The 277545-nt window shown below is 51.8% G+C and overlaps 14 protein-coding genes and 1 long non-coding RNA gene across 29 annotated transcripts in view; 7 read left to right on the top strand and 8 right to left on the bottom strand.

Annotated features, from left to right (window-relative positions):
- The window catches only part of WLS (Wnt ligand secretion mediator), a 26217-nt gene extending 24063 nt beyond the window's left edge, over window positions 1-2154 (top strand). The window contains exon 12 of the mRNA XM_063166308.1: window positions 15-2154. Coding sequence (XP_063022378.1) covers window positions 15-124 — 110 coding nt within the window. The 3' untranslated portion in view covers window positions 125-2154. The remainder of the gene's footprint in view (window positions 1-14) is intronic.
- A 3865-nt stretch (window positions 2155-6019) lies between these two features.
- On the top strand, window positions 6020-7244 carry DIRAS3 (DIRAS family GTPase 3). The gene is made up of 2 exons (XM_063165193.1): window positions 6020-6196; window positions 6350-7244. Exon 2 carries the CDS (start codon window positions 6435-6437, stop codon window positions 7029-7031), a length of 597 nt encoding a protein of 198 aa, XP_063021263.1. The 5' UTR covers window positions 6020-6196; window positions 6350-6434; the 3' UTR covers window positions 7032-7244.
- A 9100-nt stretch (window positions 7245-16344) lies between these two features.
- On the top strand, window positions 16345-35353 carry GNG12 (G protein subunit gamma 12). 2 transcript variants are annotated; one of them, XM_063166306.1, is made up of 4 exons: window positions 16345-16427; window positions 23360-23417; window positions 31178-31294; window positions 34353-35353. In XM_063166306.1, the coding sequence occupies exons 3-4, from the start codon at window positions 31199-31201 to the stop codon at window positions 34476-34478; spliced, it is 222 nt and encodes a 73-aa protein (XP_063022376.1). In that variant the 5' UTR covers window positions 16345-16427; window positions 23360-23417; window positions 31178-31198; the 3' UTR covers window positions 34479-35353. The 2 variants fall into 2 exon arrangements, with proteins under 2 accessions (XP_063022376.1, XP_063022377.1); XM_063166307.1 differs by having other exon boundaries at window positions 31094-31294.
- A 1772-nt stretch (window positions 35354-37125) lies between these two features.
- Window positions 37126-38957, bottom strand: GADD45A (growth arrest and DNA damage inducible alpha). The gene is made up of 4 exons (XM_063165192.1): window positions 38836-38957; window positions 38657-38758; window positions 38370-38583; window positions 37126-37834 (listed from the first exon to the last, which is right to left on the bottom strand). Exons 1-4 carry the CDS (start codon window positions 38877-38879, stop codon window positions 37721-37723), a joined length of 474 nt encoding a protein of 157 aa, XP_063021262.1. The 5' UTR covers window positions 38880-38957; the 3' UTR covers window positions 37126-37720.
- A 16324-nt stretch (window positions 38958-55281) lies between these two features.
- Window positions 55282-71087, top strand: SERBP1 (SERPINE1 mRNA binding protein 1). 4 transcript variants are annotated; one of them, XM_063166303.1, is made up of 10 exons: window positions 55282-55747; window positions 58794-58956; window positions 60002-60139; window positions 60282-60353; window positions 60918-60992; window positions 62712-62889; window positions 66093-66140; window positions 68475-68648; window positions 69823-69861; window positions 70659-71087. In XM_063166303.1, the coding sequence occupies exons 1-10, from the start codon at window positions 55387-55389 to the stop codon at window positions 70713-70715; spliced, it is 1305 nt and encodes a 434-aa protein (XP_063022373.1). In that variant the 5' UTR covers window positions 55282-55386; the 3' UTR covers window positions 70716-71087. The 4 variants fall into 4 exon arrangements, with proteins under 4 accessions (XP_063022373.1, XP_063022372.1, XP_063022375.1 ...); XM_063166302.1 differs by having other exon boundaries at window positions 60258-60353; XM_063166305.1 differs by lacking the exon at window positions 66093-66140 and having other exon boundaries at window positions 55287-55747.
- A 3242-nt stretch (window positions 71088-74329) lies between these two features.
- IL12RB2 (interleukin 12 receptor subunit beta 2) lies at window positions 74330-91951 on the bottom strand. The gene is made up of 16 exons (XM_063166301.1): window positions 91884-91951; window positions 89012-89077; window positions 87838-88164; window positions 87350-87464; window positions 86899-87077; window positions 86548-86687; window positions 85783-85927; window positions 83983-84062; window positions 81444-81660; window positions 80609-80809; window positions 78747-78848; window positions 78515-78670; window positions 77533-77667; window positions 76513-76600; window positions 75821-75920; window positions 74330-75594 (listed from the first exon to the last, which is right to left on the bottom strand). The coding sequence occupies exons 2-16, from the start codon at window positions 89067-89069 to the stop codon at window positions 75187-75189; spliced, it is 2451 nt and encodes an 816-aa protein (XP_063022371.1). The 5' UTR covers window positions 89070-89077; window positions 91884-91951; the 3' UTR covers window positions 74330-75186.
- A 2848-nt stretch (window positions 91952-94799) lies between these two features.
- Window positions 94800-112694, bottom strand: IL23R (interleukin 23 receptor). Its single transcript, XM_063166299.1, has 16 exons — window positions 112535-112694; window positions 111917-112142; window positions 110878-110955; window positions 109749-110033; window positions 109340-109463; window positions 108426-108598; window positions 107541-107686; window positions 106821-106980; window positions 106375-106457; window positions 105914-106130; window positions 103920-104117; window positions 102933-103007; window positions 101335-101385; window positions 99997-100102; window positions 99432-99522; window positions 94800-98063 (listed from the first exon to the last, which is right to left on the bottom strand). Exons 3-16 carry the CDS (start codon window positions 110933-110935, stop codon window positions 97488-97490), a joined length of 2343 nt encoding a protein of 780 aa, XP_063022369.1. The 5' UTR covers window positions 110936-110955; window positions 111917-112142; window positions 112535-112694; the 3' UTR covers window positions 94800-97487.
- Window positions 112695-117416: 4722 nt separating this feature from the next.
- Window positions 117417-129710, top strand: SLC35D1 (solute carrier family 35 member D1). The gene is made up of 12 exons (XM_063166298.1): window positions 117417-117535; window positions 118097-118135; window positions 118208-118295; window positions 118618-118685; window positions 120022-120093; window positions 120753-120821; window positions 121063-121165; window positions 121618-121710; window positions 124494-124561; window positions 124902-124980; window positions 125138-125220; window positions 127129-129710. Exons 1-12 carry the CDS (start codon window positions 117432-117434, stop codon window positions 127235-127237), a joined length of 975 nt encoding a protein of 324 aa, XP_063022368.1. The 5' UTR covers window positions 117417-117431; the 3' UTR covers window positions 127238-129710.
- Window positions 129711-130061: 351 nt separating this feature from the next.
- Window positions 130062-166325, bottom strand: MIER1 (MIER1 transcriptional regulator). 4 transcript variants are annotated; one of them, XM_063166296.1, is made up of 14 exons: window positions 166271-166325; window positions 166053-166145; window positions 153524-153548; window positions 152479-152624; window positions 147669-147836; window positions 144300-144432; window positions 142720-142784; window positions 142329-142401; window positions 140561-140712; window positions 139730-139811; window positions 138029-138123; window positions 136488-136615; window positions 134732-134868; window positions 130062-133007 (listed from the first exon to the last, which is right to left on the bottom strand). In XM_063166296.1, exons 4-14 carry the CDS (start codon window positions 152575-152577, stop codon window positions 132682-132684), a joined length of 1458 nt encoding a protein of 485 aa, XP_063022366.1. In that variant the 5' UTR covers window positions 152578-152624; window positions 153524-153548; window positions 166053-166145; window positions 166271-166325; the 3' UTR covers window positions 130062-132681. The 4 variants fall into 4 exon arrangements, with proteins under 4 accessions (XP_063022366.1, XP_063022364.1, XP_063022365.1 ...); XM_063166294.1 differs by lacking the exons at window positions 166053-166145; window positions 166271-166325 and adding an exon at window positions 165230-165335; XM_063166295.1 differs by lacking the exons at window positions 166053-166145; window positions 166271-166325 and adding an exon at window positions 165230-165335 and having other exon boundaries at window positions 138029-138120.
- A 3525-nt stretch (window positions 166326-169850) lies between these two features.
- DNAI4 (dynein axonemal intermediate chain 4) lies at window positions 169851-183492 on the top strand. The gene is made up of 16 exons (XM_063166293.1): window positions 169851-170324; window positions 171098-171165; window positions 172809-172912; window positions 173025-173196; window positions 175019-175158; window positions 175830-175985; window positions 176548-176712; window positions 177429-177628; window positions 178587-178673; window positions 179409-179560; window positions 180122-180279; window positions 180423-180544; window positions 181598-181696; window positions 182075-182301; window positions 182909-183062; window positions 183355-183492. The coding sequence occupies exons 1-16, from the start codon at window positions 169992-169994 to the stop codon at window positions 183403-183405; spliced, it is 2388 nt and encodes a 795-aa protein (XP_063022363.1). The 5' UTR covers window positions 169851-169991; the 3' UTR covers window positions 183406-183492.
- LOC134423340 (uncharacterized) lies at window positions 171623-172827 on the bottom strand. The gene is made up of 2 exons (XR_010029064.1): window positions 172737-172827; window positions 171623-171780 (listed from the first exon to the last, which is right to left on the bottom strand). It is a non-coding gene; the product is annotated as an uncharacterized LOC134423340 (long non-coding RNA).
- Window positions 183493-185030: 1538 nt separating the features above from the next.
- INSL5 (insulin like 5) lies at window positions 185031-187397 on the top strand. Its single transcript, XM_063165191.1, has 2 exons — window positions 185031-185193; window positions 187162-187397. The coding sequence occupies exons 1-2, from the start codon at window positions 185031-185033 to the stop codon at window positions 187395-187397; spliced, it is 399 nt and encodes a 132-aa protein (XP_063021261.1).
- Window positions 187398-187466: 69 nt separating this feature from the next.
- DYNLT5 (dynein light chain Tctex-type family member 5) lies at window positions 187467-189068 on the bottom strand. 2 transcript variants are annotated; one of them, XM_063165190.1, is made up of 3 exons: window positions 189007-189068; window positions 188802-188926; window positions 187467-188362 (listed from the first exon to the last, which is right to left on the bottom strand). In XM_063165190.1, exons 1-3 carry the CDS (start codon window positions 189041-189043, stop codon window positions 188159-188161), a joined length of 366 nt encoding a protein of 121 aa, XP_063021260.1. In that variant the 5' UTR covers window positions 189044-189068; the 3' UTR covers window positions 187467-188158. The 2 variants fall into 2 exon arrangements, with proteins under 2 accessions (XP_063021260.1, XP_063021259.1); XM_063165189.1 differs by having other exon boundaries at window positions 188802-189039.
- A 1200-nt stretch (window positions 189069-190268) lies between these two features.
- SGIP1 (SH3GL interacting endocytic adaptor 1) lies at window positions 190269-243028 on the bottom strand. The gene is made up of 23 exons (XM_063166291.1): window positions 242761-243028; window positions 230817-230880; window positions 227485-227509; window positions 226006-226083; window positions 225010-225066; window positions 224532-224586; window positions 223548-223723; window positions 219863-219887; window positions 219446-219497; window positions 218255-218340; window positions 216331-216423; window positions 215424-215498; window positions 213218-213658; window positions 210352-210473; window positions 209241-209367; window positions 206179-206238; window positions 200614-200725; window positions 199370-199525; window positions 198369-198501; window positions 197836-198038; window positions 197050-197114; window positions 196427-196591; window positions 190269-194866 (listed from the first exon to the last, which is right to left on the bottom strand). The coding sequence occupies exons 1-23, from the start codon at window positions 242768-242770 to the stop codon at window positions 194844-194846; spliced, it is 2403 nt and encodes an 800-aa protein (XP_063022361.1). The 5' UTR covers window positions 242771-243028; the 3' UTR covers window positions 190269-194843.
- An 8171-nt stretch (window positions 243029-251199) lies between these two features.
- The window catches only part of PDE4B (phosphodiesterase 4B), a 176094-nt gene continuing 149748 nt past the window's right edge, over window positions 251200-277545 (bottom strand). For 5 of the 7 annotated variants that reach the window (XM_063166284.1, XM_063166285.1, XM_063166287.1 and 2 more), the window contains 9 exons: window positions 263010-263103; window positions 259980-260158; window positions 259504-259602; window positions 259221-259385; window positions 258897-258996; window positions 258013-258167; window positions 257798-257920; window positions 256195-256377; window positions 251200-253219 (listed from right to left, as the gene is read on the bottom strand). In XM_063166284.1, coding sequence (XP_063022354.1) covers window positions 252854-253219; window positions 256195-256377; window positions 257798-257920; window positions 258013-258167; window positions 258897-258996; window positions 259221-259385; window positions 259504-259602; window positions 259980-260158; window positions 263010-263103 — 1464 coding nt within the window. In that variant the 3' untranslated portion in view covers window positions 251200-252853. Of the gene's footprint in view, window positions 253220-256194; window positions 256378-257797; window positions 257921-258012; window positions 258168-258896; window positions 258997-259220; window positions 259386-259503; window positions 259603-259979; window positions 260159-263009; window positions 263104-263802; window positions 264125-275783; window positions 275970-277545 lie in introns of those variants that run through there. The other 2 variants (XM_063166290.1, XM_063166289.1) reach the window with 2 other exon arrangements.

Raw genomic sequence — 277545 nt, 5'->3', positions numbered from 1 at the left:
CCTTTGTTTCTCAGGTGACCTGGGGGTGAACAGCGGGGAGGAGCTGCAGCTCACCACCACCATCACCCACGTGGACGGGCCCACGGAGGTGTACAAGCTGGCTCGGAAGGAGGCTCAGGAGTGACACGGAGGTGCCTCAGCAGGGACCGGCCTGGCGTGGGGAGCAGAGGACACACGAGTCCCTCTGGCTGGAGACCCCTCCGGCCGCATCCGCTCCTCAAGCGCCCCGTCCCTGGTGCATCCACAGGGCAGCGACAGCGAGCAGAACATTTGTAACTCTTTACTATGGTGTAGTTATTCCTGGGGGGAGGGCTGTGTATATTGTGTTACACTCGGGCACGTAAAACCCTGCTGGAAGGGCACTGAGGTTGCAAAGTCGCAGGTGTGGATGTGGGGCCGGGGCAGAGCTGCCGTGGGGCTGGTTTCATTTTGCTGGGTGTGCTGGTGCATAAAGCTGCTGCAGGGAGCTCAGCCAGGAGCATGTGCTCACTACGCTGGGTTTGCTCCTGTGTGCAGCTTACACAAGGTGTTGGTTGTGGGGGGGAGCCTTGCTGTAAAAGCCTTTAATTCCACTGCCGTGGCTGTACCGACCCTTGTCTGAGTCTTTGGGGCAGCCACCCTCTGTGGCTGGATGAAGCACAGCTGGGAGAGGAGTAGGCTGTTAGTAAGGCTTTAGTAGAAGCAGCGACTGCTTTCTCAGCAGGTTTTGCAGCTGTGTGCTGGATACAGGGAATGGCCAGCCTGGATGCTGAGTTGCAGGAGAACAGAGCACTCCTGACCCAAGTTCCCAGCTGGCTGATCCCACAGCCAGCTCCTCCCTGTTCTCAGTCCCTTTGGCTCCCCCGTGCTTTTGTAGCTTCCTCCACCTTCCCTTTTGTTACAGTGCATCCCTGGGAGCTGGGCAGTCTCGCTCTGTGCTCTGTGCGCTGGCAGGCTGGAGCAGAGCTGGATTCTTCCAGGGATTAAGGACTTGAAAGGATCCGCTGGTCATGCACTAATGTGGATCTTTGCTTTCCCAGAGCAGACACAGGCACCGGGCTCACTCAGCCCCGTGCTGGGAGGCCTTTGGCAAAGAGAGGGGAGTGGGAACTGATCCGGGCTGGAAGCTGGAGCTGAACCCTGCTGGGCCCAGTTCAGAGAAGTGAACGGTGGGGAAGGGTCTGTGCCGCTCAGGGCACACCTTCCATGGCCTGGAGCATCCAGAGAGCAGGCAGGAGCAAACGTCTGTGCTAACTGCTGGTAACATGTAACTCACCCTCCCAGTTCCGGCCCCACGAGATAACAATCTGCTGCTGCTGTGCCTTGCTGAAGCATTGTAGGGGAGGCAGAGAGGAGAAACTCATTCCTGTCAGCCCAGGTACCATCACGATTCCCGGTACCATAACAATTCCCACCCCAGAATTTATCCATTTACCCTCATCCATGTATTAAAGCTCAATACTATGAAAAAAGAGAGGGTGGCACCACCAGATCACCTTGCGTGGGTTTGATTGCTGGGCACCATCACATGGGGCTCCTCCAGTCAGGAGGTGTTACACCAGGCAGACCCCTCTGCCAAAGGCCTGCTCCCTGAGTATTCATTGCATCTCCTACTGCATTTTCTTACAGCAATTCTGTTTGTTGTGTTTGCCCTCCCCGGAATGCCCAGCTTCCCCTGCCCCTGGAGGCCAAGCAGTGTTCCTACTGTAGTAGCTACTCCGTTAGAAGTGAATTAAATCAACGCACATCCCTGCAACCCCGGAACGTTCCCAGCTGAACACTCGACTTTGCAACTTTGCCATCCCTTTTCCCTTGGGTTCTTACGTGATATTTATGTTGTTCCCATAGCTGTGTCCGTGGGTTCTTTTCCAGCTTAGACTATAGCATTGCGTTTTGTAAAGGCTGCCCACGAACGGGGAGCTGCAGCTTTCAAACCAAATTCTGTGTCAAACACTAACAGTTTGTTTACGGGGCGCGTGTGCGTGCGTGTGTGGGTTTTTTATTTCTTCATTCCTCAACCCAACTCCTATGTCTTAGAAATAGTCCCTGGGTCTTATTAAAATATATCCTTTTTTTTTTTGTTGTTTAGGTTGAGTTCAGTTTTTACAGAATGCTTTAAGCAACCTGGAAAACATGTAGTTTTGTTAATTTAAATAAAATATACGATATTGTGGATTTGTTGTTGGAATTTCTCCTCATCTCCAATCTCCTCTGGCAGTGGGAAGCCATTTCCCCTTGTCCTGTCCTTCCAGACCCGCATCCAAAGTCCCTCTCCAGCTCTCCTGGAGCCCCTTTAATCATAATTAAGGGGCTCTTAAGGTCTCCCCAGAGTTTTCTCTTCCCCAGGCTGAACAACCCTGCAGGGTTTTCTCTCCTGTCCCTGCCTGCCAGCCCTGGAGTTATCACAGCTGTGCTGTGACCTTTGTGTGTTGGCCATCACCCCACTGCAGCGTTGATTTGGGCAGCACCTTCCATCTGCTGCCATATTTCAAGGTGCTGCTGCCCACTGCTTGGAGCCTGCTCTCCCCATGTTGCCTTGCTCTCTGTAATCCAGGGAAAATAAATTTTTAAAAAGTGTTGGTGTCTTCTCCCAGGGAACAAGTGACAGGACAACAGGAAACAGCCTCAGGTCGTGCCAGGGGAAGTTTAGATTGGATATTTGGGAAAATTTTTTCATGGAAAGAGTTGTCCAGCCCTGACACAGCTGCCCAGAGCAGGGGTGGAGTCCCCATCCCTGGAGAGATTTGAAGGGCGTGTGGATGTGGCACTTGGAGACACAGGGCAGTGGTGGCCTTGGCAGTGCTGGGGGAATGACTGGACTCAGTGGTCACGAGGGCTTTTCCAACCTAAATAATGCCATAATTCTTTGACTTGCGCTCAGGGAGTAGTGGAAAATTTGATGAAAACAGACGAAGTTCAGCATGAAGAGCCTGAAGGCCCGGGTGTGAGCTTTAGGCAGAGCCCGTGGCTCCGTTCCCGCTGCAGCCTGTGCTGGCTCCAGCCAGCCACAGGCAGTGCAGCTCTTTGCGACCTAAGGAGTGTCAAAAGAGCGAATAAATGAGATTTCAGTGCCTATAGCACCGCCACCTCCGTGGCAGGGCTCTGCTGCCACCTGCTGCCACCAGCCCCCGGCTCCGGCTGGACTGAGCGATCCCTCGGCAGAGAAATGTGGGAATTTGGGGATGTCAGAGAGCCGCAATTGCCTGCACGGTGCTGCTCGGGGTCCGGGCTGTCCTGGAGCTTGGTGTGTCCGGTGGCTGTGCAGGGACACAGTGAGAACAGGCAGGGATGGGAAAAGCCACCTGAGCCTGCCAGCACTGAGCAGAGGCAGCTGCCGGGGTTTAAACCCACTGCCAGCAGCCCCAAACAATTCGTACATTGTGGGACACTGAAAGGCGTCCCCTGTCCCACCCCGAACCCTGCAGCCCAAAGCTGTTTCTGGGATTTTGTCAGGATGGCGGTGAAGGATGGGGTGCACTGCTGGGGACAGAACGGCAGGAGATGGAGCTGCAGGAGAGGAGCTCCAGTTCTGGTTATAATGACGGTCACCTGCTCTTGACAACAGAGCACTTTTTGGGGTAAAATAAGCAATGAGCAGCGACAGATTTATTTCTGGAAGGCTTTGATCTGTGGTGGGCACATGGACGTGTCACGGGTCTGCTTCCCACTTAGCACCTGACGCCACGCTGTGCAAGAGCTCTCAGAGTTCTTCCCTTGTCACAGCCTATTATAGGAAATCAATCCCAGCTTCAGGCTTTAGATCTGGAGGTTTAAATAAAACACCTCTTAGAAAGAACCATTGGAAAGCTTGGAAAATGGGATAACTGAGCAAAAGTGGCTAGCACAGAGAGCGAATTAGCTACTCATTTCTAGCCAGCATTTCATTGTGGCTAATAAATACCTCATAAACACCAGAAATGAAGGTTTAGAAACACCCCATAAACACCAGAAATGACGCTTTGTAAATCTGCTCTGAAAATCCCCAATAATGATGGGATTCAGGCAAAGTGAATGGCTTGCAGGTTGAGCCTTGCCACGGGCAAGTCATCCTGCCTGGAGAGACAGGAACCGTAAAAGCAGATGTAAGATGAACAGGAATTTTTACAGCAAAAGGAAGGTGAAGGATGATCCCTGACCCCCACTAATGTTGATTAGTGGACTTTCACAGTTCTGCTTTATTCTCCTATTTTCATTATTATCATAATTAATTCAGTCAGGACCTTTCAAAGCATCTCAAAGTACAATTGGGCACCTGGTTTTAGAGAGGCCATTTCTTTTTTAAGGTCTCAGGTTAGTTCCCTTTGCATGGGGATGGATTTGGTCCAAGTTCTATCCCAGGTATTTCGGCCTCATGTCAAGACTGAAACTCCTCTGAGGTTTTCTTTTGTGTCAGACAAAAAAACTCCACTGCATTATGAAATAGATCTACTTTTTGTTGTTCTGGGATAGAAGCATAACAAGGCTGATAGAATTGGATTTATAATAAGAGAATACCACAGCGTTAGGAATGCAACAAGGATCAGAGAAATAAGAAATGATAACCCGGAAAACCACAAATGGTTTGAGAAGAATGAGCTTGGGGAAGAACTGGGAAGTTTTCCTCCACAAGTGCTGATTTCAGCACAGTTACTGAGTTGTTTTTATGAATTTCTTCCTCATCTTGGGAGTTCTGCCAGATGTCCTTGTGGTCCATAAATGCTGCATTCCCTGTGCCCACTATCAAGGGTTCATCCTTCTTCCCAAGCTTTGTTCAACTCCCCCAGGTCTGAGAGCAGAGAAACGTGTCCGGCCCTAACCTTAACAACTCTACCAACAATTCAGTTATTTTTTTATATACATGGCCATCACTTAGAGCTTGTTGGCCGTTGTTTCACAGATTCAATCTCACTTTTTGTCGACTAGGCTTGCAAGTATGCAAAGATCAAACACCAAAAAGCCACAATTTCTTAGGAAAATTTTACATATCCCACATTTTGCAACGTAGGTGACCCACAAACAGAAACACTTCATAAAAATGCATTGATTTCAGACCGAACCCCTCAGAGGCCGACGGCCATTTTGGGGCGTGAGGGCGGGCGGTGCCTGGGCGGGAACGCGCGGGCGGGAAGGGGCGGGAAGGGGCCGTGAGGGCAGAGCCAGGACCGGGGCGGGAACCCATGGGCGGGAAGGGGCCGTGAGGGCAGAGCCGGGACCGGGGCGGGAAGGGGCCGTGAGGGCAGAGCTGAGCCCAGGGCGGGAAGGGACCGTGAGGGGAGAGCTGAGCCCGAGACGGGACCCCACAGGCGGGAAGGGGCCGTGAGGGCAGAGCCGAGCCCGGGGCGGCGGCCGAGGAGAGCCGGGGGTAGCTCTCCTCCCCGGCCGTGCCGGAGGTGGAACGGCGCGGACACACGGCCGTCTGGCCCTGTCAGGCACCGGGGTGGTGCGAGCTCCGGTGTCCCCGCATGAGGGCGTTTGGAGAGACTGCGTTGGAGGAAATTCCTAATAAACGAAGAGAAACACGTCTTGTGATTGTGATACACAACTACTCTTATTTCATCCGGCGCTGTGAGAGAGGCAAACCAAACAGTGGAATCACAGAATATCCTGAGTTGGAAGGGAATACACGGAGAAGGTCCTGAGTGGACCTTGCTGGCCATGGCCTCAGGGCTCGGTGGTTTACCCGGGGAGGGTTGAGAAACTGCTCAGGGCATCCCTGCCCCGCTTAATGCCAGTGGGGACGAAAATCTGACCCGGATTTGAAGTTTTTTTAAATTAAATCAGCCCTAAATTAAAGCTGGGAGATGCACAGGGTGGATGAAAGACGGCAGAGCCCGGCAGTTCCTGGGGGTCTGCGGTGCGGGGGGCTGAGGGAGGGCGAGACTCGCCTTTGTGCGCGGAGTGAGGGATGGAGCAGCGGAGTGAGGGATGGAGCAGCAGAGCTCGGCTGCCGAGGCTTTAATTCAGGCGGTCGTGTTGATTATTTATTTATTTTCACGGGGCGGTTGAGTGGAAGGCTGGGTTTACGAACGCTCGGAGCCTCCCCTCCCCTGCCGCGGCGGCGGCGGCGCTCCGGGCGAGGGTGGTGCCGCTTCCCGGGGGCTGGAACACGCCTTCCCGGGGGCTGAGCGCGGCTTTCCCGGGGCTGAGCACGGCTTCCCTGGGGCCGGAACCCTTCTTCCCCGCGGCTGCCAGGCGGTTTCAGCCCCTTTTCGCTGCTCGGTGGAGCTGATGGCTGCAGGTGAATTCTTATTCTCGTCTCGTAGCGTTAAACGTGCATGGGCTGCATGGCTGGGGTAGGGAGGAGCAGTGGTTTATTTCGCGGCAAAAGGATGGGAGTGATTTATTAATTGCTGATTTCAATAACGCACCCTTTCCCCCTCCCTCTCCGCAGCCCACCTCTGCATAGGGGTGTGTAAACTTGGTGGAACTCGGGCTTTTTGTGTGAAAACCTCCTCTCACGTCTCGGCGCAGCGAACATGCCTGAGCAGAGCAATGATTACAGGGTGGTGGTGTTCGGAGCAGCGGGGGTCGGCAAGAGCTCCCTGGTCCTGCGCTTTGTGAGGGGCACTTTCAGGGAAACCTACATCCCCACCATCGAGGACACGTACCGGCAGGTGATCAGCTGTGACAAGAGCATCTGCACCCTGCAGATCACGGACACCACGGGCAGCCATCAGTTCCCTGCCATGCAGCGGCTCTCCATATCCAAAGGGCATGCCTTCATCTTGGTGTACTCCGTCACCAGCAGGCAATCCATGGAAGATCTTCACCCCATCTTCGATGAGATCTGTCAGATCAAAGGCGACATCCAGAAAATCCCGATAATGTTGGTGGGGAACAAAAGTGACGACGCGCAGAGGGAGCTGGATGCCAGCGAGGGGCAGGCGCTGGCCAGCAAGTGGAAGTGTGCCTTCATGGAGACGTCAGCCAAAATGAACTACAACGTTCAGGAGCTCTTCCAGGAGCTCTTGAATCTGGAGCAGAGGAGAACTATCAGTCTCCAGGTGGATGGAAAGAAATCCAAACAGCAGAAAAAGAAAGATAAACTGCAAGGCAAATGCTCTGTAATGTGATTGCCTTTGGCTGGACTCGCTGCACGGCACAGCTGGAGCGTGGACTCCCACAGAAAATACATTTCTGCTGGAGATTTTGGAGGAATTCACGCCTTGCAGGGTTGTTGCTTTCCTCTAAAATCCCCGCTGGGTAATTGTATGTGTTGTTTTTAAGGAGGATGGCTTCTGCATGTTTATTTTTTTAAACCAATAAATGTTCCATGTTAGCAATTACCTATGGCTAGAAGTTTTTAATGTAAGAAGTTTTCCAGAGGAAAAAAACGTCTCTCAGACCAAACCTCTCTATTCATGCCAGTTTTTAAATATCTCCAGCCTGTTAACTCAGAGGAAATAATCTATAATGTGTAGAGTTAAATTGTTTTCAGGAATCTGTTGACCAGAGCAAATCTCTAACAAAGTGAGGCATTTGCTCTAAAAACGAACATGTGTGTGGCTCTGCGTGCCTAAATTTTTGATTGACAGACTGGCTTGCCCACCCAAGTGCAGTTTTGCATGGCAGAAGCGAAATTTTCCTGTGTGCCGTGCAATTCCCAAGACTTGTGCAGTTCTGGGAGTGATTACAGCTGTATAAAATCAGGCTTTCATTCCTGCTTTGCTTTTTCATTCCCAACTTCCTCTGTTCACTGAGGCAGGATTTTCCACGTGCTCTCCCTCCCGGTCCAGGAGTGATCCTTGGTGTCCTTGAGCAGGAGCTGCCTCCTGGTGAAGGTAACCAGGAGGTTCTGAGTGCCCATTGATGTGGAAGCTGGTTATCTTCTCCTTGTCCAGCCATCACCCTGGCTGTGCTGTCTGAAGCTCCTTTTCCCAGCCCTCCTGCAATTCTGTCAGATATTTTCCCCCCTCCATCCAAGTTTGCCAGGGTTTAGTTGAGACCTGGGATAAGTCAATCCAGACAACACTGCCTGGGGAAGGAGCAGCTACGCCTGGAAGCAAACCCCTCTCTGAGGAGAACTTCTGGCAGACACTTCATGTGAATGAAGGGACTGGAGGGATTTAAAACGGTGTGGATGTGGCACTTGGGGATGTGGGGCAGTACTGGGGAGCAGTCAGACTCCATGGTCTTAGAGGGCTTTTCAAAGCTAAATAATGCCATGATTCTGTCTCCTATTTTGGGTGTGTTTCAGCCCAAGCAGAAGACTGCAAGGCCTCAGTGTCACACCGTAGGTTTGATTTTTACACAGCAACGTGGTCCTGACACATGAGACACGGGAGGAGAGGAATTGCTACTTTTTATAGCACTTTTCTAGTCAAGTGATTTCATTGCTGAAGGTGAACACGATATGGAACAGGAGGTGCTGGAGGCTTTCAGGCTCTTTCTGTGAAAGTATTCAAGTATTTGTGTCGAGAATGACCTGAGGGGAGCCTGTGAGAAACATGGGGGCCTGGAGAGCCAGGAGAAGGGGGGATAGCTTCCCATGGCCAGAGGGCAGGGACGGATGGGATGTTGGGAATTGGGAATTGTTCCCTGGCAAGGTGGGGAGGTTCTGGTACAGGAATTCCCACTGAAGCTGTGGCTGCCCCTGGATCCCTGGCAGTGCCCAAGGCCAGGCTGGACAGGGCTTGGAGCAACCTGGGACAGTGGAAGGTATCCCCTGGCAGGGGTGGAATGGGATAGGCTTTGAGGTCCCTCCCAACCCAAACCACTCTGGGTTTCAATGGAAGGTGCTATAGAATGGCCTTTTCTCCCAGACATCTTTGTTCATGTTGCAGGCTAATACACAAACCCATGACATTTGTATCCATGTAAACATATGAGATTTTAACAACTCCTGGCAGCTGATGCTCCCTTGTCCCCTGTGCTGTCCCTGAGCAGCTTTTCCAGTCTCCTTAGGCTGTCCCTACACACTCATGGGGTCAGATGGCTCCATGTATGCCAGGGAAGAATGCCCCACTTTCATCTGGAGCCCTCACACCATTTGATTCAGCAGAAAAACATGACTTATGATTTCAGAAACCCATCTTCTGCAGGAGGGTTTGGAGCTGTCCAAAAGGTAATGCTCACTTGCCAAAGTCAGCCCAAAGGCTCTGCTCCTGATTTTCCTTATTGGAGAAGGGACCCCCAAGCTCCCAGTGATGGACCTGTGGTGCTGGCTGGTGTCACCCCTTGTGTGTGACCTCTCCTGGGGTGGCCAGGGGGTTGTAGGAGCAGCCCTGATGGCTTTGCTTGGACATAACTCTTCCTTTCTCCTCTCTGGCTTTGTGCATGGATTTTCTCTTTCTGTTGTCTCATGTCCAAGCAGTTACACAAAGCTCCTCGTGGGTTGTTTGGTTGTTATTACAAAAACTATTTCAGTTCCATCGCAGCCTTTGAAACCCCTCAAAGAAGTTTTCTGTCTAAGCCTTTTTAAAATGTCAGGAGACCTAATAATGTCTCTACAACTCCCACTGCCTTCATGGAGATGCCTGTGCAAAGGATCTGCAATTACTCACACAGCCAGGATGTTCTGGAATGTGTCATTAGCACTGCTGTGTGTTCCCTGTGCGGGGTGCGGAGGTCTCCGAGGGCTGGGATCTGTCAGAGCAATAATCCATTGGAACAAAGCGGGCTCAGGCATTCCTGCACCCGGGAGAATCCCTGAGGGAGCTGGGCAGGGGCTGCAGAATCCCTGAGGAGCTGGGCAGGGGCTCAGCCTGGAGCAAAGGAGGCTCAGGGGCCCTTGTGGCTCTGCACAGCTCCTGACAGGAGGGCACAGCCGGGGGCGTCGGGTTCTGCTCCAGAGAACAGGGAGAAGAGCAGAGGGAACGGCCCCAGGCTGGGCCAGGGGAGCTCAGGGTGGATATTGGGAATATTCTTTCCTGGAAGGGCTGCCCAGCCCTGGCACAGCTGCACAGGACTCTCCATCCCTGGAGGGGTTTAAAATCCCTGTGGATGTGGCACCTGGGGACACGGGGCAGGGTGGCCTTGGCAGTGCTGGGGGAATGATTCAACTGGATCGTCTAGGTGGACTTTTCCAACCTAAACAACTCCATGATTCCACAGCTTCCCTTGGTTGCCATGAGACCAAGACTGTGTGGCAATGGAGATGCTGGGGTGCTCCTGTGGGTGTCCCAGTTTAGAAACCCAAACCAGCTGAGGAACAAAGGACACCTGCTGTGTCTGCCTCTCATGCTCTGTAAATAAACTATGTCTTGGGTATGCAGCTCAATTGTACTGTAAATTAAAACTGTATTAATAAAAAAAATTACGTAATTGGCTGTTTCCATATGAACTGAACTAACCTGGCTTGCGTGTGTGCAATCTATCGTTCTTATAGGAAGGGAAATTCATTTCATTGGAGAGGATGCTGTGTTTTGGAGTGAGAGTATATATTGGATTGGAAGGATTGAATAAGTGCAGGTTAGAAAAGCAACAGACCTGTAGTTTTCCAGTTGATTTTTTGATGAAGGACATTCAGGTGAAGCCATCTGTCAGCAATGAAGGAGCAGCTCTGCTGTCTGATGGAGCTGCTCTGGCCTTACCTGCTGTTTCCAGCAGTGCTTTTCCAGGAGCTGGTGGCAACATTTGTTTTATGGAGCTGTTTATGTGTCCTGTAAACCTTTCAGCTTGGAGACATGCCCTGACACATTGTCTGTGCCTGGAGAGCTGGATGGGAACTCACTAATATTTCTCAAGTTGGTTGTTTTATTCCCTTCTTCATTTTGTTCTACCGTAGAACTCTCTGGTTTTCGGGAAGGCTCTTCATGAGGTCAGATGTGGTGAGACAAGGTCACAGAAGATGCTGACACAACTTGTTGAGTTGCTTTTAATGCCTCCATAGTGTCTTCTCAGGATCACGAGTTGAACACTCTGAAAGTTCCCTCTGGGATATCCTGAAGGAATCCCCAGACCTGCTGCTGCCTGGGTGGCTGGTGAAGGCTGGGACTGTGAGGGCAGTGAGTGACTTTGACCTGAACCACAGAATTGTGGAATCATTGAGGTTGGAAAAGCCCCCCAAGACCATAAAGTCCATCTGTGCCCAATCCCTCTCTTGTCACCCAGCCCAGGGCACTGAGTGTCCCCTTCCTTGGATGGGGACTCCACCACCTCCCTGGGCAGCCCCTTCCAATGTCCACCCTTTCCATGAAGAAATCCTTTTCCTCTCTGGGATGCTGAATTTCAAGCATCTCTCAGTCAGTACTCCTTATTTCCACACAACACTGGTTGACAGGCCTGAGGCAGTTCCCTTCCCGAGTTCGACGACCAAAATCAGTGTCAGGAGAAAACACTGGGGAGGAGAATCACGAACTGCTCTTCTTGCGAGAGAAAAATGTGAGCAGTAGCTGGAGTGTCCACCCACACATGTATTTTAAAAACAAGCAGACAGAATTCTGCTGTATTCCAATTCCTCTTCCCAGAGCAAAGCAGGCTCATGATTAATGGAACAAACAGCTCGGAATAATAAGCAATATTGCTTTATATGCAGGGTCCGTAGCCACGAGGTGCCCGGCACACTCCAGAAGAGTAAAAGCTTGTCTTAATCGTCGCCTGCCTCCTCTGCAGTGTCTGTGCCGTAAATAAGGGACATCAAAAGCTTTGGAGAGCTAATGAAAATGCTAAAGAGGCTCCAGACCAACGACAGCCTCCTGCTTAATGGTGCTGCTGCGTGTCAGGCTAGACCTGCCACCCCTAATTGTTTCCTTTTTCCCACTTTGGGGAAAAATGATGACATAAAATCCTGTTGGATGGGAGTAGATTTAACAATGCAAAAAGGATGGAGGAGCAGAGGAAGGAGGGGAGCCCAGCACTGCCGTGACTCAGCTGGGTTTGTTCGCAGTCCTGGGATGGTGGAGCTGAACCTCCCTGGCACAGCTGGGCACTGCAACAGGGTCTGGCTTGGGTGGCTGCCTCCATCCCATCTGCTGCTCTTTGTCCTCTTCACACTTCCAGCAGGTCTGAACGTGAGAGGGAAAGGAATGGTAGTGTTTTCCTGGATTAGCACAGATCCAAGTCTTCCAGCCCAACCATCCCAACTGCTCCTCCCATTGCCCTCAGCTCCTATCCAGGTGGGAAGGGGGGCGTGGGGTCCCAGCAGAGCCCATCTCCTCTTGGCAGCCTGTGTTGAGAACTTGCTCCAAGCCCTGAGCACAGGGCAAATGCAGCTGATCTGCTGTGAGAGGGGCTTTTCACAAGGGGGATTGGACTTGAAATGAAGAAAAGCAGGTTGAGTTTGGATATCGGGAAGGATATTCTTCTCTCTGAGGGTGGTGAGATGCTGCTACAGGTTGCCCAGAGAAGCTGTGGCTGTCCCTGGATCCTTGGCAGTGTCCAAGGCCAGGTTGGACGGGGCTTGGAGCAGCCTGGGATGGGGGAAGTTGTCCCTGCCAGTGATGGCTCCTCCAGCTAAAGGGACGTGGTTTTCCTCCACCTGGACAGAGGTGCCCACAGGTACCTCCTCCAATGCAGAGCACTGCTCTGAAGCCCCTGACATGGAGAGCAGCAGGGAGCTTTCCTTTCGTAGCTCAGTGATGCATTTGTGCCTTTCAGACTAAAAATACCTAAGGATGGAGATATGAAAACTCTCCTCTCCTACGTTATGGTTCTCCTTTGTTCCTACATGTTTTCCTCCAACCCCTGCATCCCATTATCTGCCTCAGGCTGCCCGTGGGTGAAGGATGAGCAGCTCACACCCAGGCAGTGAAAATCCCTCCTTGGAGGGAAAAACCCATCCATCACATGGAGTCCTTGGATCAAGACCAAGGCCTCATCTGGATTGGGAGTGAGGAAAAGGCTTCTTCTGCCAGAGCTGGCTGCCCACATCCTGCTGCCCACATCCTCCTGACTGCTTGGAGCAGGGATCCTCGAGCAGGGATGGAGCAGATCCCAGCCTGCACCCACGCCCAGCCCTGTACGGTCCATATGGACCTGCTGGGATTGATGTGGGGCTGAGGGAACAATGGGATGTTCTCCTTGTGCCCCCGAGGAAGAGCACACCTGAGCTGCAGCACACAGCTCTGTCCCTGGCCCGTCCTGATTTCGACAACATGAAGCCCAAAAATAGGGAAGAAAATTAATAAATAAGGGAATGTTCTTGCTCAGATTGTTGTAGCTATTTCTGCTGTCAGATGCTTTACCAGCTGGCCAAGCTGGAACTAGGGGAGAGTGGCTGGTTTTGTGATTATCTGGAAAGATGAGCCAGAATAGGGCTGAAAAATGGGAAATATTTGTATGAAATGTAAGAAATTACTCATTCCCACAGGCGTAATTCCAGACATTGATTCATTTCATTAATTTTTAGTGGAAAAATAAGTCTTTACGTCCAAGAAAGAGGATGCTGCAGGGTGGCTGGTGTTTGCTGCGCGGAACACGAGGACATTTGTTGTTTAATAATTTTTGTTTCATTAATGATTGCTCCAAACAGCCTTAGCAAGGCTCTTCCCAGGGGTGTCCAGCCTGGACACCCAAAACGGGACAGTTTATCACACGTGCTCCTTTTGGACAGCCTTTTCCAGGGAAGGCTGGGTCCAGCAGCCCCGGGATGGGGATTTAAGGGATTCCTTTGTGGAGGAATACATGATAAATAATAAAGGAAAATAAGCATTCGGGGGGTTCAGACCATATTCCTGGGGGCTGGTTCTTTGCGACAAGGGTGGGAAGAGCCAGGGGAGCCTGGGCTCCTGTTCCTTCTCATGGCACTGCAGGGAGGGAGGGAATGGCAGCTGTTGGTGCGGCAGGGATGGAGATGGGAGGGCAGGAGCTGCTGCTGGCCAGGCTCACGGGGACAGGCTGTGGCCCTGCAGAGAGCAGCTGTGAGGGATGGCTGCCCTGGCAATCACACCGCGCCGTCTGCTGCACCTCCGCTGCTCCCACGCCGAATTCGATTACTCTGCTGCTCCAGGAAAGCTTCCCTGGCTGCTGGCTCTGCACAGCTGCCTGCTCTGCTTGGGAGGTGCCTTCCTGCCGCTGCCACCCCAGATTCCATGCCCAGGGATAGTCCCAGGGTTGTGGGAGCACCCCCTTCCCGAAAGGCAGGACAGTGACCCCCACCCCACCCAGCCTCTAACCAGGAGCGAGCCCCTGCCTGCTCCCAGCTAGTTCCAGCATCATTTTTCTCTGCATTTCTGGTCAAATACAAGCCACCAAACCAAAATTCCCACTCTGCAAAGGTCCTGGGAAAACCGAGTCAAAACTCCTGTTCTGCACAGATCCTGGGGAAAAAAAATCACTGATTTTGAGGGGGAACATGGTATAATCTTGGTGAGTTTGTCCAAGAATTAAGATTTTTCTGCTCTGCCTGCTCCTGCCAGGATTGTTGGGACTGGGAGCAGTGTGGCTCATTTTCTCCAGCATCAGATTTCCATGATCCATCTGGGAAAGCTCCCCAGGTTCATTCAGTGAATCCCCCACCTCCATGGAAGGGGATACGAGGTGGGAAGGAGCAGCACCGTCAAACAGGCAGAAGAAATCTGGCTTTGCTTCCTCTGGCCAAAGTGCACCCTGAGAGCAGAGCTGCTGCAAACCCTCCCGGGCTGAGCACTGCAGGCAGCCCTTGGCTGAACTCTGAACCTCGTTGTGCAGGAAATAACGAGAGTTCACAGAGATAAATGCTGGTGGGGACAGGATTCCACCCTGGATACTGCTCCAGGGCCCTCCCAGTGTCTCACCTCAGACTGCCTTGGGTTGGGAGGGATCTCAAAGCCCACCCAGTGCCATGGCAGGGACACCTCCCACTGTCCCAGGCTGCTCCAGCCGTGTCCAGCCTGGACTCGGATATTCCAGGGATCCAGAGTAGCAACAGCTGCTCTGGGAATCCTGTGCCTCATAGGGAACAATTCCTTCCCAGTATCTAAGAGTGAGTGCTCTGATCTAGGCTACTAGCACACACTAATAACAATAATAAACATTTAATAAATATTTGTGCTTGTAGGAGAAAGGGAAACCCGTGCTTGTATCACCAGGATATGAGGAGCCCAGTCCTGCCTTCAGACAAAGGTGGGACATCCACCGGGTGTGTGTCTGGGAGGGAGCAAAAGGGAGGGAAAACAAGAGATCCCCTCTAGCTGAGCCTTTATCCCGCCCCTGGTGGAGAGGAAAATAAATGTTTAATAGAGGAAACACAAAGTTCAAACCAGTGCGCCCTCCCAGCGTGTCCACTGCATGTCCCAGTGCTCCCAGTATGCAGAGTACAAGCTCCAGTGCGAGCAGTGTGTGCCCAGTTCAATGCCAGGGTGCCCTCCCAGCGTGTGCCCAGCCCATGGGCAGGGTGGGACAGGAGCCCCAGCAAAGCTCCTGGGAATCCCTGCCGAGCTCCAGGGAAGCCCGAGGAGCTCCTGCTCAGGTCAGGGGCTGCTCGCTGGAAAATGCTGCGCTATGGGCACGCAGGTAGTTCATTAACGCTGGCTAATTAAGCTCTCGGTTAGGGCGGAATGGTGGGAAGCTGCTGCTGCTTTAGCCCACGAGAGGGCAACGCTTCCCTGGCTGGTGGCCACACTCGGGAAAACCGGATTCCTGTGTTTTTAACTGGGAATCGAACCAGGAATTCCTTCCCTTTTATCAGTGTTCCTGATGGTTTTGTTCGGGTTTTTTTCGTTGGGGCACAATGCAGGACAAGGTCCTCCTGTGCATCCCTGCTCTCCCAGCTGGAATGGCAATCGAGAGGAGCCGGCCAGGCTGGTGATCCCATCTCCTCTCCCATAAAAGCTGCTCTGGAGACAGGCTGGAGCCGGGGCAGCCTGGCAGCGCCAGGGACAGCAACGGCGGGCAAAACCATGGAAAAGAACGAGGAGAGAGAGGTTTTCCTGGTGCTCTCAGGGCAGGGATGCTCCATAGGGACGTACTCTGGGCAGAGGGATAGGGATGAGCGCAGCATCTTCCCCAGTTTTCCTGGAATTTTGTAGAATCCCAGACTGTGAGGGACCTTAAAGCCCACCCCATTCCATGGCAGGGACACCTTCCACTGTCCCAGGCTGCTCCAAGCCCTGTCCAACCTGTCCTTGGACACTTCCACGGATGGAGCAGCCCCATTTCCCCTGGACAACCTTGCCTCTCCACCCTCATTTCCCAGCCCGTCTCCCTCCTGCATCTCCCATGCAGGAGCCCGCATTTAAATTTCAACCCACACCCTCCCCTGCCTCTGCAGACAAATGAATTCCCAGGCGATCAAAGCCCCACAAGCACGGGCACGCCGGGCTCGTTGGGGCAGCAGACAAGTTTTCGCAAATACCACCTCTGCCCCTCCCTGACTCCCAAAATTCCCAAATCCTCCATCCCTCCAGCACCCCCGGGAGAACAGCGTGGCCACGCCCACCATTCTCCTGGCCCCGCCCATCCCCGCATGGCCCCGCCCCGCCCCGTTCGGGGCGGGGCGGGGCCACGCGGGGATGGGCGGGGCAGATTGGGATGGAGGCGGGGCTTGGCTCGGTGGGCGTGGCCCCCGCTCCCGCTCCGGTCGCCCGTGGAGACACCGGGAGCGGCGCTCGGTGAGTACCGGGATCGGCCGGGACAGGGGGGTTCCCACCGGGAACAGCGAGCTCCGCCACCCGGGACAGCCCGCCCGGCCCCGCGGGGGCAGCGGGGAGCGCCGGCCCGGCCCCTGCGGCCGCGGGGCCTGGCGGGGCGGGCCGGGCCCGAGCGGTGCCTGGCGGCTTTTGGGGTGGGTCTGGAGTTTTTTGTGGGGTTTTTAAAGCGGTTTTTGGTTGTGCTGAGAGGGGGTTCCCGGCGGGTGTGGTGTGGTTCAACAAGTGGCACGGGAGTGAGGGAAAAGCTGCTTAATTGTGTAAAAATTTGTGTGCTTAATTAGGCAGAAATAATCCTAAAATAGGCAAATTTTTTCTTCCTTTCCTTCTCCTTCCCGCCTCCTTCCCTGCTGACCTTCCCCGTGGCACCGATGGACACCCAGAGCTGGCGGCTCCGACTCCACGGGGGCCGCCCCAGCCTTCAGCTAAATCCTTTCAATTTCCCCGGTTTTAGCATTGCCAGCCCGTGGGTTTTCCTTGGGATCACGGAGCTGTGCCTGGCGGAGGAAGTTTCCCACGTGCGGGGAGTTGTGGGCTGAGTGTGGGAAGGAGGTTAATTAGTGGGAAGCGTCATTATTCCAGGAGGTTTCGTGTTGATACTGCGATTACACACCCTGTTGCAGTAACAGGATTGCTGGGAATCATGGAATTGCAGAACATCCTGAGCTGGAAGGGGCCCACACGGATCATCGAGCTCAACTCTTGGAAGTTTTTAGTTCCTTTAGTAACTTTAACATTGAGATTCTCTATTGCAAGCTGGAGTTCTTTACTTTTTTGGGAGTGGGGGCAAAGAGGGTTTTGAGTGCATATTGTGGTTTTAGCCTGGTGTTTTTAGGAAGGAGCTGTGTCAGGAGGGGTTTAGGTTGGATTTTGGGAAAGGTTCTTCCTGCAGGGGGTGGTGGGCACTGCCCAGATCCCCTGGGAATGCCAGGGCTCAGGGTGACATTTTGGGGTTGTCCTGTGCAGGGCCAGGAGCTGGACCTGATGATCCTCATGGGTCCCTTTCAGCTTAGGACATTCCATGATTCTATGACTTAATTAGTGTAGCGATTGGAAAGTGGCAAAATGGAATTCCCAGGTGATTATCTGGGGTTTTAATTGGCTCGGAACCCCCAGGATCAGGGACCCTTTTACTTGTGTGTGTTTGTCTGGGGTGTGAATTGGTTCAGAAGTTCTGGGAGTGGAGGGTGGGCAGTGGACAGTGGCAGGATTTTGTGCTGCTCGGTGCCACTAAATGAGCTTGAGGGATTAGTGTGGAGTTAATGACTCCTCAGTCCTGTATTCCATCCCGGCTGGGATGCACCACAGCATTTGGGGTCTCTCTAATCAAGGAGCAATCAATTCCAGAGAGGAACAGTGATGCTCTGGGGCTGAGGGCGAGCTCATTCCATAATCACCCAGCTGGTGGGGGATTTTCCCTTGAAAGATTAAATTCTCCTCTTGCCCTGGAGGAGTTTCTTGGGCTCCCAGGCAGCAGAACAGCTGATCTCTCCTGTCTTGCTGGTGTTAAATCAAATTATTGAGTTGTGCTGTAGGTTTCATGAACCAGGTTCATGACACAGTAGAATTACGGAATCCCAAATGGTTTGGGTTGGAAGGGACCTCAAATCCCACCCAGTGCCATGGCAGGGACACCTCCCACTGTCCCAGGATGTCCAGCCTGGCCTTGGGCACTGCCAGGGATCCAGGGGCAGCCACAGCTGCTCTGGGAATTCTATTCCCACCCTCACAGGAACAATTCCTAATTCCCAATATCCCATCCACCCCTGCCCTGTGGCAGTGGGAGCCGTTCCCTGTGTGCTGTCTCTCCCTGCCTATGTAAAAATCCCTCTCCCTCCTTCTTCTGTGGCTCCGCCGTCCCTGCAGGAGCTGCTGGGAGATGCTGAATGCGACATTCTGGGCTGGGAAGGTGCTCATTCCCTGGCCCCAGCTCCCCAGCCCCGGTGTGTCCCTCTGTGGCCGTGCTCTGTTGTGAAAGCAGACCCACGCTGCTGCAGAGCTCCGTGCTCAGCCCCACGAAGGCCCAGCCTTTGCCTCTGTGCCCTTTGCCGGAGCAGAGATCGCGGCAGGGCGGAGGGAAGCGCTTCCAAAGGTTCGCGGTTATCAGGGAGGCGCAGCACAGCCCTGGCCCAGGCACAGGGCCGGATTCCTGGGAGGATTGAGTTGCTGCAACTCCCTCTGTGCTTGCACAAACGCTGGGGAAGGGGGAAGGCTGCTGTGGCCTGGCACAGAAATACCCCTGAGCAGGGCAGGACAGGGAGTGAACTCCACTAACTGGGATGGAGCACCCCCAGTGCCTGGGAGTCATCACGGACTCCGTTTGTCTTGGGAAATGGGAGCTGCAGATGTGTGGCGGCTCCTGGGATTGCTGCTCTGCTGGAGCTGCGCAGCTGCTTGGTGAATTTTGCACTGTTGCACAGCTGGGGCTGGTTTTTGTAAACCTCAGAGCTCCCCCTGCACTCGGTGTTGGGAGCTCTTGGTCCCACACCATTTCTGAACTCAGGAATCACCTGGGGGGAGTTTGGAAGGGTGCGACTGCACCGCTGACGTGAAAAAAAAGACAGAAAGTTGGAAAAAAAGCGGAAAGTTTCCATTCTGTGTTTTGCAAGGATTGATGAGAAAGAGCAGAGGCTGTGACAGCGGTGCTCAGGGGTGTGCTGGGATTCCCCGTGGGATTTTAGGGAGACGGGTAGAAGCAGGAGGGTGGGGGAGCAGTGGGGGTACCCATGGGAGGTGGAATGTGGTGGGGTCCATCCAGCCCCTGGGGAGACACGTGGCTGTGGGGACCCAGCAATCCCAGGGGATCCAGCACTCCTGACTGGGGAGCTGCTGAGCCCCTTCCAGCCAGGTGGCCCTGGGGAGGAGAGGATCCACTCCTGCATCTTCTGCTGACACCCCTGCAGAGCTGCCCCCAGGAGAGGAAGGACCTGGAGCTGCTGGAGGGAATCCAAGGGAGGATGGTGCCAGGGATGGAGCAGCTCTGCTGGGACAGCTGGGAGTGTTCACCTGGGGAGCAGAGGCTTTGGGGTGAGCTCAGTGTGGCCTGGAGGAGCTGCAGGAGAGCTGGAGAGGGACTTTGGACAGGGATGGAGGGACAGGACACAGGGAATGGCTCCCACTGCCAGAGGGCAGGGATGGATGGGAGATTGGGGATTGGGAATTGTCCCTGGGAGGGTGACAGAGGCTGGGGTGGAATTCCCAGATTTGCTGTGGCTGCCCCTGGATCCCTGGCAGTGCCCAAGGCCAGGCTGGACACTGGGGCTGGAGCAGCCTGGGACAGTGGGAGGTGTCCCTGCCGTGGAAAGGGAACAGAACAAGATATTTAAGGTCCCCTTCCAACCCCAGCCATTTGGGATTCTGTGGCAGCTGGGGCCTGGGGTTCAGTGTGCCCCAAATCCCAGCTCCCCGGCTGGGGCTGGATCCCAGCTTTGGGATGTTCCTGGACACCAGCAGCTGAGTATTTTTAGTTGTGTTCCTTTGAATATTTGGTAAAACAGGCAATGTGTTTATATTCAGCTTCCTGTGTCCGTATCAGCGTCTTGGCATGTGCTGCAGTTCCAGGGGGAGGAGGGAAAGGGAAGAAAGTGTGTTGTGAGGGTTATTTGTGCTGCAGCAGCTGAGGCTGCTGGGATCAGCTCCTTGTTTAAACACTGGCCTCAGCTCAGGCTGAGCCAGCCCTGCTCCCCTTTGTTTACCCCCTTTCTCTTCCCGTCCCTCTCCCATGGATTTCCAGTCGTGCTGTGCAGGGACAGGTGAGTTTCTGGCACCCTTTGCTGTGGGTGTTTGATCTAAGCCCTCCTGCCCTGCTCTGAGGAGCCCTGCCTGTGCAGGGGCTGTTCTCCAGCCTGGCTCTCACAGGTTTGGAGGTGCAAAAGCCCCTCTCAGTCCTGCTGGGAAGGGAGCAGCCTGCATTCCCAGCCTGCACTCCCAGCCTGCTCCCTGATCCAGCTGCTCTGTGCCATCACCCCTTTGCTCTGCAGAGCCATTCCCCGTGCAGAGCCACTGGGAGCTCACGGGGAAGGTTTTGTCCAGTGTTCCCATCTAAAGGAGGGTTTTCTTTGTGCCCAGCCACCCCCAGAGCCCATAACCAGGAGGTTTCCTGGTGCTGTGAGCTGAGGAGGGAACATTCTCCCTCCCAGTTTCCAGCAGAATTCCAGGGGGATGTCCTGGGACCCTGCCCGTGCTGCCTGAGCCAGGGAAACATTGGGGTGGTTATCGTAGGAAGGGAAAGATAGGGCAGGTTTGGATGAGATATTAGGGATAAATTCCCCCCTGTGAGGGTGGGCAGCCCTGGCACAGGTGCCCAGGTTTGCTGTGGCTGCCCCTGGATCCCTGGCAGTGCCCAAGGCCAGGCTGGACACTTGGGGACAGTGGGAGGTGTCCCTGCCATGGCAGGGGGTTGGGATGAGGTGAGCTTTGAGCTCCCTCCCAGCCCAAACCTGTCTGTCATTCTGTGGTTGCTGTGAATAGTTCTGAGCAGATCCCAAATTGCATTTTCAGCTCTGTTTGTAGCTTCAAGCCCTCTCCCAAGGTCAGGGTTTTTGGTCTGAGCTTGGGGCTGGGATAAGCAGAAAGTGTCCCTGACTTCCCTGGGACAGGGACCATCCTTCTCCCAGCTCGGTCTGGTTGACATTGCGAGGGATTCCTCCTGCAGAGCAGGGATGCTGCAGCTGGAGCTGGGACTCCTGCAGAGCAGGAGGAGCTGGCTGGTGCTGCCAGCCTTGGCCACAGGGACTGGGACCCATCCAGCTGTGGAATTTCCTCAGCCCACGTGCCCTTCCCTGATTTATTCCTTCCCCGGCAGCGAGTGGAGGCTTTTGCAGGGGGTGCATTACTGCAGCCTCAAACTATGCCAGCAATGCTGCCTTTGTGGGGGTTTACGAGTGGCTTGATAGGAGCTGTGATCAGGCAGGAGCAGCAGTGTGGCTCTGGGCTGGAGGGCAGCCCCAGGAGCTGGAATCACTGCTCGGGTGAACCGGAGGTGGGCTTGGGCTGGCTCATCCCCGGAGCTCTCTCCCAACCCAAACCATTCCTGCTTGCTGTGGCTGTGTTTGCTTCCCCCTCAGGGTGCACAAGCCAGTTTAAAAACTCTTCTTGTGTTTCCCTGGCGGTGTCCAGGGGGTGTGAGCAGGTTGGGATGTCGCACAGATAAGCAGAGGAGCAGCTTTTCCACGCCAGCTTTGATTTTGTGCAGCAGCCACACGTCCCTGGAGGAGGTTACGTGTCACATTTATTTATTTTGGTTTCCTTGCTGGATGTGGACAGGACAAGCCTGGCACGGGGACAAGGACTGTGGCAAGGCAGACTGTCCTTAGCACAATTTATTTTCCTCCTCCACACAGTGATTAGAGCAGCGCTTGTTAAAAGTGTGATCCCGTTTCCAGCACGGGAAGTGGGGTGTGATTGTAATGGGAACCCTGCCCGTGCTGCCTGCTGCAATCTGAAATGCAGGGAACTCTCAGAACTTCGGGCTGTGAGCCAAAGCTTGGAATTAAACCCAGGATTTGATCTGAGACCCTGGGAAAGGCTCCCAGACTGAGGTGCCAGAAGTAATGTGGATTTATAGTTTAAACCAGAGACATGTTAGCTAAATAAAAGAAGTTCAGAGTTTTAGAGTTTAAGAGATAGCAAAAGTAATTACAGAAGTAAACAAAGAGTTTAGAATGCAGCACTGTAAGTTTGTGTGCCATAACATGATTGGCTAAAAGAGCTTACACTGTAGCATGAGTCCATAAAACAAAATATTTAAAGATTGAGTCAAAACATAAACATCCTTGTTGACAGTGTTTTATTAGTCAATAACTCCTTAAAAAGTCTTATAACTAAGGGTCTTGAGACCTTCTAAACCACGTTGTAATGATTTGAGCCAAATTCCCCCTTCCTGCCTATGCAGAAGACAAGAAAAACAAACCAGATCATCCAAAACAATTCAAAAGTCCTGTCTCTAATTCCTCCTAAAATTCCCAAAGTAAATTACCACAGCTGCCTCCTCGCTCAGGGCCGTCCCTGGGGAATTTCAGGTGGGTTTTTGCCTCCTCCTTCCCTGGGAATGAGGGCAGGGATGGCTGTGGTGGGCACGGAGCAGTCCCAGGGCTGAGTGCCAGGGCTGCAGCACCCCTGGCAGCGCAGGCTGGACCCATGCCAAAGGCTGAAATCCCAGATCTGGCCGTGCCCTGGCTGTGCCAGCTCAGGAAGTGCCTCTGGTCCCAGTTCCACGCTAAAAGATGGAGTCAAAACCCTCAATATGGGATGGCTGCACTGGGAGTGCCAGGGGCATCGCCAGCCCCTGGTGGATGGGAGCTGCTGGAACCTGGCACAGAGCTGGGTGTGACCGCAGGGATTGAGCAGCACAGCACAGCCAGCAGGGTGAAGGGAAGGGTGGTTTCATCTGTAAATCCCTCCCCGCTCCAGCTCTCACCCAGCTCCCATCACCTGAAGGCTCCAACGCCCTCAGGGGCTGGGGCTGGAGAGGAGAAGGATGCAGGAGAGCTCAGAGCCCTGCCAGGGCCTGGAGGGACGTGAGGGCTGGTAGAATCGCAGGTTTCTCTGTGGCTGTGCAAGGCCTGCACAGGGAATGTGAGCTCTCAGATTTGTCTGGGCACTGATTCACACCCAGCTGTGAGGACACATCACCGCAGGCTGACAGCTCCAGGGTCAAAGGAATCCTGGAATGGTTGGAAGGGACCTTAAATCCCATCCAGTCCCGCTCCCTGCCTTGGGCAGGGACACCTTCCACTGTCCCAGGCTGCTCCAAGTTTGAGGTGGATTTTCCAATCTCAAAATATTGTTTTTGTAATTAGCATTAAGCCACAAGTGCCAACCCCCCCCCCCCCCCCCCAGCTCTGGCTTCATTGAACAGTGAAATCCTTATAACTTTGATTTTATTCTTGTTTCAGGATCATTACACCGATAAAATCAAAGCAAGCTGGACAGGGAGCAGGTCTGCCTATGTAGGTGAGTTTCCAGTCCACTCTGGTTCTTTTATTTCATGCAAAACACGAAGCAGCATGACAGGTCCCAAACCCTGGTGATTTAATTTTATTCTGAAGCAGAACAAATATAAAGACCTTGGCAGGACTGCTGACACTTTTCACCTCATTATTTTAACTGCCTGACTGCTTTTGGGTTGGATTCAGGGGGCAGGAAAACCTGCTTTTCCCACAGAAATTAAGCTTTTCCTTGTTTATTCCCCTGATAAGAGGGAATTACTTACCAGCCTGCAAATCTTCATCACTCGTGTCTTTGCTGTGCCACACGTGTTTCGTTCGACCATCAAAAAATGCAAATTATTCTATATTCCCCCCCCCATCCTTAAAAACAGGCACCTGGATAAATTCCTGCAGCCAAGGAGGAGGTGAAATCCTTCCCACCTCCCCAGCTCCTGGAGCTGAGCCCCGTGGGGCTCTCCCCAGAGCATCCCAGGCTTTATCTGTGCCAGACAAAGAATCTGCTGAAGGTCACAGAGCCTGGGGCCAGGCTGGAGCTGCCAGCACAGCCCTCTCCTGCTCTGCAGCCTGATTTTCATGCAGCTCAAAGTCTCTTTGCAAATGTCTCTTTGGAGTTTTCCCTCCTCTCCCTGTGGGGAGGAACAGGGACCTTCTGTGCCCTGCAGTTCATTGCCTTTTCCAGTGTCTTTAAAATAACACTGCTCAGATGTTTTTCAAAGTAACCTTGATCTAAAAGTCACTTTTTTGTGTGTGCTGAAGGTACAAAAAGTGAAGTCAGGAGAAATGCAGAGGAAAGCAGAAGTAGGTTTTTCCACTGCTCCTCTCCCAGAATGTGCACTGGGTTTGACAGAGTCCCACAGTGGGGGCTGCCTTTGGAAATCAAAGGGAGCTGCAGCCCAGTTTGATCAGCAGGATGGTGCTGGAATAACTTAAAAACAGGAGGCCATGGAGGAGCACGGCCTTAATTAAACACCCAGAACACCAAGTCCAATTGAAGATCTTGGGAGTTGTCTGTTTCCTTTCATTTCACATCATTAAGGGTTTTAATCCCCAATTAAGACACTGGCAACGTTATTTATAATTTAAAAAAAAAAAAAAAAAGGATCTCTAGTGTAAAATCTCTCAGTACTCTCAAGTGTAAATTCTCTGAAGGAGGAAACACCACAAATGGATGTTCTGTGCTTTAGGGGGCTTTCATTCTGTGTTTGCACTGACAGCAAACCAGGTGGATCTGCCACAATTCCCAGTTCTCATCCAGCCTCTCTCCTCAGGAGGGGATGGCAGCAGAGCTGGGCCTTGCTGGGCCTTTTGTGCTGCAAAATTGGCTTTGAAATCTGAGCTGCCTGAGCTCCCCCAGCCCCTTTGGCTGTGCTGCACCCCAGAGCAGCCCCATCCTCCCCAAAACCTCTGCAGGTCCTGCAGCTGCCAGAGGCTCCAGCTTTCCTTTTCCTGGGGCAGGATCTTGTCTGGGGAGGATCTTCCTTTCTTTCACCAAACCTAAACCTTTTCTAATGCATGTAAGATATTTGTGCCTGTAAATCTCACCTGAATCCTGCTTAAAAATCCAGTCCTGCTGAAAAATCCAGCCCTTCTCACCTGCCTAACCAGGGAGCTGCTGCTCACAGCTTGGTTTGGGGTAGATGTGGAAAAATCCTTCTTCTTCTTGATGGGAGCAGGAAGGTCATGGGTGCCCCCTGTTGCCATTTTTCCTGTGGAGTTTGCACTGTGGGTGTTGTGTTCAGGCTGCAAAGGTTAGGAGTGGCCCGGGGTGCTCCCAGAATCCTGTGGAATTTGTGTCTCCATTTGTCTCTCTGCTCGCTGTGTGGGGAATAAGGATTGTAAAATTCCAGAATCTGGGTTGGGAGGTCCCTCAAAGCCCACCCAGTGCCACCCCTGCTGTGGGCAGGGCCACCTCCCACTGTCCCAGGCTGCTCCATCGTGGCCTTGGACCCTTCCAGGGATGGGACAAAAGCACCATCAAGAGAGAACTGACCCAAAAGCATCTGGAGTCCCTGCTTTGCTCCACCCTCAGTGTCCTGTTTTCCTGCTGCCCAGGCCCATTTCCATTCTCTCTGGCAGGAGGAGAGGGTTCCAGCCCCGGAGCTTCCACTGGGTGTCAGCACGGCCCCGCTCAGAGCCCTGGGCTTTCCCCTGGGCTGCTGGGAGGAAGAACCAGGCAGGCAGCGTGGCCGGGGCAGGGATGGGCTGCTGGGCTGCAATTCCTGCTCCCTCCCTTCCCTCCTTGCCCAGCAGGAGCAGTGGGACGTGCCTGCCTGCTCCCAGTGCTCCCAGTGCTCCCAGTGGAGGTGCCAGTGGGGATGGGATGGCACCCAGCCTTCCCAGAGCCTGTGCTGCAGGCACACAGCTCAAGGTGCTCCCGTCCACACAGCCCTTCCACTCTTTTTCCACCCTGAATAATCATCCGTTCTTCCCAGGTCCTTTCCAAGGTCCTTGGGCCTGCCAGGGCAAGGCAGCTCCTTGCTGGGGAGATGCAGCAGCTCCATTTGGGTTCCAGGTGGGCAGGGACACCCCTCGGGTGCTCCTTTGTCGCTCCCGCAGGGCTGTCAGGGGCTCTGTGCCTCTGCCACCCTTCCTGGCTCTCCTTGTTCCAGGTGCTGCTGTGCCCGGGGTGTGCAGGACCAGGGGGGACGCCTCAGCTCCCGCCGCGCCTCCCAATCCTCTGCAGCACTTGGGCTGGAAACAGAGCCAGGCACAATGAGGTTCCTCCAGCACATTCTTCCACTGGAGGCCTGATAAATCAGAGATCAAAACTGGGGAATGTCCCGATTGCAGAAGCTGGTGCTGCTGCTGTGGAATTGTTTCAGCTCTGTTGCTGTGGCCGGTTGTGCTCCCGTGCCTGCTCAGAGCTGAGCTGTTCATTCCTGCCCCCACCTTCAGTGCCAGCAGTGGCCTCCTGGCTTGGACTGGGAGCACTTTCAGGTTCTGCAAGTCCTGACAGAGCCTGAGCTCCCAAGGGTGCCCTGTAGGAAAACCAACCCCAGCGTTCAAGTCCTGACGGGCCCCCGCAGGGCTCCGGGGATGGGATCAGTGCAGAGCGCCCTGAGACCAGGGCAGCCTCACCCCCTCCTGCCTGCCCCTGGAGGGGCCACGGGGGCCAGCCCAGCCTCTGCCATCACCCCCTACTCCTGCCACCCCTCCAGGGGCCGCTGGGGCTCCTTCTCCCTGTTCTTCATAGGGATTTCCCTCAGCTTGGTGCCACTCCCTGCATCCCCTCTTCCTCCTCCCAACACCTTCCTGCCCGGCAGATCCCTGCATTTGCAGAAGCAAAATTTTATTCTTTTAATTCCTGTGAGCTCTGGGGGATGTGAACGGCTGCAAGGGGCAGCTGGATTTGGGGTTTTGCTGGTGTTGTTCCCGCATTGTTTGCAGGGTGGCAGCTGAAGGCAGTGGGATGAGAGCATGCCAGGGAGGAAGGAGGGAGCAGAATGGCAGCAGCCAGAGCCTGTGTCAGTGGTGGTGACAAACCAGACCCAGCTTCAAAGTCTTCCAACAAACAGCAGGAAGTTTGCAGGACTGGAAATGGTCACTTGGAAACCTGCAGCACTCGTGGTGGAATTACTGAAACCTCGAGCTCAGGGCTGGGGGCGAGCTGGGAGCAGCAGCTCTGAGCTTGTCCAGCTCCTTGTTTCCCTCTTTTCCCCCCATTCCTGTGTATCTTAGAGAAGTGGGATCATTCCCAGGGTGGAGATTTGTTTCTGGTTTATCGGGCAGCAGCATCCAGACATTTCCGGGCTGGAGCTGCTCCAGCCTGGATTCCATGGAGCAGCTCCATGGATTCCCAGGGACCTGCAGGGTGTGCAGGGCCAGTGGGACGTTGGGAACACCCCGTGTCCTTTTCCTGCCCTTTCCCTGGCGAGTTTGGCACGTCCATCCTCCTTCCCACCCTGCCCAGCCGGGCTCCAGTGGCTCTGCAAGGGGAGAGCCCTTTGGAGCCTGCATTTGCAGGTCAGCTGTAACTTTAGATCCCTGCTGGCAGCCCTGGAAAACAAACCAGGGGCTGGAAAACCAGGGCAGGAAAACAAACCAGGGGCTGGAAAACCAAGGCAGGAAAACCAGGGCTGGCAGGGTGTTACACTTGGAGGTGCTGTCCTTGTCACTGGTGTTGGTTTGTGTTTTGCCCAGCCTGCTCTGTTGATCCAAATTCTGAGTTATTCACCTCAAAATCTGCTTTATTTCAAAAGAAGCAGTTACAAGACACCTCTGAGGGTTTGCCCTGCTGCCAGCCAGGCTCTGCTGCTCCAGTAGGAGCTGGCTGGGTGTAACTGGAGCAAACTGGGAGCTGTGTTCCAGGCAGAGCTGCTGGGATTTCCAGCAGATCCCCAGCCCTGCCTGTGCAGGGCTGATTTAATTACCTTTCCCTCAGCAGGTGCCTGACAAGTCCTGGATCTGAGAGAGTAAATAAGACAGTCCAGAGTTTAATTATCCCACTGGAGCTGGGCTCTGGCAGGCAGCCCAGGCGGATCTGGGGATCTGCTGCATGGCAACCTCATTACCCAGAGCCTGGGGAAAGGAATGGGGCAAGGCCTGGAAGAGCAGGGCTGTTCTCTGCAAGAGGGGCAGCTCCACCTGTCTGCAGGTGTTTTGGGACAGGAAAAGGTGCAGGTGTGGCTGCAGGAAGTGCACTGCAAGTTTCCCGTGCTTTTCGCTTTCCCTGGCGGCGTGGCTGGTGGGAATCCTCCTGTGCAGTTTGCAGTGGGTGAATGAGAAATAAACCCTTCCCTGGCAGGGCGGGCAGGCCTGGCACAGGTGCCAGAGCAGCTGTGGCTGTCCCTGTGTCCCTGGCAGTGTCCCAGGCCAGGCTGGGTGGGTTTGGAGCCCCTGGGACAGCGGGAGGTGGCCCTGCCATGGCAGGGTGGTGCCAGGGAGGCTGCTCTGGGCCCGATCCTTTGTCTGCTTTTAGGCTCTGAGTCAGACCCAGGGGAGAGTTGCAGCCGTGCCTGCAGCTGCTCTGGGCTTTGGGAATCTCTGTCCCCACCAGCCCGGGCCCTGCTCAGCTGTGTCACAGCCAGGGCACCGAGCTTGTCACCAGTGTCCCCACAGGGAACCCCTCCTGCCTGAGTCACAGCAGGAAATCCTGCAATGCTTTGGGCTGGAAAGGAGCTGCAATCCCCCCAGTGCCACCCCTGCCAGGACAGGGACACCTCCCACTGTCCCAAGCCATGTCCAGCCTGGCCTGGATCACCAGCCACGTTTTGGTTTAGGTAGTGAACAGAAAAACTTGTTGAAAATTCGTTTATGGTGCATTTAGCACAGAAGGAGGAGCTGGGACACACCAGAGATCCCAAGGGAAGGTTTTGGGATGGGGGAGGCTCCCAGGGCTGCCCGCTGAGCACCAGGGATCATTTCCTAGAAATCAGAGCTGTGCCCTCTCCAAATGAGGGATTGTTTCTTCAGGGAGCAGCTTCTTCTCCTGGCACATCCTCCTGGCCCAGCAAACCCTGCCCAGGGCTCTGAACCCCACGTTCTGCAGAATTCTGGCACCTCCAGTTCAATCGGGGGAGTCCTGGGGTGCCCTGGGAGAAATCCCATGGCTGCAGCAGCCCAGATGCATTGCCAGAAGCTGGGAAGGAAAACAGATTTATGGGCAGCTGACCTAGTTGCTGTAAATCTCCCTGCAGAAGAGGTTTAGTAATCTTAGGAGGGCTATTAAAGCTCCTGTTTGTTTGGAGATGGGCAAACGCAGCAATTTAATTTTCAAATCTTACGGTTTGGCTTGTTTTGGTTTGGTTTGTTTTTTTCCAACCATCTAATTTATTAACAAAGCTAAGCAGCTGGGAAAATAAGCACTGGAACTTTCCTAAGGAGGTCAATCCATGTGGGGTGGGAAGGGATCCAGAGACTCCAACAGCTCCAGGGGCAAAAGGGGGTTTGGGGCTGGGGAGGGAAGGCTGAGTGTGGCCTTTCCCCAGTTAAATGAGAGGATAATCGTTTATCATTTAATTCTGCAACTTTTTTAACCTAAAAAAAAAAAAAAAAAGGTACGAAAGTTGGAGGAATCAGCAGCTCCTGAACTGCCCTCTCAGAGCTGCATTTGTTACTGGACAAAAATGAATTGCTGTGTGTTGGGTTTTTCACACTGCAGGTTTTGAATGTTGTGAGGGGGAACTGCAGGGGCTGGATGGGACTTTGGGCTCCATTTGTGGTGGATTTGTGCTTTGTGTCCTGGTGAAACAGCTCCTTGTTTTATCCCAGAGAGGGATTTGGGGCTGCATGGGCAGGGTCCCTGTGGAACCCAGCAGTGCCTGTTGGAGTTTCCTGCTGGGAAAATTCATTTTTTATCTCAAGGGGCTCCAGGAGAGCTGCAGAGGGACTGGGGACAGGGGATGCTGCCAGGCCAGGTGAGGGAAACCTGAGCCTGCAGGGGCTGCTGCAGAGGGCACGGGGCTGGCTGGGGGCACACACAGGAGGGGACACACGGGAGCTGTCACACACCTGAGGGGCTCACACACAGCTCCCCTCATCTCCTGGAGCTGGGCAAAGCCAGCAGGGCCCTGCTGGAGCCTGCTGGGACACAGGACAGGGACACGGGCAGGGCTGGGCTGGAGATTCCCGCAGACATGGATAATTTGGAATCCCACACTGGTTTGGTTGGGAGAGGACTCAGAGCCCACCCAGTGCCACCCCTGCCATAGCAGGGACACCTCACGCTGTCCCAGGGTGTCCCAGTGTCCAGCCTGGCCTGGGACACTCAGGACTAAGGTGGAGAACCAGCCAGGGGTGCTGGGTGCTGCCTGTGCCAGGGATGGCATTTCTATCAGCCAGGGGTGGCATTTCTGTCAGCCAGGGATGGCATTTCTATCACCAGGGATGATGTTTCTATCAGCCAGGGGTGGCATTTCCATCAGCCAGGGGTGGCATTTCTATCACCAGGGGTGGCATTTCTGTCAGCCAGGGCTGGCATTTCTATCACCAGGGGTGGCATTTCTATCACCAGGGGTGGCATTTCCATCAGCCAGGGGTGGCATTTCCATCAGCCAGGGGTGGCATTTCCGTCAGCCAGGGGTGGCATTTCTGTCAGCCAGGGTGGTGTTTATCCCCAGAAAGGTTTTCCAGCCCTGGCACAGCTGAGTCCCCATCCCTGGAGGGATTTCAACCCCTGTGGATGTGGCACTTGGGGACCCAGGGCAGGGTGGCCTTGGCAGTGCTGGCCACGGTTGGACTGGATGGTCTGATATGCCAACCCCAATACCCTGTGGTTCCACCCTGGCTCACTCCTCCGTTCACTCTGCAGGGCTCAGGAGCTCGTCCCCTCTCCTGGGGCAGCTTTCAGGGATGTTGTGGCTCTCCAGGACCCTCTGGGATCCCTGCAAGCCCAGGGGGAGCTGCACAGGGGGGATCCAGTGGCCCAAGCTGTGCCACAGCCTCAGAAACCTGCACAGAGTGGGAAATGAATTTGTGAGAATTCTCAAACATATAAAACAGCTTCTGGTTGTGTGAATTGTAACATCTGTGTTGTCTCAGCCTTCTCATGAGACTGGAAATGGCATGAAAGTTTTTACACCACCTCTCAGCTGCCCCATCTCTGGGTCAGAAAGGGCCTAACCTGAGAGCCCAGCAGCTCCGTGCCTTTCTCTGGAGCGTGTTTTGCCTCCAGAGTTGTTTTTTGGCCGATTGCTCCTGTTGGATGCCACAACAATAACCTTTCAAAACCCCTTTTTGCAGCGTGTGTGGTGGCTGCCTGTGTGCAGCAGCAGTTCAGGGCGCTGTGCTGCCTGCTGCAACAACAACCCCCGTGTTTCCCTGCAGAGCCTCCCTGCCCCTCTGAAAATGTCAGGCAAAACGGCCACCACGAGCAACAACATCGCCCAGGCCCGCAGGACCGTGCAGCAGCTGCGCATCGAGGCCTCCATCGAGAGGATAAAGGTGAGCTCAGGGGGTTCTTCCTCCTCCTCCTCCTCCTCCTCCTCCTGGCTGCAGGACAGGGACACTGCACAGTGTCTGTGTGGGTCTGGTGGCTTTGTGCACCCACACCTCAGTGTTTGCCTCCTCAAAGCTCAAGAATTCCAAATAAATAGCAATAAATAATAACAAATGGTAGTTAATAAAAATAAATAATAAAAATAAATAATTAAAATAAATTTATTAATAAATAATAATAAATAATAAATATTAACAAAAATAATAAATTATAAATATTAATAAGTAATAATAATAAATAATAAATAATAAATTATAGTAAATAATAGTAAATTATAATAAATGATAATAAATATTAATAAGTAATAATAAATAATAAATTATAGTAAATAATTTAATTTATTGATACTTAATAATAATATATAAAGATGATAATATATAAATAATATAAACAATAATAATATATAAATAATAATAAATTATAGTAAATATTAATAATAAATAATAAATTATAGTAAATAAAAATAAATAATAATAAATTATAATTAATATTAGTGAATGATAAATAATATGAAATAATAAATAATTTAATTTATTGATACTTAATAATAATATATAAAGATGATAATGTATAAATAATATAAACAGAAATAATATATAAATAATAATAAATGATAATAAATCTTAATAAGTAATAATTAATAATAAATTATAGTAAATAATAATAAATGATAATAAATGATAATATTAGTGAATGATAAATAATATGAAATAATAAATAATTTAATTTATTGATACTTAATAATATTATATAAAGATGATAATATATAAATAATATAAACATGATAATATATAAATAATAATAAATGACAGTAAATATCAATAAGTAATAATAAATAATAGTAAATAATAATAAATAATAATAAATGATAGTAAATATTAATAAGTAATAAATAATAAATTATAGTAAATAATAAATGATAATTAATGATAATTAATAATAGTGAATGATTAATATGAAATAATAAATGATTTAATTTATTGATACTTAATAATATATAAACATAATAATGTATAAGTCATATAAACAAAATAATATATACATAATATAAACAAAATAATATATAAATAATAATATATAAAATATATAAAATATATATATTAATATATATAGAAATATATATTTACATATATATTAAAATTATATATAGAATATTTTATATATTTATAAAGTATATAAAATTATTTATTAATAATAAATAATAAATAATAAGTTGTAGTAAAACAATACATAATAATAAATAATAGTGAATAATAATAAATAATAATAATAAATAAAAAAGTAATAACAATAATGAAATTTATTAATAATAAATAATAATTAATAAACACACTTCTTGTAGATAATATCCCACCCAATATCCCATCTGGCAGTGGGAAGCTGTTCCCCCTGGTCCTGTCCCTCCAGGAGAGATGAAAATCCCCCTGGAATTATTTTGAAGCCCTGTGGGAAATAGATTTGTAGAGAGTTCTTAAAGCCTGACAGAAGGTTCACATAGTGTGGATTTGTATGTAAATGTTGAGATAAGAAATGTTGATTTAGAAATGGAATAGGATAGATATTGTTGAGAGAGAAATGGAGCTAGAAACAAGTTCTAAAGGGTGGTTTCGTAAATAAGACTAGATACTTTGGAGAAATAGAATTATGAAAGATGGATCATGAGGATGATTTTAGATTATTTGCTTTAAGGTATTTATGGTATGGTAAAAGTGGATAGGTGAAGAAGCACTTAGGATGTATTGTAGTTGGGAAAGGGCTGGTTTGTGATGATGGTGGTGTGATGCCCCTCCTGTTTGCAGAGTCCTGTGGGAGCCAGCTGGAGCCTTTCCCTGCCTGGTGTCACAGCAGCCCCAGGGAGCCCAGGCTCCATCCTTCCCCTCATTCCCTGGGGATCACACCAGCAGACAGAGCCCTGCAGAACGAGTGCATGCCCAGCACCTCTCCCACCCCACGAGGCTCCCTCCCAGCCCTGAGCCCCATTTTGGTGCCATTCCCATGGCAAACCCCATTTTGTGCTGATTTCCAATGCCCTGTGCCCCATTTTGGTGCCATTCCCATGGCAAACCCCATTTTGTGCTGATTTCCAATGCCCTGAGCCCCATTTTGGTGCCATTTCCTTTGTGCTGATTCCCTGAGCCCCATTTTGGTGCCATTCCCATGTCAAACCCCAATTTTGCCGATCCCTGTGCCCCATTTTGGTGCCATTCCCATGTCAAACCCCATTTGTGCTGATTCCTCAGCTCCATTTTGGTGCCATTCCCATGTCAAACCCCATTTTTGCTGATCCCTGTGCCCCATTTTGGTGCCATTCACATGTCAAACCCCATTTTTGCTAATTCCTCAGCCCCATTTTGGTGCCATTCCCAAGTCAAACCCCCATTTTTGCTGATTCCCTTTGCCCTGAGCCCCATTTTGGTGCAATTCCCATGTGAAACCCCATTTTGTGCTGATTCCCTGAGCCCCATTTTGGTGCCATTTCCATGTGAAACCCCATTTTGTGCTGATTCCCTGTGCCCCATCTTGGTGCCATCTCCATGTCAAACCCCCATTTTTGCTGATTCCCTGTGACCTGAGCCCCATTTTGGTGCCATTCCCATGGCAAACCCCATTTGTGCTGATTCCCTGTGCCCCATTTTGGTGCCATTCCCTCGTCAAACCCCAATTTTGCTGATCCCTGTGCCCCATTTTGGTGCCATTCCCACGTCAAACCCCATTTTGCTGATTTCTTTGCCCCATTTTGGTGCCATCTCCATGTCAAACCCCATTTTTGCTGATTCCCTGTGCCCCATTTTGGTGCCATCTCCATGTCAAACCCCATTTTTGCTGATTCCCTGAGCCCCATTTTGGTGCCATCTCCATGTCAAACCCCAATTTTGCTGATTCCCTGAGCCCCATTTTGGTGCCATTCCCACGTCAAACCCCATTTTTGCTGATTCCCTGTGCCCCATTTTGGTGCCATCTCCACGTCAAACCCCATTTTGTGCCCATCCGTGTGCCCTGCAGGTGTCCAAGGCCTCGGCTGACCTGATGCTGTACTGTGAGGAGCACGCCAAGAAGGATCCCCTGCTGATGGGCATCCCAGCCTCCGAGAACCCCTTCAAGGACAAGAAAACCTGCATTTTGTTATAGGGCAGGCAGGGGCAGCCCCTCCTGCCCAGCCCCTGGGCCAAGCACCACCGCTCCCCCAGGTACCTGCACCCCGTGGGCACCCCCTGAGCTCCCCAAGGCATTCCTGCTGCCCCTGTCCCCCTTAGGAGCTTTCTGCCTCTCTGTCCTGGCCAAGGGAACGGGCTCCAGGGTCTCTGCACTGCACGGGGGGTCCTGGTGGCATTTGCCAACTCCAGCACGACCAAAGTTGCCTGAGCTTTGCAGACAAAGCAGAGCTGTGGAGACCTGATGGAATCACTGGGTTTACATTTTATAAAATTGTGGATTTTTTTTTTTTTTTGTTTTTGTTTTGGGGGGAGGGTGGGGGGGATTGTGCCTGGCACCTGTTTGTGCACAGGCACGCCTAAAGTGCATTTTCTAGCAAAATCTACCTTGCAAAATGATTGTAGCAGCTGCTGGGGAGCTCCAGGGAGCTCTGCCTCAGCCTTCCTCCTGCTGGCCTCTCATCCCAGGGCTTTCAAAGGATAGAGATGGGAATCAGGGATGCTTTCCCTGCTTTCTGTCAGTTGGAAAAGCAGAATTTCCAGCTTGGATTCTGCTGCGTTTTTTCTCAAAAAACCACCTGTGTTAGTATAAAACACATCCTCAGAGAGATGAGGAAAGAAAGAGAGGCTGGAAGTGCCCTGGCAGAGCTGGAGGAACGCTGCCCTCGCTCCCAATCCCAGCTGGGTTCTGAGCAGGGAGTCAGAACTTGACTCATTTTTATAAAAAAATCCATTTTTAAACAGGAAAAATGCCAAATTAGCTCCAGCTTGTGGTTATGCATCTATAATTGAGGGCCTTTCCATCTAGTATATATTTTATATATACACATAATAAAAAAGTCTTTCTCTGTGTGTGTATGTGTAGATATATAAACTTTATATATTAACAGCAAATTTTGAAGGGTTCAAAAATAATCCTGCCTTCAGCTGGCTGCAAATGTCCTCATGTGCAGGCAGCTGAAGGCATCTGCCAGAACCCTGCATTTCTGGGAGGATATCTGCAGGATTCATGAACCACTTGTCATTTATGTTGCACATTTGTCATTTCTATATGGAATTATAGACCCACTTTCGATAGAGAATAAAAAAATTCAACTTTGCTTGACAAATCTCTTTGGCAGAGCCCCAGAAATCAGCCTGACTGAGAAACCTGCTGATTACCCTCTGCTTGGCTGCCAATTATTTTTGTAATGGGGGTATTTTTCTGGTGGCAGGCGATAAAACCCAACGAGGTGGCTCTGCACTAATTCCTCCTCACCGTGTCTGTGTGTGTTTGTCACAGCCCTGGTCACAATTAATGACTCTGTTAATTGCTCAGCTGGGGCTGAGGGGATCCAGCTGTGCCCAGCTGCAGGGGGCTCTGGGCAGGGAAGGGGCCCCATGCTGTTGGTGGCTGTTTTCCCAGGAATCTGGGAGGAAATTGGGATTTTCCTGTTTGGTTTGAGATCCCTGGTGGGGCTGCAGGGATGTTTTGGTGTCTGCCCTTGAAGCTCGTGCTGAGCCAGATGTGAGATCCTACATGGAGATCCAGCACAGCTGCCCAAATCTGACAGTGTTTAATCCAGGGATTCTTGGTAAAGGTGCCATTTTTAAAATGCAGTGTACACTGAAATCTGGAGTGGTTGTGTTTGCACTTTGTTTTTTTGCCATCAATACCCCCTGAAAGAACAGGGGTTGTAAAATCTGGGGAATTGCAGACTCTGCCCTTGTATATTATTTTTTAAAAAGAAATTAAACCATTGCATCCGCAGGTGCTGGGAGAAGCCTGTGGTGAGACCCCACCACGGGGCATCACTGGGCTGCCGCTCTTGTCCTTGGCCAAGCTGGCTGATCTGGGGAGGAAAATGAGAATTTGTGTGCTGGGCAAGGTCCCCAGGACCCCCCATTTTGTGGTGTGGGGACACTGGGAGAACCAGAGGGGTTTGGATTCAGCCTGAGCTTGGAGAAATAAATCTGCTGCTGCTGCTGCAGTGTCCCCAGGCACAGGGTGGCACCTGGGCTGGACACAGGGACAGCAGGGACGGGGTGGCCTGGTGCTGGAGCATCCCAGGAGTGGGAGAACAGGTCCAGCCTCCCCTCCTGGCCGGGCTGGGCACACGGTGACCCGGGCTGGGGGACAGAGTGTGTCACTGCTGTCCCCAGGCAGTGCCAGCAGCACGCTGGCGTTGTCCTGCCACACGCAGGAATGCCACCTGTGCCAGCCTGGCCGTGGCATCGAGGAGCAGCTGGGGCTGCAAACAAATCCCAGGGCTTTGTAAGGAAAACCCACGCCACATTTTCCTCCCCAGGGAATGAGGATTCCCACCTGCCAAAGAGCTGCAGGAGCACAGAAACCTCAGCAGCAAAGCCCTTTTTTATTTTATTTATTTTATTTTTTAAGCTCCTGTTGTGGCAGGCGTTCAAGCAAAGTAAATAAATAAATAAATGAATAGCATTCCCAGCATTTCCTGCAGCACATGGGCTGCCTCAGCCTGTAATTGCTTGGGAGGGGCCGGGAATGAACCCACACTGGAGCTGCTCAACAGGACCTTGCCCGTGGCCAGGAGGAGGAAGCAGCAGCTGCTGCTCAGCCCCTGTGTCTGCTGCACTCGTGGAGCGATGAAAATCAAAGCCCGGGCCAAAGGTTTGATTTTACACTTTATTTCAAAAAAAAAGAAAACACAAAACAAGAACACCATAACCCCAAAAAACACTCGAATTTCAAACAATTATATTAATGGCGCTGCTTTTGCAGCCAGCTGGGAGAAGATTCGTGGTTGCAGACCAACTGCTCGAGGGCGTTTCGGTTCTCAAACCTCCAAGTATAAATAATTTCTCCATCGATATCAGAAAATAACTTATTATTATTATTATTATATATCTTAGCATAAAAACGTGAGAATTACATCCCAAAAATACAACAACATTGCTGGCAAAAGGCCTCGATTAACCTCGTTTGCTCGTTAAGGTGTTTAAAGCAGGAACTTTTAAGTGGCACTTAAGGAGAGAAGGAGTGAGGGGAGTTCTCGGAAGGGCATCGGGCTGGGCTCATCCCTGTTCTCCTCAGCTCCAGCCAAAACCCTCCAAATGACATCGGTTGTAGCTTTATTATTTTATATCTTTTTTTTTTTTTTTTTTTTTTTTTTTTTTGTCGCTGCTGTCGGGTTTTATTTTCCCTCGCGGAGCCGGGGCAGGGAGTTCCTTCCTGAGCGAGAGCGTGCGCTGGCGGCAGGGCCGGGGTCACCGCTCCGGGAGGTTGATCACCGGCTCCCACTGGTCCAGGTACCGGCTCTCCCGGCAGAAACACATCAGCTGACTCAGCGCCGGGTCCTTCCACTGCGACGCCTGCGGGTTCTGGAAAGGGGACGGCAAAAAGCTCCGGCACGGCAGCAAAAACAACCCGAGAGCGGCGCGGGGAGGGGGGGGGGAGCGCGGCACGGAGAGCAGGAGGGTGAATCATCTTAAATTGCTGGCGAGGCAAACAAACAAGTCAGGCCTGGGAGCATGTGAGGAGTTTAGCTTTGGACTCTGGGGCAGAGTAGGGACGGGGGAAAAAACAGGAGGGAGAGATAAAAGCGGGGGGAAGGGAGAGAAAAACAAGGGGAAAGAGGGAAAGAGAAGGGGGAAAATAAAGAGGGAAGGGGGGAAAGAGGAAAATAAGGGAAAGAAAAGACAGAACAGGAGAAAGAGGGGAGAAACAAAGGAGGAAGATAGGGAAACCACAGCAAACGAGGGGCGAAGGCAGCCGCTGTCCCCGGGAGGCACCGCGGGACCCCCGGCGCGGAGCCCCCGAGGCCGCGGGTTCGAGTCCCGGGCGCGGCGGTTTGGGGGCTCCGGAGCGGCCCCGGGGAGCCGGGGATGTCCCCCCGCGGTGGCAGCCGGGGCTCACCGTGACGAGCACGCAGTGCAGGTCTGCGGGCGGGTCGGGGCCCGCGGCGGGCAGCAGCAGCTCGGCCAGGCGCGCCGGGTTGCTGACGCGCAGGATGTTGATGTCGTTCTCGCAGCAGAAGGCCCGCAGCAGCGTGAAGTGGATCTGCAGCGCCGCGTCGCCCGCCTCCTCCTCCTCGGCCGCCAGCAGGCACAGCACCACGTTATCGGGGTCCCTGCGGGGCACCGCCGTCACCGGGCGCGCCGGGCAGCGGGCACCGGCGGGCACGGGCACGGGGGGGCACTCACACGTTCAGCAGCTTGGCCGCCTCGTAGACGCCCAGGGTGAGGCTCCGCTGGCTCAGCGCCTTGCTCAGCACCTCCTCGAGCGCGTCCCCCGCCTGCTCCATCCTGCGCCGGGACGCACCGGCCGTCACCGGCCGCCCCGCGCCGCTCCCCGCCCGGCCCCCGCCGCCCCCCGGCCTCACCTCCCGGCGGCGCGGCGCTCCCCGGGCAGCTCCTCCAGAGTCATCACGGGGCCAGGGCCGCTCGGGGCTCGGACAGCGCCAGGGGCAGACACCGCGCTCCGGCCGCTGCGGCCGCTCCGGCCCCGCCGCCCGAGCCGGACAAAGGCGCCCCGCGCGCGCCGCCCCGCCCGCCCCGCCAGGCCTCATTTGCATACACCGCTCCCATTGGTTCATGCAAATGAGACCACGCCCACAAAGTTGCCAAGTCCGGCCGGGCCTGGCCCTGTTCGGGACCGGGACCAAAACCGGGACAGAGACCCTGCTCTGGAGCCCACCCTGCCCGGCCTTGGGCACTGCCAGGGACCCAGGGGCAGCCACAGCAAATCTGGGAATTCCCGCCCAGCCAGGAATTCCTTCCCACTATCCCATCTCAATCTACCCACTTCCAGCTTCCAGCCATTCCCTGTGTGCTGTCCCTCCATCCCTGTCCCCAGCCCCTCTGCAGCTCTCCTGGAGCCCCTTCAGGCCCTGCCAGGGGCTCTGGGCTCTCCCTGGATCCTTCTCCTCTCCAGGTGAGCACCCCCAGGTGTCCCAGCCTGGCTCCAGAGGGGCTCCAGCCCTGCAGCAGCTCCATGGGTTCCTCTGGGCTCTCTCCAGCAGCTCCAGGTGCTGCTGATGTTGTCCCCAGGGCTGGGGCAGCTCTGCAGGTGGGGCCTCGCCTGAGCAGGGCAGAGGGGCAGAATTCCCCCTTGGATGGATGCTGTTCTCTGCTCCCACAGGGGTTGCACTCTTGCTGTGCTCAGACTCAGCCTCAGCAACTTCAAACATAGGGCCAGAGTTTGCCACAGGAAACACCGTGGCTGCCCCATCCCTGCAGTGTCCCAGGCCAGGCTGGACAGGGCTTGGAGCAGCCTGTGACAGTGGACAGTGCCCCTGCCATGGCAGGGGAGGCACTTGGGTGATCTTTATGGTCCCTTCCACCCCAAAGCAGTCCGTGGTTCTGTGATCTCTCCCTTTGCAGCTTTCCAGGAACTTGGTGCTCCTCTGGGAAGCTGCTCCCGCTCCAGATGTCCCGTGTCAGCCCTGAGACCTCCGGGCAGGGCTCCTGATGGCTGCTGTGTCAGAGCTTTCTCAGCTGCTGCACCCAGACCCTCCATCCTCCCACAGCCAGAGCTCTTTCCCAACCTGGCTGTGGGCTGGCACATTCCCACCCCCTCCACGGGCTGCATTGGGACACTTGGTGGTCCCTCACGGGGATTTTGGCAGCGTGTCCTTTAAAGTTTGGCTCGTGTCAGGGTTTTCCTGCAGCTCCTGAGCACCAGGAGCTGTTTTCCCCAGCACAGTGTGATGCTGGCTCCGTGCACCTCCTGCAGAACCCTGAGCTGGCCGTGTGGGAAATGGGGACATCACAGAATCCTGGGATGGTGTGGGCTGGAAGGGATCCCAGGGATGGTTTTGTGGCAGGGACAGCTCCCAGCACCCCGGGCTGCTCCGTGTCCTGTCCAACCTGGAACATTCGGGGTACATCAACGCGTTTGTGCAGCAGAATAAGGAGGGTTTGTTCTGTGCCCCCGCCCGGCCCTGCCCCGTCCTGCTGCTGGTGAGACCCGACGCGGCTCAAGGGAGCCCATGGCATGGGGGAAAGCGAGAAAAGCGCTTTTTGCATCAGGTGCGGGGCGGCAGATGGCCGGAGCGCCGCGGAACAGGTGGGGGCATTGTGCGGTGACCCTCCCAATTAAGTTCGCTTAATTTGCTCCATCTCTATTAGCAACTGCGGGCTCGAGGGCTCCGCCTGTGGCTCCGGCCCCGCAGCCCCATCTGTGCCGGCCCTGAGCTAAATCTGTCTCGGGTGGGGGCAGCTGGGGAGCAGCTGAAGGAGCTGCTGTCCCTCCGGGGCGGGCAGCAAAGCTCTGACACCGCGCTGGCCCTGCGCTCACACCGGAGCTCTTTCCGGGCCGTCCCGTTTCCCGGGGAGCAGCAAGGACGGGGACTTTTCCCGTCTCTCCCGTTTCCCAGTTTTCCCGTTTCCTGGCTCTCCCTTTTCCCAGTTCTCCCTTTTCCCGGCTCTCCCGTTCCCCGTCTCTCCCTTTTCCTGTCTCTCCCGTTTCCCCGTCTCTCCCGTTCCCCGGCTCTCCCGTTCCCCGTCTCTCCCGTTCCCCGTCTCTCCCGTTTCCCGTCTCTCCCGTTCCCCGTCTCTCCCGTTCCCCGTCTCTCCCGTTTCCCCGTCTCTCCCGTTTCCCCGTCTCTCCCGTTTCCCCGTCTCTCCCGTTTCCCGTCTCTCCCGTTTCCCGTCTCTCCCGTTCCCCGTCTCTCCCGTTTCCCCGTCTCTCCCGTTTCCCCGTCTCTCCCGTTTCCCCGTCTCTCCCGTTCCCCGTCTCTCCCGTTTCCCCGTCTCTCCCGTTTCCCCGTCTCTCCCGTTCCCCGTCTCTCCCGTTTCCCCGTCTCTCCCGTTTCCCCGTCTCTCCCGTTTCCCGGCTCTCCCGTTTCCCGGCTCTCCCGTTTCCCCGTCTCTCCCGTTTCCCCGTCTCTCCCTTTTCCCGTCTCTCCCGTCTCTCCCGTTTCCCGTCTCTCCCGTTCCCCGGTGCCCCGGTCCCGCTGCGGGGCCAGGCTGCCCGTGCGGGGATGTGCGGTGCCGGGGTCCGGGATGGGGCCGGACCCGCAGTTGTCTCTCTGTCAGCTCCCCGCTGGCAGCTGCTGCTGCTGAGCCTCCCTTTCATGGCCTGCCAAAAGCGGCCGGGGCGCTTCGCTGCCCCCCTGCCCTTTAATCCTGACTTCCATCATTCTCCAGGCCGGGCCTGCCCTCCCCTCCGTGTGTGGCATCACAAAGTCGGGGGGCAGGAGCTGTGTCGGGCTCTGCCCAGGGGCTCGGCTCTTCCTTCCCTCACCCCAAATGTTCGCTGGGCTGCCCGAGGCCGGAGGAGCTTGGGGAGCAAGGGGTTAACCCAGGGATGTGCGAGATGCCCGCTGGAGCCCTCGATGGGGGCGAATGTCTGGGCCAGCTGCGGAGGCGCTTCCTGCACGTAAGAACATCGAGTTGTTTAATCGCAGTTTTTGGGAACGAGACCAGCCACCGAACGGTGTCAGCGAGACGTGACAAAGCCCCATCGCCACCGGGGCTGCCCGGGGTGGTCCCGGCCCCTGAGCCCGGAGCAGTGCCAGGGCTGCTGCTCCCTGTCCCTTGGCTCCTGCTGTCCCTTTCGGGGTGTCCCTGATCCTCTCCCTTCTTTCCCTGCCTGGCCCGTCCCACCGCTGGCCCCTGGGCCATCCTGCTGCGGTAGAAAATGTCCTGGCCGTGTCCCTTTGCTGGGCCACCCCGGGCTTCCCGTGGAGCAGGGCAGGAGCCCGGGATTGCCCCAGGACCCGGCTGCCCTGGCACCACCAGTGCCCTCCAGCCCGGGCAGCACAAGAGCAAGAAGACAATTCCGCAGTTTTCCTTGGAGTCCCTCCATCCCTGGGGGAGCCAGAAGCGGGGTTCAGCCGCAGCCACCCCTGCGGCCGGCACGCTTTGGCCCTGGCCAGCCCCAGGGAAGTCTGGGCCCGCCTGGCTTTGGCTCCGGAGCTGGGCACGGTGCCAGCGGCTTTCCCAACGCCCAGGGCACGGGAATGCAGCCCAGAGCCCGGCACGGAGCAGGGCTGGCATTTCCCTGGCATGGAACAGGGCTGGCACTTCCCTGGCACGGAGCGGGGCGGGCACAGAGCAGGGCTGGCCCTTCCGTGCCACCGGCACTCCCTCCTGCCTGGCACGGGCTCCTTTGCGGGTTCCTGCCTGGGCTTGGCTCCCCAAGGGTGGCAGGGCAGGGGGCTGGGGGATGTGGGATGTGGATGTGGATGTGTTTATCCCGGCCGGTTTGCCCGCACTCAGCACATTCCTGCTGCCCTCCGTGGAGCTGGGGCACCGCTGGGAGGGAGCGGGGTCACCCTGGCTGCTGCAGGAGCTCTGCAAACAGCGAGCTGGGAGGGCTTTGATGGCTTTAAACTGCACGAGGGGAGGTGGAGATTGGAGATAGGAGGAAATTGTTGGCTGTGAGGGTGGTGAGAGCCCGGCAGCTGCGGCTGCTCCGTCCCTGGAGGAGCTCAAAGCTGGCTTGGAGCAGCCTGGGGTAGGGGAAGCTGTCCCTGCCTGCTTCCCGAGGCAGTGGGCCTGGGTGAGCTCCAAGGTCCCTTCCAGCCCAAACCACTCCAGGATTCTGTGATTTCATGGATCACCCATGTCCCACCACCCTGGCTAAACGCCTGAAATATCATCTCCTTCTGCTGAAGGGTATTTCCAGCTGGGATATCTTTTGTGAGGTGCTCCCCAGCAAGTCCCTGCTGGGCTCCTGTGACAAAGCTGTGGCAGGGACATTCCCTGTGCCATCCTGTGACAAAGTTGTGGCAGGGACATTCCCTGTGCCTGCCCTGCCATCCTGTGCTGCTGCTGCTGGCAGGGACATTCCCCTGCCCTGAATGCATTCCCCAGTGCCCTGTCCCTGCAGGCATGGGTGTTTTTTCCCCCCGGGCACGCCGGGCACACGTGGCAGCCCCGGTGGGAATCGCCCGGCCGGGCAAAGTCCGGGCTGGGGACGCGGAGAGCGGCGCTGGAATAAAAACAAACTTTTTGTCCATTCAGCGTGGGGCCATAAAGCAGCGCTGGAGTGGCGCTTCCATGGGGGAGCACTGTCCTGCAGCACAAGGAGTCACCTTCCAGCCCCTGCTGCCTGCCACAGGGAAGTTCCCCGTTTCTTCCCAGGTTTTCCTTGGCTTTCCCGGCGTGCAGGAGAGCTCCGGTGTGAGCAGAGCCGAACCAGCCCCAGCCATGCACACAGGACCAGGGAGCTGGGGTGGTTCTCAGTGACCCTCAGTGGGGCTCCTGTGGGCAGCAGGGAGCTCAGGGGGACGTTAAATCGTTAATCTGGATTGGTTTTGTCTCCTCGAAATGCAGGGAGTGGGAAGAGTGTCTGGAAAGCAAAGAGGAAGGAGCGTGAAGTCCAGGGTTTGATGATTGTTGCAGTAGAGATAATGGAACTGAGGCATGTATTTGAGAGCAGACTTAAAAACTTAAAATAAATAACATAAAAATGTATATAATGCTTATGAGACCCTATTTCAGAGCTGCCTCCAGCCCTGGGGTCCAACACGAGCAGCACCTGGAGCTGCTGGAGAATTCCAGAGGAACCCATGGAGCTGCTGCAGGGCTGGAGCCCCTCTGGAGCCGGGCTGGGACACCTGGGGGTGCTCACCTGGAGAGAGGGGCTGGAATAGAATTCCCAGATTGGCTGTGGCTGCCCCTGGATCCCTCCCAAGGCCAGGCTGGATGGGTTTGGAGAAGCCCTGCCTGGGCTTGTCCCTGCTGGGCCAGGGGCAGGGGCAGGGACCGGGCCAGGGACAGGGACAGGGACACGGATGGGACAGGGACAGGGACACGGATGGGACAGGGACCAGGCCAGGGATGGGACAGGAACACGGACAGGATAGGGACAGGACAGACATGAACATGGACAGACACAGGGACAGGGACATGAACACGAACACGGACAGGACAGGGACAGGACAGACACACTGACAGGGACAGGACAGACACACGGACACGGACAGGACAGGGACAGACACACGGACAGGGACAGGATAGACACACGGACAGGGACAGAGACAGGACAGACACACGGACAGGACAGGGACAGGACAGACACACTGACAGGGACAGAGACAGAACAGACACACGGACACGGACAGGACAGGGACAGGACAGGGACAGGACAGACACACGGACAGGGACAGACACACGGACAGGACCGGGACAGACACACGGACAGGGACAGACACACGGACACGGTCACGACGCGGGCACCGCCGCCGTCTCTCTGGCGCCCTCTGGCGGCCGCAGCGGGGGCAGCACCCGGCTGCTCCCGCGCGGGGGAAAAACGCGTTTGTTTTCTAATTTAAACATAATTTTGCAGTAAGGAAAAAGAGAACGGTGAGTCCAGCCTCAGTCACGGGATCCTGACGTGGAGAACCTGGTGGGAGCAGTGGGGCTGGGGTCTGTTTGTGCTGACCCCCCCGCTCCACTGTGGGGCTGCAGGCTGAGGGCCGCCAACATCCCAGGGAGTAACTTGGGCTGAAAACCAGAGGGAAAAGGGTGAGAAACCATCCCATGGAGAGGATGGAGGCAGGAGCAGGGTGGGATGGGGCTCAGGACATCCCATCCTGATGGCACCTCCACACCAGCAGTGCAGAGAGTGGGGAGCCCTGTGGGGGAACGTGGGGTTTGTGCCCCAAGCCCAGAAGCTGTTTGGCAGGAATTAGAGGTGATGAAACAGCAGAAAAATGCAGCAGCACGTGCCCCAGGGCAGCTGCAGGGAGCTGCTTCCTGCCTGGCCTCACGGAGCAGCAATGTCCCGTGGGGCAGCAGCAGCTCCGTGGATGTCACCGTGCCACCGGGATGTGGTGACGCTGCTTTCCACCTGCCACGGGGGGACGAGGACCTGCCACCACTTTCTGAAGCAGCACCTGTCAGGCCAATCCTTCAACATGAACCTGCAACAAGGGTGACTTATTTTTCTTGAGAAAATACACCATTCCGCCCCCCCCCCCAATATGCATAATTTTCTAATTAGGATTAGTTGGAACAAGATGGTCTTTCAGGTTCTTTCCAGCCCAACCCATTCTGTGATCCAATGACCTTGACCACGAACTTGTGCCATGGGCAGGATGGGATGCCTGCAGTGCCACCAGCCTGGGGACGATGCCATCATGCCACCAGCCTGTGGTGCTTTATCAGAGCTGTCAGCCCTGCAGCTCCCTCTCGTTCGTGTCCTTATCCAAGGCAGCAGCCGTGGGGACACAGCCCTGGGACGGTCCCTGAGCCACACGGGGCAGAGGCTGAAGCACCCAGGGCTGAATCCTCAGCACTGGGGTTGGGGAGTCCTGCTGCAAGTCCTGGGCTGCAGGCTGAGCATCTCCCGTGTGCCTGCTGTGCCTGGGCTGCAGGTTGAGCATCTCCATGTGTCTGCAGCCCAGGAGCCAGGCAGGATGGGTGGGATCCGGGTAAGGGTTCACTTCCTGGGCAGGAGCTCTCCCGAACACATCCCAAGCCTCTGCAGCTCCTCCTCAGGCGTTTTGTGTGCTGCAGAACCAGCTCCCGGATGCTCAGCCTGTGAGCAGCCTCCTGTGCACTGCCCCGAGGTCCAGCCCCTTCATTCCCCCGTAAATTCCATGGAACAGGGTGCTCAGGGTGCTCTGGGTGCTCAGGGTGCTCTGGGTGCTCCCTGCTCCTCGATATTCACCCCCTGTAAATTCCATGGAACAGGGTGCTCTGGGTGCTCTCTGCTCCTCAGTATTCACCCCCTGTAAATTCCCTGGAACAGGGTGCTCCCTGCTCCTCGATATTCATCCCCCTGTAAATTCCCTGGAACAGGGTGCTCTGGGTGCTCTGGGTGCTCTCTGCTCCTCAGTATTCACCCCCTGTAAATTCCCTGGAACAGGGTGCTCTGGGTGCTCTGGGTGCTCTCTGCTCCTCAGTATTCACCCCCTGTAAATTCCCTGGAACAGGGTGCTCTGGGTGCTCCCTGCTCCTCGATATTGCCAGCTCCGGGCTGAGGGAGCGCCCCAAGGATGCACACAGAGCCTGCCGGGGTGCACTGCACCTGCGGGATTTGGGGTGCCCTGTGCAGGGCAGGGCGCTGGCACCAGCTGGAGCTCTGGGGCACCTCCCCGGCTGCCGCCCGAGCCGAGCCGAGCCGAGCCGAGCGTGCCACAACAGCCCCGGGGCTCGTTGGGGCCCACGGCGCTCATTAGCAGAGCTGGTGCCTGTAATCAGCCTAATGAGGGGGTGTCCGGGCCCGCAGCAGCAGCAGCAGCAGCAGCAGGGGCAGCTCCGTGACCTCCTTTCGGCGCCTTTCATCCCCCGCTCCTGCGTTCCCTTACCCGGGCCGGCTCCGCCCGGGCACGCGTGGGCTCGGCCGGGGCCCTGCTCTGCTCCTGGGAATGCCGGAGTGGGAATGCCGGAGTGGGAATGGCAGATTGGGAACACAGGCCTGGGAATGCCGGAGTGGGAATGCCGGACTGGGAATGCTGGCCTGGGAACGCCGGAGTGGGAATATTGGCCTGGGAATGGCGGCCTGGGAATGGCAGACTGGGAATGGCAGATTGGGAAGACAGGCCTGGGAATGCCGGCCTGGGAATGCTGGAGTGGGAATATTGGCCTGGGAATGCCAGACTGGGAACGCCAGTCTGGGAATGGCAGACTGGGAATGCCAGAGTGGGAATATTGGCCTGGGAATGGCAGACTGGGAATGTCAGACTGGGAATGCCAGACTGGGAATGCCAGCCTGGGAATTCAGACTGGGAATGCTAGCCTGGGAATGCCGGACTGGGAATGCTGGAGTGGGAATATTGGCCTGGGAATGCCAGACTGGGAACGCCAGTCTGGGAACGCCAGTCTGGGAATGGCAGACTGGGAATGGCAGACTGGGAATGCCAGAGTGGGAATATTGGCCTGGGAATGCCGGCCTGGGAATGGCAGACTGGGAATGCCAGCCTGGGAATTCAGACTGGGAATGCCAGCCTGGGAATGCTGGACTGGGAATGCTGGACTGGGAATGCTGGACTGGGAATATTGGCCTGGGAATGCCAGCCTGGGAATGCCGGCCTGGAAATGCTGGCCTGGGAATGTCAGACTGGGAATGGCAGACTGGGAATGCCAGCCTGGGAATGTCAGACTGGGAATGCCAGCCTGGGAATGCTGGACTGGGAATGCTGGACTGGGAAGGCCAGCCTGGGAATGGCAGACTGGGAATGGCAGATTGGGAACACAGGCCTGGGAATGGCAGACTGGGAATGCCAGCCTGGGAATGCCGGCCTGGGAATGCCAGCCTGGGAATGCCCGCCGCAGGAACGGCTCCGGCTCACGGCCCAAACCTGGCACTGGTGGCAAATGTGGTGTCACCCCTGCCCTGGGGGTTTCTGCACCGGAGCTGCCGCTCCTGCTGTGCCCAGAATCCCACCGAGGTCCCAGATCCCACAGGGGCCCCAGATCCCACCAAGCCTGCCCAGGGAAGCCCAGCAGGGATAAAGGGATGCTGAGCCGAGCCCCAGGGAAGCCCAGCAGGGATGAGGGATGCTCAGCCGAGCCCCAGGGAAGCCCAGCAGGGATAAGGGATGCTCAGCCCAGCCCCAGGGAAGCCCAGCAGGGATAAGGGATGCTGAGCCGAGCCTCAGGGAAGCCCAGCAGGGATGAGGGATGCTCAGCCGAGCCCCAGGGAAGCCCAGCAGGGATAAGGGATGCTCAGCTGAGCCCCAGGGAAGCCCAGCAGGGATAAAGGGATGCTCAGCTGAGCTTGGGGTCAGTCCGTGTGCTGACACCCTCAAGGGGATCTCCCCTGTTCCCCAGGGGTCCTGCAGGCCTGTCTTCCCCCAGAAACCAAACAGGAGGATGGGGCTGGGTGAGGAGAGCTAGGGACGCTGCCCCGTGGGCAAAGAGCAGTGCCTGGGTGCTCCCAGCTGGCACCGAGGGCTTGGCTCAGTCCGTTCTGTGCCAAATGCAGCTGCAGGGACAAGAAAAGCCAAGCACTGGGGCTGGATGGTGTTTGGGACAGGTCCCTGGTGCGAGAAGGGCTGTGGGTGCCAGGGGCCTGGCATGGGGGGCACTGATCCCTGCTCCAGGAGGGCTATCCCAGCACCACCAGGCTCAGGGTGCAGCAAAGAGCCCGGCCCAGCTCCTGCTCCTCACTCTCCTGCAGCTGCCAGGTGGGAAACCGTGTCTTCCTTAACTCAGCCCTGCCTTGGCCACGCCCCAAAATAAACCTACACTCGTTCCTGCCCTGCCTCGTCCTCCATAAAACAAAAGGACCTTTTTTATTTGTGTGGCAGATGAACTCTGTGCTCCATGCCGCCACTGGAGCAGCAGGCAGAGCGTGGTGAGGGTGAGCAGGAAGGATGAGAATGGTTGTTGGAATCCTACATGCTGGAAATTTTAAACTTCCTGTGCTGAAGGGCACAGACCCACAAAAAAAAAAAAAAAAACCGTATTTGACCTGAGGCTGTGAAAAAAGCTTCCAAAATTAATTGATAACACTGGGATTATGACTCTGTAGTTTGATTAGAAGTGTGTGATATCACTGAGCAGAAGACTTAGAGTTTAGAGCTTTAAAACACAACAATATATATGGAGCAAGATAGAAGTTTTAGAACAGTAGCTAGCTGTTCTTCTTCAGGCTCCTCTTTGTCCAAGTTCTGTCCAATTCCAAAAAAGTGTTTTGGAACTGGACAGAAAAATCCACATGGTGGACTTTGAGTGATTAGCTATTGAGTTAAAAGGGAGAGCAGGCAGGATAGTAATGATGAGGGTGAACAGACAGGCTGAGGGTGATGAAGGTGAGAAGGCAGGCTGAGGGTGATGAAGAAGGAGGGCAGGCAGGCTGATGATGATGATGATGATGATGATGATGATGATGATGATGATGATGATGATGATGATGATGAAGGGGGCAGTCTCCCTCGCAGCCCCACGCCAGGCAGGGTGCTGGGGGGGGGGGCAGACAGGCTGAGGATGATGATGATGATGAAGAAGGGGGGCAGGCAGGCTGAGGATGATGATGATGATGATGATGAAGGGAGCAGTGTCCCTGGCAGGCCCATGCTGGGCAGGGTGATGTGAGTGATCAGGCAGGCTGAGGATGATGATGATGATGAAGATGAAGAAGGCGAGCAGGCAGGCTGAGTGACGATGATGATGACGATGCTGACGATGGTGAAAGGGGCAGCCGCGCATCTCTCACGGGCGCTGGGTGTGACTCAGGCCGCCCAGCTGGCAGCGATCGCGGCTCAGCATCCCGGCCCGGCCCGGCCCGGCTCCCTGGCCCCGCTCCAGGCCCCGCGGCCCCGCGGCTGCCCCGACAGGACGGGCGGGTTTGCAGCGGGCACGGAACCAGCCCGGCTCCCTGCTGGCACGGCTCAGCTCAGCTCCATCCCCACCATCCCTGCCCCGGCACCGCCACTGGGTGAGGGTCTCCTGCGCGGGCTCTGTGCCCGTGTCGCCCTGGGGCACAATGACACTTGTAGCTCAGAGGTTTCCAGTGCCCCGGGGACAGTGGCAGCCCAGATTTGGGCCGGATGGCTGCTCCGGACACGGGGCAGTGAGTCAGCCCGCTGCGAGATGGTTCTTGCGGGTCCTGGAGCTCCTGTGCCCATCCAACGAGCCAGAGCATCCCCATCACCGCTGCACCCCCTTACCCCTCTCGGAGACTCAATTCCCCCAGCACCACGGCCTGTGGGGCTGTGGGAGGGGGCCAGCAGGAGCCTGAGCTGCCCAGGAGGGGCAGTGGGGCAGCAGAGGGAGAAGCACAGCTCCCCCCACACACACAGAGAACACGGCCTGGGCTCCCCACACTCCGTGGTTTAACGTGTTCCCCTTCCCGCTGCCCACAGGCTGCCACACCAGCACAGCCAGCCTGAAATAGCGTGGCACAGGGGGAAAACCAGGCAGAGCAGGCCCTGCTCCAGCTATTCCTGTGGCCATGTGGCAGTGCCAGCGTGGGAGGTGGCAGTGGGCACCAAGCTGGGGCAGCGGCAGCACGGCTGGTACCACCCATATGTTTTTTCTTAAACACTTTTGCTGTTATTAGTGCTTTTTTTACACAATGATGTAATTAATATATTGTAGATGATTTGGAGCCTTACCTTTTTTAGTGCATTTTGGCTCAGTCTATGGCAGATAGTGGGATTGTGCTTTTACCTCTGGGGCAGTCAGTTTTAGGTGTACTGTGCACTTCTTTAGGTGAAGGCAAACTGAGGCTTGCATTTTGCTGCTAGAGGAACGGAGAAAAATGTATTGGCAATATTGATAGTGGCATACTATTTTGTTGCTTTGGACTCTAGCTTGTATTGGAGTTTTAGCGTGTTTGGCACAGCAGCGCTCAGCGGTGGAGTCACTTTATTTAATGCACGGTAGTTTACAGTCAATCTTTATTTTTTTTTTAGATTACACAGAAGCTAAATGGGGTTGTTGAAGGGTGATCTCCAGAGGCAGCTGGAGCTGGCAGGGAGGAGCAGATTCTGCCCAGACAGCCACCAGCCTGCCCAGCAGGTTCCACTGGGCACGTCCCAGTCCTCTCAGCACTGCTGCTCTCAGCTGTTTCATGGAGACATCTCATAATTCCCCCTGATTTCCCCCAGTAATGACCCTGGGAAGAGCTGCTGGGGGTGCAGAGAGGGGCTCGGGCAGGAGGGCTTGGTGCCCAGCAGGAGCTGAGCCCAGCAGTGATGAGTGCCGGGTGTGCAGGCTTCCCTCAGTCCCACAGCACTGTGATCCCTGGGCTCCTGAGCCCTCCTGAGCTTCCTAGGAGGGGAAACATAATTTTCTCCTCTTCTCTGTATTTTTAGATTGGGAAGGCAAAGCCTCTCTCCTCCAGGGCAGCTTCCAAAGGAGGTGTTTGGCCACTGCAGCCAAGGAGGCTCCCGGGTGCCCATCCCTGGGCGCGTTCAAGGCCAGGTTGGAGCACTGTGGTCTCATGGAAGGTGTCCTTGCCCATGGCAGGGGGTGGAATGGAATGAGCCTTCAGGCCTTTCCAACCCAGCCCTTGCTGTGATTCCACGATTCCATCCCCCCCAGCCCCTCCTGGCAGTGCCATTCCGCAGCTTTGGGAGCCAGGGAAGGGGTGGCTGGAGCACAGCTCGCAGGAACCAGCCCAGCTCACAGAAATAGCAGCGACAGGAGGAGCGTTTGCTGTACCCGACCTTCTGCTTTGTACGGCTCCAGTGCTGCTTCTCCAAACTAAAAATACCTCTTACCTTGGCTGCTCCAAGGAAGAACACTTGCTCGGCAGGTTGTTTAGGATTCAGGGGAAGAGAGTTCAGGCAGAGCTCAATTAGACTGCCTTAATTTACAAGCCAAGTTCTGTGTCTGCATGATTTGCTTCGCTTGTGTGTGCACATTTTAAAGCACGGTGCAATGCTGTGGGAGGGCGTTTTTTACTGCACGTACTTAGGGCAGAAATTCTGCTGTTATTCACATGTTTACAGCCCTCCTCGTAATGAAACTGCTGCCTTTTCTGCCATATTAAAAAAAAATAAAAGAGCTGGTGATGTGCTGAAATGAGCAGAATATGTGGGAGGATAAAGACGTGCGTTGCAGATCGTGGATCTCCTCGTGAGCTCTGCCTTCTCCTGCTCGTTCCTGCTGTCCAGCTGGGCAGTGCTGGTTAATTCTGGGAGCTCTTCTCGGAAGGGATCCGTGTGTGGAAGCAAGCTGAGAAGTTGCTACATTTCTCTGTGATGTATGTGAATTTTTTCTCACTCAGAAGTCGTAGCCATACTTGACTTTATTTGGAAGCAATCCCTGTATTTCCCGTGGCCCGGAATCACAGAACCATTAAAGTTAGAAAAGACATCCAAGATTATCCAGTCCAACCTAAGGGAAGACTCCTGCCAAAAAAACCTCCAAGCAACATCCTCCTTGTCCATAAGTTATTATGGCAGCCTATGGTGACAGCGAAATAACTGAAAACTCCACAAACCGGATTCATAAAGTCCAGAATTAGGAAAACCATGGTTTTGGAATGGATCAGGGACCCAGCCGGACACTTTTCCCCCTGCTGTGAACTTGCTGCATTTCCTATTCCTGCTTATTAAGCAGGCAGCTGACAGCTGCTGGCAAAGCCTGGGAATAGCAGAGGAGCGTGGCGTGTCCGGAGGCTCTCCGGGCCTCTTTTGGGCAGCAGCTCGGGAGCAGCTCCTTAGGTGGGATAGCCCTGCGTGTCCCAGCCAGAAATAGCCCTGGGAATCTGCTCCTCTGGCCGCTGGGAACGCCGGGCTGCTGGCTGGGAAAGGGGAACACACGTCTGTCCTGCAGGAGGAAACCAGCCCAGCCTTTGGTGGCGGGTCCTGGAGGATCTCTGGGTGGTTTTTGGTTTTTAATCACTCCCTCGCTGTCTGAGTGCAGACACTGCCACCCATCCTCCCCTTGGAGGCTGCAGTGGGTCTGTGTCCTGATCCAGTGTGGGCTGGGATTCCTGCAGGGCTCTGCCTATCCGCTGGGGAAAACTCATCAATTTCAACATGCCAATTAATGAGCAGATCTTCAAGTTAGGCCTACACACAGGTGACTGCTGTCCTGTCCTTGTCCCTCACGAGAGCATTGACTCTTACGTGGGTGCAGCACTAGGATCTGCCCTCGGTGTAAAGAATTCATTTTAGTTTAAGTACTTTAAAAACCCTTTTTAAATGTCAGGAACGGTAATGTTGTCTTGAGGCCGGAAGTGCCTGAAAACTGTGAATTATACTCGAGGAAAACGTTGTCTTTTGGACTTTTGACCCATGTGGCTGACTGTGGGGCCATTTTAATGCAAACAGCAGCGTGCAAGCACGGCGTGTGACACTCCAGAGTGGAGCTGGAGCTTCCTGCAGGTGCAATTCCTGCTTCCTGCTGCACGGAATGCACACCTCTGCTGCTTGTGTTCACGTGGTGAGCATCTCCCTCTGAGAATTAAACACTCCAGCCTGTTTTCATCAGAGAATCAAATGGTTTGGGTTGGAAAGGACCTTACAGACTGTCTGGCTCTACCATGGGCAAGGACACCTTCCACCGTCCCAAGCTGCTCCAACCTTGGACATTCCAGGGATCCAGGGGCAGCCACGGCTGCTCTGGGCACCCTGTGCCAGGGCCTGCCCACCCTCAAAAACCAGGAATTCCTCCCCAATATCCCACCTGGGAGCGGGAAACCATTCCCCTTGTCCCGTTTGGTGTGTGCTTAACCCAAAGTGTCACCCCAAACATTTTACATTGGAAAATTGTGGGGTACTGAGCAAATATCAGCAGCACAGGGGAGCCCCTTGGAAAGCAACAAAAGGCAGATGCTCTGCCTCCCCTTGGAGCTGCAAATCCCAGCCCTTGGAGCCCATTTCCTGAGCAAATCCCCTCCCATAAAGCTGCTGGTGCCATCTGGCAGGAGCACGTCAGGGATCCGAGCGGGAATTGTTGCTGTTTTGTCCCTAAAATGTGCGTGTGGTGCCATGTGCCTCATGGGGAGCCCAGGCTTTTCCTGGGAATGTCCTTTCCATTAGGTGCTGCGTGGTGCCCTCTGATTCATCCCTAAAAGGCTTTGGGAGAACGTGTTCAGTCCTTAGGGTGTAATTTATGGGGATTATTCATATCCCAGAAGGGGGGGAGCTGCTGCAATCCCCCTCAGAGTCACCGCAGGAGGGGATTCCTCAAAAACCTTCCCAAAAGTGAGCACGGGGAGCTGAGGAACTGTAGGGAAACATAATACATAATATATAATGAAGAACAATCCATGAAACAAAAAAATTTTTTCATTTATCTGAAGAAACTGAACTCAAACCCCCAAGCTTTGGCATTTTCCAAACGCCAATTTTAAGAAACTAAACTTTGGAGTTTTCCAAACCAGTTAGTGTTGAGTCTTGAATTTATGAGCAATACGCATCCAATAACTGAACAAATGCAATTAAATTAATTTTTAAAGCAATTATTTCAAGCTTCTTGGAGCAGGCAAAGCAAATATTGGAAATAGCATCCTTGCTGAGGCACAAAGTTTATTTTATGACAAAGCGCCAAAGTGTTCTGATGACTTAGAGATATAAACTGTGAGCAATCAAATTGTGTTTTGAAGGACAAGTCAAATATGTGCCTCTTTATTATGGTTTTTTATATATTATGTTTTATATTGATTTCTTGATATAATGCTTTTTTGTTATAATCAGATACTACTATATACATATTATAATATATCAATATTATAATAGTGGTATGCTGATCTATAATTACATCGATATGTTACTATTAATATACAAGTTATTATGTTAGTATTAACATCAAGTGTGCATTGCATGTTATGAATTATGCATGATGGATTGTTATTACATATGATACATTACCATAGATATTATAATGTACTATACATTACATATTGTTATATGTAGAAATATACGGTATTTATTTATACTGTATATTGCTATATTGATAACATGTATGTATTAATATATGTAATATATTAATATGTATTAATACAGCTAATATGTATTAATACCACAAACATCTACCACCTCCACTTCACACTACCTGCTACCCTCGTCCGCTAATTAGACGAGCAGAAATGCCCACGAAAGCGGCAAATCTTATCATAACTTTCAGATCAAGGCCTGGAAATCAACTTTTATTAGTTAATAACGCCAAATCTTTAAATTCCGCTTTATTTAGGTTTTATTTCTGAGGGACCCCTCACGAGGGAGGTACCACCGGCGGGCGAGGCGCGGGGGTCAACGGGGGAGGCGGGGGGGGACGCGGGGCGAGGCGGAGCCCCGCCCCGCGCCCCCGCCGCCTCCCCCGTCGACCCGTTCCCCCCCGTTCTCCCCGATGGTAGAGCCCACGGCGGGAAACCCCGCGCCCGCCTCACACAATGCGCGCGCAGTTCGCGGCGCGGCCGCTGGCGGCGCTGCAGCGCCCGCCCCGTGGGGGTGCCCGGATGTGGCCGCGCCGGAAGAGAAGCGCGTCTCCTCAGGGCCCGCCATCTTGTGCGGCAGCGAGCAGGGCGCGGGGGGCCCGGTAGCATCCGCGCAGGATCCCACCGACGGGGGCCCATCATGCCCGGACACCTGCAGGAGGGCTTCGGGTGCGTCGTCACCAACCGCTTCGATCAGCTCTTCGATGACGAGTCCGACCCCTTCGAGGTGTTGCGCGCGGCGGAGAGCCGGAGGAAGGAGAGCGGCGGCGGCGGCGGCGGGAGCCAAGCGGGCGGCGGGGCCCGCGGCCCGGCGGGCGCCCAGAGCGGCTCCTCTGGCGGGGCTGGCGGAGCAGGCCAGGCGGGCGGCGGCGCGGGCAGCGCGGCCAAGCAGCTGCGCAGGGAGTCGCAGAAGGAGCGCAAGAACCCGCTGCCGCCCTTCGCCGGCGGGGACCGCCGGGAGGATGGCGGGGGCCAGCCCGGAGCGCCGCTGCGGAAGGAGGGTGAGCGGGCCGGGGGGTCGGCGGGGAGGGTCGGCCGGGCCGCACGGAGGGGGCCGGGGCAGGGCCGAGCCGCACGTGGGGCCGCGCATGGCGGAGCCCGCCCGGGGCGCCCGCGGGGCCGGCGGCGGCGGCTCCGGGCTCGGCCGGCCCCACGTGTCCCGCGGCTCGGCCCGCGCAAAATGGAGTCGGGCGTGCGGGGCGGCCGGGGCTGCCTCGGTGCCCGCGGGAGGGAGAGGGGCAGCGCGGAATGGGGAAGGCCAGCCGTGAGGGGAGTCGCGGGGTGGCTCGCGTTGGAAGGGATGTGAGAGGCCATCCCGGTCCATCCCTGCCACAGGGCACCTTCCACTGGCCCAGGCTGCTCCGAGCCGCGTTCAGCCTGGCCTTGGGCGCTTCCACGGATCCCGGGGCAGCCACAGCTGCTCTGGGCACCCTGTACCAGGGCCTGCCCACCCTCCCAGGGAAGAATTCCTTTCCGATATCCCATTTAAACCGGCACATGGAATCGTGGAGTGGTTCGGGTTGGAAAGGCCCTTCTCGTTCACCCCATGCCATGGGCAGGGACACCTTCCACTAGGCCTGGTTGCTCCAAGCCCCGTCCACCCCTGTATCCTGAACTTGACTCGTGTTTCATGGGCTCCGATGGATTTTACAGGATATCTGGAAGTTCCTGGGCTTCCCGAGATCCGTTTGGGTCATTTTCTAGGGGAACAGCGTTGATAGCCATCTTCTTGTTTTCATCTATATTTAAATAATCACTTGCACGAGTTCTTAGTTTCTCTAAATTTTCACGACGTCTTACATGAAAAACTTTGGGAAAAGGAAATGAAAGCACAAAGAGACTGAAGAACGCGCTTTGGGAGCTGGGAGGCCGGGCCCCGCATGGACAGGGAGGGATGTGGGCACATGGCGTCCCGTGCGGGCAGCGGCTCCACCGCGCCCAGGCTCCAGCGCTCGGCAGGTGGGTCACAGCTCGGGCTCCAAGGAATCCTTGGAAAAAAACCCCCATCGGAGCGTGGTGGCAGCAGGTGACGTGGGAGCAAGGGAATAAATAACAGGTTAAGTGCAATTTCAGCAAGCTTTTCACAGAGCGCGATGCTACGTGAGAGCATCTTAAGTGCTTCCCCATTTATGTTACAAAGTGGTTCTGATTCTCCACTGGTTTGCGCTGTTAAAAAAAGAAATAATTTTAGTATGTTATTCGTTTTGGAAAGTGGGTGTTGTAAATATTCGAAAGCACCTTGTGAGAAGACGAATTTAGGAGCGATGTTAGAAATGCTCTTTGCTTGTGGATCTCGCGCTCAGTAAGGTTAGGAGTGTTTTCTGTGTGAGGGATGCAATGGTTTTTCTGGAGTCCCAGTTCGCCAAGCCAGTGTCCTCTGGAAGCCTTAGCGGGGTGCAGGATTGCCCCACGAGGTACACCTGGGACACCGCAGAGTCCTCGGCACCGCAGGAGGAGGGCTTTGGGCAGCCCCTCTTCCGATTTTCACAGCTTGTTTTCAAGAGCAATGTGAAAAATAACTATTTTCGTGGTTTGTTGTGGTAGTGAAACAGAGAAAGTCGGAGCTGCTGTTGTAGCAGTGTGGTAAAAAAAGTCAAGTTTGAAAATGTCTATTTTTGTGCGTGGCTGTTTTTGCAGTTCTGGCATCATAAAGGTGCTCGATGCCAGGGTTTGTTTCCTGTGCGAATGTATTTTAAGCTATTCCACTGCTCCATAAGGCTGCAAGTGATTTGCCTGCTGAATTAGCAGTTCAAAGCTTGGCGATGCTGAGAAATAACTCGTATTTTGGGTTAGGCTTCAGCAGGAGCCGGGTTTTTCTGAGTGCAGGGCGTTGAACTCGAAATTCAAAAGCCGTGGCTGTTCCATTCCAGTTCTGCAGCATGCCTGCTCCTCTCCCTGCTTCTCCTGCTCCCGGGGGATGCCCGTCCCCACTGGAGAGCCCTTCTCCCAGTGCAGCCCGCTGGCTTTAACCCCTTGCTTCCCCAGGGAGTCGGGAATGCTTGGGGAGCTCCGTGTGCCATGCAAACTTCATGTTAAACACGGCTTGGAAGGTGAGGGAGGCATTGTTCATCTGGGTGTGTTGGCTTGGATATCATTACAACTGCAACTTTTGTGGCCCCACCCAAATTTGACATTGCTTGCTAGGCAGGAACTCGATTCTTTAAAAAATAATTAAAAGTCAGCTTTGAATTTAAAAGCTGGTTTGTTAATTTTGGAGCCAGGGCTTTGGCAAGAAAACGGTGTTTGTCCTCATCTTTTAAAGAAGAGTAAACAAGGCCTTTCACATGAGTGCAAAAGAAAACTGTGTTAGATCTTTGAGAGGGCTTGGTAGAGAAGAGAATGCCCACGGGAGGTTTTTATTTGCAATAAAAACCCTTTTAGGAGGCCTAGGCAGGGAGGAAGAAGGCTGGGCTGCTCGGTGGCACTGTGGATTCTCAGCTGTTTTGAGGAGTGCACCAGAAGGAGAATCTTTGTCAGGGAATGTTGGGCTGGGAGGATCCATGTGGGTGAGGAGCTGGGTTAGTCACTGACCAGCACCTGCAGGTGACACCTCTCCAGGACAGGTGGTGGCACTGCTGCCCAGAAGAGTTTCCAAGAACAGAATCACAGGATCATTCAGGTTGGAAAGCACCTCCAAGACCATGGGGTCCAGCTGTTAGAGCAGCACAGGATGACTGTCCTAGGGAGCACAGGATTGACTGGTCCTAGGGCCAGTGAGGTGATGCTCGCTTTGTTTGGCTGTTCTTCAAATGAAACCCACTTGTTTTACATGAAAAGCACCTTTCAGTGGAAAAAACCAGTAATAAAATCCTGCTTACCTTCATCTTTGTTTGAAAGTTGACCCTGTTGTTTCATTAGAGATTACCTCAGTTCTCAGTCAAACCCAGTTTGACATCCTGGGTAAAACAGGGACTGAGAAGAGTCAGGTGGGAGTGGGGCTGCTCAGTTAGTGCAGCAGTAAAACTTCTCTTCCCGCTCGTTTGCCCGGGGCTGGTATCTGTCCCCAGCACTGCACATTCCGTTGATGTGTGTGGCCTGATGTTGCAGGGATAAGGAGGATTGGCAGGAGGCCTGACCAGCAGCAGCAGCAGCAGCAGCAGGGCGAGGGCAAACCCATCGACAGGAGACCCGAGCGACGGCCTCCCCGCGAGCGCCGCTTCGAGAAACCCGCCGAGGAGAAGGGCGACGGAGGAGAGTTCTCCGTGGATAAGTAAGAGTTTGTCTTGCTCATTAACAGCTTTCCTAGCTCTGACAGGCAGGCTGTCCTGCCTTCTGCTGCTCAGGTAAAGAAGCTGATTGAATTCTTGTCATGCAAGCGATAACACTTCCCTTTGCCATGGTTTTGTTTGCAAACTTAAGTTATAGGCTGGGAGTGATATGAACAGGGTCATAGGTGTAACTGAATTATGGTTTAAATCAGGATACTCACCATATTTCTCTACATCTACAGCAGATAGCTCAGGAAGGGAACCCAAACATAGCTGTTTCCTGCAGGATGAGATTTGTTTGCTGTTACAGCTGTGGCTTTAATTTGCACAGCTGACTTAAAGCCAGCAAAAGTTTGTCCATGTAGGTGTTTGCACCCTGGCTGCAGGGGCTTCAGACCTGGAAGTGGTGAAGCCATCTTAGATCTATGTGAAATTTAAACTGTCTTGAGTATTGTGAGGCAGCCAGAATTTGAGTAATGTTCAAATACTAATGTTTGAGTTGCCAAAGTTAAAATCCTTTTAAAACTAAGTTGGATAAAAGTGAATTTAGTTGAAATTTTAACATCAGTTAATTATGTAACAGAATACAGAGATTAAATTTTGGAATTTATGCCAGAAGACACAAACAAACAACAGTCCTGAGTATTTGTTTCCAGATTCTAAAATCATGGAACCGTAGAATGGTTTGGGTGGGAAGGGACCTTAAAGGGACACCATGGGCAGGGGCACCTTCCACTATCCCAGGTTACTCCAAGCCCTTCCAACCTGGCCTGGGACACTTCCAGGGATGGAGGAGTGACTTATCTGGAATTAGAGCCTGAACCCAGCTACAAACAAATTATCAAAGGAAAAACAAGTAGATAAAGTTCTCAGGGATGAAAAGGACCGTGAAGCACGCTGTACATTTTTGGAGGCCGATCACTTGACCCAGCTTCCAGACAGCAATAATCAAAGCAAAACCAAATAATTAAAATCCTCAGAGAGGACAAGAGCGTGAGATGCTGTGTGTTTTTGGGGTGCATCCTGACCTGTGTGTGTTCCCTGCAGACCCATCCTGGACCGGCCCATGCGTGGACGTGGCGGCCTGGGCCGGGGCCGTGGCCGCGGGCGCGGGATGGGCCGAGGCGACGGCTTTGACTCTCGTGGCAAACGGGAATTTGACAGACACAGTGGCAGCGATAGATCGTGAGTCTTTGCCTTTTCCTGTCCCCCGTGGCTCTCCTTTACCTCCCTGCCCCCCGTTTAAAATTGATCTTTTGAATTTCTGTGTCTGGACACTATAATGTTAACTCAGTTTTGTTAGTTCTGTTTCACATTCACATTTCAGCGGCCTAAAGCACGAGGACAAGCGCGGTGGCAGCGGATCGCACAACTGGGGAACCGTCAAAGACGAGCTAACGTTAGTATCCTGTCACTGCTCAGAAAACCATTAGCACTATGTTAATCAGCCCTAATTATGGCTTGCAGAACACCCAGATTTAGCTGCATTTTTGCCTTTGATCTCCATGGTTTTTGCCACGCTTCTGCAGAGTTTAAAACCCCAGCGATTTCTTGTAGCATAAGAATAGCTTCACTGTTCAGCCAGAGTTTTGGGGAAGTTTGGGAGGTCTTGTGCTGGTTTGGTAACAATTCTTGGTTAAAATGAAACTGTTCCACTTTTAGTAAATTTTGGTCAGAATAAGCACGCATTTTGTAATACAAAAATTCAGTTGTCCCATTGAGATCTTTTTTTAATGCCCAGATCCATTTTGTATTGGGACAGTGGGATCCTTTCAGGAGGGGTAGTAGGAAGCATTGGGGAAAACCATTAGTTAAGTGAAAAGCATAGAATTTAAAAGGCAGAGAGAGCACCAGTCCTTACTGAAACAGTAAATCCACAGTAGATTTGATTGTTAATCTTACGTAGCTTTAAAGAGGGATGAAGTTGTAAAAAGGCCCAACTCCCACCGTTATGTAATTGCAGTGAATTGGATCAGTCAGCTGTGACTGAGGAAACGCCGGAGGGAGAGGAGCATCCGCCTGCTGATTCTGAAAACAAGTGAGTACCACTCTCTCCAGGCTCCTGGCTTACCTCAGAGGTGCTGCTCCATTCCCTTTAACTTCTGCTATTTATTCCACATCTGTTTGGCCAAACTCAGATTAACAGTGGATCATCCACAGTGCTGCTGAATGAGTCTCCTTAAAAACCTTGTGTCTGAAAATTGTTGTCTTTTAACCATTCCTTGGAGTCCTGCAGGGTCTTTCACATTTATTTATTTATTAATAATAATTTCTGATAGACTCTGGATCTTGAGATTCCAGCTTCAGATTCCAAATCCAAAAGTGTTTGTGCTCAGACTAGGTAGCAGCACCAAGCAAATGGGACAGAAATGCCAGTGGAAGGCAACTTTCTAAACTCAATTTTCCTGAACAGCCTTGGAGACTGTGTGACTGAGCTGTAGGAGAAAAGTTGTATCTTTCATTGTCCAGGCAGTTTCCAAAGTTACCTGGGTCTCTTCCCATTTCACTTGGACACTGTTACAGGAGGAACCAGGGACTGCATGAATGAAAGAGTAACCAGAGAAGCAGAAGGAGCCTTACTGATACTGAGTTGATGTAAAAATACAATATGGTAGCCTGGTGTGACTAATGTTGTATTTTAATGAGGAGTGGGCTTTGTAGAGGACTCAAAAACTGGCAAACAGAATTTTGAAGTACTTGTTCCTGATGATTCCTAAGGTGTTTGCCGTGGCTTGGTTGCCTTGCTGAAAAGTTCCTCTGTATAAAAAAAGCATCTCCACATGGGTAACTTTTTAATTGTCTGGTTTTATGTGGCTCTTTGCTCTCAGTGTTTCAGCAGAACTGTAGCATGTTTTACTGCAGTAAAACAAACTTTGGCTCGAACAAAACAAATTCTGATTACATCCCACGTCAAAAATCATTCTCTCCTACACAGTTAGAAAAAGTTGAAATACAGTTATTTTGATATAAAACCTTTGCATTGTTGTTCAAAATTAATGGCTGCCAAATGAAGACCTTTGAAATTGAGGCTTGCATGATCTTTTTGCTGCACATACACAGCATTGGTTTCCTATAAATCAGAAATTCAGTTGCATAAACACACTGAACAATGACCAGAGGCTTCCAGTAGCTGGAATATGATCTGTTATTGAGCACAGTGGTTGTGTGTTTTACTTAAAAATAGCCTTTGGCGCTAGGGAGATGTGCTGTATCTCACAAATAATGTGTGTGCAGTTGCTTTTTCAAGTTAGCTGGAAGTAGAATTTGTTTGAATATTTGTTTTTGATTCAACAAAGGAAGCAAACTATCCAAAGCTGCTTAAATTCTGGTTTTTAAAATACTAAAAAGCTTGAAAGCTGTGGGAAGAATGAGTTCTTACTGCCTTGACTTGAATGTTTATGAATAAATATGGATTTCAAAAAGAGGGGAAGGAGCTCCAAACAAGTCATGCCAGAAGCTGGGCTTTCAGATTTGGAAATAAAATTGACAGTAATGTGGATATTCGATGGCATGGGTCAATTTTAATTTTAACAGTTTGCTGTGCTCAGAGGTGGCTGAGTGTAATTTTTTTGGCACTCCCTCTAAAGGAGATGAATTTTCCTGTGGTGGATGCAGGTGTTCATATTTTCACCCCTTAACTGCTAAATCCTTGGCAAAGTTCAATTTAGACCCTGGTACCAGCCAGCAAATGGGTTTGGAATTGTATCCAGAGTGTAAATCCTCAGTTGTGACCATGACCTGCCTGAATTGACCACAGGGAGAACGAGGTTGAAGAAGTGAAGGAGGAAGGCCCCAAGGAGATGACCCTGGATGAGTGGAAAGCCATTCAGAGCAAGGATCGTGCAAAAGTCGAGTTCAACATCCGCAAACCAAACGAGGGAGCTGATGGGCAATGGAAAAAAGGATTTGTGCTCCACAAGTCAAAGAGCGAGGAGGTAAAGTGCCTTTCCATACTCTGAGCCTCCACCTCGTGAAGCTTTTGCTGTTGATGAGCATTTTTTGGAGTGGAAGCTCCATTTTGGGAGATGCTGACATGTTGTTGAAGTTTAGAAAGTGGGAGCAGCATTTTAATTTGAACTTCATTCTTGTTCATGTGAGCAACATTCTTTAGCAGCATGGAACTGCTGCAGTAGCACAAGTGGCCATTCTGACTGTGGTTGGGTTCAGGAGCTGAGCTGTGCCCTTAGCTTTGTAAGAATTGCCTCTTGGTGGGAGTTCTAGGGGAATGTTGTCAAGTCTGCTTCCTAAAAAAGGCAGCTTGTGTTATTTAGCATCTGCTCTGCAGTACACAGGTTCATGGTGCCTGCTAAGTGATGTTAGCTTGAAGGAAGACTGGTCATGCCTCAGAGACCTTAAACCCAACTGTGCATCTGAAATTGGTGGTGTGGGTGTCTCCTCACTTAGTGCTGTGACACAGACAAGCTCCTGGGAAGGCAGTTGGAATGATTTATGTGCTCCAGTGACACTCAGCGTAGCTGCTGTAGAATTGTTTTAAATTTGTAGTTTCTCATTTCAGGCATTGCATAATGTTCATTATTCTGTTCCAAGAGTGGCAAGGGGAGATGCACCAGGGAGGGAAGTGCTCTTGTTTTGTAATGCAGGGCTGTGCTAATCTTTGGTTCTAATCTTTGTTTTTAGCACTCTGTAATATGTTAAGTAGCTCACTTAAGAGATTGGTGGCAGCAACTTTGTATACTGATGGTGCTGAGTCCTTTGAAGTGGCTGGATAGTGTGTAATACTCTGTTTGCTCTCTAAAATGTACTCCTGCTTTTTCACACCTTGCCAATTTTTCTGCTGGGAGCTGGGATGTAATACAGGGTGGGGGGCACTGCTCAGAGTTCAGTGAAAGTTCCATTTCTGCTCTGTTGAGCTCCCAGTGAGGCTGACTTGGTGACAGACCAGGCTGTTCCCTTGCTGTGTGGGACATTCTTGGAGTGATTGCATGGCTGTGTCTCCTCTGAAGTGTTCACTAAATGCTGCTTTCTCTGGCTGGGGTAGAAAAGGGAATGTGAGTTACATTTCATGTTGCTGTGTGCTGAAAGAATGTGTTAAACAGAAGTATTTATGTGCTTTACCAAGATTTACTAAACCTGGAGTTCTTCAAATTCCCTCAGTCTCTCTGAATCAGATTTATTTGACATTTACTCATTTGAGAGCACTTTTTTTAATATATGAGTCTATTTGATAGTAAAGGTGATGCTACTTGTGAGAAATTTAGAGGCTAGAAAAAGCCAGACTGTATTTTCCATTTGAAAACTGAATCAGTTAACTTAAAAAACCAAAAAACAACAACCAACCTAACAAAACAACCAAGCAAAAAAACAATTAAAAAATCTGAAGAAAAACTGTGAATAATCAAATTACTGCCATGAAGACCTGACATAATTAGTAGATTGTTCTATTTAAGAGGTGAACTTCTCAAATAAACAAGTTGGATATTTTTAGCACCATCACATAAGAAGGTAACAGCCTCTTGCTGCGTAAGCATGAAAGTGAGGTATTAACAAATGTGCCTTCAAATTGAGCTGCCTTTAGCCTGCTTTATTGTCCAGCCAGCAGATGTGTCTCCCCATCTCCCTTCTTCATTGTTCCCTGATCCCATGGGAAGCAGTGTGGGGATTTGCTCTCAGGATTATAGGAGAATAGCTCTATAATGCAGGCCTTAGGAAAGCTTCCACTGCAGCTCCTTTGTGAGCAGCTTTAGAAGGCAACATGTTTTTAAAAAAACCACCAATCACCTCGTGTTTCCTCTCTTTGTTCTCTTGGATGCACTTAGGAGTCAAGAAATTAAGGTTTCTCTGATTCTTATTGGTAAGAAGGAGATGATGTGTGGAAGCGATTTGGTTTATAGGTAAATTTTGGTTTTAGCCCCAAGTCTATACTCTTACGGCTGAAAAACCCTGTGTGCCCCAATAATCTCTCAGAAATCTGAGGTGTTGTGATGAGCACCTGCATTCCTGTAGCTTGGAAACTCCTTGGAGATGCCCCAGGAGTTGAGGAAAAGGGAGAATGAGGATCTGCTGCTGCTCATCCTTGGGAAGGAGCTGTCCTCCTTTTCCTCCTGGCTGAGGGCTGAAACGCTCAGCCCTGCCTGAGGCCTGTCCTGTGTTCCCCTTTACTCTGCAGGTACTGATAGAATTAACTCAGTTCTGTCTCGGGTTCTTGCTGCTTTATTCTGACATCCAGGGCCAGCAGCAGCCCTGCTCCAAGGAGCCTCTTCCCAGGACAAGGGTTATGCCATAGCACAGAGCTCCTCTTTTTCTCTCCAGCTGATTTAGTGCCTTGAGTCTTCAGTTCCTACCAAAAAAAACAGGAATGAGTTATATTGTTGACAGATCCTGAAATTAATCCCAAAAATGGAATCCAGGGCTCCTGGAAAAACTGATACCCAGTAGAACACTGTCCCTGCTGTGCCTCTTCAAACCTCCTCACTAATCCAATCCTTCCTTAGAGGAGCTTGCACTGGGAGATTAGGAAATGTATTTTGGAAAAGAATGATTCATCTCCTCAGAGTTGGGAGCAATGACTCTTGAATGAGGACTCTGCAGGAGGATTTCCATGAGCAGTGATTCAAACATCCCAGCTCTTCCATCTCTGAGCCTGACGTGTGGCCATGCTGGAGACCAGCCTGCATGTGTGGTCTCTGCCAGGGCTTCCTGCAGCTTCTGGGCAGCCTTCTGGTGTCCATCCATCTGAGCTTTTTGTTGGTTTCCATCCACCTGAGCTTTTTCTTTGGTGTCCTCCTGAGCTTTTTATTGATGTCCATCCGTCTGAGCTGGTTTTTGGTGTCCATCTGAGCTGGTTTTTGGTGTCCATCTGAGCTGGTTTTTGGTGTCCATCTGAGCTGGTTTTTGGTGTCCATCTGAGCTGGTTTTTGGTGTCCATCCATCTGAGCCTTGTTTTGGTGTCCATCTGAGCTTTCTCTTGTCTCCACCCTTGGCACCTCCATCCTGTGCTGTCTCTGGCTGCGTGCACAGCTGCTCCCTGTGCTGCTCCATGTGCTCAGTGCCATCTGTACCAGCAGCTCCTGTGACCTGATTACCTGTTGTTCCTGTATGCAGTTGAGTCTCATTTCTCCCTTTTGTTTTCTCCCTTTGTTCCCTTTGTCATTTGGCGTGGACACACAACTGCCACCAGACAAAGGCGATGACAGAAATGCAGGGGAGTCTGCTGGATTCACATGAGGTACTGATCCTTTCTGTGTCACTGCTGATGCCTGGTGAGAGCATCAGCCCCTTCAGCAGGGAGTGTTTGGATATTGAAAACTCCCCAAAAGAAAGAGTTTTACTGAACATGGAGCTTTTCTGTCCATGCCTGTTGTCTCACTGTGCACCACCCAGCACCCAGCATGGTTTTGGTCCCCTTGCTCCTCATCCTGCTGGTTTCAAACCTTACCATAAGAGCTTCTATCATGAGGTTGTTTGGTTTTTTTTTGTTGCTGTTTTTCCATCTCTCATTGTCTGCTTTGGCTCTCTTGGTAGTTTGTTCTTAATTTTTGACAGCCTTCCCCAAGACTCTTAAGGGCAGCACTGCCTTCAAGAAGTGATCAGAAATTTAATGTTTCCCCAGATTTTTCAGGATAAGCAACTTGTTCAGGATGTCTGACTTATCACCCCAGTGATGGAAGAGGCTGAGGACAATGTGCCAAGTCTTTTGTTGGAATTTTAAGTGACCTTTAATCACTTTATATAGAGGAATCATCAGGTTATGTAGGGAATTTGCAATTGGTTGGTTCAGTGGTTACACCAAAATCAAAATGATTTTTAGTAAACTAGTGATTTGTTTTTAAATAAAAACAGCATAGGGGATGGAAATGCACAAAAATACTGCACAAATCCACTGATCCCACCACTCCTTGTAATCCCAGGAAAAGGAATTACCACATGGCTAGCAGTAGTTGGAAATAGAATCTCAGTACCCTGCAGTGATAAAAAATGAAATAGTAAGAAAGGAATTTGAAGCATCTCTGAGGTGGTGTAGTGTTTTACAGTGGTGGTGTTAGGTTTGAGCAGTGCCATGCCAGGCTGAGGTGTGGAGTGCTTTTCTTTGTTGAGACAAACTTCCTAAGTTAGGCAAAGAAATTTCCAGGGGCAGGAAAAATGAAATGAGGAGTAGTGAAGTAGGGACCAGCTGTTCTGTGGGATACATCCCAGTGGAATGTGTTGGAAATAAAGCAGCATGGAAGGGATATTTTGGATCAAATTGGGATGGAGGGAGAGGACAAGGGGGAAGGGCAGGGATAGATGGGATATTGGGAAGCACCCATGGAATCCCTGGCAGCAGCTTTGGCTCCAGACCTCTCCATCCCCTGGCAGCCTTGTGAAGGCTCCACAAATGGTAATTAAAGATCACAGGGCTTAATTGCACAATGTGTTGGCTTTGAAAGTCCGAGTGTTGTGTAACTACAGCAGAGAAGTCAATTGGAGTTGGGAAGCTTGAGCCTGCACGTGGCATTTGTGTAGGAAAAGCAGGGAATTGATGAGTGCTGTGCCAGGAGCTGGGCCTGGGAGGGGAGGAACGTGTTGGATGTTGTCAAGTTTGCAAAACACCATGGCTGAGCTGTGATAGGCAGGGTTTTACATTCTTTGTATTATCCTGGATGCCAAAAACTGCCTTGCACGTGGAAATTTTATTTGTGTAAAACAGGAGAAATAACTGCTTTAAAAACACCTGGTGGGTTCAGTGAGTAACTGAAATTTTCCAAGTTTGCTGCTGTGGGTAACTCCTGGGAGCATCTCTTGCTCCTCCAGGCTCAGCTTTCCACCAAATGCACTGGGAACAAACCAGTAAGGGAATATCCTGGCAAAAGTGCTGAGATCCACATTTTCCAGTGTCACTGCTGAGACTGGTTGTGTTTTAGCTCCCTCAGCTCCTTGTACTTGAGCTTTCTGTGCCTCATTTGCTGTTACAGTGAGTGCAGAGCAGTGAGGGATTCTTAGCAGATCCCCAGCCTTAAATATTTATCAAGGGCTGAAATAAAAAAAGTGTAAATGCTGAGGGAGAAAAATCAGGGTGGGTGACCAAGAGTGGCAAAAGAATGGAAGGAAGTGGTGGAACCAGAACACAAAATGGGAGTTGCTACAACACGAGATTCTGTACTGGCTTGGTTATAGTCAGTCTGGTCTGGGATGAGAAGGACATGTTGCTGTGGTGGAATTTTGGAAGGATTTCTCCTTGGAAAAGGAAAGGTCAGGCATTGGAAGGAGCTGTCCAGGGAGGTTTGGAGTTCCCATCCCTGGGTGTGTCCAGGGAAGGACTGGATGTGGGCTGGTGACAAAATGGGGATTGGGCACAGGTTGGACTCAATCCTGGAGGACTTTTCCAACCTCAGTGATTGTGTGAGCTCATGAATTATCTTGCAAAGGCAAAATACTTTGGTTGCTAAGAAATTCCAAGGGGAAAACCAGGAGCGGGTGATGGGGCTGTGTGGGCAGGGGCTGTGCCTGGCAGAGCCTGGCTGCAGCGCCCAGGAGGGGATTTGCTGCTGTTCCCTGGCTGATGGAGATGTGCTGCTTGCAGGCTCATGCTGAGGACTCGGTCATGGATCACCACTTCCGCAAGCCGGCCAACGACATCACATCCCAGCTGGAGATCAACTTTGGAGACCTGGGCCGCCCCGGGCGCGGCGGCAGAGGGGGCAGGGGCGGCCGGGGCCGCGGGGGCAGGGCCAGCCGTGGGGGCAGGACCGACAAGGTGAGCACCGCCCACCCGGGACACGGCCCTCACTCCCCGTCCCGCTGGCACCTTCCCGTCCCGCTGGCGTCTTCCCCCTTCCGGTCCCGCTGGCACCTTCCCTGTCCCGCTGGCACCTTCCCCCTTCCCGTCCCGCTGGCACCTTCCCGTCCCGCTGGCACCTTCCCGTCCCGCTGGCACCTTCCCGTCCCGCTGGCACCTTCCCCCTTCCCGTCCCGCTGGCGCCTTCCCCCTTCCCGTCCCGCTGGCACCTTCCCCCTTCCCGTCCCGCTGGCACCTTCCCCCTTCCCGTCCCGCTGGCACCCTCCTTTTCCCATCCTGCTGCCATCTTCCTTTTCCCCGGGGAAAATGCTCTATCAGCCAGCAGCATGTTTTAAACCCGAGTGAAAATCCTTCTGTGCCAAGCTGATTTTAAACCAGGCTGTTAGCACAAAAGGTTTGAGCAGTGCTGTCACCAAACACAAGCAAGGGAGGGTGGGTTTGTGTCTGAACCTGAGGAATGACTTTCCAGCATGGACAGGTCTGAATGTGCCATGAGCTGCCTGAGGTGGTGCCCGAGCAGAGCCACAAGTGCTGGTTGTTTTCAGCCACAGCCAGGACACTCTGTGTGCATTGTGACCTGCTGGGGGTGAGGGACTGCTTGTACAGCTGCATGTCACATCTTGAACCTGAGGAATTCACATTTCCCAGCTGGAAACAGGGCTCTTCCTGGTTTTTCTCTAACCTCCAGTGATGTTTTTCCCTTCCTTGGTGCTAAGGCATGAGGGGAATAAATACCCTGAAAAAATACTCATTGGGGTTTGGGAGGCAATATGTGAAGCTGAGGCACTGCAGTGTAGCTACAGTGACGATTTGATTTATTATGAATCACTTACTTGCCTTAAAGGCATCACTCAAATTGTTACTGGTTGGGAAATGGGCTCAGTCTGTGTGCTGTGGTTTCCTTCACACAGATTTGCTTGGTTTTGTCCCTTCTGGCAGACAGACTTCACAAATTTTAGTTTATTAGTTGGGAAGCTCTCTCCTGACAACAGTATCAGAATATTTAGGGAATTGAAATTAAACAGTGGTGGCTTGGTTTGAGTTCTTTCACTAATACTCTTCAAGAACGCTGCCATAAAGTAATTCCAGGCTTTCCTGCACCTGACTTTGTGTTGCTTTTGTTTCCTTGCAGTTGGTCAAGGAGTTTGATGTGATCCACACGCCCAACCAGGTGGGTGAGCTCTGCATGAGCATTCCCTGGGATCAGGGACCAAAACTCCCCTCCTTTTTTTGGCTGTTCCTGTTCTTGTGTGCTGAACAACTGGAGATGCTGAGCCTGTGGCTTAAGTTACTTTTTAATTCTGGTTTGTGGCCTGTGGAGTCTTAGACAAGGCAGAGACTCTGCAGCTACAGGTGTTGATGCAACTCTCATTTTAAATATATTTCTTGATAAATTAATACCATGACAAAAAGTTCCACTATCTTCCTATTCTTCTCCAAATACCAAGAGTATGAAATTCCTTATTTCTGCTCTGGTTTTTAGATGTGGTGCAGAGTCTTCCAGAAAACTACTGAGGAGATCCTTGGCTAATGTGTGAAATTTCAGGGCTAAAAATTTGGCACAAAAAATTACTTTAATCGACACCTGGTTTCTGAGTGGGAAAAATTAAACATGAAAAATTTAATTTGTGCTCCAGAAAGGGCCTTTTCAGTTGTGTCCCTCAGTAAGGATTGTCCACAGGCAAAGATCAACCCATGGCAGGAGGTTGGAATTCCGTGGTCTTTAAGGTCCCTTCCAACCCAGACCATTCTAAGATCTCTTTAAAAAGAGAATTGTGTAATAATGTTGTGCAAACATCCATTTGCCTACAGTTCCTCTCCAGATAGCTTGGATTAAAAAAACAGTATAGAAGGCTTTGTAATACTTGGAATAAATAAAAAAAGGGTTGTTTTTGTAGTGATGGCTCCATCCCCAAGGTGCTGCCACCTCTGCCTGCAGGCAGTAACTGTGTGATGTTTCTCTTTCAGTCAAGTGCTTCTGCTCCTGACGTAGATGACCCAGAGGCTTTCCCAGCTCTGTCCTAAACTGGATGTCATAAAGCCAACCCTGCCCTCGTCGGGCCTTCCTCTCCGAGGCTTGCATGCTTAAGGATCCTAAAACAACTAAGAAATTGAAAAAAACAAAACAAAAAAAAAAAAAAAAAAGAGACTGTCATTCATACCATTCACACCTAAAGACTGAATTTTATCTGTTTTGAAAATGAACTTCTCTCGCTACACAGAAGCAACAAAATATGGTAGTCAAGTTTTGTATTTAGAAATGTAATGGTAGCAGGGATGTTTTCATAATTTTTTCAGAGATTATGCATTCTTCATGGATACTTTTTTGTATTGCTGCTTGAAAATATGCGTTTCCAAACTTGAAATATAGGTGTGAACAGTGTGTACCAGTTAAAAGCTTTCCCTTCATTTGTGTTCATTTTTTTTTTAATTTAAAGTCAGCATTTTAGACTTTCCCCTTTCCCCCCACCCCAAACTCCAAACTAGGTTTTAATTATTACACACTACTTCAGTTTCCTTAATTCCTCTTTGGCAGATTTTTCTCAGCCCGTGGAATCTGTGGAACATTAATTTGGCAGGCTGTTAGTGCTGAATGGAATGAACTCCTGCAGTACTTAACTTTTAATGCTTCACTTCCAACATGGAAAACCAGTCATATTTTCATCTCTGTTGGGTAGTTTGTTTACACAAAATCTTTCTAGAAAATTGAAAGTAGATACTTGAAATCAAGATTCAAAGCACATTGGTTTATGATTCAATACCTGTGTATGGACCCAGCAATGGGTAACTGGTCTGAAAACCAGGTTTTTAAAATTCCTGTATCCCACCTTGCACTCCCCCTCTGGACCTTTATTTCCTCTTCCTTCCCTTCAACAGAACAAGATACTTTTTTGGCAAAAAAGAAAAAAGAGTTTTTTAATGACCTTTGCTTTTTGTTTGAGAGGATACCCTGAGATTGGGGAAATTCCTGTTATTGGAGCTGGGATACCCTGAAATAGAGGGAATTTCCTGTCCTTGGAGCTGGGATTCCATGAGACTGGGGGAATTGTTGGAGCTGGGAGTGGGGGGAAAGTGGCAGCTGTGGCTCTGGCAGCCCAGGTGATCCCAGGTGGGCTGTGGGATTGGCACCCAGGTGCAGCAGTACCTGAGGCATTCCCAGCTCTGCTCCAGGTGTTCCCAGGAGGGAGTTGGGGCTCATGGTTTTGGGCTTGAACAATGGCAGTCTGTGCATGGGACGCCAAAAATCCACCCCAGAACCTCAGCGCTTCACCTCTCCATCCAAATGCAGCTCTGGCTCAGTGCAGTGCTCAGGATCTGCTTGGGACATCACCAAGGAAAGGTTTTCCAGAGAATGACTGTAAGAAATTCCTTCTCCTCCCTCGAAATCCACCATCAGTTCCATTTCTTCCCTGTGTATCCCTTTAATACACAAAAGGAGTTGAGTGAATGGCTAATAGGGGATTTTGTGGGGGTTTTATCAGCATTTGGTAGGAGAATAGGAACAAATCTCCCATTTTATTTCATGTTTTCCTCTTTGGCCATTAGAGCATGTTGGTAGTTTTGTAGGTAGGTAGAAAACGAAAGGTAACCCCCTATTTTTGTAAAAACTGTGCAGGACAGGCAGGAAGTGTTGGAGACCTTGGGATGTGGAATAGCAGCCTGCTCAGCTGGGGTGTTAGCAGCTGCCTTTGCCTTTCCTGAGCTGTTCTCCACAGAGCTCCAGTTGGGACCCACTGTGAGTACCATGGCTCAGTTCCCTCACCTGGATCTCCAGCCCCAGGCAGGAGCAGGAGGCAGGTTTTCCACCAGAGGGTGGGAGAATCGCTTGGTTCTCCTCTCCTGACTCTGCTCTGAGTGCTGTAGGAGCAGAGCTGTTCCTTCTCCCATTGTCTGGTGGGATGTGCTGCCCTTCCAGCCCTGGGGACAGCCTGGTAACACCCAAACAGGTGGAGCAGAGCTTTCCCTGGAACACAGCCCCTCCTGGATCCAAACTGCTGTTCCAGTTGCCACCCAGGTGATTTTGCTGGCTGGATTTTCCTTTTTCCTGCTCTAGAGCATTCCCAAATGGCATCTAGAGTGATTTTCAACACAGCTTGTAACTTAAGATTGGTCCTTCTGCTGTTCTGCCAGATGTCAATTCACCTCTTTCAGTCCATTTGTGTCAAGAACTAAAACTGTGAACATTTATCTTTAATATTGGTGGGTGTTAACTGAAATAAAGGTTTATTTTCATGCTCTTTTAAAAACAATGTGCTGAAAACCACATGGAAGTGAAACCACTGAGGTTCATAGTGGCTCACCTAGGGTCCGTCCCAGGAAATCCAGTTTGCATTCCCATTCCCAGGATGGATTTTGCCTTGGAAGAGCATCTCCCAAGTAGTTTATTTATGATTAATGGACTTGCTTTTAGCAACATTTTCTGTCCTCTTGCTTGTTCCTGCTGTTGCACCAAATCTAGGGGACTGCAGCTTTTAAATTCTGATTCTTTGGAAAAGAGAGCAGAGAAAGTTGGAGGTGTGGAGCAGATTGGCTGTGGAATGAGCAAGGGCAAGGTTTGAGCAGGGGAGTTATCTCAGAGCTGGAATGCTGGGAGGGAGCAGGGGGGGTTGATTGGTCAGCTCCAAGAGTTAGCTGTGTGGGAAAGGACATGGATTCTCCTGGAATGTCAGGAATCGGTGGAAATGTGTGGTGGCAGCACTTGGAGGAGCTGAGCCCACCTGTGTACTCACAGGGGTGGCTTTGCAAAGGCAGAGCTCTGGTTTAATAAAGGCAGCACTGACAGCCAGCTGTGCCTCTTCCAGCTGTGCCAGCTTCTGCTCCCCTAGGGTCATCGCAAGGACCAGGCTCCCTGCCTTGGGCACTCTGGGCTGCTCTGCCCCAGCCAGGTTCCACTGGGCTGTCCCCAGGACAGCCAGACCTGGCATTCCTGCTGGAAAGGGTGTCCTGAGGGGGAATCACCCCCTGGGATGCTCAGGGCCACACTGGGAGACTGCCAGGCTGGAGTCACAGCTCTGGTCCTTGTCTCTTGGGGTGAGGCTGGACAGGAATCCCCACATTGTGATTGATTTGGAGATTCGTGGGGTGAGAACAAAATTAATTCCAATGTTCTCTTATCCTTAGGGTGAGGTAGAAAATCAGCGTTCAGGCAAATATGAATGGTAAAATAGTGCTTTATTTTAAAAAACCCTTTTTTTGGCATCTGATTTGCCTTTCTAGCTCAGTTTGGTTTGCAGAGCTGACTGGAGGGGCTGAGTTGTGGTGCTCAGGCAGAACCCTCTCACCGGGGTGGTTCCGAGGCAGGGTGTGGGGACCAGGCAGCAGGTTCTGCTTTTTTGGATGTCTGACCCAGTTGTGAGGGAGATGTTTTCCTTTGATGTCACCCAGCCAGGTGACACAGGTGGGAGCAGAGCTCAGAAGCCCAAAGTGCCATGGCTGAGCTGGTATTTGGCAATAGCCAAATCTGCACTTGAATGGTGGCAGCAGCAGCTCTGTCCCTGCTCGGGGATGCAGAGGATGCTCCAGGTAAGTTCATACCTGGGCTGCTCCTTCTCTAACTGCAACCTTTCAGCTTTATTTTTAATTTTTAATTGTTCTGTGTAAAGCTGGAGCTTGACCAGAGAAAACAACAGGAAGCCAAGTTCAGATTTCCAACATTTTATTTCTATACACACACCTGGTAAACAAAGTCATTAAATGTGTAACACCCTTGCAGCCTGTAATTAGAACACCAATAAATCACTGAAATTCCTCTTGACAATCCATTTGGCTGAGTACAGATGCTGCCTGGTGCTTTTAGTTCTGCTGAGGAATTTTCCTGCCCTGAGCTGAGGCAAGGAAGGGGCCCTGGCTCTGGTGCTGTGTCCCCCGTGGGTCTGGTGACATTGGGGACTCTGTGACTTGGTGCCAGGGGAGGAACAAGAGGTGCTGAGCTGTTCCATCCTTCCCTTCTGCAGTTCCTTGCTCTTCCTGGTGGAAATGATGATTTTTTAACTCTGATTCTGGAACAGGGCTTGAGGCAGCCCAGGCTGCAGGAAGGGCTCCCCAAATACCCAAAATCCAGCTCTGGCATCCCCAGTGTGCCCCTGCAGAGGAGCAGCCACGTCCTAAGGTGAGGTGTGACTGGGGAAGGGTTTTGTCACTCGGAGGTGTCACATGTGAGGGACTGGATTGCGTGTGCTGAAACACTAAAATATTTGTAAATGCTAAAATCCAGGCCGGGCTCACATCAAAACACACTGAAATACTCAGTAAAGTGCCGAGATCCAGGCTGAGCTCACATTGAAAACACCAAATACTCTGTAAAGTTCCAAGATCCAGGCTGATCTCACGTTGAAAACACCGAAATGCTTTGTAAAATGCCAAAATCCAGGCTGAGCTCGCATCAAAACACACCGAAAAGCTTTGTAAAGTGCCAAAATTCCTGCCGGGCTCACATCGAAATACTCTATGGTGCCAGAATTCCTGCCGGGCTCACACCGCCCCCTGCCTCGCTCGGTCAGGAGCTGCCGCTGAGTTTCACTCGATCCAGAGTCAGGTCCCCTGGGCAGCAGAGGGCGGCCGGCAGGAAGGCCGAGGCTGGGAACACGGACAGGGGGCTGGGCTCGGGCTCGGGGGCCGGCTCCGGGGCCAGGCTGCCGGGGTTGCAGATGTACTCGGCCACGGGCTCGGGGGGCTCCATCGCCTCCAGCAGCAGCCGCTGGTACAGCTCCGGCAGCTGCTGCTCCTCCGCCGAGCTCTCCGCTGCCCACCCGCCGTGCCCCCTGCTGCCAGCGCTGCCCACCTCCTCCTTGTCCGGGGGCTTGGGGGGCTCGGGCTGGGCCGGGGCCTCCTGCACCGGGCTCGCTTCGGGCTCCTCGAAGGCGCCGCCGGGCAGGAAGGGGCTGGAGGGAGCGCTCAGCTCCGCCTGCGGGGGGACGCGGAGTGAATCCCGGCACGCATCTCCGGGACTCGCTCCCCGCGGCCGCTCGTCCCGCTGGGAACGGGGGATCTGCACTGTAATTCCCCCAGCAGAGATTATCTGCTGCCAGAGATTGCTGGATTTGCTGCTTCGGGAGATTACGGGCTCGCCTGGCTCCAATTGCTTTTTTAATGAAGGTTGTGGGATTAGAAGGAAAACCCCTCTAATTTACCTTGGCAGCCGCTAAGCTCTTGGCCCACGTGGCGTTGGCAGGGTCGGGAATGGCTTTGCTGTGCCACTGCGGCAGCAGGAGGGACAGGAGCCACTGCAACCTGCAGGGGGATGCATGCAATTAGAAACGTGAATGGCGAGACCTGCAGCGCCCTTGTGCTCCTCGGGTGGGGAATTAACCCAGCTGTGATCGTGGATCCGCCCTCAGAGCTCTTGGCTGGGTGGGGATAATTCCCAGGGATTGCTCCCCTTCAGTTTGGTTTCAAGATCTGGTTGAAAATTCACACTATGGGCTACAGGTGTATTTTAAGCTCAGAGCTTGTTTTCATTATCATTCATGTACCTGAAACCTTAAGTTTTAGCAATCTTCGCTGTTCCATGCTCATGAAAGGGCATGACCATCCTGTAGGACAAGGGAAAATGTTTTTAAACTAAAAGAGGATCTATTTAGATTAGGTGGGAGTGAAGATTTTTAAAATGCACTGGCACAGGGTGCCCAGAGCAGCTGTGACTGCCCCTTGCAGTGCCCAAGGCCAGGCTGGAGCACCCTGGGACAGTGGGAGGGGTCCCTGCCATGGCAGGGGTGGCACTGGGTGGGATTTAATATCTCTCTCAACCCAAATCTTTGCGGGATTTAATCCCTCCTGATAACCACCCCAGTTTTATTGGGACACAGCTGATGGATCCACTCACACTCTCCTTGCTGGAGGCACAGAACAAAGGCAGGCTGAGAGGATGAAGAAGCTGCAGATGAGCCCCAGAGTCAGCCAGTCCCCAGCACCTGGAATGCAGAGCAGCCACCATTCAGCTCCAGCAAAAAGAGGGGGAAAACCCCAGATCTTTCTGTGCTCTGTGGATAAACCACCCTTCACCACAGAGGAAACAGCACAGCACTTGGGAGCTTGAAGGCAAAGAGATTCCACATCCCAAACCCAGCTGAGACTGCAAATCTTCAGCACCAAGAGATCTTCAGAACGCTTGGAGAGCTCCAGTGACTGCAGAGGAGCAGGAAAAGCATTCCCAGAGAGTGGGAAAGGGGATTCCAGGGCCAGGAGTGCTCTGGCACTGCTTGGAGAGCTCCAGTGACTGCAAGATAACAGGGAAAGCATTCCCAGAGAGTGGGAGAGGGGATCCCAGGGGCAAGGACTGCTCTGGCACCGCTTGGAGAGCTCCAGTGACTGCAGAGGAGCAGGGAAAGCATTCCCAGAGAGCAGGAAAGAGGATCCCAGGGCCAGGAGCACCCTGGCAGTGCTTGGAGAGCTCCAGTGACTGCAGGGGAACAGGAAAAGCATTCCCAGAGAGCGGGAGAGGGGATCCCAGGGGCAAGGACTGCTCTGGCACCGCTTGGAGAGCTCCAGTGACCGCAAGGGAACAGGAAAAGCATTCCCGGAGAGCAGGAAAGGGGATCCAAGGGCCAGGAGTGCTCTGGCAGTGCTTGGAGAGCTCCAGTGACCGCAAGGGAACAGGAAAAGCATTCCCAGAGAGCGGGAAAGGGGATCCAAGGGCCAGGAGCGCCCTGGCAGTGCTTGGAGAGCTCCAGTGACTGCAAGGGAACAGGAAAATCATTCCCAGAGAGCAGGAAAGGGGATCCAAGGGCCAGGAGTGCTCTGGCAGTGCTTGGAGAGCTCCAGTGACCGCAAGGGAACAGGAAAAGCATTCCCAGAGAGCGGGAAGGGGATCCAGGCCCAGGAGCGCCCAGCACCGTGTCCTTACCGTCCAGGCAGACGCTGTCGCTGTTGCCCCGGGGCCCCTCCCCGGCCGCGGTCGCCGCCGTCATCCAGAGCTCGTGGTGCTCGCCCGGCTCCAGGTGAGGGAGGTGCAGGGAGCGAGGAGCCCCGGCGGGAACGGCTGCGGGAAAACGGGGATGGAAATGGAGAGCCTGGCGCCGGATTTACTGCCTGCAGCTGGAACCGGGCTCTGAGCGAAGGCAGGAAGGGGAGGAGGAGGAGGAGGAGGAATAAGAAAAAAGAAAAGGAAGAAGAATAAGAGGAAAAAGGAGGAGGAAGAAGAAGAGGAGGAGGAGGATTAAGGAAAAAGAAAAGGAAGACGAGTAGGAGAAAAAAAAGAGGAAGCCGAATTTGGGGGAGGAATAGGAAGAAGAAGAGGAGGAGGAATGAGGAAAAAGAAAAGGAAGAAGAATAAGAGGGAAAAAGAGAAGGAAGAAGAGGAGGAGGAAGAGGTTTAAGGAAAAAGAAAAGGAAGATGCATAAGAGCAAAAAAAGGAGGAGGTGGAAGATGAATAAGAGGAGGAATAGAAAGAAGAAAAGGAAGAAGAATAAAAGGGGAAAGGAGGAGGAAGAAGAAGAGGAGGCAGAAGAGGATTAAGGAAAAAGAAATGGAAGATGAGTAAGAGAAAAAAAGAAGAGGAATAAGAGGAAGAATAGGAAGAAGAAGAGGAGGAGGAATTAGGAAAAAGAAAAGGAAGAAGAAGAGGAAGAGAAGTAAGAGGGGGAATAGGAATAAGAAGAGGAAGAAAGAAGAATAAGAAGTGGAATAAGAGGAGGAGGAAGAAAAATAAAAGGAGAAGAGAAGATGAGGAAGGTAAGGAAGAAAAAGATAAAGAGGAATAAGAAGAGGGGGAAGAAGAATAGGAGGAGCAGGGAGAAGTGATAGTTTCGGGCTGGAAGTGATCCCACAGGAGACCCTCAGCAATGACAGGGGAGCAGGGGAAGCATTTCCAGCCCTGGGCACCCACCGTGGACCTCGGGCTGGCCCTGCCCATCCTTCCTGTGCAGGTAGATGTGGTACCCAGTGATGCAGCCCCTCTGCTGGGGCGCTGGGATCTCCTCCCAGGAAACCAGGGCTCCGCTGGCCCAGGGGGTGGTGAACATCTGGGGCCCAGCTGAGGGGGCTGCAAGGCACAGGAGTGGTGTTAGAGCTGAGCTCAAACGCCTTACAATCACCCGGACAGCATTCCTGGGGTTTACCTTGAGCTGTGGAGTTTCCCCTGACTGAGGCTGCCTGCCCAGCTCTGTCCTGATAAAGTGCAGACACGTGGATCTGATAGCAGACGTTATCTCTGATGTGCTCTGGGGGGAGAAACCACAGCTGCAGAGCTGCTTCTTCAGGGATTTGGGGGAGAAATCACAGCTGCAGATCTGCTTCTTCAAGGATTTGGGGAAGAAATCACATCTGCAGAGCTGCTTCTTCGAGGATTTGGGGGAGAAATCACAGCTGCAGATCTGTTTCTTCAAGGATTTGGGGGAGAAACCACAGCTGCAGAGCTGCTTCTTCAAGGATTTGGGGGAGAAACCACAGCTGCAGAGCTGCTTCTTCAGGGATTTGGGGGAGAAATCACAGCTGCAGAGCTGCTTCTTCAGGGATTTGGGGGAGAAATCACAGCTGCAGAGCTGCTTCTTCAGGGATTTGGGGGAGAAATCACAGCTGCAGATCTGCTTCTTCAAGGATTTGGGGAAGAAATCACAGCTGCAGAGCTGCTTCTTCAGGGATTTGGGGGAGAAATCACAGCTGCTTCTTCAAGGATTTGCAATCAGGGCAGAAATATTGCAGCGGCTGCTTAAATCTTAGATAAATCTTGTGATTATTGATGGATCATTCATAAAGAAGGGAAAGAAATTATCTCTGATCTCCTGAGTCTGGCAGAGCCTTACTGGGCTTTAAATTGGAAATTAATGGTTTCCCACTGCCAGAGGAAAGGGATGGGTGGGATATTGGGAAGGAATTGTTCCCTGGCAGGGTGGGCAGGCCTTGGCACAGGGTGCCCAGAGAAGCTGTGGCTGCCCCTGGATCCCTGGAAGTGATTTTAGTAAAAATGATAGAAATATATAGAAAATATATAGAATATATATAAGTATATAGAATATAGTTTATATAGATTATATAGAAATATATTTTTATATATAGAAATATATAGAAATGCATAGAAATATATAGAAATATGGACTTTCGAACAGATTTGGCTTGGGAAGGACTTCAATGCCTATCCAGAGCCACCCCTGCCATGGCAACACTTCCCACCATCCCAGGCTGCTCCAGGCCCCATCCAGCCTGGCTGAGGAGCCCAAATTCCCACCTGACTTGTTGCCAAGGATATTTTCCAACCAAGCTGGTGCCGTGCCAGCCCGGGGTGGCATTACCTGCTGTCACAGGTGACATTACCTGCTGTCACAGGTGACATTACTGCTCTCACAGGTGACATTACTGCTCTCACAGTGGACATTACTGCTGTCACAGGTGACATTACCTGCTGTCACAGGTGACATTACCTGCTGTCACAGGTGACATTACCTGCTCTCACAGGTGACATTACTGCTGTCACAGGTGACATTACCTGCTGCCACAGGTGACATTACTGCTCTCACAGGTGACATTACCTGCTGTCACAGGTGACATTACCTGCTATCACAGTGGACATTACTGCTATCACAGGTGACATTACCTGCTCTCACAGTGGACATTACTGCTATCACAGTGGACATTACTGCTATCACAGGTGACATTACCTGCTCTCACAGTGGACATTACTGCTGCCACAGGTGACATTACTGCTCTCACAGGTGACATTACCTGCTGTCACAGGTGACATTACCTGCTCTCACAGTGGACATTACTGCTGTCACAGGTGACATTACCTGCTCTCACAGGTGACATTACCTGCTATCACAGGTGACATTACCTGCTGTCACAGGTGACATTACCTGCTGTCACAGGTGACATTACTGCTATCACAGGTGACATTACCTGCTGTCACAGGTGACATTACCTGCTCTCACAGGTGACATTACCTGCTATCACAGGTGACATTACCTGCTGTCACAGGTGACATTACCTGCTATCACAGTGGAGAGGTGGGACGGGGGCAGCTTCACCCAGCTGTGGTGGGGCTGCAGCTGTGGCTCCCTCCAGGGCTCTGCCCACTCCACCAGGTACCCCCCGAGGGGCAGGGCGGCTGCGGCGGGGGGGCTCCAGCTCACCAGGATGCTGCTGTTCCCCAGGCCCTCGGCGCTGACCCGCTGGGGAGGGGGCAGATCTGGCAGGGGAGAACAAACCCAGCAGCTGGGGCTGCTCGCCCGCAGGAACCGCAGGGACAGGCGGATCTGCACATCCCTGAGGGTCGCTGAGGTGAGCACAAGGTGGAGGCACCGCAACCCCGGCAGGGGTGTGGCATGGCAGGGGTGTGGCATGGCAGGGGTGTGGCATGGCAGGGGTGTGGCACAGTGGGGGTGTGGCAGAGTGGGGGTGTGGCATGGGGGCGTGGCCCGGCGGGGGTATGGCACAGGGGGGTGTGGCATGGGGGGTGTGGCCCGGCAGGGGTGTGGCACAGGGGGGTGTGTGGCCTGGCAGGGGTGTGGCACAGTGGGGGTGTGGCACAGTGGGGGTGTGGCACAGCGGGGTGTGGCCCGGCAGGGTGTGGCACAGCAGGGTGTGGCCCGGCAGGGGTGTGGCCCAGCAGGGGTGTGGCACGGCAGGGGTGTGGCACAGCGGGGTGTGGCGTGGGGGGTGTGGCCTGGCAGGGGTGTGGCACGGCAGGGGTGTGGCACAGTGGGGGTGTGGCACAGCGGGGTGTGGCCCGGCAGGGGTGTGGCCCAGCAAGGGTGTGGCACAGAGGAGGTGCGGCCCAGCAGAGCAGCTCTCCCAGCCATCCCCAGGCACAGGAGCCTTACCTGGGCTGCCCAGGTGCGTCAGGACGGTGGCAGGGGCGGAGCTGCCCCGCGGGCTCTGCGCTGTCACCGTCACCCTGTGCCCCGCCCTGGGGGTCACCCTGGAGAAGCTGGTCTGCGTGGTGCGGTGGGACTGCGCCCGGAGCTCCCCCTGCCCCAGCGCTTCCAAGGTCACGTTGTAGCACAGGATCCTCCCTCCTGCCTCCCACCTGCTCAGAGCCTGCGGGGACAGAGCCTCTGTCACCGGCTGTGAACGAGGGGCTGCCCCCTGGGCGTGCTGGGCATGGGGCACGGAGGGACAGGACGCAGGGAACGGCTTTACAGGGACACAGGGCAGGGAGGGGTGGGGTGTTGGGAACTGGGAATTGTTCCTGGCAGGGTCCTCACAGAAATTTTGGCTGCCCCTGGATCCCTGGCAGTGCCCAAGGCCAGGTTGGAGCAGCCTGGGACAGTGGAAGGTGTCCCTGCCATGGCAGGGGTGGCACTGGGTGGGATTTAAGGTCCATCCCAACCCAAACCATTCCAGGATTTATTTTTCCCACCCAATTCCAGTTTTGCTGTGATAGCACTGGGGACACTGAAACCCTTCCTGCCCTGAGGACACTGAAACATTTCCTGCCATGAGGCTGAATTCACACTTTTTCTTTTTTTTTCACTGAAAGCCACGCTTTTTCACAAGGAAGGCAAAAAAAGATGATCGGCTGCTCAGCTGGATTTGTCAAAATGAGCAGGTTTTGCTTGGGAGGAAAACCCTGGATTTTACTTAAACCACCATAAATCACCATAAAGAATTATTTAAATTGAGCCACTCAGAACACACACCTCTGACAGTCTGTGGAACACCACACCCTGGTTTTACTCCCCTCTGGGCGCCTTCAGTTGTACTCTCAGTTTTAGTTTCCTGATGTTTCTGCGACATTAATTCATTTATTTACCTGATGTTTGTCATAACGAAACAAAGCACAAGCCAAAATGTTTGCAAAGCTTTGGGAGCAGCTCAGGACTGAGGCAGCACTGCAAACCTGCTGAAGTTGAATTTTCAACCCTTCTCCTGGGTGTTTGTGTGAGAGCAAGGGCACACCCTGGGTAGGAAGTGGTGCTGAGTGTCAGCCTGGCCTGGGAGCTGCAGTGAAACCTCTAAAGGCAGTTTATTACCCTGTTTTATGAATGATGCTGCAGGAAGTTACCCCTGATAAAGAAAGTGCTGCAAGATAAAGGTCTGCAAGCTGAAGCCACAAAGTCTGGGGTCACAGAATTACATGAGAATTTCTGCTTTCACTTGCAGCGTGGTGTTGGGGGGGAACACAGTGAATTTTTTTACCCAGCTCTGGCGGGTTTTAAACCAAATTCTGTGTGGAATGCTCCTTGTGGGGTTCCAGCCCCCAGCTCTGCCCAGCAGACCCCAAAAATGCTGTCAGGTGGGGAATCTGGAGAGGGGCTTGGGATAAAGGGAGGGAGGGACAGGACATGGGGAATGGCTCCCACTGCCAGAGGGATGGATGGGAGATTGAGAATTGGGAATTGTTCCTGGGAGGGTGGGGAGGGGTTGGATGGAATTCCCAGATTTGCTGTGGCTGCCCCTGGATCCCTGGAATGCCCAAGGCCAGGCTGGATGGGTTTGGAGCAGCCTGGGACAGTGGGAGGTGTCCCTGCCATGGGACAGGATGACATTCAGGATCCCTCCCAGTCCAAATAATTCTGGCATTCCATGATATTGCGGGCAGGAAAATGCTGATGAGTAAGAGGAGGAATGGGGAGGGCACCCTTGGTCTGTGTCCCTGTCCCTGGGAACTGGTGAGACCTTTGTGCTCCTTCCCTGCCATCCTAGAAATCACCATCTCTCCTCTCACCTGGCTCTGGTTTCGTTTCCCCTCTCACCTGTCTGGGTTCTGCTGCCCCTGCTGGGCTATCCTGGGTTACAAGGTGTGCTTGGGGCTGTGTGTTCTGTCCCCATCTGTCAGAGCTGGGGCAGTTATCTCTGTTCATTGGGGCAGCTTTCTTTCTCTCTTCCACAGCCAATCCCCCCTCCAGGAGATCTCTGCTGTCCATGGGCCATTAATTATTAATTATCTTCTGTCCACGGCCAGTGAGTGTCCCTGCATGGCTGATCCAATCCCATCATCCCATGGGGAGATGCTCCGCCCAGGGGAGGGGCCAAGCATTCCTACCTGGGTACAATCTGGGGTTTGAAACATTCCTACCTGGATACAATCTGAGATTTCAAGCATTCCTACCTGGGTACAATCTGAGGTTTGGGGCACCCCAGCAGCCTTTGCCCCCTGCATTCCCAGAGGAGCAGCTTTCTCCTGCTCTCACCCTGGCAGGTTTGTTTTGTATTGCTGCATTTTCATTTTATTTTTATTATTTCTCTAATAAGGACCTGTTATTCCTGCTCCCGCATCTTTGCCTGAGAGCCCCATTAATTTCAAAATTATACCAGTTAGGAGGGAGGGGGTTTACATTCTCCATTTAAGGAGGCTCCTGCCCTCCTGAGCAGGCACCTGTCTGTTCCAGCCAGGCCGTGGGGTCTCACTGCACTCACCTTCCAGAAAAAGGAGAGGTTCTGGAGCCCTGAGCCCAGCTCCTGCTGCCGGTACCACACATCCAGGGTCCCTGTTGGCACTGGAGACAGGGAAGAGCAGAGCAGAGGCAGTGGTTGGGGCTTGGAGCCGACAAACAAGGAGGTAAAACCCCTGAGAAAATTCAAATTTAATCCTTTAAATGGCCCTGAAGTGCTGCAGGGTGTGATAACCCAGGTTTGGTGCTGTTTGGCTGCTTTGAGGGTGGGCTCAGGAGGAGAACAGGAACCCAGGGAGAGGAGTTTGGATGTCCTGACCTCAGTAATCTGGATGGCTCCCAGGGGAAGCCACACACCAAAGCACAGCATTTGCTCCTGTCTTTGCATAAATTTGAGGCTCCTGAAGATCCTTGGGCTTGGCTCCATCCATCCCAGAGCAACAGGCAGCCTCGGATGAGGGCGTGTGGGGCATGTGTGGGATTTTCCTGTCCAGTAAATGCCTTTAACAGCTTCTCTGAGGCAGCTTAAACCCCTGTTCCTCCCACAGTTCTGACTGGAAACTCTTGATATTTTGAAGAAACCTCCCAAAATGGCATCAAAGGCAAGAGCTGGCTCCCAAAATCCAGCATCAGAGATGAATGGGGAAGGAAAGCTGAGGGGACAGGGGATGGCAGAGCTTTGCTCCTCGAGCAGCACCAGCTCATCAATTCAAGCATGATCATTGATAGCTGGAGCAGGGGCAGCTGAGGAGCACCCAGGGCTGTGGCACAAACCCCTCCAGGTCAGGTCAGCACGGGGGGAGCAGCTTGTCCTGGGGTGACTGCAGAGAGAGACTGGAACAGAAACAAGAAGCAGCAGCAGAAATAAAACCAGAGCACTGGCTGCGAGCTCGGAGCAGAAAAATCCCAATATGGGATTGCATCTGCTGCCCTCCAGCCTGCCTTTGAAAGCCTGCGAGCCACACGAACGAGGGATTTGGCAGCTCACACAAAAAGGAGCAGGAGCAGGAATTTCTCCTTGGAAAGGGTTGATTTTGGGTGATAACTTGTGGAGAAGCTCAGGGCAGTGAGGAGGCGCCCAGAGCTGCTCATGTGCAGCCTCCCCTCGCTCTGAGGGCACAAGGATCAGCTGAAAAGCCCCGGGGCAGGGTGGGGGTGCCAGCCATAAACTCGGGGTGCAACCCAAACGGGGAGAAGGCTGTTGAGAGGAAGGTGGGGGAGGCAGGGAAAAGTTCACACCTCCCGAATCAATCAATGTCTCTTACAGAAATCGCTGCTGTCACGGGGGAAAGGGGAACTGGGTGACTCAGAACAGCACCAGCCCCACGGGCTGGCAGTAATTCACAAAAAGGAGCAGCCAAAGCCAAACGGGAGAGCAGAGAATCACAGAATTACTGGGGTAATCATCTCATTGCCACCCCCAAATCCTTCAGCTGTTCTCAGGGAGCTCCGGTTTGGAGCAGCTTCACTCTTTGCTCATTAAAAACGCAGTTTTCTTACAGAAACTTCTCCCTGTTGGGTTGGGGTCTGGATCTGGAGCTTGCCCAGAGCAGCCCAGCAGCAATTTGGGCTCCTGAGCTGGAGTTTGCTGTGGGTGCAGAGCCCAGAGCTGGCTCAGGGCAGGGCAGTTCTTTACCAATTTCCCAGTTTAATACCAGTTAACCATGACCTGCTGCTGGGGTGCTGCCCAGGGCAGGGCAGATCTTTACCAATTTCCCAGTTTAACACAAATTCACCTTTACCTGCTGCTGGGGTGCTGCCCAGGGCAGGGCAGGGCAGGGCAGTTCTGTACCAATTTCCCAGTTTAATACCCATTATTCTTTACCTGCTGCCGGGGTGCTGCCCTGGCTGCTGCTCCAGTCGCTCCACAGCCCCTGGCCCGGCAGCATCCTGCAGCTCACCTGGAACTCGTGGGCTGTGTCGGGCTCCAGCCCCTGCAGGTGGAATCCCTCCCTGCTGAGGCTCTCCACCTTCAGGGGGCATGGAGAAACTGGTATTAGACTCCCGAGGAAATGAGGGCTGCAGGCAGTGAGAGGCTGAGTTGCAAATTCAGACAAGGATTTAAAAACAGCAGCCTCAGAAACTCAAAGAATGATGCAAGGGATCATCAGACCTGCAGGGCTTCATCTGAAAAATCCCTCCTAGCAAAATCTCTGTCTGGGTGATGTGCTCAGCGCCCAGCAAAGTGTTCTTTTAGCCACTTACAGTAAAATCTTCATGGAATCATGGAATCGTTTGGGTTGGGAGGGAGCTTAAATCCCACCCAGTGCCACCCCTGCCGTGGCAGGGACACCTCCCACTGTCCCAGCCTGGCCTTGGGCACTGCCAGGGATCCAGGGGCAGCCACAGCAAATCTGGGAATTCTATTCCAATCAGGAATTCCTTCCCAATATCCCATCTCAATCTCCCTTCTTTCCTTCCCAATATCCCATCTCAATCTCCCTTCTTTCACTTCCAGCCATTCCCTGTGTGCTGTCCCTCCATCCCTGTCCCCAGCCCCTCTGCAGCTCTCCTGGAGCCCCTTCAGGCCCTGCCAGGAGCTCTCTCCTGCCCAGCAGCTGCAGAATTCCCCGAATGCCATCGGGATTACCGTGCTCCAGCCGTGCCTGCCGAGGGGACGGTGCCTCAGCCGGCAGTGCTGGGCCTGTGCCTCGTGGTGCCACACGATGGTGCAGCTGGTGCCCGAGGAATCATCAAATTCCACCGAAAACTCGGGAGGGAGCGGCTTCACTGGCACCCAAACAGAGAAACAAACAGAGAAACAAACAGGGCTCAGAGAGGCAGCACAGCCCAGAACTGGGGGTTAGGTGGAAAATAGGATTGTTGCTTTAGGCTGGATGGGTGTTTTTTCCAAGAGGTTTAATGTTTAATGTTTTTGCCAAGAGGTCCTGACTATTTCCAGGTCTCCCCAGGGTCTGGAGCTGTCTGAGGGGTGCCTTACCTATGTCTATCAGCGTGAAGTTGAGCGGCTGGGAAGAGGCATTTCCTAATGGATTGGAGGCAGAAACCACCACGGTGTAATTGGAGCCAAAATCCAGCTCGCTCAGAGCCCCAGAGCCAAACAACACCTGGCTGGGAGCTTCTTCTGGAAAGGAAAAGGTGCTGGTGCCGTTGGAGAGCCTGCAGCAGGAGCAGAGGATTGGTTGGATTTCTGTGGAGCAGGAAAGGTGAGCCCTGGGATTCACCCCAGGACATGGGGACAGGGTCAGCCCTGGGGTGTGGGGTGTCCTGGGATCAGGGATTCACCCCAGGACATGGGGACAGGGCTCCCTTTCCAAAGGGATGGGTTGGCACAGCCCCTTCACTGAACCCCGAGGGGGCTGCAGGGCGTGCTGAGGAAGCTGCTGCAGGGGATAATTAGGCATTAATTGTATTGGCACCCCAGCACTCACTCTATGCCATAGGCAGTGGGGAGGTAGGTGAGCCTGCCCTTGTGCCAGGTGCAGGTGGGACGTCCCTGTGTCCCCTTCTGGATACAGGACACGTTCCTGGGCTCGTCTGGAGGGTCTGAAACAGAAATTCCTGTCAGTCCTGACATCCATGACCTTTCAGGGTCCTTCAGGCCAACACCTCCAGCCAGAGCAGGCGGCCCAGAGCTCCCGTGGCTCTTCCCCAAAGATGTGGGTAGGGGACATTGAGGGGATGCAGGGCAGGGAGGGTGTTCTTTGCTCTGGGCAGGGGCATTTGTTGAACCTCTCTCCCCTCAGGAACACCAGAGCTGCCCAATTCCAGCCAGGAATATTCCCATGGGACTGACTCCCAGCAGCAGCCCTGGACAAAGCCACCCCCTGGCAGTGCCTCTCAGGCTTCCTCTGCCACAGGGGAGCTGTGAGAAGCAATGGAGAGCTTTGGGCAGCGACTCAGAAGGGATTTTCCTTACTGCCACAGTGGATGTCGATGCCACAGACGAGTGCTGTCCTGCCCCCACCGATGCACTTGCAGGTGAAGTGGTGCCTGCCCTGGGCAGTGACCAGGAGGGTTTTGCTCACCGAGCCCCCCTGGGCCCGGGTTTGCTCGGAGCTGTTGAGGAAAATCGCTGCCCAGCACCAGCCCCGTGCCCGCGGGGCTGCCAGCTGGCACGACAGGGTGACGTTGGTGCCCGCGGGGATGGCGCAGCAGGGGCTGGCAGTCATGGTGCCCTTGGCACACACCTCCGCGGCACCACGGGCGGCTCTGCCGGCACTCACTGCCCCCCTCCTGCAGGGCCCTGCAAGGGAAAGGCAGAAACAGAATCCTCAGCAGAGCCCTCGCTGCCTCAGGACGGGCTGCGCTCCCTCCCCGGGTGTTCGCTGGGGAAATTGCACAGGAACTGCTGGCACCTGCGTGGGACCAGCAGCCACGGACGCTCCCAGTCCCCAAAAACCCAGATAAACCCAGGTAAGAACTGCCAGAACCCTCCTTTTGTTGGGATTGGAAAAGTGCCTGGGTCAGCAGAGGTGCAGGAAGGACCTGGAGCCAGGCTGGGACACCTGGGGGTGCTCACCTGGAGAGGAGAAGGATCCAGGGAGAGCCCAGAGCCCCTGGCAGGGCCTGAAGGGGCTCCAGGAGAGCTGCAGAGGGGCTGGGGACAGGGATGGAGGGACAGCACACAGGGAATGGCTGGAAGCTGGAAGTGGGTACATTGAGATGGGATAGTGGGAAGGAATTCCTGGCTGGGCTGGAATTCCCAGATTTGCTGTGGCTGCCCCTGGGTCCCTGGCAGTGCCCAAGGCCAGGCTGGACACTGGGACACCCTGGGACAGTGGGAGATGTCCCTGCCATGGCAGGGGTGGTACTGAGTGGGATTTAAGGTCTTTCCAACCCAAACCCAAATTCTGGGATTCTGTGAACCCATTTTTTCCTGTTTATGAGCTCTGCCTGTCCCGGTGCCTTTTCTCACAAACCCAACAGCTCTACCTGGAACTGAAAACCAAACAAACTCCCTGCATCACTGATGAACCCAGAAAGGAAAATGTTCACTGGCATTTGGGGTAGAAGCTGGAAAAACCCCACCCTAATTAGGCTGAGTGCTTAATCTCAGAGTTAATTGCTGTGTAGGAAGAAGCCTCTCTTACCTGCTGTGAGGTGCAGCACCAGCCACAGTGCTGAGGGCACGATCCGTGGAAATGGCATTTTGGTGCCTGGAGAGAGAGGAATTCCTGTTGCCAGCTCCAAAAAAAGTGGAGATATCATGTACACATCTCGGTGGTTTTCTAATTTTCCTGCTTTACCCCTTTCTACTTTATTGTAAAGTAGAAAGTCATAAAGTAGAAAAAAGATTTGTTCAGAAAATCCCAAACGCTCATTTTGTGAGACCTTTCTAATGAACATTCTCTCTGGTTTTGCTTGAACCCAGGGGCTGTGTTGTTGTTCAGCAGTGCCTCAGCCCAGCCAGGAGCTCCTCGTGTGGTGCCTTCTGTAGGTGATTCGCAAGTGCCAGGATGAGCAATCTCAGCAGCTTCTTCAGGGAAATGCTCTGCCTTCCACTAAGCCTGGGGGCTGTGTCAACAGCCTGCAGACAGCTGCTGCTCGCAGCAAAGGGCCCAAAATATCTGAGAAAACGGGCAAAATCCAGCCTGAAATCCAGCCTGAAATCCTCAAAATCCAGCCTGAAATCCAGCCTAAAAATCCAGCCTCAAGATACAGCTTAAAATCCAGCCTTAAAATCCAGCCTCAATATCCAGCCTCAATATCCAGCCTCAAAATCCAGCCTCAAAAACCAGCCTAAAATCCAGCCTCAAAATCCAGCCTCAAAAACAGCCTCAAAATCCAGCCTAAAATCCAGCCTCAAAAACCAGCCCTGCTTCAAAGCCTTTGGTCAGAGGATGTGAGCTGTGATGGGAGTAAAGGATGAGAAACTGCTGAGGAGCAACTCCAGCTCAGAGCTGAGAAAAAGGGAAATTAAAGGGAAATTCGGGGGGAATAAATAGGGGGAAATTAATGGGGAATTAAAGGGAATTAATAGGGGGAAATTAATGGGGGATTAATAGGGGGAAATAATAGGGGGAAATTCAGGGGAAGCAATAGGGGGAAATTAATGGGAAATTAAAGGGAATCAATAGGGGGAAATTGATGGGAAATTCAGGGGAATTAATAGGGGAAAATTAATAGGGGGAAATCAATGGGAAATTAATAGGGGGAAATTAATGGAAAAGTCAGGGGAATCAATAGGGGGGAATTAATGGGAAGTTCAAGGGAATCAATAGGGGGAAATTAATGGGAACCCCTCCCAGGTGACAGAACAGGGAGGGAAATCAGCCTTGCTGGTTGGAGGGGACTGAAACACCCTCGGGGGGTGTCTGTGGGTACCAGCCTGGTCTGTTCATGCTCTTACCCCAAAATCTCCTCTGAGAGCCCCAGGCCACCCTCTCTGGCCCCCGTGGATGCGCCCCAGGGACTCTGGCTGTCCCTGCAGCTCCGAAGTGAAAGCAGCTGAGAAGCAGCACAGCTCCGAGCCCAGAGCTGGCCTTCAACCCCGCTTGTCGCTAAAAAAACCTCTGCTGTGCTTTCCAAGAACCGGCAGGAACAGCAGGCTGGGCGGCAGAGGAAAGAGGAACATCTCAGTCATTTCAGGCACAATAACCCCAAATTTGTGCCCCGAATCTCACCCATCCCCAGTTCCTGGCGCTGGATGAGTTTCTGGGGAAGCTCTGTGAGCACAGTGGCACCCCGGGTCACCCCAGACCTCGGGACTGTCCCACCCGGGGCTGTTCCCCAAAGCTGGAGGAGTGAGGGATGTGATCAGAGCCCAGGGTCACCCCAAACCTGGGGACTGTCCCACCCGGGGCTGTTCCCCAAAGCTGGAGGAGTGAGGGATGGAATCAGAGCCCAGAGCTGCTCAGGATGGGCCTTGCTCTCCTGGGGCTGCTCCATCCCAGCCTGCAGGGAATATCTGGGATAGTGAGAATTCCTGGGCAGCAGCATCGCCGGAAAACACGGATCCCGAGGCAGGAAAATCCCGGGACAGAAGCACCCCAGGGCAAAGAAAATCCTGGGCAAAGAAAATCCCAGGTAAGGAGCATCCCAGGACAAGGAAAATCCCAGGTAAGAAAAATCCCAGGTAAGGAACATCCCAGGGCAAAGAAAACCCTGAGGCAGCAGCATCCCAGGACAAGAGCACCTCACAGCAGAGAAAATCCCGAGTTAGAAGCACCCCAGGGCAAGAGAATCACAAAACATTGAACATCCCAGGACAGCAGCATCCCAGGGCAGGAGCATCCCAAAGCAATGAAAATCCCGGGGCAGGAGAATCCCAAAGCAGCGAAAGTCCCAGAGCAGCAGCATTCCGCGTGGTGCCGCCTTTCCCCGGTTCCCCCACCGGGGTTCCTCACCCCGAGCCCCGCGGCCGCTCCGAGCTCCGCCTGTGCCCCGGGGGATGCTCGGGACGGGAAAGGAAAGGAAAAGAAAACAAAGGGGGAAAGGGAAGGGGAGGGAGAAGTGAGGAAGAGGAAGAGGAGATAAAAAAATAGAAATTTTGCTCAGAGCGAGGGGCTCGTCCAGAGGCACATCCACTCTCATTTTAGCTTCTCTGTCAGATGATTTTTGCTTTCTCTCATTTTTTCAGCATTCCCACAACCCACCGCCACATTTAACAGAGCTTTAAATTAATGAATATCTTGCTATTGTTGTTCTTTTTTTTTTTTTTTTCAGGCCATCAATGACATAAACTCAGCTTTTCTGCCTGACTGTGATCAGCTTTCCTTACCATGGACACCCCAGCACGGGTATGTCAGGGCAGCCCCAGAAACGAGGGCACACAGCATGTGCAGTCCCCAGGAACCCCAAATTCTCCCTTTGAGCCTCCAGCTGCTTTTCCTCCCTCCCCCAAACCCCAGGAGCACCATTTGGGCTCCTTTCCCGATCTGCCAACATTAATTTGCTGTGGTGGGGGGACCAGAAGGGGGTTAATACCCCACAAAATCCCCAATATCCAAAGCTCCATTTTACCTCTGGTTTCCCCTCTGTCCTCATCGGTTCCCGTGGCGGTTCCCGTGGCGGTTCCCGTGTTCCAGAGCGGTTCCAGAGCGGTTCCCGTGTGTGTTCCAGAGCGGTTCCCGCGGCTCGGGGGGCTCGCTGGGGCTCGGCCCGGGCCCCGCCGCCGGTCCATGCGCTCCGGGGCTGTCCGTGCCCCGAGCTCCGCCCGGAGCGGGGCCGGGCCGGTTCCCCCTCCCCGGGGCTGATAACAGCGTTCGCGGGGGAAGGTGTGATGGACGGCTCAGGTGATCGGCTTTGCCTTCTAGTGACAGGCGGGAGGAAATCACCAGTCCACCACTTGTTTCCTTTTTGCTTCTATTTTTTTTTCTTGTTTCCTTTTTCTTCTCTTTAAAAAAAAAAGTTTTGGTTTTTCTTTGTAAATTTTCTTGCCTTTATATAGATGTTTTCCAGTTTTCTCTTTTTCTTTTCCCCCTTTCTCTTCTTTCGTATTTTTTCTTTGCCTTTGTCTTGTTTCATTTTTCTTCTTTCTTTTTCTATTACGTTTTCTTTCTTCTTCTTTTTCTCCTTTTTCTTTGTCCTTTTTTTTTTCCTTTTTTACCCGTTTTCCTTTCCCCCCCTTTCCTTTTTCCTTTTTCCTTTCCCCGTTTTAATATTTTTAAATATTTAAAATATATTTAATATTTTTATAATTTTTAATATTTTTATCTTCTTTATCTTTTTTCTTTTTATCTTATCTTTTTATCATCTTTTTTCTTACTCTCTTTTTCATCTTTTTCCCTTTCTTTTGCATATCTTTTTATCTTTTTTATAATCTTTTTTATCTTTTTTATCTTTTTATCTTTTTTCTTTCTTTTTATGTTTTTTATCCTTTTAATATTTTTTATCTTTTTATCTTTTTTATCTATCCTTTTTTCTTTCTTTTCATCTTTTATTATCCTTTTTATATTTTTCATCTTTTTTATCTTTTTCTTTTCTTTATCATTTTTTCCCTTTCTTTTTATATTTTTTATCTTTTTATCTTTTTATCTTTTACCTTTTTATCTTTTATCTTTTTATCTTTTTTCTTTTTATGTTTTTTATCTTTTTTATCTATCTTTTTTATCTTTTCATCTTTTTATCTATCTTTTTTATATTTTTATATTTTTTATTTATCTATATATTTTTAATCTTTTTTTTCTATTTTTTTTTTTATCTTTTCCCCTTTCTTTTTCCTCCATTTTCCTTTCCTGCTTTCCCCCTCCCACACTTTTAAGCCCCAAACTCTGCTGCTCCCTACGATTCCTCCTCCATTGCCTCCTGCCCACCACAGAACCCAGAAAAACCAGGGAGGCGCCGGTGCCAGGGACAGAGCCTGGGGAGGAGAGGCAGAGCCGGCGGTGCCAGCCCCGGTGCCAGGGCAGGTGCCAGGGCAGGTCCGGAGTCCCCGCTGTGACTCTGCTGTCCCCAGCAGGATGGAATGAGTCACCCAGCCTGGAAAATCCCATTGTTCACGTTCCAGCCCGGCCAGGGGGGCCCAGGGAGGGTTTGGGTCCAGCAGTGCCCAGGGGGATTGGATGGTGAACAAAACACATCCACAGCTGCATCCCAGCCCTGCTCCCTCATCCCAGCCCTGCTCTTTCATCCATCTATCCCTGCTCCTCCATCTATCCATCCCTGCTCCTCCATCCCATCCCATCCCAGCTCCTCCATCCATCCCATCCCAGCTCCTCCATCCCATCCCATCCCAGCTCCTCCATCCATCCCATCCCTGCTCCTCCATCCCATCCCTGCTCCTCCATCCCATCCCATCCCAGCTCCTCCATCCCATCCCTGCTCCTCCACCCATCCCATCCCTGCTCCTCCACCCATCCCATCCCTGCTCCTCCATCCATCCCATCCCTGCTCCTCCACCCATCCCATCCCTGCTCCTCCACCCATCCCATCCCTGCTCCTCCATCCCATCCCTGCTCCTCCATCCCATCCCAGCTCCTCCATCCCATTCCTGCTCCTCCATCCCATCCCTGCTCCTCCATCCCAGCCCTGCTCCCAGGGCTCTCCCAGTGCCATCCCCATGGGATTTGCCCTCATGGGAAGGTGGCATTGAGGGCTGGCACCGATGTGGAGCCTGGTGAGACCCGGCCACAGCCTGCCCTCTCACATCCCCTGCTCTGAGTCACCAGCCTGGTTTCAGTCTGAGCTCAGCCCTGGGCAGGGCTGCTCACCCTCCTCCCCAAACCCCCCAGAGGCTCAGGGACGGCAGAGGCTCCCCCAAATCCCATCATTTTTAAGGATAATCCCCAGTTTTGCTGCGAGGCCGCCCCAGCTGCCGCTGGCTTTGCCCTGACAGGTTTTCAGCAGGGTTCTGCTGAGCCAGGCACTTCTCTCTGCGGCTTTGCAGAGCCTGGGTCACAATCTGGGCTTTGATCTGCACCCTGTGTGCTCAGAAATCCCCCGAGGCCTGGGTGTTACTGAGCTCTGTGAAACCTCCCTGCCTGGAATCCAATTTTAGCCCTGCAGTGCCGTTATCAGCCACAATCTCCCCACAGTTCACTGGCAGCCAGGGCTGGCAGGGTGGGCAGGTGCAGGCACAGAGGGAACCCAGCGGCACCAGGTTACTCAGAGCAGGTTTCTGTCACCTCCCGCTGCTCTTCCCAAGGGGTTTAAGGGGTTTTTGGCCTTTGGTGCTGAGGCTTTGCCAGCTGCAGGAGCCCAGACTCTGTAGATAAGGAACGAATGAAGCGGCGCCATCGGTTGGTGACTAAGCTGAGCCTAAACCCAGCTCTCTGTGCTGCCAACCTCAAACAGAATGAATTCCACTCCTCCTGCATGGCAATGGTTGGTGACTAAGCTGAGCCTAAACCCAGCTCTCTGTGCTGCCAACCTCAAACAGAATGAATTCCACTCCTCCTGCATGGCAATGACACAAAGGGCTTAAAACCGCAGCTCAGATGCACATTAATACACCGTTTATTGTGTGTTAAATTTATTTGTTGCTTCTTCAGTCTCGTTTCAGGTTCAATAATTTGCAGGCTGACTTTTTGGGGAGGTGAACAAATCCCACAGGGGAGCCTCGGGCTGATCCCTGGCGGGGCTGGGACCTCCTTGCACCTTGAACTCCCCCTGGTAGACACAGACATCACAGATAAAAAGTTGAATTTTTGCTCAGAGCAAGGGGCTCGTCCAGAGGCACATCCACTCTCATTTTAGCTTCTCTGTAAGATATTTTCTTATTTTTTATCTTTTTAATATTTTAATTGAAAAAACTCATCTGGAGTTCAGAGCAGGAGTGAGTGCCTCTCTCTGCTCTCCAACCCCCCTGAGCTGCCCGCACCCAATTCCTTGTTCCTTTTAACTGTTCCCTCCTTCCCTTTATATTAAAAAAAATGTTTTTAAAAGAAATATTCTTTATAAAAAAATATTTTTTTTTAGAACTTTGGTGATGATGAGACAGCACCGTGGTGCATCTCTGTGGGTCCTGAAAATCATGGAATTCATTCCTGAGCTGATAAACAAGAGGGAATCTCTGCCACTGGATCTGACTGCCAATGGTAAAACCGAGCTTAAAACCGGGGATAGAAAATCCTGATACCAAAAATGAGGGGGTTTGGAATATTTGAGGGAAGGAGGGAACCCTGAGAAGTCAAAATAAATCAGTTGGGAGTGACTGTGATGGGATTCATGGGATGCCCCATCCCTGGAAATGCTCCAGGCCAGGCTGGTTGGGGCTTGGAGCATCCTGGGATGGGGTTTGGGATCACAGAATCCAAGAATGGTTTGGGAATCCTTAAATCCATCCAGTGCCACCCTGCCATGGCAGGGACACCTCCCACTGTCCCAGGCTGCTCCAGCCCCAGTGTCCTTGGGCACTGCTGCTCTGGGCACCTGTGAAATACTCCCTGTAGCAGAAATATTCCCTTTATAAGCAGAAACATTCCCTGTATCTCCCAGGGGTCAGGGCAGGGTGGCACTGGTGGTTCTCTGGTGTCCATCCATGCTGGGAGCTGGGAATTCTCCATCCCTGCCCTGCCCCTGGGAATGCAGGAGCTGTGCTGCTCTGCCCAGGGGGATTTTCAGGATTCCTGGGGCTGGGAATGCACCCGGCAGCTCCTGGAGGGCAGCACCAGCCCTGTTTGGCTGGGGAACAATTCCCCCCCCAGGTTTTGCAGCTCAGGTGAAGGAGCAGCACAAGCCCCAGGATGTGGACTCTGCAAAAAACCCTTCCCCTCCTCACGCTTGGGCTGCTCAGGGTCCTGTGGTGTTCTTGTACAACTTCCTTCCTGCTCGAGCAGCACTCTCTAATTCAATTTATTCAATTCTGGGCTCCCTGCCCTGCCACACTCCCATTTCTGTGCTGGTTTGCTGCTTCTGAGGGGGAATCCTCCCCTCCTTGCTGGTCACTGCTCCTCTGGACACTGTGACAGATTGCTGGGCAGTGAGGGACCAGCACAGCACACCAGGGGGATTGGGAGTGCTGAGGACAAGCAACAAAATAAATCCATTTGTGTAGCAGCTGATGGAGAAATGCTCACAGTGCATAGGAAAAACAATAGGAAAAAAAAAGGGAATATTTTGTAAGTCCCAGAATACCTGGAGATGGTTTTAGGGCTGCTGAAGGAAGGCAGCTGCTGTGTTTTACCAAAGATCCAAATCCATGCTCATGAGCCAGATAAATCCCATTTTCCTGTGCCACACTGCCCTTCCCACAGCCAGGCTGAGGGGTGACAGGGTGCTGTGAGATGGTAAATCCCTCACCCAAAGGGAAGGGCTTGGCCAGTGACCACTTCAGAGGCGTTTGAAATCAGCCTGGCAGGAGGTGGAGGTGTGTTCTCACCCGAGTGGGGTTTTATTTGGAATGGGAGGAAAATGAAATACAGAAAATATTCCATGTTCTTGGTTCCATGTTGTTGGTACCAGTGTGACACATAAATCCTTCTTGGTGCAGTGTCTGTTCATCAGGAGCAATCCCAAAATATTTTCCACATCTCTGCCAGGATGTCTGGGGGACTTTTATATCCATTTTAGCTGCAATTAACTCCAGGAATGAAGTGCCCCAAACCTTTGGCAATGAAGTGCTCCAAACAATTGGGAATGGAGTGCTCCAAACAATTGGGAAGGCCATGCTCCGAACATTTGAGAATGAAATGCTCCAAACTTTTGAAAATTAACTGCTCCAATCTCTTGGGAATGAAATGCCCCAAACATTTGAGAATTAAATGCTCCAAACATTTGGGAATTAAATGCTCCAAACATTTGGGAATGAGATGCTCCAAACCTTTGGGAATGAAGTGCTCCAAACCCTTGGGAATGAAGTGCTCCAAACCCTTGGGAATGAAATGTCCCAAACCCTTGGGAATGAAGTGCTCCAAACCCTTAACAAGAGGACGATGCTGAGCAGTAATTGAAGATATTTCACCCTGCAGGAATCTCCTGATTGCATCCCAGGAATCCAAGCTTTATGGGATTTTTTGCTTCTGCCAGTGTGAGGTAAGGTTAAAACTGGGGTTTGCTGGCCCAGGATTCCCAGCAGCCCCAAGAAGCTGCAGTGGAGTAAGAAGGCAGAATTCCAGCGGGGAGCGTTGCTCTGGCTCTGCAATTGCCCATCCCGGTGCTGACACCGCCCGTGTCCCTGCTCCAGGTTTATCCCCAGTCCCAGCTGCCCTCAGGGCAGCCCTGCCATGCCGTGTGGGATGCAGGGTCCCTGTTGGTGGCCCTCAGGCAGGACAGCAGCTCCTCGGGCACCAGCATCTGCTCGGGGCCGGGCTCCCAGCGCTGCTCCGGGACGGGTCCGTGTCCGCGTACAGGGAACTCCAGGCTGCTGTTGAGCACCAGGTTGATCTTGTCCAGCAGGTACAGCTGGGGGGTCCCTCCCTGCGTGTCCCACAGCTGGGCGACAGGGCTGGTGTAATCCTGGGAGAAGATTCCCAGCTCTGGCTGCGGGATGGGCGTGGGCGGCTGCGCCGGGCAGATTCCGGCAGCCACGTACCCCAAAGCGTTCCCGTCGGAGAGCTGGGGTTTGTAGGCACCCAGCTGCCCTGGGGCTGCGCTCCTGGGGGCCACCACGCTCCTGGGCACCCCCCTGGGCTCGGCCACCCCTGCCCTGGCCTCGGGCTCCCGGCGCTGGGGCCGCTCCTGCGCTGGCACCTCCTGGACATCGGAGACTGCGGGGTCCAGGAAGGGCTCCTGGAGGCTGGCACTGGGGAAATCAGCCTTGTCCTGGGGAAAGGAGGATAGCTGTGCCACCTTCATCCAGCCCTGCTCCTCCATCCATCCCAGCCCTGCTCCTCCATCCATCCCAGCTCCTCCATCCCAGACCTGCTCCTCCATCCCATCCCAGCTCCTCCATCCATCCCATCCCAGCTCCTCCATCCCATCCCTGCTCCTCCATCCATCCATCCATCATCCATCCATCATCCATCCATCATCCATCCATCCATCCATCCATCATCCATCCATCCATCATCCATCCATCCATCATCCATCCATCCATCCATCCATCATCCATCCATCCATCATCCATCCATCCATCATCCATCCATCCATCCATCATCCATCCATCATCCATCCATCCATCCCATCCCAGCTCCTCCATCCATCCATCCATCCATCCATCCATCCATCCATCCATCCATCCATCATCCATCCATCATCCATCCATCCATCCATCCATCCATCCATCCATCCATCCATCATCCATCCATCATCCATCCATCCATCCATCCATCCCTCCATCCATCCATCCATCCATCCATCCATCCATCCATCCATCCCAGCTCCTCCATCCCATCCCCGCTCCTCCATCCATCCCATCCCAGCTCCTCCATCCATCCATCCATCCCTCCATCCATCCATCCATCATCCATCCATCCATCCATCCATCCATCATCCATCCATCCATCCATCCATCATCCATCCATCATCCATCATCCATCATCCATCCATCCTTCCATCCATCCATCATCCATCATCCATCCATCCATCATCCATCCATCCATCCATCCATCCATCATCCATCCATCCATCCATCCATCCATCCATCCATCCATCCATCCATCATCCATCCATCCATCATCCATCCATCATCCATCCATCCATCCATCATCCATCCATCCATCCATCCATCCATCCATCCATCCATCCATCCATCCATCCATCCATCATCCATCCATCCATCATCCATCCATCCATCCATCCATCCATCCATCCATCCATCCATCCATCCATCCATCCATCCATCCATCCATCCATCCCATCCCTGCTCCTCCATTCCATCCCTGTTCTCACACAAGCTGCCCTCTCCCAGCTAACAGGGGATGTTACCAGAGGAAATGGCCTCAAGTCGTGCCAGGGGAGTTTTGGGCTGGATTTTTGGGAAAATGTCTGTGTGGAACGGGCTGTCCAGCCCTGCAGGGATTTAAAATCCCCATGGATGTTGCACTTGGGGACACGGGGCAGTGTTGGCCTTGGCAGTGCTGGTGGTGGTTGGACTCGATGGTCTCAGAGGGATTTTCCAACCTGGATAATTCTGTAAAGCCCAGCTTTAATCTGAGGGGAAGCAAAGCCAGGAGATAACCCTGCCCTCACCTGGAGTGACTTCACCACGGTGCTGTTCTCCATGTGGGGAAAGTCCTCAAACATCCACCTTGGCAAGAGGGACACGAGGGCGGCCTTGACCCTTCACAAAAGGGAAAAAAAAACCCCAAATGTTACTGCAGTGTGTTATTCAGATATTCCTCATGCAGGATGAAACTCTCTGGGTGGGAAGGACGCATGAAGAACACCCAGCCTTGGAAACTCTGGGTTCCCCATTCTTAAATTTCACCAATTTCATGTTTATTTCACTGTTTTTTTGCTGGTCTCTGCCTTACTGTAGAGCACCAGAAAGTCCTTTCATACGATAAATGTGTGATATTGCCCTCAGGCTGAGTTGAAAGGGACTCTGTAGTTGATTTTAAAACATCCCAGAAGAAATTTTATATTTCTTCTATGTAAAAAAAAAAAAAAAAAAAAAAAAAAAAAAAAAAAGAAAAGAAAAAAAAGAAACCACAAAAACTCCCCAAAAATCCCCCCAAACACCCTCCCCCAAAAAAGGGGTAAAAAAATTCTGAATTGGGAATAAGGGAAGAAGACATGGAGGAGAAAGGAATACCTTTTCCTGACTGACTTTTTAAACATCACAACTGCAAAAAGAACGGATAATCCGACCACGCTGAGGCTCAGTCCCAGGAAAACTCGGATGTCATCATCTGCAGGGGCTGGAAGGGAGGAGGTCACAGCCTGGGTGCTGCACTCACTCACCATTCACCATTCACCATTTCCTGCCCCAGAAGTGCTGACGTGAATTCCTCAGCCTGGGCTGGTTTTGCTTTTGGTTTAGGAGCTGAAACAGACCGTGACCTTTACCAGAGGATGTGCAAGCTGAGCATCCCCAGAAGGGTGGGAAACGCTGAAACACGTCCCTGGTCCCAGCTGCAGGGTGGAATCAGCCTCCTGCATGGGTTAATTCGATATTTGCTGGGTTTGACACTTCCCCCTTGGACTGAGCATCGTGTTTTAGCCTCGGTAGAGAGCAGAACTCAAAGCTTGCAGTCTGTGGGTGCTGCTTATCTTCCCTGCACTTGGGGAAAAACTCCTTAATTGGCTCTTGTTGGAACCCAGGAAATCCCTCTGGCTGCCCTGGAGGGCTCCAGCCCCTGCCCAGGGGGCTCAGAGGCCTCAGCACAGAGCCCAAGGACCCTGTGCCTTTGGTCTTGATCCATGGAAAAAAAATTGCCAACCTTGTGTGAAGAATTACAAGTCAAAAGAGTTTAAGTAGAAAAATAGTTTGTCACAGAGTGAAAAAGAGATTTTTTTAGGGTTTTTAGAATGGGTGTCCAAGGGGTAAGATGGAGGAATCTATGTCCAGCCTCTTCTTCTTGGCCTCCATCTCCTGCTGTGATGGTGGCACTTTGGGATTGGTTTAGAGTAGAACTCACTGTCTGACATAGGTGATGGGTATTGGGAAGTTATGGTAAATATTGTACAGGTAGTTTTTAGTATAAAAAGATAACACTGCCCTGGGGCAGGCAGAGTGCCTCTGTTTGTCCTGCTGAACAGACCTCAGCTGGACAGGAGAGAGAATTTTATAGATAAGGAACAATGAACAACCTTGAGGATGAGAACCCAGAGCATCTGGGAGCTCTCAATTCCCACAGCCAGGAGCTGCCTGGGTTAAACCCCCCATGGGACAAAGCCTGGCCCAGCAAGGCAGAGCTCCCACACAGGACAAAGCCTGGCCTAGCAAGGCAGAGCTCCCACGGGACAAAGCCTGGCCCAGCAAGGCAGAGCTGCCCAGAGCACAAAGCCTGGCCCAGCAAGGCAGAGCTGCCCAGAGCACAAAGCCTGGCCCAGCAAGGCAGAGCTGCCCAGAGCACAAAGCCTGGCCAAGCAAGGCAGAGCTGCCCAGAGCACAAAGCCTGGCCTAGCAAGGCAGAGCTGCCCTCCTTACCCTGGGACATCTCGCTGTAGGTGCTGCCCAGGAGCGGCTCCTCTGCAGGGGCTGGAACAGAGAGAGGGAAAAAACGTCTGTGGTTCCTTCAGAGGGCTCTGGGTGACACCAAACCTGCCTTGGTTCTATCTTTTGAGAAAAATAAATAATGGTGTAACAAGGACAATTGAGCTCCCTGAAGCAATGAGTAACTCCAGCTCTGCTGGGCTCTCCACATCATCCCCACAATTAAATGAGGTGTTGATCAATCCTGTCCCCACCTACAGAACCTCTTCCCCGCACATCCCTCCCTGCCCTCAGCACCCTAAACAAGGATTTAGTCCCCCTGGGGAGCTCCATCATTTTCCACAAGCACTCCCGGGTTGTTAACATCTTTTCCAGAGAAGTTGTGGATCCCTGGAGTGTCCCAGGCCAGGCTGGAGCAGCCTGGCACAGTGGGACATGTCCGTGCCATGGCAGGGGTGGCACTGGGTGGGATTTGAGGTCAATTCCAACCCAGCCCATTGTGGGATTCTGTGATTCCCAAAGTGCCTGCGCCCCTTGGGAATGAATTTCCTGATTATTTCCATGCAGTGAGGGAAGATCTGCAGCTGGAGGCCCTGCCATGGCAAGAAGCCTCTTTCTGCTGAGATAAGCAGCCAGCTTTGATCCTGGCCAGTTCAGCAATTCCCTCTGATCCTGGCCAGTTCAGCAATTCCCTCGGGATCCCTTGTCCCTGATTTGGAGCCACGGGGAAGGGTCCTGCCCCGCGGACAGCGCCCAGGGCCAGCCCGGGACACCCATCCAGGAATGTCTGCTTGCATTTCCTGGGAACAGCTGCCCTGCTCCAGGGGCTCCTGCAGGGCCACGGGGCTGCTCTGGCCCAGGAGAAACCCCTGGGCAGCTGCAGGGGGCCCATCTCAGGTGGCATCGGAGCCAGGAGCCAGGGACACCCTCAGGTGTCCCCTCAGGTGTCACCTGCAGGTACTTTGGGCTCTGACAGCCCTTGATGGTCCTGCCCAGCCCCACCTGGCCCCAGGGTGGGCTCTATTTAAGCCCAGCCCTGGCCCTCAGCCCCAGCTGGGCTGGGCTGGGGCAGCTCTGGGGCTCAGACCCTGCTCTGGTGTCACAGCTTGGCCTCACCCTCCTGCGCAGCTCTGAGGGTGCACAAAGCCACCCCAGTGCTGGAAATGAGGTTTCCCTTCCTTCCCCAAACCCTGCCCAGCACTGACCCAGCTGCAGATGTCCCCCCCAAGGCTCTGTTGACTCCAGGTAGGAAGGGCAGGCTGGCTCTGCCCAGCTGCTCCCTGGAAAAGCTCTGTGCTGGATTTTGGTTCATCTGCAACATCTTACTGCGAGTTCTGCATGTGCAAACTCACTTTTCTGCCCTAGAAAGGGGCAGCGACCCCGCAGGTGCCTCTGCTGATGGGAAATGAGGTTCTGGGCTGTTCTGGGTCTGTGCGGGGAGCAAACACCAGCTGGAGATGGGTCTGACACCAGTACATTGATTAAATGCATTTTATGCTTTCCTTGCCGTGCTGGGCGGGAGGGTTTGCGCTGTTCCCGGCCCCAGGGATGATCCCCAAGGGGAGCAGCAGCATTTTCCCCGTCAGGCTCACCTGGGCTGGAGCGGGGAGCGCTGATCCCGCCGGGATACACCGCGTACAGCCGCGCCTGCCGCGGAGCCGCTGGCCCTGCCGGCAAAGCACAGATTCACCTTCAAAATGGGGATTTTGTCTGCTGGGCTGGGCCAGGGGCTGGGCACTGAGCGGTGACAGCAGCTGGGTTACCCCTTGAGGGTCTGGGGTCGTTCCTGGCCCACCAGCTCATTTTTAATTCATTAAATAATGAATGCATTTAATTAATTTTCTTTCCCTCCCCATCCCCTCCTTCCCCTGTGATCTTCACCCAGGGACCCAAATCCCACTGTCTGCCCTCAAATCTCCAGCTGCTTCCCTCCCCTCCTTCTCTAAGGACTCTTCATGGCCCCACTCCCTCCCCCAAAAAAGTGGGCAGGGGCTCAAACTCAAATGAAGCTGCCTTGATAGTCTGGTTTGGATTTATAATTTAATCCTGATTGATAGTCTGATTCAGATTTATAATCTAATTCGAATTTATAACGTAATTCAGATTGATAGTTTGATTTGGATTTATAATCTAATTTGGATTTATGGTCTGATTTGGATTTCTAATCTAATCTAATCCTGATTGATAGTCTGATTTGGATTTATAATGTAATCTGGATTTATAGTCTAATTTGGATTTATAATCTAATTGAGATTTATAGTCTGATTTGGATTTATAATCTAATTCAGATTAACAGCCTGATTTGGAGTTATAATCTAATCCAGATTGACAGCCTGATTTGGAGTTATAATCTAATCCAGATTGACAGCCTGATTTGGATTTATAATATAATCCAGATTTACAGCCTGATTTGGAGTTATAATCTAATCCCGATTTACAGCCTGATTTGGAGTTATAATCTAATCCAGATTTACAGCCTGATTTGGAGTTATAATCTAATCCCGATTTACAGCCTGATTTGGGTTTCTAAGGTCCCGAGGAGCAGTGCCCAGCAGAAGGGGGTTCCTGGGCTGTCCCACCTGGGATGTAGGTGTGAGTTTGGTGTTTTGGGATTCTCTCCCAGCTGTGCTGCTCCTGCAGGCCGTGCTGGGGGCCGTGCACCCACTCCAGGATGAACCAGAGCAGGGGGCTCTGGCTGGGCTGGGGGCGCTGCCACCGCACCAGGGCCCTGCTCTGCTGCTCCTGCTGCACCTCCAGCGCCTCCGGGGCCGGGAACTCTGTGGGGAGACGGGGCAGGGGCAACTCAAACAGCCCGAACCCATCCCTGGGCACTGGGGAGGGTCAGCCCCGCCCAGGGGAAATGCGGCTTTCCTGGAGGGGCTTGAAAGCTGAAGGGTGAGCAGGGAATTACAGAATATGGTGGGTTTGTATATAAACACACACACACACATATATATAATAGAATTATTATATATATATAATAGAATTATTCAGGTTGGAAAAGACCTTAAAGATCAAGGCCACCACTGTCCCATGTCCCCAAGTGCCACATCCATGTGGCTTTTGAACCCCTCCAGGGATGGGGATTCACCCCTGCCCTGGGGCACCTGTGCCAGGGCTGGGAAACCTTTCCAGGAAGGAATATTCCCAAATGTCCACCCTGAGGCCGTTCCCTCCGCTCCTGTCCCTGTTCCCAGCCTGCTCCCTGGGCTGTCCCCTCCTGTGCAGAGCCACAAGGGCCCCTGAGCCTCCTTTGCTCCAGGCTGAGCCCCTGCCCAGCTCCCTCAGGGATTCTGCAGCCCCTGCCCGGCTCCTCAGGGATTCTGCAGCCCCTGCCCAGCTCCTCAGGGATTCTGCAGCCCCTGCCCAGCTCCTCAGGGATTCTGCAGCCCCTGCCCAGCTCCTCAGGGATTCTGCAGCCCCTGCCCAGCTCCTCAGGGATTCTGCAGCCCCTGCCCAGCTCCTCAGGGATTCTGCAGCCCCTGCCCAGCTCCTCAGGGATTCTGCAGCCCCTGCCCAGCTCCTCAGGGATTCTGCAGCCCCTGCCCAGCTCCTCAGGGATTCTGCAGCCCCTGCCCGGCTCCCTCAGGGATTCTGCAGCCCCTGCCCAGCTCCTCAGGGATTCTGCAGCCCCTGCCCAGCTCCTCAGGGATTCTGCAGCCCCTGCCCAGCTCCATTCCCTGCCCTGGGCACTCTCCAGCCCCTCACTCTCCTTCATGGGGACAGTCCCTGCCCTGTGCCTGGCACAGCCCAGGTGCCCGTGGCCCTCCAGCTGTGCTCCTCCCCAGCCAGATGTGGAGCTCTGTGCTTGCAAGCCCCGCACCCTCAGCTCTGAAATGCTTCAGCTGTCCCTGCTTACCAGAAACGTGCAGGGTTCTGATAAGCATCAGAGTCGAGAGAGGTTTTTCCACCTTATTTCTCTTCAGTTTCCTTTTAGTCATGTGTTTGTCCTCAGCCTGAATGGGACTTTCCCCTCCCATTGCTCATTCAGACACGTTTTTCAGAACGAGCAAAACGTGGTTGTGGGGGGAAACCACACCTCGGGGCATAGGGACCGTAAGGTGGCCCTAAAAGGATTTAAAAGGATTTTTGCCCCCTTCTTTTTCAGTTTGCAAGGACCCAGCTCCCAGGAGCAGCCTGGCACCCTTTGCTTTGCCAGCCAACACGGACAGGGCTAACTTAAAAATGAGTTTGTTGCTGCGGCCTTGGGAGGTGAAGGGCTGAGATTCCAGAGCCTGAAGGGGCTCCAGGAGAGCTGCAGAGGGGCTGGGGACAGGGATGGAGGGACAGCACACAGGGAATGGCTCCCACTGCCAGAGGGCAGGGATGGATGGGAGATTGGGAATTGTTCCCTGGCAGGGTGGGCAGGGGCTGGGCTGGAATTCCCAGATTTGCTGTGGCTGCCCCTGGATCCCTGGCAGTGCCCGAGGCCAGGCTGGACATTGGAGCAGCCTGGGACAGTGGGAGGTGTCCCTGCCATGGGACAATGAAATCAGCTGGGCTTTAAGGTCTCTCCCGGTGCCAAATCCAGCATTTCCCTGGGGCAGGGTCGGTGTCGGCGGTGCCCCCGTACCTTGCGGAGCTGCCGCCCAGTTCAGAGGGATGCTGGCGGGGCTGGAGGCGCCCTTGGCGTTGCGGGCGGTGACGAGGAGGCTGCGGGCTCCGGGCGGCACCAGCAGCGAGCACTCGGTGCCCGCGGTGAGGCACAGCGGCCACAGCGCTCCCGAGGGGCTCTCCGCGCTCACGGCGTAGCCCAGGACCCTCCCGCGGGCATCCCGGGCCGACAGCGGCTGCGGGGGCGAGAGAGGCCGGGATCGGGGGGTCTGACACCCCCACACCCGGCCGGGATCGGGGGGTCTGACACCCCCACAGCCGGGATCGGGGGCTCTGAGCCCACAGCCGGCTGTGACACCTTTACGGGGATGGGGATGTGGCTCCGAGCCGGGCTGGCCCTGTCCCGCGGGCTCCGCACGGAGGCGGCACCGGCGCTGCCCGGGGAGGAGCGGCGGAGCTGAGGCCGCCCCGAGCCCGTACCTTGATCAACACCGTCACCTCGTGGCTGCCGTTCGGCAGGGCCCGGCCCAGGCGCCGCCACACGGCGGGAGCGGCGGCGGGGGCTGCGGAGGAGCGGGGACACCGCGAGTGACACACCGGGGGTGACACCGAGGGGACAGCGTGACACACCGGGGACCCGGGGCTCCCACCCACCCGCAGCCCCTCCCGACCGGCTGGCAGAGCTGCGGCGGCGCTTCTGTTCGGGATGGGCCCCCCCCCCGTTCCCCGCTGGCACCGGCACGGGAGGGCAGCGCTGCCTCGCTCATCCGTGCCAGGCTCATGCCAAAGCCAGCAGCTGGCACGGATGGGCGGAGCTGGCTCAGGGTGACCGCGATTTGTCGCGACACCTCGGCTGATGTGGTTTTCCCCCCCAGGGCAGCAAGCAGGGCACTGAGGACCGTGGGTGTCGCCGGCGCTGAGCCCACCTGCCTCGGGGGTGCGGTACGGGAACGGGGGGCTCCAGGCGCTCCAGGGGCTGCGGGCGCTGCCGAGCCGGCACCTGGCCTGGAACACGAACTCGGTGTCGCTCTGCAGCTCGTGCTGCCAGCGGGGACCCTCCGGGGGCACCTTGGCACACGGCTCCACCTGCCAGGGAAGCACAGGGACACTGCGGGTGACGCGTTTGACAGGGGAGTGGGACACAGCGGGTCCCTGCTGCCACCCCTGCGGGATGGGCAGCGATGGGCAAGACCCGCCCTGTCCCCTCCGGTGCCACCTTGCGTGGCCCAGCCAGAGCCCCCAGCACGGAGATTTTGGGGCTCCTGTGGCAGCGGGGATCCAGGCTCAGCCCTGGCAGCGCTCAGGGAGTTTCCATCCCTGCCCCAGTTGTGGGTTTGGGGTTTTTTGTCTGGGGTGTGCTCTGAGCATCCCCAGGATTTTGTGCCTTGTCCTCGCAGAGCGGAATGTTTGGGAATATTTGGAATTCCGTCTTTTCCCTCAGAAAGCTGAGCTAACCCTGCCCACGAGGCCATCTGCTGTCCCCCCCGGGTGGCATCAGCTCTGCTGTCCCCCGCCTGTGGCCGGGGGTGCCCGTTTGAGCACACCAGAGCACAGGGGTGAGTCTGGAATACCCCCAAATATTCCCATTGCCCGCGGGGTCTGCAGCAGGAGCGGGGCTGGGGCAGTGAGGGGGTTTGGGGTCTCACGTGCCACGCCGGGGTGCCCCTGGCCCGGTGCCTCTCCTGGCAGTGCACGTCCCTCAGGCGCGTCAGGCTCCTCCAGCGCGTGGTGGTGACGGCTGGGGACGTGTCCGTGGTCTCGGCGCCCATGGGCACGGGCAGGGCGGGCACCACTGCGGGCACAGCAGGGAACAGCAGGGTGGGGACGGTCCCTGGGCTCAGGGGTGTCCCCAGAGTGCCACAGCAGGGCAGGGAGGCCAGGCATGGCCGCAGCACACCATGCTGCTCACGGGGGGACAGAGGGAGGGATGGAGGGATGGATGGAGGGATGGATGGAGTGGAGGGATAACGGAGGGATAGAAGGATCAATGGAGGGAGGGATGGATGATAGATGGAGACATTGATGGATGGATGATGGATGATGGGTGGATGGATGGATGGATGGATGGATGGATGGATGGAGTAGAGGGATAACGGAGGGATAGAAGGATCAATGGAGGGAGGGGTGGATGATAGATGGAGACATTGATGGACAGATGGATGGATGGATGGATGGATGAATGTAGAAGGATAGTGGAGGGATGGAAGGGATCAATGGATAGATGATGGACGGACAGATGGACAGACAGATGGATGGATAATAGATGGAGACATAGACGGACGGATGGATGGACGGACGGATGTGGAGGGATAATGGAGAGATGGATCAATAGAGGGATGGATGGATGGACAGAAGGATGGATGGCTGATGGACGGACAGATGGAGACATGGATGGACAGATGGATGGACGGATGATAGATGGAGACACAGATGGACAGATAGATGGATGGATGGATGATAGATGGAGACATGGACAGACCGATGGACAGATAGAGGGACAGATGGACGGACAGATGGACGGATGTCCGTACCGAGCTCCTGCAGGCTGAGGCGCTGGGGGGCCGAGCGGGCAGTGCCCAGCGCGTTGCTGGCCTGCACCCACACCCAGTACTGGCTGTCGTTGTGCAGCTCCCTCAGCAGCACAGGTGAGTCTGCAGGGAAGGTCTTTTCTTCCTCCTCATCCTCCTCATCCCGTGCCACCACCCTGGAAGCAGAAGGCAGCCCTGTCAGTGCGTATCCCAGCACCACAGCCCCGCTGGCGTGGCCACTCCCAAACCTCACACTTGTCACCCCTAAAGCAAGCTGGGGATTCATTCCCTTCCCTGACACTGCTGATGGGCTTTTGTATTTTCACAGTGGTAAAAGAACTCCTTCCTTTCTGGCTGCACGGATCAGCTTGATTCCAAATTTCAGCAGGAGCTTTGTCCCTTCTCCTCACAAAGCTTGGGATGACACATATGATGGGATTTAATGTCCTTAAAATTGAGAAGGGAGAACTGATAGCCTGAGAGGGGACCAGCCACGGCATCCTGGCACGGGTGTGACATGCCAGGTGCTACCATGGGGACCGGCCATGACATTTTGGGGTGGGGTGTGACATGCCAGGTGGTGCCGTGGGGACCTTGGTGGCAGGGAGCATCCCAGGGTGGGACTGTGGCACACTGTGTGGCAGCCAGCACCTCTGCTTCGGCTGGCCTTTGGGGTTTGGGCAGTGTTGGGGTCACCCTCTCCTTACCCCAGAGGGAGCCCCAGCCGCTGGAAGCTGCAGCTTCCCCTCGGTGGGGCTCGATGGGATGCGAGCCCGGGCGCTGCGGTGAGCGTGCGGCTCTGGGGCAGGAGGTGACAAAACGTGAGCTGAAGGAAGTGGAACTGGGGCACGGCAAGGCTGCTGTCAGTGGGGCTGGCACCGGGGGCTGTCACCGGGGCTGTCACCCCCGAGGCTCACCTGCGCAGGTGGAGGCTGTGCCGGGTGGGCAGGTGCGTGCTCCGGCCCCGCTCCCATCGGCACCGCAGGTGCTCCGAGCCCTCGGCGATGGCGCAGCTCAGGTTCCCGGGGGGGTCCGGGGGGTCTGCGGGGCGAGCCCGGGTGAGGCGCGGCCCCAAGGCAGAGCAGCGTGGCCCCGGGGCTCGGGGAACACGGGGGGGACACGGGGCACTCACAGCCCGGACCCGGGGAACACGGGGGGACACGGGGCACTCACAGCCCGGCTCTGGGGACACGGGGCACTCACAGCCCGGACCCGGGGGCTCGGGGGGGACACGGGGCACTCACAGCCCGGGACTCGGGGAACACGGGGGGACACGGGGCACCCACAGCCCGGTTCTGGGACACGGGGGTCCCACGGGGCACTCACAGCCGGCCCGGATCTCGGTGCCGCACACCACGCGGTGTCTCTGGGCGCAGCGGGAGAAGCAGGTGACGCTGACTAGGGGCAGCTGGAAGCGGGGCAGGTGGAGGCGCTCGGCGCCGTCGCGCAGGGCCAGCAGGGAGCTGTAGTTGAGGGAGATAAAGAGCTGCTGCGGCGAGGGGCAATCCAACCGGGACTCGCAGCCGATGGAGATGTCGGAGCCCAGCAGCACCACGGGCCTGGGCTCGGGCTCGATCCACACGCGCCCGTTGCACGTCAAGTTCGCAGCACCTGCGCCAAAGCGGGTGGGATATGCCGAATCTATCCCGGGGCTGTCCCGGGGCTGCAGGGCTCGGCAGGGAGCGGATCCCCTCCCTGGGATGCCCTGCAGCCAGGGGATTACAGCCCGCCCTGCTCACCTTCAACCCCGTGGGATGCAGGTAAACTGAGGCACGAGTGATGCCGGGGAGAAATTGTCCCCCCTGAGGGTGCCCAGAGGAGCTGCGGCTGCCCCCGTACCCCTGGCGATGCCCAAAGCCAGGCTGGACAGGGCTGAGAGCGCTCTGTCCCTGCTCCGGGTCCCTCCCACCCAAACCGGGCCTGGATGCGCCCCCCGCCCCCGCTGCAGCGCCCCGGCCCCGCTGACTCATCCCGGCCGAGCAGGAACGGCCCCGTCCCGCCGGTTTCACCCATCGCGGGGCCGCTCGAACGTTAAATGAGTGCAGGGAAATAACGCGCGCCCCGAGAGCTCTGATCCCCAGATTAGCGCGGCGGGGGCGCGTCCCTTCCCTATCAGATGGAGCTCGGCAGCAGCGCCGGCTCTCGGCGCTATCGGCTCCATCTGCCCTTCCTGGAAAGGGCAGGGCCGAGCCCGGGGGCCGCAGGGACGGGGGCAGAGCTGGCACGGGGGCCGCAGGGCCCTGGGAATGGCCCTGGGAATGTCCCCGGGAGCCTGGGAATGTCCCCGCTCCAAGGAGGGAAGGGGAAGGAGAAGGAGCTCAGGGCACGGGACCCCTCCCGCAGTGCTCCCCTCAAACCCCACAGCTCTGGGATCGTCCCGTCCCCACCCCAAACCCCCCGCGGGCCCGGGGCGCTGCTCGGGTGCCATCCCGGTGTCCCTGTCACCGTCACTCACCCGGGCACAGGCAGCAGAGCAGGACGGGCAGCGCCAAAGCCTGGCCCGGCCCCGCCATGGGCTGGGCTGCGGCATCGCCTGGGGAGCGAAAAACCGTGGAGAAATTCCTGCAGGGAGGATGTGGGATCGGGGGAAGGGAGAGCTGAGCAGCCCTGCCCCGGAGAAGGTGGGACGGGGGTCTCAGGGGGTGCTGCCCCTCTGCCCAGAGCCCCCCAGGTGTTGCCTGCGGGGCTGGGGTCCCAGGGACACAGCGGAGATGGGGATGCGCTGGAATGAGCCCCCCGAGGGTGTGGAAGGGCTGGGGGAGCTGCTCAGCCTGGAGAGGAGAGGCTCCAAGGGGATCCTTGGGGATGGATGTTTGATGAGGAGTAAAGAAGAGCGAGGCAAACTCCCCCCAGGGACAGGACAGGAGGCAACGGGGTCAGGAAATCAGGAAATTCCAATTGAACATAAAAAAAAGCTCTGTAAATGTCAGAGTGGGGCTGCTGCCCTGAGGGCTTTGGTCCTGCAGTCTCCATCCCTGGGGCTGCTCAGACACGTTTTTATGGGATGGAAACTCCCCGTTTCCATCACATCTTTTCCACAGATCCTGCCCAGGCTGAGCCTGGCTCTTCCCAGCACTGAACGCCCAGAGACAGCCCCAAAATCCGGGGCCATGCTTCCCACCCTTGTGCCCGCACCCCACTGCTGCTCAGATTTTCCCTTGCTCCCTTTGCCTCTCTCCACAGCCTCTTTGGGAGAATTCCCACAGGCCAGGAAAGCAATCCCAGCCTCACCAGCCTCGTGGGGCCGGGTTTGGGGCTGGAAGGGCTCTGCAGCACCCAGGGCACACACTGGTGAGGAGCAGGGAGATGCAGCTCCCGGGGGGGAATTGCTCCTTTCCATCCCCCCGCAGGCATCCCCCGGAGCTGGGGTGGCTGCAGCACCCCCAGGCCCCTCTGGGGTCACAGAGCAGACCCCAAACCAGCCCTGCCACCCCCATTCTCCTGCCTGGGCTGAGCAGAGCCCACGCTCCCTCATTCCCCTTCCCATGCAATACCTGCTGTCAGCAATGGCGAGTTTCCCTGGAGGGAGGCCAGAGTCCTCAGTAAAAGCCTCAAAACGCTGCTTTTCAGCCCAAAGCAGGCCAGCAGCAGCAGCAGCAGCAGCAGCAGTGAGTGCTCTGGTGCTCCTCGTGCGGGGTGAGGTGACCTGGTTTGGTTTTGGGGCTGATCAAGCGTTCGCCGTGGGTGAGTCAAACCTCAAGTGCCTCCCTATTACCTGACCTACAAAGAGAGGCTGTCACTTCCCAAGTGCCCACGAGCCTGCTGCAAACCAGGGCAAGTGAAAAAATGCACTGGGGTCCTGTGAGAAGGGCTGGGAGCTGTGAATGAGCCCAGCTCTGCCCCTCTGGAATCACCTTTGTGTTTTTATTGCAGTTTAGAGGCGTTGGCGGACTCCAGAGCCAAAGGAACGAGGCCGTTTGGAGATGCTGGGCTTTGAGCTGCTCTCCTGGTGCACTAGGGCTGAGGAAACGGGAATTCAGCAGGAAGGGAGAGGCTGCTCCGCGGTGCCAACCCAAACCCCACGGAACCTTCCCCGGGGCTGTGCCAGGAGGGACAAACCAACGCAGGAGCAGCAGGGTGAAATCAGGGGCTGGCAGCTGGGCAATGCTTACCTTGGCAGCGCTCAGGACGGGTGGCACCACCGGGAGAGGGCACAGAGCAGCCGAGTTCCCTCCCGGTGTGAGCCAGTGCTTGGGGAAACCCAGCGTCCCCTCCAGGGAAAGGGGAAGGGAAGGGAAGGGAAGGGAAGGGAAGGGAAGGGAAGGGAAGGGAAGGGAAGGGAAGGGAAGGGAAGGGAAGGGAAGGGGCTCCTCGGCGTCCCGGCAGCGTTTGGGCTCAGCCTGGTGGAGCCGAGCCCATCCCCAGGGTTGCTTTGTGTCCTCGGAGCACGGCAGAGTCCCGGGTGCTCTTAGGGAAAGAGCTTCTCCTGCCGATGGAAACTCCTTAAGGAACGGAGGTGTTGTCACCAGCACTGAGTGTCACCCCTCGGTGCCACCCTCTGCCACCCCTCGGTGGTCGTGCTGTCCCCAGCTGTGGCAGGCAGCATTCCCAGCGCTGGGCGGTCCCGGGGATGCTCCGGGGATGCTCCGGGGATGCTCCAGGGATGCCCCGGGAATGCTCCGGGGATGCTCCGGGGCTCTGCACCCCCGGCTCCCTCCGCCGCTCCCACAGCCCGGCCCGGCGCTTCCTTCCCTCGCCTCCTCAAGAGTTAAACCTCAAAAACAGTGTTAACCTCATTAGACACGGCAACCACAGGAAACCCCGCACTGCTCCCGCCTCTGCCTCGGGGAGGAAACGTCGGGGAGCAGAATTCAGCCCCGGGGAAGGCAGAGCCTCCCCTGCCAGCAAACCCCGGTGCTCCGGGCTCTGCCCGATCCACGGGGATTTTTGTGGTAGGGAGAGCAGGAGCGTGCTGGGTGGTGCGGTTATGTAATGTATATAATGTGTGTAATGTATATAATGTGTGTAATGTGTATAATGTATATAATGTGTTTAATGTGTATAATGTGTGCCATGTGCCTGTGTGGCAGCAGGAACGGCTGGGTTTGGGTGGTTACACACACCCCGAGCAGCACTGGGGGGTTCAGGTTCAGTGGGAATTTCAGCTTTGGGATGTCCTGGGAGTGCTCAATGCCCGGGGCACACAGCTGGGGCTGCACGGCCAGCGTGCACATCTGGAGCCAGCTCGTCTCGTCTGGGCCCAGGTGGAACATCTGGAACTGCACAGCGCGGGGGGATGTGGAGCTCTCCCGGCACAGGTGAGAGCTGCGGTTCCCGCATTTCCCAGCCCCATCTCCCTCTGCCTGACGTGTCCTTATCCCCTCCCGAGCACCGGGGCTGCAGCTCAGCGCTCCCCGGGCAGCGGGGCCGGGCTCACACACCCGGCTCTTCCCGCAGAATCCTCCTTCCCCTGCTCGGCAATCTCAGCTGCTGCCGCCTCCCCCTGAGGCAGCCCCGAGTTTCCATCCCCTCGTGGCCGGGGCTCTCTGTGCTCTGCTCGGGTGTCCCTCAGAGCCCGATGGAAACTGAGGCAGGGTCAGGGTCAGGAAATCCTCCCTGTGAGGCCGGGGAGGCCCAGAGCAGCCGCGGCTGCCCCTGGATCCTGCAGCGCCCAGGGCCAGGCAGGGAGATGGAAACATCATTAATGGATCGATGGAACACTTGATTTGTTATTCTTGGTGGGAGCGCTGGGGCAGGGCAGGGAAAGGTCGGGAGGGAGCCGGCTCTGCTGCCGGGGGACACGGGGGACACCGATGGGGCATAGGAACAGACTCGAATCCTTGTGTCACCTCCAGAGCCGGGGGACACAGATGGGGCACAGACTCGAATCCTTGTGTCACCCCCCAGGGCCAGGGGACACAGATGGGACATAGGAAAAGACTCGAACCCTTGTGTCACCCCCAGGGCCAGGGGACACAGATGGGGCACAGACTCGAACCCTTGTGTCACCCCCAGAGCAGGGGGACACAGGTGGGGCACAGGTACAGGCTCGAACCCTTCTGTCCCTGCTGGCAGCTGCCAGAGGACACTCGGATATTTGATCCTAAATCTGCGGCGGTGGCACCTGAGCCAGGGCTGAGCACACTGTCCCTCCGGGGCTCCCCTGTCCCCTCGGGGCTTTCCTGTCCCCGCGGTGGGACAGGGACACGCCAGGGACACAGGAGCGAGCGCTGCTGGCCTCAGCCCCGCTGGCACGGCGCTCCGGGCACGGTTCGGTTCCTCTCCCCGCTGGAGCAGCCGCCGTTCCCTCCCCAAGCCCCGGGCTCGCTGCAGGAACAAGGAAGGTGATGCCAATGTCAGAGCTGTGATTTTTGGCTGGGGTAAAAGGGCACCCGAGATACGGCGAGGTTGCTCCCGGACTTTAAATCCCGTTTGTCCTTCCTGTAACCCTGCCAGGGAACAGCCCCTGCTCCTTGCAGCAGCACAGAGGGGAGCGAGCCGGGAAAAGCAAAGTTCGGGCAGGGCTGGATTGTCCCTGCCAGGCCCAGCCCAGCGTGCCGGGGCAAGCGGAGCTCCTGACCCGGGGCCACCCAGCCCCACAGCCTGCGGAGCCTGCAGGCCCTGGCTGTGCCCAGGCAGGCCCCGGCAGCGGGAAAATGGGGAATAACCCTTGCCAAAAGGGGCTGTAAACACCGCCCTGGCCACCGGCAGGGAACGTCCCGCTGCTGCCTTCCCTCCTCGCTCGGGGAGCGATTCCCGAACCAGCCCTGCAGGGGTTTAAAACCGTGGGGATGCACATGGGGTAGGGGTGGCCTTGGCTAGACGGGCTTCGAGGGCTTTTCCAACCTAAACGATCCAAGGTTTGATGGAATTGCTGCTGTTTCCAGGCTGACCTGATCCCTCATTCCCATGCCCACCTCCATTCCTCCCACAGCCCCGGAGCAGCTCCCCCGAGGCTGCAGCTCTGTCCCCCCACCCGTGTCCTGTCCCCCCGGGGACACCGTGGGGACGGAGCTGTGCCAGGAGGGACCGGGCTGACAGGAAGGGCTCCCGTGGTGACACCGAGGTGTGCGTGTCACCCCTGTCCCCCCCACAGCGAGGTGTGCATGTCACCCCTGTGCCCCAACACAAACCAAAGTGTGTGTGTCACCCCTGTGCCCCGACAGACACTGAGGTGTGCGTGTCACCCCTGTGCCCCAACAGACACCGAGGTGTGCGTGTCACCCCTGTGTCCCCACAGACACCGAGGTGTGCGTGTCACCCCTGTCCCCTGACACCGAGGTGTGCGTGTCACCCCTGTCCCCTGACACCGAGGTGTGCGTGTCACCCCTGTGCCCCCACAGACACCGAGGTGTGCGTGTCACCCCTGTCCCCCTGACACCGAGGTGTGCGTGTCACCCCCTGTCCCCTGACAGACACCGAGGTGTGCGTGTCACCCCTGTGCCCCAACAGACACCGAGGTGTGCGTGTCACCCCTGTGCCCCAACAGACACCGAGGTGTGCGTGTCACCCCTGTCCCCTGACAGACACCGAGGTGTGCGTGTCACCCCCTGTGCCCCAACAGACACCGAGGTGTGCGTGTCACCCCTGTCCCCTGACAGACACCGAGGTGTGCGTGTCACCCCTGTCCCCCCACAGACACCGCGGTGTGCGTGTCACCCCTGTCCCCAGCCCTCAATCCGCTCGCTGTGTCCCGCAGGGCCGGGGCGGTTTTGTGCTCCGAGCCGCCTTGTTTTGGGATTTTTCCACTTGGCAGAGCATGGCCCGGAGGGGGAGATTTAATCTCCGCGAGGGAAGGGCCGGTGCCAAAACGCTGCGTGCGGGGTGAGCCGAGGGCAGGGCCCGGCAGGGCGCAGGGCCCGGGGCCGCCGTGCCAGGGACAGCGGTGCCAGCTCGGCTCTGCCCCCCGGCTGTGCCCCGGGGAGGCCGGAGGGGGCCTGCGCTCTGCCCGCACGGGGGACACGCGTCTGGTGTCCCCCTGTCCCTGCAGTGTCCCCAGGCAGTGCCACCCCATGTGTGAGCTCGCCCAGCCCCCCTCCCTGCTCGTGCCCCCGTGCCAGACCCGGCGGTTCCCCTCACCGATGCTGCCCACCCCACACCCCTGCGATGCCCCCCTTGCTGCGCCCCCGCACCAGCCCCGTCCCACCCCATCAGCGCCCCCAAACCCGTCCCTGTGCCATGCCCACCCCTCCCCGCAGTGTCCCCAAACCCGTCCCTGTGCCATGCCCACCCCTGGCAGGATCCCCCCGTCCCAACCCCCCGTTCTATCCCAGCCCCCATCACATCCTCCCCCTATCAATGCCCCCGTGCCAGCCCCTGTGCCACCATCCCACCCCATCACTGTCCCCATCCCAAGCCTCTGTGTGGTGTCCCTTCATCCCAGCCCCCTGTGTGATGTCCCCCATCACTCTCCTCCAAACCCTGTGTGATGTCCCCCTGTCCCATGCACCCCTGGCCATGTCCCCACCACTGTACCATATCCCCTTCCCTGTTCCTCCTCTGTGCGCTTCCCCACCGCTGTCCCACTCCCGTGCCATGTCCCCCATCCCTGTCCCCATCCGTCTCCCTCCCTGTGCCATGTCCCCATCCCTGTCCCATTCCCTGTACCGTGTCTCCATCCCTATCCCCACCCTTGTCCCCTGTGCCATGTCCCCATCCCTGTCCCCATCCCTGTGCCATGTCCCTATCCTTGTCCCCATCTCCCCATCCCTCTCTCCATCCCTGTCCCCTGTACCATGTCCCCATCCCTGTCCCCACCTCCGTCTCCATCTCCCCATCCCTGTCCCCACCCCCGTCTCCCCCTTGTACCATGTCCCCCTCCGTGCCCGGTGTCCCAGGCCCCTCCCCGGTCCCTCCCCGTTCCCTCCCGTTCCCTCCCGTTCCCTCCCGGTCCCTCCCGGTCCCTCCCGGTCCCTCCCCGCGCCTGCGCGCTGCCGCCGCCCAGGCCCCGCCCCAGCCATGTCGGAGCCGCGCAGACGCCCCGGGGCCGCGGCCGGGGGGGGGCCCGAGGGGGCGGCCGAGGGGGGAGCCCCCGCCGGAGCCCCCGCGCCCGGCGATGCGGAGCGGGGCATGGCGGCCCCGCCGCTCTGCCTGCGCCTGCTGGCCGCCGCCTTCTACGGCCTCAGCTCCTTCCTCATCGTCGTCGTCAACAAGAGCGTCCTCACCTCCTACGGGTACGGCCGCGCCGCCGGGACCCCCCCTCCCCGGGAGCGGGAATTCCCTCCTCGATCGGGACCCCCCACCCTGGGATCGGGGATAGCCCCGGGATCGGGACCCCCCACCCTGGGATCGGGGATAGCCCCGGGATCGGGACCCCCCACCCTGGGATCGGGGATACCCCCGGCATCGGGACCCCCCACCCTGGGATCGGGGATAGCCCCGGGATCGGGACCCCCCACCCTGGGATCGGGGATAGCCCCGGGATCCGGACCCCCCACCCTGGGATCGGGGATACCCCCCGCCCGGGATCGGGAATCCCCCCGGGGTCGGCGTGGGGACCCCCGCGGGTTGGGGACCGGGACCCCGCCATTCACTCCGCTCCCTGCGCTCGGGTCCCCCCTTGTGTCCCCCCCCTGCCCCGGGTCCTTCCCAGCCCTTGCCCCCCCACCCCGCTTTGGGGCTGCCGCTCCCCGACCCCGTCCTGTCCCCTCGCCGACGCCGGTGTCCCCTTGCGGTGTCCCCATGGCCGTGGGGCCGTGCGAGGGACCCCCCTGATCCGCGCTCTCCTCCCGCAGGTTCCCGTCCTCGCTGTGCGTGGGGCTGGGGCCAGGTGAGTGGGACCCCGCGGTGTCCCCGCACGCGTGTTCGGGCTTTGGGGGCCGCGGGTGACCCCTGCTCTCTTGCAGATGGTGGCCACGGTGGCCCGTGCTCTGGGCCGGGAAGGCGCTGCGGGTGGTCAAGTTCCCTGACCTGGACAGACACATCCCCCGGCGGGTGAGACCCCTTCCCAAGCACCCAATCCCCCTCCTCGGGCACCCAAATCCCCTCCCCGGCACCCCAATCCCCTCCCGGGCTCCTTTCCCCATCGCCGGGGTCCCTGTCCCACAGGGGCTCTTTGGGATGCCCGTGCCCGTTCCGGGGATCCTGGAGCTCCGGACACGTGTGAGCGTGAGTGTGTGTGTGTGTGTGTGTATGTGTGTGTGTGTGAAGGTTTCCATGGCGGGTGGGAACAATTCCGTTCTATTTTTATCCCCCGAGGCGGCTCGGGGAGCTCCCGGCTCGCTCCCACAGCCTCCTTTCCCTCCTCTCCTTGCAGACATTTCCTCTACCTCTCCTGTACTTCGGGAACCAGATCACAGGACTGTTCAGCACGCAGAAGCTGAAGTAGGGATGGGTTTCCCGCCCGGGGGTTCCGCGGTTCCTCGGGGCTTTCCGGGGTTGCCGGGGAGCCCAGCGGGCCCTGCGGGTGACGGGGCCGGAGCCGCTCGGGGCCCTGCGCTTCCCTCCCTCCCTTCCCTCCCTTCCCTCCCTGCCCACGCCGGGATGTGCCACGTGCGTGTTCCCAAACGCTCCCCGCGGGCAGGGAGGGACACGGGGCTGGCCCTAACCGCGGGCTGAGGGCTGGGGGTGTCCCTGGGGGCCCCATCCCTGCAGGCTCGGATCTGTGGGGTGTGGGAGCTGTGCCATTCCCATAAGGGAATTCCCCACTAAGGACAGGGGCCAAGCCCGTAGCCCTGCTCAGATCCTGTATCCCTGCTCCAGTCCCCTATCCCTGTCCTGATCCCATGTCCCTGCTCTGATCCCATATCCCTGCTCCGATCCCATATCCCTGTTCTGGTCCCGTGTCCCTATTCTGATTTCATACCCCTATTCTGATCCCATAGCCCTGCTCCCATCCCATATCCTGATTCTAATCCTATAGCCCTGCTCCCATATCCTGATTCTGATCCCATTTCCCTGCTCCCATCCCATATCCTGATTCTGATCCCATTTCCCTGCTCCCATCCCATATCCCTGTTACCATCCCGTATCCCTGTTACCATCCCATATCCCTGCTCCTATCCCATATCCTTGCCCCCATCCCATATCCCTGCTCCCATCCTGTATCCCTGCTCTCATCCCATATCCCTGCTCCCATCCTGTATCCCTGCTCCCATCCCGTATCCCTGCTCCCATCCCGTATCCCTGTTCCCATCCCATATCCCTGCTCCCATCCCGTATCCCTGCTCCCATCCCATATCCCTGCTCCCATCCCGTATCCCTGCTCCCATCCCATATCCCTGCTCCCATCCCTTATCCCCGCTCCCATCCCATATCCCCGCTCCCATCCCGTATCCCTGCTCCCATCCCGTATCCCCGCTCCCATCCCTTATCCCCGCTCCCATCCCTTATCCCCGCTCCCATCCCTTATCCCCGCTCCCATCCCATATCCCCGCTCCCATCCCGTATCCCTGCTCCCATCCCGTATCCCTGTTCCCATCCCATATCCCCGCTCCCATCCCTTATCCCTGTTCCCATCCCATATCCCTGCTCCCATCCCATATCCCTGTTCCCATCCCATATCCCTGCTCCCATCCCGTATCCCTGTTCCCATCCCGTATCCCTGCTCCCATCCCATATCCCCGCTCCCATCCCTTATCCCCGTTCCCATCCCATACCCCCGCTCAGTTTGGGATGCAGGGAAGGGGGCACAGCCCCTCAGCGCTGCCCTTCCCCGCAGCCTGCCCATGTTCACGGTGCTGCGGAGGTTCTCCATCCTGTTCACCATGTTTGCCGAGGGATTCCTGCTCAAGTGAGTGCTGGGGCCGGGCTGGCTTTGGCTCTGGGAGGAAGGGGCGGGTTTGGAGCTGCCGGATCCATCCCACCCCATCCCATCCCATCCCATCCCATCCCATCCCATCCCATCCCATCCCATCCCATCCCATCCCATCCCACCCCATCCCACCCCACCCCATCCCATCCCACCCCATCCCATCCCATCCCATGGATCCCATCCCATGGATCCCATCCCATCCCATCCCATCCCATCCCATCCCATCCCATCCCATCCCATCCCATCCCATCCCATCCCATCCCATCCCATCCCATCCCATCCCACCCCATCCCATCCCGGGGGAGCTGGCAGAGGGGTTTGTGCTGGGGTGCTGTGCCAGCCCCAGCTCCTGCAGGGAGCCCAGAGCCCCTGGGCAGGGCTGGAGCTGCTCCGTGCCCGGCTGAGCCCGCCCTGCCCTGCCCTGCCCCAGGCAGAGCTGCAGCTCCTCCAGGCTCAGTTCTTTACCCTCTAAAGAATCACAGAGATAATTGTCTAAAATGTCTTCACTCACAGCTCCTGCAGGGGTTGGGTTGGGGGTGGTTTGGGGTTTTCCCCCCCTTTCCTCAGGAAGAGAAGCTGCTCCCTGCTCCGGGTGTTGCCAAGGCCTGATGCCAGGTCCTGCTGCCTGTGTTTTGCAGGAAGAAGTTTTCCTGGAGCATTCAGATGACAGTGTTTGCCATGATCTTTGGTGCATTTGTGGCTGCCAGGTGAGCTGTCCCCGTTCCCGTACCCAGTGCAGTTCCCTGGGGTGTCCCAGGAGCAGAGGGATTCCACACTGACCTTCCCCTCTGCCAGACGTGCTCTCCAGTAGGAAAGAATGTTTTCCTGACCCAAATCCCACCCCCTCCTGCCATCATGAACTTTTCCTGGCTCCACAGAGGGTGGAGGGACCCTTCCAGCGCTGTCCCTGCCCAGCCAGAGCTTTAACTCCTGATTTTCCCTTCCCAGTGCTGACTTGGCATTCGACCTGGAGGGATACATTTTTATCCTCATCAACGACGCCTTAACAGCTGCAAACGGTGCCTACGTGAAACAGAAGCTGGATTCCAAGGTGGGATGAGCTCTGGCTCCCTCTGGGATGTTGGGATTTTGGTTTCTGTGAGGGCAGAGGGGGAGGCTCAGCCATCCCATTCCCAAAATCTGTCCAGAGCTGCAGAGGGGCTGGGGACAAGGCCTGGAGGGACAGAACACGGGGAATGGCTGGAAGTGAAAGAAGGTAGATTGAGATATTGGGATGTTGGGAAGGAATTCCTGGCTGGGATGGGATTCCCAGAGCAGCTGTGGCTGCCCCTGCATCCCTGCAGTGCCCAAGGCCAGGCTGGACACTGGGATGGTGGAAGGTCCCTGCCCTTGGGACTGGATGAGCTTTAAGGTCCCTCCCAGCCCACACCAGCCTGGAATTCCATATGTGAGAATCCCCAGCTGGGTTCAGCTCCAGGCCCAGTGGCAGTGTGAGCAGGAATTTCTGTTCCCACTCCAACCCTTGGGTGTTCCCATTTCCAGGAGCTGGGCAAGTACGGCCTGCTCTACTACAATGCACTCTTCATGATCCTGCCCACCCTGGCCATTGCCTACATCACTGGAGATGCACAGAAGGTAGGACAGCCATCCCAAAATCCATCCCAAATCCATCCCAAATCCATCCCAGACCCCATGGGTTCCGTGGCACACTGTCACATGGAGGAGCTGGGGAAGGGGGTGCCCCAAAACCACCCCAGCAGAAAGGAGCCACAGCTTCAACGTTGGACCCAAACCCACAGAGTTGCTCCATTCAGGCGTTTTTGTAATGCCTGAGGAATGGGGAAGTGGAGAGCAAGGAGAAAACCCAAATATTATTTAAAGAAGCTGAGTAATTTTAGAATCAATGGGTTTATTCAAACTTTCTTTTTTCCCCGTCCTTCCCCTCTCGCCGGGGCAGTTTTGTGGAGTTGCTGTGTGGGTAGGCTTTGCTTGTGGTGATCCTGGAGATGATAATAATATTAATAATACTAATAAATAAATAAAATAATAATAGTATTAATAATAGTAACAACAATAATAGCATAATAATAACAACAATAATAATAGCGGCTATGGTTCTGAATACATGAAAATGTTCTTTATTTTTACTATTATTATAATTATCTACCTGTGGTCCTGTATACTTGAAATTATTAATTATTATATTACTAATAGTATTATTATAGTTATTATAATTATTACAATAATAATAATAATAATAATAATAATAATAATAATAATAATAATAATAATAATAATAATAATAATTATTATTATTATTATTATTATTATTATTATTATTATTATTATTATTATTATTATTATTAATTGTTTTTGTTGTTGTTGCACTCACTGATGTGCAGCTGGCTCTCCTGAGCAGCAAATTCCTTTTTCCTGTCTGTTTTTTGGGGGATCTCCTCCACGTGCAGGGAATTCAGCTAAATCCTCTCCCCCAAAGGCTGGAGGTGTTGCCCACCCTGGGGGTGGCCCTGCCACCCTCCCTGTCCCCCAGCCGGGTGGCTTTGTCCTCCTTAGGAGCTTAAAGCCCGGGGATAATGAGCTGGGCTTAGCAGGGACGGCAGGAGGGTGAAGGTGGCCCAGCCCCGCCCTCTCCCAGGGCTGGATTTGGGATCAAAGTGCTCATTTAGGAGCAGGAGCTGGGCCTGGGCAGGAAAACGTGGCTGTGAGCGGCCTCTGTTCAGCCCGGGGAGAGAAATGGCTTTTTTAAATTTGCTTTTCCCCTGAATAAGCTCCTTTCTGGGCTGCACAAAGATGTGCTGTGTGCCGGGGCTGCTGCCAGGAAGCTGCAGCCCCAGGAACCCCTGGGGAGGGGGCCTGGGGAGGGGGGCTGGGCCCCTCCCGTGCCTCTGGCTCTGGGAATTCCTGTGCTGGCTCTGGAGGCAGCCCAGGTAGCACACCCTGCCCTGGATGTGCAGGATTCCTGGGCAGAGAGAGGGCATGCAGGAGCTGCAGAGGGGCCCCGGGGCTGGGATTTGGTGTCCCTGGGGAAAGGGCATCCCCGGGTGCCAGGCAGGAGCCCTGGGTGCCCTGGCATCCCCTGCCCAGCTGGGAGGGGGTGGGGGAGGCAGCTCCTGCCCTGTGGCTGAGCTGGAGCAGGTGAGATCCCACCTGGATTTTGGGGCGTCTCCAAGGCTGGAGGCTCCCCCATTTCCCTGGGCAAGCTTTGCCCCTCTCCAAGTGCTGCAGCCACCCAGAGGGACCTCCCTGGGTGTCCCTGTGTGCCCCTAGGTGCCCCTGGCTCTGGGATCCTGCCCCTGGGTGCCCCTGGGTATCCCTGGGTGTCCTTGGGTGTCCTTGGGTGTCCCTGAGTGCCCCTGGCTCTGGGATCCTGTCCCTGTGTGTCCCTGGGTGCCCCTGGGTGCCCCTGTGTGTCCTTGGGTGTCCCTGAGTGCCCCTGGCTCTGGGATCCTGTCCCTGTGTGTCCCTGGGTGCCCCTGGCTCTGGGATGGTGTCCCTGGGTGTCCCTGTGTGTCCCTGTGTGTCACTGGCTCTGGGATGGTGTCCCTGGGTGTCCCTGTGTGTCCCTGTGTGCCCCTGGCTCTGGGATCCTGTCCGTGGGTGCCCCTGTGTGTCCTTGGGTGTCCCTGGGTGTCCTTGGGTGTCCCTGTGTGCCCCTGGCCCTGGGATCCTGTCCCTGTGTGTCCCTGTGTGTCCCCTGGGTGTCCCTGTGTGCCCCTGGCTCTGGGATCCTGTCCCTGTGTGTCCCCTGTGTGTCCCCTGTGTGTCCCCTGTGTGTCCCTGGGTGCCCCTGGGTGTCCCTGTGTGCCCCTAGGTGCCCCTGGCTCTGGGATCCTGTCCCTGGGTGTCCCTGTGTGTCCCCTGGGTGCCCCTGTGTGTCCTTGGGTGTCCCTGAGTGCCCCTGGCTCTGGGATCCTGTCCCTGGGCACCTTGGGCAGGGCCTGGCTCCTGGGTGACACCCTGAGTGTCCTCAGGGATGCTGCAGTCCTTGGTGGCCCCTCTGGGCTCTGTGTGGCACAGGATCCCGCCCTGCAGACGCTCCCCAAAGCCCCGAGGCCCCGGGGAAAGCCCTGCCCTGAAATCCAGGCTGCCGCAGCAGCACCCCCGGGTCACAGCTCCCTTGGGGTGGGAGTTGTGCTTGGCAGGGAGTGGGAGCCAAAAGGATCCAGCTCTGGGGAGCAGCCAGCTGGGAGAGGCCTCTGTGAGCCCTCACCCTCCTTCCCTGCCCTTTCCAGAGGGAATGAGCTGGGAGCTGAGCCTGGAGGTGCTGCCAGAGCTCTGGGGTGTCACTGCAGGGTTGGTTTTCCCTGCTGTGGGGTGACAGCAGTGCTGGGGGTGCTCCTTGTCCTGCTGGGAGCGGTGTGGGTGCCAGGGCTCTGAAGGCAGGTGCTGTTCTGCAGGCAGTGGAGTACCAGGGCTGGGCTGACACCTTCTTCCTCGTGCAGTTCACGCTCTCCTGTGTGATGGGGTAAGCATGGGCTGCTGGGCCGGGGCAGGGAGGGCACCTCCGTCCCAGAAATGGGAATTCTGGTGCCCTGGTGTTGCTAAAAACCATCAGTCCTGCTGGGAGACCGTTCCTGGGAGATCTGGGGTGGGTGGGGATTGTCTCCCACCCTCCTGCAGTGCAGGTGTGGCTGAAAAAGTGGGAACAGAGGGTGGGAATGGATCCTGGAATCCTGGGGTGCTGTGGGCTGGGAGGCGCCTCAGGCTCCCCCCGTTCCCTGAGGGGCAGGGACCCCTCCCCAGGCTGGGGTGGGGGGACGAGGGGGTTCCAAGGGGCTGGCCCTGATGGTGGCTCCTTTCCATAGGTTTATTCTGATGTATTCCACGGTTCTTTGCACTCAGTACAACTCTGCTCTTACAACTACAATAGTTGGCTGCATTAAGGTGGGTGGCATTCCCCAAAAAAGCCCCTCAGCCATCCCTTGGGAATTGTGTTAACCCCTCATGTTCCACCCCCTGTGTTCCCTTTCCCATAAATTCCATTTTCCATACAATTCCCTTGTCTCAGGCTGTTTGTTCCTCCCATCTTGTTCCTTTGCAGAATATTTTAATAACCTATATTGGGATGTTTTTTGGAGGAGATTATATTTTTACATGGATGAACTTCATTGGTCTAAATATCAGGTAAGAGCAGAGGTTTATTTATGACTTGTAACTGAAAACTGGGGTGAAACTGAAACTATTTGACACATTTAATGGATTTCCCCCCCAAAAAAACCCCCATGGTTTTGGGCTTTTGTACTTGTTTTTTTTTTTTGTGCTTGTGCTTGGGTTTTGTGCTTTGTGCTTCGGTTTTGTGGGATGTTCCCAAACTTGGTTTGTTTTAAAGCCAGGAGAATCCACAGGGGTATTGTAGCAGGAAAATTGAGTTTTTCCCTGAGTTACCAAGCAGAGTCATGGAATTAAGGCAGCAAAAGAAGAATTTTGGGGATTATTTCATTTGCATTATTATTTTGTGGGGCGATTATTTCAAGTTAAAGAATTTGGGGATTATTTCTTATTATTCCTATTATTTCTTACTATTCTTATTATTATTTGGGGATCCATCTTATTATTCTTCTTATTATTTGGGGATTCATCTTATTATTCTTATTATTATTTGGGGATTCATCTTATTATTCTTATTATTATTTGAGGATCCATCTTATTATTATTATTTGGGGATTCATTTTATTATTCTTATCATTATTTGGGGATCCATCTTATTATTCTTATTATTATTTGAGGATCCATCTTATTATTCTTATCTTTATTTGAGGATCCATCTTATTATTCTTATTATTTGGGGATCCATCTTATTAGTATTATTTGGGGATTCATCTTATTATTCTTATTAGTATTTGGGGGTTCATCTTATTATTCTTATCATTATTTGGGGATTCATCTTATTATTCTTATCATTATTTGGGGGTTCATCTTATTATTCTTATTTTTTGGGGATTCATCTTATTATTCTTATTAATATTTGAGGATCCATCTTATTATTTGGGGATTCATCTTATTATTCTTATTATTATTTGAGGATCCATCTTATTATTTGGGGATTAATCTTATTATTCTTTTTATTATTTGGAGATCCATCTTATTATTCTTATCATTATTTGGGGGTTCATCTTATTATTCTTATTTTTTGGGGATCCATCTTATTATTCTTATTATTTGGGCATCCATCTTATTAGTATTATTTGGGGATTCATCTTATTATTCTTATTAGTATTTGGGGGTTCATCTTATTATTCTTATCATTATTTGGGGGTTCATCTTATTATTCTTATTATTATTTGAGGATCCATCTTATTATTATTATTTGGGGATTCATTTTATTATTCTTATCATTATTTGGGGATCCATCTTATTAGTATTATTTGGGGATTCATCTTATTATTCTTATTATTATTTGGAGATCCATCTTATTATTCTTATCATTATTTGGGGGTTCATCTTATTCTTATTATTATTTGAGGATCCATCTTATTATTTGGGGATTCATCTTATTATTCCTATTAGTATTTGGGGGTTCATCTTCTTGTTATTATTTGAGGATCCATCTTATTATTCTTATCATTATTTGGGGATCCATCTTATTATTCTTATCATTATTTGGAGGTTCATCTTATTATTCTTATTATTATTTGAAGATCCATCTTATTATTCTTATCATTATTTGGAGATCCATCTTATTATTCTTATCTTTATTTGGGGGTTCATCTTATTATTCTTATTATTATTTGAGGATCCATCTTATTCTTATCATTATTTGGGGATCCATCTTATTATTCTTATTATCATGTGGGGGTTCATCTCATTATTCTTATTATTGGAAAATATACTATTGGGCAGCATCTCCTTTCTGGGCTGCGTGGTGGGAGTCTGTCCTGGCCTTTGGGGTGGCGCAGATGTGGGATGACACGGAGCTGTGGGTTTGGGAGGGAGGCTGGGGGTTCTGCTGGCGCTCTGCCTTTCCCCGGGGTGTGTTTGGTTGCCGTGAGTTTCCCGGAGCCCTTCCCCACGTTCTCCCCGCATCTGCTGCAGTATTGCCGGGAGCCTGGTGTACTCGTACATCACCTTCACGGAGGAGCAGCTGAGCAAGGAGCCGGAGGCCGGCGCCAAGCTGGACCTGCGGGGCAAGAGCTCGGTGTGAGCGGGGCCGAGCCCAGCGCTGCTCCTGCCGGCCTGATGCGGGCAGGGGGCCCGGGGTGCTCGTGATTAGCACGGCTGAGATTGCTGCCTTCCTTCGCAAATCCTCGGCGACGCCCGCCCGGCCTGCGCGGGCAACGAGGAGCCTAATTGAGCCTGATTAACGGGAGGAATTAACGGGTTTCTAATCAAGGCGGGGCTGGCAGTGGAGATGGGCACGGGCAGGGCTGGCAGCTCTGCCCCGGGGTGTGCCAGGGTGTCCCTGGCTGGATCTGCTCCCTGGGGTCCTGGATCTGCTCGCTGGGATCTGGATCTGCTCCCTGGGGTCCTGGGTCTGCTCCCTGGGGTCCTGGATCTGCTCCTTGGGGTCCTGGATCTGCTCCCTGGGGTCCTGGGTCTGCTCTCTGGGGTCCTGGATCTGCTCCCTGGGATCTGGATCTGCTTCCTGGGGTCCTGGGTCTGCTCCCTGGGGTCCTGGGTCTGCTCGCTGGGATCTGGATCTGCTCGCTGGGATCTGGATCTGCTCCTTGGGATCGTGGATCTGCTCCCTGGGATGCTGGATCTGCTCCTTGGGGTCCTGGATCTGCTCCCTGGGATGCTGGATCTGCTCCTTGGGGTCCTGGATCTGCTCCCTGGGATGCTGGATCTGCTCCCTGGGGTCCTGGATCTGCTCCCTGGGATGCTGGATCTGCTCCCTGGGATGCTGGATCTGCTCCCTGGGATGCTGGATCTGCTCCCTGGGGTCCTGGATCTGCTCCCTGGGATCTGGATCTGCTCCCTGGGCTCTGGATCTGCTCCCTGGGATCTGGATCTGCTGATCCCAGCGGGCTGGGAGCTGGGGCTGGCTCTGTGCCCAGCCTGCTCCCTCTGGAACAGGGCAATGCCCTGGGAGCTGCTCCTGGGCTGTGCCAAGACCTCCGGGGTGAATGTTCACTGCTCTCTGGACTGAATTTAAGCTGTTTTCAGTTGGTTTTCTGTTTGCTTGGCCCATTAACCCACTTTCCAAGCTGGGTTTGCCCTCCTGGCTCTGTCAGAGCCCTGCATCCACCTCAGTCCCTCAGAGGTTGGTGACATTCCCAGCAGGAAGGGTTTTCCTGCCCTGCTGAGCTCTGCAGCCTCCCTTGGATCCAGCCTGGCTTTGGGAAAGCTGCTGCCTTGCTGGGAGGAGCTGCTGGGGCCACAGGAGAGCCAAGGTGGCACAACTGGCACAGCACATCAGGGAATCGCAGGGGCTGCAGCTCCCACCCCTGGAAGAGGCACAAGGACTTAAATCTTCTTTTTTTGGCAAGTACAGGGGGCCCCATAATTCCTGTTTTCTATGGAATGAATCACTCTGAGTTTGTGACCCACTAAAAGAGTGGAACTGTAGAACATTGGGCAGTGTTCAGTGAGTTTTAAAGGTTGTCTTACCCAGCACCTCTTTCCAGGTTGTCTTTTGGTTTTAAAAGAATTGTTTTTAAGCTTGGTTAAAAAAAATTTAGTAAAATAACGTATTTAGAGATTTTTGTACCCTAACAGCTTCTCTAGAAACTGACAGTGGGATTTTTTAGGAGATACTTGCTTAAGCTGAACTGCTGTTGGGCAAAGCTGAATTTGTTGGAATTTTCTGGAAGTGTTTGGATGGGAAGGAGATTTTCTGTGAGGGTGCAGCTCCAGCCTGCTGTGCTGGGGAAGGTGTGGAGCGAATCAGCTCCAACATCCCACTCCTGGAGCAATTCCAGAGCCACAATTCCCCTTTTTTGTGGCATTTTGTGGTCACTGCAGGCAGTTGGGGTGTCGTGGAGCAGCCCCTCAGCACATTCCCCCTGTGAACACAGTCAAAAGGAAATCCCTGATTATTTTGTCTCCCAAAATTCCAGTAAAACCTTGGCTTTGTACCGGGCAGGGAGGGTCACAAACCTTTCCTGGTGTGGAGAAGCCCCCCAGTCCCAGCCCAGATGGGGTTGCTGGTCCCAGTACTGGTTCTGGTTTTGTACTGGTTGTTCTGGTTCTGTCCTGGTTCCCAGTGCCCAGGTGCTCCTGCCCTTGCTGCAGCATTCCCAATTCCCAAATCCCAATTCTCAAATCCCATTTTTCTCCCCCTTGTGCTCCAGCTGCACCATGCTGAGGTCACAGCCAGCAGGGTGATTCTGCCAGAGGGGTTTTTATGATTTTCTGTTTGTTTTTGAATCTACTGGTTAGATTTGCAGTCCTAAGAGAGAAGGATTTTTAAAGCTTTTTTTTTTTTTTTTTTGTCCACGCTGGGATCCTGCTGGATCCTAAACACTGGGAAAGCCAAGAATTCCTCTAACAGTATTTTCTATGCTATTAATTGACTAAAAAACAAATGTTTTCTATAGAGAATCTATTTACAAAATGAGCATTTTAGTGATGAAAACCTGAATGTATGGCAGGCTGTGGATGTGAGGAATGAGAGCAGAAAGGATTTATGTGCCTCTGTATTTTTGTATTTGCTTCCAATAAACCAATGAACCAAAGCTGCTGCTGCCTCAGCCTCTCTTCCCTGGTGGAGAGGGTGGGAATGCTGGGCTGGATAAATTAAAATAAAAAATAAAAATAAAAACAGGGATTTAGGGGGCTCCTCACAGCCCCCCAGTCCCGGCAGGGTGAGGGGGGGAATTCTGGGTTTCCAGCTTTGAATATTCCTTGGGAAGGGATTTGGAGACATGATGGGGAACGAAGGGAACAGCTGGAAGGTGATGCAGAAAAATGGGTTTTGTTTCCATGGGTTTCAGTGCAGAGTACCAGAGTCACTGCTCTCCCAGCCTCTGAGAGGGAATATTCCACCCCTCTGGAGCAAGGAAATCAGGAATTTTGGATGCAGACAGTAAGTTTAAAAATATTTTAATAAGCTTTTCCAGAATTGCAGACGGGGAAGGGGAGGAAGAGGAGGGAATTACCGACAGTGCAAATACCGTGTGGAAAAAATGTATCCAACAAATCTGTGGGGTTTGTGTGTGTGTGGGGAATTTATAGCACGTTGAACCCTCTTGGAAGCCCAAGGATTTCCTGTTGGACTGGATTCCCAACTGCACAGAAGGCTTGGAAAATGAAAGCAAAGTTAGCAGATTTCCAGGATTTTCAATAGCTTTAGTAGTGCAATGACTTATCGAGTTACAGTGGCTGCAGTTTGAAACATGAACAAATATTGTATAAAACACCAGCATAAACAAAAGGCAAATTAGAATTAAATATTCTTAAAGTCTAGCTGAGCATTACATAGTGGATTATGGAATGTCAGGTCTCTTCTAAGTATCACCAAAAAAAAAAAAAAAAAAGGAAAGATAAAAAACAAAGCAACATTCCTGAAAATATACACAGTGCTGGATTTCACACACGAGCCTGAGACAATTCACTTGGAAACTTTCCTATGGATTTTTGGGAAGTATTTCCAACTTGCAACCGAGAACAAAGAGCATCAAAATGAAACTGAAAATAGGATTCTGCTTGTGTGGAACCGTCCTTGAGGTTCTGCTCACGACCAGAGGGGAGAGTTGACAGCAACCTCTGCCTCAGGCATTAATCACTGCATTCCTTAATTAACACAGGCCTCAATTAACGAGCCTCACCCAGAGGCTCTCCAGGAGCAGGGCTGGCAGGCAGAGCTGATCATTCCCCAGGGTTCTGCATCCACAGCCCATCCTCATCCCGAGGCTTGGCTCATTCCTGATCACAAAGTCCAAGGGAAGGTCAGTGGAGAAGAAACCAAATCAGCCCAAGCCCTCAGCACTGGGGTTTGGGTTGAAACATCCATTTCAAACCATTCAGTTCAACTGGAACCATAAAGAGCATAACCCTGCAGAGGAAATAACCAGTGAAGGATGAACAGCACACCTGTGAGGAGGAGGAGGAGGACACGGGGTCAGCAATGGTACAATTGAACAATTATCCCAGATTTGAACAGAGCAGAAGTGGAGCTGGGCTGAAGAAAACAACCAAACAAAACCAAAGTGAATTGGGATTTCAAACGTTCCTGATTGCTGGATGTAAGTCCTACACCCACAACTTCTCACTGGTGCTGCTGGCAGGGTGACATCACCCTCTTGCCATTTATTGATGAGGAATTTTTGGTTCTCACACTGCAATTAGCTCTCCCCAGCTCAATGTGAAATTCCTGCTCTCCCTTCTCCAGGTGAGCGTGTGCACCAGCAGAGAATGCCAGGATTTCCTAGGTTGGAAAAGACCTTTGAGCTCATCAGGGGCTCCCAGCGCAGCCTCCTGTGCTGCTCAGCAATTCCATCCAGCCCCAGCTGCATTTCCAGCCCTGCTGTGCTCCCTGGAACCCGGCAGGGCACAAACCAGGGCATGATGGAGCAGCTGAACCTGCAGAAGATTCAGCAAACTCCAGCATTTGGCTGCTGGGAGACTTCTCTGCGTTCCAAACAAAGGGAGAAAGAAAGCAAGGAAATGTGTGCAATGCAAGCAGCATGCTTAACAAAAATTGAAACATCATTATTTGCCATAAAACAAGAAAAAAAATAACACATTTCCAAAATCAAATGCCTCCTAACCATTCTTATGTTAATTATTTACCAGTTTCTGGGAAGAAAATTAACACGTTGGTGATTAATTTTTAACTCCATTGGTTTGGTTTGGTTTGGTTTGGGTTTTTTTTTGTTGGTTTTTTTTTTTAGAAAAGACTTCAGCAAAATAAAAGGAAGCTGACATTAGACTCAGGGTATCAACTCTCTCATAAAAGTTTACCAACTGTACAAGGTAAGAAAATTATACAAGCTTTTGTTTTAAGAAAGGACAGTTCAATCAAGACATAAGTACTGTAAAAATCTTTCAAAGGCTACAAAGAAATCTGGAAAAATACAGAATGTATTTCTTTAGCCCAGATAAAGAATATGGAAAGACATCATTGATGTCAACAATTTTACATAGACAAACCTGACCTGGTTTATTTATTTACCTTTTAAAACTTCTATATATAAAAATAGTTGTGCTCATAACTTTCAGGATTCATGAGGGTTCCTTAGTGATGGAGTGACATTTTCCTCTCTCCAGCAGGAGTGGAAGTCTCTGTGCCTGCTCTGTCTTGGCTTTTCCTGTTTTATTTTAACTTCCTGCAAAGCCCCAAATGCTTTGTTCACTTGTACACTGATTAAATGCTGTTTTATACATTAAATGCTGTATTAACACATTCTTTAATGTATTAGGCTGGGAATATTTTTGCAGCAACTCACTGCTTTGTTCCTTAAATATTTAAGAGCCTTTTTATCCCAGAACTGCAGCTGCCAGCTCTGAGAAATCCAATATTCTCCTGCTGCTTTTCAGCACTGAAGAAAACCAAATCATCGGATCTTTAGAGCCGACTAGAAGGTCTCAGGAAACAAAAAAAATCTCAGATTGTTTATGGAACTGGACTTTGGAAGGTAACCCATCAACCCTGAAAATTTTAGACACCCAGAATTTACTCCAAGGAACAAAATCAGCTCCCAGCACTCAGTCTTCCAGAGTTTCCAGCTCCTCCAGCTTCCCGTGGGAGTTGGTTTCCTGGAAGAACTCTGAAGCACCCGGGCTCTCCTTCCCATTGCTGTTCATTCTCCTTCTTTTCAGAGGCCTCTCGCTCTTCTCTTCCAGCTCAGGCTCGTTCCTGGGGGCTGAGTGAGCCCCTTTGGGGTCACTGGGGAGGGTTTCGGGCTCGTAGCCGTTGGTGTCCAGCTCTGGGTGAGGAGTTTTCTTCCCACTGCAAGGTCCATTGGCGTGCAGCCCCTCCAGCTTGGCCTCCTCCTTCCCTGGCACCTCCCCTGGGCCGTTGGCAGAGACACCTGGCAGGGAGAGAAACCCTTCAGCAAGGCCCAGCAGCACACACTGCCTGGGCTGCCTCAGGAAAGCACAGTCTGAGCTCAAATTCATTTAAAATCCAGGGGTTTTCTCCTCCTCACTGTGTGACTGATGTGCACACAACTGACAGAACCTATGGAAGTGCTTAAAAGGAACAGAGAATGTCCTGGAATCCCAGGACCCCAGGTGGGCTCTCCTCAGGAAAGCAGAATTTGAGCTCAAATTCCTTAAAAATCCAGTGTTTTCCTCCTTCTCCTCATTGTGTGACTGATGTGCACACAACTGACACAGGGAGTTCATGGAGTGCTTAAAAGGAAGAGAATGTCCTGGAATCCCAGGACCCCAGGTGGGTTCTTCTCACCTAGGTTAGTTCAGGAAAGCAGAATTTGAACTCAGAATTCATTAAAAATCCAGTATTTTTCTCCTTCTCCTCACTGAGTGACTGATGTGCACACAATTGACACAGGGAGTTCATGGAAGTGTTTAAGAGGAGCAGAGGATGTCCTGGAATCCCAGGACCCCAGGTGGGCTCTCTTCACCTGGGCTGGCTCAGGAAAGGAGAATTTCAACTCTGCTTTCAAATGGATTTATCTTCCTGACAAGGCCCCTGCCTAAATGCAAACATGGAGGGGGTTTTAAAAACCAGTCTGAACTTGAAATAGGCTGCTTGTCTGTGGGGGTGCCCACCTGGAGAAGAGGAGGCTTTGGGAGAGCTCAGAGCCATTTCCAGGGCCTAAAGGGGCTCCAGGAGAGTGACTTGGGACAAGGCACGGAGGGACAGGACACAGGGAATGGCCAGGGACGGATGGGACAGGGGGAGGGAGGAACAGGAGCAGCCTGGGAGGGCGGGGAGGGGCTGGGATGGAACTCCCAGAGGAGCAGTGGCTGCTCCATCCCTGCAGTGCCTGAGGCTGGCTGGGAGCAGCCCGGGGTGGGGATGGTGTCCCTGGCAGGGCAGGGATGGCTCTCCAGGGCCATGGGATGGGGATGGTGTCCCTGGCAGGGCAGGGATGGCTCCCCAGGGCCATGGGGTGGGGATGGTGTCCCTGGCAGGGCAGGGATGGCTCCCCAGGGCCATGGGATGGGGATGGTGTCCCTGGCAGGGCAGGGATGGCTCTCCAGGGCCATGGGGTGGGGATGGTGTCCCTGGCAGGGCAGGGATGGCTCTCCAGGGCCATGGGGTGGGGATGGTGTCCCTGGCAGGGCAGGGATGGGGGCTCTCCAGGGCCATGGGATGGGGATGGTGTCCCTGGCAGGGCAGGGATGGCTCCCCAGGGCCATGGGGTGGGGATGGTGTCCCTGGCAGGGCAGGGATGGGGGCTCTCCAGGGCCATGGGATGGGGATGGTGTCCCTGGCAGGGCAGGGATGGCTCTCCAGGGCCATGGGATGGGGATGGTGTCCCTGGCAGGGCAGGGATGGCTCCCCAGGGCCATGGGGTGGGGATGGTGTCCCTGGCAGGGCAGGGATGGCTCCCCAGGGCCATGGGATGGGGATGGTGTCCCTGGCAGGGCAGGGATGGGGGCTCTCCAGGGCCATGGGATGGGGATGGTGTCCCTGGCAGGGCAGGGATGGGGGCTCTCCAGGGCCATGGGATGGGGATGGTGTCCCTGGCAGGGCAGGGATGGCTCCCCAGGGCCATGGGGTGGGGATGGTGTCCCTGGCAGGGCAGGGATGGCTCCCCAGGCCCAGAGCAGCCCCGCCCCTCACCGTTGGGGGTGCTGCTGGAGGCGCTCTCGTCCCGCTCCGACTGGCTGGTGCTGCTGTTGGAGGCCGTGGGCGGCGGCGACGGGGCCCGGCTGGAGGCGGCGCTCTCGCTCTCGTCCAGCAGGCGGTCCATGTAATCCCTGCGGGACAGACAGACAGACACACAGCTGGGACAGGATCCATGGGATCCCTGCAGGACACACAGACACACAGAGGTGGGACAGATCCATGTAATCCCTGCGGGACAGACAGACAGACACCCACCCAGCTGGGACAGGCTGGAGATGCTCCTGCACACACTGCAGCTGTGGGAAGGTTTCCCATTGGCAGAGGGCAGGGAGGGCTGGGATTCTGGGAATTAGCAATTGCTCCCAGGATGGGATTCCCAAGCAGCTGTGGCTGCCCCTGGGTCCCTGGCAGTGCCCAAGGCCAGGATGGACACTGGGACTGGAGCACCTGGCAGTGTCCTCTGCCCCCATCCCTGCCCTGGATGGGCTCTGAGCTCCCTCCCAACCCAAACCATTCCATGATTCCAAAACCTTTATGTGCTCCCAAGGGGATCCCTCCAGGCACTAAACCTGAATTTGCTGAGCCACCAATACCAAACCATTCCAGTAAAAATAAATCCCATTTGTGCACAAAGCCCCCAAAGGAGTCAAGCTAACAGCAAGTGAAAAACTCCAGAGTCCCATCTGTGCCATTTATTCCAGAGCTCCAGTTCAGGGCAGGATGGAGATGGAAATAAAGGGAGATGGTGGATGAAACCCTTGGATGTGGTGGGAGGGATGGATTAACTCCAGAAACTTCTCCTGACACATAATTATCCTGGAATTCCACCCTGAATTCCCTGAATTTATCTGCAAAATCATTCAAGAGCAGACAAGTCCAGTCCTTAATGACACTGCTGCTGCACCCAACTGCAGGAAGAGACCCAAAAATGTCTCTTTTGGGGAAAAATGAAAAATAGGGGGAAATGGGGGGAAAAATGGAAAATAGGGGGAAATGGAAAATAGGGGGAAATGAAAAATAGGGGGGAAAAAACCCACCAAGAGATGGAAGGGAAGGGGGAGCCAGGCAGTCCCTGCCAGGTAAGAAACTCTCTGTAACACCCACAAAGTCCCTGATGGCACTCTGGGTGTCCCAGAGCCCTGAAATGTTTGGAGGGACAATAATATTCCAAAGAAGGATCAAGAGAGGAGCCAGGAAGAAATGAGGAATGAAAATAATAGTAAAAGAGCTTGGCAGGAGGCAGTGGAAAGAGTGGGAGAGGCAGATCAGAGCTTTGGAATGAAGGGCAGCAGAACAAGCTGGGAGCTCTGCTCACACATTCCCTCTTTCCTCAGCAAGGATGGGAATGGGAAAGCAGCTTTGGAGAGCCCAAAATCCCCTGGGATTTGTGTTGTGCTGGCCAGAACGATGGACAAACAATGCACCACAAATTCCACCTGGAAATGGGAATTCATGCTTTTGTAGAAAATATATTTAATTAAAACAAACATTTAAAAAAAACCCATTAACTTTTAAAAAGTAAACCAATCAAATCCTAACAGAACTCAAACTCAGATTGCTCCTCAGTGCAAAGTGTTTGCCTTGCCCCAAATCAATGTACTTTACACATTATTTATACACACTTAGGGCATTTTTTTACACTTTGGCTGTTTTCCTGCTGCAAATTAGGCTCTGAATCCCTGAATTTTCAGCTGAGAAGAAGACAAAACAAAGATTGAACCCCAAAGTGATGAAATCAGGCACATCTTACGTGACCCCAGGGTGCAGGTTGTATTTTTTCTTCCCAAAGCGGGTCTGCTGAGCGAAGAAATCGTAACGCTCCGACTTTTTCCACATGTAATAAAAGGCCACACACTCCCCCACCGAGCGGGTCCGCACCTGCAGCACGCACAAACAAGCCTGGCTCAACTTCTGCTCCAAAAAAATCAGCATTTCTAGCAAAAAAATGTGAAACTCCAACTCTAAGCTGCTTGGAAGAGGGGAAATTCTTGGGGTAAAATTTCAAAATTGAGAGGGAACTTCAGGGTGTTGTAAAAATATTGGAGAGAAGGAAAGGAAAGGGAAAGGGAAAAGGAGAGGGAGAAGGGAAAAGGAAAGGGAAGAGAAAGGAAAAGGGAAAAGGGAAAAGGGAAAAGGGAAGGGAAAGGAAAAGGAAAAGGAAAAGGGAAGGGAAGGGAAGGGAAGGGAAGGGAAGGGAAGGGAAGGGAAGGGAAGGGAAGGGAAGGGAAGGGAAGGGAAGGGAAGGGAAGGGAAGGGAAGGGAAGGGAAGGGAAGGGAAGGGAAGGGAAGGGAAGGGAAGGGAAGGGAAGGAAAGGAAAGGAAAGGAAAGGAAAGGAAAGGAAAGGAAAGGAAAGGAAAGGAAAGGAAAGGAAAGGAAAGGAAAGGAAAGGAAAGGAAAGGAAAGGAAAGGAAAGGAAAGGAAAGGAAAGGAAAGGAAAGGAAAGGAAAGGAAAGGAAAGGAAAGGAAAGGAAAGGAAAGGAAAGGAAAGGAAAGGAAAGGAAAGGAAAGGAAAGGAAAGGAAAGGAAAGGAAAGGAAAGGAAAGGGGAAAGGAGGAAGAGTGGAGGACAGGAAGAAAGAAAGAGAGGAATAAAGAGAGAAAGAGAGAGTGAGAGAGAGAGAAAGAAAGAGAGAAAGAGAGAAAGAGAAAGAAAGAAAGAAAGAAAGAAAGAAAGAAAGAAAGAAAGAAAGAAAGAAAGAAAGAAAGAAAGAAAGAAAGAAAGAAAGAAAGAAAGAAAGAAAGAAAGAAAGAAAGAAAGAAAGAAAGAAAGAAAGAAAGAAAGAAAGAAAGAGAAAAAGAAAGAAAGAAAGAGAGAAAGAGAGAAAGAGAGAAAGAGAGAAAGAGAGAAAGAGAGAAAGAGAGAAAGAGAGAAAGAAAGAAAGAAAGAAAGAAAGAAAGAAAGAAAGAAAGAAAGAAAGAAAGAAAGAAAGAAAGAAAGAAAGAAAGAAAGAAAGCAAGCAGCTCCTCCCACAGGAATTTTGCACTTCCAGTTACAAATTCTGGGCTTTGAGAAACCAATTTGGATGTCAATATTGGGAAAAAATTGAGGAGGAAAAAATTCCTGCCTGGATCCATCCCTGGAAGGGTCCAAGGCCAGGCTGGAGCAAGCTGGGATACTGGAAGTGTCCCTGCCCATAAGATTTTTTAAGCCATTTCCAACCCAAACCATTCCAGGGTTCTGATTCAACAGCAAAAATGAAATAATTTAGTCCATTTCTTTATGAAGGACAAAATTTATTCATAATTACTTTGTTTTAAATGTAAAAAGTGAGAATTGCACCTCAAGTTTACCTTATTTGCCTGAATCACGTGGAAATCCTTGCCATAGACTTTCAGCCCTTGCTCAAAGTTCCTGCACTCCTCTTCTGTCCAAACAGACAATTCTTCTACAGCAAAATCAAAAATAAAAGCAATAAAGAAAATAGTTAATTAAATAAGCCACTAAAAGGCAACTGAAGTGACAGAAAAGATCTGGGTCCTTTCTCCAGCTGCTGATTCCATAGGAACCAGCCCAGGAATTTCACTTTTTGTTAAAAAATGGGAATTCTGCCTTGGAAGGACCAGACTGGGAAGTGGGAGGAGCTGGTTTGTAGGGACTCTATAAATAAAATCTGATCTGGCCTCATTGATCCTTTGGGTCACCAGTAAATCAAATGGTGGGAGAGCAAAATAATCTCATTTATTGGATCCTTCCTGCCCTGTGATGTGCCCATGGAAAGCTTTGGAAGCTGAGCTCCCCCAGTTTGCTGTGCCTGACTGCAGCGTTTGTAATGTTATTTTTGTAAAATAAAAGGTTTATTTGCTCCTTTGTTTAGGATTATTTCATTTTATGTGTCAGGGTTTTTAATGCTACATTCTGTAAAATAAAAAATTAATTTGCTCCTTTAGTTAGAATTAACTCATGTATCGGGATTTGTAATGTTATACTTTGCAAAATAAAGGGTTTATTTGCTCCTTTATTTAGGATTATTTCATTTCACATATTAGGGTTTTTAACCTTATACTTTGTAAAATAAAAAGTAAATTTGCTCCTTTATTTAGGATTATTTAATTTTATGTATTAGGGTTTTAAATGCTACACTTTGTAAAATAAAAAATTAGTTTTCTCCTTTATTTAAAATTAGTTTAGTTTATATATCAGGGTTTTAATGCTACACTCTGTAAAATAAAAAATTAAATTTCTCCTTTATTTAGAATTAACTCATTTATAACATTTAATGTTATACTTCATAAAATAAAAGGTTCATTTGCTTCTTTATGGAGAATTATTTAATTTTATGTATCAGGGTTTTTAGCTCTACTCTGTAAAATAAAAAATTAATTTTCTCCTTTATTTAGAATTAACTCATTTTATGTATGGTTTGTAATGTTATACTTTGTAAAAGAAGAGGTTTATTTGCTCCTTTATTTAGGATTATTTCATTTTACATATCAGGGGTTTTAATGCTACACTCTGTAAAATAAAAACTTCATTTGCTCCTTTATTTAAAATTAATTCATTTTATGTATCAGGGTTTCCAATGCGACACTCTGTAAAATAAAAAATCAATTTGCTCCTTTATTTAAAATTAATTCATTTTATGTATCAGGGTTTCCAATGCGACACTCTGTAAAATAAAAATATAATTTACTCCTTTATTTAGAATTAATTCATTTTACATAGCAGGATTTGTAATGTTATTATTGTAAGATAAAAGGTTTATTTGCTCCTTTATTTAGAATTATTTCATGTCTCATGTTTGTTGCATCCACTTTGATGACTGAAAGGTCTAGAAGGGCACAATAAAATACCTAAAAAATACCCAGGTGAGTTGTCAAGAAGTAATTTTCAATCTGAAGTTGGGGCTGAAATCCCAGACATTTGTATCAAATATGGCCAGGAAGGGAATTTCCACATCTGCTAATTCCATTCTCCCAGAGAACAAGGAGAGATGCACTTAAATGAAGATTAAACCAATGGAAATCAATGGGAATTGAGGAACAGAAACTCACCTCTGGCTGCTTTGACATTGAACCTCAGCCTCCTTAAGGACTCCTCCGTGTCAAAATTGCACTTCACCAGCTCATAGAGGGCCTGCAGGGAGGAAAATGCACAGTGACCCTGCAGAGCCACCCAGACCCTGCTGGGCCAGCAGCACGCCCAGAAACCCCTGACACCTCTGAAGATTAAAAATAAACCCTTGGAATCAACACAGCGTAATCTAAGATGTATTTACTGAGGTTACACTTCCAAATCTCTATTTACAGAAGCAAGAAAATGCCCAAGCAGAGCACTGCAACTTTTTCATCCACTACACACATTTGTAAAACTGATGGAAGGGTTTTTCTGAAGCTTTTTCATCTACTACACACATTAGCAAAATTGATGGAGGGTTTTTTTTGAAGCTTTTTCACCAACTACATACATTTGTAAAATTGATGGAGGGTTTTTTTTGAAGCTTTTTCATCCACTACACACATTTGTAAAATTGATGTGTAGGGGTTTTTTGGGTATGAAGAAAAAAAATTAAGTGAACATTCATAGAGAATTTAATGATTGAAACATTCATAGAGAATTTAAGGATTGATAAAACCTGAGAGAATTAACTCATACAGATTCATATATATATACATTTTATTTATTTTCTATTATATATTTATTTTACATAAATCAACATTAAGCTCAAGTTAACAGTTTAACATTCTCTGAGAGGTAAAATCCTCATAAATTTCGATGTCCGCAAGGAACAATAAAACTTCAAACCCAATTTTACCTCTTGGGAGTAAAGTGAAATAAAAAGATGATTAATTCTAGAAAATAAACTGCATATTTATTTTTTATACCTGCTCATTGTCTTTAATGTGGGAGCCCTCAGGAATTGCATCCAGGCCCTTCTCCTCTCCCGTGCGCCTCGAGGCCTCGTTGAGGAATTCTATGACTTTGTCCTCTGGTAAAAAGTCAGGGTTCCAGAGCAGCTGGTCATCATTTTCATACACTGGAAAAACCCCAGGAAGAGCACAAGAAAATGAAATCATTATAATAAAATTAAATAATTATAAAGGCAATTATTGATCAGCCTTGGGGGATCATGGGGGCACCATTAATCTGGAAATCAATAAAACCTCATGGATGCAGAGATCCAAATGACCTGGGGTTTGGTCTTGGGGTTTGACTTTGCTTTCAAATCCTGGCATGATCTGGGTTCTGGATTTTAGAACTCATCCTGCAGCTCCAGAATTTTAATCTCCACCTTTTCCAGAGCTTTCACAGGAGTTTGAGGGCAGGGAAGCCACAGTAAACCGAATTTAATGGAGAAATGTGGGCCAAGTGAGATATACCCTGATTATTTTGGAAGAGTTTTATTTTGGAAGAGCCAAGCTTGGACTGCAGCAGAATAAAGTGAAATTCTGGCTATTAAAGTAGGAAAATATCCAGAGCTTGGCTGTGGACTCCAACAACCTGAGGAAGAGCAGCAAGGAAGGAATTTGAGCACTGATTCCAAAAGGAAAGCTTGGGAGAGCACAGCCAGCTCAGGGAGGGAGGTGTGGGGCAGCTCAGGGGGTTCAGAGATCAATCTCTACTTGGAAAAAGTATTTTATAATGGAAATAAATACAAATAAACTCCCAAAAGTGGTAAAGAAATTATTAAATGGCTTGTAAAGAAAGCAGCTTCACTTCCCCCAGGACACACTTTGGGAACAGTTCCCAGGAGTTTTTGGGGTTTTTGTTCCAGAGGTTCCCACTCAGCTGATGTTTGGCTGCTCGCTCAAGAAAAATAAAGAGTTCTAGGAACCCTCAGAGAATCCTGGAATGGTTTGGGTTGGAAGGGACCTTAAAAAGCATCCAATTCCATGGATTCCCCTGGGAGGAGGGAGCTCCACTGTGCCAGGTGCTCCAAGCCCTGTCCAGCCTGGCCTGGGATCCCCAGGGATCCAGGGAATGCAAACCTCCCTGGCATTGAGATAACTGAGCACCAACTTGGGTTCTGGGAGGGCTCCAGGCTTTGTGCTGGTTCCTTAAAAACTAAATTCTACAAAGCTACAAAGAAATCCATTCTCATTGACCTGCAGTGGGAGCAAACCCTTAGCAATGGGCTGAATGAGCAGGAAAATTTCCTTTTTCTGCTCCCAGCTGGGTTCAAACTGGATCTGCCTTTCCCGACAGCATCCAGCCAAAGCCTCTGCTTGGGATGAGGGGAAAAATTGCTGGGGAAAAAAATCCACAAGAGCAGAACTTCTTCTTCCTGATTGAAGAGGTACAAAATGTGAAAAGCAAAGCTGCTGGTACCATTTTGCCCTTTTTACTGTGATAATCCAGTTCCAGCAGTGCAATTTCTCCATTAGCTGTTTCATTTCACACAAAAGAAATCCAGAAGTGAAGAGGCTGCAGCTTGTGTGGATCACTAAATCAGAATCCAAGGGTTCAAGAGGCAGCAGGCCAAGAATAAATCCTTCTTTTCCTCTTCCTCCAGCTCTGCTGAGCACAGGATGAGCTCTAACGTGATGACGGTGGCTCTAATTGTCACTCATTTATTAAGACACATGACATCAATCCAGTCTTTTCCTTCTGCTAATCACTGATCCCAAGCAGCAATAAATGGTCAAATCTCACCTTTTTCAGTCTCTTTGTATTTGCAGGTGCCAGCTGGAATTTCAGCTTGGAACATAGAGCCCACCATGATTTCCTGAGTGGAATAAAAAGAAAAGGTGAAGCCCCCCTGAGATTTTTTGTTAGCAAACAGGAGCATGTCCACATCTTTTTTCCTCCCTTCTTGAAACTTTCATTGTTTAAAATCTAAAAATGCAATTAACAGGTTTCAAAATTGAAGGCAGCTATATGGAAATGGATTTTTGACTGCTTGGGGAGGATTTAAAGACTTCTCATTACCAAAACTCTGCTATTTATGGGGAAAATCTGCAGAGGATTTAGGTGCTCCACAGAGCTCAGAGTTCCCCAGTAACAGGTTAATTAATTATTCATGAAATGTGGGCTGAATATTTACCTTTTTCCAGTCTTCTGAGGGAATATAATCTTCATCTTCTTCAGATTCCTCCTCTATTTCACTATCTGCAAGGAATTTCACAGACATCTGAGCCCAGAGCAGCAGGGCTGGCAGAGCCAGCAGCCCCAGCCCTGCTCCCTGCCTCCCTCCTTATCTCAGGGACACTTTTGGGGACAGCACTCCTGGCTCTGCAGTGACAAGATTAAAAAATGACCCACCCAGATTTGGATTAAGATACAAGCCAGGCTCTGAGAAATTGAGAAGATATAAATAAAAACATCCCTAAATTTTGTTACTAAATTCACGTTTCTTTTCCCTTGGCTTTGAAGGATCCCCATCCAAGTTTATTTTGAATTTGTGGGAATATTTTTGTGGGTTTCAAGCCCTTTTCCATCAGCTCCTGGCTTAGTTGCTGCTGGTTTTTTTTCAGATAGATCTCAGCAGAAGGTGGGAGAAATCTGGGAGTGTTTCCTCCTGGGATGCCCAGCAGCACTTCCAGGAGATTATTTGGGATAAGGACTGGCAGGGATGTTAAGCTCTTTGTGGTATAGGCCAGCTGCCTTTCCCAAGGTGCTGGTTTCTGTACAGGATGGGATACAGCAGCATTAAAATTATCTAGACATTAAAAGACATTTTATAGACAGCTAAAAGCTGTGGAAACCCCCAAACCTAATGCAATACACTGGAATTAAGTTAATTCTGTGCTTAAAAACAGGAATTTATTGAAGATATTTGCAATCCTCTGCACAGCTACATACTTGGCAATTCTTCATTTAAATTTAAAGGTTCCTTGGCAATTTTGGATTTAAACAAACCACAAAATAATAATTGCATTTCTAACTAATAATTATCAAGTGTAAGGTATGGTGAGGAATCTTTTATTTGTTCAAACACAGAACAGAAGGAATTCAAATAGCAACAGCCACTTTTATGGAAAAAAAGATGAAATATCTGCTGTCCCAAGCAGCCCAAGAGGGTCAGATCCCATCAGGGGAGATTCCAGGGAAATCAGAGTTCAGGGGATGCAAAATCCATTTGTAAACAAAATAAGTATGAAAATGATCAGCTCAGTGCTGGCAAAACTGGAATTCTTGAAGTAAATTTTCTTCTTAGTGACCTCCCCCTTCCACTATTTCAGGGTTAGCAATTCTTGGCCTTTCCCAGATTTTATTGCTTTTCTGTTTCTTTGTTTTATTTGTAGGAAATCTTTGTTTTATTTGTAGGAAATTTCAGTTGATTCTTCCCTTCAGGTGGACTCTGAGCTCCTCTGGATGAGAACAGAGCCCAGGCTTTGGCAAATAACCAGAGCACACCAATTAATTTTAACCTGTAAAATGTCAAATTTCAATGATTCAATTTCCCAAATCTTTCTTGTAAAATCAGAGATTATTTCCTGTCCTTCCACAGAGCCAGCAGTGCACCTTCAGCCCTCAGCTAAAACCACGACTTCCCTTCTTTGTTTTGAGCATGATTCTCATGCACAGCAGTGCCACGAAGAGGAAAACCCAATATTTTTAGGGCTCAAAATGCCTTTCTGGCACAGGATACTGGGATTTGGGGGCTGATGAAACTGGACTTACTGGTATCAAAATATTTACAGCGCCGAGGGCGAATGATCTCCTGGGGGTCCTGAGAGGCCACAGATGGGGCTGGGTCATCGTTGGAGGACTGGGTCTCATCCTCCTGCCCTGACGAGTCCTTGATGGTCTCCTCCTGCCACAACAGCAAACCAGAATCAATGAGGGACAAAATCAGCAGCACCTCACTCATCCCTGGCAGAAAAATCTGGTTTTGGCAATGTTTTATTACTAGATTAACCCCAAATCACTTTTATTTGTGGCATGTCCAGGCTGAGGCACCACAAATGTAACTTCTTATCGTGTGAAACACATTTTGAAGTTGTTTTTTAAGTAGATAAAACTTAAATCTTTGCTTTTTTTAAATTCACATGGTTTATATTGAATTTCATTTCAATGACATTTTACTTTGGTCTCCAAAATAATTTCTCATGAATTTTCAATAAAAAAGGGAGAGGTTTAGATGGAAATAGTACCTGCCATAAAAGTCCAAGTTAATTGGGTGGTTCAACCCCACAGGAAGAACAGGCTTGGCTCAGTACATTGACACAAGATCAAAAATAAGAATAAATTCCTTAATTAGAATAAATTCCTTTATTAGTAACATTTTAATGCGTGAACATACTCTGAGGTTGTTTTTAAGCAGATCAATAGAACAGCCAGACTGTCACAAATCTGAAATATGGACCCAAATGAAATGTGAATCTTTGCTTTTTTTAAATCCTCGTGGTTTTTATTGAATTTAATTTCAATGAAATTTTACTTTGCTCTTTAAAATCCTTTCTCATGAATTTTCAATAAAAAAAGTGAGGGATTTAGATGGAAATGGTACCTGCCATAAAAATCCATGTGAATTGAGTGGTTCAACCCCACAGGAAGCACAGGGTTGGCTCAGTACATTAAGCCAAAATCCAAATAAATTCCTTTATTTGCAGACAAACCACCACAACTACAGGAATTATTACAAGCAGAGAAAATGAAAACTATAAATATTGTTTTAAAATTATATTTTGGTGCTCCCAAGCCTGCTGCTGTACATGTGGTGCTCTGTGCTGGCCACCCAGGGGCCGTGAGGAGCACCATGGCCAGCACACAGAGCCGTGCACTCCAGCAGAGCCCTGTCACATGTGCAGCTCAGAGCAGATTAAAAATAGCAGCCAGGGAGGGAAATGGGCTGGGAGAGCTGAGAGGAGAGAGCTCAGTGATCCCACAGTGCTCCACCCCCACAGCCTGCAGCGCCCCGAGCTCAGAGCCTGCACAGCCAGGGAGCAAACACAGCTGGCACGGGCTGGGGGGGCTGGGGGGGCTGGGATGGGATGGACTGGGATGGGATGGACTGGGATGGACTGTGGGGGCTAGGATGGGATGGACTGGGGGGGCTGGGATGGGATGGACTGGGATGGGATGGGATGGACTGGGATGGACTGGGGGGGCTAGGATGGGATGGACTGGGGGGGCTGGGATGGGCTGGGGGGCCTGGGATGGGATGGACTGGGATGGCTGGGATGGGATGGGATGGGATGGGATGGGATGGGATGGGATGGGATGGGATGGGATGGGATGGGATGGGATGGGATGGGATGGGATGGGATGGACTGGGGGGGCTGGGATGGGATGGACTGGGGGGGCTGGGATGGGATGGGATGGACTGGGATGGGATGGACTGGGGGGCCTGGGATGGACCTGATCCTAGGGCTGGGATGGACTGGGAGGGCTGCTCCCAGGGCTAGGATGGACTGGAATGGGCTGGGATGGACTGGGATGGACTGGTGTAAACTGGGCTGGGACTGGGGGTGTCTGCTCCCAGTGCAGGGCTGGGATGTGCTGGGCTGAAGTGACGTGAACTGGGATGGACTGGGAGGGCCTGATCCCAGTGCTGGGCTGAACTGGGATGGGATGGGATGGGCTGAACTGGTGTGAACTGGCTGGAAGTGGGGGATCCTTGCTCCCAGTGCAGGGCTGAACTGGTGTGAGCTGGGCAGTGCTGCTGAGGGCAGAGTGCCAGCCCTGCGCTGTCCCTGTGGAGAGGGGCCCTGCAGAGGACAGGACAGGGGTGGCTCCTGTGTGGGACACAGGGACAGCACAGGCAGGGCCCTCCTTCCATCAGCTGCTGGGAGCCCTGAGGACGGCCAGGATGGCATTTGTGCCAGCAGGGACTGAGCACTGAGGGCACAGCAGCGAGTGACCCTGCAGGAGCAGCACCAAGCTCAGCCAAATGAACATCTGAGCCTTAGTTTGACTCTGCACAGGGCGACTGAGGTTGGAGAAGCCCTCCAGGATCACCCAGCCCAAGCTGGGACCCATCCCCACCCTGCCACCAGCCCAGAGTGTCACATCCAGGGGTTCCCTGGACACTCCAGCCCCTTGCAAAGCCTGACCATCCTTTCCATGAGGAAATTCTCCTGAGAGAATTTTCCCTGACAGAATTCTCCCTGCAGCCTTCATGTTACATAAGTTTCTCCCCCTTCCCTGAACCTTTCCTAATCCAATCCCACTCTGGATCTTCCTTTTGAACTGTTCAGCCCCCACAAAGAACAATCCTCTCCAGCACCTGTCAAGGCAGCTTGTAAATCCCAGCAACTTCAGCTCCTGACTCAGATGTACCATTCCTCATCCCTGGGTGCCATTCCAGGGTTCTCAAATAGGTGAAGGTACCAAAACCCCAGAATGGCTCTCTTTTAAGGCCACACTAGGAAACGAAACCTCCTCTAAGGCCTCAGCTTTTGTGTCACTGAAAATTCCAAGGGGTATCTTAATGAAATACAGGATGCAGCAGCTGTACCCGTGACAGGACTCTACATTCCAAGTAGAAAAATCTCTTTTTTAAAATCAGAAAAATATTTGAAGAGAACACAGAAAAAGAGTTTGAAAATGCTAAGCTCAAAACGAAACATTTGGCAAAGATACTTGAAGCATTAGGGTGAGTTAATTCAAGTACAACCAGGCTGGAAAAACACAATTTAAAAGGCTCAGGCTGGAAAACCTGCAGGATTTCCAAGAGCCAGAGCCACATTTAATCCAGCAGTTTGTGCAGTTTCAATAATCAGCTTTTCTACTCCAAGCGAGTGTTCAGCTGTATCCCTAAAGGTGTCTGCAGGCATTTAAAATGTCAGTGCTGAGGCTGAAGGACAATTCCCATCCCTCACATGATGCTGCATCCAGGGACTTTCAATTGCCTCTGCTAGGGATGAGAGAGATGGAATTAAGAGCAATTAAGAGAAATACAGATGGGTAATTAAGAGTAAACCTTATTAGTAAAGCAAGGTTTATGAAATCAACTCTATTACAAATTAGCTCTGCCATGACCTGGGACACTGAGTAGTGCGGGTATGCAAATTACAAATTTACATATGCAAACGAGCACCCATTTACCTTGTTTTCCCCACTGCAGCCGCTGTTGTCATCGTTATCGACATCATCATCGTCTTCTCCCTCCTCCTCCTCCTCTTCTTCCTCCTCCTCCTCCTCCTCCTCCTGCAGGGGCACGGTGCCATCGTAGCCGTAGCGGCTCAGCAGCTCCTGGATGGGCATGTCACTCTCCTGGGAACCCCAAGAGACACTGGGATTAACTGGGATACCCCACAGGAACTGCTCCATGGCACCAGAATGGCACTCACACCCACAATGGCCACTATGGACTGGCAAAATCAACAGGAAGTTTGGGCTCCTAAGGAAAATGGGGGGTTTCTGTGTGGGATCACTTATTTCCCAATCCTTAATTTATTTCCAGCAGACCTCCCACCTCAACACAATGGGCATGTCACTCTCCTGAGCAAAATTCAACCAAAGCCTGGGAATTAACAGGGATATTTTTCACAGGAATTGCTCTGCAGCATCAAGGTTCTCACCAAAGCACAGGGATCAGAATGGTCACTAGAACTACACCCAGATTGGTCACTATGGACTGGCAAAACTGGAATTTTGGGCTCTTAAGGAAAATGTGGGAGGCTTTTTCTGCAGGATAATTTATTTCCTAAGCCCTGACTTATTTGCAGCAGACCTCCCACCCCAACAGGATCTCCTGGATGGACATGTCACTTTCCTGGGAAAATCCCAACAAAAACTGGGAATTAACAGGGATATCCCACAGGAATTGCTCTGCAGCATCAAGATTCTCACCAATCACTAACACCCACACCAAGAATGGCCATCCCAAAAGGAATTCCTTTTGGAATGGACTGGCAAAATTGGAAGTTTGGGCTCCTGATAAAAATGTGGGGGTTTTGTGGATATTTCTGGGATATTTCCACAGGGATTAACTGGGATATTTCCTTGATGGATTGATAAAATAGGAAGATTGGGCTCTTAAGGAAAATGAGGGGTTTCTGTGTGGGATTATTTATTTCCCAATCCTTGGTTTATTTCTAGCAGACCTCCCACCCCAACAGGATTTCCTGGATGGGCATGTCACTTTCCTGGGAAAATCCCAACAAAAACTGGGAATTAACAGGGATATCCCACAGGAATTGCTCTGCAGCATCAAGATTCTCACCAAACTACAGGAATCACTAACACCCACACCAAGGATGGCCATCCCAAAAGGAATTCCTTCCCCAGCTGGAAACAAACCTGCTAAACCTTAAAAAAATTTATTTAAACATCATGAAAAAGCTGGTCTTCTCTGAGGAGACATTTCAATTTGTACTGTCAGGTCTCAAACTAATTCAAGTACAACAAAGGCTCCCAAACTCTCACCTTTATTAATAAAAAATACTAATACATACTACTAATAAATACTTTTAATTAAATTTTGTTAATAAATAGTATTAGTAAAAATTGCTGGCTCTGCTAATTAATTTCTTTATTACTTTTAATCCTTAGTGTCCAGCCTCTCTCCCTAAGTGAGATTTTTCAGAGCAGAAATTTTGAGGAATCATTTAAAAATTCTCTCTCAAAGCATCAAATCCTTTGTTTATTATTTGGAATTGTGTGCTTGCTCTAAATAGTTTTTTCCTAGTATCTAATGCACATGTTGGCTGATAATCAGATATTTTTAGTTATTGGCTGACCTTAGACTTCCTATCCTAAGGGCCTGCACTGATCTAATTTCTGGAAACATCCCAATAATCCTAATGACAAAGTGGAGCTGGTTGTGCTCTGTAAAAACAAGAGTGACAGGGCTTATCAGCACTTCTTATCTGCATTATTTTATTTTATTTTATTTTATTTTATTTTATTTTATTTTATTTTATTTTATTTTATTTTATTTTATTTTATTTTATTTTATTTTATTGAACTGAGCCATTCTAGATCTTATTCCCCTACTCTCTGGTTGAGCTTTACACCCAGCCATACAATTAAATGGTTTTTGGTCCCCACAGTGTCACTTGATGGGGAATAAATATTTTACTGACACAGATAACATGAAAGGCCTGTGCTCTTAATTAAATCTGGCAGCAGAGCCAGCAGAAAAATCATACTGGAATCATCCAAATGTTCTCCAGGACATTTTGGAAAGGAATATCCTGGCTTTAAGCACTCCCATCCCCACAGAGCTGAGAATTAGAAATGAAAAAATGGAATTTGCATTTTTTTTTGGGAATTATGGAACAGGGATATCACTGACCCTGTGTTACCCAGCAAAGGGGGTTTGTATTTATAATGTTTTTCTGTATTTATAATGTTTTCTCAGGTTAAGCCTCTTAACTTCAAATGTCCATTGCAATTCCAAGAGCTCCAGGGACCAGCAATTCCCCAAGAGAAAACAAAAACTGGGATTTCTTCATCGCTTCAGGGTATTGCAAAATGGAAAAGGTGAAAAAAATGAATGTATTTATTTATTATTTACCCACAGCTAGAGGCAACCACTGGCTATGAGGGGATAAACTGAAGGGCTGTAATGTGGTGAGAGAGTTACATGAAATATGAAGGGAAAAAAGCCAATTTTCAGTTTAAACCCCACATGAGAGACATGTGGAGCTCCACTTCTCATTTAATCTACATGAAGCACATTTGGATTCGCCAACTATTTATTTATCTTTATGTTTTCCATTTAGTATCAACCTGGAAATTAGCAGATTAAAAAAAAAGATAATTTCCACTGGAAATATAGATTAAATGGAGTAAATTAATTTCAAGTCCTATTGGCAGAATCACTTAAGCTAAATAGGATTTGTACATCAAATATTCATTAGTGAATCATTAATGATCTGTTCTGGGGGCCAACAAGGCCACAGACAGGATCTAAATTACTCTGCTTTTATAATGAACCCACTTGGTAATTTAAGAATATTATTCCTGCCTGAGAAATAATTGAAGACAATACAGAAGTGACAGCAGAACCAGGAAGAAATTAGCATTTACACTGGAAATATTGATTAAATGCACCAAATTAATTTAAAGTGCTATTGGCATAATCATTCATGCTTAAATAGGGTTTGGACATCATTTCCTCTGCATCTTCCTTTAAATGAGGCTATTCCTAAGTGCTCCACTAGTTGACAGATATCTGTATCAAAATGCACAAGAAATGTGAATTATGAGAGGTTTTGTTTTAAAATAAGAACCTACAAGCACTACTCTGGTGCAGCTGGAATACACAAGTTTAGTCAGATGATATTTTAATTTATATTAGTTCCAAAATTCATATCCTATAGATGCAAAAAACAACTAACCAAGCACATTATAAATATTTATGTACCATTTATTTCCCCCAATTCTTGGTAAATTTATTCAGCCTTTCCCTCTCTTTATTATTTATTTATTAATTTTTAAAAATTCCTGCATGTTTTGTGGGTGTGGTTTGGGATCTGTTCCAGATTGCAAGGCAAGATGTATTGTGTATGTCAGTTGTCTTTTGTCAAGTGGCAAGTTTGCCTTATCTCTCTGAGTGACCACAATCACTCCTCCCTAAGGGGAGATATCTGCTGATAACAGCTACTGAATGTCACTGCATGGCTGATAAGAGCTACAGCATCTCACTGGGAGATGTGAGCCCAGAGGGAGGAGCCAAGCATTCCTGCCTGGATATAATCTGGAGATCCTGGAACACCAGCCAAGCATTCCTGCCTGGATATAATCTGGAGATCCTGGAACACCAGCCAAGCATTCCTACCTGGATATAATCTGGAGATTCTGGAACACCACCCAAACATTCCTGCCTGGATATAATCTGGAGATCCTGGAACACCAGCCAAGCATTCCTGCCTGGATATAATCTGGAGATTCTGGAAACACCAGCCAAGCATTCCTGCCTGGATATAATCTGGAGATCCTGGAACACCAGCCAAGCATTCCTGCCTGGATATAATCTGGAGATTCTGGAAACACCAGCCAAGCATTCCTGCCTGGATACAATCTGGAGATTCTGGAAACACCAGCCAAGCATTCCTGCCTGGATACAATCTGGAGATTCTGGAACACCAGCCAAGCATTCCTGCCTGGATACAATCTGGAGATTCTGGAACACCAGCCAAACATTCCTGCCTGGATATAATCTGGAGATCCTGGAACACCAGCCAAGCATTCCTGCCTGGATAGAATCTGGAGATCCTGGAAACACCAGCCAAGAATTCCTATCTGGATATAATCTGGAGATTCTGGAACACCACCCAAACATTCCTGCCTGGATAGAATCTGGAGATTCTGGAACACCAGCCAAGCATTCCTGCCTGGATATAATCTGGAGATTCTGGAAACACCAGCCAAGCATTCCTACCTGGATATAATCTGGAGATCCTGGAAACACCAGCCAAGCATTCCTACCTGGATAGAATCTGGAGATTCTGGAAACACCAGCCAAGCATTCCTACCTGGATAGAATCTGGAGATTCTGGAACACCAGCACGGCTTCTGCACTGGATTTCCCAGAGGAACAGCAGCTGCCTCTTCCCCTGGCTCTTCCACCCTTCTACAGGGAACCACCCCTGACACTGCAGGAGGGCTGAGCCACAATTCCAATGGGACTGCTGCCAACACTCTGACCCACAGGGTGTCAGGCTGGGTTCTGACTCTGGCAGTGTTGTTTTAGTTTACTGCATTGTTTATGTTATGCTTTTATTTCCTTCCCTGTTACAGAACTGTTATTTCCTGCTCCCATACTTTTTGCCTGAGAGCCCCTTCATGTAAAATTCATAGCAATTTGGAGTGGGGGGTTTATATTCTCCATTTCAGGGGAGGCTCCTGCCCTCCCTAGCAGACTCCTGTCTTTCCAGACCCAGAGAGGCTCCTGGAGGCCACCTACCCTGTTGAGATCCTCGATTTCAGACCTGAAGTTTGTCTCCCCTTCCATCATCTCCTCCTCCTCTAGTGTGCGCTCGTCGTCGAAGTCGTGCACCAGCATGTCAGCCGAGGGGTCGAACTCATGGTCATCAGAGGCTGCTGATCCTCCTGGGAACATTCCAGAAACAGCTCAACTCCAGCAGCCTGCAGCTCTGCTGGCCTTCAGCTGCGTCTGCAAGGGAGGCTCGCAGCAGAGTTGTGAGCAGGAATTCCAGCTATGGCTCCTCTGACTCTGCCCAGGGAAATTCCCCTTGTGGGGAGATCCTGGCAGGAAGGAGCAGGAACCTCCTGCACAGCCCATCTGGGAAATTCTATCTGGGAGCATTTCAGCCTAAATAATCACAAACCTGCCTCCACTGAGCTCTACAGAGTCAAAAACTCACCATTAAAAACTCACAAATAAAACCAAATAAAAAGTCAACAAATAAAAACTCAAAAACCAACTCACAAATAAAAACAAATAAAACCTTGCAAATAAAAGCTAACTCACAAATAAAAACTCAGCAAATAGAAACTTATCAAATAAAAACAAATAAAAAACTCACAACTAAAAACTCAGCAAGTAAAACAGAAAAAAACTCACAAAATTCTCCCTTAATCCCAGCCCTGCTCATATTTACCCCCTTTTCTCCTGATTTTAATCCCAACCCTGCTCATCTTCTCTCCTGAATTTTAATCCCAGTTCTGCTCATATTTTCCCCCTTTTCTCCTGATCTTTAATCCCAATTCCACTCATATTTTCCCCCTTTTCTGATTTTTAATCCCAACCCTGACCATATTTTCCCCCCTTTTTTCCCTGGACAATTTAAATTCCATTTTCCAAGCCTTGCCCCACACTGAGGGTGTGACAGGGAGGAGTGACTCTAAGATTTAATTATGAAGCACTTAATTATTTCTCTGAAAGAAATAAAATCTCAGGAGAAAACAACAATCCAGCTGAAGGAACTCCTGGAAAGTTTTCCACCCATAGGCTGCCCAAACCCTTGGAAATTATTAAAAATATTTACCTGGGCTTGAAGACTCAACAGAAGGCTAAAAAAAAAAGAAAAGAAAGGAAATTATTTTTGGTATGTTGAACCTGTGTAAATAAAATTATTTAGCTGATAGAGAACAACTCACTGCAGAAAAATAGATTTATAAATAATAAATTTTAAAATAAATTTATAAATATTATAAATAAATGTCTATAAATAATAATTAAATTGATAAATAAATTTATACATTTATAAATAAAATTATTTACCAAGGTAAATAATACTTTCACTTTAGCTGTGATTGAACTCCAGGTATAAATCCCCTTTTCCACAACCCAGGGATATCCCAGATTCCACTGCCAGTGAGTCTCAGTTTAAGAGGAATTACTAAGGAATTATTTAATTATAATTCAATAAATTAAGAGGAAGCTGAGCACAAATTCCCTGTTCTCCTTCAATTCAGGGACACACTTTTTAAAGGAATCCCAAACCATAATAAGAATGCCTTACAGAATAAAGGAAAAAAAAAACAATTTAATCTGAATCTCTAACTCAGATGTGAGGAAAAAACAAAAAATATTATTTTTGAGATAAAGAAAATGATTCCCTAATAATCCAGGTAGCAGAGCCCCTCTCTGGCCCAAAATTTGGTACCCTGGTCTTTACAACCTCCACAAACAAATTCTCCCACAAAATCCTGCTTTCCTTGTGCCAGTCTTGAACCCCTGGGGGGAAATTTGCATGTCAGCCATTCAAAGCTCATTTGTTTGGATAATTCAAGCAAATGCTCCCACTCTTTTCAGGCACACAGTAATGAAATGTTTATTTCCAAGGCAGGAAAACTGAATTTTCCCCGTGGTGCTCCTGCCACCTCCTGCAAACTCAGATATTGCTTGGCACCGTGGATTTTGTTACATTAATTAATGTATAATGCTGTCCTCAAGGAAAAACTTGGATTTTCTGAAGGGTTTTCCTTCAACTTGCCTCCTCAACTCAGCCTAGTGACGCAGCAAAGCAAAAGCTAAAACTGAAAAAATTGTGTCTGATTTGAAGTTTTTTATATCAAAAGTTCCTCAAAGAGAGAAGAGACCTTCTTATGGAATAATTTCCCTTACACGTCTGCCTCCCTTTTGTGGGAGTCCCCAGTGTATAAATGAACTCCAAAATTGTCCAGAATCAGGAAAATGCAGAATATAAACACTGAATTCCCTGCCAGCATCCCATCCATCCATCCCTGTGTCCCCTTGTCCCCCTCTCCAGCTCTCCTGAGGCCCCCCAGGATTCCCAGAGAAATTCACATTAATGGGGAAACCCCACAAATGTTTTGCAGATCGTTGCACAACATCAGGGGAAGTTTTGCTAATCACTACACCCGAAAAAGTCTTTATTTGCAAAGATTATCTTAACAAATTCCAGAGTCCAGCACTGCTGATCTGGAGCTGAATATCAGGATCAGCAGCCGGACTGGTCTTTATTTGGTGTTTTGTTTGTCTGATGAACCTGCATAATTAATAGAATGCAATACATGATCATTAATACAAATTAACAAAGTCTTACTGAGTTTATTGCAGCAATCTTTGGCTGGAAACTGTGAGAAATGAATTTGCAGAGAAATCTTATTAAAGTGTGACCCAACTATTTCTTAGTTGCAATACACTCTAAACATTTCTTAACCTATCAACTTTCATAACAGTATGTTAAAAATACCTTAAAACCAATAATCTGAAATGACCCCTCATAAATCCTACTATAATCCACCTTTCATAATTCTATTTCTCCAAAACATCTCATCTTTTTTACAAAACCACTCTTTAAAACTTGTTTCTAGCTCCATTTCTCTCTCAGCAATTTCTATCCTATTCCATTTCTAAATCAACATTTCTTATCTCAACATTTACATAGAAACCCACACTATGTGAACCTTCTGTCAGACTTTAACATTTCTCTACAAATCCATTTCCCAGAGGAAACCAAATGAATTCAATCTTCCCAGACCAGCAGGGAAGCCACAGAGAGCCTCCCCTTTTCCTCCTGGAATGGGCTGGAATCAGCACCTGCAGGTGTCCCAAACCTGGTGGCACTTGGGGACATGGACTCATGGCATGGATTCCATGATCTTTTCCAACCTTAATTGCAGGATGAAAAATTATTCCAGCAATGACTCTGCCCTCCAAGGAACAGAGCTGGATTCAAAGGCCCGAGGAGAATTTATTCTGAGGGATAAAATATTTTCCTTAGGAAACAATCAATTCTGCAAATACCATCTTAGAACTCCTCTTGAATTAAATTATTAAAGCTTTAGCTGTGATCTAACTCCACGTAAAAATCTCCCTTTCCACAGCCCAGGGATATCCCAGACTCCACTGCCAGTGAGTCCCAGTCCAAGAGAAATTATTCCAGTTTGAAGCTGAGCACAAATTCCTGTTCTCCTTCAATTCAGGGACATACTTTTTAAAGGAATCCCAAACCACAATGAGAATTCCTTGTGGAATGAAGGAAAAGCCATTAAAATGTGTTGTTATTGGGAGCCTCTTACACAAATTGACACTCACTTTGCCAAAAAACCTCTTTCCAAAAGGTTCCCTGCCTCCCTGGATAATTTTGGCTGCAACAAAGGAGTGTTGAGGAGGTCTCAGCTGCAAAGCAGGTTATGGGTTTATCACTGATTTGGTGACAATCCATGGGGAATTCTGGCTGCTCCATGCCCAAGGGGCTGACCCAGCTCAGCTCCAGCCTGGGCAGGGAAGTTCTGGGACAGGACTCAATGCAGAAGGAAGAACAGGACACAAAGCAGGGATCAGGGAGTTCAGGGAGCTGTGGCTCCCCAAAGCAGCCTCTGGCTCCCTGCCCCTTCTCCCAGGCTTTGCCAGTGACACCTGCCCTGCCCATGCACTCTCCTGTCTGCATTCCTGCCTTTCCAGCCTGGGACGAGCTGCCAATCATTTCCTGCTTCTATTTCCAGCCCTGAGCAGTGTCACACTCCTGCTCATCTTTATTAATGCCCAGCTGCAGCCAGGAGCAGCCCTGACCTCTGGCACCCCTCCAGTGCCAGCTGTGCCAGCCCATCCCCAAGGTGACTGGCACCACTTCTCCAGCCTCTCCCTGACCCTGGCCTCTGTGAGTGCCAGCTGTGCTGCAAACACCAGTCTGGGGCTGGACACTTGGAAAGGAGAGCTGGAAAACCCTGCAGTGCCAGGCTGGCAGCACAGAGGGTGAGGGAGCAGCCTCTGGTTGCAGCCTGGTCAGTCCCATTCCCTGCCTCCAAGGGATGGTGGCTCTGGCCAGGGCACAACAGATGCCTTTGGGGGCATTTAGTGATGACAATTTCCTGGCACTGCTGAGGGCCACATCCCAGATCCACATTCCTAAGGATGGCACGGCCATGGGACAGGAATTCTGGGAAAAGGCAACAGGAATTCTATCACAGAAGAACTGATAGGATTCTTGTTCTTCAGTGATCTTCATTTCCTGTCCAGCCATTCCCAGGGAAGCACAGAGCACTTTTTGCCTCAAGGGCACTCATGGGAACAAGGAGCTGCCACCTATCAAAGGATATTGGGATGCAAGGCCCAGGAGAGAAAAATACAAGAAAAATCAGGGATAGTGACCATCCACAGGCAATGCACACTGCAATTGTTCTGGAAGTGCACCATCAGCAAAGGTAACAGTGAGCAGCCTGCTGTGAGCCCAAAGGAATGAAAATCACCCAGGAACCCCTAACTCATGGACACTGAGCAGATCTCCAGTGGGCAAGGACTCCTGCTGCAGGGATGCACTGAGGAGCTCCCCTGCTAATGCTCCAGAGCAGCCTGGAGGGAGCCCAGCTCTGGGGGCTGCAGGAACAAACCCCAGGCAAAGAGGGAAAGGACAGACACTGAGCCCCAAAGCACTGCTGAGTGCCACCGCTTGACTCCAGGGTATTTTCAGGGATCCCAGGAAAGACAGGACTTCCCCAGGTCAGGGACACTGGCAGCAACAACCTGCCAGATCACATCCAGTGCATTCCCAGGATGTATCCAACAGGATATGGGATGGATGGGATAGATCCCATTCCTCAGGGTGTGGATATGGGATAGATGGGACAGATCCCATCCAATCCATTCCCTGGATATGGAACAGATGGACAGATCCCATCCAGTCCATTCCCCAGGCATGGATATGGAATAGATGGACAGATCCCATCCAATCCATTCCCTGGATATGGGATAGATGGGACAGATCCCATCCAGTCCATTCCCTGGATATGGGATAGATGGGACAGATCCCATCCAGTCCATTCCCTGGATATGGGATAGATGGGACAGATCCCATCCAATCCATTCCCTGGATATGGGATAGATGGGACAGATCCCATCCAATCCATTCCCTGGATATGGGATAGATGGGACAGATCCCATCCAATCCATTCCCTGGATATGGGATAGATGGGACAGATCCCATCCAATCCATTCCCTGGATATGGGATAGATGGGACAGATCCCATCCAGTCCATTCCCCAGGCATGGATATGGGATAGATGGGACAGATCCCATCCAGTCCATTCCCTGGATATGGGATAGATGGGACAGATCCCATCCAGTCCATTCCCCAGGCATGGATATGGGATAGATGGGACAGATGCCCAGTTTATTCCAGGCAATTCCCAGGGCTGCAGGGGATGGCCAGGTCTGATTCCAGCACATGGGATGCACTGGGATGCTCCAAGGGGGATGCACTGGGATGCTCCAGGGGGATGCACTGGGACACTCCAGGTGGATTTATTGGGATGCTCCAAGGGGGATGCACTGGGATGCTCCAAGGGGGATTTATTGGGATGCTCCAAGGGGGATGCACTGGGATGCTCCAGGGGGATGCACTGGGACACTCCAGGTGGATTTATTGGGATGCTCCAAGGGGGATGCACTGGGATGCTCCAAGGGGGATTTATTGGGATGCTCCAAGGGGGATGCACTGGGATGCTCCAGGGGGGATGCACTGGGATGCTCCAAGGGGGATGCACTGGGATGCTCCAAGGGGGATTTATTGGGATGCTCCAAGGGGATTTATTGGGATGCTCCAGGGAGGATGCACTGGGATGCTCCAGGGAGGATGCACTGGGATACTCCAGGGAGGATGCACTGGGATACTCCAAGGGGGATTTATTGGGATACTCCAGGGAGGATGCACTGGGATACTCCAAGGGGGATTTATTGGGATACTCCAGGGAGGATGCACTGGGATACTCCAGGGAGGATGCACTGGGATACTCCAAGGGGATTTATTGGGATACTCCAGGGAGGATGCACTGGGATGCTCCAGGGGGATTTATTGGGATGCTCCAGGGGGATGCACTGGGATGCCCCAGGGGGATTTACTGGGATGCTCCAAGGGGGATGCACTGGGATACTCCAGGGTGGATGCACTGGGACACTCCAGGTGGATTTATTGGGATGCTCCAAGGGGGATGCACTGGGATGCTCCAGGGGGATTTATTGGGATGCTCCAAGGGAGATGCACTGGGATACTCCAGGGGGATGCACTGGGATGCTCCAGGGGGATTTATTGGGATGCTCCAAGGGGGATGCACTGAGCTTTCTCTCCTCTACAGCAAAACCACCTGAACACAAGGGACAGACACTGCACAGTTTCACTCCTACCCACAAAACTCTTGTCTCTGCTAACACCTTTCACACTGTTTAACAGAACTGATTAATAATGAAACATCTTAAAATTTGCAGAATAATCTGCAGTGTCTACAAGACAAATACACATCCTGTCCAAATTGACTCAGTTATCTTTAATAGCTCCTGGAGTGTTACATAAAACAGTTAAAAACTAGAATTAAATTATCCTTATATTGATAGCAATATGCCTGACAAGTCCATCAATTTGTTCAGGTCTTGAACTCTGCAACAGCAAAATATCCCAAAGTTAATAAACTCTCCTGTGAGCTGGGCCTGGAGAAAAGAACTGGGTAAAACAGGGAAAAACACCTTTTATTCCAGAGGCAATGTGTCCCTTTCCATAAGAGGAAGGCAACAGCCCCAGCCTGCCCCTCTCTGTGTGTTGTGTTGCAAATTAACTTGTGTTAATTTTTTTTTTTAAAAGGTCACATTTTTATTTTGGGGAGAAAATAGCAACATTGAAGCAAGGAAAAAAGGAAAACCACTTCTGGTCCTCTTTTCCAGTCCTACATGTGAACTTTTGCACAGCCCAAACTGCAGTGACATCCCTCAAATGGAAGCCTTTACATCCATGGATTTTCACTTTCTAAAATTCCTGTCCTTCCAGAAGACAAGGACCAAGTGCAATGTTTGAACTCCCAGATCCCAAATGTGAAGCTCACAGCCTTGCAGCTTCCACCTCAGCAAAGCTGTCCTGGCCATTTCCCTCTGAGACTTGACCCCTGTATCCAGAGGACTTTTCCCAATGTTTGTCTTTGGAAGTTTTCAAGACCAGGCTGGAGGCAGCCCTGAGGGCAGAGAAGGTCCCAGCAGAGACCTCCTGAGCTGTGTCCCACCCCAAATCATCCCACAATGCTGAGCTCTGAGATTCCTGAGAGAGCTGCGCCTGTTCAGCCTGGAGAGGAGAGCTCAAACCCACCCTGCCATGGCAGGGACCCCTCCCACTGTCCCAGGGTGTCCAACCCGGCCCTGGGCCCTGCAGGGATCCAGGGGCAGCCACAGCAAATCTGGGAATTCTATTCCAGGGTCTGCCCACCCTGCCAGCCAGAATTCCCTCCCAACATCCACCCAAACCCATCCTCTTTCAGCTTCCAGCCATTCCCTGTGTGCTGTCCCTCCATCCCTGTCCCCAGTCCCTCTGCAGCTCTCCTGGAGCCCCTTCAGGCCCTGGCAGGGACAGGGCAGGGCAGAGAGGTGACAGGGACACCAGGGTGCCAGGCCAGCAGCTGATCCCCCTGCGCTGAAGGGCTGGGCTCCATCCCAGCAGGAACCCTCCCAGGGCAGCCCAGAGCTGCAGCTCCTGGTGCTGAGGCACACAAGGGACAGGGCACTGCAGGGTGCTGCCAATGGCTTCTGCCCAGGGTGCCATCCCGAATCCAGGCAGGCATTTCCCAAGGGACTGGCCTCGGGGAAGTGCTGCTGCTCCAGGCTGGGGAAGCTGTGGAGGGACAGGAGATGAATCCCCTGCAGCTTCCCCCGGAGAGCTTCCCATTCCAAGAGAATCCTGGAATCACAATCACAACTCCACCTGCCCTGCCTGAAGGACACAGTTCCACACTTCCCCATCTCCTATTCATTTTCACCTTAATAATCTAAATCCTGTCATAATCTAAAATATTGTGCTAAGAAACCTGGGATTTTATGGAGTGATTGGATCCTGCTATAGAATCCCAGAAGCAACCAGCCCCAGTCATATGCCAGGCAGCACAAGGAAACATTCCTATGGACAATTTGTGACGTGAATGGATTAGGAGGGAAATATTAATGCAGCCTGGGGCTTCTGGCCAGGAAAAGGCTCAAAAAGAAACAACTTTACAACAATTCCAGCCTCTGCCTAAATCCCTCTGCAGCATCAGGAAGGACTTGAAGTCCTGACTGGAAGCCCAAAAACATCAGTGTTTGATCACATGTGGAAAATATCCTCAAAACTCTTCTACTACGACAAAAGAACTCAAGGGCCACCCTCTTTTCAAGATTAGAAATGCAGAGTGCCACTCTATCCCTGCAATTCCCTTGAGGGGATCCAAGCAGTGCCTACAGCAACCACTTTGGGGTTTATTCCCTCACCAAGGAAGGGAAAATCCAGAATTCCCAGCTCTCCTTTAGGTTCACTGCTACCTCAGTGCAGCATTCCACAAACACTGCTCAAAATGACACAAAACCCCCCCATTAGTTACAGCTAAGATCAAACCAGGAAAAATATGATTGACTGCTGTCAATGCCTGATTTTAATGGTGATTTAGATCAGTAGGAGAACTGGATTTAATCTATTTTAACCTTGTTCTGTATCCAGGAGCTCCTCAAAAACCCTGACTGTTCAAACAGCTCAATTAGCAAACACATCAGTGACTGTGTGAACTTCCTACTACACCTTAGTTCAACAAAAACACCAAGAAAGTGAAACAGAACAGTTAGCAGGTCACGTATTCCTTCAGCACTGAAGCTGTTCCAAAACAGAAATCAGAAATATGTATAATGCTCAAAGTATGAAAACAGAATTCAGTGACATTCCCAAAGTTTAAAATTCTTCAGCTGAAAGAAGCAGAACGTTGAGGAAAAGGGGAATTTTTCCAGACAATAGGGATTTATAGATGACTTCTTAAAGCACACCATGTGAATAAACTGATGTTTTGGTTGAAAACAACAAAACTTTCAGAAATTTGAAAACCTTGAAGTGCACTCAAAGAAATTAGGTTGAGACATTGAACTGTCCACTGACACCAGAGGAGAGCTCCTGCTCCTTCCCATCCTTTCCCAACACCATAAAATGCCAGTCCAGGTTTTTATCCCCTCAGAAATTCCCTCTGCAGAAGCAAAACTTTAGTTTTTATTTCAGCAAGTCAGAAAATTGAGGAACCTCAGACATTCTGTGTGAGAACCACACGGAGCTGCTCAGCTGCCTGCCGGAGCTTTGGGAGAAACAGGAATTATGTTCCAGCATCAGTCACAGGAAGGGAACCATGGAATCCTCTGGGTTGGAAAACACCTCCAAGCCCATCCATTCCACCACTGCCATGTCCCCAGGTGCCACATCCACAGGGGGTGGAATCCCTGCAGGCATGGGCACTCAGCCCTGCCCTGGGCAGCCGTGCCAGGGCTGGGGAACCTTTCCATGAAGGAATTTTCCCAATACCCACCCTGAGCTGCCCATGCCCAGCCCGGGGCCGTTCCCTCTGCTCCCGTCCCTGTTCCCAGCCCGATTTCCCTGGCTGTCCCCTGACCCTCCTGGGGACCTGCTGCTCCCAGGGCTGCTCCTGCTGCCCCATTCCAGCTCCTGTGGCATCTCTCCCTGCCTGCCCCGAGGTTCTCAGCAAGATGGATCAGCCCATGGAAGCTCAGGGCCAGGACACAAAGGCAGCAGGAGGAGCAGGATCTCCCCTTTCAGGGCCTGTCAGACCCCTCAACCCAGAGCTAAACCAGCCTGCAGGTAATTCCAAGCTATGCCAGCCAAAAATCAGGGGTATTTAGTCCCCAGTGCTCCCACCTCACCACTGGCCACACGTGGCCACCCTCTCTCCCACTCCTAATTCACTGAAGGACAACAAAAACCCCAAACCCTGCTCTGGTTCCCTTTATTTTTGCATGCTCAGTATCCTGGCAAGGATATCCTGCAGGAACCTGGCTGGTGCATCCCTTCGTGGAACACAAGGAACAGCAGGAACTGGCACTTCTGGAAATGACAGCAGGTACTGAGCTGCCTCTGCTCCACACAAAAGCCTGAGCCCAGCTCTTCCAGTGGGGATCAGAAGATCTCATTCTCTCACTTACATTTCACTCCACCACTATAAAGGCTGAATTTACAAAAACCATTCTCTTTCAGCTGCTAATCAAGCTTTTCAGCACCAACCTTTTCTTCTCAGGAGGCATTAAAATAGTTATTTTGGAGAAAATCTGTGTGTATCAGCATTCCCTCCACCAAAACCACCCCGTAAGCAGCTTAATGCAGGATACTGGAACAGCCACAAAGCTTCAGCTGATCTTAAGTTAGAGATATTTTCTTTCCAGTTTATGTCTGGAACAAACTTCTGACACGTTGGAGTATGAGGAATCATGTAAAAGGATCCCTAACACAGGTTATTAATCCCAAATTTAATATATATTCAAAATCTTTTTTTTTTTTTTTTTCTCTTTGTCTGTCCTGTATTCAAATCGCTTCTGCAAAAGTGAAGCAGCACTTTTGGTGAATTTAGTTTCACTTTCTGGCCTCCAGCCCTGCTTTCTGAAGGGCCTTCCTGTGCAACCCAACAAGTCCCAGAGCCACACTGGGCTTGGAGGAGCTGTCCTGATCCTCTGCAACACAGGTTGTAGGATGGCAAAGAGGGCAGGATGAGTTCCTGAGGGCAGGATGAGCTCTGTGCACCCCAAAACAGCAGCACAAGGTTCTAGGATGGCAAAGAGGGCAGGATGAGCTCCTGAGGGCAGGATGAGCTCTGTGCACCCCCAAACAGCAGCACAATGTCTGCCACTGGCACAAAGGATGGCAAAGAGGGCAGGAACCATCAGCCTGCCACCTTCCCATCCACCCTTTGGTGATCTGCAGCTCCTCCAGGCCGGTGGCTGCCACCAAAGCCACGTGGAAATGCCATGCTAAGGACAATTCCCACTCTGCTCCCTGTGGATTTCCTAAATTCATGAAATCCTGGCACGCTTGGGGCTGGAAGGAGCCCTAAATACCATCCAGTTCCAGCTCTGCCAGGGGCAGGGACACAAACCGAGCTGGAAACTGTATCCAGGACCTTAAATCACTCCAGGTATCAATTTTTTAAATTATTACTGTTTCCCCATGAAGATGCAACAGTTGCCTGGGGATGAACTCACCCACAGGCTGACCAAACGCTGCCCCTGCCCCAAAAGAATGAGGAATTCACCTCCAAAAAGGCCAAGATGAAATCCCCCAGTGCAGAATTGGGACCTCAGCCACAGGAACCACATCCACAAGGGAAAAGCCACAGGTGGGCAGCCCCACATCCCGGGGGGACCTCCCTGCCCTGGGGCTGGGACAGCGAGCAGGGAGCGACCCCAGCTCAGCCCCACACGACACAGAGGGACTGCCACAGGAAATTGGGGTTAATTCACTAAAAAATGGACAAAAACTCCAGCCAAACATCCCCAATACTCTGATGGCCACAGCAAAGGCACCACTGTCTCTCCAGCTCTGTAGGAGTGGGTTTCAAACCCACATTTTTGGGATCAGACCCGTGATTCCCTCTGGAGATACAAAACCACCCAGGCAGGTTCTCAGAACTTCTAAGATTAGCTCAGGACGTGTTGTCCCAACAACAGGAAGAGTGCTCCATTAAAGGTTTGGTTTGGAAGGGAAAGAGAAAGCAATTTAAGGGGAAAACCCCATACATGCAGGAATTTCAAGGGGAGAAGCTCCATCTATAAAATCCAAAATCTGGACACTCTCAGCTCACCCTGGGAGCAACACCTGTCCCACAGATTTTACTTCACCAAAGTATACTTTTCAAATTTCCATTTCCAACACATTTGTCGACCCTGTTAGAGCAGCAAACAGCCCCGAGATTGGGATCTGGGGATAATTTAGGGAAAACTTCATGGAATATCCATTCACCAGTCCCCTCCTAAAAGGGAAAGAGCTGATCCTATTGGGACGGGCCAATCCAACCCCAGCAACCCAGCCCTGCGATAAAGAGCCTTTTTTCCCATTTCCCCATTATTTCCCTATCATCATCATCATCTTCCATCCCGCAACACAACTCCCATTATCCCCAGCTAACCCCCCCCATCCCCGCAAATCCTGGCAATTCCACCAGAAAGCTCTCCCGGGCTGCCTTTTAAGCAATTCCCCTTTGTTTTAGGGATTACAAAAAAGATATTTACAGGAAATAAAGCGCTGGTTTAGCAGACGCGGTCCTATAAGAACCGGGAGGCGCCGCGCTCGGTCCCGCCCGCTCCCCTCAGGCGCCTTCAGCCCCCGGGACGGCCCCGAACGGGAGCGGGCGGCTCCCTGAGGGGAGCGGGCGGGACCGCCGGTGCCCGCGGGCCTCCGCTCCCCGCAACAAACTTGCGGCGCCGCGCAACAAGTTCCCGGGCGGGCCGCCGCCGCTCTCACCTCAGCCATGGTCGCTGGTATTCCCGGGCAGGGGTCACATCGCCGGCAAGCGCCGCCGGGTCCCGGGGGGAGCGGCGGGAGCAGCGGGGACGGGACCGGGAGCGGCGGCGGGGCGGGAGGGGCGTGGCCACGTTACGCACGACGTCACCGCGCACCGCGGGAAGCGGGCAGGGCGCGTGCGGCGGCTGTCAGTCAGGGGAGGCCACGCCTATCCGCGCCTGTCAGTCAACGGGAGGACACGCCCACTAGTGTGTAATATAGCGCTGTTCAGCCTGTCAGTCAGCGCGGAGGACGCGCCCCCTTCCTGTCACTTGGGGGATTGGCCACGCCCTCGCCTGTCACGCAACGCACAGGCAAGGCTGCATCTGTCACTCAAAGTCTAAGGCCACCTCCTTACACGTCAATCAAAGCGCACACCGCTCCCCACCGCCTGCCACTCAGCGCACACGCCACGCCCCTCGTTTGTCACGACGCCACAGGCCCCGCCTGTCACTCAAACCGCAAGGCCACGCCCCCAGCCGGCCGAGGCGCGGCCGCCACCGCCCCCTCATGCCCATATATGTCATTCGGCACAAGCCACGCCCCCTCACGTGTCACCAAAGAACAAGCCCCGCCCCTCACCTGGCAATCATGCTGAGGCCACGCCCCCTCTGAGCTCATTCAATGCCCGGGCCCCGCCCCGGCCGGTGCTCGGTGCCGCAGCTCCCGCTCACTGCGGCCCCTCACGGCCCCCGAGTGCCCCCGGCCCCGCCCGCCGCCGCCACCGCCTCGGCATCATCGCCCCGCTCCCCCTCCCCAGCCCGGACGCGGCCGCCGTACTCACGCGGGGAGCCGCAGAGGCGCGGGGGGAGTCTCATCCGCCGTGAGGCGAACGGGGGGTCCTCGGGGAACGGGGGCTCTTGCTGGGCGTGAGGCTCTTGGGAGACACAATAACAGCTCCAGGTTACACACAACACCCGTAACACCACCCCGAATAAACACAACAAAGATGCGGACCCGGCGGTCGTTCACCGTGTCCTCCGTGCAGCCCCGGTGCCTCACCTGCCCGGCTCAGCGCTGTCCCCGGGCCGGCGCGGGGCAGCGCCCGGCGCGCCCGTCGGGCATCGCGGCCGTGTCACAGCGAGGACACCGCGGCCTCGGCCGTGCCCCTGCAGAGCCGCGGCTCACGCGCGCCCGGCGCCTCCGCCCAGGAGCCGCATCCCCGACCCTCACACGGTCCCCGCGGGCGGTGCCGAAAGAGCCGGCGGGCGCGACTTTGCTGACTCAGGGGTGAATCCCCCGCGAGCGAGGCGCCGCAGCCCCGCGGGAAGGCCGGGCGGCGGGCGGGGCGGTGTCGCGGCGGGCGCGGGCAGCGCCGGTTCGGTGACACGGGGCGGGGGCGGGACCCGAACCGGGGCCGGGGACGGCCCGGGGCTGCGGCCGCGAGCACAGCGCGGCCCGCGCGCCGCACGCCGACCAACCGGCGCCGCCCTTGCTGGCGGCCAATCGGCGCGCCGAGTCTTGGGCGGCGTTGTCACGGTAACGGCGCGACGCCATGCAGGGGCCGCGGCCTCCGCGGTGAGTGGGAGCGGTCCGGCCTAAAACTGCAACGTTATGGGAATTAAAAAGCTTTAAAACCCTGAAAATGCCTCTGAATAGATGATAAATTATAGTACAGAACCAATTGTAACAGATCATTAATTATAATTAATGATGGGAAAAGTTCCTTTGGTATAAATGGATTACATCCCTTAAAATACTTAGTAATGCATAAGTTATAATAAATAATTAATTATATTCTGTAATATTAAATTATATTTAATAAATTACATAAGTGTCCAGAATTCTTAATTATAAATTGTTTACATCCCTTAGAACAAAGGGTAGCATTTAATGAATTGTAATATGTAATAAATTCTATTCTATAATAAGTCATAATTAATCAGTGGTAAAAAGCCTTTATTATAAATGGTTTACATATTTGAATTAATGGGTAATAGATAATGAATTGTAGTATATAATAAATTGTATGCTACAATAAATTATATTCTACAATAAATTGCACTCTATAATAAATTACATTCTCAATAAATTATGAGGCATAAGAAGTTATAACAAATAAATAGTCAAAAGCCCTATTTATAAATGGTCAAAATCCTTTACAATAATTGGTAATATGTAATTAATTATTGTACACAATAAATTATAACAAATGGCTGAACTCCTTATAAGTGCTTAAGATCCCTTGAAATAATTATTAATATATCATAAATTATAATCCATAAGTAGCTGCAGTCCCACAATCTTGTATTATAAATTATTTACATCCCTTAAAATAATTGGTAATACATAAAAAATTGTAATACATAACAAATTACCTTCAATAATATGTCATAATACATAATAGTTTATGATAAATAAATTGCTACAAATATTTTACTTATTACATTATTGTATTGATTATGAAGTGATTTACATCCCTTAAAATAATTGGCAATATGTAACTAATTATAAGAATCCTTTATTCTAAATTGTTAAAATCCTTTAAAATAATTTATATTTTATAATAAATTATAGTACATTAGAAATTGGAAGAATCCTTTCTTATAAAGAGCAATAGATGGTTAAAATTCTTTAAAATAATTGGTAATATATAAGTTATACTCTGTAAGAAATGGTAACAATCTTTTCCTATAAGTGGTTGCAATCCATTAACATAATTGATAATATATAATCAATATAAGAATCCTTTATTATAAATTGTTAAAATCCTTTAAAATAATTGGTAATAAATAATAAGTTATATAAGAAATGATGAAAATCCTTTCTTATAAATTGTTTACATCCTTTAAAATATTAGGTAAGATATAATCAATTATAATAGATAAGAAATGGTAAAAATACTTTCTTATAAATGGCTTACATCCTTTAAAATATTAGGTAATATATATTCTTTTATAATAGATAAGAAATTGTGAAAATCCTTTCTTATAAATTATTTACATGGTTAAAATATTAGGTAATATATAATCAATTATAATATTTAAGAAATGGTGAAAATCCTTACCTATAAAAAGTTTACATCCTTTATAATATTAGGTAATATATAATCTATTATAATATTTAGGAAATGGTAAAAATCCTTTCTTATAAATGGTTTACATGCTTTATAATATTAGACAATATATAATCTATTGTAAGAATCCTTTCTTATAAATAGTTAAAAATTGTTAAAATCCTTTTAAATGATTGGGAATCATAAGCAATTATTAAAAATAAGTTGTAATATTAGAAATTTTAAAAATCCTTTCTTATAAATGGCTTACATCCTTTAAAATATTAGGTAATATATAATGTATTATAATGTTAAAGAAATGGTAAAAATCCTTTCTTATAAATTATTTACGTCCTTTAAAATCTTAGATAATATATAATCTAATGTTAAAGAAATGGTAAAAATCCTTTCTTATAAATGGTTCGCATCCTTAAAAATATAGGTGATATAAATATAGAATAAAGATATAAATATAAAATATTAGGTAATATATAATATATATAATATATATTATATTTTTTATTATATATATTTTATATATTATATAAATACATTTTATATATTATATAAATAATATATATTATTTATATAATATATAAAATATTAGGTAATCTATAATCTATAATATATAATTAGGTAATATATATATAACCATATATATAATATATGATAATATTTAAGAAATCGTAAAAATCTTTCATTATATATGGTTTAAGTCCTTTATAATTTTAGGTAATACATAATAAATTTCTAATAAAAATCCTTTATTATAGACGGTTTAAGTCCTTTCTAACAGCAGGTAACAATTTGATGTTTACAATGAATGTTCCCGTGTGTTGTTTGCAGGGCACGGCCGGGCGCCAGCCGAGCCCCGAGCCCCCGCAGAGCCTCCACGGCCTCCTCGGCTTCCCTGGGCAAAGCCCCCCTTTTCGGGGGCAGCCAGGGAGCCCCGCAGGTGAGGGGGGAGAGCCAAAATCCCAAAATCCACCCGGGCCATGGCCTGCAATGGTTGGGTTGGGAAAGGTGGGAAGAGCCCCAAATCCACGTGCAGGAACGATCTCAGAAACCCTGGAATGGTTGGGTTGGGAAAGGTGGGAAAAACCCCAAATCCACGTGCAGGAAAGATCTCAGAAACCCTGGAATGGTTGGGTTGGGAAAGGTGGGAAGAGCCCCAAATCCACATGCAGGAACGATCTCAGAAACCCTGGAATGGTTGGGTTGGGAAAGGTGGGAAAAACCCCAAATCCACGTGCAGGAAAGATCTCAGAAGCCCTGGAATGGTTGGGTTGGGAAAGGTGGGGAGAACCAAAAAGCCCTGGAATGGTTGGGTTGGACACCCTTGGGAAGAGCCCCAAATCCACCTGTGGGAAGAACCCAAGAGCCTTGGAATGGTTGGACTGAGAAAGGTGGGAAGGGCCCCAAATCCACGTGCAGGAATGATCTCAGAAACCCTGGAATGGTTGGGTTGGGAAAGGTGGGGAAAACCCCAAATCCACGTGCAGGAAAGATCTCAGAAACCCTGGAATGGTTGGGTTGGGAAAGGTGGGAAAAACCCCAAATCCACGTGCATGAACGATCTCAGAAACCCTGGAATGGTTGGGTTGGGAAAGGTGGGAAGAGCCCCAAATCCATGTGCAGGAAAGATCTCAGAAACCCTGGAATGGTTGGGTTGGGAAAGGTGGGAAAAACCCCAAATCCACGTGCAGGAAAGATCTCAGAAGCCCTGGAATGGTTGGGTTGGGAAAGGTGGGAAAAACCCCAAATCCACATGCAGGAACGATCTCAGAAACCCTGGAATGGTTGGGTTGGGAAAGGTGGGAAAAACCCCAAATCCACGTGCAGGAAAGATCTCAGAAACCCTGGAATGGTTGGGTTGGGAAAGGTGGGAAAAACCCCAAATCCACGTGCAGGAACGATCTCAGAAACCCTGGAATGGTTGCGTTGGGAAAGGTGGGGAGAACCAAAAAGCCCTGGAATGGTTGGGTTGGACAACCTTTGGAAGAGCCCCAAATCCACCTGTGGGAAGAACCCAAGAGCCCTGGAATGGTTGGACTGAGAAAGGTGGGAAGGGCCCCAAATCCACGTGCAGGAAAGATCTCAGAAACCCTGGAATGGTTGGGTTGGGAAAGGTGGGAAGAGCCCCAAATCCACGTGCAGGAAAGATCTCAGAAGCCCTGGAATGGTTGGGTTGGGAAAGGTGGGGAGAGCCCCAAATCCACATGCAGGAACGATCTCAGAAACCCTGGAATGGTTGCGTTGGGAAAGGTGGGGAGAACCAAAAAGCCCTGGAATTGTTGGGTTGGACACCCTTGGGAAAAGCCCAAAATGCACCTGAGGGAAGAATCATGGAGCCCTGGAACGGTTGGGTTGGGAAAGGTGGGAAGAGCCCCAAATCCACGTGCAGGAAGGATCTCAGAAACCCTGGAATAGTTAGGTTGGGCACCTTGGGAAAAGTGGGAAAAGTCCAAAAAGCACCTGCAGGAAGAACCAAAAATCCCTGGAATGCTTGGGTTGGGAAAGGTGGGAAGAACCCCAAATCCACCTGTGGGAAAAACCAAAGAGCCCTGAAATTCTTGGGATGGAAAAAGTGGGAAGAGCCCCAAATCCTCGTGCAGGAAGGATCTCAGAAACCCTGGAATTATTGGGTTGGGAAAGGTGGGAAGGCCTGGAAGGGTTGGGTTGCCCCTCCAAGCCCAGTGACAGGAGTGGCTTTTCCCAAAGAATCCCCAAAACTGGGGCTGGTCCTGCAGGAAAGCAGGAATTCAAACCCCTTCCAGGTGCCCTCCCTATAACGCAGGGAAACGATCCTGAAAATTATTCCAATTTTTCTCCAGGTTTTTGATGAGGAAGGGAAGAATGTGACACCCCAACCCCTCTTCCAGCCAGACCCAAATGCTGCCAGGCAAGAAAAGTTTTATTAAAAAAAAAAAAAATAAAGCATTTAAAGTATTTTTTTAAAAAAATAAAGTATGTATTTTAAAGTATTTTATCTGTAAGTGCAGACAAGCTTTTATGCAAAATTATAAAATATAGAAATTAAAATATTGAATTAGGATATTAAAAATACCAGTTCAACTATCAAAATATGTTTAGCATAATAAAAATTCTCTGTTTTAATAATGTTTAAGCAAGTTAGCTCTGTGTGGTTATGTGCATCCATCTCTCAAAAATGCTCAAAAATGAACAAAAAATTTGGAGTTAAAACTCCTAAATTATGTTTCCCTACACTTTCATTTACAAACCTGCAGCACAGAGGGGAAAACAAAGTCAGTGGAATTTGGGCTGACAAACTCAATTAAGTCATGCAAAGAAGGGAAATAATTATTGGTGTTTTAAATGAAAAATCCTGAGCCACAGCATTATCAAAATGAAGGAATAATTGTAATTGCTTACAATTTATAATTACAATAGTAAACACTGATTTCTGAGATGAAGATTGCTTTTTCTGCCATGTTTCCCAGGCTGGCTGTTCCAAAGGACAATCCCAGGGCTTGGGATAGCAACCAGGATCAACTATCTATAAAAAATAACTTTAAAATTATAGTTAAAACACTAATAATTAAATATAGATACTGATAATATTTAAATATAAATACTAACAATTAAAACACTAATAATTAAATATAGATACTAATAATATTTAAACATAAACACTAATAATTAAAATACTGATAATTAAATATAGATATTAATAATATTTAAATATAAATACTAATAATTAAAATACTAATAATTAAATATAAATACAAATAATATTTATATATAAATACTAATAACTACATATAGATACTAATAATATTTATATATAAATACTAATAATTAAAATACTAATAATTAAATATAGATACCGATAATATTTAAATATAAATACTACCAATTAAAACACTAATAATTAAATATAGATATTAATAATATTTAAACATAAACACAAATAATTAAAATACTAATAATTAAATATAGATATTAATAATATTTAAATATAAATACTAATAATTAAAATACTAATAATTAAATATAAATACTAATAATATATATAAATAATAACAATTAAACCACTAATAATTAAATATAGATACTAATAATATTTAAACATAAACACTAATAATTAAAATACTAATAATTAAATATAGATATTAATAATATTTAAATATAAATACAAATAATTAAAATACTAATAATTAAATATAGATATTAATAATATTTAAATATAAATACAAACAATTAAAACACTAATAATTAAATATAGATACTAATAATATTTAAACATAAACACTAATAATTAAAATACTAATAATTAAATATAAATACTAATAATATTTATATATAAACACTAATAATTAAAATACTAATAATTAAATATAAATACTAATAATATTTATATATAAATTCTAATAACTAAATATAGATACTAATAATATTTATATATAAATACCAATAATTAAAATACTAATAATTAAAAATACTTATACTTACTTAAAAGTACCTCCAGAAAATAAACACTTTTTAGTTTTTGAGACAATTCCTGCTTGTTTTTCATCCCTGAAGGACACATGGCAGCAGCCTGTGGGCATCACCACGGGACACATCACCAGCCAAGCCCGGCTTGGATGAGGCAGAACCTGAGGAAGACGCAGATTCCAGCTTGTCTGGTAAGGAGCACCCCCAACAATTGGACATTTCCCACGTGAAATTCTGTATCCTGGGATGTGTTGGATTCCCAGCATTATTTTCCGAGGCGCTGTTTGTGCTCTGGTCCCCCAGCAGAGCAGGAGCAGCAGGAGGAGGAGGAGGAGGAGGAGGAGGAGGCAGCCCTGACGGAGGCAGAGCTGGAGCAGGTGGTGGAGGTGCTGCTGACGGAGACAGACACGCGCTGGATGCTGGACCTGCCCACGGCCCTCGTGTCCACCGAGGCAGAGGAGGCTGCCAGGGTGCTGTAAGTCACCCATGGCATTGCAAATACTAAAACAGATTTCATATGTGTAGGGCTAAAAGAAGTTTGCTATAAATATATTGTTTATATATTTATATATATATATATATATACATTGCTATTTATATTATATATACACAATATTTATATATAAATATAAATACTAAAATGTATTTTATACATGTACTGTTAAAAGAACTTTGCTATAAATATATAATTTTTATTTAAATATATAAAATATGTATATATATTACATTTGTATATATATTGCTAATATTAAAAGATATTTCGTACATGTAGTGTTAAAAGAACTTTGCTATAAATGTATCATTTTAATTTATATATATGTTGTTATATATATACATATTATATAATATACATATATAATATACATATTATATATGTATTATTTTTATATATTGCTAATATTAAAATAGATTTCATACATGTAGAGTTAAAATAACTTTGCTTAAATATATAATTTTATTTATATTTTACTGCTATATATTATATATTTTATGTGTTGCTATATATAATAATGTGTATTTTTAGATATTATATCTATATATTTTATGGAATATATATTTTAATATATATTGTGTTTTTATATATTGCTATATATATTATATGTATTGTTATAAAGATACAGTAATTTTAGATTTTATTTTATTTTTATCTTTTTTTTTATTCTATGTTAATTAAGCTTAGACATAGTAGTGAAATAGCTGATATAAGCACACTTGTGTTAAAGTACCAACTTAGATGAAATAACATCCAATAAACATATTAAAGAAGAGACCTACTACAAATATACCAACTATCAGCACTCATTGTCTAAAGACAGTGTGGGCCAGCGCCTAAACAAAATAAAAGAATACATAAATAAATAACATATTTTAAATAAATAAATAAAAAAATAAAAATTGTAATTAAAAAACCTAAACCCACAACCAAAAAATACAGATGCTATATAAAAGACCTGAAGAGGAGCCATGCTAAACAATTCTTAGAATATGTAAACTAGTTTAAGAAAAAGTTTACTTAACTTGATTATTTATGAATATACAACCAGCTAACGTAATAGAAAAATATTTAAAAGGCATCTCCAAAAATTAGTGTGCTCTTGGCTGAGTGCCAAGATGCACCCAGCCCTCATCTTCACTCTGTGTTCTTTATCTCCTGTTATCCTTTATGAAACTTTTAAAATTTTCGCAAGAAAATAAACGTGTTTTTCACAGCTGGCCCCCATTTCTTACAGCTCCCTGTTGTGGGTGAAACTCTTCCTCCCTTCCACTGAGAATCCATGGCAGCTTAGGAGAATCCAGGGCGGAGGAGGGTGATAATTTGGTTTTCATGAAAGCAGTAAGACATTCCAAACTGCTGCATCGATTCTTGTGGGTACTTCTAATTATTGATTAATTAAGACGAGTTGAGGGTAGCAGGCAGCTCCCCTTGGTGCTCCCTGAGCTACCAGGGCAGTGTGGGAGTGCTGGAACAGAAAAGGAGAAGTTTCCTTTTTGTCTCCTGCCTTTCACTCCCAGGTATGCGAGCTCTGAATTCCCCAAAGCTCAGGGGCAGCTGGGAAAGGGAATTTTGCTTTCTCTGGGCTCTGTTCTGCCCAGGCCATTCCTGTTTTAGAGCAGCATCACAAAGATCAGAACGAGCTGCTGAATAATACAAGGCTGAAATTTCACCCAGCAATGCAAAGAGCAGTGCATGGGGGACACGGCAAAGCCTCTCCTGATCAGCTCCTTGTTCCAGACCCTGAGAATTCCAGGCAGGATTTCCCAGGGACTCACCAGGCACTGTTTCCTTTATTTCCCAGGGAGAGGAATAAGATTTACACAGAGCTTTGTGAGGCTAAAATTGACAGTGAGTACTTTGAAGAAAAAATCGCGCAAACCTTCTCTGGAGCTGCCAAAACCAAGGAGGTGCAATGTGAGGCCATCACCGTGGCAGAGAAAGGTAAACCTGGGACTGACAAAAGGGAATTTTTACTTCCATCTCTGAGCAGATGTTCCCTCAATTTCCACTTCCAGAGCTTTGAGTGCAGGCAGGACGCTGTGGGTTGTGGTGGCCTTTTCTGCCCCTCCTAAATCTTGAATTTAGTGCTGGAACACTGAATCCATTGCAATAAAATTGTTGTTAACGCTCCCAGAGAACGTTATTGTTGTGTGTGAGAGGCTAAAGAAATTACAGGGAATGCTGTTCTAAACACTTTTCCTTTGTCTTAGTGTATGTAAAACCCCAAAAGTAGATAATAATCTGTTTTGAAAAGCTGTTTGCCACTTGTTTTGTGGCATCAGCAGGGCTCATTCCAGCCCTTGAGCACATCAAGGCAAAAACCCTGATGGAGCTGCAGCACAACAACAGGAGGAGCTTTAAAATAATCTGCTTTAATGATTCTTATTAAGCACAGGCAACCTTTTCTGTAAATTTGTAAAGGATGGCAATTAAATGATGAAATTAAAATATTAAATGAAAAGTATCAGTTCAAATACCAACAGCTTTGGAAGCAGAGGTGGTTCCAAAGCCCAGTCCAGCAGTTGGGGTGTAGGAAGCTCCCTGCAATAATGTAAAAAAAGAATATAATAATGCAAAAGAAGAGCCCTGTGTGACAGGGAATTCATTCCCAGGGGTGGTGGTGACTCCCTGGGATCTGGACCATCCCCTGGATGCCTCAGGAGCAGAACCTGCAGAGACAGAAGGACCCAAAAGCCCAGCAGGGACAAGCAGCACATCTCTCACAGCTGGAGAGCAGGGTCGGCCTGGGGCTGTCCCTTCTGCCACAGGTAACATTTCCCATTTCTGCCCTTCCTCATCCTCCTAAACCAGGCACATCCCTGGGATCTGTGGGGAAAACTTCGTGGAAAACATCCCTGGGACCTGCAAGAGAGTCTGCTGAAGAATCTTGGGCAGGGCTGCACTTCTCTGCACACTGCCATCAGAAATCATCTAAAATAAAGAGAAATACCCAGGGACAGAGTTGGCTGGTACTCACTTTAAAAAGTAAAAGCAAAACACCATTTGTGAAAAATTCCAGGAGTGGCTGAAAAAGATAAGGAAATTATAATGAGAAAAAATGATAAGATGATAAAATTATAAGAAAATTATAGGGAAAAAAATCACAGTGAAAGTATTTTTGGAATTCTCTGCTTTTTTTCAGGTGGAGGAAAATTCTTATCCCTTGATCTTTCTGTGTGAAGTTTTATCATGTTCAAAGCATTTCTATGCCATTTATCTGTTATCAGGCAGCATGGGCCTGTTGGGCTCCATCCACGGATCCTTGTGGGTCCATCCCAGCCTGGAAGATGCCAGGATTCTGTAATTCAGCTTCTTCCATCCCCCTTGCAGACAGTGCTGCTCCTGCCAGGAGCCCCGAGGAGCAGGAATGCCACTCAGGAGCAATCCTGACCTCAGCAAAGCTGCAGCAGGATTTAGTTGTCATGGAGAGGATTCTCATGGAGAACATTTTCCAACCCAAGCTCGCAGTCTATCGGCAGATTCCCGTCCTCATAGGTTTGTTCCTTGCTCAGTACCCTCTTTCCAGCCAGAAACTCCTCATTTTCCACAGAATTTCCTCACTTTTGCCTGGCTAGCTAAATGCACCTGCAGCAGACCTGGCTCACTCCAGCCCAATCCAGCTGTCTGCTCTGTGCCCAAGCAATTTTAGGCACAGTTTTAGAAGTTAGGATGTCTTAATTCCTTTCCTTTCCTTTCCTTTCCTTTCCTTTCCTTTCCTTTCCTTTCCTTTCCTTTCCTTTCCTTTCCTTTCCTTTCCTTTCCTTTCCTTTCCTTTCCTTTCCTTTCCTTTCCTTTCCTTTCCTTTCCTTTCCTTTCCTTTCCTTTCCTTTCCTTTCCTTTCCTTTCCTTTCCTTTCCTTTCCTTTCCTTTCCTTTCCCCGAAAGGGCAAATTTTTCTTCTGGTGTGAATAATTGGAGTGAGATAACAGCCTATAATAATATAGGTTATATATAATAATATAGGTTAAATAATATGGGTTATATTTAATAACATAGGTTATTTAATATTTAATAATATAATATTTAATAATTTAGGTTATATTACATAGGTTATCTATAAATATAAAATAATATATAAATATAAAATAATATATATACAATAGTATGTAAAAATAAATATTAATAAAAATAAATATAGGTTATGTATACAATTATACCTGTAATGAGGTAAGTGAAATATTTCCACTCAGACTCTGTATCTGTGCATTTTAGAACCTGTTGTCACCTCAGACAGTGAGGTGGAAGAAGATGAAGAGGAGGAGGAGGAGGATGAGGATGAGGAGGAAGCAGCAGAGGCAGCTGAAGGCCCAGCAGAGGAGGCAGGCCCCAGGCTGGAGCTGCTGTGGTCCTACAGGTGTGATTTAACCAGGGCCCACAGCGTGAGCAGCATGTCTTGGAACAAAGCAAACCCTGTGAGTGCACAAACCCTCCTGAGCTGAGCTGGCCACAAACGGGGACAGGCAGCTGGGGCTGGCAATAAATCCTGATCCAGTCTCTCACTCTCACTTTAACCTATGGGCTTCCCTACGCATCACAGCTTTAATTGGCCCAGAATTTCATTAATTGCTCCCTGAGCGGCAATGTTCATAGACTTGGGCTGTTCTAAAATTGAAATTTAACCCCTGCTGCTAAACTTTGTTTTCATTGATGGAGTTTGTTTGTGGTAGTTTAGACACCACATCTTTGTCTCTAACAGGAGCCTCCCAAAAAAGCAGAAGTCCTCAAAATTTAAGGATAAGATGCACAATAACAGCACAGAAGATGAAGCTTCCTAAATCTGGTCATGTAAATCTCTGTTTGCCCACCAGAACTCATTTATTAAACAAAAATAATGAATGGAAGAGAGGCAAAAAACAGCTGAGGATGAGAAACAGAAACCCAGTGAGGGGGGGAAAAAGAGAGAAAACAAAGACCATTTCATGCTTTTAGTGCACCAAATCTCCAGATATTAAAAAGTTAGACACATTTAGAGACTTCAGTCTTAGAATACAGGGCAAACAATCAGCTCCTTTTAAAATGTGAGTTTCACAAACTACTTGTTGAGTGCAAGAAAAGAAAAATTACTGGAGATGAAGGCTAAAGGCTGCTGGTTTTTACTTCTGCCTATGGAAATGAATGAAGGGAATTCACTGGATTGTGGAAAGCTAAAACCTGGAATTTGAGGTGCTCTCTGAAGCTCCTTTTACAGCTGACCCTGAAAGGGAAAATTAGAAGCACTCCATTAAATAATGCACAGTAAAATATGATTATAGAGCAATGTATCTCCTCCATGGGAGAGAAGCTTTGCTATTCCAGACACAAAGGAGCTTTGGAAATGTCCTGCTGAGCTCCAGGTGGATCTGAGGCCCTGCTGTTGCTCTGTGCTTGCAGGATCTCCTGGCTGTTGGTTACAGGGAATTTGTTTCTCGGGGTAAGAAGAAAGGCCTGGCTTGCTGCTGGTCACTGAAGAACCCCATGGTAACGAGCCCTTTTGTTTGCTTTCCCTGCAATCTGCTTTTCTCTGGACAATTTCTGCTGTATTTCCCTTTTAGCCACAGTTATTTACTCTAACTTCTCACAACACTGTCAGTGGAAGAGGAAATTTCATAGATGTAACATTTACACCTCTGCAGATCCATCTGAGAAGGGATCATTTAAAACCAACCATTCAAAGAATGATTCATTTAAAACCAATCATTAAAACCAGCCATTTAAAAAAATAATTTTGAAATCTCACAAGGTGTCCCAAAGTAAAAAAATTCTGATTGCCATAAATTACAACATTCCAGTTTGATTTCTACTACGAACTTCTCTTGGCCAAAATTCTATTAGACTAATTTAGACCAGGCAGAGTCAGATCTTTGATATATCATTACCACACCAAATACTGTCATGATTCCCTGCTGCCACCATAGGTATTGTTATGTATTTGGTTTGGAGTAGCCTTGCCGTACCAAATACCGTCATGATTCTCTGCTGTCACCACAGATATTTTTATGCATTTGGTCACGAGTAGCCTCATCTAACTTATTTTCCAGTGTCGTATCTCTGCCCAATCTTTATCCTTTTCCTGATTTTATCAGTTGTAGCAATAAACACATGGTGCCAGTCAGAATTTCTGGTCCCGTGGGCACCATCCCTGGCGTTTCTGAGTCTCAGAGGGGCGAGGGGGCTGCCAGCCCGGCTCAGGGTTGCTGTGCTCTCCCCCGGCAGTGGCCAGAGCGCATTTTCCGCTGCGAGCACGGCGTCACCGCTGTGGATTTCTCCCGGGCCCGGCCGCACCTGCTGGCAGTGGGGACAGCCAGTGGCCGCGTGGCCGTCTACGACGTGCGCGGCCGCCAGGACACCGCGCTGCTGGACAGCAGGTCAGGGATATCCTCCTCATCCTCCCCATCCTCTCCTGAGCCAGCAGGGCTGGGACAGGCCAACGGGGACCCTAAGGGACTGCAGCCACGCACCCCATCAATTAGAGATTCATTAATAAATAATTCATATTCTGCGACAGTCCAGCCCTGGGTAATAAAGCCTTGTGGCACACTAGGGGTGGCTTTTGGTGCTTTCTCTCTGATCCCTCTTGCCAAAACAAAAGTGAGGGGTGAGCAGGAATTAAGAATAAAATGAGAGAGGGGATGGGTGGGTGATAAAGGAAGCACCTGCCCTAAGGGCAGCTCCCCAAGGTGCAGACTGATTTCATGGCACAAGCACATAAACAGTGCCCTGAAACTAATTATCAAACATGTTTAATAAGGAAACATTCTTCTAGAGAAAACAACCCCAATGTTCAGACCATTTTTTTAAAAAGAAAAGCTAAACATTTCTGTTATAAGACTTAACAGTCATTAGAAAGTGGAAGTTTAATTATTTTTCAAACATGCTGTCTTGTCTTTGCTCACCTGTGATTTACCACATGTATTTTTTTGTCCCAGTGCATGCCTAAATAAGCACAAAGGTCCCGTGTGGCAGCTGAAGTGGGTGGAGCAGGAAGGAGGTGCAACAGCAGGTGACAAAGAAGAGAGACTGATGTGCATCTCAGGAGATGGGAGGATGACCCAGTGGTTCATTCAGCAAAGGCTGGATTGCTCTGGTGAGCCCTGAAACTGCTCTCTCTGACCCCAGCTGGCGTTCTTTACACCAGTAATCCCACAAAACATCTCAGAGCTGCTGGGCATCCCAGAGCAGCACAGGTTCCTCACTCCTGTCTGACAAAGCCTCCTGCTCTCTGCACAGATGTGATGCAAATCAAACGAACAGAAAGCGAGAAGAAAAAATTACCAGGTGAGAGAGAAAGGAAATGTGAAGGTCCCATATCACAGCAGGCAGCTGGAATGTGCTTTGACTTCCATCCAAAGGTAGGCTCAGGAAGCCCATCCTGGCTGGAGTGTTAGCCAGGAAAACTCTGCAGCAGAGGTGGGAGCTAGCCAGGGACTTGGCATTGCTATTTAAAGCATGTTAATTTTGAAATAAATTGCTTTCTAGCTACCAAGGTTTACCCCAAATGGGTGAAGTGGTAAAACAAGCCCTGTCTTCCTGATGCCCAGAGAGGCTGCCTGGAACACAGGGAGGAATACAGGCTGGGCAGTGTTAAAGGAACAAAGTGGGGATTTATTAAAAGGCCTTTGAATGATACACCTTGGGCAGTGCAAGAGCCTGGCCAGGGCTACACCCAGGATGGACCCCAGGTCAGGAGTTTTCACCCTTTTATAAGTTTTGGTCCATTTCCATGTTGGGGTTCAGTGTCCAATTCCAGCTCCAGGTTCTGCAGTCCCATCCTCTGAGATTGCTCTCCCCCATTCCCTGTTGTTTGCAATTTTTGGGGCTGGAGCTGCAGTGGTGTCCTTCGTTTTGGGCTGGAAAAGGATTGTTCTGTGGGACTGAGCTGTGAGGAGAACTTGCTGACATTTATATGAAGTTCAGAGTTATACACCAATGCAGTACAGAATTGTGGGAAATGGATTTATAGGGTAAATTGTGGGAAATGGATTTATAGGTAAATAAGCTCAAACTTCAGGCATCACTCCCAGGCACGTTACTCACATTTCCTTGGGCAGGCCTCAGGGCAGTTCCCCTCTGAGTGATGGCCAGGGCTGGGAGAATTTGTCCAACACCTCCCACATCCAGGACTCAGCTGAGCTTCTCTTCATCCAGCTGAGTCCTTCCTCCACAGAGCACTCAAAGAATTCATGCATTTTCCACATGGATTGCTGAAAATCCAAGATTTTCAGGAGTCAAACCCCAGCACGTTGTGCATTGGTGGAGAACACCCAGGAAATGTGCAACGCTGTGGTTCCACTTTCCCCCCACTCACAGGAGCTCCTCCTTGGCTCTGAACTCCTCCAGCCCTGGATGATCTCTGCAGGAGTGATAAATCCATCCAACCTAGGCCACTTTGCCCTTTCTTTCAGGATACTGATATTTTTCTTGCTGGAACAGAAGAGGGACACATCTACTGCTGCTCTTGCTCAGGCAAGGAGCAGATTCTGGGCACATACAGAGGCCATGAGGTGAGTGACACTGTAAACAAGGACTGCAGGAACTGCTCGACTCAAAAATGGAATCTTTGCTTATATTTAGTGAGCATCTGCAACAAAAGAAACCTAAACTTCTTGTCTTATGTTAGGAATGAATTCCCATAGCATAAAGCATCAGTATTACAGCATTACTTTCTGTGCTGTCAGGGTTTATTCAAGTAATTTATTAAAACTGATACTATAAACTGTTTTAAAGCTTTAGCTCTGGCTTTATTCTAAGACAGCAATCAGAAACCTGATTGTCCTGTAGAGTTAAATAGTCTTACCTGTGGGAGGAAGGCTGGGTAGCTCTAGAAGAGATTCTGTAACTCTGCAGCAGCACCCAGTTCTGTTTTGTTTCTCTCCAAACAGGGCCCTGTGTACAAAGTTGCCTGGAATCCCACCAGCACCGACATGTTCCTCAGCTGCTCTGCAGACTGGAGCATCCTCTTGTGGCACCGGGATTCCCACACCCCCCTTTTAACCTTCACCTCTGTCACAGCTTTTGTTCACGACATCAGCTGGGCTCCACACTCAGCCCTCATCTTCGCAGCAGTGAACGAGGAGAGGGTGGAGATCTGGGATCTGAGTGTCAGCATGTGAGTAAGGACTCTTCTCAAGGAAAAGTCTGAAATTTAATTGTCACACACTGTTACCTCATCAGTGTTTTTATCAGATCATTACAGCTCCATGTTTGTAAATACTCGTTGTGTAAAAGCAGATGGTGGTTACCAGAGATTTGGGGTGAGAAGAGAAGGAGCTGGATGCCTCCTGGAGCTGATGAAGTGTAAAACTGCCCTTTCTCTGCAGAAATTGTGGCAGAGTTAGGAGGAAAAATAACAAACCTGAGCTTCTTTGGTAAAGACTGGATGGTCTGAAGTTGAGGTGACTCAGTTACCTGTGACCTTGTCCAGCTGCTCTGGGTTTTGTGTTACTGTCAGTGTGAAGCCCTGGTGGATCCAGAACCCTGCCACATCCTGCAAATTATTAATCTAACAAAAATATTAACCACCACTGTCCAGATTAGGACAGATTTTAGGCAAGTAGGATATCTCAGTTAACAGCAGCTGGGATTTCTCTGCAGGCAGAGCCCAAACCAAGCCCTGCCTCACTTCCCAGTTTCTGAGATAGCCTAGACCACAGACGGTGAGATGTGCAGCCCTTCAGCCGATGCCTGCATGGTGCCCATTGACTCTTGGCTTGCAGCTTCGACCCGGTGCTGTGCTGTGCTGCCAGCCCCGAGGGGAACCTGAGCTCGCTGCTGTTTGCCACGAACGCCGAGTGCCTGCTCCTGGGGGACAGCCGTGGCCAGGTGGGGGTGTGGCTGCTGCCCAGCCTGGCTGTCCCCAGCTCCGAACAGGTATGGCCGTGCCCTCGGGGCCTGGGCTCCGTGCCCAGCCAGGCAGTCCCGGGAAACACCCAGCCAGGCAATGCTGCAATAGCTGGGATCACCATTCCGGGTTAAAGGTGGTGGTTCCTGCTCTTCTGCTGCCACACCACTGGGAATTAGTTTCCTTTATAAACGAGATAATGTTTGCATGCTGCCAAATAGGACAGGGCAAATGTAACCCGGCCTGGCCTGCCAAAAGTGCTGTTTTCCAGATTAACAGAATTCCACAGAAGAATCAGCTCTTTTTCCTCTTGTTTTCCAGGTTGGCTCCTTGTATGACATTGTTGCTCCTGCTGGAGCTGTTAAACAGTAGCTGATAGCCCTTCCCCTTCAGGAAATGCTGTAGTGTGAACATAAACTGGTTATGTTTTTTGATCAATAAAGTTTCTCTTTGAAGCCACACTGCTTAGAAACTTCTTTCAAATGGCCTCGATTTCCTCCTGGAAGTCCCCTCAGTGCACCACCAGTGCTCATGCATGGGTGGCCTTCTCTGGAATCCTGATCATGGAAAGGTCTCTGCAGTCTTTTCTCCTTGGGTTTTTATCCTTTCCTGCTTTTCCCCCAAAGTCTTTCCTCCTTGGGTTGAAAGCAGGCAGTGTTTGGCTGCCTGGGCTGGCTTTTTTGAGAAGAAACAGGAAAAAATACCCAGCTGGATTTCCAGGCACTTGCTGGCCACAGGAAACAGGGAGCATCTCCAGAGGAGTGATTAAGCACAAGCTGTAGCCCTGCTCCGAGCACATGATGTATGGAAACCTGTATTTTATGGATGCAGAACATGCAGCCTCTCTCATTATCCTGACAATAAACACCCAGCACTCAAACACAGCGCTGAATTAAGGATCATTTGTGCTGCATTAACATCCACTTCCTCCTGTGTGCTGCACACCTGACAGGAGACATGCAAACTTCCCCCAACATAAAATTCATCTTGGTGTGTTTCAAGGAAAGACACTCGTTAAGGTGAATCATTTGTTAATCATTATTATAAATCCGACCAAAATACACCCTGTGTTTTCCATTCATGCCCGTGACTGTTTGCTTACTGCTAAAAAACAAGCTTTCTGTAACACATCATAACCCACCCTGCACACAGTGAAAATCAATTACCTGTAACTTTATGGTGCTGGAAAATTCTTGTGGTGCTAGGAAGGGCTCAAGATCTCCAAAGTTCCTCATGTATTTTGTTCTTAAATATGGAATTTCTGACCATGTAAGTCAGAAATTTTCTCCTAGAAGCATTTTGTTGCAATGATTTCTTATAGAAACATAAATACACCAAAGCCAACATTAGGAACCAGTAACCTAGAACCAAGCCCTGCTCCCAGAGCAGAGACTCAGCTCCATGTGGTGCAGGATCATTGGCACACTGGGAATCCTGGCTGGGATATCAATACATGGCACAAACTCCTCTGGAGTGAATTTTGTTAGCAGTGCTTGGCACTGGCAGGGTTTCCCCACAAGCACCCACAGCTAGCAGTAACCAAGGTGAGGAATGAAGAGGTGCATGATGCAGACATCATGGGGAGGAGTTCATTCCATTCTTCTTTGGGACCACCAACACAAACAGACCCCAGTCAGGACTGGGCATCAGGCTGTGTGGGGAACACAGACACCAAACCCACTGAGGACAAACCCCATCACAAACACCCTTTTGTTCTGGCAGAACACACATTAACTGCACCCACCCAAGCCATACCCCATAAACTGTCACACCTCAGGTGTTCCCAGTAAAGCAGCTACGTACAGAAATCTTTCATCCCTGACTGAGATCCCAAAGCACTTCAACCATGACCAGAAACAAGCAGTTTATTTGTTTTCAGCAAACATTGCCACCCTCAGAGTGAGCTGCTACCCAGTGGAGTGGACGGACCGTCGGTATAAATGGGAAGGCTCCAGCAGAATTCCCCACACCCAGCTGGGAAGCACCACGTTGCCAGCATGAGGGGCACGCTGCTGGCTCTGGGCTGCCTCGCTCTCCTGCTCCTGGCACGGGAAGGGGCAGGGGAAGGGAGCAAGGTGAGGCTCTGTGGGAGAGACTTCATCAGAGCCGTGGTGTTCACCTGCGGCGGCTCGCGCTGGAGAAGGGACCGCGATCTGCGGGGTGAGTACAGCCATGGCACCCGGGCTGCCTGCTTGTACCCATGCCAGGGCATCCCTGCCTGCTTGTACCCATGCCAGGGCATCCCAGGGGGCTGCCCTGCCTGCTTGTACCCATCCCAGAGCATCCCAGGGGGCTGCCCTGCCTGCTTGTACCCATCCCAGAGCATCCCAGGGGGCTGCCCTGCCTGCTTGTACCCATCCCAGAGCATCCCAGGGGCTGCCCTGCCTGCTTGTACCCATCCCAGGGCATCCCAGGGGCTGCCCTGCCTGCTTGTACCCATCCCAGGGCATCCCAGGGGGCTGCCCTGCCTGCTTGTACCCATGCCAGGGCATCCTAGGGCATCCCTGCCTGCTTGTACCCATCCCAGGGCATCCCAGGGGGCTGCCCTGCCTGCTTGTACCCATCCCAGGGCATCCCAAGGGGCTGCCCTGCCTGCTTGTACCCATCCCAGGGCATCCTAGGGCATCCCTGCCTGCTTGTACCCATCCCAGGGCATCCCAGGGCATCCCTGCCTGCTTGTACCCATCCCAGGGCATCCCAGGGGCTGCCCTGCCTGCTTGTACCCATCCCAGGGCATCCCAGGGCATCCCAGGGGGCTGCCCTGCCTGCTTCTACCCATGCCAGGGCATCCCAGGGGCTGGGGAGCAGCACATCCCCTGCTCCCCTCAATCCCTGCAGCTCCAACCCCCCAGCACAGGCTGTGCTCTGCTCCCTCTCGTTGCAGCTTGTCTGGCTCAGCTTCCTGGGCTGCTTTGCTAAAGAAAAATAATTCAGACTTCTAAGACTTCCTAAGCTCACCTGAGGAATGAGATCCAAGGCAAGGCTATCACTGAAAACCTGCCATCTCTTGTCAGTGACGAGTTTCACTGAAGGCAGTGCGAATGTCTTGCTGTGGTTTTCACTCTCCCCACTAGAAACCCGAAGCTTTGCAATTAAAGCATGTTGAATATCTGCTCTGCAATTTAAGCACCTTCACATGGGCTGTTTTGCTAAAGAAAAACAATTCAGACCAAGACTTTCCAAGCTCACCGGAGGAACAGGATCCAAGGCAAGGCTATCACTGAAAATCTGCCATCGCATTTCAGTGACAAATTTTGCTCGTGCAAGTGTCTTGCTGTGGTCTCCATTTTCCCCACTAGAAACCAGAAACTTTATAAAACGTTGTAATTAAAGCATGTTGAATGTCTGCTCTGCAATTTAAGCACATTCACATGCTTTTGTGTATATTTATACTTACTAGCACATTTCTTGATACTCAGAAAATTTTGATTTGATGGTCAGAAAATTCAACCATTACACGCACAGCTAGACATGTGTACTCTGATCAAAACAAATAGGGAACAAGAAAATAATGGAGGAAGGTGACAGCAACAGAGGCTTTCTACACTTCCTACATCTCCATTTTTGGAAAAGTCTCTTGTAGCAACAGCTTTAAGCAAATACAAAAGTGGTAGCATGGGCAACTCCCTCCCCAAAATCTGTTGAATCTGTTGAAGAGCCTTGGTTTTAAAAATTGAGAGCTACTACACCTTTACAGACTGCACAAGACCCAGCTGTACTGAGGTACTTCAGCTGCAGCTGGGCTGTAATTTCTGTGGGAACACCAGAACTCTGGGCTAGCTGATGCCTTAATGCAACACCTGCAATTCAGGAACCCCCCAGGTCCAGCTTAATGTGCTGGTCAAGAGCCTCTGACACACCAAATCACAGTTTTTCCTGGAGAAGCAATGTATTAGTGTAAGACTCAAGGCACCACAGGACACTTTTCAACATAAATCCCTGAACTCCTCAGTTTTACCACGTTGATCACAGATTATTCCTCACAGTGAGGAGTCCGTGATGTGGTGCTCTTATCAGAGGGGAACACTCAGCTCCCTGGCTGTAGCTTGGTCTGTCTTTCTAGTAAAGATAAAAAGCATAAATTACTCATCTTCCCACGACTTTTAACTTCTCATTTTCCTGCGCCAGAGAGTGAAAACCCCCAGCACTTCCCACACGAGGACGAGGGTGATGCTGACTCCTCACCACACCCAGAGCTGAGGCTGGGAATCCACAGAGAGGAACCCCAGGACGTCAAAGCTGAGCAAGACTTGCAAAACACCAGCAGAGTTCCTGTGCTCAGCAAGCGTGAGGCAGCCAAGCTGCTGGCCACATCCTGCTGCAACGAGGGCTGCACCAGGACAGAGATCAGCTCCCTGTGCTGAAAGGCAGCAGCTCGGAGTCACAGCTTCCAGGGATTAAAATAATCATGACAGAAACCACAGTCCTTTCAGTTGTGTTCTTTAATTGTAGTTTTTGGGTGTTAAAATGTCACAGTGCACACCAGCTTCAGGTTGTCTGCATTTCACAGTGTTTACAGTGGGTTAGAGTTAAACGTTTAGTCATGAGTACATGAAATGTTTCTTCCCAACTAACTACTGTTCTGGTATCAGCTTTGCACCTAAAATGTAATAAAATAAGCAGCTTGTGATAGGTTTGTTCTCTGACTCAGGAAAACCTAACAGCAGGTTTCAGCTGGGAAATAGGGGTAGCAAAAAGTCTGGTTTCAGATTCAGAGCGAGGTGAGCCAGACCCCACCTGGGTGGGGAATGGCTGCACCAGGAGAGACTCAGGACCATCAGTACCAGCCCCAAAAGTGGGCAGGCAAAACCCATGGTTTATTCCCTAATCCAAATACTTCCAGTAATGTTTCCTGAAGGAGAACAGGGAAAACATTACTTACAGGCAATATTCTAAAAATATTTCCCCTACAGAGCAAGTTCTGAAAGCAGCAATGAGCTGCAAAACTGTGCCATAGAAAGCCACTTCCCAGAGAAAACCCCGGGAAAGACCCTTATTCCACTCACCCACAGGCTCACATTTCAAAGCAGGTGAGAGTACCTTGGTCCCTCAAGATATTTTCAACAGAGCCAGGAAGAGTTAGGCTGAACATTAATTTCTCCTGCTGCTAAACTCTACTACCTCCCTACTCAAAATACACACCATAGACATTTGCCACAGCAAACAGCGAGGTGTTCTTGAACACGTAGGAGGAAAAGGTGTCGCTCTTGGGATCCCAGAGGCACCTGCTGCTGATCTGCAGGCTCTGCCCACCCAGCTGCCCAATGTGTGCCACCACCACGATCTTGTACCTGGGCACCGCCAGCGCCTTGACCCGCGCCTTAATGACCTGCGGGGAAAAACAGAATCAGTTCATATATCTTCAAATACGGGGATGGATTTACAGCAGGGCAAGGGGGAATGGTATTGAACTACCAGAGGGATGGATGGGATATTGGGAATTAGGAATTGTTCCCTGGCACTGGTGCCCAGAGCAGCCGTGGCTGCCCCTGGATCCCTGGCAGTGCCCAAGGCCAGGCTGGACACTGGGGCTGGGAGTAGCCTGGGACAGTAGGAGGTGTCCCTGAGGCTGGATGAGCTTTAAGGTCCCTCCCCACCTAAACCAGCCTGTAAATCCATTAACTAACTCGTATATGTCTGCACTGTCCTCTGAGCAACCCCTGTTGGCATCTCAACACCGCCTCCAGCCTTTATCTTACACTTTATCCGGCATTTTGGGGGACATTTGGGGCACCCATGGAGGCACAAGTGTCCCGTCCCGGCCGCACCTCGGCGATGTCCTTGGCCGCCTCCAGGCACGGCCCCGGCTCGTAGCGCCGCTCCCTCAGGGCGCTCCCCAGCACATCCCTCAGGATCTCCTCCACCGCCGCCACCGGGAAGCGCCGGGCAGGTCCTGCGAGGCAAAGCCCGAGTTTAGGAAGGCACAATCGCAGCGCCGGAGGGTTGGGTTTTAGCGGGGCAATCAACACGCACCTGAGCCGGGCTCGGCGGGGCATTCACCGCCCTCCATCGCCCTCAGCTGCGTGAGGGGAGGCGGCGCCGGGAGCGGGGCCCGCCCGCCGCGTTCCCGTTCTCCGACTCCACCCTCCGTGTTCCCGGCCTACATCCCCCCCACATTCCCGTTCGCCGCCTCCATTTACGCGCGTTCCCGGCCTTCGTCCCTTGGTATTCCCGTTCGCCGCCTCCGTATTCCCGTTCCCCGCCTCGTCCCCCCACGTTCCTGGCCCCGCCATTCCCACCCTCACGGCTGTGAGTTCCTGCGGCTCCCCTGGCTCCCATAGTTTCCAGCGGTCTCTGTGTGTCCCCACAGCCCTCACAGCTCCCACGGGTCCCCACCGCTCTCTGTGCGTCCCGTGGCTTCCACATTCCTGCAGTCCCTGGTGTCCCACAGCTTCCTGTGTGTCCCTACAGTCCCCAGAGGTTCCCATGGCTCCTGCATGTCCCCATGTTTTCCACAGGTCTCTGGATTCCTTTACAGTCCCCATGGTTCCCATGGCTCCCATGTATCCCTAGAGCTTCTCCAGATCCCTCTCTGTCCCCACGGCTTCCACAGGTCCCTACATGGTCCCATAACTTCCACATGTCCCCACAGCTCCCAAATGTCCCCACATAAACCTAAAGATTCTGTGTGGCCCCATGGCCTCCAAATGTCCCCACATGGCCTTTATGTTCTCAAGGCTCCTGAGGGTCCCTGTGACCTCCTCAGGCCCCCACGGCTTCCCACAGCCCCCCAAAATGTGGGTCCCCTATGGTACCCATGGGGCCCTATAGCCCACACAGATTCCCGTGATCCCTGTGGATCCTCACAAACCCCTGTGTCCCCACAGCCCTGAGGTGACACAATGACCTCCACAGGTCCTCCAACCCCAATCCCTCATGTCCCCGCAGCCCTGAAGTGTCCCCATGGCCTCCACAGGTCCCCCCAACTCCACATCCCTCATGTCCTCACAGCCCTGAAGTGACACAATGACCTCCACAGTTCCCCCAACCCCACATCCCTCATGCCCCCACAGCCCCATTTTCTCAAGCTCCATCCATCCCCACAGTCCCTGTGGATCCTCGTGTGTCCCCACATGCCACCCTCGACCTGTCCCCATGCTGGGACACTGCACATAACTCCAGCAGTAATGACAGTTTTTGGGACAGGGACCCTTTTTTGGGTCAGCCTTCAATCCCTCTGCCTGCTCCTCTGGGTGCTCATGCATGTGGTAGCAAAACCAGCTCAGAAAAAGAAATGTTTTACTTTTTTTGTTTATTTTCAAGGAAAAAAAATAATAATAATCACATTTAAATTGCAACTCAGTTGGGTATTTCATGTGGTTCTTATGTATAGGATGAATAAACTTTGTTCTGACGTGGGGATTTCTTTGTCACAACGCTCTGCATGGTAAATAATTGCATATTTGAGAGTCGGTGAAATTGGTGACGGGGAGGATGGAGGAGAGACATTTATAAAAAACAGTATTTACAAAAATGATATCCACATAGTCGTACTCTAATCTATAAGGCAAGTAACATTTAAAATATGTTGTTTCATGATTATCTTCAACAAGTCAATACAACACATTCATATTACCAGTGGTCAAATACAAAGCTTCGCTGCAGTAGTCCCTGTGCAACAAACCTGTACGTCTTTTATAGGTTGTTTGTTTTTTTTTTTCTCTGAGAACAGTAGGAAAGCAGCAAAGTTTTCATCACAGACTAAGCAGTACCTAGGCCATCGTAGACTAAAGGTATATTATATCTCATTGCACGTTCAGGCAGAAAAGGCCAGCCATTCATTAACTTATTTAACTTAAATCTTAAAAATAGACCTGTGTATCTTCATCCACAAATATTTATAAACATTTTATACACGAGGGAGTTCATTAAGTGGTCCAGGGTGATACCTGGGGATATCTGATTCACTGCTGGGGTGTCACAGTGGGGCTGTCCCACACCCTGGGCTCTCCTCCCACCAGCCCTGGGAGCTTCCTGGCACATCCCAACCCAGATCCTGGCTCAGACCATGCCACATTTCTGTTTGTTTCATGTCACCCAAGCATCCAGGGGATTTCATCAACCTTACAATGTTTGGAGTGAGAAACCCCTTCCTGCATGGATGAGGAACCCAACATGGGGGCAGCACACCCACAGCCATTCCCACTGTCCCAGAAAACCTGGATTTCTAATGGATGAACAGGGCATTCCCAAAGCCTCCCTGGGATCTGGTGTGTTCCACCACATCCTGCTTGTCCCCAGGCCTTTGAAGAGCATCCCACCATCAATTCATGTTCCAAGAACCACTGCCAGCACCATCATCCCTCCCAAAGGGACAAGGGAAGCCAGGCAGGAGCAGGGCAGGTTCCTGCAAATCTTTTCCTTGCCTTGCAGTGAAAGAAGAGTTAAAATCCTGATTGGAATAATCCTGATTATCATAAAACCTCCCTGGCTCTACACGGATTCATTTCCTTGAGAAATCGTGAGGAAAAGAGGAACAGAAGAATTCTGGCTATGAAATGAAATCTTTGAGACAGTAATTTCTAACCTGGAAAGTGCAACAGGATGACATTACATATTTTGGTCACGACTAGCTTCAAAATTAGGGGTTTTAACCAAGATGTTTTCACATAAAAACCACAAAAGGGTAGGGAAAAATGTTTGACTCTCTCTTAGGTAAATTAAAAATCTGTCACCTTTTCAGTGCACTCCAGCCATTGAAAAATGCTTCTGCTGGGAGAAAGAGGTGGTGACCCTTTTTATTTAGGATGCTCCTGCTGGAGGGATCTCAGAGAGCAGCACAGGAAGGGTGGCAGGGGGGCTGTACCTTCCCTTTCCATCCCCGCTCTGCCTGGCTAAAAAGGGAGGGCATTCCAATGGAAACTTGCAGGTTTTTCTCACTTATGTTTTAAAAAATGACAGATAAAACCTGAAAGAGCAGAGTGAAGACAAATTAATTTCACTGGAATACTGAATGACGACAAAACCAAGAAGATGTAAACAGGGCAGTGATATTTAAGAACAAATGCAGACACCAAGTGAAAAGCTCAGTATCTGGTATTTTTTACTACTATTGAGAGATTTCAGAGTTATTGAGAATACTGTTAAAGCAGGAAACTGCTCTGAAAGGTCTCCTTTGAGGAGCACCATGAGCTGGCTGAGAATTGTGACTGTTTGCAACAAACAGCAGAAAGGTGGTAAAAAAAGAGTTCCTGCTTCTACCATGTAAGATTCCAAGTCTGAAGGTATCCATGGGGAAAAACTCCTGCTCTGCCAGTGGGACCTTGACTCTGCAGGTGTGGGCTGCCAAATTCCCAGGGGAAAATTCCTTTGGGAGAAGCTGCTGAGGACAGTGTAAAGGGAGATGTCCACGGAAGGAATGGAGCTGAAGCCTCTCTGTGCATGCATTCACAGATTTTCCTTCCTAAAAGCCGAGGTGAAGCCTGCAGAGCTTGAATGCCCTGAGCACTACAGGTCCCTCTCTGGAGCCAGCTGCTCTCACCAAGCTCCCAACAAACCCCAGGGCACTCTGAGCAAACCCTGTGCCAAAAACTGGCGAGAGCAGTGTGGAAAAACCTGTCCCAAATCGCTGCTTTTGGTCCCAGTGTCACAGGGCTGGTGTCACCTGCCAGTGCCTAGAGCTGTGTCCCTGTGGGGCTGGCAGTGCTGGCACATCCCACATGTCCAGAAATAGGACAAAATGTCCCAGGCTGTTCCCATCTCTCTCTCCAGGCCTTTGTGAGGGCTGCGTCCCCACAAAGTGACCGACCTCTGCCTTGTTCACCAGCTCAAACAGGGTGAGCTTGGGAGCTTTGGGTTATGGGTTTTTCTGTTTCAAAAGCACTCAAAAACCCAATGCTAATGTAAACACCTTGTCTTTCAAATGAAATATAAAGTAAAATCTCTATGCTCTGGTAATATTTACATTATAAATCCATTTTTTTTCAGGTCTATGCCATAGATCTCTTTTGGAAGGGTGGGTTTGGAGCAATTGTACACACCATAAACCTGATTCTTAGGGTTTGCCCCTATATTTCTGTGTCAGAAAGGGGTGAGCTGCACACTTTATACAAATTTCCAGTTCAGGGGGAAAACCATTCACGGAGTGGGACACTGGGGAGTGCACTCCCAAAATCTGTGAGGATGTGGGAAGCTGCAGGAGCAAATTGTGCTTTTCCTTTCCTGCTGCTGCCTTCTGTCAATTCACACACAGAGTTCACCCCCCAAATCTCAGCCTGGGAGCCACCTCACACCTGAAATATTCCCACATTTCCTTCTTTTCTCTCACGATGGGCACAGATCTCTGCTTTCCTTCATCAAACTGCTCCATGAGCAAGCACTTCCAACATGCCCAGGCTGTTTTCCAGTGTAAATTCACCACTCTAACCCTGGCAACACCTGGAAAACCAGCACTTTTTGTCACCTTACACATTCCCAAAGTCCCAGCACCCCATTCATGGATGCTCCTCTGCGCGTCTGTGTTTAATTTCACACAGGTTCCTTCATTTTTGTTCCCAAAATTGCCAAATTCTCCTGTTTCACAAGCCCGGCTGCAGCACATGAATGCCACCAACGCTCTCACCGTGCTGCCAGGAGTGGGATGAGACTGAGATCCACAGGAATGAGCAGCACTCTCACAGCGGGACAGGGAAAACACAGAGGGATAATGTTTTGTGCCCCATTCTCCAGTTCAGCACTTCCATGTGTTTTCCCATTTCTCTTCTTCCCAGCTGCTCCCAGTGCTGGCCAGCTGGGCTCCTGCCCTGGCTGCTCCCAACAGCCCCCACGCTGCTCCTGCTCCCTGGGGAATCCTTTCCCAGTGTTTTTCCATACACATTTCCCTGCCTCAGTGCTAAAACAGAGAAGCAGGTGCGGCTGCAATCCTTTAAAGCATTTTCTAAACCCGTAGAGCTTTCAAAAATGGGGGGCAAAGGCAGGAAAAAGCCAGCAAAGCAACGTAAAAACACAACTGAATGTCTGGAGGAAGCTCGGAAAACACATCCTTGATCCCAACAGAGACATTTTGTGCCAGTGCTGGGAGCTCAGAGGGACCACCCAGCCTCTTTGCTGCTTCTTTCCTCATCTGTATCCCTGTAAAATACCTGGGCACGGGGCTGGGAAGAGCTGCTGGGATTCCAACAGGGAATCTGCAGCTGTAAGAGAACACAGAGCTGGAAATTGGGAGTCAATACTCCTTGCAGAAGTGAGATTTCCTTCCTGGGAGACTGTCCTAGGAACCTCCACCTTTCCAAGAATATCTTTCTGCAGTTAAACCAGCTAAACCTGAAGGTTTTTATTGATTGCTGTGAGACGTACGAAGGACTGAAGGAAAATTAAATCAGTCTGTGGGCCCTACTGAACTCTCTTTTGATGAGGCACCCCCTTCATAACAGCTACCAGTATCGTATTTAAATTGTATATATTGACAAAATGCAATCTACCTCTGTAAGCATTGTGCCATTCAACAGTACTACTATTAGATTTATATACCACAGTTTAAATTACATCCATTTCATGAATGGTAAAATGCTAAAACTCAAGTGTCTAACTGCCAAAATACAGCCTTACTGGAATGAGTACAATTTACAAATACAATAATTACATTTTAAAACCATTAACAATGTTACATCTAGAAGTAAATACTGGAGGACTGGTCAAGACGGTGTTTTCCAAGGAAAAAAAATGCTGAAAGTTGTCGACACTTCCAACAGAAATGTCCCGAGTGCAGGATTCAGTTCATTTATCCTTAAACTGTAATTAAAACCCGTTCCACGCACAGCAGTCCTTGGGTATTTTCCATAGTATTTTCCATGGACTTGCATAAGCTTCCATCAGTTATCCGCCAAATATTTACCTAGAAACGGGATCAGAAATCAGCTGGGGGGAGGGAGCAGCCCTGATTCCCAGGAGTTCTTGCCCACCTCCACCAGCCCTTCCTGCCCACGGGAAAATCCTCATTATACTCTGCAACCATGAGGAAAAATCCTCGATATTCTCTGTAACCACGAGGAAAAACCCTTCTGCAGCAATGAGGAAAAATCCTCGTTTTTCTCTGCAACCATGAGGAAAAATCCTCGTTATTTTCTGCAACCATGAGGAAAAACCCCCGTTGTTCTCTGCAGCAATGAGGAAAAATCCTCGTTTTTCTCTGCAACCATGAGGAAAAATCCTTGATATTCTCTGTAACCATGAGGAAAAACCCTTCTGCAGCAATGAGGAAAAATCCTCGTTATTCTCTGCAGCCACGAGGAAAAATCCTCGTTATACTCTGCAACCATGAGGAAAAATCCTTGTTATTCTCTGCAACCATGAGGAAAAGCCCCGTTGTTCTCTGCAGCAATGAGGAAAAATCCTCGTTTTTCTCTGCAACCATGAGGAAAAATCCTCGATATTCTCTGTAACCATGAGGAAAAACCCCCGTTATTCTCTGCAGCAATGAGGAAAAATCCTCGTTTTTCTCTGCAACCATGAGGAAAAATCCTCGTTATTTTCTGCAACCATGAGGAAAAACCCCCGTTGTTCTCTGCAGCAATGAGGAAAAATCCTCGTTTTTCTCTGCAACCATGAGGAAAAATCCTTGATATTCTATGTAACCATGAGGAAAAACCCTTCTGCAGCAATGAGGAAAAATCCTCGTTATTCTCTGCAGCCACGAGGAAAAATCCTCGTTATACTCTGCAACCATGAGGAAAAATCCTTGTTATTCTCTGCAACCATGAGGAAAAACCCCCGTTGTTCTCTGCAGCAATGAGGAAAAATCCTCGTTTTTCTCTGCAACCATGAGGAAAAATCCTCGATATTCTCTGTAACCATGAGGAAAAACCCCCGTTATTCTCTGCAGCAATGAGGAAAAATCCTTGTTATTCTCTACAGTTACGAACACAAGGAAAAATCCTCGTTATTCTCTGCAGCAATGAGGAAAAATCCTCATGATTTCCTGCAGCAATGAGGAAAAATCCTCGTTATTTTCTGCACCCATGAGGAAAAATCCTCATTATTCTCTACAGCCATGAGGAAAAATCCTCGTTATTATCTGCAGCAATGAGGAAAAATCCTCATTACTCTCTACAGCCATGAGCACAAGGAAAACTCTTCGTTATTCTCTACAGCCATGAGTACGAGGAAAAATCCTTGTTATTCTCTACAGTTATGAACACAAGGAAAAATCCTGGTTATTCTCTGCAGCAAGGGGGCAAAAGCTCTTCCTGGAGATGCCCTGGAGATGCCAGCCCTTGCCTTTCCTGCAGGAGCAGGCATGAGCCATGGAACCCCAGGCTGGCTGGCGGGTGTCAGCAGGATTTATTTCACGCAGTCTGTCCGTCTGTCCCCCCTGCCCGAGCTGTAGCGTACAGACACACAGCACCAGCGCTCCCAGCCGCTCGGCACGGCCAGGGGGAGCTGCGGGGACACTCACCTGCCGCAAACCTCTTCTTGATGAGGGAGAAGCGGTAGCCGGCGCCCACCAGCTCGATGTCGCAGCTGGACAGGGTGCTGCCCTCGCTGGTGAACTGCACGGCCAGCGGGGCGGGCGAGCTCGGCCCCTCGGACAGCTGGAACCGCGCCAGCAGCGACCCCACACCTGCGATGGAAACCGGACAGACCCCGGTGAGGGCGCTCGGAGCATCCCGGCACGGACGGGGCACGGGCACAGCGCCAGCCCAGCCGCAGCATCACCCGGGCGGGCACAGCCGAACCCCCTCACCCACCCAGCAGCATTCGGCTGCTCACACACCCCAGCGCTAGGAGCAGCTTTCCACCTGGAAAACCTCCCGTGGGACACAGCAATCACCCAGCGGGCCTCAGCCTCCCTCAGAGCGGAGCCGAGGACTTGGCACCCCACCACATCCCAGCCCGGTGTGTGAATGCCCCTCGGGATGCCAAGGTGGCTGGCAAAGCAGCGCTGGTGGCACACAGCCCTGCTTTTTGAGCTCCAAAATTGTCCCCAGCAAGCCCCTGGGCTCGTGTGCCGGCACCCTCAGTGGGTCCGTGCCTTCCTGAAGGATCCCGAGATAATGACGTGCATATTTGCAGGATTACCTCCATTTTCTGACTTCTGGGAGATATCAGGGATCTTCCACAATATCCTTTGCTGTTCAGCATTCCTGCAAACACATGGAGAAGAGCATTTCTGTAGGAATCAAGGAATTGCCAAGGAGTAATTTGAATTTTGCTCAAGGCTGGTGGTGGGGTGGGGAACTACTCTGGTGCTGCTCTCTGGAGCATCAGTTCTGAGAGCTTGGATTTGGGTTTCACAGCAAGTGAAAGTTCAAGTCATGGTTGGACTTGATAGAAGGCTTTTCCAAACAAAATATTTGTATGATTGTTATGAGGATTGCAGGTGAGCAAGAGACATGGAAACGTGCCAGTGCCTACGGCAGCGACAGCCACACATCCTTCCATGAATCCCAGAATTCCAGACTGCTTGGGTTGGAAGGGACCTTAAAACTTATCCAGTGCCACCCCTGCCACGACAGGGACACCTCCCAGTGTCCAGCCTGGCCTTGGGCACTGCCAGGGATCCAGGGGCAGCCACAGCTGCTCTGGGCACCCTGTGCCAGGGCCTGTCTGTTCATCCCTCTAAACCCTGGGTAAAGCAGCCAAAACACAAAATAAGGGCTGATGCTCTGCTGTCTGCACATGTCCCTTCATCCCTGACCATTTTCCTGTGGGAATGGCAAGAGAAAGGGAATTGGAGTCTGGTTAAACCTTTCCTCCTACAAGAGGAGGGCAGGTTTGGGTCCCCAGCGTGTCCCCAGCTCCCACCCGCAGACCCCCTGCAGCAGGATGGGGATTCTGGGCAGGGACAGGAGGAGCAATCCCTACCAGACTGCAGGAGGAAGCACAGCTTGCAGTTTGGTTACTCCTCCGTCGACGGGGACGAGGAACTGGACGTTGTTTAGAGCTACAGGCGTGGTCATTGCCTCTGTATTGTATTTGTAGTCGATGCGCAGGTCAGTGCTTGCAGGGTCACACCGCCAGCTCACTGCAAGGTTTAATGGAGTAGACTGAATACCCTGGGCAGACACCTTCCAAAATGACAGAAAAAACATTTAGTTTCCGTAGGGCTGAAGGGAGAAATCCCATTTTACAGACGCGGACATCGCATTTGGAGGCAACACCTTGAATTCCCCCTGAATTCTGTACTGGGCTTAAAGTCAGACAACCCAGTGCCACACAGAAGGGACAGTGGGACAGCAAGCCCCCACCTCACATTAGCTCCACTCTGCACTAGGGAAACACCATTTTTTACATTACCATTTTTTATTTTACATTTACCATTTTTTACAGCCATAATCAGCATACTTCTATTTTTAAATTTTGTTTGGCACGGTTTTATCTCACAAAAAAACCCCTACCTGGTATTTGAGCATATCCACATTGTAATAGGTGGCTTGAGGTTTCTGTTCCGATACCTTCTTTAGGTGAGTCATCAGATTTGGCATGTTGACCCAGAACTCCTTGGAGTTGGAGTCACTCTGCACGCTGTCACTGCACAGAGGAGAAGGAACCCTTTGGATAACCTGCCTGGGCAGGACAGGGCTGTTCTACACAGCACAGGTCTGCACTGAATCCCACCTCCAGAGGAACATTGGCTCCCTCCCACCCAGCTCTGGCTTCTCCTGATCCATCTGCACTGGGATTCAGAGCCCCCCAGTGCTGGGCTGATCCCCCCAGGGGGGATTCTTCCCCTCTGCCCCTCCCAGGCGAGGCCCCACCTGCAGAGCCGCCCCAGCCCTGGGGACAACATCAGCAGCACCTGGAGCTGCTGGAGAGAGCCCAGAGGAACCCATGGAGCTGCTGCAGGGCTGGAGCCCCTCTGGAGCCAGGCTGGGACACCTGGGGTTGCTCACCTGGAGAGGAGAAGGATCCAGGGAGAGCCCAGAGCCCCTGGCAGGGCCTGAAGGGGCTCCAGGAGAGCTGCAGAGGGGCTGGGGACAGGGATGGAGGGACAGCACACAGGGAATGGCTCCCACTGCCAGACGGCAGGAATGGATGGGAGATTGGGAATTAGGAATTGTTTCCTGGCAGGGTGGGCAGACCCTGGGATAGGATTCCCAGATTTGCTGTGGCTGCCCCTGGATCCCTGGCAGTGCCCAAGGCCAGGCTGGACACTGGGGCTGGAGCAGCCTGGGACAGTGGAAGGTGTCCCTGCCATGGCATAACCCTGATACCAGGATAATCCTGATGACCTATCAACCCAAACCATTCTGGGATTTCATCAGGCGTTTGAGCGTTTGAGAGTTTCACTCCCACAACCAGCGCCTCTCCAAGGAAGAACTTCAGGCCGTGCATTTCTGCAAGCTCCCTGTTTTCCCGGAATGCCGCCCTCCCTGGGACGCTGCTGGGGAATGCTTACCAGCAGAGCAGCTGGGGGTTTGGCAGGACGTGCTCCAGCCGGTTGAAGTTGAGCACGCGGAAGGTGAGCACGGCCGGGGCGGGGTTGTTGGCAAAGTGTCGGGTGATGCCCGCCGGGAAGGACAGCACCATCTCCCCCGTGATCTTCACGATGCACCTGCAGCGCCCGGCACACAGAGCCAGGGGGAGCAAAGGGGGCTCAACAGGCAGCAGCGGGGGGGGCTGCACCATGGATGCTGTGGGGACATTGCCCCCTTCCCACCCGACACATCTGAGCCCCTGGGGGCCTCAGAGAGAGCAGAAACAGCACAAGGGCTGACAGGGATCTTCTTAAAGGAACCCTGTCTGAGCTTCTTATTTTTGCTGTCATTCAGTATTTCAGTGAAATTATTTTGTCTTAGGTCTTCCCTTTTGGGTTTTATCTATTAGAGGGTCTTAAAATATAGGTGGGGAAACTCTCCCAGTTTCTGTTGAATGCCATCCTGTTTTGGCCAGGCACGGGAGGGGAAGGCTGCAGCCGCCCTGCCACCCTTCCTGTGCTGCTCTCTGAGATTCTCACACAAAGTCCTCACCTCCCTTTCTCACAGCAGGAACATTTTTATATGGGGCACCACAGCAGTGTCCTGCCCCTGGACACCCCAGGCCACATCACCTGTCCTGATGCCTCAGGTTTGGCTTTTCTATTTTCACACTCTGTGCTGCTTTAGTGTGTGGGTCTGGGCCTCACACAGGGGATGGTGAGCTCTGTGCACAGAGCAGGGAGACAAAACAATTCCTGCTCCAGCTGGGCACCAAGGACAAATGATCCAAATCTCAGCCCAGGAGCACAAACCCCGTGGGCTGGAGAGAGAAAAACAAGCAGGGTGGGACTGCCTGGGCTAAAGCTGGGATGGGACAATGAACTGCAAGGTGCAAATGGAGCAGAGCTGATCCCAGGGACAGAGCCCGTGCCCGGCCGTGCATTTTGGGGCCATTTTGGTTCATCTTGGGTGCAGCCCTGGCTGGGCTCTGGTGCTGCCCAAGGTGGATCCATGGAGGAGATGCTGTGAATAAATCCCTGCTTGATTCTGTGACTCTGCTCTGGGGCAGCCTGCACAAGGCATCAGTCTCTGGCTGCCCAGCTGGGACAGAAGGCATGTGGAAAACCCCCTGGACCAAAGCCAGAGGAAGGCCTCAGTCCCCTCCTCATCCCTGACAAACCCCTCACGCCCCCACATCAGGGACACCGCGGGGGTCGGCACCTACTTGTTGGGGTCAGCCCCTTTGAAGTACGCGTTGACGGTTTCGGTGAAGGCGGCGGCCACGGGCAGGGTGTCCTGTGCCCCCATGGTCAGGGGGCTGGGGCCCCGTGACGAGCCTGCAACAGAGCAAAGAGCCCCCTTGGCACCTGCGGGCACCACGCCGTGCCCCCAGCCTGACTCCGTGGGCAGAGAACCACCAGAACCCCCCAGGCTTCGGATGAGGCTTTGAAACGTTTGGGAAATGGCTCTGCCCCCGCCCCGCTGCCGAAAGCAAGCAAAGAAAAGGATGGAGGAGGCCAGGCGGGAGCGGCATGCGGGGCTGCCTCACGGCAGGCTTTGCATGACAGTTTTTGCAGTCGCTTTTTGGGGCCCACAACGAGGGGCTGGGGGGTTCATTGTGTCACCCTGGGGATCGGGGTGCTGGCAGTGTCCCCCCGAGCTGAGGGGGCTCCTGCCATCCCCAGCACACTCTGCTCTGCTCTGCTCTCCTGCCCTGTGGATGCCTGGAGCATCCTCCACACCCCGCTCGCTCCACGAAACCCTCAGTGCCCGACGGGAAATCTGCAAATCATCAGAAACCTGGAAAAACAGAGGCACTGGCACAGCTTGTGCAGAGAAACTGTGGCTGCCCCTGGATCCCTGGGAGTGTCCAAGGCCAGCTTGGACAGGAGCCACCTGGGATAGTGGAAGTTGGAACGAGCTGAGATTCAAGGTTCTTTCCAAACCAAACCATTCTAGGACTCTGTGATTTGGGAAAGGGGAAAAGCTTGCCTTGGTGTTGCTGTGCATCCTTGGACACTTGCCAGGCTCTAAATAACTCAGCCCTGCAGGATCACACACAGGTTTCCATTTGCTGGCCAGGAATTGTTGTTTCCAAAAGACATTTGAGGATGAATTCATCACCGCAAGTGCTCCTCAGGAGCTCCAGGTGTGCTGGAAACCCTCTGAGGGACCACAAGTCCTGTGCCCACCACCAAGGGGTTGGCACAGCCAAGCCCACACCTCTTCCCCACAGAAAGTATCCAAAGATCAGCCCAGATGTCTGGGTGTTGATCCCACAGACACCCAAAAAATCCTGGAGAGGTCACTCCTGCCCTTCAGCCTCATCCATTTCCTGCAATGCACCATTTTGAAACCTTTTTTAAATCGTGTACACCAGGTGAAGCACGAGGATTATTTTGCCCCAAATCTGCTAAAAAGGAGCAGCAAAGGACTCCAGAGGGGCAGCTTATCCCCCCATAGTCCATCACCATCCGGCCAGGCGGGTGGAAAGGGGGACAGACCCAGCCCAGAGTTTGCTCAGAGCACACGAGCACCTGCCAGCTCCAGCCAAAGCTGTGGGAACTCCAAAGCCACAGGAATTCCACACCAGCCCTGGGAAGGGCAGCACAGGCAGAGGATAAGGGGGAAGCAAAGCTGAGCAAAACGTGTCACGTTCCTGGTGAGCTCTTCTGCTTGGGCCATCCTCAGAAATGGTCCCTTCCCTTCTTCCTCTGCTGCTGCCCCTGGGGATAAACAGGGGTTTGGGAGCAGGAAATTGGGATTTGCAACATCCCCTGGGAGAAGCACTTCTGTCACTTCAATGACACTTTGAGTTTGGGGACATTAATGGGAGAAATGATGGTTTCCACCAGCGGGGAGGAACCCTCACACCTCCCCGAGGCACCCACGTTAATGGATAAATCCTAAGTGCTCTTTCCTGGAGGCTCAGATGAGGGATTTTCCCTTGCAGTGCCTAATGCAGCCTAAAAGTGCCAAACACTGATGCAGCCACACGTGTCCCTGTCGGTGGCACCCCCGGGGGAATCAGGGGAATGAGGGATTGCAGCTGCAGCCGTGATGGGGGTGCTCAGGGAGTGGGTCCTGCTGTTCCTGGAACACCTCACCCGCACATACAGACCCACAGCCACACATTCATTGTCCTAACGAGCCCAGAGCCTCCTGCCCTGAGCCCACAGCCCAGGATGTCCATCAGGGATTCCCTGCTGGAATTCCCACTGAAGAACAGACAGTTCCAGATGAGGGCATGGTCCCCAAAACCACGGGACACCACACCCCAAAACTCCAGGACTGAGGGGACACACAGGACAACATTTTCTAAAAATGCTTCCCAAAGACACCACTGGGAGCAAATCCTTGCTGCCCACCCACAGCAATGACCCCTCAGAGCATCAAACACAGCCAATACCCTGGCAGTGGGACATTCCCACTGCATCCACCTGGAAATTCACAGATTCACAGAATCACAGAATGACTGGGTTGGAAGAGACCTGCAAGACCATCGAGTCCAACCCAGCCCCAGCACCCCAACTCACCCCTGGCACCCAGTGCCACATCCAGGCTTTGTTAAACACCCCCAGGGATGGGGACTGCACCACCTCCCCGGGCAGCCATTCCAGAGCTTTATCACCTTTCTGTGAAAAGCTTTTCCTGCTCTCCAGCCTGTATTTCCCTTGGTGCAGCTCGAGGCTGTGTGCTCTGGCTGTGTCAGAGCCCAGCCCCAGGTGAGCACAGGCACCTTCCAGGAGCTGTGAGAGTGATGGGGGCAGCCCTGAGCCTCCTTTTCTGCAGGCTGAGCCCCCCCAGCTCCCTCAGGGCTTCCTCACAGGGTTTGTGCTCCAGCCCCTCTCCAGCCTCGTTGCCCCCTCTGGATGAGCTCCAGTGTCCCAATATCCTTCCCAAACTGAGGGGCCAGAACTGGACACAGCACTTGAGCTGTGCCCTCCCCAGATGGGATCCAAAAACACCCACAAAGTCTGGCTGTGGAGGAGGTGCCAACCAGCAGAGGAGCCTCAGGCTTGGCTCCTAGGGAAGGCACAAGAAAGGGCTTGGCAATGGAATCATCATTCCTTGCAGAATGCACTCCCCAAATGCACAAATTCCAGCTGGGCGCTGCCTGGACCCCGCACCAGGCCATGGAATGTGGCTTGGGGTCTGCCACAGCACCTCACTCTTCTCCTCATCTTTCATCTCTCCTTTTCCCTCTGTCCCTCTGCATCTTTGATTCTCCAGGATGAAAAGTCAGGAATAACCAGGGAGATCTCCTGGATCCCCAGGCTCAGCTGGGATGTGGGAGTGTGAGTCCATCTGAACAACAACAAAACCTCCTCATTTCTAATGGTCTGAAGGTCATGTGGGTGGAATTGGGGTTCTTGGTTCCCTCCACTCTTCCCTCATGAATCCATAAATCCTTCTCTTCATGGCTTCAGGGAATAAATTAATTTTTACGCTCATGTTTTCACTAAAAAAATAAAAGTAAAAACTATTACAAGCATTGCAATTATTGTCCAGAAACCTGAGAGACAAAAGCAGTTGCTGTGGCACAGCCCCACCCCAAACCTGCCTTTCAGCTCCTGCTTCAAAAGTCATTTTTATAAACATTTCATTTGCACAAATGACCTGATAATAACAGAGAAAAAAATAAATCCACTTTATGGATCTTTGAATCCAGCCATAAGCAGCAGACCAGCTTAATTTGCCTTATTTTTCCCTACAAAACGTGGAAAATGCAGCTGTGGAGTAGTCAGGGATCCCAGAATATGAGAGCATCACCACATCTCCTTCCACACAGGGAAAAACTGTCTCACGTTCATCAAGCATGTGGATCTTGCCACAAAAAAACCCACAAAAAAACCAGAATCAAACCCAAATCCCAAAAGAAACCATAATTTCCCTTCTGGCATTCCATGCCCTGAGTTCCAGACACCAAACTCAGCAGATCTCCTCTCACTTCCCTGTACATGAAGTTTATCTTTTTTAATTTTCAAGTTGGGTTTAAACATTTAGAGCTCAATGAGGAAATCCATCATGCAGAAGTGAGACAGCTCCTTGCTGGGCTGTGGAATGATCCTGGGGCAGTGCCACACTCCTGCATTCCCAGGATAATCCCAGCCCAGCTCCAGACCATCCACACCACCAGAACCAAGCCCAAGAGTTCCAGTACAAGGTTAAGATTCCAAGGCACAGGAAAAGCCCCAGGTGAGCAGGGCTGGTGCTGGACTGAGCAAGAGGCAGGGGGGAAGCATGGAGCAAGGGGAATGTGGAGCTGGAATGTTCCTGCTGAGGGATAACGCTGTCCCTGCTGTCCTCAGCTCTTCCCAGAGCTCCCAACAAGCCCCTGAGAAAGGAAATCCAAGCAGGGATTTTGGCTGGAAACTGCAAAACTGCCCCGAGCACCAGGAGGAAGCAGCTCCTGCATGACCCGTCCTGAGTCTAAACAGGGAGATGCCATCGGAGTAGGGACATCAAAGTGGGAATTGTCAGAGAGGGGACCTTGGAAAAAGAGGGAAAGGAAGGACCTAAACCCCCTGGTCACCACCTTGATCCCTGCCTTCTGCTGCTGCTCAGCCATCACTGTCACCAGGATGGGTTTGCTCTAGGAGCCCAAGGAGTCCATGCCAGGCAGTGCCATCCTGGGCCATCCCCAGCCATTCATTGCCATCCTGGGCCATTCCCCAGCCAGGCAGTGCCAACCTGAGCCATTCCTCAGCCAGGCCCTGCCATCCTGGGCCATTCCTGTGCTCCCCAGCCAGGCACTGCCATCCTGGGTCACTCCTTCCATCCCCAGCCAGGCCCTGCCATCCTGGGCCATTCCTGAGCTCCCCAGCCAGGCAGTGCCACCCCAGGCCCCTCCTTTGCAGGCAGCACAGCAGCTCCCAGGTGCTTCCCTGGGATTTGCGGGCATCCCTCCCCGCTGCAGGCAAACCCCCTCCTCTCCTTCTGCTGTTAAAAGGAAACGTTGGCTCCGTGCCTGTGGGATGAGGCTGCCCCCAAAGCCTGGGGGAATGTCCTCTCTGGGATGTGACACTGCTCGGAGAAGGTGCCATCGGCCCCAAACCGAGGTTTTCCCCTCCCCAGCGCCCCTCATCCACGAGGGAGCCCAAAACCTCCGGCAGCTGCAGCCGAGCACCCAGCAGCACAGCCTGGCCCGGCTCGGGCGGTGCTGGCAGTGCCAGCGCACCCCGGAGCCCTTCGTGCCCACAGCGGGACGGGAGCAGCGCAGGGGCAGCGGCTCCTCGGGCTGGAATTGCCCGGGGGAGCGCAGGGGCAGCGGCTCCTCGGGGTGGGAATTGCCCGGAGCAGCGCAGGGGCAGCGGCTCCTCGGGGCTGGAATTGCCCGGAGCAGCGCAGGGGCAGCGGCTCCTCGGGGCTGGAATTGCCCGCAGCAGCTCCGGGAGCCGGCGGGGACAGCCCTGCCTGGCAGGGTCGGCTTCCTCGGCAGCGCAAGCGGCTCCGCTCCCTGGTTTTCACCTCCATCTGGGAATATCCGCAATGTTCCTTTGGGCTTTTGGTTTGCTTGGGTCGGATTTTTTTTTTTTTTCTTTTTGAAAATGAAATCAACGAGGCAAAAAAGAAAAAGAGATCAGCGGGACAAATGGCACAAACCAAATCAAATCAAACCGATTCCGGTCGGACTGGCGATGTCATCTAAGTAGCCATAGCATTCCGCACGGAAAGCTGGGTTGGATGGAGCCCGGAAAGCTGGATTGGATGGAGCCTTGGAAGGGAACCCCGGGAGCGAGAGAGCGAGGGGAGCGAGCGGTTACCGGCTGTGCTTTGCACTACTTACCTTCGAAAGTCAAATAAAACTTTCCTCTGTCAAACCAAACGAGGGAAGGCTGTTCATTCTCTGTATGGCCAGGAGTTGAAGCGGGATGGGAAAGGTTAAGGAGAGGGAGAGAGAAGGACACAGTGTGAGTCACAGAGCAGGTCATTAATGTCGCTACGGGGAGGGGCGAGGCGCTGCAGGGCGGTCACACGTGCAGGGACAGGGGCGTGACAGCGGCCGCCGGCTGGGGACAGAAAGCGGGAAGCAAAGCTATGGAAGCCCAGATGGAAGAGTCGTTCTGCCCGCCGGGCGAGCGGTTCGCAGGGGTGCTCTCGCTTTTTGTGGCCGCGGTAGAAGAGGTTTATCGGCTCATGCGCTCCGGGTTCCGCCTGCGCGGAGCGGGGCCGGCGCTGCTCAGCATTCCCGGCGGATGCTGCTCCGCACGCCGCCCCGCAGTGACACTCAGGGACAGTGACACGTGGCTGTTTGCTCTCGCACCTCAGGACACGACACTTGCGGAGAACCGGACACACGCACACAGAGCAGCGGATCCTAGCTGGAGCCTTCCCTTCCCAGCACAGCCAGCTCCCTGCCTCCACCACGCTGCCGTAACTCGGGATGTGAGGGCCGGAGGGGGGCGTGGGGCAAACAGCTTTTGGAGCTGCTAAATGAACCTTTTGGAATTCGGGAGGTGCCAACCTTCCACCTCCGAGTCCTTTGAGTCACTGAGAAACTGTCATGCAAGGTGCTGCGAGCGGTGGGTGCCGCTCCGAGGGCGGAATTCTCGGCAATTCCCTGCTAGTACAGTACCTGCCGGCGTTTCACTGCGCCCCTCAAACGCGGGCAGTTTGTCAATAAAAGCATCATCCTCTGATAACACAAGCAGAAGAAACGCAAAGGAAACAAAGAAAGAAAAGAAGAAAGAAAAGAAAGGAAAGGAAAAAAAAGAGCACAAAAAGAATGAAAACACGGATCCCAAGTGAAACCAAGCAGCGCACTTGTATCAACGCAGAGACAGAGATGACGGTGGGGCACCGACACGGGAACCACAGAGCTCCTTGCTGTGCCAGGAATTGTCCAGACCGACATGCAGCCAACGAGGAAAGCACACCAGAGCAGCACGGAGGACACGGGGATGGAGCAGCCCTGCCCCTGCTCCCGGACAAACTCCGTGGGACTTTGCCACAGGGCACGGGACACGGGGAATGTGCTGGAGCCAGACTCCAGGTGTCCCAGGCCCCCGGGACCTGCAGCAGTCCCTGATCCCAGACCTGCCCATCCCTGCACACCTCCCGGCCCAGCTTTTCCTGTTTGGGAATTGGAATGTGTCCCTCCTCTGCTGTGGGTTTCCCTGGATGCTCACCCAGCAGCAGTGCCCGCCCTGGCCTCAGTGGGGACAAGGAGACGCTTTCCCAATGCACACCCCAAACCCTGTCTGTCTCTGCCTGTGCCCCATCCAGCTTTTCCCAAGACTTAGGCTGGGTGCCAGCAGAAAATGTTCCTCATCCAGAGGGTGCTGGCACTGCCCAGGCTCCCCAGGGAATGGGCACAGCCCCGAGGCTGCCAGAACTCCAGGAACATTTGGACATCACTGCCAGGGATGCCCAGGGTGGGGCTGTTCGGTGTCTGTGCAGGACAGGAGTTGCATCACTGATCCCTGTGGGTCCCTTCCCACTCAGCATAATCTCTGCATGGAGCTGGAAGTGCAACACCTACAAAATCTGGGATGCCCCTCCTGGCTGCCCCCTTTGGAGTTCCCTGGCCAGGGGTGACCCCAGAGCCCCGATTTTGGCTCTGCTCCAAGGAAATCTCCATGGAGGGTGTGGGACCCCAGCTTCTCCTCCTAGCCCAGCACCTCATCCCCTCTGCTCAGCACAGGGAGGTCACTAAATCATCAAACATCAGCTATTGATCCCAAAAATATGAGACAAAAAAAGAAATCTAAACGGAGAGCGTGAGGGAGCTGGGGTGGCAGAGCTCAGCTCGCTCCCATTGCCCTTCCCAGCCTCCCGCAGCCCCTGGGACTGTCCCTGTGCTCAGCCTGGCTGTCCCCTCCCCTGACGCCGTGTCCCTGCGGCCACCGTGCCCCCCGGCATTGCCAGAGGCACAGGGGACGCTCAGGACTCGCTGTCCTGGTGACATGACATTTGTTCCAGCCAGGCGCTGTGACAGTGACCAACAGCCGGGACAGGCACCTACAACACCTGAGAGCGAGGTGACACAGGACGGAGACGCAGGCGAGACTCCAGCAAAGCCACGGGGAGGGCTCGGTGCCAGCGGCACCGCAGGGACAGCGCCGTCACGGGGGTGGTGACAGCGGTGACAAAGGGCCGGGCGCACGGGAACTCCCGCCAGGCCCGGCTTTTCCAGAGGGTGGGGGAGAAAAGACAAGGGAGGGAGGTGATCCTGGAGGAGATGGAGCCGCAGGAAGCGAGGGGCAGGGGCTGGCAGCCAGGGATGGAGGAGGAGCGCCGGCAGCAGGGACGGAGGGGACAGGAGGGGACAGAGGGGATGGAGGGGAAGGCGTGGGGGGACCCAGCGCCTGGAGCTGGGAGCTGCCAGCCAGACTCGGTTCCCATTCCTCATCTCAGCCCCGGGGTTTGGCAAACCCCACTTTTCCCAGGAAAACTGCAGTGTTTGGTTCTGCCCTCGGACATGCCAAGTGGCTGGGAAAAGCCACCTTCTTTTCCAAGACCCCTTTTCTGTTACTGCTTTAAGGGCAAGTGTCAATTTAAGACATTCCAAGAGATTTAATATCCCTGGATCCCAAGGTCTGGCTTCCAGCCCCGCTCCCCTCCAGGCACAAGCATCCCCTGCAAAAAAAGCTTATTTTGCCCCAATTTACAGTCCAGAACCACATTTTCTGTTACAATTCCCTTGACTTTCACCAAACATCCATTTCCCACAACATTTGGAAAAACTTCCCTTGCAGCATCACCCCCCTCAAATCCCTTTCAGCATTTCAAACCCTGATGGAAACCAACAGAATCCAACCCCAAGGAATGACCTAGGGAATGAAGAGGCCTCAGGAGTTACTGGAGGATTAGGAAAGGTGAAAGAACAGCAGTGCTGCGTGTGTTTACCAACGGTGGGAGTGGTGGCTGCACTCAGGGAATTGGTGGAAGAAATGGAAGAAGTACTTTCAGCACGGGCTAAAGGTGCTATCGGAGGAGGGCTGGAGGAGTGGATGGGAGGGCTAAAAGGCCTGGACTGGAGAGAAACATAAAACAACACAGAGTTAAAGAAAATCTAAACAAAAACATTTGCATCAAACAAATAAAATTCCACCTGGACCCTCCTGACTGCTCTGCCGGTGCCCCAGAGGGAAAATTGGAATTACTTGAGTTGTTTTAGTACCAATGGCATTTTAGCTTGGAGCTGGGAAAATAGATTGTCCCCACCACTGCGGGGATGGGTGTGGAGATTCCCACCATCCACACCGAGGGTGGAGCTCCAGGGGCCGTGGGATGGATGGAATGGGCTGGGCATTGGGCAGGGAGCAGTGCCCACCAGGTGCCAGCTCCCCAGGCCCTCAGGGATCCTTTGGGGGTCATTTTATACCCTCAGCATCACCCCCAAAGCCCTCACACCTTACCTGGAGCGGCCTGGGGCAGCACACAGGACAGCCCTGAGCTGGCATTGCTGCTGGGGAGGCTGGAACTGCCCTGCTCTGCCTCCAGAGCCTTCCCAGGACACATTCCCACCCCAGCCCTCACCCTGAGCTGGCATCACTGCTGGGGAGGCTGGAACTGCCCTGCTCTGCCCCCAGGCCCTTCCCAGGGCACATTCCCACCCCAGCCCTCACCCTGAGCTGGCATCACTGCTGGGGAGGCTGGAACTGTTCTGCTCTGCCCCCAGAGCCTTCCCGGGGCACATTCCCACCCCAGCCCTCTCCCTGCCCTTGCCCTGACTGAGCACTGCTCCTGGGTAAGCTGGAACTGCTCTGCCCACAGGCCCTTCCCGGGGCACATTCCCACCCCAGCCCTCTCCCTGCCCTTGCCCTGACTGGGCACCGTGGCTGGCACCGCCAGGCTGGCAGAGCAGAGGTGGCACAGCCCTTCCCACGGGGATTCACAGATCCCAGAGGAGCCAGCCCACCCCGGTGCCCGCGGCTCCACTGCTCCATTCCGCACCGGGAGCGCCGCCCGCCGCCCCTGGCAGTGCCCTGCCGTGCCCCCAGCCCTGCCCACGTACCACATCGCTGACGGGGGGCTTGCCCGGGGGCAGCTTGGGCCGGGACGGGGGCCGGGGCGGCGGCGGCGGGGGAGTGCCACACGGGGCCAGCGGCGTGCCGGGCCGGGCCGGGGACGAGGAACCTGCGGGGAACAAACAACGGGAGCCGTGAGTGCCCGCGGGCGCTGCCCGGCGCTGCCCACCCGGAACACTCCGGGAGGGACGATGCCCGTGGGCTCCTGGCAGCGGCTGCTCGGAGCCCGGTTCTCTCTGCAAAACTGACATCACAGAGCTTTCCCGAAAATACGGGCAGGAGGGATGGGATGGTGGATGGAACACTGCTCCAGGGCTGGCACAGCTGGGAGTTAGGGATCCTGGTCACGGTCATAGTTTCTGAAAAATCCCTTCCGCCAGGATTTCTCCTGGGAAGCTGAGAAGCCTCAGAGAAAAAGGAAAACAAATTCTCATCTCATTGATTCTCCTGTGTTGTGCTCACACGTGGAGTGTGTTCGGAGATTGTTTCATTGGTTTCATGTCAATTGTTTTGACTTGTTGGCCAATCAGTACCAAGACTCTGGAGACAGTCACGAGTTTTCATCGTTATCTTTTTAACCTTTTGTAAGTATCCTCTCTGTATTCTTTAGTATAGTTTAGTGTTGTATTCTTTAATATAATACAGTATCATAAAATAATAAATTAGCCTTCTGAGAACATGGAGTCAGATTCATCATTCCTCCCTGCCACGGGGCACCCCACAAGTACAACAGATCCTTGTCACAGGGCAAAGCTTGGCCCAGCAAAGGAGGGGAAGGGTGGAAGAGGAAGGTTCTGGGATTTGCTGGGAGCACAAGCAGCTCCCAACCCACCACATCCTCCCAAAAAAGGGAGCTGAGCACAGGGCTCACACAGCCCCTGCTGCAGAGGGGGCTTTCTGTGACCAAATGGGAATTCCAACGGGTGCCTCACGGGAGATCCAGGAGCCTGCTTGGCTCCACACACAGGAATTCCTTCCAGGAGAAACCCAGCCAGACCTGGAGCTGGGCAGAGCAGGCAGAGGGGGCACCGGGCCATGAAGGGCAGCAGCAATGGGAGGGAGCTCAGAGCTCAGTGCCAGGACAGCTGAGCAGCCTTTGTCACCAGCTTCCCATGGAGCTCAGCAGCTGAGGAGATGATAACTTAATAATTTCCCCACTTACAAGAGAATAATTTCCTGAGTTCTTTGGGTGATAGCTCAGATTTAGCAAAGAAAGATCAAAGCTGGATTTATAGAAACAAGAAGAGGTGAAGGAGAGCAGGCTCAGACAAGAGAGGACCTGGATTAAAGGGAGTAAATTCCAGTCATTCCTCTGCACAACTCCAAGATTCAAGCCACTTTTATTTCAAAGCCTAATTTGGGAACCAAAGTTTGAATTTTTCCTTCCTTGTCCCAAGAAAAGCCAGAGAAAATAGGAAATATTGAGGGAAAAGAACCTTGCAGGACTGAGTGTGGAGGGTTCTGTGGCCACCAGGTAGCCAAATCCCAGCCAGATGGTGGCTTCCACCCAGGGAATGGACATTTCCTACAGCAGAAACTGACAGCATGTGGAAACCAGCACGGAATCAGAAATGTGCTGGAATGCTGGCCTTGGAGCAGCCTGGGGTGGTGGAAGGGGTTGGAACAAGGGGAGCTTTGAGGTCCCCTCCAACCCAGCCCTTCCACCGTGACCCTGCACAGAGCCTTGGTGACACCCACGGGCTCTGAGGGCAGATCCTGGGCTGGCTCTGCTCCACAGCACCCCAAAACCAGCCTTGGAAAGGCGAGAGGGTGGCACAGGTGCTGGGTCAGTGCCACACACTCTGCTGCAGCTTTTGGAGGATTTGCACCATTTTTGTGTGGATTTTTCATTTCCCATTGCTGCCCAGCTGATGAGACAGGAGGCAATTCCTGGAGCAGGGCTGTGGATCTTCTGGGCCGGGCTTCTCCATCTGAGAGGAGCCCTGGTGCATCTCCACCCTGTGCTCGGCTGGGAGCGGGCAGGACAGCAGCGTGGGATGGATCCTGGGGTGTCCTGCTCCTGGAGAAGTTCCAGCTCCTGCTGGACCCCACAGCCCCCACAGAGACCCTGCCCACCCCCCGAGCCAGCACAGAAAAGCCACCAGCACTGAAGCAAAGCCACATCTGCAGCGCCAGCCACACTCAGGGCACCCTCCTGGCGGTGACACAAACCCCGAGCTCCCACCAGGAGGGTGGCAGGGGGCAGACACGGAGCTGGGGGGCTGCACACCCACCCCACCACCAGTGCAGGTTCCTCAAGGCTCTGATTCCCCCAAAATCACCTTGGGTGGATGCAGGGTGGGAGCACAGGGCTGAGCTGGGCTCAGGCCCTAAGAGAACAGGCTCAGGCTGCAGCTCCTCAGGCAAGGAGTGCCAGTAAGCCGAGCCTCCCCGGCTCGTTTGCCTTAATGAACATCTATAATTAATCAGGTGAAAGCCGGCAGAGCCAGCAGCTTCTCCCGGGGGAGAGGTTCACCCCAGAACACATCTCCCCATCCACACCCAGAGCCAGGAAGAGCCGAGCACCATTCCCACCGGGAATTCCCAGGGTGAGAGGACGTGATAAAAACAAACACCCCAGCCCTGATCTGAGGCTCGCTCAGACCGTTCACCTGAACCGTTCCACCCCCTCGGAGAGCACAACCGCAACAACAACAACAACAACGACAACACCACCAAGCCCGTGCCCGGTTTGGGGCGGGAAGGGCTCCGGGAAAGGCTCCGGGAAAGGCTCCCAGGGAGGGAGGGAAGCACACGGGAGGCGCAGGACACGGGCGGGCAGCAGGGCACGGCCGCAGGGACACAGCCAGGCGGGAGGGGCACCGGGGCAGCACACCCGAGCTCAGCACGTACCGCTGGCGCTTCCCGTGCTGGCGCCCGGTCCGGGCGACGACACCACGGCGCGGTACGTGGGCGGCGGAGGGGGCGGCGGGGTCCCTCTCTGGCCCGCCCCAAAATCTTTGGGAGAGGCGACGGGCTCGGCGGAATCGTCCTTAACGTGGGGCTGCTCGGGGAGCTTCTTGGGAGCGTCTTCCAGCTGCAGCGGCGAGGGCAGCGGGCGGGGAGGCTCGGCCGGGGCGCTGGCCGGGCTGCCCGCCGGGGACGCCGCCTTGTCCCGGGGCGACAGCTCCGGAGGCGCGTTCTCCGGGGATTGATCGGAAAAATTGACCCACTTGTCTTCCGCCGTGGCAGCGGCAGATTTGGGGGACGGCACGGGGCCAAAAATGCTGTCCAAGTCATTGATGGACGGGAGTTTGTCCCGTTTGGGCTCTGCTGCTGCTGCCTGGTCCCCTCCTGCGGTCAGAGGAGGTTTATTTTACACCGGGCGTTAAGAGAGGGCTGCGCTACTCTCTACGGGCTCTAGGCTCTAAAATCACCTTTTCTCATCTGTATTTATATAATTCATGGGCAAGAACGTTTCCAGCACAGCCAGGTGCGACATGGAATGAATCCCGCGGGATCCAAAGGCTGGAGGAGGGAGCATGCACCACCACGAGCCAGCACTCACAGCCAAGAATCCCAAATTCACAGCCAAGAATCCCAAATTCACAGCCTTTTGTGTCCTCTAAACCACATCACGTCCTTATCAGCAACTCTGATTTATCAGCAGGTACCAAAGGTGTGCACTCAGCGCTCCACTCTCTCCATATATATATATTTATAAACACTCAGGTATAAATACATATATTCAGACATGCTGGTTGGACACTGCTGGAGTCTGGGCATGCAGCACAGGATGCACACGGGGAGTGTATTCCAGCCACGGGGAATGCATCCAGCCACAAGCAGGAACAGGTCGGAGTTTTAGGGCACAGGTTGAGATTTTAGTGCACACACAGATGGGGATTTCAGGCCTCTGCTCACTGAGCCACCACACAGCAACACTCCCACCTGACTCCAGAACCACCACAGATCCACCAGCCAAGCATTTCACATCCAGGGAAGGGAGAGCCTGACACTAAATGCCCTCTGGGCTCCTCGTGGCAGCATCACCCCATCCCTGCTCCTCTGTTTTGGCGATCCACATTTAAGGTGGGGGGGGATAAAATGGGGATTTGCTGAACCAGACAAAACCAGACCTCAGCCACTTGCTTCACAAATACACAAGGCACAGCCCAGCAAATGATCGGGCATTTGCTGCTGGGAATGGATGGATGGATGGACACGGACACCCTGCCAGCCTGGAAAATCGGGGTTTGGGAGCACAGATGAGATGGGGATGGACAGAGCAGGGGGCTCCTCGTGGCTCAGGGGTTTCACCCCGAGGGGCTCTGGCTGGCCCCACCAGCCTGCCCTGCTCAGACCCTGCTTTCCCACCAGCCAGCACCATGAATTATATGCCTGGAAGCAGCGCCTGCTGTCCTCTGGCTGCCTTCAACACCTTTCCATCCCTGCCCTCGGGCTGCCCCTCATTCCCAGCACCATTTCCCTTCCCTGCCCAGGGCTGCAGGATCAGGGGGGACTTTTCCCACCTCTCAGCAGGGATTTGGGGGCAGGGAAGGCAGGAGCAGCTTCTGCCACAGGCAGACCCTGCACAGCTCTGGTTTCTCAGCACAGGCTGTGCAGGGCTCTGGAACTGGGAATACATCCTGGTTTTCAGCAGGATGTTGAGGCTAATCCTGCACTGCATTCCCAAAGGCAGGGATGGTGTAAAGAACATTAATTTCACCAGGGTGAGACCGACTTGGGAGGCAAAACCATCTTTGTGCTGCTTCTACTGCAGCATCCACTGAGACACCTCAGGGCTGGGGCTGCCCCTGGATCCCTGGCAGTGCCCAGGGCCAGGCTGGGACAGTGGCAGGTGGGAACTGCACAGGACAGAAATTCCTCCCAACCCAGCCCAGCCCGGAATTCTCTGAATTCCAAGAGCAGAGGATGCACAGGGACCAAATCCGTGCCCAAATTGCGGCCACGGGGACAGGGACCTGTCCCCCAGAGCTGGGGATGGGAGCTATCCCTCCTGGCGTCCCCCCAGAGCTGGGGATGGGATGTGTCACCCCCAGTGCCCCCCCCGAGCCGGGGCTGTCCCCGTGTGCCCGGCGCCCCCCGGAGCCGTTACCGATGGCCGGGGGCAGGGGGGAGCCGGTGCGCGGCGGCGTGGCCGGGATGTTCTTCGGGGGGAGCGGCGGAGGGGCTGAAAGAGAGCACAGAGAGGGGAGAGTTCAGCCGGAGAGCAGCAGGGACAGCCCGCGGGATGTCTGGGAAAAGGGGACAAGGCAGGGATGAGTGTCCAGCCTGGCCTTGGGCACTGCCAGGGGTCCAGGGGCAGCCACAGCTGCTCTGGGAATTCATCCCATCCCTCCCCATCCTCACAAGGAGGAATTCTTCCCAACATCCCATTAATTCCTTCCCAACACCCCATCCCTCCCTGCCCTCTGGCAGTGGGAAGCCATTTCTGCCGGGTTTGATGGAATTTCCCCCCTTTTTTTACATCTGCTGTTTCAACCCCCTAAATTAGCATTTTAATTAAACCTGGATCCTCCGAGGCACGGAGCTGCCTCCGCCTTTCTGCCGTGCCCATCCCACGTGGATCCAGGATGTGGATCCGGGATGGGCAACGCTGGGGCTAATTAACAGCGGCTAATTAACCAGCTGTGCTTTACAGGGGCATTTCTGCAGAGGAAAGGGCTCCGCAGCTGCCCCGGGCAGAGGGAAAGCTGCAATAAAAATCCGGGACTGGGGCTGAGCTGCTCTCCCTGATGTTATCCTGGAAAAACCGGTGCTTCCCACTTTTCCAGCCAAGTGACCTCGGCATGAACGTGCAGGATCAGGATCCACCCCATCCCTGCACCCCTTATCAGTCCCATTCCCTCCTCCACCCCACAGTGCTGTCACCCAGGCCAAACAAAGGGAAAAAAAAATCTCCTTTAATTTAAAATATTGTGGAACTGCACAGCCTGGATGAGGACAGCTCAAATCTTTGACCTGATTTCTGGATATATTCATTTATTTTCATGGTCACTTACTTCCAGTTGGAAAAGGTCTTGGAAGTTTTGGGGACTCTACGTTTGTGTTGATGGGCTGGACTGACCCCCATATCTCAGGCTGGTCCAGAGCAGCTGAAAAAATCAAAAATAAACATTTGAAAGCAATGAATAACCCAAATATTCTCTTCCCATCACCCAAACACACAGATGAGACACTGAGGCTCTGGGAAAAGAGGGCCCAGACAGTGACAGAAACCTCATTAATTAAGGACAGGGGGTTCTGTAGCGGTGGATAATTAAAATCCTGTCTGATTTTGAAGCAGGACGTGCAATTAGTTTGACACTTATGCTGCTTGACAAACAAAACAATGCCAGGGATGGATTTGGAGACTTATTATGGGAAGGAAAACATTGTATTGATGGCCAAAGTGGTCTGGAATTTTAGGATATGCAAACAAAAAAACCCCATCAGGTAGCAAAATTAAAAGATAATTGTAATCCCAGAGAATAAAGGGGGGGGGAAGAAGATATTTTTGTATATAATTTAGATTTCTTGGAGTTTTTGTGCAGAGAACTGCTTGCAAACGTTGCTTTGATTAAAAGAATTAACTGGAGGCGTTAATGACGGGACATAACGAGGGCAGTGGCCCTCCAGGAGGAGGAGGAGGAGGAGATCTCTGGGAAGAACCCGCTCCAGGGCATGGATGGGGTTGGTTTTGGGGAAAACAAGTCTTGCAAGGTTCCTGTGCTTTGGGAAAGCTGGGAAAAACCAGATTTGGATGGAAGCAAAGTGTCTCTGTGTTAAAGGAAGGAAAAATGACATTTTGAGATGGCATTTCCTAGGCATGGAGGGGTGCAAGGCTTGTCCAACAGCTGCCTCCAGAATCCTGGGTGGAGTTAAACCTGCTCCAGGGTGAAGGTTTGGCTGGAAAACACTGAGTTCTCATGTTCTTGAGCTGTTCCCTGTCAGGATCTCTCACAGACCTCATAATTAACTAATTGACTTAAGCACTTGCTGTGTTTCCACCCAGCCTGAATTAACCCTGGACATGGTCACCTGTCCTTCAACCCCTGCCTGGGCTCCTTCCTCCTCCAGCAGGAGGGCTGGGAACCTGGGAATTGTCCAGCTTGGAGAAGCTCTCAGAGCCCATGGAACTGCCAGTTCCACCCCTGACCTTGTCCCCAAGTGCCACATCCACACAGCTCGGAAACCCCTCCCGGAATGGGGACTCCGCTCCTGCCAGGGCTGGAGAACCTTCCCAGATCCCTGACAGGAGATGCCACCGTGGCCCAAAGTCACTCACCATGTCCCCAAACTCACCCACCATGGCCCCAAAGCCACCCACCAAGGCCTCAAAATCGCCCTGTTACTAAATTCACTCACCAGGTCCCCAAATTCACCCACCACAGCCTCAAACTCCCTTGCCCCAGCCCCAAACTCACTCCGTCCCCAAACACAATCACCAAGTCCCCAAACCCACTTGCCGTGCCCCAAACTCACCCACCATGGGCACAAAATCCCTTGCCCTTTCACCAAACTCACCCGTCCTGGCCCCAAGCTCACCCTGTCCCCAAAACTCCCTCACCCCGGCCCCAAACTCACCCTGTCCCCAGATTCAATCACCAAGTCCTCAAGCTTACTTGCCATGCCCCAAACTCACTCATCCTGGCCCCAAACTCACCCACCACGGCCCCAAACTCACCAGGTTCCCAAATTCCCTCACTCCAGCCCCAAACTCACCAAGTCCCCAAACTCAATCACCAAGTCTCCCACACTCACTTGCCATGCCCCAGACTCACTCAGCCTGGCCCCAAACTTATCCACCATGGCCCCAAACTCACCTGTACCAGCCCCAAACTCACCAGGTCCCCAAACTCACCCACCCTGTCCTCAAACTCACCCACCATGGCCCCAAAGTCACTTGTCATGCCCCAAATGCCCTCACCCCAGCCCCAAACTCACCCTCCAGCTTGGCCTCCTCAAAGGCCGACTCCAGCGGGGGCCCAAAGAGCGGGGCCAGTGCCGCAGGGTCCTCCCCGGCCTTCTTGCTGTGGGGAGAGAGCACAGCGGCCATGAGGGACAGGCCGGGGTTTGAGGGGTGAGAGAACACAGAGCAGCCATGAGGGGCAGGTTTGTGGGGTGAGAGAAGCACAGAGCAGTCATGAGGGGTCGGTCTGTGGGGTTTGTGGGGTGAGGGAGCACAGAGCGGCCATGAAGGGCAGGTTTGTGGGGTGATAGGAGAACAGAGCAGCCATGAGGGGTCGGTCTGTGGGGTTTGTGGGGTGAGAGGAGCACAGGGCAGCCATGAGGGACAGGCCAGGGTTTGAAGGGTTTGTGGGATGAGAGGAGCACAGGGCAGCCGCGAGGGACAGGCCTGAGTTCTGACTCCATCTTTGAGGCAAACACAAATATTTTTGAGGATGTTTTCCACCCCAGACCAAGGAGGAGCTTGCCAAACACAGGGTTTCAGACGGGGACAAGGGAAAGGAGCAGCACGCCAGTGCCAACCCTGTGGTGCCACAGCAGCTGCTGGGACACCGAGTTGCTTTGGGATTAGTCAAAACTTCATGGAAAAGGATTTTAAAAATAAAAACTTGAGGTCTGGGCCATGCTCTGCTCCAACACACCTTGAGCTGACCCCTGGAGCTGCACAGGGCACATTCCCAGGGAGATTTGGCTTTATTCCATAAAAACTTGCATGTTTGCTGTCCTGAATCAATACATCCCCCCGCAGAGCTTGGCCTGCTCCCTATGGATCAGGCTCAAGGTGCCTTCCAGCAGGGAATGTCCTTGGGAAGCAGGGATGGGCACTGAGCATCCCAACCACCACCAGCCCCTCAGTCCTGCCAAAATCCTGGAATGGTTTTGGGTGGAAATACCTTAAATCCCATCCCATTCCACCCCTGCCATGGCAGAGACACCTCCCATGGTCCTGGGTGCTCCAGCCTGGCCTTGGGCACTGCCAGGATCCAGGGGCAGCCAGAGCAAATCTGGGAATTCCATTCCTCCCCCTCCCAGGGAACAATTCCTTCCCAAAACCCCATCTGCCCCTCCAGCTTCCCGTCCAGCAGAACGCAAATGGGAATTTCCCAGTCCCAGATGGGATGAGGGCCCTGAGCCTGGGATGGTCCCAGCAGGATGATCTGCACTGACCTGGCGGGGTCTGGCGTGGGCGTGGAGCGCCGGGGCCGCGTGATCTCCTCACCTGGGACAGGACAGGACAGACAGGGATGAGAGTCAGAGCCATTCCCACCCCAGAGCATCCCCCTGGCCCCCAGAGCCCCTGCTGGCAGGGGGCTCACACCTGGTGTCCCACCCACCCTGCTCTGCGGGGATCCTGGCAGCAAAAATCTGCTTTTAACTCCAATTTATTTCTGTACAGAGCTGAATCAGGGAACTGCTCTGCTGCAGGTGTCCCCCACACCTTCTCCAGGGAAAGCTTTTGGGAGCCACCAGCTCTGCAGGATCACTTTAAACCAAATTTAACTCCCCCCTTTTCCCACCCCCACTCCCCAAACCCCCCAGCAGGTGCAAGGAGTGCTGGTTTGATGGACTGCAGGAGATACTCACTGGATAAATTCCTTTTGATCGTCCCCTGGAAGGAGAAACACAGGGATCAGTGGCATGCACAGGGACAGGGGTGTGTGGCAGCTGTCACCCCAGGAGCAAAGCAGCCCAGCAGAGGTGGTAGGAGCTTCTGAGGGGACATTTCCTGCAGGAGCCTGAGCTCCAGGGAGCAGAAAACCCTGTAGAAAATTCCTGAGCCACACAAAGCCACTGCTGGCAGCTCTGCTGTCCCCAGTGCCACATGCACAGGGGTTGGGAATGGGCACATCCACTGGGAATGGGCACCCTGCACTGACATGGGCAGCTGTGCCAGGGGCTCGTGGGGCAGAAGCCAAACTCTCCCAGCCATGGGAACAGGGACACCCCAGAGCCAGAGCGGGTTCTCCAGGGATCCCCATCACTGGGGGCCCCCTGTGCTATCGCTGGGTGTCACAAACATCTTTTATGGAAAACCTTTTCTTTAGGATTTTTCTTCCTGAGAAGCTGGGAGGCCTCAGGAACAAAATGCAAACAATGGTTATCTGCTGCTGTGGGATGCAACAGGTGCATCTGGGATTGGTCTCATGGGGTTGTTTCTAATTAATGGCCAATCACAGTCAGCTGGCTCAGACAGAGAGCAGAGACACAAACCTTTGTTATCATTCTTTCTTTTTCTATTCTTATCTTAGCCAGCCTTCTGATGAAATCCTTTCTTCTATTCTTTTAGCATAGTTTTAATATAATATATGTCATAAAATAATGAACCAAGCCCTCTGAAACATGGAGTCAGATCCTCATCTCTTCCCTCATCCTCGGACCCCTGTGAACACCGTCACAACTGGGGTGACACAAGGGGCTGTGTAGCACCCCTGGCAGCTGTCCCCACGCCCTGTGCCCCCCCAGAGCCCAGCAAGGACAGGGACCCCCGTGACCCCATCCCAGCTCTTACCGGGCTGCGCCGCTGTGGTCAGCGAGAGGGGAGAGAAGAGACACCTGGTCAGAGAGTGACACGTCAGCACCCCAGGGCCCAGCTGCCACCGCCACACCTCGTGGGTCACCCTGGGACAGCCCCCCAGGGGAACCCAAGGCCTGGGAAATGGGGGGGATTTCCCTCCTGGAAGCTGAGTTCTCATGGAGAAACCCCAGTGGCACCAGGGATGGGTTTCATGCCTTCTCCTCCCTTTGGATGCACCCCAATCCAGGTAAAACTGAGCCCTTACACACCTGGTCCAAATTCTTGGACCCAAACTACACCCCCAAAGCACTCTCAGAGCCAAGCCCAGCTCTATTTTTATACATTCTATTTTAAAATGCTCTAAGTCAGCGATAAAGGAAATTAAACTTCATTCTAGAAGGGCAGGATTTGTTATTTGCTTTTGGCATTTCAGCTCTAGAGACAGGACAAGAGCACACACAAAGCTGGGTTAAAATATTCCAGGAGATAAAAATTACATTTCTTACCGGACTTTTCCTCTAAAAGAAGGCAGAGAGAGAGAAAAAAAGAAGGAATGAGAAGGTGAAGGATTTTTTTAATGAAGAGGAATCAAAGATTTGTGTCAGGTTAAAGACAAAGCAGAGGGACAGGAGTGCTCCAGCTTCACCCCTCATGTGGGAGACTGGAGGGATAGGGAGCATTTGGAAATGGAAAAGTTGTGTCTGAGCCATTTTAGGGGGAGAATTCCATTGTTTTATCATGACAGGCCCTGCTGGCCGTTCCCAGTTAAGGCACCAGGATTCCCAGTCCAGAGGGCTGGGAACGATGGTGAATATGGACACAGCCCCTGGCACAGGGTGCCCAGAGCAGCTGTGGCTGCTCCTGGATCCCTGGCAGTGCCCAAGGCCGGGCTGGAGCAGCCTGGGATGGGGGAAGGTGTCCCTGCCATGGAATGGGATGGGATTTGGGATGGGGTTTTAGGTCTCTCCCAGCCCAGTCCGTGGGATTTATGATCTCCCTCCCAGCAGTTCCAGAGCAGGGCTTTGTGGCTGGTTTGGGAGCAAGGACAAGCCCAGGATGAGGGCAGGGAGCTGGCAGTGAATGCTGAAGTTCCTGTGGATGCCTGGCAGTGAATCCTGGCATTCCTGCAGGTTCCTGCAGGCAGCTCCTGCCCGGGGCTCTGGTGCTTTCCTGGCCCATCTGCTCCCTTGGCTGCATGTCCTGGCTTTGGGATCCTCCTGCCCAGCCTCAGGGGCTTTTCCCTGAGCACATCCCAGGGAGGCTCCAACCCAGCCCCAGGGATCCCCTCCAGCCCAGCACCCGAATCCCTCAGCCCACCCCACACTGGGATCCTCCTCACCCCTTCCCAAACCCCCACCCTCAGCAGGAAAAACACCACGGGAAAAGGGAGACAAAAATCCTACTTGGTAAAGGGCACATTCTGCAAGAATTTGGTTTTCCTAATATTATTATTATCATCAATATTAAATTGTTCGTTTTGAAGTTGGTCCCCCCCCGCTTTTTTTGTGCTTCCCAAAGCATCCAGCTGCCATTTCTAATCCTGAAATGCCAAACAGGAGCTCCCTGGTTGGGAAGCAGAAACAAAGCACACGAATTTTGTTTGACTTTGGCTTGGAGAGCCATTCACACTTCAGATCCAGGTTACTTATAAAACATGGAAAGCTCTGTCTGGGGAGTCACTTCAGCCCACACCAAAACCTCCTGAAAGCCCAGAATCCAATCTTTTCATGGCTGAACAGATTGGGATGAGCCAACAGGAATCTTAACAAGCCTCAGGAAAAGCAGAGGGGGATGGACTTTATGCCAGGATGGACTAAGGAAAAACGACCTTTCCTTCCAGGAACCCAGATTCACCTCCAGGGTGGGAAACATCCCTCTAAAATCCCATGGAAAACCCATTGAGATTCAGGGCAAGACCCTGAATGATGATGATTGAAAATTCCCCTTGATTGAAATTCCCCTTTTTCCTCATTGAAAAATTAGGGGGAGAAAAATCAGAATAATACATCCTGATCTGATTTATGAGCAGGAAAGGGAATTTTTGAGAAGTTTTGAACTTGAAACATCATTGCAATACATCTGAGCAACACCTGCAGACCAGACCCCAAAATAAGGACACCAAAGCCAAGTGGAACATCAGCTCCCACCGAGTTTGGGATGACCCCAGGGCACCACAACTGCCACAGTGCAGCTGGTTTGCAGCTGCCAGATAAATTTGGTCATACCAGACCTCACCAGCTTAGAAGTAAAACGAATCTCCAGACAAGGCAAGGATAGGTTGGATTCAAACCAAAGGGGGACCCGCAGCCAGCCCCATCTGACCCTAAATGCAAACACACCACTGGCTGAGGGCCTGGGTGGTGCAGAGATCCCGACCTATCAGCTATCCATAGAAATTTTGAATCCCCTATAAAAGGGGCTGCCATAATAAACTCTTGGATGGACAATGAACTGCAAGGTGCAAATGGAGCAGAACTGATCCCAGGGACAGAGCCCGTGCCCGGCCGTGCATTTTGGGGCCATTTTGGTTCATCTTGGGTGCAGCCCTGGCTGGGCTCTGGTGCTGCCCAAGGTGGGTCCATGGAGGAGATCCTGTGAATAAATCCCTGCTTTATTCTGGGACTCTGCCCAGCCTCTGCTCTAGGGCAGCCTGCACGAGGCATCAACATCACCAGATTTATCTGGCAGCTGCAAACCAGCTGCACCGGGACACACCAGGGGCCGGGCAAGGCCAGGCAAGGCCGGGGCACTCACCACGGGGGATGGAGAAAGTGCAATGTTGCCGATGGAGGCCTTGAGCTCGTCCACGGTGGCGGCGCTGCGCAGGACATCCTTGGCCTGCAGGGGCTTGATCTTGATGTTGAATTTCTTGTGCGCCTCCTCCTCCTCCTCCGACTCGCTGGAGGAGTAGAAGTGCTTTCCTTTGGTAGGTACAGCTCAGTTAAGGAATTTTCCTTCCTCAGTGTTCTGAGCTTGCTAGAGAGCAGGATTCTGGCAGTCCCAAAATGCTGACTCCAAAATAGAGGAGGAAATCCTAGGCTGGGCCTGTCACTGCTGCATCCCTGTGCAGCCAGAGCATGAGGAACTGCTGCTCTCAGGGATAAATCCAGCCCAGGGCTGGGTTTATGAATCCATGTCTGGATTTCATGGGAGTTGTTCAGGTTGGAAAAGCCCTACGAGACAATCCAGTCCAGCAATGCCCCAGTGCTGCCCCAGGTCCCCAAGTGCCACATCCACATGGATTTTAAATCCCTGCAGGGATGGGGACTCCACCCCTACTCTGGGCAGCTGTTCCAATGTCTGATCACCCTTTTCCACGGAGAAGTTTTCCCCAATATCCAACATAAACCTCCCTTGGAATTCGAGGCCACTCCTCCTGCTCCTGTCCCTGCTCCCACCCCACCTGTCTCCACCCTCCTTGTCAAGAGGCAGAAGCTCCTCCCTGATCCTCCTTTTCTCTGGGATAATCACAGACATTTTGGTCTCCATGGAGCATCCCATGGGATGTTCCCCCACTCCTCATTTCACAGCAGTGAGTCAAAGACAATTCAAATGCCTCAGGTGATTCAGCTTTATCTGTGGAGAACCAGCTCCAAATGGAAATCAAAAGGTGGAAATAAAGAATTATAATTAATAATAAATACTAACAGTGAAATAAAAAGAGCCAGAGGCCTGCCTGTGAGCCCAGCTCCTGTTACAGGCTGTAACCCAAGAGGCAAAGCCAAAACCAAAGGATATATCCTGGTTCCTCAGGTCGGATGCTGTATCCCTCCTCATCCAGCTCAGGGGAGTTCTAGATAGGCAACAAAACAAAAAAAAAGAAAAGAAAACCCAAACAGGAAAATGAGGACTGTTCATTCCTGTAAAGCTGGAGCAGCTCTTCCCTCCTGTGGGAAAGGATGTCCTGCACAGCCCAGCCCCCTGGGGTCCCACAGAGCAAAGGGCACCTCAAATTCCACTATTCATTTTGCAGAAGGAGAAGTTTTAATCCTTGTTGAGAATTCAAAGTTTTCTCTGGCTAAACTGCAACATCCCATGGGCCAGGACAGAGCTCCCCAGAGCCACCTCATCCCTGGGAATTCTGGCTGAGCTGCAGGTATGGAATTGGGGTCCAGACATAGCTGATTTCACCCAAAGAGCCCAAAATGAGTGTGGGAAGAGCCTGGGGTTCCCATGGGATGCAGCTGGGGACAGGGAAGCTCCAGGGGACACTTACATATCTGTCCCAGTCGATCTCTGCATAAAATCCATTTGGGGCTCCGTTGGTTTTCTTCTGGAAAGGAAAATTCCCACAGTTCAAATAGAGGAAGCAGGAGGAGAGCACATCCTGTAGCAGGTGCTGTTATCCCACACCCACAGCACAAACCCAACAGCATTCACCATCTCTGCAATCTCCCATCCCAGGGAGATGAAAGGGGGGGGGGGGCGGTTTGAAAATTCCTTAGGTGGATATCCAACATTCCTTAGGGAAAAGTGAGGAAAGGGTCCTTCCTCCCTGTGCTGGGATCTCCCAGCCCAACACCAATCAAGTGGGGAAACTTCTCAGGAAACATTTCCTGGGAGATAAAAACCCTTCCCCAAGAAAGAGCAATCCCAGGAAGGCTTCAGATCCCATTATCCCACATGCCAGGTGCTGCGAATTCGGGATGGAACAGTGGGAAGGGTCTGAGATGAGTCCATGCCATGAAACACCAACACACACAGGAACTGCTGCTTGGCATCAAGGGAATTCCATTTGGAAGAGGCTCCAGGCATCTCTCACCTCTGGAACCCTTCCCTGGCTGGCTCTGGGCACCCAAACCCACCCAAAGTCCCACGGCCACCACGATTTTGGGCACCTGAATGGGACAACCCAGCTCCCTTGAGCTTCCAGAGGGACCATTCCCATCCCAGCTGCCTCCAAGGGGCTGGCAGGATGCACTCCCTGGTCCAGGGCTGGGTGCAGCTCCTCACCTCCACGGCTCTGGGTGGAGCAGCTCCCTTGGAGCTCAGCTGAGGAGGGAAAACCTCCCCTGGGTTCTGTTTTGTGGGAATTCTGGCTGCTGCTCCAGGGGATTCCTCCTTTTCCCCCATCCATTTGTGTTTAACCCCATTTCCACGGGCCTGGCTGACCCTGAAGGGATTTTCCTGCACTCTGGGTTCCAAAGCAAGGGGGGCTTCCCTGTTTTCCACAGCCCTGTGGGAGCTGGGAGCCGAGCTCAGGTTTCCTTACCCCGTTTTTATTTCCTCCTTCCCGCGTGCCCTCGGCTTTGCTATTGGAGGTTGGATCATTGGGAAGAGGGCTGGGCTGCTGCAAGGGTGGGGTGGCACAAAAAGGGTTAAAACAGCTGCTCCTTGGCTGGCTTTTGGGGGTTTTCTTTTTAAGGGCACAAAACTGAGTTTTAGGAAGCAGGGAACGTGGATTTGCCAGGAAAGGAAGGCTCAGCTCTGGCTCCACCAGGATTGAAGGTGGATTTTCCTGTGGGCTCTATTCAGCAGTCAGGATTTGCATTCTGGCCACTCCAGTGGCTGCAAAAATTATGTGGGAAAGGGTCTGGAGGATGAAAAATGATATTAAACTTCTCCATCGCCAATCCCTCTACCTCAAACACCTCCAGGAACTTCGCTTTGTCCCCTAAAAATTGCATTTCTGCGTCCTTGGAGAGGACACCTGAGGTCCCTCTGCCCACACCTGGCGAGGAAAAGCTGCCCATGGGATTTCTGCTGGAACAGGGAACAGCCTGGGGATATTCCCAGAACTAAAATTGGAAAAAACCTCCAGGATCATCCAGCCCAAGCTGTGCCCATCCCCACCCGGTCACCAAGTGCCACATCCAGGTGTGGGCACCTCCAGGGATGGCGACTCCAAACCTCCCTGAACACCCTTTGGAGAAATTCCTCTTGATGTCCAACCTAAATCTGCTATTTATTAATTTATCCTGCTATTTATTAGTTTATCCAGCCTAAACCTGCTCTTTATTAATTTATCTCTGCTGAATAGAGCCCTGCTGAAGGAACTACCTTTACTTTCATCTCTATTTCCTAACAAGCAGCTTAAAAACACAGAGCCTGCCCAAAGCCAAGGATTTTGGGTCAGACTGGGGGAAAAACTAAAATTATTTCTTGCAAGGAGCAGCTTGGCCCACAAATTTTTATCTTTTAAAAGATACCCCAGCACTGCTCTCCCTGCTGAGCCTCACAAGGGGCTCATCTTTACTTTGAGGTGGAACTCTAAAAATCTGGATTTCCTGAAGAAATAAAGCCCAGTCTGAAGGCAGAATATTTTTTATATCAAACACTAAAGGAGATATCTCCTACCCAGCTCTAGCAGGGACATTTCAGTCTAACACCAGGAATAAAAGCAGCAATAATTAAAAGGAAAAAAAAAAACCAAACCAACAAACCACAAACATCTCCTTGTTTTCAGGTTAATATAGAAAATAAAAATAGAGGCTGGAAGCAGCTGCTCTGGCAATGAACTCCTCAGGCAGCAAATCTGGCCCAAGCCAATTAGCAGGGGTGGAAAGGAGGATGAGGAGCTGGGCTTTAGCAGGACACCTGCTCCCTGTGCCCCTCAGGCCTCCCTCTGTTGGTGTTTTTATAGCAAACCTGGAATTTGCCTTTTTTAAACATTTATTTTCTATATTAAACAGAAAACTGCTCACAAATGCTGATGGTGGTGGGAGGGGAGGTGACACTGGGCAATACTCACGATGCCATCCCTGTCTGGTGACCCTCTGGAAAGAACAGAAAAAGGAGCTGTGTTAGTGCCCAGACCACACCCAATTAACTCAGGGAAATGAATTTTTAAATTTTAAAATGAATTCATGGCAGCAAAACCTGGAGTTGTCAGCACATCTGGGTTACCTGAACCTCGTGGAACCCACACAAGGTCATGGAATTTTTTCCCTCGTGTTATCATGATAATTGTTAGGTTTGGGAGGAAATGAAGTGCTGGGGCTGGCAGCGTCCCAGCTGGCTCCTGCACCATCCCACAGCCACAGCCCTGCCCGTGTCCATCCCCTGCAGGGGACAGGAGTCCCACTGGAGGAACTGCAGGCTTTCGCTGCGCCAGAAGGACAGACCCTGCTCTGCCGATGCACGGGAGCTGCCGGGGCTCCCCTGGACCCTGATCCCGGCTGCCGATGGGATTTGGGATCGGGGCCGGCTCTCGGAGCTCCGCAGGGATGCCGGGACTCAGGGAATGCCAATGTCCATGGATGCAGGCGGGCTCCTCCCGCACATCCCGGGTTCCCGCACCCCAGGAAGCGCCAGGGCTCACACCTGGCTGGAGAACCAGGGAACACGGCTGGGAGCTCCTGCTTCCACAGGGAATAACACCGGCCCGGAAAGGTCTCCAATCAACCCAAACTGTGTCCCATCTCTCCTATTCAGGCTCCATCTCCTTGCACAAAATTCCCCGAAATCCTTTGGAAGTGGCAAAAATCCCTTTGCTGTTATGTTTCCCCCTCGCTGCATGAACCCCAGCACAGGAGGTGTCACCTGCTGCTCCCATCCCGGCTGGAATTGCTGGGGAGACCTTCCCCAGGTCCAGCAGAACCATTCCAGACCCAGCAGCGGCTCCAGGGACCCCGGCGAGGTGTCCTGAGAGGGAGGTGGCCGGGGGTGGCCGCAGGGTGTGGCAGATGCCACCATCCCGGCCTTCTCCCGCTCCATCCCCTTCAACCCCGCCTTCTCCCGCTCCATCCCCTTCATCCCGGCCTTCTCCCGCTCCATCCCCTTCATCCCGGCCTTCTCCCGCTCCATCCCCTTCATCCCGGCCTTCTCCCGCTCCATCCCCTTCAACCCCGCCTTCTCCCGCTCCATCCCCTTCATCCCGGCCTTCTCCCGCTCCATCCCCTTCATCCCGGCCTTCTCCCGCTCCATCCCCTTCAACCCCGCCTTCTCCCGCTCCATCCCTGCCTCTTCTCTCCCTCCTTTTCTCTCTCGGTTCCATCCCTGCCCTTCTCTCCCGGTCCTCTCCCGGTTCCATCCCTGCCCTTCTCTCCCGGTCCTCTCCCGGTTCCATCCCTGCCCTTCTCTCCCTCCTCTTCTGGTCCCATCCCTCTCTCCTGTCCCGGTTCTGTCCCCGCTGCTGCCGGCGGGGATTTGGAGAGCGCCCAAAGCCCCCGGGCCGTGGCCGCGCCGTGACCCCGCCGTGCTAATCACGGCTGCTGCTGCTAATTGCAGCGCGCTCCGGGCTGGCCCCGCCGCGACCTCCGCGGCTGCCGGGGATCCCTCCGGGAACAGCGGGAACACCGGGATTGGGATGGGATGGAGGGAGCGGCGGGATCAGGATGGGGATGGAGGGAGCACTGGGATCAGGATGGAATGGGATGGGATGGAGGGAGCGGCGGGATTGGGATGGAATGGGATGGAGCAGCGGGATGGGGGAACAGCGGGATTGGGATGGGGATGGAGGGAGCCACGGGATCGGGATGAGGATAGAGGGAGCACTGGGATCAGGATGGGATGGGATGGGATGGAGGGAGCACCGGGATTGGGATGGAATGGGATGGAGCAGCAGGATGGGGGAACAGCGGGATTGGGATGGGGTGGAAGGAGCAGCAGGGCAGGGATGGAATGGAAGGAGGGAGCAGCGGGATTGGGATGGGTGAGGATGGACGGAGCAGCGGGATCAGGATGGGGGAACAGCAGGATTGGGATGGGATGGGGTGGGATGGGATTCATGGGATGGGATGGGATCCATGGGATGGGATGGAAGGAGCAGAGGGACTGGGATGGGATGGAGGGAGGGAGGGAGCACCGGGATCGGGATGGGGGAACAGCAGGATTGGGATGGGATGGGGTGGGATGGGATTCATGGGATGGGATGGAAGGAGCAGAGGGACTGGGATGGGATGGAGGGAGGGAGGGAGCACCGGGATCGGGATGGGGGAACAGCAGGATTGGGATGGGGTGGGATGGGGTGGGATGGGGTGGGATGGGGTGGAAGGAGCAGAGGGACTGGGATGGGATGGAGGGAGCACCGGGATCGGGATGGGACGGAGGAAGCAGCAGGATCAGGGATGGAGCAGAGAGAATCCCAGCGCTGGACAAGGCAGTGCCCAGCCCCGGCTCCAACAGATTCCCAAGGGGAGGAGAAGCAAAGGAGCCTCGCTCCTGCCCATGGGAATGAAGGATGGATGAGCTCACTCCCAGCTGGAGCTCCCGGCTGTCCCACAGCCACATCCCTGGGGACAGCAGCATGGCACCTCGGGGCTGCACGTCCCTCTTTGGGGATGTGCTCTGTGTGTCCCTGTTCTTTGCAGCAGGAAGAGCCCGGCAGACGTGCCAGTGCCACCAGGGCCAGGCCTGTCACCTTGGCATGGGAAACCTCCAAGCAGCTCCCAGCAGGACACAAAACTGCTCAGGGGAACAAATCCAAGTGGAATAAAAGGAAAAACCTCGGAGATTCTGCTGACCATGGAACACCTGAGCGGAGCTGCAGGAGGGGACTGGCTGCTGCCTGTCCCCTGCTGTCCCCAGGACATGGTGGCACAGGCTCCTTGGCCACAGAGCTTGGGGACGTCCACCCCAAAGCCCTCTGAGATCATCCAACCCAACCATTCTCAGCATTGCCGAGGCCACCTCATGTCCCCAAGTGCCACATCTGATTCTCCAACCCCTTCCCAGCTCCCTCAGCCCCTCCTGGGGCTCCAGCCCAGGCTCAGCCCTCACACAGCACCCCCCACCAGATGTGGGAAGAATCCAGATGTTTTCTGGGAAGCAAAATCCCCGTGCTGCACCTTCCCCAGCCACCAAACCCTGCGCAAACATCTGTGTAAATCCAATTTCCACCTCTAACCAGCTCTAAAGGGCAGAGAGGAATCTGCTCCAACTCCGAGTCCTCCTTTTCCACGGCCCCCCAAAAATCCCCCACACACTGAGAGCTCCCAGGAAATCCCAGATTTGCTGCACATGCAGGGGACAGCTGGGATGTGCCTGCTGATAAAACCGCACCCAAGGATGGCACCAACAGCCCGGGATGCCCCAGATCCCTGCCGAGGGCCCATGAAAGGCTCCCGAGCCCTGGGAACTCACGTGGAGTCAGTGTCCTTCTCTTTCCTGCGTATGCCAAAGGCCTTCCTGGTGCGCTTCTTCAGTCCTGGGGAGCAACGGGGAAAGGAATTGTTAATGCAACCCCAAAAAATCCTCCTCAAGCTCCTCACAGCCTCCGTGGCTGCAGCCCATAAATGGGGTGAGAAAAGGGACCAGCCAGGCGATCAGGGAGTCTCAGAATTGAGGGGCTGCCAGGAGCTTGGGGGGACGTTTCTTTCTGACATTTATTTGTTCATTTAACACTGATTAACTCCCTCCCAGTGTGTGAGACTTATTTCCCACTCAATATTCCACACTCAATATTTCACAGTTATTATTTCCCGCTCCATATCTGTTTCACAGCTAATATTTCCCAGTTGATGGTTTCACAGTTAATATTTCCCAGTTGATAAATATTACAGTTGTTATTTCCCGCTCCATATTTGTTTCACAGTTATTATTTTCCAATTAATTGTTCAGTTAATGTTTCCCAGATAATATTTATTTCCCAGTTAATATTTCACAGTTAATATTTTCCACTCAATATTTGTTTCAGTTATTATTTCCCAGTTAATATTTCAGGGTGTTTTCCCGGTTAATATTAATTTCACGGTTATTTTTTTCCAGTTAATATTTGTTTCACAGTTATTACTTCCCAGTTAATATTATTTTTCACATTTAATTTTTTTCACAGTTAATTGTTTCACAGTCAAGATTTCCCACCTAATATTTCCCACTCAATATTTGTTTTGCACTTATTTCCTAGCTAATATATATTTCACATTTAATATTTCCCACTCAATATTTTTCCTAGTTAATATTTCCCATTCAATATTTGTTTCCGAGTCAATATTTCCCACTCAATATTGTTTTCACAGTTAGTATTTCCCAGTTAATATTTGTTTCCCACTCAGTATTCCCAATATTTCTGTCCTGATGACTCCCTCTTTTCCCACACTGTTTGTGGGCACTGCAGAAAGGAGGAAAACCCCTCCTGGGTGTTAAAACCCAGCTTAAACCCAAGTCTGGTTGTGCTCAGCCCTGGTTTCATCTGCTCAATGCCTGGCACCGAGGATTCCAGAGCCAGCAGGGAAATCCTGGAATTCCAGAGCCCCAGGAGCAGCAGCCTCCCCACAGCCCTTGGAGAGCAGAAGGAGCACGGTGGGTTCCTCCAAGGTTTTCCCTCTATTTGCAGAATTCCAGGATGGTTTGGGCTGCAGGGGATTTTAGAGCTCACCCCATGGGCAGGGACACCTTCCCTTATCCCAGGTTTTCCAGCCTGGGGGATCCATGAATCCCATAAAGCCAGCTGAGTCCCACAGGCTCATCCTGCCCCATTCCTGGCTCTGCTTTCCCAAATCCATCCTTTCCCATCCCCACCAAGGCTCAGTGAGTCCCTAACAACAGGGAATATTCCCATTTTTGTCCCCTGGAGAATCCTGCTCCCCAAATCCCAAGCAGACCCAGGGGGCTGTGAGCCCCAGGGCTGAGCTGCTCCTTGGTGTCCCCTGGAGCAGAACCCCAAAAGTGGCAGAAATGTGCTCAGGAGCTGGGTTATGTAAGAGTTCCATCTGCCTGGAGGGCTGCTGGCTCCAGGAGAGGGGGAAACGGGATCTTTGGGAAAGGGGAAGCAGAAGAAGCTCTGCCTTTGGAGAGGGGGGGCTGAGAGCAAACCCCAAAATCGCCCTGTGGGTGACACCACAGAGGGACACTGCTCAGGGGACAATCCCAGCATGGCATTTCCAGCAGCTCCTGAGCCCCTGGAGCAGGAAAATTCCCCATCTGGAGGAGCAGGGGCTGAGCTGGGGTTGGGATCTGATCCTGAGTCTCTGGCACAGGAAAATTCCCCATCTAGAGGAGCAGGGGCTGAGCTGGGGTTGGGATCAGCTCCTCCTGAATCCCTGGTACAGGAAAATTCCCCATCTGGAGGAGAGGAACTGAGCTGAGGCTGGGATCTGCTCCTGAGTCCCTGGAGCAGGAAAATTCCCCATCCAGTGATCAGGGGCTGAGCTGGGGCTGGGATCTGCTCCTCCAAACCCTAGGACAGGAAAATTCCCCATCCAGAGGAGCAGGGGCTGAGCTGGGGTTGGGATCTGCTCCTCCTGAATCCCTGGCACAGGAAAATTCCCCATCTGGAGGAGCAGGGGCTGAGCTGGGGTTGGGATCTGCTCCTGAATCCCTGGTACAGGAAAATTCCCCATCTAGAGGAGCAGGGGCTGAGCTGGGGTTGGGATCAGCTCCTGAGTCCCTGGCACAGGAAAATTCCCCATCTGGAGGAGCAGGGGCTGAGCTGGGGTTGGGATCTGCTCCTCCAAACCCTAAGACAGGAAAATTCCCCATCCAAGGATCAGGAACTGAGCTGGGGCTGGGATCTGCTCCTCCTGAATCCCTGGCACAGGAGAATTCCCCATCCAGAGGAGCAGGGACTGAGCTGGGGTTGGGATCTGCTCCTCCAGTCCCTGCCAGGTGCTTTCAGAGCTGAAACTCCCCCAGGACCTGTCCTGGCAAGACTCATCCTCACAAAAACTGATCAAACCTCATCCATGAAGCTCCCAGGCCTGAGCCACGGGAATGCCAGGGGGAATTCTCTGGGCTGGAGGTGCCAGGGCAGAGCCAGCCCTGCTGCTGCCTGACCCCACCTCCGCCACAAAAGCCTCTCCAAACCCAGCAGCACCCACCTATAAACCCCTTTTTCCCTGCTGTCCCTAAGAATTCCACCTGGGAAACACAATTTGCTATTTTAAAACCCTGATTTTGTTTTTCAGCTTTTTTCTTAAGAAGGACCAACATCATTTTCTGCACCAAAAACTGAATTCTAGGAGCAAACCAACCCCATTCCCCCATATCCAACCCTTCACCCTCCAGCCCCAGGCTGCCTCTGGACCACAAGTATTGATTTCTAAATTTAAATTTAAATTTTAAATATTGAGTGAGGTTTCTGGAGGGAAAATTATTCCCTTAGGAGCTTGGAGCTCATAGGGAAAACTCCTCTCCAAGAGGAAAGGCAGAGTGTGGATGCTCTTTGTGATGATTGAAGTAGGAAAAAAAATGCTTGAAATGAATTCTGCTTCATCTGTGCACAAAGATAAAATTTATCTGCGACAGACTCGGGAGCAGGGAAAGAAGGAAGAGGAGGAGGAAAATGAAATAATCACTCTTAAGTTGGATTTTTTTCTTGCTTTGGGTGTGGGGATTTTCAGAGCTGGATCATTTTTTTCATGTAGGAAAATCTGAATCATTTTTTCGTATAGGAAAAGCTAATTTTATTTATAAAGATTACATTTCTATAATTTTTAAAGACTTCGTGTGTGACTCAAATTGGCTGGCAATATTTTTGCTGCTTATCCTATTGGTTAGAAGGTGCTTGTGTGTGAACGTGCAAAACTTTTTATAGATGTTTACATTATTTTTTGTGGATTCTTATGGGATGGATCTTCTGTTATGACAGGTGTAACTTATTTTTCTTGGCAAGATTAGGTTGTGTAAACTGATTCTCATTCTTTGGATTCTTTTTTATGGGAATTAACTAACTGCACTTAGCTAAACCACAATTTTGTAAGGCCTTTCTTTTATAATAGTTTTGTAGGTATTTATTGTAATGTAAATAAGTATAAATATATAAAAATAAATATATAATAGTTATACATATAAGTATTTATTAATGATATATAATAAATAAATACATAAATAATTATAAATAAATTTTGCCTACAAATCATGTAATTATTTGTAGGTAGCATCACCCTGCCTTAAAATCGAATTCACTGTGTGACTTTTGCTTTGCCCAGCACGCTCAAACCAGCAAATTGCTCCCAAATTCCTTGGGAGAGCCCAGAAATGTGGGAATCCAAGCAGAGAACAACCCTGCCCGTGCTCAGCACAGCAAAACAAAATCCCGAAACCCTCAGGTATTCCCAGAGGGAAAAGCCACGCAGTAAATTCAATTCTAAGGCAGGGTAATGCTACATAAAAATAAAAATATTATAAAAGAAAAACATAAAATTGTGGTTTAGGCCTGCCACTTCAGCTAAGTGCAGTTAGTTAATTCCCATAAGAAAGAATCTCAAGAATGAGTTTACATAACAGCCTATTCTTGCCAAGAAAAATAAGCTACACCTGTCATAACAAATAATAATAATAAAAACCAATAACTATAGCCCATAAGAATCCACAAAATAACGTAAACATCTATTAAAAAGTCTTGCACATGCACCTTGTAACCAATAGGACAAGCAGCAAAAAAATTACAGCCAATTCCAGTCAAAAACAAAGTCTTTGAAAACTATATCAGTTCTAGGAATAAAGAATTAGCTTTTTCCACATTAAAAAAAACTGAGTCCTGTCTGCTTGAAACCCCAGCAGGCCCTAAATCCTCACATGGCTTTGGGGCTCTACAGGACACCCCAAAGAGCCCCCACAAGCAGATTTGATATAAAATTGGGCATTTTTGGTCCTTGGCACACCCCAAAATCCCCATTTCCTTCCCCCCTGCAGCCCAAGGCCAATCCCACTCAGTCTTTGTTTCCCACTCAGTATTTCCCAGTTAATATATTTTTCCCAGTTAATATATTTTCCCACACTCAGCAGTAATTACTTTTTTCCCAGTTATTTCCCACTCAATATTTGTTCCACAGTTATTATTTCCCAGTTAATATTTGTTTCCCAGCTAATTTTTTCCCTAGTTAATATCTCTCCCTCAATATTTCCATCATAGTTAATATTTGTTTCCCAGTTAATATTTCCAACTCATTATTTGTTTCCTACTCAATATTTTCTTTCCCCGTTAATATTTCCCACTCAATATTCTCTTTCCCAGTCAATATTTGTTTCCCAGTTATTATTTTTCCCCAGCTATTATTTCCAAGAATTCTGTGCTCCCAAAATAATATTATTTACAATATACTATTATATATGATATCTTACACGTTACATGTTATAGTATTTTATACTGTTTTATAATATTGTATATTACCTGGTTTGTACTTTATATAATGTATTTTACAATATTTTCTATTATTTTATATTACATGTATAGTAATTATATTAATTATTATGTATTAATTAATTTGGGGCTCTTTGAGTGTCCAAGGCCAGGCTGGGAATGACCTGGGATATTGGGAATTGTCCCCGACCTGGCTGGAATGGGATGAGCTTGAAGGGGTTCCCAACCCAAATAATTCCAGGATTTCCTTATTATTATTAATTAATTATTAATATTGACTCTAATAACAAGGCACAACTTTGATGGTTTCCATAAATCTAACATCATTTCATGTATTTATTTAATTTATTTGTGGGGCTGCCTGAAGTCCTTGGTGCGCCTGAAACAGGGGCAGGCTGGGAAATCTCATCCTTCCTGCTCCAATTTTCCCAAAATTCCTGAAATTTGCCACAAGTTAATCCCAGCTTGAGCTTTTCAATTCTTAACCAGGTGTAGGTGGAGAATTTTAAGATTTTTTTTTTCCCTCAATATGTTATCTAAAAAATAGACTAAACACAAATGACACCAAAGAAAAAAATCAGAATTTAAAGACAAATTTAAAAGCACCAATCCCAGAAATGCTTTCCAAGGCTGGGGTGGGTAAGGAATGTTTTTCCCAGATAATTCAGGATTTAAAATCTGCTTTTAAACAAACTTGCCATTGCCAGCAGCAATCCAGAGTAAACTGGGATGTGCTGGGGAATTTCCCTTCCCAATCCCACATGAAAATTCCATGAGCAAGGGAGGAGAAGGGCAGGAATTCCCACAGGACAGCCCCAAAACCTCCGGCTCCAAGAAATAAAATGGAAAAAATTTAAAAATTTTAAAGAAAAACACTAAAATTGAAGAATTAACATGGGAAAAAATATAAAATTAAAAGGGGGGAAAAAATATAAAATTAAAAGGGGGGAAAAAATATAAAATTAAAAGGGGGGGAAAATCTAAAATTAAAAGGGGGGGAAAATCTAAAATTAAAAGGGGGGGAAAATCTAAAATTAAAAGGGGGGGAAAATCTAAAATTAAAAGGGGGGGAAAATCTAAAATTAAAAGGGGGGAAAAATCTAAAATTAAAAGGGGGGAAAAATCTAAAATTAAAAGGGGGGAAAAATCTAAAATTAAAAGGGGGGGAAAAATCTAAAATTAAAAGGGGGGGAAAAATCTAAAATTAAAAGGGGGGAAAAATCTAAAATTAAAAGGGGGGAAAAATCTAAAATTAAAAGGGGGGAAAAATCTAAAATTAAAAGGGGGGAAAAATCTAAAATTAAAAGGGGGGAAAAATTAAATTTAAATGGGAAAAAAATTAAATTAAAATAGGAAAAAAATTAAATTAAAATGAGAAAAAAATAAATTAAAAGGGGAAAAATTAAATTAAAATGGGAAAAAAATAAAATTTAAACCCCAACACCAAAAACTGATTTAAAAATCCAAAATAAATGAATTTTTGAGGGTTTCAGCAGCAAAAGCCAGCAGCTGGAAGCACTTGCAGCCCCTTTCATTCCTTGGGCAGTGCCCAGGAAGAGCGGCTGCAGCTCTGGGATTCTGCTTCGGACAAAGGCCGAGCTCTCAATGGCTGGCACAGCAAACAGGGCCAGGCTTGTGCTCCTGGCAAAGGCTCCTGCCCCAAAAATCCACCTGCACAACCTCCAGGCCTCGGGGCTCTGGGGTTCGTACTCCCAAACATCAGGGGAAAAAGAGAAAAATCACATGGATGGGCTGGTATTAAAGAAATGAGTTTGAAATTTGGCTAGTAGGGAAAATGGGAAACTTATATGAGAAAAGAAATATATATATATAATGGGAACATTTTTTAATATATATATATATATATATATATATATATATATACATATGGAAAAATCTCATATTTATATATATAGGGGAAAATTTCATATTTATATATGCATAGAGGAAAATTTCATATATATATATAGGGAAGCATTTTTATGTATATGGGAAAAATTTTTATATGTATAGAGGAAAAAAATTTATACATACAGGGGAAAAAATCATATATATATGGGATGAATTTATATAAATATAGGGGAAATTTTTTTTTATATATGGGGAAAAATTCATATATATATAGGATGAATGTATATATATATATGGGATTTTTAAATATATATATATGGGAATTTTTTTAATATATATATGGGATTTTATATATATATATGGGATTTTATATATATATATGGGAAAATTTTTATATATACATATGGGAAAATTTTTATATATACATATGGGAAAATTTTTTATATACATATGGGAAAATTTTTTAAATACATATGGGAAAAATTTTTTAAATACATATGGGAAAAATTTTTAAATACATATGGGAAAAATTTTTTATATATATATGCATGGGGAAATTTGTATATATATAGGAAATTTTTGTATATATAGGGGAAAATTTTATATATATATATATGGGAAATTTATATATATATATATACGGGAAATATATATATATATATATACGGGAAATATATATATGGGAAATTTTTACACACACATATATATATATGGGAAATTTTTACCTATATATATATATATATATATGGGAAATTTTAACATATATATATATATATACGGGAAATTTTTACATATATATATATATGGGAATTTTTAATATATATATATATGGGAATTTTTTTATATGGGCAAAGACTATATAGATATATATGGGAAAGAGGCAGAATTGCCAGTCCCTCCCGTGCCGAGGCAGATGGATCCTTCCTGACAGCTCTGGAGCCTCCCAACACTTCCAGGTCACTGCTCTGGGGAGGAGCTCTGCATTCCCCTCCTCCTCCCCAGCTTTTCCTTCTTGTTCCTCCTCTCCAATCCCAGAACTGCCACCAACCCTGCATGAATCCCATTTTCCTTCATGGTCTCCTCTCCAATCCCAATATTGGATTGGGATTCCTGCCACAAACTCTGGGTTAATCCCATTTTCCTTCGTGCTCCTCCTCTCCCAAAACTGGGTCAGGATCCCAGCCACAAACTCTGGATAAATCCCATTTTCCTTCACGTTCCTCCTCTCCAATCCCAAAACTGGGCTGGGATTCCAGCCACAAACTCTGGGTAAATCCCATTTTTCACTTCCAACAGCTCCTGGGGCTCAGCATCAACATTTAGGGCAGGATTTCCCCCAGATCCACGTTTTTAAGGGATGAAACCCCGCCCTGGGGAGGTCCAAGGTGAGCAGCCCTGACCTCACCTGGAATTTTCTCTCCTGCAATCCCTGGAGCAGGACTGAGGCTGGTGAATCACACAGGAAATTCCTGCCTTGCCAGGAAATCCCAAATTCCTGCGTTTGGGCACCAGCTCCAGATGCCCAAGGGCACATTTTAAACTGGGCTCACCCCAAGGAAGAGTTCTGCCTTTTTCTTTTTTAGGTTTTGCCATGTTTCTTTTCCCAGGTTTTGCCTCTTCTGTCGTTGCTGTTGTTTTGGGGTTTTTTGTTTGTTTTTGAACCCAAACCCAAGAGCTCCAGAGCTTTCTCCCACTTCTCTTCCAAGCTTTTCATTTCCAAGGCCTCATTCCCACAAAATTCCTCCTTGCCAGCTCAAACCCACCTGGATCAGCCCCCAAAAAATCCCAAAATTCTCCATGGACATCTCTGGCCTTGAGCACGGTGGATTTCTGATCAAACTCCAGAAAATCCCAACACTCCTGACTTGGGGCTCTGGGCATTTTCTGGGATGGTTTTCCATCCATGCCTGAATTCATGATATTTCCATCAAACCTGCTGGTGGCTTCCTCAAATCCAAACCCCAAATTTGCCTCCTTAAATCCAAATCCCTCCAGTTTTGCCTCCTCAAATCCAAAACCCGCAGATTTTCCCAGATAATTTCCTTGCTGAGTCCTGCAGACAACCATGAGCTCATTCAAACAAAACTTACTGAAACCAGACCGCCCAAAAATAAAATAAAGTCAATTTTCAACCAACAAAAAGGATTTTTGGGATGTGCCATTGATGCCTCTGGGCCCAACAATCCAAGAATGGAGACCACCAGGGCCAAAAGATGATTCCAGAAGGATTTTCCCTGTTCGGATGAGACCAGAGGATCCCAGACTGGTTTGGGTTGGGAGGGACCTTAAATCCCATCTCACTGACAGGACATTCCCATGGAAATTCCCCCATGACCAAACTCTCCAGATTCTAAGGAATTCCCACTCTGGGGTCTGGAGGAGCACAGGGAGCACCCAGGGAAAGCAGGGATGAGCTTCTCCAAAGGAACCACGTCTGCTCCCATCTCCCCAACATCTGAGCTCCTCCCTGAGCAGCCATTCCCAAATTCCCAAAGCCTCCCAAGGCCCTGGAGATGCAGCAGAGCATCCCCAAGGAGTCAAACCTGTTCCATGCCCAGATGTTCACCTCTGCACAGGGAGCTTCTGAGTGTTCCTCAATCCCAGAGAACATCCAAACCCTGCTCATTCCTCAATCCCAGTGAATATCCAAACCCTGCTCATTCCTCAATCCCAGGGAACATCCAAACCCTGCTCATTCCTCAGTCCCAGGGAACATCCAAATTCTGCTCCTTCCACAATCCCAGAGAACATTCCAAACCCTGCTCATTCCTCAATCCCAGAGAACATTCCAAACCCTGCTCATTCCTCAATCCCAGAGAACATTCAAACCCTTCTCATTCCTCATGTGGTCGGATCTCCGGGGGGTTTTATCCCCATCCCAACCCTGCTGAGTGAAGCCAAGCACAGCAAATCCATGGAATGTTCCTGCCCCTCCATGGAGGTGGAGGAATTTCCATTTTTGGAGACACCTGTGACACCTTCAGTGTCCTCCAGCAAGGATTGGGGTCTGGGAAAAAAAAACTTTTTTTCTTGTTTTGTTTTCTTAGGTATCATTGGGATTTTTAGACACAAAAAAGAAACATTTTTGTCCCATCTCCCAGAAGAACGACAAAATATTCCACATATTAAGCACAACCTCCATAGCCAGCCAAAAGTGCTCATCCTGCGCCGTTCCCAACCAGGGGAATTCTCTTTTTCCCAAGGAAAAGGATCCAAAGAGAATCCATGAGCCAGCTCCCTCCTGCTGGCCATGGGTGGCCTCAGGCCCTGGGCCCACCACTCCAGCAGGAAAAATTATTTAAATAATTAATTACAATGATAATTAAACCCCTTTAAGGTGCTCCCTGCGAGGAATTCTCAGTGTTTTGCTCAGGTTTAAAAGTTTCAGCTCCAGTTAAGCCAAGCTTAGTAAAACCATTGAAATTTTTGTGTTAATATTAAATAAACCACCCCTGCAAGGGACCAGGGGGATCTTGGGTTGGAGTTCCACTCTCCCACAAACCCAACCAATTTCCAACTATTTCAAAACTCAAAAAATCCCCAGGAATTATTTCTAATTCTCCAACTTCTGTTCCAGGTTTGCATCCACCACTTGGGGAAGGTTTCAAGGTGTTTAATGATTCACTTTTTATGAGTGGTGTTTAATTTTCCCCCGTGCATGACTGGGTCATGGAAGGTGATTCCAGCTCTGCCAGAGCCCAACATCCCAGCCCTGGATCCATCCCCGGCGTGGGGCTGGGCAGTGACCAAAGCTCCTGCCAGGCCAAAACCCTCAAGGAATAAAACCAAACCCCAAAAACCCCAAAACCAAAAACCCCGAATCCCCAAAGAGCCTCAAAACCCCAATTTACTTCCCCCAAGCAGCCTCAAAACCAAATAAATAACCCAAACCAAGGCCTACAACAAGACAGCTCCAGTTTATCCACATTCATTCATCCATAAACGTTGGGATTTTGGGAGCAGGCAGGTTTTTAATGGCATTTTCCCTGCCATGACCTGCTCCTGTCGTGGGATGGGTTTGATGTCATGGGCTAAAATTAAAACCTCTTTTGCTTGTGACTCTCATCAGCACCAGGGAGAGCAGGGAAGGCTTTTCCTGGGATCTAAAGGACCCCAAACCTCATTTCCCTCACACCAAACCCAGGAGAGGCTGCTCCATGTGCCCACACGGCCGTGACAATTCCCCAACTGCCCAGGCCAGGGGAGCATCCTAAACCCACAGAAATCCCGTGGATCTCCAGGGGAATTTGGGCAGGGGGCAGCCCCAGATTTGGGGGACACTCCAGGAATCAATTCCCCAATTTCTGCCTGTCATTCCAGGGAGCTCCTGGGCTGGAAGAGGCTCCAGCAAACCAGGCCCTGCTGCTGCCACCAACGGGCCAGAAATCCCCTGAAATCCAACAAATTCTGCTCTTGCTGGCCCTGGAGCATCCATTCTGCTAAAATACAATTAAACCCAAGGCATCCTCTCCCTGCATCCTGCTCCAGAAGGAATTAAAATGATAAATAATAAAGGAGAGCTTTACATACGGCCGAGACAGACGACAGAGGATGAAATTCCTGTCATGCCCAGAGGCTTTTCCCACACAGGATCAGACACAGCTCCCTGAAGCATCCTGAGCCCGCAGCCCATATTTCCTCCTCATCCCCCTTTTTTATGCCGAAATCCCCAATCCAGCCTCTCCTCCTCCTTCCCCCGACCCGCATCTCCGCGGCTCGGCAAGGAAAAATAGTCGGGAGCAGCGATTCCATGGTTTCCCACGGAAAGGATGCTCGTCCATCCGGGAAAAACACCGAATATCGCATCCCCGAGCGGCACAGCGGGATAAAATCGGGATCTGGGGACCCGAATCCAGCCGGCTCCGCGCCGGAGGAAGCGGCGGAAAGCCGGGAGGGAATTCGCGCAGCCCGAGCTGCCTACACAGGGCTGGGGATGGAATTGCAAATAACCTGATATTATATCACCGCCCGGCTGAGCCCGAGCGGCCGGGATTAGGGGGAGGGGAGGCTCTGATCGCGTTATTATTGCCATTATTGCCATTATCGGCGCTATCATTCCGTTCGGGAGAGGCTGGAGCCCCCCGGGCACGGCTCGGTGCCTCCCCCCCCGCCCGAGAACGCGCCCGGCTCATCGCATCGCATCGCATCACCTACCTTCCATCATGGTGGCAGAATTGCATTCCTCACTTTCCGAGGAGCCTGGAAAAACGCAGGAGAGTGCGGGTCCCGCTCAGCAGCGCCCGGCCCGGCGCGGGGAGCGCGGGGAGGAGGAGGATGAGGAGGGTGAGGAGGAAGGAGCGGCGGGCTAGGGGCAGGCCATGGATGCTGCTGCGCCTGTATCACCTCCAGGCTGAGCGCGGAGATGCTCGCAGCGAGGGAGGGAGGACGAGGCGGGCCCCGCACTGCTCACATGCGCGCTCGCTCCCGACACACCCCCGGCAACGCTCCAACCTATTTCCCAGATTTTTCTCCTTTTTCGCCCCCCCTTTTCCACCCTCCCCAGCGCCGTTTTCCCCAAAAGCAGAGCCCCTGCCCGCACCTCGTGACGCACTTCCCCTCCCTAATCCTATTGCGGGTTAATTCCTGTCAGATTAGAGGCGCGATGGGAGAAGGCAGAAGGGATGGATCCCGGGGACAAACCCGTCCCTGGGGCAGCGCTCGGCCCGGCAGGAGAGGATGGATGCGGGGGAAATTCCTCCCGACAGCTCCCCGCGGCGCCCGGGGATTCATCCCGCACGAGGGGAGAGCGGAGCGGGGAACAAAAGAGGCCGGGGAGGCGCCGCGATGCCATCCTGCCCTGCGTGCCCCGCGGTGCCACCCTGCTCTGTGTCCCCTACAGTGCCACCCTGTCCTGCAGCCCCCACAGTGCCACCCTGCCCTGTGCTCCCCGTGATGCCACCCTGCCCCGTGTCCCCTCACAGTGCCAGCCTGCCCCGTGTCCCCTCCATAGTGCCACTCCCTGCCCCGTGTCCCCTCACAGTGCCACCCCCTGCCCCGTGTCCCCTCACAGTGCCGCCCCCTGCCCCAGCTGCCCCCGGGTCCCGCACCCCTTCCCAATCTGTCACAGGGGCTGGGGGGACTCAGCCTGAATCATTGGGATCCCTGGTTTAGCCAAGAAAACGCGGGATTTGGAACCGTTCCTGGCAAACCCGGCCGTGCCCGGCTCCCCAAGTCCGGTTATTTTATTTTTCGTGGCAGGAAAGGGGCTCGAACCCCGCCGGGACCCTCATCCCAAAGAGAATCGGGGCTGGAAGGGACAGCCCGGGCTGGGTCCCCGCCGCTTCCCAGAGCCCGGGGAAAAAAACCAAAAAAACCCCAAAAAAAACTAGAAAAACCCCAAAACCCAACGGGACGGGCACCATTGGCGCCCCGGAAAGCCGGGATGGGCACCATTGGCGCCCCTTGCCCGCCGCTGTCCCTCTGTCCCCGCAGGCTCAGCGGCAGCGGCGGCGCTCCGGGGACAGCCCCGCGTCCCAGCGCGGATTTTCAACGTGACCGCGGAGCGAGCGGCGATGGAAACTCCCCCCGTGCCGCCCGCCCGCATCAGCGCCCTCAGCATCATCCCCGCGGCTCGGCAGGGCTTCTCCCCGCTCCAGAGCGATGCCCACACCGTTTTTCCTATTGAAAAAGGAAAAAGCTGCTTTTCATTAATAAAAATCTATTTGGTGCCCCTCATTAAAAATAGTAAAAAAATTAAAATTAAATAAATAAAATAAAATCTATATTCTCTCCCATTTAAAAAAATTAAACCAAAAGCCAAGCAGCTGCAAGGGTCTGGGTAAATCAGGGAGGGAGCAGCAGCTGAGCAGGGTCTGTGTGCCCAGCCCAGCCCAGCCGGTGGGAAATGCCCCAGCAGCAGCCACGGGGATGGGATTATTGAGCAGATGGTTCCTGTAATCCCTGCACGGAGCTGCTGCGACCTGCCTGCCCCCCTGCCAGCCCAGCGACAGCAGCCCAGTGCCCTCGGGAACTGTGGTGTAATCCCGGGCTGGGCACGGCCCAGGAATGCTGTCCCACTGTCCCCTGGCATGTCCCACTGTCCCAGCACAGCCCAGGAATGCTGTCCCACTGTCCCCTGGCATGTCCCGCTGTCCCAGCCCCCAAACAGCCCAGCAGCCAGGCTGGCACACAGGGGAGGGCATCCAAGGGATGGACAGACACCTTCCGTGCCCAAATTCCTCCTGGACACACCCAAATAACGCAAATCCCCCCAAAATGCACAGAGCACAGCCCCAGAACCCCCATCCCTGGCAGTGCCCACGGCCAGGAGCAATCCCAGGGAAGGTGTCCCTGCCAGGGATGGGATGGGATGGGCTTCAGGGCCTTTCCAATCCTGAATTTGGGCATTCCGTGGTGCCACATCCAGGACAGAGCCAGTGCCCCTTCCCACAGCTCCAGAGGGCTGAAGTTCCTGAACCCAAGGAGAGCCAGGATTTCCCTGCAAATCCCTCCCAGCCAGGCTGTGGATACAGAAATCCTTTTTACCAAATTTCCCCATTTCAGGCCGGGCTTTGGGCAGCCTCCCCATCCCCCTGGGAATCCTTGGGCTGCTCCAGCTCTCCCTGGATCCATGGCAGAGCTCAGCCTTGTGAGACCCCTCCTGCCACGGGGCCTGACCAAAACTGTGCCCAAAACCCACCCACAAACCCCTCCTGGAACGGGCTCTTCCCAAAAATCAGGGGGCACAGGAGAGCCTGGAGCATTCCCTGTCCCCGGGGGTGCCGCTGCCACCAAACCCCTGTGTCCAAGAAAAAGCTGATATTCCCAAATGTTGGAATTCACCTTCCCAAGGCCCCCCAGCCCCGCTGAGCTGCCCCAAGGACAATCCCCATGAAAAGCCCTGGAAGTCTCCAGCAGCTCCCGGAGGAGAGGCGTGAGGAGCTGCCGGCAACAGATGAAGCCAAGGGCCTGAGGATTAAAAAAAAAAAAAAAAAACCAAATAAGAAGAGCGGCAGCAAATGAGTCACGGCGAGCAGGGAGAGCAGGGAGAGCACAGAGCACGGAGCATTGCTCATCGCTCATCGCCCATCGGGCAGAGTCAGCCGCGGCTCCGTGTGACAGCAGCGCCCCGGGAGCCGCCCGGGCCCGCATTCGCTGCTAAATAAAACCCCAAATCCTCGGCCCGGCAAATCCCGGCATTGGCGGCAGCCAGGGATGCGGCATCGCCCCTCAGCACGGGCCGGGATTGAACCGGGATTGAACCGGGTGGGAGCGGGATGGGGCCGGGATTGAACCGGGATTGAGCCCCGAGCTGTGGGATGCAGCTCCCGGCGAGTTCAGCCTTTGCCTCTTCCCTGTCAAACCGGGGCACAGGGGACACGGGCAGGGACCCCTCCCACTGTCCCAGGGTGTCCCAGTGTCCAGCCTGGCCTCGGGCACTGCCAGGGATCCAGGGGCAGCCACAGCAAATCTGGGCACCTGTGCCAGGGTCTCACCACCCCCGCAGCCAAAATTCCTGCCCAATATCCATCTAAATCTACCAATCTTCAGCTTAAATCCATTCCCTGTGTCCTGTCCCTCCAGGCCTTGTCCCCAGTCCCTCTCCAGCTCTCCCAGAGCCCCTTTGGGCCCTGAGCTCTCCCTGGAGCCAATTTCCAGGATTTTTTCCTCAAAGGGTCTCCCTATCAGGGAAGGAGGCTGCGAGAGGGGAGAACCCCCAGGGGCAGCTGAACCCAACCCTCCATGAGCTCAGGAGGGCACAGAGGGGATCAATCCATGCCCCAGCTCCTGAAAACCCAATGGCACCACCGAGACCCCCAGGTGCCACTCCCTGCACCCCAAACGCTCCCGGGGCAGCCCCAGCTCGTGCTGTGGGCAACCAGAGCATTGCATGGGCATCCAGAGTATCCCAGCAGGAGCAGGGCTGGAGAATCCATGGGAACAGGCCCCAGCTCATGCCAGGGGTGGGAAATCCATGGGAGCAGCCCCTCCAGCCCCCAGCTCATGCCAGGGCTGCTGCTGCTCCCAGCTCAGCCCTTTCCTTCCATGAACCCTCGGTTTTCCTGAGCACAGAGAGCCACAGAGCCATTCCCATGCCTGGAGCTGCTCCCAGGAGGACTCAGGGATGTGGGAATGAGCCCCCAGCCCAGGGACAGCAGGGAGAGGGGGAGAGAACAAGGCTGGGAAAAGGAAATTCCTGATGGGTGCACTCACTGGATTCCTGCTCCAATCCCCACCGTAACCAGGCCCGGGATCCCCCGCTCACCAGCAGCCCCCAAAACTCCAAAGGAACACCCCAAGGGATCCCACCTCGCTCTGCTCCTGCTCCTCCTCTCCAGCTCCAGCACCTCCCCGCCCTCGGCCCTGATAACCGGGGCTGGTCGGGGCAATCAGCACCGCCCCCGGGGGCACCAGCTGCGGCTGCTCCACAGCGCTGATCATCGATCCATCCTCATTCTGGGGGGCAAAAAAGGCAAAGCCTCATGCGGGCCTGGGGGCTGCAGCCAGCACCCCCATGTCACACCAGGTACCTCACCCGAAATGTCACTGAGCACGCTGGGGTTTGATCCCTGATCAGCCTGGGATGTGCTTTAGGATGGGGATGGATCGTCCCCCTGCCCCCAGGATCAGAGCTGCAGGAGTTCATCCATCAGTAAAATTTCACAGCTGTGGATAAACCCCAGAGAAACAGATTCTGCCCTGACATAATCCAGAGCTTCAGAAATGCCAGTGGGGTCTTTCATTAAATTAAAATTAAAATTTAAGGTGTTTTTGGGTATTATACTGATCCCCTTTGGGCCTGTCTGCTTCGGCCACGGCTAATAAAGAGCATTAAATTCTCCTTACAATTAATTTATTCATAGAAAAGAAACAGGACGGGGAGGGGGCAGAGACGGGGGGCGGTGCTGGGGAACATCGGGGGCAGCAGAGGCAGAGGCAGCCCTGGGGCGTCTGCATCCAGCTGTAAGGGGACCCAGCTGTGCGGGGATCCAGGTGTGTAGGATTCCAGGTGTGTGGGATTCCAGCTGTGCGGGATTCCAGCTGCGCCAGTTCCAGCTGTGCCGCCCGCGCTGTGCGAGCCCCGCAGGCCCCGTCCCGGCCCCGCCGTGTCCCCGGAGCGGGCGTTCCCCATTCCCGGGGCTCTGGAGCTGCACTCCCTGCGCAGCGCCCGGGGCTCGGCAGATGGAGCTGTGCAGCTGCGCAGGGCCGGGCCGGACAGATGTGCAGGTCCGGACAGATGTGCAGGGCCGGACAGATGTGCAGGGGCGGGATGGGTCGGACAGATGTGCCTGCCCCTCGCGCTCCCCCGGTCCTGCCGTGCCCCCGAGCCCACCCCGCACCCGCGGGCAGAGCTCTGCTGTCCCCGTGTCCCCAGCGGTGCCGGACAGAGGTGGGGACAGAGGCGGGGACGGCGCCACTCCAGGGTGGCAGGAATGCCCTCAGCAGAGCGGGACCCTGGGCACCGGGCTGGGGACAGGGAAACCTTGGCAATGGGAATTCTTGGTTTGGGCTCCTCGTGTCACCCCAAAAGGGACATTGGGGAGAGTTCAAACACCCAAACCCATCTCAAGCCCCATCAGCAGGGCCACAGCCTGCCTGTCCCCCCTGGCCAGCCCCGTGTCCCCGCATTGTCCCCATTGCCAGGCTGGCAGTGCCACCTCCCCTCCCTGGGAGCCCCCGGCCTCCTCCAGCCCCGGTGAAATCCGAGCTTTGTGCCTGCCCCGGCTCCTTCCTGTTTGCGACTGCACAAATGTCAGGGGAACTCCCCATTTTCACTTCTCCTTTCTCCCCCGCCGCAGCCCCGGGTGAGCCCCAGGGGCACCCAAACCCCCTCGGCTGGAGGAGAGATCTGCAGATCCTCAGCCTGGGAATGCTCCATCCCAACAGGGACACCAGGGACAGGAAGATACGGAATCACTGGGGCTGGAAAAGCCCCGAGGCCACCACTGCCCTGTCCCCAAGTGCCACATCCCCATGGACTTTAAATCCCTGCGGGGATGGGGACCCAGCGCTGTCCTGGGCAGCTGCTCCAGTGCCTGACCAGCCTTCCCATGGAGAGATTTTCCCAAATATCCAACCCAAACCTCCCCTGGTGCCACCTGAGAACATTGTGTCCTGTCCCTGGTTCTGGCTCTGTCACACATCACTGGTGAGCCACATTCATCCCCAGCTCCCACAGAATGGGGAGAGAAAAGGACATGGAATTCCAGCTGCCCCCCCAGGAGAGCAGGCTGAGCTGGGAAAAAGCAGCAGGACTGGTTTATTATTTCTGGTTTATTATTTTATTTCTGTGCATCACAGTCTCTGTGAACAAGGGTGACCTGCGGTCAGAAGTCTCCTGGCAGTGGCAGGGGCTCTGTGGGACCCTTGTCCCCCCGCCCTGGGAAGGGCTGGATCTGCTCCCACTGCCCATCCCTGGGGTTGATGCCCTGGGTGGGTTTAGGGCTGGTGGAAATCCCCCAGAAATCCCAACTCCATGGCCTCAGTGGGAAGTGATGTCCTTGGGGACAGGGCCAGCTGTCACTCAGGGCTGTGGTGACATCTGTGGTTAATGGTGGCAGCAGGGAGGGGACAGATCCGTGTGCATCCCTGAGCACCCCTGTCCCGAGCTGGGGTCCCTCACCTTCCACCCCACACACACCAGGAGCTGGGGGGAGCCCCTGGAGGTGACCTGGGGACCACCAGGGACAGAGGACAGTCCCACCAGCTCTGCTCCAGAGAGGAGGAAGCGCCACATCCCTGCTGCAGCTTCCCGTGCCAAAGGAACCTGTGCCAGTCCAGCTCTGGGTGTGAGGGTGGTGCAGCACTGGAATCCTCATCCCCTGAGGAACAGAGGCCACTGAGCCTGCCAGTGCCCCTGGACTGGGATTTCCCCCTGCAAACAGAGGGAAAGCACAAGGGTCCGGGTGGGTTTTGTGCTGTCGCATTTTCTGGCACTGCTGCTCTCTCCCGGCTTCATGTTTTCCCCTCTGAAATGCTGATGCTTTTCCAGCCCCATCATCCCTTTCTCATCCCTTTCCCATCCCTTTCCCATCCCTTTCCCATCCCTTTCCCATCCCTTTCCCATCCCTTTCTCATCCCTTTCCCATCCCTTTCTCATCCCTTTCCCATCCCTGCACATCCCCAGGAGCCGTGGGCAGGGCACAGCTGCCACAGCCCAGGGATGTGGGAAGGATGAGTTGGGGTGAAGGGAGGATGGTTTAAATTGAAAGGGGAGAGACTTAGATGGATGTTGGGAATTAAGAATTGTTCCTGGGAGGGTGGGCAGGCCCTGGCACTGGTGCCCAGAGCAGCTGTGGCTGCCCCTGGATCCCTGGCAGTGCCCAAGGCCAGGCTGGACACTGGGACTGGAGCACCCTGGGACAGTGGGAGGGGTCCCTGCCATGGCAGGGGTGGCACTGGATGGGATTCAAGGTCCTTCCAACACAAACCAATTCTGGGATTCTGTTAATCCACTGGCAAAGACAAATCACTACTGGCCCTTCGAGGAGTTTCTACCAGGGAATTTTCACCAAAGAGTTTCAGAGGTTCAGACCCTGGGAGAATCCCCCAGGATCCAGGGGCTGGAGCCCCTTCTGCTGGGCCAGCAGGGCTGTACAGGAGGTGGCCTGGCCCCACGGAGGGAGAGCTGGCCGGGAACGCAGGATGAGATCCACACTCGTTTTCCATGACTGCGCTCGGAGCCGGCGGATCCAGGGAAAGCAGGGGAGCCCCCGGGGACAGGGCCGGTGTCACCCACGGCAGCGCGGCCCCGCTCCCCTGCCCTGGCACAGGATGTTTTTCACTGGAAAGTCGCTTGTTTTGGGTCAGGCCGGGACATGAAAGCGGCCGCGGGCCGGGCCAGCGCTTCCTGTCTGCGCTGCCTTCCTGTCGCCTGCGCTGCCACGCAGGAAGGACGAGGCCCCGGCGTGCCAGGGACGGTGCCCGCGGCACCGGGAACGCTCCCGTGCCCTCCTGAGGAAGGGACACTGGGAATGCAGGCCCTGGGGCTGGCCACGGGAGCTTCTGGGCGCTGGCCATGGGGATTCTGCGTTTGGGAGATGGAAATTTTGGGTTTGGGATATGGAAGGGTTCTGGGTTTCAGATTTTGGACGGTCTGGGTTTAGAGCATGGAAGGTTCTGTGTTTGGGACATTGGAGATTCTGTGTTTGGGACATGGGAATTCTGGGTTTGGGATATGGAAGGGTTCCAGGTTTCAGATATTGGAGGTTCTAGGTTTAGGGCACTGGAGGTTCTGGGTTTCAGCCATGGGAGGATTTTGCATTTTGGCCACAGAAAGGTTCTGAGTTTTGGCTGTAGGAGCGTTCTGGGATTGAGCCATGGGAGGTTCTGGGTTTCAGCCACTGGAGGGTTTGGGGTTTTGGCTCCAGGAGGGTTCTGGGTCTCAGCTATGAGAGATTCTGGGATATGGCCACAGGAGGGTTCTGGGTTTTGGCCAAAGGAAAAGGATTTCAGCTGTGGGAGGTTCTGGATTTCAGCTGTGAAACGTCTTGGATTTTGGGTGTGGGAGGTCTTGGATTTTGGCCAAGGAAGGTTCTGGATTTTAGCCCCAGGAGGGTTCTGGGTGTGGAGGGTCCCATTTTCTGTCCCCCGAGCAGTGGTGACACGGCCCACGCTGTCTTGGTGACAAAAGCCCCCCAGAGAGCTGCAGGCTGGGTCATGCTTTCATTTATTCACTTCATATAAAAATCTCTTAAGAATGCGTCTGAACACAATATAGAATACTATAACATACATAGTGTGAAACTTTGGGGAACAATAAAATAACCACCTGGAACAATGCAGTGTTCAACAGACAAACAAACCCATTGATCATGCACAACTGTGCTATTGTCATGAACTAATTAGTCACGAGTTGGACCAAAAAGCTTGAAACATATTTTACAAACTGAGATTGACACCGCTCACGATGCCGGACAAGCTTTGTCAGAGGAAGTTTCACAGCACAATTATTACATCAGTTCACATTTTTGTTTTGTCATAGAGATTCACATTGGGTTGTTCAGAAATTGGAACATTGTGACATTGAAAAGCCGGCCCGGGGAGTTCTTTGTTGGGTTCCCCCTCTCTGCGTTCCTGGCAGATTCCCAAATCCGCTGCCCTGGGATGCGGCGTCCCCTCCCCACGGGCGGCTGCCACCCGAATGCCCTTCCTGGGTTGTGTCTGTCTCTTCAGCTATGTTCAGGTTCTTGGACTTTATGCAATACAAAAGGTTACAAGAAAAAAAGGCAACTCTTATTCCGAGTTTTCTACCCCATTAGCATCACCGCCGACAGGCGATGCTAATTCATATAAATTAATAACTTACAAAACATTACAGTATGTACAGTAGGTAATAAATACACTGTTATAAACAGTAATGGAGGTGGTAGAGCTCGAGGCAGTGCAGGAGGAGGAGGAGGATGGTGGACCTAAACCTAGGGAACGTGGACGAGAGGCCAGAGAAACACAAATATCCGAGCGTGCAAATTCCAGGGAGCTGCCAAGGGGGAAGGCGTGTCACACACTGCCTTGCCACGCTTACTCAGGGATGGACTGAGCTGTGCCAGGGAAAAAAAACCTGCCCTCTGTCCTGCTCACCACAAACCCAAACCCCGGGGAGGAAAAAAATTCCCACTGTTGCCAGCGAGGGAACGGCGCCCAGCGGCACCGAGTGACTCCCATTGGGTCACCGGGGGGATTAAGAACACACTGAAGGTGCAGTAATGCAAAGCAGAGGGTTTCCCCTTCTGTTTAGTCTGTCAAAGTGATTAACTGCAATAAAGTGACAGGTATTGCCCACGAAAAGAAAGGAAGACTGCTTCTGGTAACAGGAAGAATCCAAAAAGTAGCCGTCAATTCCGAAACACTTTGTGTCGCTTTTGAACTACCAAGCTCCGTGTGTTGAATTAAGAGACTCTTGAAAAGACATGAAAGTGTTTACAAAGAAGGCACACAGGTCTGCAGACAGGTGGACAGGTTGGATATGAGTTATTGATCAGTAGTTTCTATCAGTCTAACTGGTATAAACTCCAAAACTAACAGTATAAAATCTCTCAGTTGTGTGTCAGCGCCGCCTCGGGCCCGACCCAAGCCAGCTCCAGGACCACGCGGTGCTCTCGGCTGACGAGGCTCAAACCACAACGCAAATCACCCGTGCATTTCCTGAGCAATCACTCCCTACCCCATCTGTAACCCTGACTCCAATCTCAAGTAGCTGGAGGATCTGCCAGCCCCGTGGCAGAGGCTCAGCCCCGCTGCGGAGGCCGTCGGAGACCGCTCGCAAGCTCCGCAAGTGTTTAAAAGCCACTCCCGCGGGGCCGGGCCATTATGTGTCCACAGGAGATGTGTCTTCTGTCACAATCTCGATGGTGGCCTCCCTCTGGGGCTCCTCCTCCCCGGGCTGGGCCACGCACAGCGTCTCTGCATTGCCGAAGTAGCCGAGGCTCTCGCCGTCCTTCTCGGGCCCGTCAGAATCCTCCTCCTCCAGCGTCAGTTCAAACTGGAACTTCTCCATCAGGCCCTGGCAGTCCTGGCCCCGCTCCTCCAGGGGAGGGGACGGGCTCTGAGGTATCATGCTCTGGTACCAGTTCCTGTTGTCCTCCAGAGTGTCCAGGATGTCCTGGGCGTCGGGCTGCACCAGGTCAGCCCACGTCTCCCACAGAGGATGGACGATGTAGTCGATGAATCCCACCTGGAAAACAAAGGGACACACACACTTAGGGCAAGGGAATAACCTGCAAAAGGTGGACATCTGGAAAGTTCATATTATATTCGTTTTACAAGCAGAACACCAGGAACAAGTCCCCAAACCAGCACAGCCTAACAATGATATTATCACACTTAATTATCTGATACCCAGAGCTGCACCCACACACTGTTGGGTTGGTCTGATGTCTTGTCCAAAATCAAACCTTGGAGGAAGTTTCACTAAAAGCAGGAGCCAGCAGGAAATTCAGGGGACAGAGCCCTGGGCTGATCCCCCAGTGTGGGCAGCAGAGAAGGAGAGGGGGAATCCTGCCTCTCTGCCCTGCTCAGGTGAGGCCCCACCTGCAGAGCTGCCCCAGCCCTGGGGACAACATCAGCAGCACCTGGAGAGAGCCCAGAGGAACCCATGGAGCTGCTGCAGGGCTGGAGCCCCTCTGGAGCCAGGCTGGGACACCTGGGGGTGCTCACCTGGAGAGGAGAAGGATCCAGGGAGAGCCCAGAGCCCCTGGCAGGGCCTGAAGGGGCTCCAGGAGAGCTGCAGAGGGGCTGGGGACAGGGATGGAGGAATGGCTAGATGGACACTGGGAAAGAATTGTTCCCTGTGAGGATATGGAAGCCCTGGAATGGAATTCCCAGAGCAGCTGTGGCTGCCCCTGGATCCCTGGCAGTGTCCCAGGCCAGGTTTGGAGCAGCCTGGGACAGTGGGAGGTGTCCCTGCCATGGAGCTGGAAGTGGATGGGCTCTCAGCACTGAGTCTGCTCCTCTCAGACAGAATTCCCAGGTGACTGGGGACAAGGCTGGTGCATTTATGGCCTTATCCCAGGATTCCCACATAAGTGACAGCTGGGAATACTCCAGTGCTCCCAAGGGGAGCAGCCTTTATGGGCTGAAATTCCAACTCTGGGTGCATTTTCCTGCAGGGTGCAGTTTGCGCCTATCCCAAACAGCTCCATGATCCCACACTTTCAATGCTCCCGTTTTCCTCCAAACGGCCCCACGAGAGATTTCCTGGGGGAGAGCGCAGCCAGCGGGGCTGCTCACCCCGGGAATGCGGCCCGGCCCCCGTGGGGCGACGCTGCAGGCTGGAAAGAGTGAGGGAGGCTGAGCCCTTCCGCCGAGCTCAGCCCTGCGCGCCGCTCTGACTCAGGGAGCAACCGCGTCCAGGATGGAGCCACGGCCAGAGAGCGACTGGAATTGCTCCCTCCTGGCAGAGCCCGTCCCGCCCCACGGCTTTGTGTGGAGCAGGGAAAGGCTCTCCCAGGAGCCGGGCTCCATCCAGGAGCAGATGTTTGCTTTGGACGTGGCTCCCGCTCCCTCAGACACAACAGGATGTCAATAGCACCGCGAGCATCCAACTGGAACGGGCTGGGGAGGCAGCTCCAGCAGAAAGGTGATGAAAGGTTCCTGCTGCACTGGGAAAAAAAGGGTTTGGGATGGTTGGAACCCAACGTGTCCCAGGGCTGCACGGCGCCGATGGGTAAAAATCAGCACTCGTTAATCATCGCTTCTTTAAAATTGTTTCTTTAAAATCTTTGATTCTTTAAAATTGTCATTTCTTTAAAATTGTCATTTCTTTAAAATTGTCATTTCTTTAAAATTGTCATTTCTTTAAAATCATTGTTTCAGGTCACTGCTCCTTTAAAACCATCCCAAATCATAAAATAATTGGCCACGTGGCTCAGCACTGATCCTAAAATATTGAGGGCATCTCAAGCTTTGAAATATTTGCATATTATCTCCTAATCCACTCATTGTTTCCCTCCAGCACGGACACACTGATTCCCTTTCTCCTTTGCCATTCCACGATGGCCATTTTGTATAATTCCTGTCTTTTCTGCACAGCAAAAATGGCATTTGGAAACCTCCAGCATGGACACGCCACCTCCCTTTCTCCTTTGCCATTTCATGATGGACATTTTGTGCAATTCTTGTCCTTTTCTGCACAGCAAAAATGGCATTTTGAGGCCTCTGGGAAGTGCAGATGTGAAGCAAGGAATGAACTGGAGCTCACATGTGGAGCACATGGGCAAGCCTGGCTGAAGGATTCATTTCTTGTTAGGTTAAGAAACCTGACAGATTTTTCCAACAAAATCACCACGCGGTTGAGTGAATAATTTTGAAAGCACTTGGCCGAGCCCAAGAGGACATTTGGAAATAATTATCATCAATTTTGTTACTTATTCAAGCTGAAAAACCTCAATGATGACTTGCTGGAGTCATTCAAAAACAACAACCAAGACAGCATTATATAAAGGCTGGAATCTGTTTGGACAAACATAAATTCCTGGTTTCATTCCAGATTATCCAGGCGAAATTTTATGGCCTGTGCTACACAGGTCAGAACAAAATCTGACCTTGAAACCATTTTATGAATCAGAACTAGGGATGAGCCAGTTCATCCCCTCCCACAAAAAAAAAAAAAAAAAGGGGGCAAATCCAGCTCCTTTTAAGTTTTGCAGGGACACAAATGAATATTTCTGGGATTCACCCTGCACAGGGCAGCTCCAGAAGCCTCCAATTCAACTGGACAGGTGCAGTGCAGAATTGTCCTGGATAACGAGTGACAGGCAGAGTTCTGCAGGGTGCTGAGGGGCATCTCAGGTGGGAGAAGCTCCCAGCCCTGCAGATCAGCGGGGTGAGGGGGTGTGAGGGCAGGGCAGGCTGGTGAGGGCGGGCAGAGCAGAACTGCCCTCCCCAGCCTGGGGAGCAAAGGGACCCAACTCCCTCTGGAAACTGGGACACGAGCAGGGGACGAGGAGATGCCCGGGGGGATGGAGAGGAGCTGGAAGAGCCTCTCCAGCCTGTGAGAGCCCCAGGCAGAGCTGGATGTCAGGGTGCATCAGGAGGCACGCTCTGAACCGCTGGCTCCCCTCCCAGCTGGGCTGCAGGAGCAGCTGAGCTCGGTCTGTGCTGTGCAATGCCAAGCTCAGGCAGGGAGAGCTGCAGCTCAGCGCCAATTACCTGGGATTTTTCCACAGAGGCCGTGTGCTTGTCACACATGGGGCTGATTTCCATGCCTCTCTCCCTCTCCTTGTCCCCCTGCTGGAAGAACTCCTCCATGATCCTGTCTGTCCACTGCCGGTAGAGCTCCAGGGACTTGGTGGGATTGCTCAGGTCGGCACAATGCACCATGTTCCGGAGAACCTGCAATTACAGCCACAGGAAACTCATAACATCAGCTGCAAAAACAGGAGGGCTTCGGGCTGGATCTGCAGAGCATTGCACCACAAGATTCTCTGATTATGCAACAGACCATAAAAATATCAGAAACATTGCATGGCAGCACGTTAAAGACCTGGAGCTGCTGGAGAGAGCCCAGAGGAACCCATGGAGCTGCTGCAGGGCTGGAGCCCCTCTGGAGCCAGGCTGGGACACCTGGGGGTGCTCACCTGGAGAGGAGAAGGATCCAGGGAGAGCCCAGAGCCCCTGGCAGGGCCTGAAGGGGCTCCAGGAGAGCTGCAGAGGGGCTGGGGACAGGGATGGAGGGACAGGACACAGGGAATGGCTCCCAGTGCCAGGGGCAGGGATGGGTGGGATACTGGGAATTGTTCCCTGGCAGGGTGGGCAGGCCCTGGCACTGGTGCCCAGAGCAGCCGTGGCTGTCCCTGGATCCCTGGCAGTGCCCAAGGCCAGGTTGGACATTGGGGCTTGGAGCACCTGGGACAGTGGGAGGTGTTGGGTGGGATGGAATGAATTTAAAGTCACTCCCAACCCAAACCAGCCTGGAATTCTGTGATTCCCTCTCCATGGGTGAGCTGAGCTGCCCCAGCCCCAAAGCCAGACTGGTCTCTGGTGCTCACACAGCCCAGGCCTCACACCTGGAGCAGCTGTGGACATGTCAATGACATCCCACAGGTTTGTTTGGGGATCCAGCTGCTTCCCACCATTCAAACTCCACTTCCATGCTCTGAGGGAAAGAGGTGAGATGCTCCCACTTTATGGAATGAGTAATATCCCTTCCACACACGCACAGAACGGGCCTGACTAAGTGGCCACAAGGATTCAGGCAGCACCAGGGTTTAGAAATAAAAAATTTACAGAGTTTTCCCAGGAGCCTGCTCTTAAGGAGTTGGTCATCAAAGTGGAGAGCAGAGCAGGATGAATCTTGTCCTGCTCACTGCACAACTCTGTTCCACCACTTTCTGGTCACTTGTGTAAACCAAGGATTAAATTATTGAGGGAACAGACTGTACAGCAGTTAATTCCAGCCCACTCTGAGGTGCTTCAGATGTGAAGTTCTGAAAGAATTTCTTGCAGTGTTGGAACAGGAGAAACAAATGGGAGAAAGCAGCAAGGAAATTTAGGAGCCCTCAAAACTTGACGTTGGAATGTGCCATGCTTGCAGTTCCAATTGTTAAAAAAATCCCTAATTCTGGGTTAACACCTAAAAAATAACACCTAAAAAATATGGGACCACCTCGTGCTTCTTTTTAGTGCAGAGGGAAATGACTGCTGAGAATTCAGCTTCTCTGTATGACTGATTACAAAGCCACAGCAAAACCAGGAGTGTGGCCTCCCCATCCTGGCCCAAGCACCCCAAACCCAGGGAATGTGGGTGCCTCACCTGTATCCTGTCTGTGTAGTTGTCCAGAAGGAGAACTCCTGAACTGGTCACCTTCTTTGTTTCCACCATAGTCTTCAGATCAGCCAACAGACTCATGTGCTTGGACATGTCAGTGGCCAGCACCTTTCCAGAATGGGGGAAAACGGGATTTCAGGAGGGGAAACCACAAGAAACGACCATTTTTGGTTGAGAAGAGGGGGAGGGAGTGGCCATACCATGTCAATCACCATCTTCCTGAGGGTCTGGCGCTGCTTCTTGGTCAGGTTCTGGAAGATGTCACAGTGCTCCTCCTGGAGCAGTTTGAAGCCCACAGCCAGGTGATGGTTCTCCAGCACGGATTCGTCGTTGTACATCAGGGCCAGCTCGGAATCTGGGCAAGGAACACCAAGTGTGGGACTCCAGGCTGGGAAATGTGGGGTTCCCAACAGCCAGCAGGGGCTTGTTCTGGGCACTGAAAGGTTTTAGTGGGGGAAGTTTCTTTTCCCATCCCTGGAAAGGTTCAGGGCCAGGCTGGATGGGGTTTGGAGCAGTCTGGTCTGGGAGAAGGTGTCCCTGCCCATGGGATACTGGATGATTTCAGGATTCTGGGATTCTTTCTAGCTCCATGAGTGCCAGCACTAGCACTTCACAGCCTTTGCTCAGTCCCAGTGACAAAATAATGCTCAGTTGACTCAGTTACAAGTCACTGGCAACAGAATCCTGCAAAAATCCTTCCCAAAACACAACAATCCCCATATTCTGGAATCCAGATCCGTGCTCAGCCCGTGGCAGAACACAACACAAAGGCCAATATTTCCCTTTCTGGTTGTCAATAGCAATAGGATTACTTCTCTTATCTTAATGGTAAAGTTTGCACTCAGGGCTGGCAGAATTACTATGTGTTAGCAAGTAGTAAATATTGACTTTACAAATTGTGCTACAATGGTTCCCTTTGTCAGGGATTGTGTTTTAATTCCTGCTTGAGTCCAAAATGTCTCGGTCCGCCACTGCACTGTATTCTGAGAGGGCAGCACAGCCTGCAATTTGTCATTTGTGGCAGGTAAAAAGCATTCCCATTGCTTTCGGGGTGAAATCCTGAGAGATTCAGAACAAGACTCACTTGTGTTAATCAGGAATTGATTGGAGACCCCGGGGTGATCCACATCATGGATTGCAGCTGCAAAAATGGCAGCGAGGATCTCCAGATCCGTGAAGACAGCCTAGGAGGGAGCAACAGCAGCCTGTCAGAGGGGTTTCACCTCTCAGCAGCTGATTGAGGGGAACAAGTTGTGCTCTTTCAATTGGTTTTCTAGGCCAAGGCACTGCAGAAAGGTGACACAGAGATCCCACATGCTGGGATTTCCTAAGGATGGAGGCGAAGGGAGCACTCGGACGAGCCACCAGTGCCCACCCCATGCTGAGAGAAGCCAAGCAGGGCACTCACATCCAGGGCAGGGGTGGAGAGCAGCACATGGGTGGACTGGGCCACGTCAGCAGCGTGCAGGCTGTTGTGGTAGGCCACGTCTGAGTGGTAGTGGTCCTCCAGGGTCATCATGTACGTCACGAACGTGTCCGACGAGATCTTGAAGGTTTTCAGCAGGTCCCGCTCCTGAGGGAGCAGAGCACAAACCCCAGCTGAGTGCCAGCTCAGGCTGGAGCAGGCAGGGAGCAGAGGGGAGCTGGGCATGAGAGAAGCAGCAGGGAAGCCTGGCCTGCAGAACACCCACCTGGAATATGGCGTACATGATGCAGGTCAGCGGCCGGTTGTGGGAATACCTGGCCACGTTGAAGATGTTGAGGCCCCACTTATTCAGGTCTTCCAGTTCCTTTGGAGAGCACCAGAAAATAATGGTTTGAATGGTTTTCCAGGCAATTCTGCATTTCCCCAAAATGTTTGCAGATATGCAAATGTAATGGTTACTGTAATTATGTAAGTGCTGAACGTGTGAGCTTAATGAACACAGAGTAACTGTGAAGGGCTGATTTTGTGTTTCATAATCGCTCTCCTCTGCCTGCACCACCTCTTTCCCTTTTTATTTCAGGGCTACTTTCATGTATTTTTAAATATAAAATATGCTCTTGAGGCTACCATTAATTACAGCATTTCTAATGGCCACATCACTCCAGGGATACTAATTCCAAGGAAAGGAACAATCCATTCCCAGCTTCCAGATACTCCCAGAAGAGCAGGAATCTCCCCTACCTTGGCCAGGTGATCTTCCTTCTCTGTCTTCACCCCAAACCGTGAGATGCTGGTGTTGTTCAAGCTCGAGCTGTGCATCAATTTCTTCACCCCACTGATCTGTGTCATGAGCTGCTGTTTTTTCTTCTTCTCCCTGTCCTTCTGGGTGGGAGAAGGGATCTCCACATCGTTCTGCTTGTCTGCAACAGAGCAGGGGGAAATGAGTCAGCACAACGTGAGCTCCCAGCACATCCCACAGAATCAGCCCTCGAGATGCTGCCTCTGCTCCCCACTTCAGCCCCAGGGGGTTCCGCTGGGGGTTTTCTCATTTTGGGATCCAAAACTCAAAAGAAACCCAGTTACAAAAGCTCTGGTTGGTCTCTTGCAGCCACTGTGTGGTCTGGGGACACTGGACATGTCCAGGAATGTCTCCCTGTGCATGGATGTGGCACCTGGGGACATGCATTAGGTCTGGACCCCATGATCTCCAGCCCAAATGATTCTGTGATTTTCCATGCCTGAAATGCACCAGGTTCTCCTGGGGGATAAACCACAATTAATTTTATTCCCTATTTGCAGGAAAACAAAAGATATGTTCAAACAACACTTTTTTTTTTTTTTCCTGATTAGGGTAAAACCACATCTGTTTTCCCTATTTTCACTTTTTAGGGTCAATATACCCTGCTCTTAAAACCAATAACAAATGGGTGTCACTGATTCATTAAAGATTTTTCCTTTACAAATATGTATTGAATAAAATCCAAAGCACAGGCTAAATCCCATTGCCATTCTCAGGGATAATCACAGTTTTAGTGCACATGAAGAGGGCCCAAACCTGGCTGTGGAGGTGTGTTTAGCAAATAAATAAATCTTAAAACCACGTGGCATTCGCTGCCCTACAGCTGATTTATTAAAGCACAGATCCGCTGGCTCATGACTTCCATCCAAACCATTTCTCGTGGATTGTACCCCAGCCTCTGAGCACCTTGAGGACCTCCAGAGGGATCAGACTTCCAGACAGGAGTGACTTTTGCCTGAGCTTAATGAATCCCCTGTGAAAGCCCAAGCAGCAGCAGCAGCAATTAGGAAAGGAGCCATTATTCACAGCACAGCCGGGCTGACATCACAGGGTGTTCCCTGGATTTTGCTGAACCACCGAAGGACTTTCCTCTCCATAATCTCCTTAGCAGTGACTAAGGCAGCAGCAAATGGCCATTCTGGAGCAGAAATCCCTGGTTTGTGGCATCAGTGTCCCCACGGGGGTGGCAGTGCCCCCGCTGTGCCCTCGGGAGGAGCTGCGACCCACGGGCAGTGGGATGGTCCCTCTGCTGTGGTGTGGAGCCTCTGCTGCTCCTCTCTGACCTTCCCAGCCTGTCCTTGCTGGCAATGCAGGGCTGGAGCCTCTGCTCCTTCTGGGAGCCTTCCCAGCCCATTTCATCACAGAATTACAGAGTGAATTGGGATGGGAGGGAGCTTAAGGATCCTCTGGTTCCACCCCTTGCCAGGGCAGGGACACTTCCACTGTCCCGGGTGCCCCAGCCTGGCCTTGGGCACTGCCAGGGGTGTTGGGCACCCTGTGCCAGGCCCTCATCCCCTCCACAGGGAGGAATTCCTGCCCAACATCCCATCCATCCCTGCCCTCTGGCAGTGGGAACCATTCCCAGTGTCCTGTCCCTCCCTGCCCTGATAAAATCAAAAGGCTGAATGAAGCCACATGATCTGGGTTTAATATCTCTGAATTATCCTCACCTTTGGAGATAAATGAGTGTCCTACCCACACATTTCTTTTTGTTTGTTTGTTCAACCTCCTCACTTGTAGACTCCTGTTATTTTGGGTGTTCATTTAATTTAATTTCAATTTTAGGAAGGAAAAAACTAATTCATAAAACCCATACCAGCACGACTTCCTGAAACAACTGACAATCCTTGTAAAAGCTTCTCTCATTTTTTTTGCAGATGAGCAATCAGGCTGCAATCTGGCCCAATCTGGAGAACCTGCCCCCCTCAGCAGTGCCAGGCCCTTGGTCCTTCCCACCCCAAGCCAGTCTGGAATTCTGTGAATAAAACAATCCCAGCAGCAGCTCCGGCTCATCAGCCCCTGCTGGGATTCAGGCTCCATTACCCTGAGCGTTCGTGGGGTTTATTTTTGGTTGCCACATTGGCAATTCCTGCTGCACACTCACGTGGCTGCTGGGCAGAGCTGACCACCAGCCAAATCCCTGGTCTGGCCCCTCTGTGCATCCCAGTCCAGCCCCATTCCCACCCTGCTCGAATTCAGGCTCTGGGTTCAGCTGAGCAATAAAATCCATGCATCCCCACAAAGCAGCTCCAAACTTCCATGGATTATTAATGCTGTGTCCTAAGTGCAGGCAGCAGCTCCAGCTGCAGCTGGGTATTGGAATCACTTTAAAGCCCTTAATGGGAATAATTGTGTGTCACACAGGGAAGGCATTCCAGCCTCGGGGCAGAGTCCCCAGCACCCACAGCACTCGGCCTCTGGAGCTCTTGGATTCAGGGATGTCCATAAATATGAGGCTCCTCATTTTAGAACAAATGGTCACAAACCCTGAAGCTGCTTCCTGAGAAAATCCCATTTGTCCTAACAAACGTTGACACAGAGGAGTCATTCATGTATGTGGAGCTGTGAGCTCATACATGAATGAATGAAATGCAAAAATATTCCCTCTTTTTTCTGACTTCTGGTGCAGAACGAGCAGATTTACACAAAGCAATGGATAAATTTTGGGGATGATTTAGCCTGAGCCCCATCTCCGAGGGGAAGGCGCAGCTGAAGGAGGCAGTGGCTGCAGCTGGCCCCGGGTGACTTTGTCCTTTCCATAAGGTCACCACAAAACCCCAGCGTTGCATGAGGCACCGCCAGCAGCAGCCTCCCAAACCCTCCCGAGGCTCGGGGAGGAATTCCTCCTATCCAAACACCATTCTCCCCATCCCGCAGCCCCTTGAAAGTGAAACCCACAGAGGGGAGCTGCGGACGGGGGCAGTGGGGCTGCCCCTGCCCAGCCCCGCACACCGTGGGGCCGCATTCCTTACCCAGGAAGGTGTTGGAAATGTACTCGGACACTTGGTTGCCGGAGCGGCTCATCTCGGACAGGTGGGTGAGCTCCCGGTTCAGCATCCTCTTGAACTGCGAGGGGGAGAGCACAGAAAATGGCATTTTTATGGAATCCGCTCCCAGATCCGCGGCGGCAGCGCGGGAGACTCCCCCGGCACGCACAATTCCGGGGATGTTTGGGATGGAGCCGGCGACAGATGGTTTCATTTCCACCCTGCTCGGCACCACCACCGTGACTGGGTATTTCTTTTCAGCCCACGGAATTAATTTTCCTCTAAAGATGCTCATTAGTTGCTACTGTCACAAACGAGGAGAGAACGCCTCAGATAAATCTCTCTGAAAGCTCAGATTTTTATCTCAGGTTGAGATTCCCCATCCCCAAACCTTCTTTTGTTCTGGATTTTCTAAATTTGCTCCATTTTGTATTAAAAGGCTGCATATCCAGAGGAGAAATATGCCCTAAATCTGGAGATCATACAGCAAAATGTGGGATTCAGGCATGATTCCCTCAGATATTAATGGTGAGATCCTGCTGATTTTATAATCCAGCATTTTCACTGCTGCATCATTTCAACCTGCAACACCGAAATCCCAAAAAAATGACATCCATGGACTCTGCATGCACACTACACACACGATTAGCCAAAACACACAGAAATCAGCATTTTAAGAGCATATTTTCCTCACAGAGGCTTTCTCAGAGCAATACGGCACAAAAAAAGCACCCGTTAATCATTCGGTAATTAGCAATCCTTCAGGAATTAAACCCACCTTAATGTAACCCCAAGACACAGATAACAAATAATTGGCTTCAGGCATTTTGGAAAGCTCCTGGCGAGCCAGCACAAATCCTCCCGCAGAAATCGCCGCTCCGAGGGCGGAGGAGCCTTTCCCAAGCCCAAAAATTCAGCGCTCATCCGAGGCACAGCTCCCGCAGCTCCCGCCGGCAGCCGCTAATCCCAGCCCGAACCGAGCCTGGCGGCGCATCCGCATCCTCCGGGCTGCCCGTGGGTGGCTGCGAGCCGGGAGCGCACAAAGGAGCGGGGAGGGATGCAGGGATGGACGGAGGGATGGATGGGGAATGCACAAAGGAGCGGGGAGGGATGGAGGGATGGATGGGGAATGCACAAAGGAGCGGGGATGGATGGAGGGATGGATGGGGAATGCACAAAGGAGCGGGGATGGATGAAGGGATGGATGGAAGGATGCGCACGGAGCCGGCCGCGTGCCGGGATGCGCTGGGCAATCCGGGATGGGGCTGGGCAATCCGGGATGGGGCTGGGAATGCGGGATGGGGCTGGGAATGCGGGATGGGGCTGGGAATGCGGGATGGGGCTGGGAATGCGGGATGGGGCTGCTCGCTCAGCTCCTGGAGGGGCTCCCCGCTCGGCAGGAGCTCGGCTCAGCTGAGCCGCGCCTGGCGGGAGGGGATGCTGGTTTAGCCAGCCCCGCTAACACAGCCATGTTTTATGGGAAAATTAAAATGGAGGAAGCTCCGGGAATATTTAAATAAAGGGGAAAAGCAGGCAGCGGTCTCCTCTCCATTCCTGCTTTGCTTCAATCCTGTTCCCTACAGGGAATTGCAAAGCATTTCCCAGCTGGATTTTTAAAAGCGTTTTTTCACATTTTCGGTGTGATCGGGTTTTTCCTCCTCTGTGGTAAAGGGCAAAATGCAGCAACGCAGCAAAATGTCCCTTTGCAGACTGAAATACCCTTCAGATAAGGGTATAAAAAATAACCACCTTAAATCTGTAACTGCAATTCATAAATTCATACATTCATTCTTAAAAGAATGCATTTGTCATGTTCCTGCCCAAGGCAGGGGGAGGAACGAGATGAGCTTTAAGGTCCTTCCCAAGCCCAGCCATTCTGTGATTCACAATCCAGATTTCAATATTTAATCAGTTCTGCAGTTTTTGTTTCAAACACACACGCAATCCCTTCAGGAGGAAGCCGGAGCCGTCCTTGACACGGAACCCAAAGAAAATCCCCTTGTGCCGTGCTCCCAGCACGGGATCAGTGGGATGTGCAGCTCTCCCGCTGCTCAGGACGTCCTTGGCGATTGTGCTGGGAATGCAGCACACGCCAGCGGCCAGGATTCCCAAAATAAAAGGGCCAGCTTTGCTGTGAAAGCCTCTCCTGTCTGCAGCTGCCTTGCCAGCCCCTGCTGGGGTGGTGGCACGAGGCTGCCCCGCGTGCTGAGGGACACGTGAGGCGTGGGCACAGCCCCAAATCCTGGTCCTGCTCCCTCTGACAGCCCAGCCTGGGCAAGGCACGGCTCCAGAACCTCCAGATGGGATTCCAGCTCAACCTCTGGCCATGTGGAGCACAGGGAGATGTGACCCATCTGCTCCTCTCCTGAAATTCAGGACTGGCAGAGGTGGGAAGCTGATGGCACCTCCCTTTCACCTGTGCAGCCCAAAGGTGGGGTGTGACCTGCTGGGACAAGGCCACCTGTCCCTGCTGTCCCCTTGCACAGCAACCTGCCAGGGCCACAGAAACAGGGAACCCTGGAATGGTTTGGGTTGGAAAGAGCCTTAAATCCCACCCAGTGCCACCCCTGCCATGCCAGGGACACCTCCCACTGTCCCAGGCTGCTCCAGCCTGGCCTTGGCACTGCCAGGGATCCAGGGACAGCCACAGCTGCTCTGGGCACCTGTGCCAGGGCCTGCCCACCCTCACAGCCAGGAATCCCTAATTCCCAATATCCCATCCAATCCCACTCTCACCATCACACTGTGAGACCTCACATTCCAGGCAGCAGCTAAAATCCTGCCCCATGGGATACAAGGGGGAGAGGATGTGGAAGTTGGCATCCCATGGGATACAGGAAGGATTGGGATGTGAAGGCTGGCATCCCATAGGATACAGGAAGGATTGGGATGTGGAGGCTGGCATCCCATGGGATACAGGAAGGATTGGGATGTGGAGGCTGGCATCCCATGGGATACAGGAAGGATTGGGATGTGGAAGTTGGCATCCCATGGGATATGGACAGCAGAGGGATGTGAAGGCTGGCATCCCATAGGATACAGGAAGGATTGGGATGTGGAGGTTGGCATCCCATGGGATATGGACAGCAGAGGGATGTGAAGGCTGGCATGGGATACAGGAAGGATCTGGCTGCCCAGGAACACATCCCACAGCACTGTGCCGTGGATTTTTGTCCCACAGGGTCCCCACTCCACCTCCTGCCAAGCACGAGGGACAAAACCCTTTTGAAACTGCCCTGAAAAGTCTCGGGGAAGGAGCAGGAGGGGCAGCAGGGAGGGAGCCATGACCCCATCTCTGCTCCCGGTGACGCCCGCGCAGGGCAGAGCAGCGGCAGCAGCAGCAGCACGGGCACACGTGAGCCCTCCCTCCCTCCTCCCTGGCACAGCCTGCCAGCCCCACATGTGCTGCACCATTTATTTCCCTGCAGCGGCACCGGGAAAGCGCCGTCAGCAGAGCACGATCACACAAACCACCTCTCATGGCCGGGCTGCGCTCACAATGGCCCCTTTCAGGCCACGAGCCCCGGCGCTGCCGGACAAACAGCCGATAAACGTGGCTTTAGCTCACGAGCAGCCCCAGCGAGCACAAAGGGCGGCCGCGGCCTCCCCACAGAGGCACACAGCGATGGAGCGGCCGCCACAAGGTCACCCGAGCCGTCTGCAGCCCTCGGGATTCTCGTGCCCCGTCTGGAAGCAGCAATCTGCCCCCCACAGCCTCCATCTCCCTCACCTCCCCGGCCCTGTAATCAGCAGCTTTTATAAACACGGGCAGCGGAACCGCAGCGCTGCCAGGGTCAAACCCCGCTGAGCTTCCCGGAGCTCCGGGAGTTCCCGCAGCATTTGCAAACTTTACCGGGATTTGTCACCCCAAGCAGGATTGACTTTATCTCACACATCCCCTTGCCAACCCACCGAGGCGCGCGGTGCTCGGAACATTTTTGGGGTTTTCCCTGGCTGCCGGGAGCGGCGCTGCCGGCCGGGAATGGCTCTGCAGGGAGCAGCAGGCGGCCGCCTCTGCGGGGATCAGCGCCGTGTGTCCTGTGCGACCCTCCGGAGCAATCCCGACCTCAAATCCGTGCGGCAGCCACGGGGAAAACAGACAGACTGCAGGGAGGGGGAGAGGGGAAATTCCAACGGGAGCAAACGCGGGGATGGGGGCTCCGCAGCGCCGCCCGCAATTACGGTACCGCGGTAATTACGGTAGTGCCCATTGCGGCACGGGGCCGCGCTGCTGCTCTCATTAATTTTCATAATTAATAACCATCCCCGCGCCTTTTCCAAAGGCAAACAGCACTGATAAACTCACCGAGAGATGGGAATTAGGAGTGTAGGGATGAGGAGGGGATGCTCACCCCAAATCCAGGAGGTTTCCCTTAAATAGGAGAAAATCAGGAAATGCTCAGTTCTCCTTTTCCTCCACCCCAAACTCCGGCCACAGGACCACGCAATTAACACCTTTAACTGACGGGAGGAGTGCAGATAACACCGATAAGACCAAGCCCAGGTGCCATTTTCCATATCCAAGAGCACACCAACATTCCCAGCCGGTCTGGAAGCATCCAGAGCCCCAGCATCGAGTGGAGCTTTCCTGGTTTGCCTGCTCTGAAGCAACTGCAGAACTCATCCGCACCACATTAAGCCCCCCGGAACTGAACCATTCTTGGATTACCAGCAGTGACCCTATTCCATGCATCCCCTGCCCCACGGAATCCCAGCTCCCTCCCAGCCGTGGCTGCAGGTGGGAATTTCCCTGATTTCCAGCGGCCAAGTTCACTCCCAGCTCCCTCCTGCTGCCCACAGCAAACCCTCCCTGCTCAGGGCTCCTCCCCACCTGTATTCCTCTGCTGAGCTCTGGCTACAGACACAGAAATCCTGGGAGAGGGGTCCTGGCAGGGCGGTGACGTTGGCACCAAGGGCATGGAGACACTTGGCAGCTGCCCTGTCACCCCATCCTAACCACATGTGCTCCATTCTTATGCAGAGAAAGAAAGTTTGGCCTAATTTATGATTGAATTTGACAGATTTAGGGGCCCAGTCACATTGGGGGGTTCAGGGTGACCCTACCATGACCTTCCAGAGCCTGAAGGGGCTCCAGGAGAGCTGCAGAGGGGCTGGGGACAGGGATGGAGGGACAGCACACAGGGAATGGCTGGAAGCTGAAAGAGGGTAGATTGAGATATTGGGAAGGAATTCCTGGCTGGCATGGGATTCCCAGATTTGCTGTGGCTGCCCCTGGATCCCTGGCAGCGCCCAAGGCCAGGCTGGACACTGGGGCTGGAGCAGCCTGGGATGGTGGGATGAGATGGGCTTTGAGATCCCTCCCAACCCAAACCAGTCTGGGATTCCATGATATGACCCCAATGGGGTTTAGGAAAACCCCCCAGATGATTTAGTGTTTAGAAATTCCCCCTTTTGTGGCTCTTTATGGGAATAACAACTGTGTTCCCCTGCTGGGGAGGGTCCTGAAGAGGCACCCAGAGCCCTGCCAGCCCCGCAGGGACGGATCCTGCTGCAATTCCCGTTCCCTCTGCAGTTTGGAGAGGGGCTCCCGGCGCAGCACAGGGAGGAGAATAAAGCCAGGAGCGGGGATGTGCTGCTGATGGAAACGCTTTGAAGTCGCTTTAGCCCAGCTGGGGCTCCCCGGGGCCGGGAGTCCTTATGCAAAGCGGCCGCTGAAACGCAGCCGGAGCCAGGGCAGGAGCTGAGGGCGGTTTGCAGATAAAAGAGCGGCTGGGATGCAGGAGAGCTCTGCAGAAGGGATGCAGGAATCTCGCCGCGCATCTCCAGCGTTTACAAACTCAGCTCCCGACCCGCCCTTGTGACGCAGGGCTCCCGTCCCCAGACACCCCAGCACTAAAGGGCTCGTGGGCACAGCGCGACTTTCGCCGAGGAACCCTCCCCATTAATTAGCCGGGTAATTAGCGCAGCTCCAGAGCCGCAATCCGGCCTCGGTGGGGCTGCGTGGAGCGGCTCTTTCCCCGGGATCCCAGGGATTGAAGAGCCGCCCCTCACCTGGCCGAGCCCCGTCGGAAATGATTTACACACAGGAGGGAAATTACTCACCCGAGCCATCGGGGCAGACAGGGAGGGGGCAAGGCTTTTGTCTGGGACCGGGATGCATGCGACGCGACGCTCCAGGTTAAAAAAAATTGCATTAATGCCACCCCACGGAAGGAATATTTGTTATTTGCCCAACCCTTTCTTCCTGACATCCCATTCCTCCAAACCAAACTGCTGGGTTTTGGAATTGTGGAGCATTTCTTCGAAAGTCTGGAAGACAAGAGTTAAAATTCCTGCCTTGGAGCAGCATAACCCCGCTTATCTGTGTTTTCCTGCTGTTACATCACTTACAGAAAGGACCGTGGCAAACAGATTTGCAGCTGTCCTTGTTACTTCATAATTCCCATCGATTTTCCTTGCTAGGTACTCCATGGAGAATGATGGGAGGTGCATTTAATGCTTAAACAAGAAAAAAAAAACAAAACTAAAAAACACGAGGTTGTTTCACACTAAACAACGCAAAAAGAAAGTTTTCAGCCATATTTCAGTGCCTGGAGAAAAGTGGAATGGTTGCAGTCAACTATCAGTCATTAAAAAAATCAAATTTCTTTTGCAGCTCTTTCTAGTTCTTATTTCCTAAAACAATATCGCGTTTAATGCGCTAGAAACTCTTTTTAATGAGATACAAAGTACTGTTTGTTTTTTGGGTTTTTTTTGTTTTCCCTTCAGCTGATTTTGGAAACCCAAAAGTAAACACAGGCTTATGAAATCTCCAATTTCACATCAAAGCAGCCTTGATTTATAGAGATGTTCAAAGGAAGACTTTAAAGGAGCAACATCATGACCAACTTGTTGGCCTGATGTTATTAGAATAATTTAGAAATCCACAATGTAAATGTTGATAAATAAATAGCAGGTTGCCATAAATCAGCATGTGGCTGCTCATGAAAGCGAGCACATCTATCTGATGTAGACAGAACAATATTCAGATTTTCCCCCCGTAGTTTAGCATTTCTGAGAGCGGCAGAACCTCCCTTGGGTGGGACGGGATTTACGCAACACGGGGCTTTAAAAAAGCGATGAATTGGGAGCTGGAGCCGAGCGTTCGCAGCACTGGGGCATTTCCAGCTCGTTTCCAGCCAAATGAGACTCGAAATATGCAAATTGCTGCGAATGCCGGAAAGGAAAAGCTCCCTGCAGGAGCCTGCCCGGGGAGAGCGCCGGGGCTGGCGCTGCTCTGGCTGCGCTGCAGCCGGCCCGGATTGCTCCATTCCCCACAGCTCCGGGTGTTACTCAGCGCCCAGGCAGGAAAATCCCCGCTCGGGTCATGGAGAAAGCGGCGCTGAGCTTCCCTGAAAACCCGTGTGTCATGTGTGGGATGGGGCTGGCACCGGCAGAGATCCCCGAGTGCCCTGCGGGGCCGGATCTGCTGCTCCTGCCTGCTCCTGGGGCCCCTGGATCCCAGTCCATGGATCCCGGTCCTGGAGAGTCCAACACCACTGCCCTGGATCCCAATCCATGGATACCAGTATCAATATTCCAACACCACTGCCCTGGATCCCAGTCCATGGATCCCAGTCCTGCAGTGTCCAACACCACTGCCCAATCCATGGATCCCGGTCCTGGAGAGTCCAACACCACTGCCCTGGATCCCAGTCCATGGATCCCAGTCCTGGAGAGTCCAACACCACTGCCCTGGATCCCAGTCCATGGATACCAGTCCTGGAGAGTCCAACACCACTGCCCTGGATCCCAGTCCATGGATCCCAGTCTCAATATTCCAACACCACTGCCCCAGATCCCAATCCATGGATCCCAGTCCTGGAGTATCCAACACCACTGCCCTGGATCCCAATCCATGGATCCCAGTCCTGGAGAGCCCAACACCACTGCCCTGGATCCCAATCCGTGGAACCCAGTCTCAATATTCCAACACCACTGCCCTGGATCCCAGTCCATGGATCCCGGTCCTGGACAGTCCAACACCACTGCCCTGGATCCCAATCCATGGATCCCAGTCCTGCAGTGTCCAACACCACTGCCCAATCTATGGATCCCATTCCTGGAGCATCTAACACCACTGCCCTGGATTCCAGTCTCAATATTCCAACACCACTGCCTGTGGATCCCTGTCTCCAACACCCCTGCCCAAATGCTCAGGCTGGGTTTCCCTCTGGATTGATGTGAAATAGCAGGACTGGCAGAGTTTAAGATTCCAGAGAAGCCCCCACCGGTTTGGGTTGGAAGGGACCTGGAAAACCATCTCATCTCCTTCCAGCCCTTCCACCTTCCCACTGCTCCAGGCCCTGCCCAGCCTGGCCTTGGTCAGTGATTTCTCGCTGTGTGATGGCACTAAGGACAGACTGCTGCTCTCCTTGGGTGGAAGAACCCCAGCAGGGAGGTCTGGCCCAGTCTGAAGCTCTGGGATCCTTTGGAGGAACCTCAGGAGGGTTTCTGCTCCATCCAAAATGATTTTCCAACATCCAGAACAGATCTCTCCTACCCAATTCATTTGGCAGCTACATCTGGAGTGTACAGCTCATCTGGTTGGGTTTTGTATGGATTTCCTCTCTCTCCCCCACTGAAAGGTGCATTTTACAGCACAAATGGCTCTGCTGGGAGGAAGGAGCGCACAGAAGGCACATCCCAGGCCAGGGATGACTCCCCAGACCTGTCCCACCTTTCCCAGAGCTGCATGGTCATTGCCACACCAATTCCTCACCCCAGCGCTGCTTTTACTCTTCCCTCTGGGGAGAGGTGAGTAAACAAAAGCAGAAACAGGCCAAACACTGGCTCTGCAGTGTCACTTTTAGAGCTCTACCAGCTGGAAGAACGTTGGATGTGTGGAGAGCAAAGGGAGACTGGGGAGGAGGAAGGGGAGCGGCTGAGAAGCAGCAGCACCAAGCACAGACCTCCAGCAGCTCGTGTGCTGCCACCAAGGTGATTAAAGAAAGGCCTGACAGCATCTGTGGCCCCGAGAGCGCTGCAGGAGCCGCAGATCTCAGCCCCACATCTTGTGTCAGTCACACCCCTGCAAACCACAGCGGGGCCTGGGTGCCAGAGGAAGCCGAGCGCTGCGTCAGGAGAGCCACAAAGCCAAGAGCCTCCCTGGCTCACAGAGCCTGCCCTGCTCCAGGGAGTCTGGGTGGGATGGCCTGGATTGCATCCTCAGTCACAGAAAACACCCCCAAAGTAACAACTAGCAGAGCGTTTGTCATTGAACAGGACAGCGATGCAATTAAACACGGGATTTTGCTAATCGTATGAAGCAGCAATTTAAATTTAATTTAAATCTGAATCAAGCTCTGCAGTCATCATTTAGGCAAATCCAGCTGGGGTTTTACCTGAGTAGGAGAACAGGCTTTGGAAAATTCAAATAACTTTGTGCCCTGAGAAGACTTTTCCAAGATGCCTGTGTTGGAAAAAAAAAATAAATCTGGCAACTTTGAATCAACAGAAGTTTGTTTTCTTCAGAAAACATGGGATAAAGAGGGAGTCCTGGGAAGAGGGCACTGAAAATCCAGGGAAGAAGTTGGTGTAGCTCAGCATCCCCCCAGAAATGTGGCAGCTGGTCCTGCCAAAATGAAAATGAGCCTAATGCAAGCATCAGACCCATACAGAAGGCACTAATTAATGGAGATAAACTTAAATGAAAACTCCTTCTCACACAGAGATAGGCAAATGCTCCTCAGAATCCTTTTGCTGCCATTGGCCCAGCTGTGCTAAAGCAGCAGCAAGGTGAGGCACTTCTGGTCTGTTTGCTTTAAGCCAGGCTTTAATCGGGGGAATCTCTCCCTCTCAGGGCTCTGAGGGTGAATCTCCATCCCAAACCATCTCCACAACTTGTCCTGCCTTTGATAACTCCACGTCTTTCAATTCATTTCACTTCATGCAAATATTTGGATCAGCCCCATGGGGAGAAAATGAGGAATTTGGAGTCAGGCTGTCCACAGAACCACTCCAAACCAGGATGAGGATCAGCACTGCCCTGCAATCCTCCTCAGCTCCTCGATGCTGCTCCTCTGGGATGACACCAGCATCCTCCACTCCAGAGGGACCCTGCTCCCCACATTTAGTCACTCTCCAGTGCTGCCCTCAGCTCGTGATTCATTTTGAACCTGCCTTTGAGCTATTATTTATTTAAGCCCCACCCTGACGTGTTATAACGTAAAAGTCTGAGAATGCTGAACTTATAAAACCTCATCACTTCCCAGGAACACCAGGATTGGGTAAAGGACACGCCAGAGGCTCCTGGGCACCGTTGTGGCTCAGAGGATGGGTGACAGCTCCCCAAAAGGCTCCTGGGGAGGAGGATTTGAGCCAAAATCCTGCTGACAATGCCTTGATCTCTGCACCAGCCATGGCCAAGGGATCCCCCTTGGACGGGATTTTCCACAACATCCCAGAAGATGGGAAAGCATCCAGCACTCAAAATCCCTTTGCTGCAGGAGGGGATCCCAGAGGGTGACACTGTCTCCCAATCCCCACACATCCCACAGCCAATGCTGCAGCCCTCCAATATTTCAATTTCTAAAATATCTGAAGCAGTTTAACCAAGATATCGGGACAGACACCCCAGAGGGCTGGCAATGACGAAATATCACATTATGAATTATGTATGGCCCCGATATTCCACCCTGCTTTTGGGGCATATCTGACACCCCCAGAATGATTTACTTTAGAGGGCAAGAAGCACGGGAGGACGCAGAGACAGCCACCCCAAAGTCCATTTACGATGGTGATGACACCGACACGCAGGAGCTGAGTGGGACCCAGCTCCCCAAATCCCTGGGGATCCCAGCGTGGGTCAGGCCAGCACCCAGCGCTGTTCCCTCCTGCTCCAGCAGCTTTCCTGGCAGCTCCCGCTCACCCCTCCGAGCGCCGGTGTTCAAGCCCCGCTCCCGCAGCGCCGGAGGAACGCGGTGCCCCGTCCTTTAGCGCAAGGACATCCCAACAGGGACAAGATCACCCTCAGACGGGGGGACACCCCAAAATCACCCAGACACAGCTCCTACCTCCTGCAGCATGCCGCCGGCGCGGGTCCTGCTCGGCAGCGCGGCTGCCCGGCCACGGAAGGGTTAAAGAGCGACGTCAAAGCGGCGCGGGGAGCGCGGGGCGCTGCGGGAGCGCGCAGCGGGAGCGCGCAGCGGGAGCGCGCCCGGCGCGGCCCCGCCGGCCCGGCCCGGCTCCCGGCGCTCCGGATCCCGGGAATGCCGGCACGGCGCGGGGCTCAGTGACTCATCCCGCCGCGCAAAAACAGCAGACCTGGAAGCGTCTTTGTTCCGCCGGCTGCCGCAGCGAACAAACCTCTCTTTGTGCGGCGATTAAACAAAGGAAGTCGCAGCGCAAAGCCAGGGCAAGACTAAACAGCCCGGCACCGCTTAAGGGAAACATCACGTAGCAAGGGGACGGGGCCGGGGCTGCGGGGCTGGGGACGCTGTGCGGCCCGGCACATCCACCGCTGGCACCGGCACTTCACCTTCGTGGCCAGATGTTTATTGAGCCACCCTCTCCCGAAAGCGAGGGGCGGCCTCGCTCCGCTTTTCTGCCCGAAATGCCCTTTGAAATCCCAGCAAAACCAGATGGGCTGCGTTGTTTATCTTGCGGCTCGCAAGCGAGAGAGGAACACGCGGAGCAGTTGTGCTGCTGTCCCGGGCCGCTGGCTGGACAAGGCCGGAGTGATCCAGCACTTGGGAATAACAGAAACATCCTTAAGAGCTGCAGTAAGAGAGTTTAAGGATTTGCAAGGAAGAGTCCTCCAAGAAACAGTTTGGGACGAGGGAAGGGGGTCTGCAAAGTCATGAGAGGACACCACTCACGCTCTGCCTATTCAAACTTAGAATATCCCCAGAGAGCAGAATTCTGTTCTCTGGACTCCATGGACTGCAGAAAGCTCTGAATTAAGGTCTGATTTAAGGAGAGGCAGAGGTGCAGCTCAGGTCCATGCAGGTATCTCTGTTTGGGCTGCATGGGCAGGCAGCTCTGCAGGAACAATCCATGCTCCCCATCCCTCCATTTCATGATGTGATGGCCCCATAAAAACCTGGAGCTGGCAAGGCCAGCATTTCAGCTGGGAAAAAGACCCGCTCCTTCTGATGATCCAGGGGATGCACTGAGCACATCCTGCCCCAGATCCCAAATTAGGGACTAGAGCAGGTCCCATCTGCAGCACAGTGAGGCTAAGGACAGCTGCCTAATGCCAGGACAGAAAAAAGCCCCTTTTTTATCATCACTGACTCACAAACCCTTCTGACACAGCAGCTGCCTGAGCTGGAAGCTGGATGTGGTGATAAATGCAGGAAAAATTGAGTATATGTGTAGGAATAATGTAAATAAGGGTGGCTGGGTCTCTCAAGCAGCACTGAGTGCCTGCAGAGCTCCTTCCAGGTTATTTTGTGTCAGCGCAAAGCTGCAGGGCCCTATATGTTAGGAATGTTAGGAAATTCAGTGTTAGGAAAACAAACACCCTTCGTGGCTGCTGCAAACAGGTATTTTTTGCAGGTTATTATTTTTTCCCCCTCTAAACTAGAAAGACAAGAGCGCTGTGCACGGTCAGTTCTGCAGAGATCCGGGCTGCCCTGCGCTGGAAGTGCCTGGGTGCCAGCCTCAGAGGGAGCAGCGTTCCCTCCCTCCCTCGCTCCGTGCCAGCTTTCCGCGGGGTCCCTGCGGGTGGCACTGCGGGCTCCCCGCTCCCCGCGCAGCCCCCAGGCTCAGCCGCTCCTTGCCGCCGGTGGCCCCCGCTGAACGAGCAATACGCACATGTTTGGAGCGCTGCCTTCCGAACCCCATCAGCTCAACGCGCGGCTGCCGTCCCGCATGGCTCTGCCCCCTCCGCTGCCTCCTCTATTTTATTTTTGCCGCAGCGCTCCCGAGAATCCCCCGGCGCGCACGGATGCCGAGAGCCTCCCTCTCTGCCCCTCTCGGCGCTGTTGTTGCAACTCTGGACTTTCTAAACTACGTCTGTCAGGAAGGAGACAGGAAATTCGAGTCACACTTGCAACAGCTGTGCCATGCCTACTATCGGGCTCAAATGACGTAGTTTGGCTGGGGTGGCGCGGGGCCAGGAACCGGCGAGAGCGGAGGTCAGGAAGATAGGTCAGTGTTTATTCTGCTGCTGCGCTTGGGAGCATGCCGAGCCGATTTGCTTTCTTCCTATCTAGACTGTTTCTCTTTCCGTTTTTTCTTTAATAACGCGCAGCCCGAGCATCCTGTTTTCAAAACATCTGCCGGCTCTGCTGCTGGCCGGCGACAAACGGAGATGCTCGGAGCACGGGACGGGATGCTCGGAGCGGGGCAGGGCGGCGGAGCCTCCTCGGCCCCGGAGGTGCAGGAGAGACCCAGCGCCGCCAGAGCCCGCACCTTGTCCGCGACCAACCCCCCAAAGAGCCGCAAATCCCCCGAACTGCCAGGCACTGAAACCAAACCTTCCAACCCGAACCGTGATTTGTGACAATGTTTACAGCTCCGCAGCTAAGGCAGGCGAGGTGTGAGGCCATTTTATGCTTCTCTTTCACAGCTGAAAACTGTGAAACTGGAAGTTGACCAAAAAAGCGCAGACATTTCAGAAACGGGTTATGAAAGAACAAAGTTTCAGGAAGTTTTTCTCGAGCCAGCTGCAAGCCATCTGCACCCCGAGTAATCGCAACTTTAATGTGCTACAAAAGCAATTTAGTTTCACCTTCACGAGGCCAGATTTGTCTGTCAGCAAAAAAGAAGAAAAAAAAAAGTAACCTCAAATTGAAGGGCGCTGTGTTCACACTGGAGGTGCAGCCTGAACCCTCCTCAACTTTCATCCAGGGTTCCCTCAACACAAACTCAAACGAATAAAATGATATTTCTTTCTTGGAAGCTCGGACTGTAAAACTTTTACTGCTTCCTTTGCCCTTGCACATCGTGGTAATCACTACCAGAAGAGGAAGCTGAAACAACACTGGATTTCTTTGCTCAACTTTTTCCCATAAATTCAGTTTCTGGTTGCAGTCATTTCCAATAAGGAAAAAAAAAAAACCCCAAACCAAAGACATCAGGGTGGTGCAGAATTGGGTTTAAAACCATCGCAACTGGGCAATGCCGAGGATGCGACGGGCGCTGGGTTGGGAATTTGTGAGTGTGACAATTCCAGCGGGCACGGCGGGGCTGGAAGCGGTCTGGGAGCGCTGGAAGGGGCAGGCGCGGGCCGGGAGCTGCCAGGCTGTGCCCGGGGCTGTGCCCGTGGCTGTGCCCGTGGCTGTGCCCGGGGCTGTGCCCGGTGCTGTGCCCGGGGCTGTGCCCGGCTCCGTGCCCGGCTCCGGGAGATGCTGGAGCAGGCTGGGCTCAGGAGGGCTGCAGCACCAACTCCCACAAGTTGCTCAGAACTCGCGCTTTGCCCTCTGCTGCCTCTCAGGATACTCCAGCCACTCTGCTCTCCCCCTGCTCCCCTGAATTTAAACACCACGGACTTTTCTTGCTTTTCTTCAGCACTTTATTCTCTCTCAATTCCCCTCTGGCTCCCAGGAAAGCTCAGCGGAGCAGCAGCCCCGCA

Source organism: Melospiza melodia, chromosome 11, assembly GCF_035770615.1.
Source record: "Melospiza melodia melodia isolate bMelMel2 chromosome 11, bMelMel2.pri, whole genome shotgun sequence".
Classification (NCBI taxonomy): Eukaryota; Metazoa; Chordata; class Aves; order Passeriformes; family Passerellidae; genus Melospiza; species Melospiza melodia.
Note: the sequence above shows the minus strand (reverse complement) of the source record. Positions and strands in the feature narration are given on the sequence as shown.

Coding starts and splice junctions, on each gene's coding strand:
- DIRAS3 (XM_063165193.1), top strand. CDS start 6,435: ATGCCTGAGCAGAGCAATGATTACAGGGTGGTGGTGTTCGGAGCAGCG.
- GNG12 (XM_063166306.1), top strand. CDS start 31,199: ATGTCAGGCAAAACGGCCACCACGAGCAACAACATCGCCCAGGCCCGC. Junction 31,295..34,352: donor CCTCCATCGAGAGGATAAAG/GTGAGCTCAGGG, acceptor TGTGCCCTGCAG/GTGTCCAAGGCCTCGGCTGA.
- GADD45A (XM_063165192.1), bottom strand. CDS start 38,879: ATGACTCTGGAGGAGCTGCCCGGGGAGCGCCGCGCCGCCGGGAG. Junction 38,759..38,835: donor GAGCGCCGCGCCGCCGGGAG/GTGAGGCCGGGG, acceptor GTCCCGGCGCAG/GATGGAGCAGGCGGGGGACG. Junction 38,584..38,656: donor GCGGCCAAGCTGCTGAACGT/GTGAGTGCCCCC, acceptor GGTGCCCCGCAG/GGACCCCGATAACGTGGTGC.
- SERBP1 (XM_063166302.1), top strand. CDS start 55,387: ATGCCCGGACACCTGCAGGAGGGCTTCGGGTGCGTCGTCACCAACCGC. Junction 58,957..60,001: donor GGAGAGTTCTCCGTGGATAA/GTAAGAGTTTGT, acceptor TGTTCCCTGCAG/ACCCATCCTGGACCGGCCCA. Junction 69,862..70,658: donor TGATCCACACGCCCAACCAG/GTGGGTGAGCTC, acceptor TTTCTCTTTCAG/TCAAGTGCTTCTGCTCCTGA.
- IL12RB2 (XM_063166301.1), bottom strand. CDS start 89,069: ATGCCATTTCCACGGATCGTGCCCTCAGCACTGTGGCTGGTGCTGCAC. Junction 86,688..86,898: donor CTTCACGCTGATAGACATAG/GTAAGGCACCCC, acceptor TTTGGGTGCCAG/TGAAGCCGCTCCCTCCCGAG. Junction 80,810..81,443: donor GACGCACCTGGGCAGCCCAG/GTAAGGCTCCTG, acceptor CTCCCCTGCCAG/ATCTGCCCCCTCCCCAGCGG.
- IL23R (XM_063166299.1), bottom strand. CDS start 110,935: ATGGCGGGGCCGGGCCAGGCTTTGGCGCTGCCCGTCCTGCTCTGCTGC. Junction 104,118..105,913: donor CTGGGCGGCAGCTCCGCAAG/GTACGGGGGCAC, acceptor GTCTCCCCACAG/AGTTCCCGGCCCCGGAGGCG. Junction 98,064..99,431: donor CCGTGGTGAAGTCACTCCAG/GTGAGGGCAGGG, acceptor TCCTTTCCCCAG/GACAAGGCTGATTTCCCCAG.
- SLC35D1 (XM_063166298.1), top strand. CDS start 117,432: ATGGCGGCCCCGCCGCTCTGCCTGCGCCTGCTGGCCGCCGCCTTCTAC. Junction 118,686..120,021: donor TTCAGCACGCAGAAGCTGAA/GTAGGGATGGGT, acceptor CCTTCCCCGCAG/CCTGCCCATGTTCACGGTGC. Junction 121,166..121,617: donor AACAGAAGCTGGATTCCAAG/GTGGGATGAGCT, acceptor TCCCATTTCCAG/GAGCTGGGCAAGTACGGCCT.
- MIER1 (XM_063166294.1), bottom strand. Junction 142,785..144,299: donor CTGTAAATATTTTGATACCA/GTAAGTCCAGTT, acceptor AATTCCTTGCAG/ATAGTGAAATAGAGGAGGAA. Junction 140,713..142,328: donor ATACAAAGAGACTGAAAAAG/GTGAGATTTGAC, acceptor GGGTTTTTCCAG/TGTATGAAAATGATGACCAG.
- DNAI4 (XM_063166293.1), top strand. CDS start 169,992: ATGGTTGGGTTGGGAAAGGTGGGAAAAACCCCAAATCCACATGCAGGA. Junction 172,913..173,024: donor CGCAGATTCCAGCTTGTCTG/GTAAGGAGCACC, acceptor CTGGTCCCCCAG/CAGAGCAGGAGCAGCAGGAG. Junction 180,545..181,597: donor GCTTTGACTTCCATCCAAAG/GTAGGCTCAGGA, acceptor CCTTTCTTTCAG/GATACTGATATTTTTCTTGC.
- INSL5 (XM_063165191.1), top strand. CDS start 185,031: ATGAGGGGCACGCTGCTGGCTCTGGGCTGCCTCGCTCTCCTGCTCCTG. Junction 185,194..187,161: donor AAGGGACCGCGATCTGCGGG/GTGAGTACAGCC, acceptor TTCCTGCGCCAG/AGAGTGAAAACCCCCAGCAC.
- DYNLT5 (XM_063165189.1), bottom strand. CDS start 189,029: ATGCCCCGCCGAGCCCGGCTCAGGTGCGTGTTGATTGCCCCGCTAAAA. Junction 188,363..188,801: donor CGGCCAAGGACATCGCCGAG/GTGCGGCCGGGA, acceptor TTTTCCCCGCAG/GTCATTAAGGCGCGGGTCAA.
- SGIP1 (XM_063166291.1), bottom strand. Junction 215,499..216,330: donor AAGACCTTTTCCAACTGGAA/GTAAGTGACCAT, acceptor GCTCTCTTTCAG/CCCCTCCGCCGCTCCCCCCG. Junction 200,726..206,178: donor GTTTTATTTGACTTTCGAAG/GTAAGTAGTGCA, acceptor GCTCTGTTGCAG/GCTCGTCACGGGGCCCCAGC.